The sequence below is a fragment of the Lemur catta genome, chromosome 18 (genome assembly GCF_020740605.2).
Source record: "Lemur catta isolate mLemCat1 chromosome 18, mLemCat1.pri, whole genome shotgun sequence".
Lineage (NCBI taxonomy): Eukaryota > Metazoa > Chordata > Mammalia > Primates > Lemuridae > Lemur > Lemur catta.
In genome coordinates, this window is record NC_059145.1 from 18,949,176 (window position 1) to 19,237,533 (window position 288,358).

The following is a 288,358-nucleotide window of genomic DNA, read 5'->3' on the forward strand; positions in this document are numbered from 1 at the left end:
TCCCCTACCTTCATTTACTGTGGTCTGGGTGAGAGTGTTCCCACTCCCTGGTTCAGGAATGAGAGGATGAACTAAGGTCAGGAATCATGTCTTATATTCACATTGGAACTATGAGGAAAATGGTGCTTTCTGTGCTGGGGTTAACAAGCGAGTGAGATGTAAACAGGGACTGCAGAAGCTGTCTGTGTAGCCATGTGGGGAGAGCCTGCCTGAGAAGGAAGCTAACCCAGAGGAAAGCAAAGCCAATTCTTAATGTGTTCAGGTGAGCACCTGGATTCAGCCATACCTGAAGCCACTTTACTTCCTGGACTTTTCAATGGTGTGGCCTATTTTTTGTTTGTTTGTTTGTTTGAAGTGCCTGATTCACTTTGAATTTGGTTTCAGAAACTTGCAGACTAAAAGAGTCCTAATGCAATATAATTCAGTAATCGTTAAAAATATAGCCTTTAGCATGAACCAAAAAAACCCTAGTTTAATATGTACAATTTTGAAAAAAAAAGGCTTATGCATGCATGTAGACATATGTGCACAGTGCTACCTATGTATCTAATATTCATTCTTCCTTTCTTCCTTGTTAACAGAATCCTATTAATATTTTTGTTTTTATAATAGCTTTATTGAGACAATTCACATGCCATAAAATTTATCCTTTTTATTGAGATATAATTCACATGCCACAAAATCCACCCTTTTATACAATACAATTTGGTGGTTTTTAGTATATTTGCAGAGTTAGGTAACCATTGGCACAGTTAATTTTAGAACATTTTCATCACCTCAGAAAACGAAAACCCTGTCATTAGCTGTCATTTCTCATTTCACCCTCCCCCCAGCTTCTGGCAAGCACTAATCTAATTTTTATCTCTATGTATTTCATATAAATGGAATCATACAATACGTGGCCTTTTGTCTGGCTCCTTTCACTTAGAATAATGCATTCAATGTAAATCCATATTGTATGAATTGGAACTTCATTGCTTTTTATGGTGAATGATATTCTATTGCATGGATACACAACATTTTGTTTATATACATTCATCAGTAGGTGGATATTTGGATGGGTTCAGCTTTTTGGCTATTATGAATAATGCTGCTATGAACATTTGTGTACAAGTTTTTTGCTAAACATATGTTTTCAATTCTCGTGGTTATATACTCATGAAAGGAATTGCTAGGTCATGTGGTCACTCAATATTTAACATTCTGAGGAACTGCCAAACTATTTTCCAAAGTGGCTGTCCCATTTGACAATCCCAACAGCAATAGATGAGGGTTCCAGTTTTTCCACATCCTTGTCAACACTTGTTATTGTCTATCTTTTTGACTTGAGTCAGCCTACTGGGTGTGAAGCAATATCTCATGGTAGAGCCCTATTAATATTCCAGGAAGCTATGTGCCCTCCTAAAAGAGTACATTTCATGAATTCCGTTGCTGTTGAGATGTAGGAGAAAGTAGTTGGGTTTCTCTTTAAGATTCCTTAAGGAAATCTCCTTAAAGAGGGCTAAGTCAGGGGCAGGCATTTTTCTGCCTGGAATGGTTGGCTCTGTGGCAACCATGCCACTCCACGGAATGAGCACAGAGGCCAGGCCCTACAGATGGTGGGGCAGGAAGATCAAAGAATCCTGAGTCCTTGTGACTCGGTAGCCACTATACCAGCCTTCTAACTATGCATCATATTTTTTTTACTTGAGAGAGAAATTAATTTCTAGCTAGTTTATTCCATGGTTATTTGGATATTCTGTTATATTTAGCTAAATGATCTTTTTTTCCCTCCTGCATGTATGTATGTGCATGTGTGTATATATACATATGTGTATGTTTATAAATATGTAGGTACATATGTGAACATTTATATGTGTGTATACACACACACACACACTTTCTGTACAAAGCCTGCCAATTGGCAATCAGGTAGTGATCCAGTTCTTCATATGGGAGTTGGTTGTTCATAATTCAGAATCGATTTTGTTATAGGAACAGTGTCCTAAATGATGACACTTAACCCCGACTAGGCCACCGAGGCCTATTTAACCCATACTGTGATACACATACCTCATTCTGGTAGCACCAACAGGTGATTAGAAAACTAGCAGCAGGAACTTACACAGAGCACGAAGAAGGAACAGTTATTTTTGGCAACATTTATTAAGTTTCTACTAAGTGTTAAACATGTGGGACAGAACGTGGCTATGATTGCTCTACTCTATGACAGAGTGTAAGACGCAGCGTGGGAACTGGACGTTGATCAGGCTGTGCCCCTTCCATGCCCAGAATCTTCCAGTGCCATCGAGCACTTACAACCAATTCAAACTCTCTCCTGCGTATGGCTTGGAGGCCCCCGTCTGTTTGGCTCCTGCCAACTTCTCTACCCTTATTTGATTCTACTCTCCCCTGCTCACCCTGCTTCAAGTTCTAGGAGTGCTCCAACTGAAGCAGACCAAGTGCTTGGCTCCCTTTGGACCCCGGAACTTTCTGTTGTTCTGCCTGGAATGTTCTCTCACTTATTGCTGGCTCATTCTCATCCTTTAAGAAACAACTCATGTTTTTCCTCCTCAGACTGCCCTACTTGAAATAGTCCTCTTTAATTTCTCTCTAGCACATCAGCTTGCCTTATGGTCTTTAGACCAGTACTTCTCAGACTTTAAGTGCACACAAACCACTTGGGGATCTTGTTCAAAGGCCGATTATCCAGAATCAAAAATTATCTTCTTTTCTCCCTACCCTCTAACTCAAGGCCAAATGAACGTCCCGGGCCTCCAGCATGGCTGACATTGGCCATGCCAAGAGGCAAGCAGTCTGACCACAATGTTTTCCACTTGCTTGTGGATGACTGCTATATCTCAGTACTCTCTGGTGGTACGTCCAGTTGGTAAAGCAGATTCTTGTCCACTTGGGTGGTGCTATTTCAGCTAGTGGAGTACAGATTTAAGCCTGGGGAAGCCACCAAAAAAAATCTCAAAAATATTTTGACTTTTTTGTTTTCTTTAGTACTTAAGCCACAAATTAAGGAGCCCCTGGGGGCAGCCGAGGATTGATACAGGGAAGGAAGAGATGAGCAAATGTGGAGGTGTGGAGGAGTTGTCTGCGTTGTTTGTAAGGCAGTGCCTCCTGAGTTAGGGGTTGTGCAGGCAGAAGCATCAAGCTCATGGTGGTTAAGAGTGGGGGTTCTGGAATTCTCCTGCCTGCATCCCTGACTGCCAGTTCAATAACTTAGGTAAGCTCTGTAAACTTCAGTTTCTTCATCTGTAAAATGGGGCAAACAGCACATCTACCTCTTGATGTGCTGTGAGATAATGAAGGTCAAGTGCTAAGCACGGGGTTTGGCACCTAGTGCAAGCTCAGAAAATCATAGATATTATTATCACCTTCTGATTAAACATGCTGCTGGAAAGGACAGTAAAGACAGTTTAAAATCAGAATTGGGATGGTGGTGAATATAGAAATAGTATTTCTCTCTGGCTTGGGAACACATTTTGGTTAGAAAGTGCAGAATCAGACGACAAGAGGAAAGGTGATGGCAAAGGCGGTGGAAGCCATAAAAAGTCATTTGCAAAGTGCCCAATCCAGCTGTCCACAAGGAATCCGTCCATATATAAACACTCAGATGCTTCTGAGATGGTTGAATAGGTATCTAATCCATGTCAGAAAAATAAGCTCCTGCTCTCGGGAGGCCTGCCATGCCAGTCGTTCGTCTTTCTACAGTGTTATTCACGTTTGTTAGTGTGGTGCCTCAACTTTTCAATTTAACAGCCCTCCCTCACAGTGCTGCGTTCACCAGGTGGTTCCACAGCCCGCAGAACACGTGGGCTGCTAGCAGTGCCTGACGTTAGTCACGAACCAGAGTTGCCCTAAATCTGTGGTTCTCAATCTGGCATTTGCAATGTCTGGTTGTCACAGCTGGGGGTTGGTGGGGGTGCTACCTCTAGTGGGTAGTGACCAGAGACGCTGCAAAATATCCTACAATGCAGATGACAACTCCCAATAACAGATAATTACTTGACTGAAAGTGTCAGTGGTGCCAAGGTTGAGAAACTCTGCCCTGAACGCTTCTTTTTCTTAATATTTTTGGCTCTCAGTTCCCGTCTGTTGAGTTCAGTGACTGGATAATATGCGCGGTCTTGCCAGCTCTGACATTCTAGGAGGTTTTTTTTTTTTGCTGACCTCCAAGAATTTTGATACTAAAATTAACCAATGAGGAGTGGCTCAGACAGACTTTCCTTTTGCCTGAAGAGGCCAATCCACAGTAAGCCATAGCTTCTCTGTGGCCTCAGCTGCAGCATTTCATCAACAACCTCTCAGTCTGCCATCTGGGGGACCACCCCAGGGGTGGAACAGCTCTCAGGAGAAGTGTACACCCCAAGTAAGCACTTATTTCCTGTTTATGGTGTATGACAGAGCTTCCCTGTTCCTCAAAACCAGTTTGGTTTGAAGATTATCACCCTGTTGACACTAGCCCATCCTGTGAAACTGACAAGCCCACACACCTTTGGTGAAAGAATTTGTTTCTTACCCATTATCTGAGAACCCCTGAGAAGTTTAATAAATACACTGGTGGAGGATTCCCTGGCACAGGATTATCTGAACAAAGGCCAATAATATTTCACCCCACGTAGAATCCTATCAAAGAAATGCATTAATTGAGTAAAGCAATTAAAAGAAAGTCTCTACCACAGATAGGCGACAAATGCCACCAACACTGATTAAAGAACACTGTCCAGTGACCTCAGCCATGCACTGAAAAATCTAGTGAGTGACAACTTTTTAAAGGTCAGTTCAAAACAAGTAATCCTTACGAACATCAAGGCGATTCTTTCACTCTGATGAAGCAGTTAAATAGTGAAGGTCACGGGGCTTTAGCAGCCACATAAAAGAAAGAAGTAAAGCAATTAGACAAAATGGATGCTGTAATCCCACTTTCCAGGCCCCGGAGTCTCACTGAACACAGAGCTCCAACTTTCCCTCTGCACTGTTCAGAAACTGGCAGCAGATTCCAAATGAGAATTCCATAGCTTGCTGACTGCGTGTTTCTTAGGAATGTCTCTAGCCTTGGGAGGCTGAAAAAAAAAAAAAAGAAAGAAAGAAAGAAAAAGAAAAAAAAATGCATGGATGATGCTATGAACTTTCCGCCCAGGTTGGAATTCCAAAAATATTCCTCCAGCACTCAAGAGTGTTGCTGAACACTACCCAGTCAGGCTTGCTGTACTGCTTGGAGAGCTACCCCAGAGTAGAAGAAAAAAGTCCTGATCCATGGATGGCTTGGATTTTCCAATCAAGTGGAAATCCAAGGACCAGCACAGACCAGCAGTATCACTTGGAATCGCCTTCCATGTGGAGATTCTAAGGCCCCGCCCTAGACCCACCGGGTCAGAATTCACGACCACATTAAAATTTCAGAAACACTGACTTTGCCTTCTCTCTGCCTGAGTTTCCCCAATGGGAAAATGGAAATGTAACAAAATGTACACAGAAACAAAACAAAACTGAAGGAATGCAGTTCTCAAGGGGCGATGAGGGACTTCTCCAAGTTCTAACTTCTGCAGTTCTCATTGTAGGGCAAGCGTCACTTCTTTTGTTACTGGGGCGGGGGGGAGGCGGATAATTTTCAAATGGAACTAATACTCTCTCACGACATTGTATGGATGATTTTTAAAGGGACCGATTTAGAAGCGCTCAGAACAACGCATGCCACTCTGTAGAGCAGACACTTCGGAGGTGTTAGGTGAAGTGGACGGATCCAGCTCGCCCGGCATCTCCCACCCGGACAGCTGGTTAGCAGCTCTTGTCCGCGAAGATTCGCCCCCATAGATTCGTCCTCCAGTCTTGGAAACCTCCGCCTGCCAAACCCTGGGGTTCGCAGAACCTCTGGTCGGAACTGAAGTTGCAGCACACTGTCCCGCAGGCTCTGTAACTTTCCCTGGAATCAAATAAATAAATAAAGACCGTAAGTGCTGAGATAGAGGGCTCCAAATATTTTTTGCCCTCTGCAATCCCCCATAAGAGGAAGCGGGAGAGAGAGGGTAGTCAAAAATCTTCATCCATCCCGGAAGGGGTTCCAGGAGAACTCGTCTGGGCGAAAGCAGCAGCCTCAGCTCCAAACTTAAAGAGCTTTTCTCGGCAGGCGTTTTTAATCTTATAGCGAAAACCGTAAGAGAGCAGAGAAGGGTCCCCCGAGAAGGTTCAGGCTGGCGTCCTGGGCTGGCCAGTCCTGTCTGGCGAGCCCCAGAGGCTTCCCATGCTCTTCTGACTCTCAGCCTCCTCCCTTTTGCAGGGGGGCTGGCGGGAGGCAAGATGTGCATGCGCTTGCGCTCCCGCAAATACGGCCGGAGGAGTCCTGTTCCTCGGGCATTTTCCGAGGAAGTCTGGAGCAATTAGGCTCAGTCCGGGGAGAGCGAGCGAGCGGGCGGGCGGCGCAGCCGGCGTGTCTGGGCCGCCTGGCAGGGAGGGAGGGAGGGGGCGGCCGGCCGCCCGGCGGCGACCCCGGGGCCCGGCCGCCACCATGGGCTTCGAGCTGGACCGCTTCGACGGCGACGTGGACCCGGACCTGAAGTGCGCGCTCTGCCACAAGGTCCTGGAGGACCCGCTGACCACGCCGTGCGGCCACGTCTTCTGCGCCGGCTGCGTGCTGCCCTGGGTGGTGCAGGAGGGCAGCTGCCCGGCGCGCTGCCGCGGTCGCCTGTCGGCCAAGGAGCTCAACCACGTCCTGCCGCTCAAGCGCCTCATCCTCAAGCTGGACATCAAGTGCGCGCACGCGGCGCGCGGCTGCGCCCGGGTGGTCAAGCTGCAGCAGCTGCCCGAGCACCTCGAGCGCTGCGACTTCGCGCCCGCGCGTTGCCGCCACGCGGGCTGCGGCCAGGTGCTGCTGCGGCGCGACGTGGAGGCGCACATGCGCGATGCGTGCGACGCGCGGCCCGTGGGCCGCTGCCAGGAGGGCTGCGGGCTGCCCCTGACGCACGGCGAGCAGCGCGCGGGGGGCCACTGCTGCGCACGGGCGCTGCGGGCGCACAACGGCGCGCTGCAGGCTCGCCTGGGCGCGCTGCACAAGGCGCTCAAGAAGGAGGCGCTGCGCGCGGGCAAGCGGGAGAAGTCGCTGGTGGCTCAGCTGGCCGCCGCGCAGCTCGAGCTGCAGATGACCGCGCTGCGCTACCAGAAGAAGTTCACCGAGTACAGCGCGCGCCTGGACTCGCTCAGCCGCTGCTTGGCCGCGCCGCCCGGCGGCAAGGTAGGCGCACCCCGACCCCCTGCCGGGCCCCCTGGGGACCCAGGCCCCGCCCCGTCCCTTTGGGTACAGGGACATCAAGAGCTTCCCGGGAGCATCCCTGCTTCCCTCTTCTTCCACTGCTTGCCAGCTGTATCGCTGCGTGCAGGTCGCTGAACCTAAGCTCGGAAACTGTGGTCCATATCGGCTAGATTTACGGCGTGAATTATAGCTGCAGCAGCTTCAGGGGTTCTAGAAAGACGAAAAGGAATCCACAACCAAATGTAGGGTAAGAATGAAGAATGCAGCTCCAGAGTCAGAACTGTGTTCAAAGGTTTTGCTGCTAAGACCAGCTGGGTGATCTTGGGGAAGTCGCTTACCCTCACTTAGGGTTGGAAACCTGTAGACGTGACACACAGGAGGAAATATGGACACGTTGGGCGAATTGTATCCATGCACCCTCAAGGATTCCAGAAAAAATAAAGGGAACCCACAGCCAGTGTAGAATAAATTAAGAAGGAGGCCAGAAGAGAGGCCTCTGGAGTAAAAGCTGGATTCAAACTTGCACTTTGCTGCCAACTAGCTGGCTGACCTTGAGCAAACTGCTTAACCTCTCTAAAGTTGGAAACTGTGGTCCCTAGAGACGTGACACACAGAGTGAAACACAGCCAGGCACCCTCTGAGCTATTCATTGGGGGATTTCAGAAAGAATTAAGGACCACCCTGCCCCCAGCAAGTATAAAGTAGTGTTAAAGTGAGAGTCCTCTGGAGTTACAGCTGTTTTCAAATCTGGACTTTTTGCTAACCAGCTAGGTGAACTTGTGGCTTAACCTCCACAAGTTCAGTTTCCCTCGATGTGAAAGGTGTCAGCCTTCAGGGAGAAAATGCATGAAAGGGACCTGGCACTGTGCCAGGCAGACAGTAAATGCTTGACAAGTATTACCCACAATTATTTTTAACGTCTCCCTCTGAGCCATCCCTTGGTCCTGGTAGCTGGTGTAGTTGTGGCAGCCACCACTAGTGAGGGCTTTCTTTGCTCCAGGCCCCATGCTAAGCTCTTGCCAGTCATTTCCTTTTTAATCAAGTAAGGTAAGTGTGAGGCTTCCCATTTTGTAGATGAAGAAACTGAGGCTCGTAGAGGAGCAAACTTGTGCATAGGCAACAGCTTTTAGGTGCAGAGCTGGGTTTTGAACGCTTGTCTGCCCGTCTCTTCAGCCCCAGCTCCTTGCCAGTATCATGTTGCCTCTCAGTGTAAACATGAGTACCATTTATTGAGTGTTTATTATGTGCCAGCAACTGTGGGAAGCACTTTACATGCATTATCTATTTTATCCTTCAAGACAAAGAAACAGATTCAGAGAGGTTATATAACTTGCCCAAAATCAAACAGTGACTCTCGGGACAGAGCTGGATTCAAGTTCTACCTCAAAGTTCTCAATCTTGGGCATGTTGGCATTTGGGGCCTGATAACTCTTTGCCATGGGGGCTGTCCTGTACATCGTAGGATGCTTAGCAGTATTCTTGGCCTCCGCCCGCTGGATGCCAATAGACCTGCCCCCCAAATCGTGACAATCAAAAATGTCTCCAGATATTGTCAAGTGTCTTCTGGCGGGGGCGAGGAGAAGTCACCCAGGTTGAGAACCACTAGATTCCCTGATTGAAAAAGCCACACTTTCAACAGCTGGGTGCTTCTGCCTTCCCGGGGAGGGGCATGGCCCTGCTGCTGCCACTCGGGTTGCCTGCTCCAGATGGTGTGGCAGAGAGGGGAAAATATTTGCCCGAGAGGCCACCAGGGGCCTGTGTCTGCTTTGTCTCCCCCTGCCCTCTCCCAGCCCCCTTCAATCCGTGCACACCAGGCCTGCAAGTTTTCCGACCCACCCCCCCTTCCTGGCCCCCGGCCTGTCTGTCGGCTGCAGCCTCAGCAGCTGGCTAGCTCTGGGCGAAGGGCAAATATTTACAGCTCCCCGGCTCACCCGGGACCGCACAGGCGCACAGAAGGCTGGTGTGAGCCTGCGAGTCACCTAAACAGAGGGCAGAGCTTGGTCTTCAGGCAGGCGCCAGGTCTGGGGTGAAGGAGTTCCCAAGTTCCTGCTGTTTCTGCTGTCATCTGGACTTCCTGCATCGTTTTAAGTGACGCTTGTTTATACATAAGCCATTCACTCCCCCAGAGTTTATACATCATTCATTGTTGGGCTAGTTTATTATTTCTTCTTGCCTTTCTGTTTTCTTTCTGGAGTGTTTGGGTAAACTCTTTCTCAGAATCAAAAATATGATACTCGAATCAAAACTGTGGATGTTTTTGAGACTCTGTTGGGTTGTCGGGTAAGATAAGCAAAGACATTAAGCTTGGGGACAAGATGATTTTGAACTTTTGGAGCAAGTTTTGTTCTGGAGTTGGAACCCTGCTTGGGACTTCTCGGGATGGGGAACCTGCAGCCTCAAGGCCACATGTGGCCCTCCGGATCCCCGAGTGCAGCCTCTCAACCGAATCCAAACTTCACAATTTGGATTCAGTCAATAGACCACACGTGGCCCCAGCGCTGCAGGTTCCCCACCCCTCTGGCCTCACACCCCGGAGGGCCTCAGCTGAGGCCTTAGGAAAGCTTGTTCTTCTTGCCCCGAAGTTAACCCTCAGTGGACCTTGCTGAAAGCTTTTTGCTGTTCCTTCATCAGCCATAAAAGCCCCTCCCACTGGAAGCCGTTTAAGAACTTGTTTATTTCATTGGGCCGACTCTCTGCTTCTGCTCGGTACTGTTTATTCTCTCCCCAAAGGCAGAAGGATTTATATTGCCTGGAAAACCTCATGTACAACTCTTTTATTTTTTTTTTATAAGTCCTAATGTTGGCTTCCCTGTTATAAGTTGAAGGAGATAAGAAACACTCAGAAGATTTTTAATACTAGCTCTTCCACAGCCTAGAACTTGGTCCGTAAGTGATGTGGCACTCCTTAAATGATCTTAGGTTTCAGGTTTTTGACACCTGCTGAGCACTTAGGGTTGGTAAGTGCTGTGCTTGCATAGACATTGTTTCTTCTGTTCTATAATGTGAACTGTATCCGGGATTCTCAGAGCTTAGCGTGAGTGCAGTCATGGGAGAGCTTGTTAAAACACAAGATTCCAGAGTCTCTCTGCTGGAGATTCTGACCTATTAGGGCTGGCCCAGGGCCCGAGAATCTGCATTTCTAATGAGCTTCCAGGTGATGCTGGTCGTTGAAGTAGCTACTGAGCTAGATGAAGAGTTTGGGCTCAAGTACGGACACAGACCAAAGATGTATTGATCTTCTCCACATAGTTATGATTTTACTGATCATTATCTAAACGCCTCTTCCTAAACATTTTAAGACCAAGATGCGGTTTAAAAACCAGACTGCCTAGTAAGTTAAACGACAGGTAACCGTAGCCTAGAAAGGCATGTCTGACCTCACTGAGGCCGGCCACATCTGGGCTGCAGCAGACGTGGTGATGCTACACGTTGAGTAGGTGAAAGAGTTTTGCTCCCAGCCTCGTTTTCCCACTCTGACTCGTCTACCTGATTCTAAGAACAAAAGCATTTCAGAGCAAATATCTGTTTTGCTTTCTGGGGAAGGAAAAATTCTAGCTATAACTTTCCTTGGAATTATGGAGAAAGTTGAGATCCATACTGGTCACTTTCAGCTCTTTGACCCCCACGTGCGCTCTGTCATTGAAGCCTGTGGATTTTACCTCCTTAGTACATCTGGGATCTATTCAGTGCTCTCCAGCTCATGATCACCTTCGTCTAAACCAGGGTTTCTCAACCTCAGCACTGTTAACATTTTGGACTGGATAGTTCTTGGTTGTATGTGTGTCAGTGGTGTGTGTGTGGGGGGAGGGGGCTGCCTGTGCACTGGAGAATGTTTAGCAACATCCCTGGCTTCTCCCTGCTAGATGCTGGTAGCACTCCCCAATCACAGATATCTCCAGGCATTGCCAAATGACCCCTGGGGGGCAAAATTGGCCTTTGTCTCAGACACCATCATTTCCTGCCTGGACTACAACTTCCTCTACACATCTTGCTCCTTTTCAGTTTGCTCTTTACCTAGCACTAGGAATGATCTCTTAGAAATGTAAATCTGTTATCTGTCTCCCTTCTTAACCCTTCTATTTCTTCTCTTTTCTCTTGGGTGGCTGTAAGGTCTGGCATCCTCTGGACTCTGCCAGCCTCCACCTTCTTATCCCTTTTGTTCTCTTCTCCCAGCTTCACTGGTCTCTGAGTGTTTCCTGTATATGCCCTGAGCTCCTTCCTGCCTCTGGGCCTTTGCACTCGCTCCTTTCTCCACCTGGAACAATCTTTCCAAGTACTCACTGAGTAACCTGCAAGTTTTCCACCTCTCCCCTCCTGTTCCTGACCTTTCTGTCAGCACGTAGGGTTTGCTCATCACCGGGTGACCTTTCTTTCTCTTCTTCCCATCTCAGTCCAAGCATCCCTACCTCCAGGAAGCCAGGTCTCCTTGACGTCGCAGACCACATCTGGTGCCTGAAACTCTCACTTTGGTGCCCCTCTTTCATGGCATTTATCACAGCTGTAACTGCATAATTGGAAGAGTCTGTCTTGTTCAGGGCTGTGTCGCCGGCACTAAATCCCCTGCCACATGCGCTGTAAGTTCTCAATATGTATTTGTTCGGTGAATGAATTCAAGATCGGAAGGGCTGTCTTGTCAGCCATCAAAACTTTCCAGGTTGTTAACCAAGAGCAGGCTTGTGTTAAAAAAAGAATCAGGTTTTCTGTGATGCCCCAGTTAACAAAATTGTTTCCAGATTTTGGGGAGGTGTTATTTTTGTCCTGCTAGATCCACCCAGATCAAGTTGTATAAAGCCCCAAATCCCAGAAACGATTTTGTCCATTTCAGAACTGGAGATAAGTGAATCTAATAGACACTTGTATCAAAAGGTGTTCCAGATGTCTAAACACTTTGGAATTTATCTATTAGCGTGTTCACCGTTTGGTATATTTTGTTTCTGAAAAGCTTCAGCAAAGAGCCATTCCACAGCATCTCTAACAAAACAGCCTACTTCAGCTAAAAGAACTGTGGGCTGTCACTTCTATTTCAGTTCGGTGATTTATAAAGAAAATTAGGATTCGGTTTACAAATACGTTACCCAGCTATACTAGATTAAATGAGCATAACTGGGCAATTTGAACTGGCTATTCTGTTGAGATTTAGCTGTAAGTGGTTCTTCCTGTGTTCAGAAATGGTGCTTGCCTCTCTGTAAAAATATTTGATGAGTAAGAAGCTATTTATAAGGCAATTATGCATTGGACTGTAGACCAGAGAGCTTAAAAGGAAAGGAAATGATACTCACTGAGTCCCACTGGGCGCCATCCACTTAGGGTGCTGTATGTCTGAATGCACATCAGCTGCTCCATCTTCTTCACTAGGTAGACCTCTTTTTTCTTTTGATAGGAGGAACAGATTGTAAAACCTTACAAAACAGCTAGATTAAGGCCAGAAGTTAGACTCTAAGTGTAGAGCTGAGATTTTAACGCAGAGCTACCTGACTCCAAGCTGTTACCAAAATAAGAAAGGCATTTTTTTTATTTCTTGAGGCAGTGCACCCCTCTGAAGTCTCATACAGGCTTCCCAGGGACTATTTTTATATATGCCAAGCACTGTGTGGACTGGAGGTGTAGATGCATTGTTTTATTTCATCCTCAGACCCTGTGAGGTAGGTACTCCTACCCGCAACCCTTTTCCTCGGTATTACAGATGAAAAACAGAAGCTCAGGAGGTTAAATAACTTGCCCAGTGTCCTCCGTCCTCCTTGGGCTCATTTTAGTTTGCCTGTTGGCTTCTGGCCCATGAAATGTGTTCCTCCTGTGCCATATTCCCATTTGCATAGGTCCAGTGTAGCACACATGGCATGTAAAACAAAACAGATCCTGTCTACGAAAGAGATTTAGGCAAAATAAATAAAAAGGAAATAAAGAAGGGGTGTCCTAGATCAAATAGTGACTCTCTCTTTAATTTTTACCCTAGTAATTTTAAGAGTGGTTAGCAGTAGGAACAAAGTGAAATCCTTCCAAATATATTCTTTTGGTTCCTCACATTCTTCTAGCCCGAGCACCTGGCCCCGTGGTAGGCACCATTGGATACAGAGGTAAAAGGGACCAGCTTTAACCCATGGGATCAATCAGACATCCTCTTGTACCTTTGAAGACACAACACAAGTCTTACTACTCTTTCCTCACCCAAGCTTTTTAGCCATGGCTTAGCCTCTGTTCCCCCTTGACTAATGGTGTCCTAATAAGCTGGTTCCAATAAAAAGGGGAAGCGGTGTAATATAATGATTACTCTTATGAAGAAAATAAGTAACAGATGGACCCGAGTGGCCATGTTTCTCACGCATCCGATCCATAGATTGACAGGGTACTTAGAGGGCAGAGACCTGCGTAACCTTTGTGTGAGCAGGCCCTGCAGCATCCCCAGCCCCAGGAAGGGGGAGAGTTTGAGCCCTGTCCCTGGCAGTCAGCATTGTGTGTGCAGAGATGAGTCTTGGGCAGAGAGGTCACCCCTCTTTTGCTAAAAGCTGTTTTCAGGTGCCCCATGTCTTTGCTGCATTTGGATCAGGTTGTGGTCTGTGTTGGATGCAGGCCTTGTGTCAATGGGCAGGCTCCTGGGTGTCCTGAATGGAACCAGTGTGTTCAATGAGTTAGTATCCACACCCTGGAATGGGCGATATTGGGGTTTATGTGCTCCCTTTGTCCTGTTGTTGAGGGACTCCGGGAGGCTCTTCCAACTTCCTCTGAGCCTTAACTGCCTCATCTGTAAAATGGGATAATAGTACATAAAGGGCATGTACGTTTTATCAGGCATTTATTGAGCATCTGTTAAGTGTCTGACACCTGTAGGGTTTTAACACTTTTCCCAATAAATTTCTGAATAACCATGAGAAATTTGAAGTGGTTGTTACAGAGAAGAAGGGAAGAGATACTTAGGCAAAGATTCAGTTTCATTGTGACCCAATGTTGCCCCTGAGTGACCCGTTCTCTGGATCTCTATCCTGTGTTTTCAGTGGTGGAATAGGGACAGTCACGTCAGTGTCACTGCCTCTGGGTAGCAACTCTGGGCTGAGATATCAGAGGAGGAGGTTAAGGCTTGTCAATGGCCTGGTGGTTACAGGGTTAGTTAGTATGTGCATTTGTATTTGTCCCACCCAGATTAACAAAGCTGAGGAGAGGTTGGCCAGGCACTTGCTACCTTCCTCTGAGCAAGAAGTTTTGGTTTCATAGCTGAGTAGCCTTTGCTTTCTTTCTAATTTGGGGAAGAAAATGTTTCAGGCTCAAACCAGCCTGTCTGAGTCCATTTGGGCTGCTATAACAAAAAGACCAGAAACTGAGTAGCTTATGAGCAACAGAAATTTGTTTCTCATGGTTTTGGAGGCTGGAAAGCCGAAGATCAAGGTGCTGGCAGATTCAGTGAGAGCCCACTTTCTGGTACATAGATGGCTGGCTATCTTCTGTGTCCTCACGTGGGGAAGGGGCCAGGGGGCTCTCTCAGGCCTCTTTTATAAGGGCCTTAATCCCTAATCGCATCCCAAAGGTCTCACCTGCTAATACTGTCACCCTGGGGGTTAAGATTTCAACATATGAATTTTGGGGGGGGGGAGGGAACACAAACTTTCAGACCATAGCATACCATTTAGTGTATCAAGTAGAAATGTTAAAATGCTGTAACACCTTCAATAAGGTTTGTTGCTGTCCTTTTTGGTTTTTGGTGAAGCATTGCCTGTGGTTGTTCACCAGAAAAGCAGATGAGTCAAGGACAAAAATTAGAGATACAAATTTAAGATTAAGCTCATAGAAATAGAAAATTGGCCATTTAGGGATTTCTTGGGTTATTTAAATATAGTAGCAAACTAATTTATTTTTGGACTAGGGAAGTGCTGAAAAATCTTTACTTCTCCTTACATAATTTTCAAAAATATCTTGCTTGGCTTATGGAGATAGATATACTTTTCTAAGATATTAGGACTCTGGAAATGCTCTTTTTGTTCCTTTCTACCTTCTAAGACAGGGTGATTTGAGTTTTGTAAGTTTACGCATTCATTACCAACCTGAAGCCTTTTCTTTCCCTAAGTGCTTTGTCTCTTTTCATCCTCTACACCTGTTTGGGGAGCAGATACACCCTACTGATACTTGATCCAATTTCACCTTAATTTCAAGCCTCATCCCCGTGTCTATCTTCACTCTTAGACTTTTGAACAGTTTCCTCTCTTCTGTTCTTCCTCCAAGAATCCCTTCTTAAGAACTGGGGTTTGAATTACAGGGAGGGGTTGGTCCAGACTGCTTCACCATTAAGAAAATCACAAAGTTTGAACTGCAGAGAGGACAAAAGCAGCTGAGTGTGGGGAGTGAAGACATCCCCAGTTCTTCAGTACAGAGTTTCTGGCAGCCAGCTCTGCTTCCTGGTCTCCCCAACCCCTACCCTTGTGCATTTTTTCCTGGAGACAGCCAAATATGCGGCACTTTCGTGTCGCTAGTCAACAGTCAGAGCTGTTTCCCAGCTGTGTGAGTCTCTGTGAGCTTCGCGGAGACTAAGAAGTCTTGCCACCCCAGACACACACACTAGCAGTCAGTCAGTTACATTTCTCAAAACCTGCTGGGCAGCTTTCTGGTCTAGCCAGTTCTGGGCTGTGCGTCCCACAGCAGCAATAATTGGGGAACACTGGTCCTTGGGCAGAAAGGAGTTTTTAAAAAGAATCCACATTGACAGTGGCATGGATGGACCCTGGAAACCAACCACCACGCTGACTAGGAGACGGATCACATCTAAGCTTCTGAGGCCGAAATGTTTGGAGGAGAATGATGACAGAGTAATACTCGAAAAGAAAAGGGACTTTGCCCATAGAAGATGGTTCACATTCTTGGATGCTTTAAAAAAAAAGGGGGGAGGGGGCCCAAAATAGGTCTTTTTGACATTCAAAGTACTTTCAATTTCTGATTTTTCACTGTGACTCCCCTCCCCCCCCAATTTGTACCCAGTTAGACTTAAAATTCTTACCTCGAGTTGAAACCTGAACAGATGATGATTATGGTAATTTTAAAATTGATCCAGTAATTATATGTTCAAATATGATAGCAAAAGCTTATTTTAAGCAAAATCAACTGTGTTCTTGAAAAGTGAGCTTCCATTTCTGCATGTGACTTATTGGCTTTGGTGCTTTGGATGGTTCATGTTGTTTAGATCTTGACACTCACTTAGGGATATATTAACTGTTTTCCAAGGTTAATATATCTGTGCCCATTCTCAATCCTAATGACCTAAGCTTCTCCCGAAGAGATCCTCCATTGCATTAGGGGCTCAGCTACCCGCTTGGATTGGGTTCTGGGTCGGGGCTGGGGGGCTGACAATCTGTAACAGTTTCCTGCCCAGCCCAAAGGCAGCAGTGATGTCACTGGACTCCAGAATGTGATGAGAGTTGTTCTTCTCTACTTCCCTCCCCAGGCCGTTGGTGAGAGCTTCCCAGTCTCCCGAGTCCTGTCTACTGAAGGGAAGAGACACTTGCCATCTGGGAAGAGTTTAGAAACAGGGGGCAGCTCTATGAAAAGATGACAAGGAGGTGCCACCTCACTTCCATTTGTTGTTGTTTTTCCTCTACTCTTTGCCTTTTCTTTCCAAATCACCAAGACCCACTGATGGGTTAGAACTCGGAGCAGTCTGTAGTGTCTAGCAGTCCCCAAGTGCTCTGTGTCCCCTAATTCCCCAGCTCTCCTCTGCCTCCACGGTTCCTATCAAGTCCACAGTTCCTTGGACTTGCTGTTTCTCCTGTCCTGTTGAGAGCCAGCGTGTCTCCTGTAGGCCTGGCCATGCCATGCGTCTGATTTCCCTTCCCACGGTCCACAGCCCGCTTGGTCTGTGCCATCTGCCTGTCTTACCCGAGCTCCACTGAAAGTCCTGGCTGAGCTGCTCCCTTGACTTGCTCCTCGTGTCTCCCTCCCGTGGCCTCCAGAATAAAAGCTGTCCACTTGGTCCATACTCCAGTGGTCTCTAGAATGTGCCACTCTTTTTCCAGTTGTGGAAAAAGAGAGATGTAAGGAATATATCATGATCTTTATTTACTTAACTTCAGGCCCCTACTCTCCCAAACTAGGTTTAGACTGACTAAGATAAACTAGGAGTGGGCATTCTCCATTGCTTGGATTTTGTAAAAGAATAATTTATGTGGTAAAAGAGTATCGTGGCCTCAAGATTGAGCTGTGCAGATGACCCTGTCAGCACTGAGACTTGTATTCTGAGCACTTACCATTGGTCAGGCACTGTACTGAGACACTTTGTGGGTATTATCTATCTCAGTCATGCATCCTAGTAACCCATAGAAGAAACTATTATTATCCCCATAATATGGATGAGGAAACCGATCTTAGATTCTGACTCTGAAGTCCAAGACCTTAAACATTACACTGTACCTGTCAGGGGCGTAACATTTTGATGATACTTTTGGGATATGAGAGACACTCTTAATCTTTGGAATTATTTTTGCATAGTCCAAAGAAGGCTTACTTAAAACTCTAATTATAAAATGAATTAGCTGTCTAATCCTTCATGCCAAGCTCAGTCATTGGAGGCAGAGGGATTTGGGATAGGGTGCACACATTTACCCCCATAGCACAAAGAGCATGGGCATCAGGGTCATGTGGACCTGGATTCCAGTCCTGACCCTCCGCCCACTTCATCACTGTGTGATCTTAAGCCAGTGAATGATTTTTTCTGTGCCTCAGTTTCTCCAGATTTAGAGCATGGATACAGTGCCTGCTTTGGAAGGCAGATGTTTTGGCCTATTAGTTTATATGAAGTAAAGACATTTCCCTTCTTTGTTTTTTACTACATCAAGCCATTGAGAAAACTGTAAAGCATTAGTTACAGGCCAATATTGGTTAATTTTCCTGTAAATGAAAGATGCTACTATTTAACCCAGTGTGAACAGTCAGGAAAGCTGATTGAAAAGCCTTTGCCCTTATCCCATTCATACCTCTCTCCAACTGGTGGGATGTAATTGAATGAGACTCATTTAAACACCCTCTATCCTGAAGCATTTTGAGCCCAGGAACAGGTTAAATGGTTAAGCAGAGATTAATGTTAATGTATAAAATGTGTTACATGAAGACTAATGTTGAAAATTTCTACTAATGTTTATCTTGAAAAATTAGAAATTAAAGTTGTTTGGGGGGAGGGGAATGGAAAGGAAAAACCAGAACCAAGCCTGGGGTATCAGAGACTAGAAAATGACCTTTGGTAATTAGTTGGAGAGATGAAAGTAATTCAGCCCCAGAGTGAACTTTTATTTTATCCCTCTCAGCAGCCTGCATTGAATCTTCCACATGTTGGTTTATGACTGTAAATCAGTCCTAAAATAGACACTGCAACCCAAAGCCAACGTCTAACCCTCCTAGACAGCAGACTGGGTCAGGAGACTTGCAGAAAATAAGAACACTCTTCTTTCTACCCAGTGATTGCATCTGGCAAGGAAGCATAGGTCAACTTGGTTGTTCGAAAACATTCTTTGAAAGCTATTTAGCTGAGGAATGTTGTATTTCAGGCATTGTCTTACTTGTCCCTTGAGAGAGATCTCTGAGGGCTGGACTTAGATGTCTTTGGGCATCTTGGATCGGTTCTTTTGGAGATAAATAGTTCAGGAAACAGTTGGGAATTTGGTTCTGACATTGGTTTCCTGGGTAAGCCCTCCTTTAATGAGTTCCTTTTTGGAACTTCAACAGTTGAACCATCTTGGACAAGACCTAAGATTTGCTAGTCTACATGGAATTATTTTCTGTATTCTACACTGAAAGGGAGGAGTATAGAAGGGTAAATAAGGTCGAGCATTGGAGAAGATAAGCTTGAATCCCAGCTCAACTTTTTACTGGCTCTTTGCCATGGGACAACCTTCTTAATCATTCTCCTTTGGTCTTCCCACCTGTACTGTGAGGATGGTATTTGTGCCTATTTATAAGACTGGTTGGATTAGTAAATGAAATAAAACACTTAAATGCTCAGTGTAGTTTCTGGCACCTAGTAAGCAGCCAAAAAAGTATTAGCTATTGTTATTGTTAATGCAGTGTAATAAGATTATTTTCTTTCTTTCTTTGAATAAATGGTTATCACACAGTAGATTTAAAACTAATCTTTTTATTCATGTGATTGTGCAGTTTTCTTTGTGCATCATTTGAGATTGTCAAACTAAAGCCATCTGTCTTGGATTACCGTGTAACTGTGCAGTTTCTATCATTTGATTGGTTATGAAAGCCAGGCATGTAAGATATGTAAGATAACTTGCCCTAATTCCCATGTATTTCTAACTCTTTCACCCCTCTAAGATACCAAAGCAAGAAACGGATTTACTAAGATTTTTGGTGTCCAAAGCAGAAAGATACAAACTGGTTCAGTTTGAGAATCATCGTGTTTACATCTTAAAACTATTAGGTTGGTTCTGAATTTTTATTGTTAGCACGGTGAAGGTTAATTGCTTGCTAACTTTTTGCAACTCAAATTAATCATATAAAAATTGATAGCATTGATAGATACTTTGGATGCTGGTGCTTTTTCGTGGAAAAATTTTTAAAAACCGATAATATAGTCTGTCATTAGAGAGGCTCTGCTGTTTTTTGGTCTCCTGGGTACAGTATCTTGAGAGAGACTACTTTCTCTTTTACATTAAAGTTATATATTTATTTATTGACTTAGTGACCCTTGGGAAATAAACGTTGTATTCTTCTTTTAGGAAACCCAGTTCTTTCATCAGAAAGACAGACAATTTATTTAATAATAAATTGTCATCTTTGTTTTTACAGGGTTTTTGTAATTGATGTTTAGGCTTACGTTACATTTTTGGAAATGTTTTTAATTCATCTTTATACAAACTAGTCATGAGAAAGAGCTGTGGTTACTAAGAACTTTGAACATGGAGACAATCCTACAGAGTAAAGCCCATTAGTCTTTAATTATTTCTTCTTGGCTCCGGTGGGCACAGTTCTCCTGATGAAATATGGAACCAGAGCCACACATTAACTATCGCAGTAAATGAAGCAATGCGCTAGAAAACCCAGGGGGCACTGCAGGTGGAAACAGTGGTTTGCTTTGCCACCGTGGGGGAGTCAGATATTTGCATTCATGCCCTTCAAATGTTTGCCATTTATCTCCCCAGAAAAGGTAGAAGACAAAAGTTTGATCAGGAAGCAGTAAATATCAGAATAAAATCTCTTTCGTGATAAGCTGCCAGTGTTCTTAACACAACTTATTATGAAATACTTCATATTTTAAAAAACACATTTAAATAATACCACATTTAAACAGAAAACACAAGTGAAGCAATGCAAGTTTATAGTGAGTATACCTGGTATGATGTTTTGCATATCATTCATGTACTTGGAAACATTTCAAACATGGGGAGTTCAATAGTTACGTCAAAGAATAGTAAGTGACAGTTTGCACATAAGGTTAAATCTATTTTTATCCATCTGTCTGTTACTTGAGAGTGTTAGTTGAGGTGCCCTGGCTTTGCCATCCCTTTTGACTGTTGAACATTGTGCTCTGTGACCTGCCTGGGTGACTTCTGCTTGTTTGATTTAAAGGGGTTCACATTGACCAGCCTTAAACAGAGTGTTTTCTGTTAAACAGCTCTGCATCTCGTATGGCTTGGACAGTAATTACTTTGTGAAAATGCCCCCTCCCCTTTTCAGTAAGATTTGGGATTTTTTTTGTTTTCCCTCTGCGTTTGCATCTCACTTTTAATGCACTATTTTCCCCCAAGTCTCCCAAACAGAGATGACCATTGATGGGCCATGCATACGCTCACACTTCCAAAAGGATTGCTATTTGAACCTTTCGTGACATGACATGAATGCCGCTGTTGAAAACGGTTGAGAAACAAACAGAAAGTAGCTGTCTAGACAGCTTGCATACGATGAACTGGTCAAAAGAAATGCATTTGCGGACCAAGGAGTCATTCATAGAAAATGTCCATTAGGCATGTCTGGGCATCTCCAGACCAGACGTTCTTATGTGGTCATTCCAGGGTTAGACGGTATCTAGAAATATTTGCAACCTCCTAAACACAGGATAAAATTTCAGATTGGGTTCCAAAAGTTGCCTTGGTTAAACTTCCCAAGAGATACAGGATTTGGAATGATTAGCTCAGTACTCCTTGAGTGCACTTAGATGGAAAAGGAAATTCCTACCATCTATTCATTTTCTATTTGTAAATAAAAATGTGATCTCATTTGTTTCTCTGCAGGGTGAAGAAACCAAAAGCCTGACTCTTGTCCTGCATCGGGACTCTGGCTCCCTGGGATTCAATATTATTGGTGGCCGGCCCAATGTGGTATGTTCATTGCTAAAATGTCCCTTTCCTTTTGCTGGTGTAGCTGGAAGGAAGGTCAAGGTTAAGGGGGTGAGAAGTAGGAAACCTTGCTCACTTCATTCTGCTTGCTGCAATTAGTTCATTGGTTATCTAACATCTTCACACTCAGGGATTTTTATTTCATTGTGGTTTCCTGAAATAACATTGCCCTAGTAATACAACAGCTAGTTCAAACTGTTGAGCATTTGGGGTGCATTTCTGGTTGTGAAGCAGTTGGGCCAATGAAGTTGCGTGAGATGTGTGCAGTTGGAAGTGGGTGACCAGCCACCCTCCTAGACTGAGCTGGAACGTGGGCTCCAGACCAGAAGCCTAATCCTGAGTTCTGTTCCGTCAGCTGTTGGTCAGGGGTGGGGCCCTCACGTGTGGATTTTTGCCTCCCTGTGCTTTCTCCTCCCCCTGCAGCTCCTTGGCCACCCCATGCTCGTCAGCCGCTCTTCTAGAAGGAAGAGGCCGAATTCAAATCTGCCAATTTAATTGCGAGGAAAAGATCTGAGAAAAAGGCTCTGGGGAGTAGCAAAGGATGTGTTTGAGGATCCCCCTTTCAAGGGGGATTATCTAAATGTGTGTCATCCCTTGCTCTTTTCTTTTGCTAACCATTTCCTCGTTTATTAGCTGGAAATGAAAATAGTCAAAGGAAAGGAAGAGAAAATCAAATTTGCTTGTGTAACAAATAAGTATTGAACATGGGCTATTTACTAGGGCCTGGGACATACGGTAGAGAGCAGGGAGACTGGGTCCCTGTCACCATTGAGTTTATGTTCTGGTGGGGACATCAGGCAAAAAACAAATAAATACAATAATCGTAGATTGGGAGAAGTACGATGAAATGGGAGATGTACATGGTAGATAGCAAGAAGCCTCAGGCATCATTAGCTAGGCTCTTAGGAAAGACTGGAGGAGATGGTAAGCTGGATCCTAAAGAAAGAGAAGGTGCCAGCCACCCAGATACGGATGGTGCTTGCCCTGCCTTCATGGAGCTCACGTCCAGATGGGGAGACTGGTGCATGGGGAGAGCTTGGCCTGCTCTCACCGGTGTACTCCGAGCCTGGCCCCAGGTAAAGATGCCTTGGACTCATTCACCTTGAGGAGGAGGCTTCCTGGGAAGGGGCTATTAGAACTGAGTTCTGAAGGATGAGTAGTAGTTTGCTAGATCGGAGGACCATATTTTATTCATATGTGTGCACACTATTGAGCTTAATACATTATGTACCTTATAAAAGTTACACGCAAAGGGGAGCACTTTAAACAATGAGAGTAAAATAGACTGTGAACAAAATTTCTTATGTTTTCTTCCATCATTCCAGTGCATTGTGTCCCATATATCCATCTTTGAAAACCACAGAGCTAGAAGGTGGTAGGACCTTGGGGCTGGGAAGGAGGGGGGGGTGGCAACTCCTACAAGCCCTGGAGCAGGGACAGAGTTGTGAATTAGGGGACTGCAAGTGAGTGGAGTGTGGCTAGAGTTGGGGGATGGTCAAGGAAGTGGTCCGGAAGAGGCCTGAGGAAGCAAACAGGGGCCCATCCCAAGGGACATAGTAAGTCCTGGGGGCTGGGATTTGAATTACCAAGGGCAGTGAATGGCCAACACATGGCTTCAATCGAAGTGAGTGACACAGAGAGATTTATGATTAAATTCTCTTTGCTTTTGGACAAAGCTATGGTTTCAAAAACAAACAAAGAAAATGGTTTATTATAAGAAATGACAACTTAGTTATAAGTGATATGTAATTGTTAAAATGATGAACATTATCTGTCTTACAAAACACACATATAAGAAAGAACATTTTAAATGATGAGATTAAATCATGTATATGAAGGTGGGTGAGGTCAGGAATCATTCCCACTTGGTGGACCCCAGGGATGGACTCACGTAGTTGTGTTTCTCCCATTATCTCAGCAGAATTCTTAAGAAACTGTAGACCTCCATGAGGTTGATATATTTTTATTTTTACCTTTTACCAGCTAACTGAGCACCCAGGCTGCATGTCACAATTCTGTGCTGTTAAATTTAGTGCTTGCTGCTGGGGATCACCTCTCCCCAGCTTTGGGAGAGGCGAGGAGACAGTTGACCCCAGGAAACAATGGGACCAGAACTTGAACCCATGTTCTCCAACTTACCCTCAAGAACATATTTTGCCATTTAGCACAGATAACAGAGTTGGCTGAACTAGGTTTATTCTCAGTAATTATTCTTCCTCCTGCACCAACCCATTGTTACCAGTTTTAAGAAACAATTTTAATAAACTGAGACTCCCTTCACAGAGGTTTCGGAAGATTTCGTAGCCAAAAGAGCCCAAACCAGGAAGACCTATTCTTTGCCTCGGATCTAACTGTACCAAAGCCCAGTGTTTGAAAAATGCTCAAAATGGAGAGGCCTGTCTGTGGTTCCCAGGTGATTGCTGGGGATTCTACTCTGTTAGAGCCAGTGAAGATGGTGTTTAGTTTCAGCACCTCACCAGGGGTGAAGTGACACTCCAGCCTCCCTGGAATACAGTTCTTCCTTGTGCTTCTCAAAGGGCATGCTTTAGCTTATTTCTTTTTTCTTTAAAAAGGTGATTTAAGTACAAGTCATACCTGATTTTGTAGCTCGCATTAGTGCTCCCAGTTTATGTGGTCCCTTTGCAAAAACTACATGCATGTCCCCCAGAGGAAAATTTAATTCCACATGCATGTGTTTGCCGTAGTGTTTTTAAAAACTTGTCCTGATTAGCAAAAATAGCATAGTGAAACCTAAATATATTCTGCACTGTTGCCTGGAAAATTTGGCAGGTCACTGAGTACACACTAAAAAGGCAAGCTGAGCAACAACGCACACACATTGTCAGTTACTGGAAGAACACAGTGCAAATGATGTCTGTGTTTCCCAAGGAATTCCTGTGTTAGATGGTTGGTTGGGTTGTGAAATAGCCCAGCCGGAGCCTCTGCATAAGAGTCTTCATTACGTGATGCAGCATGTAATGCTCTTAGAAAAATCACATCATTCATTCATTTGTTCTCGTATTCTTACAGAAACAGCAGCCAGTCTGGTGTATCAGACCTTTCACTTAAGCGTTTGGCAAGTGTACTTCATTGTCAGGGACTCCTGGGATGGAAGGAATCCTGTTCATTTCTGTTTTGCTCAAGCCAGCAAAGCAAAAATAAGTTCCAAGTCATATTAGTTCCTCGATAAATAGCTCTGACTTAAACTGTCTTAGAGGAGGAGCCAAAGAATAAAGAGGTGTCTTTAAGAGAAAAATGTAGCTATCTGGTTTTCTTTGATTTTGTGCTTTATGTGTTTTTCACATCCTGGTCCCCGCTCCACCCACCCACCCCCAACTATCTTAATGTAACCTAAATTCTGGTGTTTGGCCTTGCCTGTTCCTTTCTGATTTTTGCTTGAACTTTCTACCACTCCTTAAGAATAATTATTTATGTACAGTGTGGTATTTTGCAAAACAAACCAAAGCCAAAATCCCCTCTCCTATCTCCCTCTTCCTCTCCAGCCAAGAAATGCGAAGTGGTTAAATCAGAGTAAACACAGATCTCTTTTCATTTGATATATTGACATCACCTCTTAGGGAACTCAAGCTTGTTCATAAATCTTCCATGGTCCATGGAGACTCTTCAAGTTCATCTAGTGGAATATTTCATAGCCTGAAATGTTGGACTTTTGAATTCATGTGTATTTTGAGAGTTTTCTCAGTGGGAGACAGGGTTGCACACACAGCATGTGCAAAAGAGTCGGCCTTTTGAAACTGAGCTATACCACTCTGGCTATACTACTTTGTAGCTGTGTGACCTTGGGTAAGTTACTTAACTTCTCTCAGTCTCAGGTTTTTCATCTGTGGAATGGATGACAATAGTACTTACCATTTGCGGTTATTGTAAGGATTAAACAATGCACATGGAACACTCACTGTGCACCTGGTACCTAGTATGTGCTCAGTAGACAGAAGCTGGTATGCAGCTCTGTACTTGGTGTGTGTGTAGGGAGCTACAGAGGTGCCTTCAGACTAGTGCATCAGTGAGGCTGCTGTGGGAGAGGAAGGAGGCACGTGGTATTTGGATGGTAAAGGGTTAGCGTGCAGGAGGCCTGCGGAGAGCACTGTGATGCTAGGCAGGGATGCCTTCTGAGGATAGCTGATCTAACATAGCACCCACAGTCTCGCTGACCCGTCTCTTGGAGGAGTGTTGATGCAATCCAGATGGCAGTTAGAGACCCATCTTTGTCATGTGGGGATAAATGTTGGGAAAAACACTTAATGCTCATTTTAGACTGTGATTTTGGTTTCTTTTGAAGAATTATATAACATTTCACTCTGTGTGTATGTGTGTGTGTGTGTGTGTGTGTGTGTGTGTGTGTGTGTGTGTGTGTGTGGAGCGGGTGTGAAGAGGGAAGGAGAGAAGGGCTGAGGAATGTGCATTTTTTCAGCCTTACTTATTGCTATTGCATTTGAAGGGGTAGATTGAACCACATTTAAAGTCATCCCTTTTCCTTTTTTAAAATATAGGGTTTTTCTTCTCAGTTTTAAGAGGAAAATGTTTTATTGTCATAGTTATTTCTTAACAAATGGAATTTTTATGTATTTATATGCAGAGTGATTATTATTAAAATAGATGTTCTAATGGCATTATGGCAAGGAATTTACCATGACTGCAGATTTTGGAGTTTTTGTGGAACATCCTGAGTTTACTTTTCAAATGATTTTGTTTGGAAACAACACATGCTTGTGCCATTTAACCTATAAATCCATCTGTTAATCACTTGAAATTTAATCCACACACTTGGAGAGAATTCATCACAGCGCTGTTTGAAAAGGAGTTCATGAGCAAGCTGTGAGGGTTTTTTATGAGCTTATCGGTGCCTTTTGATTTTAAGGAAAGGAAGGAGTTTGAGCAGTGAGCTGTCGTCTTTCCCGGAAAGTTTTAGTTCTGACATTAATTCAAAGATCTAAATGGATTTAAGGTTGGAGATCAGAATTTATTAGTATTGGGGCAGTGGTGGTGGACTTTCCTGATGTAAGTCAGAACAAAAACAAAATACCTGTTTTTACGATCATATTATTATATACTTACAAGCTTAAGAATAACTCTGTGCAGGTGAAGATATGGGAAAATACTCTGTCTAATGAACCATCAGTATAAACTCTCTGTAGGACCATTTGGCATTATCTATCAAATGTACATATACTTTGACCCAACAGTTCCATTGCTAGGGATTTGCCCTAAATATATAAAACCCCCAAAGATATTTCAAAATACAAGAAGGAGGGTATTATCACAACATTGTCTCTGATAGCAGTGACTAGAAACAATATTAATTATTCACATGTTAGAATATTACTAAGTCATGTAAAGAAGTAAGCAGGGTGTGGTGGCTCATACCTGTAATCCCAGCTACTCAGGAGGTCAAGGTAGGAGGATCCCTTGAGGGCTGGCGTTTGAGACCAGCCTGGGCAGCATAGCAAGACCTCATCTCTAAAAAAAATAATAATAATAATAATAATAATAATTAAATAAATAAAATAAAATAAAAGGAGTAAGGTAGACATGTTGGATTGGTAAAAGAGGATCTCTGTGATGTTTAGAGTTAAATGAGAGAGGCAAGGACATAAGAGTCAGGATAGCATAATCCCATTTATGTGCATAAAAAAGGAACAGATAACATGTTTAGGAAGGCAATGCATTAAAACGTTTTGAAAAGGATGCATAAACTCAAATAGATGCTAGCTAGGGAAGAAGGACAGTGGGTTGGAGATGGCAGAAACTTATCATTTTATATCTCTTGGTATGGTTTCAAATATTTTACCCTGTGTCTGTGTTTATTTTAGTTGCAAGCAGAAATTAGGAGAAACAAATAGCTTTCACCCCATTGCCACTTCTGACATAGCAAGAGTCAATTACTGTTTTAAGAGTGTGAGCTTTATTTTCATGCCCAACTTAATGCCTAGCATTCATGCATGTGTTTTTTTAACCCAAAGGACAACCAAGATGGATCGTCCAGTGAAGGAATCTTTGTATCCAAAATAGTTGACAGTGGGCCCGCAGCCAAGGAAGGAGGCCTGCAAATTCATGACAGGATTATTGAGGTATGTGAACACTGGCTAGTGTCTTTTAATAGGCTGAATGCCATCCCATCTTCCTCCGGCTCAAGGCAAGATGTTTGGTCTGGGAGGGAGGCCTAACGTGTTTAGTTGGTTGGGCAGGGGTCACACTTCTCCGATTGTGTGGGACCAGATTGAGTGCTCATTGCTGTGGTGTGAAGTTTTCGTTAAATATAGAGAAGCCAGATTGTGAGTGGCGTGTTCACGATTTGGCTCTTTTCGCGCAGACCTGCATCTGTTTTGTGTGCATCAGTTACAGCTCTGTGTGAAAATCATTGGAGAGTTGTATGTTAGTTAGAACCAGATGAGTGAGTCCTGTTGTAAAAATTGTGACTATTCATGTTGGTTACCAGGGTACAATTGTGTCAGCTTTGGAGTCACTCTGATGTCCTCAGAGCTCACAGCACACAGTTACTTCTACAGACGCCTTGTTCTCTTATGTTTGTCCTCTTTGCCTATTGTCGGTTGTACAATTTGATTGTCCAGGGATGCGCAGGCAAAGGTTGATATTAAGATTCACTCCTATCATCACCCACTCCTTCATTTTCAATTCTTCACTCACCATTTCAAACTTTCATATAGCAGTTTGATAGATTTACGCTGGGGGAAGTGGATCTCTCAGCCCCACCATGCAACACGTTGGAATAGGGTTGCACGGTGTTGAGGATGCTCCGAGTTGCTGAAAGGGAGAGAATTATTTGTTGCTTCTTTGTATGGGCTCTTCTTGCAAAGTTTGATATAAGTGACTTTTTTTTTTCCTGCTGCTGTTTTTGACCATTTTGATTGCTCTTTTAATGGGTACATACTTGGGCTAAATTGATTGGATCTCCTATTAGCGAAAAAGTAAATATGAGAATCCAAGAAGGCATGCCAGATCCCACAAGAAACTCACCCCCGGGCCACAGCTGTACTATAGTGCATTAAATAAGACACCAGAAAATCAGCACCAATACCAGTGGGTGTTCGTTGTTCCAAACACCTTTGCGTAGTGTCTGTACTTCCTGAGTATTTTCACGGCCCATTTCAAAAGTTCGGACTGAGTGGGAGCTGTGACCGTGAGCTAAGCCGTAAGTGAAGTTCACGTCACCTGCTGGAATGTGGCGACAGGCTTCCCCTGGGGAAAGGAGCATCGGCAAGACTGAGAACAAAGTCTCTCTGGACGCGCTCTGCAATGTGCTGTGCAGTATGCTTCAGGATAATTTATAATCCTCAGGAAGATACACGGTTAAATCTCACAGGGAAAACAAACTGAACAACTTAGGGTGTAAATCTCACTCCTGTGAGGGAGTGGGAGCAGTGTGCTAACTTTCATATTAAAAGGAGGCTTGATTTTGTTTTAACCACATTGTTAATATTGTTATACCCCCTTTGACTTTTTGAAAGGTTCTTAAACTGGGAGGTCTTTTTGTGCATGCTTTAGGGTCAATCTTGTACTTCCCAGGCCAGGGTAGCGGATTTTCCCTAACAGGAATTTGCTTGAGCAAGAGTGCTTTCTTAAGAGCTCAAATGTGTTACTTACTGTCTTTTTTGATATTGAATATATTTTCTGAGACTATTGTTCAAAAAGATAAGTACAGCTCCTGTTGCCAAGGGTTTGGAGGAACAGCCAGTTTCTCCAAGTAATGGAATTTCATTGCTTTTATGTTTTGCAAATGAGAAATCTACAGCTGGGCAGGATTTTTCTCTTGGCAAAGGATGATCTGTATTTGAAATGTTCAGTACGGTTTCTGGTAAGTCACATTTCTCTTTTGGACAGTGTGTAAAATATTAATCATGTCCCAGTGTTGAGATGGAAATAAGGGTGATCACAATAGAGAAACGATGTATGTGTAATTGCAGTTGACACACCGTGCCCTTCTCAGTCAAATCCTAATCTCTTTTGACATGATACAGTGATTCCCATGACTGCAAGTATGTTCTCTGGTTCACCTCATCTATGGCTGAGTTTATTACCAGACCAGGAGGCATGAATGTGATTATTTTAAGAGTGTATGTGTGTGTATGTGTGTGTGTGTGTTTCATCATTCAGAAGAGTTAGCGGCTTTCTAGTTTCTTACCAGATGTCTTCCTTCTCAGGGGAGTGGGCAAACTACTACTAGATCTTCACCATAAGGACCTTAATTCTTGCAAAACGGTGCTTTTACTAAATCCAGAGTGTCTTGTCTTTGCTGCAAAGTTACTCTGCTCCGACTGGTGTCTGTTCTCTGAGACCAGAGCCGTGGTTCGCAGCCACATCACAGCCAGCCCTGCTCCTCCTACCCCTGTATTTTATAAAATACTTTGAAATGCCACCAATACTGTCGTAAAATGAAATTCACAAATTATATATAAATATATACACACATACACATATAATTGTAGAAATATATAGGCTGTAATGTAATAGAAAACAAAAGGAAGATACTTTATAATAAAGTATGTGTATCAGTGTGTGCATGCTCCAGCACAGTGACATTAGAAGACACTGTGGTGCCATCAGATGCTTGTGCCTCGTGTAGACTCACTGTGGTGCACCAGCTACGAATACTGCTGGATATGGGAGGCTGGTGCTGGTACCCTGGCACTATGAGTTGGTATTTTTGTCTGTGATGTGAATTTCCATGGTGGTGAACAGGTCATAGATGTGTTCTTGCACAATAAACTATAGTCCTTCTTTGATTGATACAGCAATTGCATTCCTGGAAACTTCTGTGTGTGTCTGTATATATATGATAAATGTACATGTAAAATATACATGACAATAAATTTACCATTTTAACCACAGCCCAGCGGCATCAGGATGTTCATAATGCATAACCAACACCCCCATCCATCTTCAGAACGTTTCATCTTCCCCAGAAGAAACTCTGTACCCAGTAAACACTAACTCCGTCTCCCACTCCCAGCACTAGGAAATCACCATTCTACTTTCTGTCTCTATGAAATATCCTATGTGGAATCATGTAGTGTTTGCCCTGTTGTGACTGGCTTATTTCACTTAGCCTAACGTCCTCAGGGTTCATTCATGTTGTAGCCTGTGTTATGATTTCTCTGCTTTTTAAGGCTGAATAATATTCCATTGTCCACATTTTATTTATCCCTTCATCTACTGATGGACACTTGAGTTGCTTCCACCTTTTGGCTGTTGGGAATAACGCTGCTGTGGACATGGGTGTATAATCCATGGATATTTAAACTACAAAACTCCCTTTGTGTTTATATGTAAAACCAAGCTAGGTTCTCTGCTCATATAATCATAAAAAGTTTGTTATTTTACCTCTGTGAATGTCTGGTGGGATACATGAAAGCGGTGGCAGAAGCAGAATCATTCTTCACTGCAGGGGATTCTGTGCGTTTTAGGACTTCTGCCGTCACTGGAACACACACCATCTATCATGACAGTGAAAAATGCTCCCACACATTGCTAAAACTCCTGCTGGAGAGTGACGGAGGCAGAGACTTGTCTTAGCCCAGAACCTTTAGACAGGAGTTGAGTTACTTGGGGAGGGAGTTGTCACATTTCTTTCCTCTAGCTAGACTGCCTAAGTGATGGCCACCAACTGGGGTGCCTGCCCGGTGCTCCCAAGGCCTGCTGAGAAAGCCTGTGCTGGCCCATCCCGGAGCTGTGGCTGGAAGTCCTGGACCCCCTTAGATTAAATGCCCTCCCAGCCCACGTGGCTGCAAGGCCCACGCTGCCCCCTGGAATCTTGTGTCCCCACCTGCCTTGGGTCTGGATGGACAAACTGTCGTCATACCCTTTTGACGTCTGGTACTGAGACACAACAAGTTCTGATTTATTAAGTGTTTGCTTCTGATTTTTTGGGTCTTCCCTGCACCCCTGTTACCTGTGAGCTTCCCCAGGCCCCTTTTGCAACTTTTGACCCTACCTTTGATGGCATATACTCAGTTCCTATATAGAAAACTAAATTCAGTTTCTCCCTAGTATCTTTCCATACTCATTTGAAACCATAAATAACCCAGTGGTTTTAGTTTTTCTGCCTCTGAGCCTGCTTTTTGAGCTATCATTTAAAGAAAATGCAAGATTCCCATACCTTAATACCATGAGATTTCTTAAAAAGGAATTATGCATTTGTTCTTTCAAATAGTTTGAGACTTTTGGGAGAATCTTCCCAGTGCCCAAAGCATGAGTTATCCAACTTAAGCAGATTTCATCATTCACAAAAATAGCCCCTTTCTCTGTGGACTCTAGAGTCCACTCTAGACCAATCATATTCTAGGAGAGAGCAAAAGGAAAAAAAATCACATAAGGCCAATATTATCCTCAAAAATCCCTTAGGGAGGTGCCACATGGAGAACATAGCATCTCTCTGTTAAGTCCAACCAGCTAGCTCCCCACAGCGTTGGATCACCTCACTGTCCTCCTCAGTGAGACAGGAGTGGAGTCACTCTGTCCCCAAGTAACTCAAACATGCCATATGGAATGTTGGCTTGTTCTGTGAATACTTCATTTGGCAAAATGTTCATGCTGAGAAAAGCACAGGGAGACTGAGACCTACTAAGAAAGCAGCAAATTCACTTTGAGGCATGTGTTATCCAATATATTATTTCTCTCTCGATCTACTTTTTTTGGTATGGCTTGCATGTGAGGTCAACGCCCCTGTGATGCCGCTCCACTGAAATTCTTTCTCAAAGACTCGTAGGGGCTATCGACATCTGTATTTCTTGCCAGTCTTCAAGCTAAATAGGTTGGAGAACTGAGCTCGTTTTTGTGTTGTATTGTCACCTTTAGTGGTCAGTGAATCTCCATAGCAATTGTGTGGGTTAAGCGCTATTCTGCTTGGAGATGGCAACCTTGATTCTCTGGGTGCAGTGAAAGTGGGAGACTTGAGCCCTCTGCTCCTAATAACCGTTATTTTGTACAGTCTTCTTAAATACAAGTTTATCTTGCAAGTGTTATGATTTGAATCCCTGAGGATATGGTCACAGAAGCTGTGGAAGCTAAGAGGCTTTTGTGTAAACCAGTCATTCCCTTTTTTTGTTTGTTTTTGGTTTAGTTGGTCTGTCCTTGCTAACAAGGTTGGTTACAGGGTCAACTAGAAAGGATTAGCAATGCTTTCCCTCCCAGAGCTGGGCTACTTGGTAAAGCACAGCGAGATTTCACCACTTGTTAGGTGGGAAGGTGATGTTCTGAAAGCAGCTAAAATTGTAGAATGGCATGTGAATTAACCTGACGGAGCGTTTTTTTAAAAAAGGAATAGAATACTCCCCTTTTTTTCTTTTAAATTTTTACTTTGACATAATTTCAGGCTTACAGACATGAATTTCTGTACACTGTTCACCCAGATTCCCCAAATGTTAATGTTTATGACACTTACTTTATCCTTTTTCTTCTCTACTCTTTATCTCTATATACATTAGTGTGTACTTTTTAGGAATAAGACACACTCTTACATAACTATGCTACAGTCATCTAAATCAGGAAATTAACATTGGTGTAGCACTATAATCTATAGAATTTATTCAGATTTTGCTAACTCTTCCCATAATGTCCTTTATAGCAAAAGAAACTCCCCTATCAATGTGTTTTATTCAGTTTTCATATTTCTTTAGTCTCCTTAACCTTGCAACAATCCCTCTGCTTCTGTCTTCCATGCCACTGATATTTTTAAAGAGTACAAAGCAGATATTTTGCATAATGTCCCTCAATTTGCATTTGTCTAATGTTTCCCCATAGATAGATCCAGGTCATACATTTTGGGCAAGAATACCACAGAAGTGATAGATAGTGTGTCCTCAGTGTGTGATGTCAGGACTCACATAAGGTCGATTCGCCCCTTTATTGGTGATGTTAACTTGAACCACTTGGTTAAAGTCATATCTGTTTCTCTACCATAAAGTTACTATTTTCTTCATTATAATTAATAATTATCTTGTGTGGAGATACTTTGAGACTGTGTGAATATCCTGCTGTTCCTCAAACTGTCATACACTGGTTTTAGCATCAATTGATGATTTTCAATTGAATCTTTTATTATTGCGATGATTGACAAATGGTGAGTTTTCTAATACCATTCCTTCTCCATTTATTAGTTGACTTCCCATTATAAGAAAGAATGTTTCTTTCCCCACTATTTAATCTGCCTATTTATCTGTCTGTCTTTTTATCTATTATATCAATATGGACTCATGGATTTTTATAATTTGGTGGTCACATTGGTCCAGTTTTGGCCATATGGAACTCTTTCAGGCTTTCAACCTCTGTCCTTTTGATATGTTCCCATTATTTTGAGCACTTTCCTATTTCCTGGTGTAATAAGATGTTCCAGGCTAATCTTCTATTTTCTTCTCCCCAGTTCTAAAATCAGCACTTTTCCAAGGAGCTCTAGCTCCATTTAGTGGAGAATGGTGTATAGAAACCAAAATATGGATGCCAGGGTGCTCATTCTGATGGAGGTTTCATTGCTTCTAGGCACCCTCAGTGGACAGAGCTAGAAAATGTAAATATGTACATATTAATATAAACACACATACACACACACAACAGCACATACCTCTCTATTTTTACATCCATTCATCTACACATTTTGAAAACTCTGCCTACCTACAACAATACCTCCAATTTCATTCCACATGGTTAATTTTATTCTTCCTCTTTACAGATTTGTAGTTCCTAGAAGAGTGCCTTTTGAAATAACCATCCACGTACTTTGTTCCTTTGAATTAAATTTCTGATCTTGGCTTTGATGTTATCAGTGAATTAAAACTTATTTGTGAACATTAGTTAAAATGTGTCCATTTCATTTTTAGCTTGGTTTTGGATTAAAAAATATGTTATAAAACAAATGATTTTGTAATTATATTTTCCCTTTTCATTACAGGAGTAAGAATGGCTTACTTTTGCAGCTAACAAGGAATCTTCTTAACACAGCTTGAATTATACCAAGTCTCTTTCATCAAAACAAAATATTTGGGTAACTAAGGCAATAAGATTTCAAATTAACGCTAATAGATTTTTCTTCTTAAGTGAATAATTGCCACTGACCAAAGTCTTCATATTCCTTTGACGAATGTGGTCGATGGGGATCAGTCACTGTGGATGAGACTAGTACAGCCTCACGTGTTTCTTTTTAACATTAATCAAAAATGGATGATGCATATCTGGGATAACTGTATACAGGAACCTTATTGCTAAACAGGCCCAGAGATGCATCATTCATTTCTAGAGGGAAAGACTAGAGTTTCATCCCATATACCAATTTCTGTTGGTTTGCAGTGACATCACCCTGGATTTGTTGTCCTCAAAGGATTCTGAGGCTATGACTGGATTGAGTGGAGGTGAGCTCAGTGGTCCTCTAGTGATGGTTTCGGTGGGCACAAACAAGGAGAGGGGTGACAGTATGGCTGTGCATTTGCTATCTCTAGATGAAGTTACTTAAATGATGTTTTTGGAATGTCATTTGGAAGTAATGACTCTCTTTTATCGCTGGCGTAAGGCAATATATCTTTTTGGTCTTCCCATGTAAAATGAAGTGAACACCTTTACATTACATAGCATCTTTTTTCCCTCCACCTATCAACCCTAACCACTTTTACCACTCTCACTTTACCCTAATAGCCTATTACAGCAGTAGAAGACCCTACCAGAATTGTGTTATGTTTCTCTGAAATGCAGCTGGTCTCCTTAGCATTAGAAGGGACATGTTAGGTTAGAAAGAGCTCTGAGACTTACATCAGGACACCCAGGTTTAAGTCTCTACCCAGCTACTCACTCTGTGGTCTTGGTATCCTAAATGTTGAGCCTCCATTTCTTCACTTCTAAAATGGGAAGAGTATTTGCTACCTGTCTTTCCTACCTGTCATGTTGTCTGGGTGGATCAAGGAGATAATGTAAGGGAAAGATTTTTGCTATTGAGCAGAATGTGAAGCGTTGTTATTTAAAATTAAAATTTTTGTGTGAAATATAAGAACTTCATACCAAAGCTAAATATAGAAATTAGCAAAATATTTCTGAGGTCTGTTTTCTTCTTGTTATATATTTTAGCAAGAATGTGGTGCTGCTGTAGGATTATTGAAAAAACCTTGAACTATTTCGGGGAGATATACTTTCCAGAATTAACAATGTGACCAATTAAAACAAAATATTCCCTCTTTACTCCATAGTTGCCTTAAAAAATATTATGTATTAATTTCTTTCTAGTGACTACACAGAGCTCATTGTACTTATCTATAGATTTGTATATTTATTAATACTATTATTATTTTATTATTATTTTGCTATCAAAACTAGCCTTTCAGTGAACATCTTTGTAACATATATTACTTCCTACCAGTCAGATAGACATAAAAATTAGGTGAAGAATAGAACATATGCAGTGTTACCACTCTTTTAGAATTTATCTAGCAGGTTTTTCAGTTTTACCAGAAAATCCCCCATGGAGAAAAAGAAGAATGGAACATATGGTATGATGCGATTTGTTTATTTTTAAGGCATTTATGTATATTAGTCTTTGCACAGGAAATTCTCTGAGCTAATAAACATTTTATAGTTATTACAGTTATTTTGTGTGATGGGATTATGGAGGACTTTAAATATGTAAAGTCATGTTTCTGTAATGTTATATTTCTCCAAGGTGAATATTTTATATATTTTTTTTCGTAATCCAGTAAAGAGTGAAGTTGAAAAACTTGGTGAGTTAGAAGTTTCTTTTGACTTTTAAATACCACAAAGCTGACTCCTGCTTGTGTATTTCCTTTTAAAAATTACTCATCCTTCTCATTGCTAAAAGCTCATAGCATATGGCACCAGGTGTGGAAATGCATAGGCATTTATCTCATGCTGAAAGTCTGCAGTCTGGGTGTTGGGTCCTTCTCTTTGGCAGAGCATCTCTCCCGTTCTCTGCCCATTTTAATCAGAGTTTACTTTATGTCGACACTGTGTACTTTTGCGGGAGCTCTGACTCCACAGAAGTTTTAAATCTATCCCCCAAAGTCATCCCTTAATAAAAAGATTTAATTAGATAATCCACAAAGCATTTTAAAATCAAGAATAAATCAGAAGTGACTGCTGTCCCCATTAAATTTTTTGAGTGAAGATTAGGTCAAAAGATTAAATCTTTGGTGATTTCCTAAGGACAACAAAACAAAAACAAGCCTTTGACAACAATACAGATAAAATATATTTCACATGAAGTCATCGTTACACATGATATCTAGACACTTTAAGTATGGGGGTTTTGAGAGCAATGACCCTTACCTATTTTGTAAAAATTTTTTTTGTCTTTTTGTCTGTTGCTAAGAGACAAAAAGTGCTAGATGCATTTTCGTTTAATTTGGAAGATGTGTTTGGGAGGCCTGACTTAGATTATAAACTATGGCTTGCATGTAACATGAGAGAGCTCTGGGGAAACCAAAGTTGTAGGCAGACATCATTTTGGAAGCAAAAACTAAGCACAGTGCCTGTAGATTAGGGTGCTGTGAACAGGAGGAGAGAATGTTGACAATCAGGAATTGTCAGTGGGAATTGCAAATAGGAAGTCTTAAGGGCAGAATAGCAGCTGCAAGCACTGATTTGCAATTATGCCACTTTGGCTGGGAACTTCGAGTACTCCAGGGTGGGTAGCTGCCACAGCATGATTTCTTCTAATGAGGATTAATGATTCCTTTGAGGCTAGCAGTGGAGGGCAGCTGGTATGGAGTTAGTCTTCCACACTGAGTGCCACACTGCTCAATGGAGACCTCTGACTTTTACCCCGGCTTTGTCTATTTTGATGGTCATTGGAACTGCATAGAGGCTGAGCCCCACCCCTTTTCTCCTGAGGGTGGCACTCTCTGCTGCCGTGGTAGCTATTTTGATTCTCTTCATTTCCATCTTTCCTCACTCCCTACTTTCCTAACCAGTCATTTGAGAGCTCTCAGGATCAGGAGAACTTAAAGCCTAACAATGTTTGGTTTAATAGCCACCCCCCAACCCCTAAAAGAAAAATGCAAGTCTGATTTTAAAATGAGCTAAATATGTTTATTTTCTATTTTTGAATAGTTGGAGAAACTGTAGGGTGGAACAAAATTGATGCTGGCAATCTAATAAAAAAGACAGTCTTTTGTTCTTTTGATAGAACACTTTTGCTAGCAAATGCATGTTTCCAGACATGTTGATTTGAGGATACATTAGCCAGATACATGTAGCCCATATCCAAAAAATGGTTAGGTATTGATTTAAAAAAAAAATTAGGTGGGGGATAAATTATATAGCGTGATCTCTGGTTGTGGCTTGTTGAAAAATCTTCATGTTGTATGAGCTCTTAGAGTAATGATGGAAGAAAAACCATTAGCAGGTGATGTTCACCTGTTGGATATGCACTTAGTTCTGCTTAATATGAGATAGATCAGAATACGTAAAGAGCTAATATGTAGAACCTGGCTCTAGGGAGTTTACCTGTGAGACCTAAGTTTAGAAGAAGATAATTGACACTATGTTAATTAGAAGGGCAGTCAGTTTATTATATGGTGGTTAAGAGCCATGGACAATGGTGGAATCAGCTTTTGAATTCTAGTTCTGCCATTTACTAGTTTCATAACCAGGGACAAGCTTCTTATCATCTCTGAGCATTTCTTTCTTTGGTAAAATATGGAAAATGTTATATATATCATAGAGTTGCCATAGCAAAGAAAATATTGCATGTGTCTGAATACTGTAAATTTGGCCCCAGAATAAATACGCACCAGGTGGTTAGCTATGCTGTGTTGTTTCCTGTAGGTCCTTAGAGGCTGGAGTGGAGGGGCCTTCCAGCAAAGCAGTGCTTTGATGATGGCTGTATGGCACAGTTTCATGAACCTGAAATTACAGTTGTGAATAGACCATTTTAATTTGTTTTAGATTTCTTTTTGAAATTAGTGACAGTTTGAATCTAGATTAAGAGCTGCCACTTCCTAGGGCCATATAAATCACAATAATTGGTCAATCAGGGGTAATTCTTAATATATGTCTTAGTGTGAACAACATGGTAATTCATTGCATATGTGCTGACTTAAGTGTTCTAAAAATAAAGTCAAACAATGATGTGTTCAATATCAGCTATTTTTAAATAAGTGCCAGAACAGTTTAAGGATTCTGTTTTTATATTGACTCGTGAGGAATACTGGGATTTTCTTAAAATCGTGATGAGTTCGTATTTCTTTAACAAAAACTTCCCTTAAGATTGCAAGTTATATTTAATTTCTTTTCAGTGTGACATTTTTAAGTCTTGATATTAATGAAATACACCAAAGTAGAAGAGTTGAAAAATACAATCAAGCATAAAGATGGTTACAGAAACGCTTACTGATACTAAGCATTAGCTTGACAAAAAACTGTTATCAGTTTTATCATTCAGGAATGGATATAGGGCTTATGTGCTGGAATCTAATGGGGCATGGAAATTGCATAAGGGACACGTAATATTTTCATTACTTGTTCTAAACTCTAGCTTCAATGAAATGGAGGCAGTTCAAACAGAATAGGATTAAGTATGATTTTTGTGGCAGCATTGTTATTGGATTTCTGATGCTTTGTGTCATTCTTTGAAATATCTGGGTCAGTGTGCTTATAAGAACCCTGGGTGAGATAATATGAACATCTGATAAGGACTTGGAATAGAACTGCTGGTGATAAAGGAATTAGAGAACAGAGAAAATCAAGCAAGAAAAAAATATTCCATCATTTTTATTGAAAGCTTGAGACTTCTTAATACTCTCAATGGAGCACATCTTAATTTTTTTCAATTATTAAAAGGTAAGTTTAAAAGCTAGAAAAAGGAATGACTTTCCCCTTTCCTTTTAAAGGATGATGGTAACAAAGTTGGTGAAGTTTATGATTTCTCCATTCAGATGCCCAAATTAGCATCTTATTACCTGGAGGACTAATTCCCTTTGGTATATGAAACAATAGAGAGACATAAACAAACTGAGGAAGGACACTAAACGCCCGGTTTGGCAGAATCATTTTCAGAGACTTGTTACCTTGGTATTTGTGTTTTAATGAAGTCCTAAACCATGCTTTAACTGTTGTTAGCCACAGCCTTTGAATTACTGTGTTTTGACAAATAAGATTTTTTTTAAATTGCTTAAAGAGTTTGTAAAATGTATATGTGTGGCTCTGTATGAATATGTATATGAATCTGTGAGTATTTCTGCCTGAATGCAAATACTTTGTTGGCTACACATTAGTTAACTACTGAGATTTTTGTCTTCACTCACTGAAGACAGAAGATAAATTGGATGAAGTTATAAGGTGTTTTGAATATAGTCCACGTTTAATAACCTTTATTTATATTTTGTATGAAACGAAAGGAGAATCCTTTGGGCAGGTGGTATTATGTAAAGTGGTAGCAAGGAAATCTTTGTTTTGACAAAGGGACTTAATTACCTGTGAAGCCTATTCATAGCTAAGTGTAGGTTAATTTGCTTGATACACTAAGTAAATCTATTAGGTGAAATTTGGAAAATCTCACCTACTAAATTTACTAGATTTAACAGTGTACTCAGGGATTTGCACTGATGAAGAGAGAAAAGGACAAGGAAGGAAGTTGCTATTTCTATTGAAATGATATCTTCCTTTTCTCCTTTAGTTTGTTTGAAAGTTAAGCCCGTATCAAGTGGTTGTTGTTTTTTTGCCACGGTTAGAATATTAAAAGCATTCAATAATGGGAGCTGTTTGTGGCCTTTTGTTCCAGTCCATCCCAGTTCTAAGTGATCTTTTAAAACTTAAAATAGTAGAGATATAAGGAGAAATTCGCTTTGCTAATTCTTTCTGAATTAGCATCTTCCAGTCTTGAAGCATGATACATGGGAGAAACACAAGACAAAAGGCTATAAAAATAACATCATGTCATCTCCTGGGAGGACCAACCATTAAACTGTTTTAAGATTAAGCCAAAGAGGAAATCAGTCCTTCTGATATATCACAGGGCAGGGAGACAATCCACCCTCATCTGAGGAAAATCAGAGTGAAGGATGGTCAGTGAAGCCTGTTTACCATTTTGCACTGATCGGCAAACCTAAATAAGTGTTTCTCAGACTTTAGTTGCTCTTATACCAGATGCTCAGTTTTTGCCACGTATGTGCCACCCATTTTGCTAAATACTTAACATTTTCTTTAAGCAACATTCTTTTAACTTAAATTTATTTTAAAAGGAAACTGTGTGTCATGACTGTAAAATGGAAAGTCATTTTCACTTGCTGTAAATAGAAGATAGGAGTAAAAATAAATACAATAAAAATGTAGTGTTAGTAAATTTAAGCTGGATCGTTTGCTTGCAGAAAACTCTGATCCTTGAGTCTTGTTTTCTTTTCTCTTGGTTTAAGGACAGAATTATTTGGTAGGGTTAGAAGTCAGGATGGTGGCTAGGAACAGGCCTGAGGGGAGTTTTTGGGGTGCAGGTTCCATGTTTTCCTCCTGTGGGTAAGTGTTCGGGAGTGTGCTCATGCTGTCAAAATGTGTCAACATATACACTTTGGATGTATTCACTTTCTGTTTTATTTAGCCCCAAATTGCATCTGTCCCCTAGATGTGATCAGAGAGAGATGTGATGTAGAGAGCTAATATGTAATTCCTGGCTCTAGGGAATTTACCTGTGAGACCTAAGTTTAGAAGAAGATAATTGACACTATGTTAATTAGAAGGGCAGTCAGTTAATATGGTGGTTAAGAGCCATGGACAATGGAGATTGACAATGGAATAATTTGATCATGTTGTCAAGGTCCCACACACTGAGGGTCACCTACAGTAATGTGACATGCTCCCCTGCTGCCGTGTACCAGTCTGAGCTAAAAACTCTGTGTAGCTACTTTAGTTTGGTTGGTTGAGGAAAGAAGGACCCGTTCGAGATTAGAAACCACTACAGAGAGGAAGAGTTCCATCATTGTTCAAAACTTTCAGAGACATATAGGTAAATATTAATGTCATGAGCCAGAAATCAGGAAATCCTTTTTTGGTAAACTTTTGTTGGTTTGTGTACTTAATACATTTTTTTGAAAAACAATACTATCTTTATGCATTCCAGTTGTGGCTATTTACCGTATGTACATAGCCCAAGCATGCATATAAGTACAGCTTAAACAGCAATTCATCCTACGCTGCTCTTTGAAAGAGCATTTTGCCAACTTTTTGTCATTGACCCACACTGAAACATATGTTTTACATGTGTGGGACCCAGTGCTGCACTTACAAACGTGAACGGGTCTGGTAGATGTGTATGAAAAAGGGAAAAATTTCATGAGAGATACTCATCTTTAACGCATGCAATGCAGTCTGGTATTTCTAGTTTATTCTTTTTCTTTTAATGCTGTTTGCCACCCACTAAGTTGATTTCATGGCTCACTGAAGGGCAGCAGCCCACAGTTTGAAAACTCTCTGCTTTGGAGGACAGAGCTGTACCTTCCAAGCTGACAGCAGATGTCTCTTGCCGGTATTATTCCCCAGAATCTGTTGGATCGGCCGATGGCAAGTCTAAGTCCAACCTGTTGTGATCCGAATGGAGTCAGATTTGGTGTTAGAATATATGACTGTATTTGTAAAAATAATCTCCTTTACCTGTCAACTTTCTACTTGTGAACTTCTTGGCTGAGGCAAAGATCATGAGCTCTGCATGCCACCAACAGATGGGCGGTGTTAGCTAGGGGTCACTTGCGTAATAATGAACTTACTACAAAGGGACGTGGGTCCAGTTTTTGGAAGCCTAGCTTGTTTCTAAGTGTGGCACTTTGGTGTGCAGGGTAATTTCTCCTCCTTCCGAGGAATTTGTATCAGCCTGATGTTTGATTTGGATGCTTTGTGTGGCATGTGTCGTGACTGCACATATTCTAGATCCTGTTGGGAAGGTAGTCAGTTACACCTAAAAAGGCTTCTGAATCCAGCATCTGTTGGGTCTTACGGTGCCGTGTCCCTGTGAGGTTTGCAGTTTGTTAGGGAAGCACCAAGGAGAGCCCTGCTTGAGTGTAAGCTTTCAAGAGCAGGGACACATTGAGCTCTGTACATCCCATAGTCCCAGTAGCTAGAGCCATGCCTGGTAACAGAGTATTTGATCAGGAAATATCTGTCACCTGACTTGGGAATAGATTTTCAAGTCACATGACCAACTGCTGAGGATAAAACTGCAGGCAGTCTAACATTAGAAGCATTCAAGGCAGGTGACAGTATGTCATGAGGCCTTGGAGACATTTGATACTTTGACAACACCTCCTGCAGACAGGTGGAATCTACCAGCTGTCCATACAGGAATAGCAGTAGGTTAAAATAGATATCTCTACTAGTGCCAGGAGGAATTCAGGAGTAGAGAGTTCCTTAATTTGGAAACAAGGGAGTAAATGGGCTTGCCAGAGAGTAATCATACATAAGCCCTAATTTTGCTTTTTTTTAAAAAAAAAAAAAGAAAAAAGATAAATATAATGACATCCTAAGAAAATCAGGAGTTTAATTTTTGGTATGCCACATTGGGTTTTATAAACCAAACTTTAAAAGTCTGCTGCGTTTATGAATTCCAGTCTTCATATTTTAATTAAACATTTTTCTTAGTCCTGTTCAATGATAAGATTTAGTAAATTGTGTTATCTCTGATTAACTCACTTTATGCGAAACAGAGTCTAAGTTTCCTTCAGCGGTTGTGTTTTTTGCTTAATGAAGCTTTCGGCCTCACCACCATATTGGAAAATACGTAACATTAGTCACCTTTGGCCTCTCCTTCCCCATTGACTTGGATCTTATCTTCCTGTAGAAGCCAGTTTTACCAACATAAAATCAATAGCAACTAAGTTCTGGAAGATGCCTTTGCTCACTTCTGAGAGTGCCATTTTCTTTGATGGAAGTTTAGTCACTATTGTTGCCACAGATTTTCATACATGTTCCAGGAAATAATTCCTTTGCCACAGTTGCTTAATTAAACCAGATTCTCAGTGCAGCAATAAACCACAGTGGAACTTTCTGAGGGCTTCTCTGGGGGGAATGCAAAGGAGAGGGTATTAAACAAGGGCCTTGGGACAGGTCTTCATACTTTCCTGCCACTACACCACACCCCAGGAGGGATTTGATACGCAAGATGATGTTTAAAGCCTGTTGTAGTAAATAAATTTATTTTACCTTTTTACTGCTATCTTTCTGCCAAAATGTTGGAGGTTTGTGTTCTCTGCTGGACTAATGAGAAAAGGTGACAAGCTGAAAATAGATGAATGTTCTCATGAAATGAATGTTAAACTGAACACAGTGTAGATCTTAATATAAATGAAGAGATCAAGTAGAAATTTCCTAATAGACATCACCAGTCTGTTTTCTAATAACATTTGCTGACAAAAAAATTTAAAACCTAAATTCCTAAACTTTAGAATGGTGAAACTAGTATATAGAACAACTGTCTTAGTTTTCCCTTTAAGCATGTAGGCCAAGAAGGAAAACTAAAGTTGTTTAGAATTAAGGGAGCATCTGCTGGAGTGTTTATATGCCAGCCAACCTAAAGCTGAAATGTTATCTCTGGAAGTTGGCGGCAGCCTGGACTCACATTTAAATAGTTTATTTTGGGAAAAAAAATGCCATTCGTTAACAATTTGAAAAGGAGAAGATAAAAACAGTGCAGTTTCTCTGTCCTTTTGGGGTGTGGGATGGTAGAGTTCATTCAAATGGACTTTTTTAGTGAGTGATATCTCAATTACACAAGTTAAAAGGATAGTGGTAAGCTTTCTGAATTGCTAACTGCTTTTGTTAACATATTTCGGTAATTTTTATTGTGTTTAATGTAGCCTTTTGCTTAGCTGATATCCGAACAAGAATGAACATATTAATGATAAAATGCAGTGTAGTGTTTGTATTTACTTTAGAGAGAATAATATGGAATGCTGTTGTTTAATGACATACCATTAGTAACACTAGAATCTAAACCAGAATAACACTAGACGAATCCAATATTTGTTACAAGTGACTTTAAAACAAACACACACATATAAAAATCTAGGTGGTTTTATTAGTAATAAATGTTTCTTTTTTCTTCCTAAATCAGCTTTCATTTGTTTTCTTATCCATGACTCATATATATATTTGTGCACACATACACCATTAAATGGAGCACCACCCAATTAAGAAATGAAAGTTGTCCCCTTTAACAGCACAAGATAAGGAAAAAAATGAAAAAATAAAAGTTGGTAACTTGTGCTGGAAATGTAGCCACTTTTAATTGGGCAAAACATATTTTTGATTCTCAAGTTCAACTCCAAAGTGACAAGGGTCTGCTTGTCATTATCCTGTTTTCCTGAGTGGAGATGGTTCTTTTTTTCTATTCCTCATCTTTCCCCTACCTTTCTATTAATAACTTAATCCCCATGGCACCTGAAGTTCAGTAGCAGTCAGAGAAGATGCTCCTGTAACAGGGATGCCAGATTCCGCTCATTAAGCGCATTGAAGTAAAACTCTCAGGTTGTAAATGGCCTGCTTGTTTTTCTTTCTTTTTTTTTCCTCTCCTCATGTACCACACCAGACAGAGGGAATGTCCTGGCCTTGTCAGAGAGAGAAAAGAACTGCCCTGGCATTGGAAGTGAAAGCATAAAGCTAATTGTTGGTGGTTTAATGTTACAGACCACCTACGAGACAAAGCTAGACCTTAAGGTCTTTTAGACCCTATTTAAGGAAACCGAAGTGTCGTTTTGATTTTATTTAGGAGAGCACTGAAAGTGATGGTAGACACATTGCTAAATGTCTCTGGTTTCTGGAGATTGGAAATAAGTCATTTTTTCATGACATTAGGGTCACCTGTGTGTTTAATTATTTGGTCACGGGATTCCCATGACCAGAGTCTAATGGGGACCATTCATTCCATCATAAGCTAATGAGATATTCACTGCCATGAGCTGGCCGTCTGGGGCACAGACTCCTGCAGTGACCGAGTGAAGGACTGTGGTCTCAGGTGTGTGCAGACTAGAGGCCGTCTTGTCCTGTCCTATTTTACTTGTAGAGCTTTCTCCCTTTATGATGGTAAATTTTGTTTTGTGTGCTGGAAGTGCTCATGGGGCAAAGAGAAGCTCCTGGCTGCTGTCTCCTTTGCAGAGTGTGACTGGATGGCCACACAGAGAAAGATGGGGGAGAGAGTGCTGAACATCACAGGTGGGCTAGTGTGGGGTGCCCAGGGGAGTTCACCCATATGTCCCCAACTGGAAAGGTCTCTGTCCCCAAACAGCCTGAGGCTGTTTCAGTTAGTATGGTTAATCTGTTATCACATGGTCCATAGAAATGCTTATGAACTTAACTTCTATAAAATTTCACCACAGTCATACTATTGAGCAGCAGTATGTGTAGCGGGGAAGGGTCAGCTAGCGGCATGGGTTCGAATCCCAGCTCTGATATTATTAGCTGTGTAGTGTTGGCAAGTTCCTTTTCTGGACTTTTGTTTTCTCATCTGAAAAATGAGGATGATAGCCCCTATCTCGTAAGTTAGGTGCGCTGATTAAATGAGTTAATATATCTTAAGATTTTAGAAGCTCTTAGAAAAGTTCTTAGCACATAGCAAATATTCAATGACATTATTATCACATTATGATTATTGATTGTTTCCATTTGTTGGGCGCCTCCTGTACGCAGTGAGCTGAGGCGGTGAGCTGGGTTATCCTAATGTGCTGCTCCCTGCAACCTTGCAATGGCAGTAGCCTCCTTCTCATTGTACAGGTGGCACCTCTGAGGCTCAGGTTAAGTGCCTTACTCGAGGTCACCCAGCTGGCAGTTGAGAAGAACAGAGTCCACGTCCACATCTGGCTCTGTGTGCTGTCCTTTCTGTTCCATTCTGCCCAGCCAGGTCCCAGGCCAGTGGGACGTTGTTGAAGCCCCACTAAGTGAATAAGCATATTACAAGACTCTGTGTGTTTATATATAAACAATAACATTATAAAAACATATAACCAATTCTATATGCATATAAAATATAAATCTTGTTTTAAAAAGTTATTTTTGTTTCCATGAAGGAGAGTGTCTGGAGCTTTGGGTCCCATGCCCCCGTTTAACTAAAATAGTTGATCTTCTGTGTGAGATTCTAATATTATAAATAACAATAATAATAGTAACAACCAACCAAAAAAGTTATTTTTGTTAGTGTAAGTATAAGAAATAATGAGAATTTGCACACAGCAACTTGCCAGCAGTAGCTTAGCTTGCAGGGTGGAAGGGGTGGAATCTGAGATCTTTTTATTATAACATACAGTTCTCTTTCTTTTAAAAAAAAAAAAGTCTTTCATTGAATGGACCACCAGAAATTAAAATGTTCTGTGGAGTTTCTGTAGCCATTGAAACAATAGAAATTTTAAAACAAAAAAGACAAATCTCCACCTGCCTTCCTCTCCTTTCCTTCTTCCCAAGCCCCAAGGTGAGCTGTTTGCAGCCCAGCAGCTAGCCTTCCATAGCCTTCTCCACAATTGTACAAAATAGAAACACATGTCTGCTTTTTTCTTTTTTTGATCACTGTCTTTACACAGACACAATCCTACTGTACTCATTTTCTGACATGTTTTCTTTAACAGTGAATGATGCTCATTCCTCCAATGGATACATATGTAACTCATCGGTTTTAATAAATACATGCTATTTCATCATCTAGTTATGAATCCAGTTTATTCAGTGACACTTCTATTGATAAATCCTTAAATTATTTTGTACTTTGAGGTCCACAGACAGTACTGTAACGATGTCCCTCTGCATCTTTCCTGTAGTCCTGGAATTTGGAGTCCAAAAAGTTGAATTATAGTATACATTCATATAATTTTTTAAATTTTATTTTCTACAATAACCAAATATTTCTTTATAATCAGAAAATAATTTTTATATAAAATATACATAAGTAGGTGATAACACATTTCACACAGACATACCCTCACAAATTCCAAGGCTGGTTATTGGTAGATGTGTCTTCTGAAAGTAGAGTCACGGTTATTCAAAGACTAACATAAGATAGTTGGACATACATGGTCATAGCATGGGGAGCGTTTAGTGTGTTTGTTTAAAAATGTGGGGAAAATTAGAAAACATACTGAGCAGACTATTAGTTCTTTTTACCTACTCAGCTGACTGAGAGAAAGCCTCTGCCCCACCCCCCAGATACACACACGATTCTATGAAGAATCCCAAAAGAGTGTTGCTTATGTGTTTTAGGTCTGTTGTTCTATATTTGAGAGTATGTTTGAACCTTGGAATTTATGCTTGAGTAAACCTTAAACCCCCAAATTTATCCTCCCTCCCCCAAAAGGGCATTTTACTGAAATAAAACCTCTTCTGGTTGCTGCTGGTATGTTATGTCAAAATTATTGACTGAATGCTGTAAAGGCAGTTGTATGGTACTTCAGAATTAGAGAATTTTATTATTATAAAGCAAGATACAAAGCAATAACAAAATAATCATTAGGGAGAATTACCCAGCCAAAGATGTCCAAAGAGGTACAGGAGGTCCATGTGCACTCTTTGTAGGCAGACTGAAGTCAAGATTAAATAAGGTCCTATTCTGAGTCTTAGGCCGGACGTCAAGAGATTGCCTCCCAGGTGAAGCAGCCACAGCCACGGAAGAGGCCCTGTTGCGACTTGAGTAACTAAACCATTTGGATGGAGTCCAGTCCAGCCTTCTCCTCTTGTGTCAGGTTGCACTCTGGAGGGAATAGCGCCTGCTGACATCACAGGGTCACGCTGAGTCAGTGGTGAGTAAGGCATGGTATGGAGAGTGACGGGAACATTCTAGCCCATGTGGTTGCGTGAGCTGGCTGCACCGCAGGGAAGAGGACGGCGTTATCTCTCATCTGAGATTCTTTGTGGTTTGGGGGAGACAGAACCCTGGAAGGATCTGATGAGAGCTCTGGATCCTCTTGCCAAAAACTGCTCATTCTCACAGTCTCTCATTCCCTCTGCCTCACCCATGTGTGTGCACAGTTTCAAGGGCCTCACGGACTCCTTGGAACCACCCACAGACCTCTGCTAAACATTCCTAAGCTCTTTGCAAGGTCCTAGACAAAGCCCTGAAAACCGACACTCTCCCTCCGTCAAGATCAACGCAATCCTAAGATGGCCCTTCAGTTTTCAACTGGATAAACAAACACACACAGGAACACTTCACACAATATGAAGGCTCGAGGGTACGAGGTACCAAATAACATAGAAATGATGGGTGGAGGCTCAGGGATGTGAAGGGTCTGCCTTTCGTGGGTTAAGGTCATCTGGAATCACTGCTTCTTCAGTGGTGTTTGAAATTTATAATGTTTTCTATAGAAGCCTGAAGGAGCTTACTCTAAATATTATGATGTAAATGTGTCCCCACATGTACACACACACACACACACACACACACACCATACCTACTAGAATAGGTCCCATGGAGCAAACAGTCTGCCTGTCCATTCAGTGTTGGGACCACATCAATAGCTTTAAACCACCAGGAGTTTCACGAACAATGGTGCAGTGATGATGAAATAACCCCTGCGTTGCACCCTTATAGTCAGGTCCTCAGTGGCAGGCTGCTTTCTTCTGTAGCAGTGAGGCCCACGCGTGGGCAGGAGTAGCTTGCAGTGTACCACGTTCAGAAAAGCTCCGTCATTTACAAATTTGGGCTAATGCTCAACACCTATTCACCTCCATGTTCTCAACTGAAATATGGAAATCGTAGAACGTTAAAAATAAGCTTGTTGGAATCTGTAAATGAAAAAAATGAACATAAAGCATGTATAGGCCTTGGTACATCTAATGTGCTAAATAACTGGTAGTGTACATTGATTATTATTATTATCTGACAGTAGCTTGTTTATTGCTCTTAGGCCCCATGGAGTAGGACTGTCTTACCCTTTTTTTTGCTGCTATAACAAAATACCTTAGACTGGGTAATGTATAAACAACAGAACTTTACTGTTCACAGTTCTGGAGGCTGGAAAGTCCAAGATCAAGGTGCTGGCATATTCAGTGTCTGCTGAAGGCTCTCTGCATCAGAGGTGGTGCCTCATTGCTGTATCCTCACTTGAGACAAACGAGATCCCTGAGTCTCTTTTATAAGAGCGCTAATCCCATTCATGAGGGCGGCTGCCTCATGTCTTAATCATTTCCCGAAGGACTCATGTCTTCATACTCTGTCACATTGGGCATTAGATCACACCATATACATCTGGTGGGGACACCACCACTCGGACCATACCAGGGGCCTTTCAGAATTAGTATATGTTGGAAAAGTTTTATCTTCAGATATTTACTGAGCTTTTTCAAAATGTAGGGAGTAGGGGCTGGCTAAGAGGAACCGCGTTTAACCATGTAATTTTCCTTTGGCAAACCAAGTTCCTGTGTAATTTTTTCACACAGCTCATGGATGGAGCAAGAATCCTGTCCTAACATCTTTCCAGTTCATTAACTGAAATATTAATGTTTCTCATATCCAAGCTGAAAGAGCAGGAAATAGCAAGGGAGATAGGTTCCTCATTGGTCTCTAAAAGCAAACTTGGATTCTTGGCTACTGTTAATTTATCTTTTAAATAAGAAGAAAAATATTCACTGGATCCTTACTGTATTGACAGATTTTTAGCATTTCACCTGTAAAATCAATCAGTTCTCCCCCCTCCAGCCCCATCTCTCTCTCTCTCTGTAAACCCCTTTTGGGCAGACTTTTTTTTTTTTTTAAACATATAACTCATTCTCAGTCTCATTCCTTTTCACCTAAACATTTCTTCCTAAAGGAATCCTAGGCCGGGTGCAGTGGCTCACTCCTGTAATCCTAATAGCACTCTGGGAGGCCAAAGCAAGAGGATCACTTGAGCTCAGGAGTTCAAGACCAGCCTGAGCAAGAGCGAGACCCTGTCTCTACTAAAAATAGAAAAATTAGCTGGTAATCTAGGTGCACACCTGTAGTCCCAGCTACTCAGGAGGCTGAGGCAAGAGGATTGCTTGAGCCCAGGAGTTTGAAGTTGCAGTGAGCTGTGATGATGCCACTGCACTCTACTCAGGGCAACAGAGTGAGACTCTGTCTCAAAAAAAAAAAAATCTTAAATTTCCTAGTCCGTTATGTAATGTGAATAATTATAGTAACTCAAGCAAGGTACCTTGTAGAAGTAGTTGAGGACTGTATCATTCAGGATCCCAGGAGTAGACAGATGGCACACTTAAGATAAGTTAGGAGAGGTTAGTAAGTATTAATAAGAGGACTGTTTTCACGGATATGGGAAGAGTATAGGGCAGGGATTGGCAAACTTCTGTAAAGGGCCAGACAGTAAATATTTTCAGCCTCGCAGGCCTTTTGGACTCTGTTTCAGCTACTCAACTCTGCTCTTCTAGGGTAAAAGCAGACATAGATAGTACCTAAATGAATGGGTGTGTCTTCTGGGAAAACGAAAACAGGCTTTGGGTGGGATCTGGCCCCCGGGCCATAGTTTGCTGACTGCTGGTATAGGGGGAGAAAGAGGATGGGGCAGTAACCTGGGCTAGAAGCCATGCTGTGACCAGCCTTTGGCTTGAAGGGCAGAAGAGCAAGGATTACTGGAACCTAGAAGAAGGGCATCCTGTGAAGAGGGCTGTCCAGAGGGGAGCTGTGATCTCTGGGGGGACACTGCTGTCAAGAGGCATCCCATGGGAGGGAGCTGGGGGACACATATCTGGGCCTCATTTCTCCTCCCTCCCTTGCCTCTCCTCGCCTCTCCTCAGGTGTGCCCCACTGACTTTGGTCCCAGCTAGAAGCCAGTGGAGCAAGGGAACCCGTGCACCTGCTCTGTTCAGGATGTCTCCCCTGGGGACAGAGAGCAAGGGGAGTAACTGAGATTTGGCACACGATGCACTTAGCATAGATTCCTCCAGTACCAAGGGTTCCTGTTGTTCTTTACTAATCCTGGTTGTAATAAACATCTGCATCTCTGATTACATGTGGGATTTATGTGCATTCTTTGAGTTTACAAACTAAAACATAAATGAGTAAAAGCATGTGCAGAACTTTCCACAGAGACCCACTCACAGCAGAAGTCAGTCATGTTAATAGTTTCTAATCTCTTGGATTGATCAAGCTGTCCTCCACATTCTTCTTTCTGCAGAGATCCTCTTGGAAAGACATTATACTAAACTCTCAATTGGGGGTTGAAAGCAGGGAAACTCTCTTTGCTAGAATTAATGCATAAAAATTGACCTTTTATAGAATGATTCATCAGCCATGCATGAGCAAGCGACTCCATTCAGAAAAGTATTAATTTAGTCATGTCCCAAAACATCACATCACACTGCAGATTAAGGTCAGCAAAAATGAACGTTTTGACAGCCTTGCAATCCACGCTACTAGAGGCATTGAAAATGGGTGTTCTTGGTTTAGTCTGAATTTTTTTTTTTTTTTTCACTTTTTCTGATTTGTTCTCATGATTCTTTCTCCAGAAATTTCCCTTATCTATAACACTTTGACTGCTTTATCTATCACTCTAAATGTGCAGTAACCACACCAACAAGATGACAACTCTGTAAAGTCCTGCCTTTGCAGGACATGGGATACATAGGTACTGGTTTCTATCAATAAGTGCATTCAGTCAGTAAGTTCAATTGTACAAAATTTAAAAATGTGAAAGGTTGATGATTCCAACAGGTGCTTTAAGAAATTTGTGGTTGTTGTTGATGGTTATCTTGAAAAAGATGAATTTTTTCTCAGTATTTTGGGGAACTTAGAATTCTGCTTCTATCACTCTGAAAACTTGTTTCTCTACCTTTTTGTAGCTTGGATCACTGATCATTCACAGAGAGGTACATTAAAAGTGCCTGCTGAAGTCAGGGCTGTGGCATTCTTGTTTGGCACACTGGAGCCTGGAAAGACACGTAGTTGCCTTGACTTGTAGGTTTGTGATGGGGTAAAATGCGACTTAGGTCTTGAGCGTGCAGTTTCATTCAGCCTCTATTACTAGGTAGTAGGTGACTATCCATTTATATCAGCTTTATTTTTGAGTGGCTTTGGGTAACACCTGTAGTCAGGTGTGAAAACTGCATTATTTTAATCAGTCTCAATTTAGACTCTGTTCCCCTACCCTGAGCATTGGATAGGGTTCAATTCCTCATTTTGGGGTGGGGGGTGGTAAAGGAAAGATTTTGGCAGAAAATAGGCAGCTCCCTACCCCGTTGTATATATATGCATGTGTGTACACACCTGTAGTTTCTTCTAAAGGATGTATAGTTACTCCTTGCAGAATGATAGCAACATAACTAAAGATGATTTAGTCCATTTTTCCCCTTTTCTCCTTATTTCCTCATCCCCCTATCCCTTTCTCTCTTTCATGATATTTTGCCTGAACTTTCATACATTCGGTAAGAAGAGGCTTACTGCTACTTAATATACAAAAATTGGTTTGATCAACCTAAATAGGGAATCACAGGAAAAATGTAAAGATCCTTGGAGAGCAATTCATTTGGTATTCACTTGTATGATGAGAAAACAGAGGCGTGTGGAGCTGCAGGACCTGTTGCCATTCCCCTCAGCTGAGGGGTGGCAGAGCTGGGATTCGAACTGGGCTTTTTCTAGGTTGCAGACACCTTTGTGGTCTGCAGACAGCACACATATTGTATTTGCTCTATATTTGTTTGCAAGCGCTCTTGAGAATTAGCTGTGTAATTATAAACCTTTGTTCTTCCTTTTACGTACAGGGTAATGCCGTTTATGTTCATTACTTTTGTAGGCGATCACATTGAATTATACAAGTACCAATTTTTATGAGAAAGATGAAATCCTTCAGAGTTTGGAGATTTTCTACTATAGTAACTTACTAAGTTTTTTATTTTCAAAAAACAAAACATCACTTTGCTCTTTTGTACCGCACTTCAAAGCAATGACATCATATTGCAGCCCTTGGTGAGCTGAGAGGTACAAGAATCAGTCCTATTTGACAGCATGCCACAGGAGGACAGCACTGCATGTCCTCGAAGGGATTGTTTAGCATAGGGCTGAACTGCCAGGGATGGAAAGGAGCTAGATGGGGGGAAAGATTGAATTCGTTTAAAAAATCACCTTTGTATTTTTTAGGTTGAGTCAATACTGGTTTCTGCCTTTAGACTATTTTGCTTTAAATAACAGTGCTTTTTCAACGTTGAACTGAACCCATTGACTTCATTTCTGTTTTTAAAGAGGTGTCGGGGGTGTGGCCAAGAAGGATTTCTCAGCTATACAAGCTCATTCTGCCTAATTAGCATGGTCAAGTACTCAGTTTGGTTTTAGAAGCTTTATGTAGCTTTAGCCCAGAAAGCAAGTCTATCCCGGGGCAGGTTTTCTTGATGGCAAGGAGATTAGCAGTCAAGAGGCTCCAAGAGAGGGGTTAGAGTGTACTTAGAGGACAGCCTTTAGCTTTAGAAGATAATTAATGTTTGACATTTTTTTCCCTTTTCAGGCTGAGTGTCAAATATCGGACAGGGCTAGAGCCAGCTCATTAACCCTGACAACTGTTACTTCTCTGTGATGTTAGAATAAAGGGTATTTGCCCTTTTAATTTTAGGTCGCCTTGGCTCCTCCTGTAAACCACTCATGTCCAGAGGATGTACTAAGAGTCTAGCTACACGTTGCTCTTCCCAGCAGCCGAAAGTTTGCATCTGTGGCAAGGTAGAGTTGGAGAGCTTATCTTGAGCGAGATGGAAACACCCTTCTGTATTTGCTGTGATTTTTTTTTTAAAAAGTGTTACAACATGGGTTAATGTTTAGAGCTGCTTATGATAAGGACCTTTGTGAGGGGTCAAATATATATATATATATATATGGGCCATTTTTAAAGATTTATAAAGTATTTTTGAAGGGCTTTTGTAGATTTGGAAGAATGAAAATCATCTGTGCCACTTCCCTTTCACCGTTGATTTATTTCCATAGTACAGGGGTTGGAAAGCTTTTCCCGTAAAGGGCCAGATGGTGAACGTTTTCAGCTTTGGGGGCCAGACAGCCTCTGTAGCAGCTACTCAACTCTGCCATTGTAGGGTGAAAGCAGCCATAGACAGTAATGCAAATGGACAAGCATAGCCGTGTTCCAATAAAACTTTATTAAAACAAACAGGCGGCGGGCCAAATGTCGACTGCAGTCTGTGCTTTTCTAACCTCAGTTACAAAATTCTGCTTCTGAAATACAGCTCTGGCTTTGTAGCTAGATTTCAGCTTCAAGGATGGTTTGCCTCTCGTTTTCCATCCTCCTCTTTCCAGATACCTGTATTCTAGATTGTCACATGCTGTACCCTGTAATAAAAGCATATGATCTTGGAGTACTTTGTATATACTCTGTCTTTCCCTGGCGAGTGAAGGCCCTGGAGATCTTGCCTAGCTGTTGATCTGCTCTGGGGTCCTGTCCTGCCAGAGAGGATCAGCTTAGGACCTCAGAGAGGCCTTCGGGGCAGGTAAAACTAATCAGCATTTCTACAAGCCAACTATCAACACCCAACCTCTGTATCCGGCTATAGGCTCTAAGGTAAACCATAATCCCAGCACACTGTGGGACACAAAAGAGCTGAAAACCTCCCTTTTTGCTAATGAGTTGAGTGGCACTTTCACTTTATCTCAGGTCTCCAGTCTAAAATCTCCAGAAACTATCTTTTCAAAACTCCAGAAGTTTTTCCAAGTTTCTCATTAAACCATTCAAATCCAAGTGATATATATGCATAGTTTTCCCAAATGCAGAATGGAATCTGCATTTTTAATTTTAAAAAAAGGAGGGGTGCTCTTGCAAAATGAAGCTTCTCCCTCTTTTCTGGATCCCTCTTGGGTTGGTGTGATTATTTCTATTAGTACCTAATTAGTTGCTGGTTTGGGACAGGTCGGCTTCTTTTCCATACTGCTGTCCCAGCTCCTTGCAGTGATTCAGGTGTGCTTAGAAGCAGGATGCAACCAACTGTGTTGAGTTCTATGCACCTTGACAGCCGGAATGTACAGTGTGATTTATGGGAGCTGTTCTCACAGAGATCACCAGATAGCTTGGTTTTCTGACATCCATGCAAGATTTTGAGGCCCGTGGAAGAGGAATACATTCCAAGGAACCTGTGGAAGCTAATGACATTTCTAAGTGCTGTGATGAATGAATCCAGGACTTTTTCTTCTTTGTAACTGTACTGGAGTCTGCTGGAATACAGCTCAGCACTGGCTTTGTACACTGAGTTAACAACTAGCAGTTTAACCACATGAACTTTGTTACTTTGGAAGAGCTTATTAAAATCTTTGAAAGAAGGATTAGAGAGATAGAGGAAGAAAATCAAGCCATGTGACCACACATTAAATGGGTCAAAACTTAGAAAGTATATAGCCATGAGCAAACAGATGTGATGTTTTATTTTTATTAATTTTTGAAATAACGTTTGAAAAGAGAATGACTTTGGATACCTAAAATCTAGCTCTTCACTCCAGCTTGCTTATCTGTAAAAGAAAGATGCTAAATGAAATGATTTTTTTTTTTTTTTTTTTTTTTTGAGACAGAGTCTTGCTTTGTTGCCTGGGCTAGAGAGAGTGCTGTGGCGTCAGCCTAGCTCACAGCAACCTCACACTCCTGGGCTCCAGCAATCCAACTGCCTCAGCCTCCCGAGTAGCTGGGACTACAGGCATGTGCCACCATGCCCAGCTAATTTTTTTTCTATATATCTATTTTTAGTTGGCCAGATAATTTCTGGCTATTTTTAGTAGAGATGGGGTCTCGCTCTTGCTCAGGCTGGTCTCGAACTCCTGACCTCGAGCGATCCACCCGCCTCGGCCTCCCAGAGTGCTAGGATTACAGGCGTGAGCCACCACGCCCGGCCAAAATGAAATGATTTTTAAGATTTTTTTTTTTTTTTTGTACAAATCAGAACTCTGTTGATGCAAACCTAATTAAATTTCTAAAAAGTATCATCTTGTCTTTTGCTCAAGTTAAGTACCAAGGCGCCTAGGAAGTCTTCCCCAAACCTAATCCACATCTTCTTTTCTTTACTCTGCCCTGCCCCAACCTGAGGATTGGAGTGAGGGGAAGGTGTATTCCTGTCTTCTCAAAATAGTGCACCTTGGTGACCACGCCAACTTCCATAGCTCCGCTTCTGCTGTTTGGGGACTGAGCAGCCGACTCAGAGAGTAACGCTTGGAGCAGGTCTGCGGATGAGGCAAGGGTGGCCTGCTCAGGGGAGATGAAGGCAGAGGTCTCAGAGGGCTCTTCTCCTGAGGCAGGACTCTCTCACCCCCGCAGCTGTGGCTTTGATTGAAAAGGTATGTGGCCCTCCGGAGCTGACTTCAACCAAATGGCATTGGTCTTTGAAAAATGTCCTTCAGCCACAGCCCCTGTGAAATGTGTTTACTTAGGGATTTTACCCCTGCTTAGAAGTGAGAATGCAGCTACAGCTGCGTTGCCCCTCGCTGAAGGCATTTGCCATGGATGTGTCTTCTACTGATATGTGCAAAGATTTATAATGAAAACAGAGTCATTCTTAAATAAAAGGATATTGACATAAAAAGCAGTAATGGTTGATGCTATCTGTTTTTTAAGATAAAGGTTTTGTCACAAAGGCACGATTTATGGTGGGAATACTGAGTAGCAGTAGTGTGGCAGGTGATAAATCACTTTTCTCACCACTGGATATTGAGAAAAAAGGGATACAAAGACCTTTTAAAAATAGGAAAAATAAAAGCACTCCAGGGCATTTAGTGTAGGGAAGATATAGTACAGGAAGCTTGCCACAGGACTGAGATTGTGTGTGGTGTTGACTGAAATGTTTTAGTCTCATTATGAGGAAAACTATGGTGAAGATTTACTTTCATAAAACTAAATCCTGAAAAACTTCATCCATGCGTTGGACAGCATATAATGATGCTTTTTAATTTAGAGAGTTCATGCAAGTGGAACAGGTAACTGTGATGATGGTAAAAATTAGGATTTTTATCTTCTCTTTCTGTTGTGCAAAAGTTTTTTTATTTCTGCCCACAGCCAGGTAGATGGGAGCTAACAAAAGAAAATTCATTTACAGAATGTTAAGGATGAGATCAAAGCTATTAATAGTACCTTAAAAGACTTTTTAGGAACCTCTAGGAAGGTGTGAGGCCAGGAAGAAGTTATGGAGCCTTAGGTCTTGTTTCCTGTGGGCACCTTCGTCCTCCTCCTCCTCCATCCTCTGTGCTGGTGGAAACTTGGTACCATTGCCACACGGATGGAGGCTCCTACAGGCCACCACAGATGCGTCCTTGCAGATGGGAAAATGCTGCCCCCGGATCAGTCAAAGGCTAGCCTTGGAGGAAACCTGCATCTAGACAGCTGATCAATTAGAGCAGTAGATTTTCTGAGAAAATTCCTCCTTTTCTAGAGGACTCTGGGGATGTATAATTCTGTCAGTAAGTGAGCATGTGGGTTAATGCTATGTTAATTACATAATGGAGAGTCTGGGGACATGTCAAGTGCAGGGGTATACGCTACCTAGTGTGAAATCAAAAATCAGTTCAAGAATGTTATTCACGTGCAGCCTTTATCATTGTGACCAATACAAAAGATGAAATATGCCTAAAATTATTGCCATAAAAGAGCAATTCGTATGTAGTCTTTTGTCAGCATTCATCAAGTCTTTTCTAGATGTGTGCTCCATGAATCGGTCAAGCAGTGTTTATTTAGTCATTCGTTTGTTTGTTCATTCATCCGTTGGAGAAATGCTTGAGTCCTCCTGCGTGCCCATCATTGTCCTCGGTGCCAGTGTACAGCAGAGAAGAAAACGAGTCCTGTCTTCATACATCCCTAGTAGGGCGAAGCCAGGCAATAAGCGAAACCAAACATATAACGTGTCAGTGAGGTAGTAAGTGCTCGGCAGAAAAATGAAGCCGGGTTGGGGAACAGAAAGGGAAGGCAGACATGGAGTCATGTTCTCAGCCCCTCCCAGGTGGCAATGGCTCCTGAGCCTCCGCTGCCTCCTGCCTTTTATCCTGAAAACAGCTCTGTGAGGGGGCGAGCAGGACTGTCACTCCCGTTTACAGATGAGGAAACCAAGTCACAGTGTTTAAGAGATGGCCAAGGTGGCACAGAGGGTAAATGTCAGGTCACTCAGAGGCCCTACCCTCAACCCCTTGAGAGTCCTTGTCTTCACCACTGTCACCCCTCATCTGGCCCAGTGCAGCACATGGCCCCTTTGGCCGGGGACAGTCTCAGTGCGTGTGTGTTAGAACTCACGACTCTAAGGCACCGTGCTAACAAGCACCAGGGAGGAAGAGAAACTGAACCTCAGGTCCTGCCTGGAAAAGATCCCAGAGGAATGAGGAGGTGCCTGGGAACACTGCTTTAAGTCTGAGGTGTGGCGCAGGGGTGTCTGTCCCAGTGTGTGTGTGTGCGCGTATGCAGCTTGGGGGGGGGGGCTTCTGAGAAGGCTCCACTGAAGAGCAGCTCATCTCAGTGGAGAGCAGAGAAGAAGAGAAAGGCATTTTGTGCGGTGGAAATTGTCAGCACAGACGCCTGGGGGCTCCCAAGAACGTGACACGTGAGAGACTGGAACCGTGTGCTGTTGCACAGGTATGCGGTGCACGGTCAGCCCCCGCCCGCCCAGCCTCCTTATTAAAGATCACTAAGCTGCTTATCCTCCCTACTCACCTGAGGCTGTTTTGAGAGAAACCTGGTCTTCATTTCATGCAACATTCTTCGGGCTCCTCGTGTTCATCTTTAGGGACTGAAATTTTTTGGAAGGACCTTCAAAAAGGTGATTCCTCCCAGTGAATCAAAGAATAGAGAAGAATCAAACATGATTAACCAGGGGAAGCTCCGTGATGAAGAAAAGAGGCACGTGATCTAGAATCAGATGAACTTGGCTCACAGTCTGGCTGTAGCACATACCTCGGGCAAGTTATTTTACTTTATAACACCTCAGTTTTTTCATCTGATCGAGGGCTGTATTGGAATTTCAGCAAGGCTCCATAATGTGCTACCCTTTCCCTGTTAACAGTGCAAATCTCTTTTAAAAAAAACAAAAAACCTGTAGATCTGGCTTACCCTAATCAAATAGGTGTTGCCCCAAAATATGCTTGTCACTTATTTTAATCACAGGATTTTATTTTTCTCTTAGGGCTGTGGCTGATTATTTATGTAATTGTGTAGCAAATATCATGTATTAGGAGCTAAGGCTATAAAAAGAGTATGCCACAAACAGGGTTTGGTTGTTGGCCAGCAGATTCCGAGCTGCCACGTGCTGCCATATCAAATGAATTGCCCCGGAATCCTGCACCTGCCGTGGTGTAGGTCTCCCTTGCTGACTGTTTGGAAGGCAGTCTGGGAGTGTACTCGTGGGGATCGTTGTAGTAGTGACATCCATCTGCCGCAATTGTGTAGGAAGGTGATTCTCAGCCCTGGTGGGGAGACGTAGCCCTTTGGACCTCCAGGCATCTTACAGGCTGTAAAACTTCTCAAGTCAAAACTAGTTTTAATTTTACCACTTCAGAGATGCAGTATGGAACATATGACAGCAATGAGTGTCTATTTTTGGAGCAACTAAAGCCTCCTGCTTTTTTCAGGGAAGACATAATAAAGGCGTTTAATCGTTTGTAGGGCTTTTTAACTTGAATTTAAAAAGAAGAGGACTTTCCTGTCCATTGTCATAACTAGCTCTGGGCACATGGGCAGGTTAGTGATGCTCTGTACCATTTTATAGAAGAGGTCACTGAGGTGATTTGGGGCTTCCTTTCAAATAGAAAGCAGACATTTCTTCTTGATTCTTGGCTTCATATGGCTCTTCACTTGGCTGGCTCCTCCTTATCTATCCCTAAATCTTATCCCTAATCCCTTATCCTTATAGTCTGTCTCTTACCTGTCAAAAGAGTCCTTGTACCCTTATTAACATTAGCCAGTAATTTCATTTCTTATTCTTTATTAGGTCTTTCAGCTGGTGGTTATTATTTCATTGTATTGATTGGCCAATCTGCACCATTAGAACATAAACACATAAACTGCATAAAGGCAAGGACCCCATCTTTGTCTCTCTGCTGCCCTAGTACAGTGCCTGACACACCAGAGGCCCCTTGTGAATGCTTTTGGAAGGAAGGTAGTAGCTGCAGTTCTGAAGACTAAGCTCTTCATATTTTTGCCTTTATGTTCAAAAGGCAAAAAGTAGACTGGAGGAAGGCCACTTGAGAGGTGACAATTGTTATAAAACACATTTTCACAAATGAACCAGGTTTATACTTTAATATATGTAGAGTTCCCTGGATCATGTCTGGCAGATACATAAGACTTGCTTTGGGGGATTTTTTTTTTTGATTCAATGGACTTGGACTTAGAAGCAGTTTCAGTGCTTGTTATGCTTGAATAGAATTGATAAAATCTGTTAATTATCAGTTTTGCTTTAAACCTCTGAGGAATTTTTAAACTTTGGGAACTCAGGTCATGATTTTGAACTTTTATTTGTAGTAACAATTGTACCTGGCATTTGTTTACAGATTTTGTAGTTACTAATTTTTTTATCTTTATTGTATTGACATATAGATTGAGAGTCATTTTCCTAAGTCCCCATTTTACAGATTGCAGATAATTACACGTGGAGATAATTAAGGCATTGTCTATGCAGATGTTGGAAGTATCAGAGAGAACTGTGAAAATCTCCTTCCTCAGTGACAGATGTTCACATTGATCGAACTACCAGATTCTTAAAACTTGTTCTTTTAACATCTTGCCATAGGGGTGAACCAGAGCAGTTTCATTCTGGGTGACTTTCCTAGCACATGTCTAATAACAATGAGATTTTTCTCTTATGTTTTTCCATTGGTCCAACTCTATTATGGTAGGTAGTTTGGGCTGCAAGTAATAGAAATTTCAAATCCAGACAGCTTAAGCATGTTATGTTAGGTACAAGAACTGGGTGATTCCCAGTTCAGTGAGTCGAGTAGCTCGGTGGCCTCAAGGATCTAAGTATGTTCTTTGTGGTCATCCTTAGCATGTTGGAGTAGTCTCCTCGTGGTCAAATATGGCTGCCACAGGTCCAGGGGCATTGCCTATAGATATGACAGTCTCCCGAGACACCAGAAAGACATTGGTCCCTTCTGTCTAAAAGTGTGAAGGAACCTTTCCCAGAAGCCCTAGAATATACTGCCCCTCTCGAGTTTTGCTGGACAGAATGAGTTATACCTCCTAACCCAGTTGGACCATAAATTACCATGAATGGCTTGGACCAATTGGGATTTACTTACTTTCTCTGAGGGTGAATAAAATACGAGTTGTGCTGTCAAATAAGGCAGGAAAGAGATGAGTGGGCAGTAAGTGGTCATTGCCATACCAGGTTTATCCCCCTTCATGATGCATTTTTTTGCTCTCAGATCATAAGTGTTTTACAAAATTGGGACAAAGTAATGGCTCTTCTGATGCAGACTTCCTGCCATAAATTCAGATTTCCCACCTAAGAATTTCATGGATAAAGCTTCTCCTTCAGTGTTTTCTCTTTGTGAGTTGAATGTTGTACTCACAGGTCATGTGAACATTTGATAAGATTTTAAAATAACACTTTAAGATTTGTATGCATGCCTGTTTATAAGTTGAGATTTTCTGTATTCTTTGTACTAGAGGAGGTATTGTTTTGTGTAAACCAGGAAAAGAAATTGGTTTAAGTAAGTCTAATTGCAAAATTGCAAAAATCAAACTATCCTTCTTCTTTCCTCTTACAACAGAAATTTGAAATGTGACTTAAAAGTGTCAAACAATGATCATGTCATATCTGGAAATTTCCACCTTGTACTCCCTTGCTTTTTTCCTAATTACCTTAATACTCTGGTTATTCAGGCTTTCAAATGTTTGACTTTGCTGAAGTTGAGAAAAGGTATCCAGTTTATTTTACTTTTCTCAGATGTCACTCATGTTTTTGACATGAAAATCCTTAACTTACAGGATAAGCCTCAGGAAACGGTTTGAAGAATGAAGACAAACCTGGCTTTTATGAGAACAAGGATTTTTTTTATTATTATTATTATTGGAAACATAATTTTCAATAAAGAGTCAGTTCGGAAACCTGTAGGATTTGCCCTGTCTTCCCAGGGCACAGTGGACGTTGCAGTCAGCCTCCAGATTTATCAGCCTGATTTTTAGTGACAACATTCAGAAACATTAACTATCATCCGTTCATCCAACTTTCTCTCTTTTTCAGATGAGGAGATTTAGGCCTAGAGGGGTTAAGTGACTTACTCACTTCTGTTAATTTGTAGTGGTGATAGCACTTCCCTATATCCCTGGAGAACAGGTAGTATATTACAATACTGTATAGAGCTGTACTGTCTGATACTGTGCATACACTTACTTTAACAAGTCTATGCTTGGGTAACTTTGATATTGTAAAAGTAGAAATTAGTAGTAGTGGTAATAATGAAAATCATAAGAGAACAACTACCTGACATTTATTGAGCACTTACCATATGCTGGGCAGCATGCTTAGGGCTTTACTGGCAACACAGTAATTATATTATTGCCCCATTTTGTAGATGGCAAAAGTGAAGTTTAGAGATTAGACTTGCCCAGTGTGCACAGCTGGTTAATTAGCAGAGCTGGGATTCTGGCCCATGTTTTCTGGATTTCAGAGCCTGGGTTCTAAATTATGAGCCTTACTACTAATTATGGGGGAGGGGGAGGGAGAGGGTGGTGGTGATGAAGCTGAGAAGGAAACTTCCTGAGTATCATCAGGAATGACGTGGAAGAGTGAAAAGCCCTAAGAGAGCCTGGATCGTCCAGTGGGCATAGGGTATCATGTAGATCAGGTGAAAACTAGAACTGCCTCTTCAACCCGCAGAGAAGAAACCTCAGTGAGGCGTTCAGGCTTTAAAAGGTGAAGTTGGCTACAGGTGCTAAAGGAGCTGATGGAGTGCAGATGGGGCAGGGAGAGAGATCCTGGCCCCCCGTGTCACAGACCCCAAATTGAGGCCACATGGCTGCCAATGAGAACAGACCCAGGTGCTGGTTTCAATAAAAAGTGGGACTAGGACACGTGGTAGGGTAGAGAGGGGAGGCAGCAGCTGAAGTCTGAACAGCCCTGCATGGTTGGCCGATGGCTCCCAAGATTGCCAGAAACTTTTTCACATGGGAAAACAGAATTTTCGAGATGTTAAACGGCTGCTCTAAATCATCAATACTGCTGGTATTGTCAGGCCCCAGATTGGGGATATTTGCATGTATAATTATACATATTTGGCTTTAGAAGGCATGGCTCAGGCAGAGAGAGCTAGAGGAGCGGAAAGAGGGCAGGATACCAAAGACTGGAGAGAGAGAGAGAGAGAGAGAGAGAGAGAGATACAGCCTCTAAACCAGCAACTACGCTGACTGCAGCCCAGAAGCCCAGGGAAGAAGGTATGTGTTTGAGATAGTGCATGTTCGTGATCATAATTACAATACCAATAACAGGGAGATTGCATTATTGTTGTGAGCCTGGGTTCTGGAGTTAGACTGCCTCAAGTTCTAGCTCTGCACTGCATCTTCTTGCTGTGTTACTTCTGTCAGATTGCTTTCCCTCTCTGGGCCTCAGTTGCCTCTTCTGTAAAATTGGAATAATAATTGTATCTCCTAGGATGTTGTAAGAGTTCAGTAAGCATTGAGAGAAAGGGTTGGAAACCTTTTCTATTCAAGGCCCGATAGGAAATATTTTTGGCATTTACGCCCATATGGTCTCTGTCACGACTACTTAACTCTGCTGTAAGCTGGTGGAAAATTCAGGCATTTGAAAAATCTATTATTTATCATAGGAAATTTGCAGAAGCCCATAGTAGGCAAATGTCTTGATTTATAAACGAATTTGTATAAAAAGAGTAGGTGTAGAAGTTAGACTTTAGACTCATAATTGTCAGCACATTCAGATGTCAAAGCAGGTAGCTTTTCTTAAAATACAAGGTTTTTAGTCTGTGTAAATGTGATCCTGAGAGGCATGTCCTTTCTGCAAGTCTGCTTAGCTTTCTCCTGAACACTGCTTTTGATTTATTTAGCTCATCCACCCTCCACCCTTTTTTTTTTTAACAGAAAATATAATTTGGCAAGTTGCAGCCCATGGTTAGTAAAATAAGTACCACCAGAAAGTCTGAAAATGTGTTTTCCATTTATAGAAAAAAAGGGTTAAGCTGAGTTAGAAATGTTGCATGTTGACGGAACCACTTAAAGAAGATATACACTTCTCAGTTACTTCTCACCTTAAGAATGAGGTTTATCTTGGAACCTTTTGTGATAAAGAATTTTCTTCCCTTCTCCCCAAAGTAAAAGGAAAAAAAGTAGGTAAAGGGCAAAAGCCATGTTGCTGTGCTATCTATTTAGGCCTTGATTTTGTGGGGTAGGGGAGTTACGCATCCATTTTGCCCCCCATTATGGAAGCTTCAGAAGCAGTTGCACTGAATGAAGGCCATAAAAACTGGATGGCGTGTGTTAAATGGGGTGATCTTTGTCTAGGTTTGTGGGGTGGAAGCATGGTTTTGTAGCACAGGTTCTCCAAAAGCAAAGTGAGGTCTTGAGTTATGACCTACTTTGCCTGTCATTTACATGGAATGAGGACTTTTTTATTTTTCCAAAAGGACTCTGGAAGCCATGTTTAATTTCAATCTAATGAAACACCCCCTAATGCCAGGGGCCTCTCAGCTTGGTTTTCTAGGAGAGGTATCTCATGCCCATGTAGTGCAGGGTACCCTGTGTGCACACTCACTCTTCGTGACGTTCACCTGCCGGATTTCTTTTGTTAGTTCTGACCTTGGTGACTGTAATGAAGTTCTCATGGACTCTTTTTATCTGTTTGCATTTATGCATTAAATGACCTTTATGCATTAAATGTCAGTTATCTCCTGCTATGTGCCATGTAGAGAGGTAGGAAGGGAATACTGAGATGTCATTTTGTACATCTCCACGAACGTTGTGAGAATTTAAGCTTTTCTGTGTTGCTTTAGAGGTTAGAAATCGACTCACATCATAAGATGGTTTTGACCAAAATTTATAAATTTCCCAGTGAGTGTTGGCAGTGGAGTTTGGGAAGCAGATAGATCTCTTTAAAATTCAGCAAGCTCACATGGATTCCTAGTGGAAAACAAACAAACAGCTTTGCCAGCCATAAAAGATGATTTGGGTTTCTCCGTGATGTTCATCGTACCAAGTTGTGATTATTTGTTTAAAATGACAGTAGGAAATGAGGAAAGATTATTTTTTTTTTAAGTTTCATTGTCCAGAAATTGAGACACTGTATTCCATTTAGCTCTGGCTAAAATTTCCCAAACACATGCCTCGGAAAATAGGTAGAGAAGTGCTTAAGCATCTGCAGGTGAACCCTGACCACAGCGTCTTTTGCTGTGTTGGTCACGTGAGTGCATTATTTTTTCAACAAAAGTTCAGTGTTTCTCAGATAATATCGGTATCCTTGGGAGTGAATGGACTAGCTTTGTCAAATGCTGACAAATAAAGCTTCCACACGCTGGCGCCCAAATGTGTAGGACACACTGGAGACGTCTCTATTAGCGAACAGAAACTTTGTCCCTTACCCTGGAAGCTCTAGACCTCTGCACCCTGGCATTCCCTGGCGAGTGCAGCAACCTTGTCCCTTCTTGAATTGCTGCGGAATCAGCTGGAATGCTTTGTCCGTCTTAGCCACTGGACAAAAATGCAACTTGCTGTGGTCACAGCAATAATGACAAAGGGAAAAGGTATGGGAGTTTGTCTTTCAGAATGTTTACCGCTTCTCTTTAAGAGCAGCTCCACCAACGCACAGCTGGGCAAACTTAAAAAGAAACGATCATCCTGCTTGCAGATCTAGGGTTTTAAAACACAAATCTCAGACAAATTAAGTATTTTATTCAACCACCCAGTAGATCAGTGAGAAGAGTTCCTAAATGAAAGTGAGAAAGTCTTTGTGTAAAGTTAATTGTCCAGATCCCTTTACGAGGTTAGGTTACATGCTAATAGGCAAATCCACTTAATTGTTAAATGGTTTCCCCAGATGAGATGTTTACATAGTTGTTTGTTCCTCTCTTTGGTTCCCAACCCCCCCGTCTTTCCCTGTTTCTCTGACCAACACATCCAGACCTAGCAAATAGAGTTGAGTGTACAAATGTGCCAAACTCACTTCATGCACATGATCCACGACAGTTGTTGATGGTCACCAGGACCTAGGGGGCTTTCTGTATTAAGGACTCTGATTCTTAATAATGCTTTTTTTCCAGACCATGAGTGAGGCTCAGCCCTGGCTGTGCTAACACATCTCCATCTCTGTAAAATTAATCTGATGCTGATGGAAAGGGCTCCATCTGCCAAAGAACATTTCCACCCCGAGATTATGAGAAAAGGGGCAGATACAAATGAGCTTACAAAGGTGCATTTAAACGGCTTTGAATGGAGAGTAGGTTGAGTATTTCCAGTTGTGGAGCAAAACGTGTCTGACATGTCATTGAGCAGATATTAAATGATTTCTCAGCTCTTCTACCACGGATGTGACGATGCAATGATTTTTCTCACGGAAGGTCTTGCTTCTCCATCTGTGTCTAAAAACAGGGCTCCAGAGGATTTAGTTCCCAAACACACCTTTGTATAGTCGGGGGCGGGAGGGGGGCGGTACCCGGGGGTTGAATTCTGCCTCTTATCCAATTGCATCTTTCTTAGCCTCTGTTTCTTCATCAGTAAAATGGGGACAATAATAATTCTAAGTGATAGGATTCTTGTGACGATCAAATTTGGAGGATATGTGCAAATTGTCTAGCACAGCATTTGGCACATAAAAGGGCTCTCCAAAATGGTTTTCTTCTCTTGAGATTTGAGGAAAAAAGGTTTCAAGCCTTATTGGATTAAAGTCATGTTAATACCTGCAGATTGTCGGTTAACTTGAGAGCAGGCCCTGTTGGGCACAGATGGTGGGGAGGTGACCCCTGCAGAAACATAAGTTTTACCATGATGCATGCTAATTCTGTCCTGTTAGGGACAGTGCGTGTGACAGGGCTGCTTCACCCTTGACAGAAAATATTATCTGTGATTTGTAAATGAACTGTCTGCTCACATGTCCTCCATGAATGTAAATATTGATTCTAGGGAAGAACTAAGATAATATTGTGGTGAGATAGTTTCTAGTTGTTTAGGCTTTTGTTTTGTTTTAATTGCATGCACATGGAAATTATAATATATTCCACCCTTGGCCAAACTTCAGTCCTTCAGATACCACCACCATTTCTCTCTGTATCATTTAATCTTTTATTGAAATCCACTCTTCTAAAATACAAACTTATTTTAAAAGCAAACAGTCTCTTCCTTACCTAAGTGGGAAATGAGGATCACGTGCCGCAACTATTGGACAAGGTAGCTTTCATGCTCAGTGAAAACTGCATCTTCATATCAGTTGAAGGCTCCACAACCTTGTGCAAAAGGGAGATTAGCAGGTATGTGAGAGGTGTTTAAGATGCTTTCATACCAAACAGAGAGCTTCTCTTTAATGTAAACTCCTTTCTGAAGGTTTTTTATTTGGATTCCTATGTCAACATATCTTGTAGATTAGACCTCATTTACTGTCATAACCTAATCTTTTATTAACACCATTATCATTGGGGGTTCTTGTTACCCGCCCCTTCCATAAAAAATCACTGGAAACAAAAGAAAGTAAAGTTCAACATATTGCTGGGCTGAATCTGTGAAACTGTATTTTTTTTTAAAAACACAGTTTTGAGTAACTTTGCCCCAGTTAAGCCTTTGGGTTGGGAAGGACATTGCGAAGTAGGCAATAATGTTAATTCCAAACCCACCGAATGCCCTCCCCTGGCTAATTGGTTAACAGTGGCTGCCTGAGTGCTCTCATTGCTCAGAGTGCCCGGAGTCGTCTTTCAGAGCTGGGTCTCAGCACTACTGTAGCATTTTTCTCAAATTCTTTGCCTAGTGAGATGCATATTGTCAACTTTATTAACAGTTCATGAGTAAACTTGGAGCCTCCTACAGCTTGCGAAGCAGAACAGACCCATGGAAGCGTTTGTGATCTCTTGCATGGCTGTCACACAGTGCAGATCTCAGGTGTTCAGGCTTATGAGAGTCAATGACATCACTCACAGGCTTATGAAAGGACATGATCTAAGAGGTTATTGTAAAGCTTACCCTGCATATTCAGGCAATTAAAGTTCAGGGTTTACCACCATCCTGCCATATGCATTTGCGAGGGGCCTAGGGAACCTGTTCTGTTTGCCTTGAAGTGGATTCGATAAAGGTTTGAAGCCACCTACTTCTCACCCCACCTTATCAGGTCCTCTGCTCCCAGCTCCTGACCAAGGGAGGGAGACAGGACAGGAAAAAGAGGAGGAAGAAGAGTTTGCACGTTCACATTTCTGTGTCTGGGTGGCTGGATGTGCCTCTGACTGCAAAAGGCCAGGGAGGGATGAATCATCTAGTTTATCTATTTGTGCCTGTATCTCTGTTTTGATGGAGTGAATATTCTAGAGTTCACCGTAATTTGTTTTATGGGGGAGTATTGTTATATGCTAAATTAAGAAAATTTAGTTTTCCAAACAATATCTTTGAACTATGCAATGATACTTAAGCCTTAGAAGAAACTATCACAGTATACAAACATTGGACATTTCAAGTAATATTAAGTACTTTCTTGTTCTCTCTCTCTCTTTAAATTATCTGCCTGCTGGCTTTCCAGATATGCTCTTGGAGATTTTTTTTCCCCATACCCAAGCCGCTTTCCTTCCATAGTATAGAGCTAGCCAAAGATTTTATTTTCATTATATACACATAACTGGTTTTACTACAGAGGACTATTTTTGGCAATAGGATTTCTATATTTGATTTCTTCAATCCTAAAGAAAAAACGTATTAAAGATATAATCTTTTTCAAATTGTAAAGTTACACATTTTCATTTTCTCAAACATACAGAAAAATATGTGACACAGTGAAATCGCACCATCTAGAGATAATCACTTAATATTGTGGTGTTTTTTCCTCTTTTATTTTTATTAGAAAAAAATTGAGATCATACCATTTAACTTGGAGTTTTCTTATTTTTGCTTCTCCTCTGTAAGGCACAAATAAAACTAAATAGTGTTTAATGTTCTGAAACTCACTAATTACAGAGTTAATCAAATGATTTAAAACGATGTTTTAAAACCTTATTAAATTGCATGTCTTTTTGAATCATTATAATAACATAGTCTTCCATATCTTTAAATATATTTTTGGAAATTTAATGTTAATCGTTAGACATAAGATATAACATTTAAATACTAAATGGAAGAAAATCACCAATGAGATTAACTGGTTAAAAATGCTGAGATAAATTCCAGATTTGTAATTACTTTTATGTTATTTACAACCATTAGTTTGATATCGTTTGTGACATGAAGCCTTGGATTTAAAATGTATCATTCCCTAAATTGGGACTAAAAAATAACCATACACTCAATTTTATTACCACCACAAGAATGAAGAATTCATAACATAAGAAGAGAAATAGAGAAATCCAGCTTGCTAAACTTAAAACTAGTGATCAGGTTCCAAGTAAAGATAATTCAGATTTTCTTAACTTGAAGCAGCTGTTGTCTCTAAAACGGTACGTTTCCCCCCCCACGGAAATGGAAAAGGTCTTATAAAATAAAGAATACTTGAGGTATTTCTTTGTTAAAGCAGCGGACTTCCCTTGTTGAGCTGTTTTTTGAGTTCAGGAACTCAAACTCTCGATGCTTTCCTCGTGAAAGGAAGGGCTAAGGTTTTGAAGTTTTCCTCCAGCAGGAGCTGGAAGGAAGGGACTAGGCTTTGACCAACTTCTGTCGAGGGTCTGCTGGCCATGGTGGTGGGGGGTGGGGACGGGAAAGAAGGGTGGGTAAATCCTGGCTTCATCTGCAAACACCAGCCCGGCTACCGGGTGTCTCGCCATCCCAAACCCTCAGTGATGGGAGAGGCCAGACCTGGGACAGTCCCAGAGCCCCTTTGAGGAGATGGGAAGAGGAGGCTAGGCAGGTTCTGAGGGGCATCTGCGGGGAGGGAAGGCTGTTTCTCAGTCAGGTGCTCATGACTCAGGGTTCCACCGCGGAATTCCAGATAAAGCACTTGAATCACTGCCCCTGGCATTCTTGGACAAGTGGGGAAGACCCTTGGCCTGGAAGGTACTTGCATTCCTGGCCTGCTACCCCTAACTCACGGTGTGACCTCTGGTGTCCTGTGGAGAACTGCTCAGATTTCATTTCTTCAGGGTGGCCTTTGATTCCTGGCATGAAATTATCCCCAAGCACAGGGTAGTTGTCCTTACCACGGTTTCTGGTTGTGCATTAGTAGGATTATTTGACTTACGTCTTCCTCCCCCTATTTTGTACACCATTTTATCCTTGGCACCAGGCACTGCACCTGGCACCCTGAAGCCTTCAGTAAATATTCATCAAAGGAAAAGAAATTACCCTTTGACAGATCATTTTTACCTCTCTTTGCTTCATTCAGGTTTTTGAAATCTTTTGATAAAAATAAGTATGGGCTGGGCATGGTAGTTGATGCCTATAATCCTAGCACTCTGGGAGGCCAAGGTGGGAGGATTGCTTGAGCTCAGGGGTTCAAGACCAGCCTGAGCAAGAGGGAGACCCAGTCTTTACAAAAAATAGAAAAATTAGCTGGGCCTAGTGGCGTGGGCCTGTAGTCCCAGCTACTCTGGAGGGTGAGGTGGGAGGATTTCTTGAGCCCAGGAATTTAAGGTTGCAGTGAGCTATGATCATACTACTGCACTCTAGCTTCAGCAAAAGAGCGAAAGTCTGTTTTAAAAAAAAGAAAGAAAGAAAAATTATGTAAATTTTGATAGCTCTTTTTGGGGGGAGATAGCATTACATTTGCCAATAGGAAAAGGGTAAAATTGCATTATTCTTTGTATTATTATATGTTTATTATATTTTAGCATAATCTTGATAAAACAATGTACTGTTTTGTATAATTTTTATATCATTAGTGTCCGAAATTATTTTTGGCAAAGTCAACTTCTTATTCAAATTTTTTTCTTAAATGAAAAACTTTCATAGATTATAATTATTGCTTATTATATTTAAGATTTTTTTGGTGTTTAAGCCACTAGAAAAATTTCAAGGAAGAAAGAGGGAGTTTTTGATTATCATATTCATTTTAAAATGAGGATATTGAACGTTAAGAGGATTTCTCAGTGATGCATTTAGGAGAGAAAATTGGGGACTAGGGAGCATTCCCAGGAATTTTCTCTTATGAATCCTTAAGCATCTTTTGTAATTATTGCCTTTTCTGAATCACCCTCTTCAGTGATTAGTGTGGTACTTTGTGCCGGACATATGTTTGAATTTATGTGTATATTGTGGATAAGGACAAGGAAGGAAGACATACATCCAGCTATAGACAGTCTTGTGTTTAAGCCTATTCTTTTTTATTTTTATACATTTTTAAAAATTTTATTGTTTATAGACATGGGGGTCTCACTAGGCTGGTCTCAAACTCCTGACCTCAAGTGATCCTCCCACCTCAGCCTCCCAAAGTGCTAGGATTACAGGCATAGGCCACCACGCCTGGCCTATTTTTATACATTTTAAACAAAAGTTGCTTTAAATTCAGAAATAGAAAAGCAAGGTTACCATGGACTCCTCCCTTTCGTCTCTCCAAAGTTCAGATCCTGAACTTTGATCTTTTCATAGAGTTTTCTCTTCTCCTACTGTGTAAATTCACCGTGTATATTTTCTGTCAGTTTTATCTTCCCAAAGCGTAGGACTTTGTACATGTGCCATTGATTCAGACTCAAGCAATGTGTAATTGGAGGCCATCCTGCAGCAAGGCTAAAGGCAGCCCTTATTTTCCTTAAGGAAAGGATATGCCAAGAAGAACAATACTTTTAAGAAAATGTCAGCGGGAAAGTTTTAATTACCTTGGAGAGTTGAACTCTTTCTAAACATCCTGGACTGTAGGAATCTCTCCAAATTAGGGTTCTCCCTATGGGTTTGTAGATTCAGAGTTTGGCTCTGCATTTCGATAACCATTGCAGCCGTTTTTGTTTTGTTATTCTCCTTCGAGAACAAAGGTGTTCCCTCTGGGGGCTTCCCCAGGGCCTCACACTCAAATTTTTTTCAGTGTCCCAGTAGACATGGCAAGTAACTAGTGCTTGTTCTAGGGAAGTAAAAGGGTGGCTCCAAAATGTTCCTTAGAAATGTCAGTGATTATGGTATAATCATCTTCTCTGAAAGAAAAAAAAAAAAAGATAATTACTGGCTCTGATTCAAAAAATAACACCACTTTGGCTATAAATCCCTAATTGCCTCTAAAAAGCAAAAACAGACGTGTTTAATTTTTCTATCCCCTCTGCAACTTATCTGCTTTGTCTAGTGATTAACATAGGCGACAGCCAGTCAGGCCTGTTGGAATCTGGTCCTTTCCCTGCCACCAAGGGCTTTGGCTCAGGACTCACCATGTGCTTAGCACTGCTAAAGGCATCAATCTAGTGAACTGCTCTTCCTACCCCATAGAGGCCTGCAAAGACTCATTTTGAGAAAGTACTAAGGCACTGAGGATGTTTGCATGGAAGACAGCATAGTCACTGCCCTGTCACAGTTAATGTGGATGGAAATTCTGAAATTTGGCATATTTATTTCTTTTAACTTTATGTCTGAGAGGCCTTTCTAGGATAAGATATATAAAACTCTACTGCAGTTTTTTAAACTGCTGCATGATACTCTAGTATAGATCTTTATTTCCTTAGGCATTTCCCTATGAATGCGCATTATGCTTTGTTTCTAATTTTACACTATTACAAACCATGCTACAGACCATGCTTATATGAATGGTGATGACAATTGTGACAACAGCAAGCAGACACTTACAAAGCACTTATATGTGCCTGACATCGTTGTCACTGGAGAGCATGTGTGTGTGTCTTAATCCTCACAACAATCCTATGAAATAGATATTTTTATATACCTTCTTATTTCCATTCGATATTCGAGTAAAATGAGGTTCAGAGAAGTTTTGTGACTGGACCAACGTAGCAGAGCCAGGAAGCTTCATAGCTGGGATTTGAATCCAGATAGAACCTTATAGGAGTGTATAAAACTGTCAAAATACGTGTTCCTCTTCACCGGTCCTTTCTCCTGCCCTAAGTGGTGGTCATTCTCCAGACTCAGTTGTTGGCGCTCTGGTCTTCATCTAAAGCCATCTGTAATCTTCAGTCAGCAGCTCTGTGCTAGTGACACCCCAATCTCCAGGCTTCATTGGCCTCTACTTTGCATCTGCAGCTGCCAGCAAGACATTTGCACATTGTTGGGTTCTTGCTCTACATCCCCCTTCTTTCTCATTCTCACTTCCCTGAGTCCTAGTATCCTCTGTGGCTCTGGCCAGGATGAGCTCCCTGGTCAGATATGTGCCACACATATTCCAGCATCTCCTGGCACCCAGTGCACGCCCTCCTCACCTATCCACATCCTACCTGTCCTTTGCTGGAGCTCAAGATAATCTCCTCCCCAGCACCTTGGCCAACCACTCCCGTTTGTATTGACAGTTGTCCCTATGTGTTCTAAAATCATGCACTGGAATGCTTAAGAATGTAAACTGAGGCATCGGAGGGCGTGAGTTCAAATACCGGGTCCGAGTGACTTTGCTGATCTATGAAATGGGGATCATAGTTCTTACCTCATAGAGTCGGGGGAATAAATAAGATAGCTGTGTAAACAATGTTAATTATCTTTTTTACATTTTCAGAACACTTTCCCCTCCTTGAAGTCTCTACCTTAGCCCTTAATTATTCTATTTTACATGTTAGTCTTGCCTCTTTAAATTATTTGGGCTAGGGTCACCTGATACTTCTCTCCCCACCAGAGAAACAAGCCATAGTGAAGCACGTAGTAGGTTTTGTTTATCACTGTGTGACTCACAGTAAGTCTCAGGAAGCTGGGGCTACATGAATCATCACCCTGAGCAACTGTGCTCTGTGGGATTGTGCTGTTTATTCTCCAATAGAAATATTTACCTTCATGCTGAAGATCTGTTTTCCAAATACCTTATTTGAGTATGTTCAAATTCTAAACAGTTTATTAATCATACTTCTTCCAAGCAATAGCACCTATTTTCCTTGGGCAAATGGTCCATAAGCAGACAGGTCTAGATAGACCCACTCAGAATTTCCTAACACAAATAGTAATGTCTAATTGGTAATGTTTTATATCGTCTTTTTCTTATTTTCTTCAGAATTTAGTTAATCCAAATGAACTGTTCTTTTGGAAGCTACTATGGATGCACACACATGCAAAAAACATCATATACACCATAAATATATGTTCTTTGTATTCCATTTCTCCCAGGGAAGAAAATATAATTTTACAGAGTCATAAGGAATAAATGAGATAATTGTGTAAACTCCTCAGTGAATCTGCTGCCTAGATCCAATTATTATCCAATATAAATTGGCCATTAAGACATTTCAGAAGGGGGAAAGTTTTGAGTGGTGAGAAGTTACTAGGGAAGAAAAAGTATAATGATTATTTATATAACATTATGTTCCAGGGATTTTTCTAAGGTTTGTAGGTATGGACACACACACACACACACACACACACACACACACACACACACACACTCACTCTCTCTCTCTCTCTCTCTCTCTCTCTCTCTCACACACACTCACTCACCCCTTTAATTCTTATGGGAAATCTAAGAGGCAATGTTTAGGTTGGGAAACTGAGGTTCTGAGATGCGTAACTGGGGCTGGAAGAAGAGAACCTGAGAGGGAAGTGAGAAAATGAATGGGCTGCAGGTGTCTGGCGTGTTTCCCTTTGTAGGACTGACCCTAAACTCAGAGTGGAGAGGACCTTCCACAAGGACAGAGGTGGTGAGAGTGAATGGTGGAAGGTCATAGGCATCAGAGTCTCTTAGACATGCATGGGTATTTCAGCTCAGCTACTTCCTAGCAGTGTGGCACTGAGAATTACCAACCTTCTCTGGGCCTCAGGTTCTTCATGGGTACAACAGGGGAAAGGTAAATGGCCCTTGCGTGGCTACGAAATATAAACAAAATCACATGCAGGTGTAACTAAAGGCTTTGTCTACTGCTTCAAGATGGTAGCATCTCAAAAATATGTCCCTTTACCACTTGCAAGATTTTCTCTGTGGGCTTCTAATATTAGAAGTGGGAAAATAATCATGTAAGTTTCAAATGTAGCAGAAGGAACACTGAACAATTGTAGCCCTTGGTGACATTCAACAAAGATCAAAAATAATTATATAAGTTTTCAAAATAATTATGTAAGTTTCAAATGTAGCAGAAGGGACATTGAGCAATTGCAGCCGTTGCTTACATTCAACAAAGGTCATGGTTTTTGCTTTCCTTGGCTCTCTCCCTCCCTCCTTTCTATACCTAAATATTTCAAAACACATCTGAGACGGTGTGTCATTTTACCCCTACCTGCTTCAGGATTCATCTCTAAAAAGATACAAGCGTTTCTGTAATTAGCTACAACAGAAGTGACAAAATTAAACGTAAACTGAAAATTGACAATATTGTACCTTTGGAAAATAATTAAAAACGTGACTTCTGTGTAGTTTATAATTTTGTATACATTGTTTGGCAAGGATAACATCTAAAGGTTTTGTGTATGCTTTTTTGTTCTTCTCTTGGATTTACTTTATTTTTCATTAGATATTTTTAATATATTCAAGTTCAGTGAAAAGTGACTAAAACAAAGTTGTGAGCATATTCTAATAAATGTTGACATTTCACTATAATGGCTTAGCAATGTTGTAGTAGCTATGTAGAGGACAAATTAATTTCTAGCTCTGGGTGATCCCATTCCCTCTCTCCCCAGATGTATAAACACTGTTCTGAAGTTGGCGCATGACCTTCCCATCTTTGTTCATTTTTATAGACTATTTCTGGAATTAAGACAGATATTTTTTTACATTGTGTCAAATATGAAAAACAACATATACTGTAGTAACCGCCCCCCCACCCCCACCCCAAGTAGGTAATATCACTGTCCCTACTTCACAGATGCAGAAACTGAGGCTTGAAAAAGTCACAGTGATTTTACTAAGGTTACAAAGCTTGTAAGTGGAGCAGCCAGATGTCCGACCCTGTTGGTCTGACTTCAGAGTCTGTGCTTCATGTCCAATGCTATACTGTTTCTCTTCCTTGTGAACTGTAAAGTTACGATGAAAACAAACTATTCATTGCACTAAAAGGAGTTGATGTGGTCAGAGTGAGATGCACAGTGGAGAACTTTGGTAGCAACAGCATGGATTGGAGATCATGCTAAAGAGATGAAGAAATTATCAATTGGTGAGTGCCTTGAGGCCTCACAGAGCAGATATTATTTGGATTTTCTTTTTTTCCTTAGAAACAGGGTCTTGCTCTGTTGCCCAGGCTGGAGTGTTGTGGTGAGATCATAGCTCACTGCAGCCTTAAACTTTTGGGCTCAAGCGATCTTCCTGACTCAGCCTCCAGAATAGCAGGAACTACGAGTGTGCACCATCATGCTTGGCTATTTTTTTTAAATTTTATATTTTGTTGAGATGGGCGTGGGTTTCACTATGTTGATCAGGCTGATCTCGAACTCCTGGCCTCAAGTGATCCTCCTGCCTCAGCTTACCAAAGTGCTGGGATTACAGGTGTGAGCCACCACCCCTGGCCTGGACTTTTTATTTCCAAACAAGCACAGCCCTTGCCCTGAAGGCCTTTAAAATGCAATACAGTTAGGCCAGTGGTGAGCAAGGTAGAACCTTGACTGAAGACCATATAAAATGAGTTTATAATCTGTAGTCTAGGGACAAAGAATATTTTAATGAAGTAGAAATTTCGAGACAGAATTGAGGGCATTGGTAAAGAGTGATATTAAGAAGGAAAGGAGCTATTATGCCAAAATGCACACTTGAACCTACTTTTAAAGAACTGAAGATAAAAACTTGACTGTTTAAAATAGCGGTTCCCAGGCATGATTGAATTTGAAGTGAGGTAGACATCCCAGTTTACAGATGAGAAAGAAAAGCCTAAACAGCACTACATTCCTCTTTTCTTTTTTTTTTTTTTATTTGAGACAGTCTCACTCTCACTCTGTTGTTGCCGGGGCGAGTACAGTGGTGTCAGCCTATCTCTTAGCAACCTCAAACTCCTGGTCTCAAGCGATCCTCCTGCCTCAGCCTCCCGAGTAGCTGGGACTACAGGCATGCACCAAGTGTGGCTAATTTTTTTAGGTATATATTTTTTTAGTTGTCCAGCTAATTTCTTTCAATTTTTAGTAGAGATGGGGTCTCACTCTTGCTTAAGCTGATCTTGAACTCCTGAGCTCAAGCGATCTTCCCGCCTCGGCCTCCCAGAGTGCTAGGATTACAGGCATGAGCCACTGCGCCCGGCCCTACATTCCTTGTTTATGACTGGTGTTCCTTGTGGGTTGTGTTTCAGACTTCTGGAAAAGGGTGCATTGCACCATGGATGGACTATGGGGAGGTGGCCTTTGTAGCCTGTCTGCTCTCAGTTGCCCAAGGTTCTGCTGGCTGGAACCAAGCTCTCACGAAGCAGTAGCCAGGTGGAACTTGCACGTAGGGGGATGTTTACTTCTTTCAAGTGATCTTATTTCACTCCAATTTAAGCAAATGACATTATAATTCTTATCACTTTAAAAATGAGTTGTTCCTTGAAAGCCTCCAGAGCTCTTTCCTGTACTGTTCAGTTTGAACTAGTTTTCTTTCTGATACTCTCATTATAAACATTAAAAAGAACATTCTACAACATTCTGTTTCTGCAGGGCAGAAACACTTCAGAGTGTTGCTATCCGTGACCATCATCCCAGTGAACCTGCTGATTCCTGAGGCAGGCCTGGAAGCTGACTTTTTTTTTTTTTTTTTTTTTTCCATCCTCTCCTTGCCCTGAGCATTGACACTTTTTTTTTTTTTTTTTTTTTAATGTCATTCCTGTCTTGGCATTCATGGCACTTCTATTTCTTTATAATTCACAAACCTGATAGTAGACCAGGTCATCTTTGGGCAGATGTCACAGTCACAGGGAAGTCTTCATTTTTAGGAAGCAGCACCTAAATCTACAATAACAAAGTTGCTTTGGAGTTGTTGTTTGCAGTCACTGGGAATGTCTGCTGCTCTGAAATTTGGCTTGAAGCTGTGTAGGGCAGGCCTGCTTGCTGACAGCAGTGGTTTTCAATTTTGACTTTGCAATAAAATCAAAGACTCACACCTGGCCCCCACCTACAAATATTTCTGGTTTAATTGGTCTAGGGTGGGACCAGGTATTGATTGTTTTAAAAACACTACAGTTGTTTATAACGTGCAGCCAAGATTGAGAACCAGGGCTCTAGAACAGTGATTCTCAGATTTGAGCGTGCAGCAGAATGGCCTAAAGCAGCAGTCTCCAACCTTTTTGGCACCAGGGACCAGTTTCATGGAAGACAATTTTTCCACGGACCAGGGTGGGGCTGAGCTCAGGCAGGGATGTGAATGATGGGGAGCGGCTGTATGGATAAAGCTTCACTTGGTTGCCTGCTGCTCACCTCCTGCTGTGTGTCCCCCCTCTTCTGAGTTTCATGGAAGACAGTTTTTCCACGGGGGTGGGAGAGGAGCAGAGCTCTGTGACCTGGTCCCTAATGGGCCACGAATTGGTACCAGTCCACAGCCTGGGGGTTGGGGACCACAGGCCTAAAAGACCTGTTAAAACACAGACCACCAGAATTTCTGGTTCGTTAGGTCTGGGGTGGTGAGGCCCAAGATTCTACATCTGTAACAAGTTCCTAGGTGCTGCTGCTGCTGCTGGTCTTGCTGCTAGGAAGCACTTTGAGAACCATTGGCTTAAATGGCTCTTTCCAGTAGTTTTATATGATTTTATAACAGAAAAAATAACGATGCTAACACAGTTAAGTACCCACTGTTGCCTTTAGTAAAATAACTGCTTTGGGCACAGATATTAAAATATTATGCTCCCCTGTTCGTGGGCAAGTTGGACCATTCCCTCCCCCGCCCCCCCAATAAACCAGCATCCTCACTGACGAGCAGGTAGCCAGGGCCCAGGATCTGGAAGGAACTGGATTAGAGGCAGGGTAGACTTTGTTGCTGTGTTTTTAAATAGAACATAATGCAAAGGCCCATAGAACTGTTACAAAGGCTAGCAAATTACCCATTAATTGTGCAGTTTTACTGAGACATGTAGCTTGGGATGAGATGAGTGCAAACACAGTGCTTTGGGCAGCATGAAATGTGGCACTGAAGTGCAAAGATGACTCCAACGTGGTACTTGGCCCCCAAAGAGGACAGGTTAGCTGCAGAATGTACAGTCAGTGGTGAGACATATCTATGTCTTATTTAAATGCACACCCTAAACTTCTCTTTATCCAATGCTTGGGACTTCTAGTATCATTTCCTTTTCCAAACACTTTCTTTAGTTTTTAAGTGGAAAACACATTATGAAATGTTTGGCCATTCTAGGATGCTATCCTTGCTGGGTACCAGGAGTGTACTTGCTGTATCGCTGTCCATTTGTCCTCACCTGATTTTTAGGGAAACATGAGCTTGTGTAAGTGGCTGTTCTGTGTCCAAAAACTTGAGCTTTGGGCTTGTGGGATTGGACTTTGAACCCCAGCCTCCAGCAGACGGTGCAGCTTGACTCACCCTTCCTTCCTGCCATGCAACTTCTCTCGGGTAAAGTGCCCTTTGCTGGCTGATAGAGAAGAAAAGAGCCCATTCTATCCATTTGACAGAACCCTAATTAATAGTAATCATGAAAATTGAAGTCGTGCACTGCCATTGCATTCACCATTGTGATATTAGCAATTCCTGGACTTCAGAACAGAGCACCCCTTATTCTGCAATTAAATGAAAAATAATGGCATCGCTTTAGCTATAAGGAAGGAAATGTTGAAGTACAACCTCTGTATAATTAAGCTTAACATTATTATCAACAGAAAGTGATTGTAGTTGTGTTCAGAGGCGAGAAGAGATACGCCACCAGCCATTTGACCTATCAAAAGAAAATGGCTCTTGTGATGTTTGATGTTCCCCTTGACAACCAGCTTTGTGCTTTGCATGGGGCAGGTGCCATTTTCTGGACCGTTTTCTTTCTTTTCCGGCTGTTTTAAAGTTCTCTGTCATCAGTTCTCATGACTGTCTGCCTCTGTAACACTTGCCTGTTTTCCATTTTTCCTTATGTCTTCTTTCCCAGCATCTGCTGTGCTGCTTTTTGGGGTTCCTCCCCCAGCCCCCCGCTTCTTCTTTGGGGAAAATCTCTTTTCTTGCCTGGGACACACTGGCTTTCTGACATGTAACATTAAAATAGTCCATTTAATTTTTAGCCAACACAGGTGTTGAATGACTGCCCCTCTCAGCGGCTCACTCCGGAAACCTCACTCACTCCTAGCTGCTTTATTGCCCCCTCATAATTCATTAGCTTAATAAAACACTCCCGTGAAAAGGCAGAGAGGGAGATTACCGGCACACAGTGCGGATGCCTGCCCACAGCCCAGGGATGCCGGCGAAGTTGAGCTCCTGATGGGAGAGTCAGGGCTCCAGGATATGGTCCTACCAAGAGCTTCAAATGAGTGATCTCTCCAAAGTAGGATTCCTTCTTTGTTTTGGCATGTTGAGTATTCATTCACCTCTTGGGGAAACGCTGCCTGCATTTCCTTTTGTGGACTCTTGGGGACATAAGAGTTTTATATATTCTGCTTCAGAATTCCCAGCAGCCAGCGAAGTATCCAATATTTGGGGGCTGGTTACAGAACACGTCCTGGCCCTCAGTTATCATCAGAGAAAGCCGCAGACCCCAGCACTTGCCAGATTTAGGCATGTAATTCTCGCTATCTCTAGGATCTAAGGTTGGCTGGCGGATACCGGAGGCCCATAGAGGAAGGGGAGTGGGGGTGTGGGAGTTGTCTTAGTCTTAATTTAGGTTGAGCAAATGTCTGAAGCCTCCCCCTATTTTAACATTTTCTCCAGAGCCCAGACTCATCTCGGCAAGCACTCCCCCACCTCTTGGTTCTGAAACCCCTGTGTATTAGGAAGGAAATGAAATCCATATGTTTTTGATTCATTTACATGTAGCTCATCAAAATGTAGTTTTGTAAGAGCACTTTGGTGTCCAAGAAGCCTTTGGAGCCTTTTTATGAGACTTTTAACCCTCCTCCCCCGCCCCCTTTCCTCTCAGAACCAGGAAGTTTGGACTTGCCAAGAATAAATAAAATCAAGCTTGGAGGTTGACTCTGGCTCTAGTCTGACCCACCTCTGGTCGGAGCCTGCAGCAGACTCTCAGCTCCAGCAGCAACAGAAAAGGCTGTCTTCGCCCGTTCTCTGGTGCCAGGGAAAGAGGCCCTAATCTCACTTAAACCACCCCCACCACGACGGTGAATTGGGTCTCACTCTTAGCTTCTCTCGGAGGCATCCATCCAGTTGACACCATGCAGTTGTTTCCCAGCTGAGCCTCTTCCCTCCGGCCTGTGGGCAAAGAGCAGATGGAGCCAGATAGCTGTGCCTGGACCAGAAGCGCAGAGGAGCTCCTGAAAGCCATCCCCCACTTCCCCCTATCACAGGTCACTGTGTTGTCTCTGCGACTTTCCAGGCTACAGATTCTTACCAAGGGGTTTCCTTTGCACCAGTGACTTGTGTCTTTTCACTGGGACAGTGACAGAGGTACTCACAACTCAAACCCAGGCTTCAGGGTGGTACTGTTGGCACTGCTGTCATTGAATGACATTTTTGAGTGTTTAATTTTTTTTTCATCAAGAAAGGCTTATAAGCTTTAAGGAAAAAACTGCCTACTGCCATTAAGACTCCAGAGCTTTTACTCTGCAAAACCACAGAAATGAAATGAGTCAACCTGTTTTCAGAGTTTGGTTAGGGAGAGGTTGTGGGGTATTTTTCTCCTCTTATCCTAGGATGATAAATTATGGAAAGCCATTCAAGAGTTCAAGATTCCTCGCTTGAGCGATTGTCTTGAGTGGGGTGGAAGGAGTTCTGCCCTCATCTGTGCACATCCTGGCTTGTTTCCTTGATTCAGGATGATGCTGTGCCTTTCACAGGCCAAAACCTGCGTGCATGGAAATGCATAGGCATGTAGTGGGGAGCAGAGCTGGACCTGGAAGTCCTCACCCCATCTTCCAGCTGCTGAACTCAAGCTTTGCCCCGAGTATGTTTGTCTTCGTGTGAATGCATATAATAAAAAATCATCCACTCGTTTGTACATCATGTCATCTGCAAGCATGCATGTGCAAAAACATGCTTCATCTCAGTATGTAGAATTTGATAAAGTCATTCCTTAGATTCAACATGAAAATGTTACATTTACATATTACCCATATGCATTTTATGTGCATGTAAATGGTAGAACCAGTCTCAGAAGAATTTCTGAAATACTTCACAGCAACTGTGAAATGTTTTGGACAAGTTGGGAAGCAGTCTGAATTACATATTGGAAACCTCAAAATCTAAGCTTCACCTGAAATCCCATGCCAGGGAAAAACCATGGCTACTCGTATTGAAGTTGTTTCCTCACTGGTGAATCAGCGTGGCACAAGTGTGCTGGGTTTATTTGGTTAGAGTTATTTCTCAAAATGAATAATCAAAATAATGATCTGAGGACAGACAGCTGCCAGTTCATCAAAAATGTCCCTTCAGATGGCTTGAAATTTGCCTTAGTCAGCACTGATCATTTGATGCCACGGTGGTGGTGAGACTTTCTTCATTTCATGCTGCCTCCAGCAGGCCCTTGCTGTCCAGTGATACTGGCTCACAGATAAGGAAGCACCTCATGCATCATGTGTTTAATTCCCTCGCTTGGTCTCCCAGTGGTATCATGCCAGGTGGAGAAACAGAAGTTAAGTTGCCTCCAGTGAATTTAGCCTAGTGGTGCTCATTCATTGATTTGCTCATTTGTTCAACAGATATCGAGTGCTTTCCCTGTGCTGGTTCCTACTCTGTGTACTGGGGAAATAGTGTCAGAGATACAGGAGGTCTCTGCACTCACACGGCTTCTGTGCTTGTGAATGGAGCTTATATTCTAGTGGTTCCGAGAGTAGCAGAGGCAGGTGGTTAAACTTGAGCCTTTGGCTTTATTTGAGGAAAAAAAAAAAAAAAAAAGGTGATTTTTTTCCTCCCCTCCCACCACCCACCATAGCTGTCTTCCCTCAGAAAAGCTCTTCCACTATGGTATGGAAAAAACTCAGCCATGGTTCTCAGCAGAATTTATACACTAAAAGCCTTTGAGGGAAAAGCATTTTTATCAGAATATTGCTGTGGCCAAGAAGTTTAAAGATCCAGGGATTTTTGGTGACATGTTTTGAGTGATTTCTAGTTGATAGTGACTTAAAGACTGGAACTGCTGAGATGTGCCATGTGACATTTCCCTCTCGTAGGTCAGAAGAACCAAATATTGGCAGTTCCTTGCCGTGCAAACTAATACATTTTCTTCCTGTTTGTACCTGGTATGTAGTAAGTGCTTAATAAATGTACACAGAATTGCTGTGTATGTCCCAGGCACTCAGACATTTTTGAGCTGTCTAAACCGTTTGCCTTTTGTCCATGTTGCTTTTTTTCCCCTTATGTAGTTAAAGTTGTAGAACATTTTATTAAAACTTGGTTTTCATAACCTTTCCGGCAGTAGCTAATAGGATTTTTTTCCCAGTGTGATTCTTCCCTCCCCGAAGGGTTTCTTAAACCCCTGATCCTCAGATTATGACCTTTCCAGGAAAGAAGTTGGCATTATTATCACCTCTGGAGGCTTTAATGAAAGGGGCCTTGAAGGCACAGGAGATAAAGCCAGCTCATATTCAGCACGATCACTCCTGTTGGGGGCTTTACTCACCCCCCTCCAGGCCCTATCGGGAGACAGCAGGTGCTTGGCACCTAGTACGTGCTCAGTGAAGGTTGGCCGTTGTTTTATTATTGCTGTGAAATGCCAGTGTAGGTGAGCAACACTGTAAAATGAACAGGATCGTCTAAGTAGACTTTTTCTTCCCTTGCAAAGTGTTTCTGTTGTTGTGTTGCTGTTATTTGTGTGTATGTGTGCACGTATTGGGGAACACAGCTGTGGAGAGTTTGATGAAGAAGCCCAGTGTTGGGTTCAGTTTTCATATCAAATCTCACCCACACTCTGAAATCTGTGAAGAAACATGCCATGGGATGATGCCTGGAATCTAATCAACTCCTCGGAAAGTGCTATTATTAACAATAACTCCAAAAGACATTTCCTTCTTAAAAAAAAAAAATACTGATTTTATAGCATTTTTTAACACTCTTCCTAAAAGTCAAGGCATCTCATCAAATCAATCTTTTCAAAAAAGCAAAAACAAAACTCCAAAAACCCAGATAGTGAAGATTCTAGGTAGTCATTAGAAACGTAGTAAAACTGAGTATCTTGGCTCATGCAGTGATGATGTCCTTTGAGTGTTTATGATTTACACAGTAGCCATGTGAGGTGACGGACATGTTAATTAGCTGGATTGTGGTGATTTCACAATGGCTACACATGCCATAACATCAGTTTGTATATACCTTAAATATATACAATTCCTGTTTGTCAATTTTACCTCCATAAAACTGGGGAAAAAAATCCACTCTTTTTAAAGGCTTAATATGGAAAAACAAAACCCCAAAGTACGTAACAAGTTCAAAATACATTGTAAGTAAAAGAGAAAGTTCAAAAATACTGTGTTTAATATGGTCCCCTCTGTGTAAAATAATAATAATACACATGGGAGTGGATAGTGCATAGGAGACCAATGGGAAGAAACACACCAATGGTTAACTGCTGGTGGGGGGTTGGGAAAGCAGAGGAAATTTCAACTCCTTATACGTGCTTTATTCTTTGCATTTTTAAATAATGAACATGTATTCATTTTGATAATAACAGCTAATACTACTGAATCTGAGTTACCAGGTGAATGCTCTTTCTACTCAGTGTGCTTGTTGGTCTCTGGTCAGTTTTAATAGTCTGTTGTAGACATAAAAAGTATCAGATATTCTGTGTGATAGCTCCCAAAATTGACTTTGCTGAGCCCACTCCCTATAGTGCACTTCATTTCTAAGTTAATCCAGTTTTATAAAACATGCCTGTGGCATCTGTCAGTGCCAGCGATGTTTACAGCTTTCCCTGGAAATGGACTATGGAAAAGGCAAAAGGCCTAAAGGAAATACTGAATTCTTTATCTGTTAGAAATGCCAGTTAAGACTGGAAAAATATATAATATTATATATATACTTAGTGCCAAATATTGCAAGCACGCAAGAATAAATTCGTCCATTGTAAGCATGCAAGGATGAATTTAAAGTCTGAATGAGATACCCTTTTAGTTGTCAGTGTAAGGCTTAATTGTGCCTCATTTGTACAAGAGAGAAGTCCCTCATCTTTCAGGTGGTGGCTTTTTGCTTCTGGGGAGGTGACAGACTAGCTAAATGTCCTTAAAGCAGTTCTGCTGTGGGTCCTGGGAAAATCTGTAGGCTGCTGCTCCCTCCCCAGTGCTGGCCTCCGAGGTGCAGGGCTTTGGACTTGCTTTGCCTGCTGAAATCAGGTGTTTACTCCCCTCTCTGCTCTGGATGCTGTTGGTCCTGGCACGCTGCTCCTAATGATGCTCAGAAAGAGAAAGCATGAGCCCTTGGAGTTTCTCCCTGGATGTCATCTTTACTTTCTTAAAGCTGTCCACAAATAGGAGCTGTGTATATTTGCATTTATCCAGGTAAAATATGAATCCCGAAATAAACCTGGGAATATCCAAAGGTGCTAGACACTTGTAGTACACACAGCAAAGTATCATTTACAATGGAAAACTTCAGTGTTGAAAGTGACGTGAATGTTTGAGCTTCATGGAATACCAATTTTGATGACATTGCACATAATTGTATGAAGTTTGTATGTATGTGTATCACATAATCTCCACATGAAAGATTTATTTACATTTAACTTATAAATCTCCTAGAAAAATCAGTTGCTGAAGATGCACTTAGATAATGTGATTGGTCTGGAATCTGAGATTGAAACCCAGGCAGTGTGATTGCGGGACCATTGCTCTTAGCAACGATGTAAACCAGACACATTGGCATGTTCCTGCCTATGCGCTGGTTACCTGCTGCTTTCTGATCATCCAGAGAGACTCATAAAATATTTCTGCTGATCTCTTTTTTGCTTTGCATTTCTCTGCCCATAATTATTTAATAATGCTGTTGAAGTGGGAATTTTACTGTGTAAATTTTTCCTCAGGTCATTTATGGAACTATGAAGACCTGTCCCAACACTGATCCCATTAAAAGTTCCCTCTGCAGAAAAACCAGATTATTCTTATCTTTGACTTGTTTTTGCCCGTAACTTTAGTGTCTGATGACATCTTATCAGTAGCTTAAGATCTAAAAATATTTCCAAAGGTTGTTTGAAAATCAGTTACTCAGATACTACCTTTTAGTTTACTGTGGTGCTGAAAGTATGTCAAGCACACAAATGCTTCTAGCATTTACAAAGTTTTAGATGGTGTGAGAAAGTTGGGAGATGAAAATAAAATAAGATATGTTCCCTGCACTCGGTGACCTATGAAACACATGCAGCTAAACAGTACAATGTGAAATACTGGATGTTTGAAATTGCTAAATTGGCCAATTAGGAAAAATTACTGTGGGTTGGGAGATACCTAGAAAGACTTTGTGGCAAAGGTGAGACTTTACTAATGGTTACCAGGTCCCTCAAAAAAATCAGTGCATAAGTCAAACATGTCTATATCTCATATATGATGTAGAAAAAAGACTGGAAGGAAGAAACAGAATGCCCATGAAGTGCCAGCAGCTTATGTAGTGGTACAGAGTTTGCGATTTTAAACCAGAATGCCTCGCTCTTCCTCTCACTGGCTGCTGGACCACATAACTAAAAGTTACTTAACCTCTCTTGCCCATCAGAAAAGGGGATATTTATGGTACATAACTCATAGGCTTAGGTGGATGAAATGAGTTAATATATGTGAAGAATTTAGACCACTGTCTGACTTACTGTGAGTTCTCCATAAATGTTAGTTATATGGGACATATTTGAATGGTGAGATTGGGGGAGATTATGTTTTCTTCACGGTCTTAAATTTTGTGTATTTTCTGCAATGAACACGTGTGACTTTGATAGAAGAAAAATATTTCTAAAGTCAGGTCTTTTAGGAAGGTTTTAAAATATATACCACAGGTGAGTCATATTACAGGACTGAAAAGCCAGTTAGAGCATATTTTCATGAGGTTAGGCAACATATTTTGCTGACATTCAACTCAAATGTTTTTATTATCCTCCATAAATGGAATTAAAAGGTTTCTATAAATTCCCAGAACCTCTTTGCTTCTCAAGAAGTTTTAGCGTACTTTAGAATAGATGATTTCCTTCCCTTTATCACTTGTAATGATAGAGAGTATATTTTAAGAATTGGATAAGCAGGCATCTCAGTACATAATTTAATTAGTTGCAATTATTTCCAGAAAATAAATGTAAGTTTTTATACCTCCTGAGAGTGCCTTTCTGCAAATTGTAGTCTACAATCATTTATTATACTTTTTGTGCTTTATCATTTTATAAAGTGCCACACATGTCCAAATATAGAGGGCGATTCCCTTATTTTCCAAAGGAGAAGATTCAAAAATAAGTCTTTAGAATTTTTTCCTTTTTTTTTTTTTTTTTGGACCTCAACCTGCACGTGTAAACTTTTTACAGATAAAACAACTAAAAATTTTTCAGCTATATATTTAGGATTGTAGATAGATCACGTATAAAATAATATGCTAAATGAGAAATATAGTGTTTATTGTCACATTTCATGAAACAATTTTATTAAAATTTCCCTTACATATTTCACAGCAGTGCCTTTGTCACTTCTTAAGAGCTGTTTTTTTTTTTTTTTTTTTTTTTTTTATCCAGCAATTTCAGAACATCCCTCCTCACTTTTGTCCAAGTTGTTGGAGGCACAGCCCTTTTTGAATCATACACGTGACAGGGAGAGTCACCCTGAGCCATAGGTCCTCATCCATGTAGCACTTCAACGTATTTTCCCTTTCATTCTATAAAAGTATATTTTTGCTCACCACAATTAACCACTTATTGATTGCTTTTAAAATTAATCTTTAAAGATTTCCAGTGACTTCTGATGCTTGGAATTGTATAGCTATACCCACCAGGAGCACTATGTCTGTGCCATTTTTCCCCCCATCAGTTTCAGTTATCTATTGCTGTGTAATACACCATCCTCAACTTTGTTGCTTAAAACATCCATGATTTATTGTTTCTCATGGTTCAACCCAGTAGGTTCTCTGGGCTGTTTTTCTGCTGGTCTCCCATGGACTCACTCGTGAGGCAGCTTGAACAGCTGGATTGCTCCCCTGGCAGTCAGTGCTGACTGTTAGTGGGGCCCTCCCTCTATGGGTCTCGTGGAGGCTCAGACAGGCTTCTTGCTGCAGCCTCTCAGAGCATTAGGATGGCAAGAACAGAAGCTGTCAAGTCTCTGAGGCCTCGTTCAGCAGTCACCTATTACCACTTCCTGCCTTCCCTTGGCCAAAGTTAGTTATATGCAGACCCAGATTTGCATCGAGGAAATAGATCCCACCTCTTGATGAGAGGAGCAGCAAAGAATTTGTGGCCATTTTTAACCCACCACAACCTCATTTTTAACTGATTGTCTCCAGTGACTTCTATAATCATCCCAAACTTCCCTTGATTGGAAATGTTTCAAGCTAACATGTCTTCCTTCAGTAATATTTTGTGGTTCAAAACTAAATTATTAAGAAAGTGACTTGTGATATGAAAACCTATTTAAGGACTCAGATATGAAGTGAGGCAACTGCCTAGTCTGAGGAATAATTACCTGACATCCTATTTTAGTAAACGTGGTCAAGCCAGTGAAGTGGGCCCATGGAGAAACACAAGTCTGTCATCAGCCTTCAGTGATGGGTGCAGATTTGATGGTGCCTTAGTTGAGGGGCAAACAGCACTGTGTATTGTCAAAGCCCAGGGGGCTAATTTATAAAATTAACATTTCTTTGAGGATAGGCTTTGTTACAAGAAAGCAGTTTGGTCTGTGTACTCTTTTGTAAGCAACTAGATTAAGGAACAAAAGAGACACCTTAAAAACCACAGTGAGCCTTCTGTAATTAGCAAACATCTCTTGTGCATCAGTTGGGCTGCCATGAGGATGTAATTACCAGGTCTTAGAGTTTGCCTCTACCTACATCGTTGTATGAAATTAAAACCAGATGAAAAATCAAGTGTTCTACACAGGAGAAAAATGGATGCAAAATAAGGCTTGGAAAATTCTTAAGTGCTCTATATTGCTGAAGGTTAACTGCATTGCCTGACATAAGGAAAGACCAGGAAACGACTCTGAATGAGGAGTAGCGTCAAGAAACCACAAAAGAAAGAGTTGGACATAATAAATACATTATTCCAGTGCATAGTATACAGCATAAAAGGCAGTCTGCAATTTTTGAATTATGTGTCCTATAAAAGTACATCAGGTAAATATGTGTAATTGGAGTCCCTGGTGCTCTGGCAAAGCTCATTTTGCTGACCTTCAGAAAACTACATTGACTTTTTTTTAGGAGGACTATTTTGATTTGAAAAAGCTCTTCTTTTGCCAGTGAGAAAAAGTACGGTATTTACAGAAAACAAAACAGCCACATTGTACTCGAAGTGTGTGTCGTGCGTGCCTATTCTGTGCAAGAAAATTAAAAGTCTCGGCTTTGCGTTCAGAAGCAATTAGAGAATGTCTTTTGTGGCTGCTAGAAAACAGCTTCAAGACTCCTAGAAGTCTGAAGTGTAGAATGCCTCGCAGGGTGTCCTGGATCTGCAGGTAACAGCCCAGGGCAAGTAAACGCAATTTGTGTTCCCAGTTGGGAATGTGCTGCGTGGATTCCGCAATGCTCACTGGAGATGTGGTAGAGTATTAAAGAGTCATCGTGGTCCAGAAATCCCTGTTAGAACATTGAATAGGGTGCCGGTATTGTGATACCTGGAAGAAAGGCCTCCTGTCATGTCTTAAAGAAGATAATAGTTGGTTCTTGCTGGCCACTCATTAACTAGTCCTGTCCACGATCCCAGAGCATTCCAAAGAAGATGGAAAGTTGAGGCCATCGCCTGGGGTTTGTTGATGCCAAGTATCAACACATTTCCAAATATTAGACAGTCCAGCCTCACATGTTGAAGCCACCTGGTCGAGTAAAGCAAATTTATCACGGTATTAGAGCAGGTTAACTGTTGTAACAAACAACCCTAAAACTTCAGAGGCTTAACACAATAAATATTTATTAGTTGTTCAAGAGCCAAATATAGTTCAGCTGGGGTGTGGACGCTGTCCTTTGCAACGAACAATTCAGGAACACAGGCTTCTCCATCTTGGGGCCCCACCTTTTCTAGGACCTCCATATCTTTCCTCTTGGAAAGACAGTCTCCAGCAGGGGAGATGTTTGTGGGCCAGGGTCAGAAGTGGGGCACAGCACTCCTGCTCGTGTTCTGTTGTCCAGAACTTGATTACTTGACCCCAGGCAGCTGCAAGAGAAGCTGCAAGGCAGGGCTGTGCTCAGAGCCCAGAGCAGCACCAGTGAGCACTGGCTGACTCTGCCCTAACTTTCCAGTTGAGGATGGGGAGGGAAAGGAGTACTAGCACCTGGAAGTCTCAGACATAGTTACCAGTCTGGGCACCAAAAATAGGAGGCCTCTCCAGTGGGCCTGGAAGATATGCAGTGAAAACTACTCTTGCAATACGGAGAAGTTCTCTGCAAATAGAGCAGTCAAGACCCCACCTCTGCTACCCCCGCTGTCCAGCAGAAGTAGAGCCACTTGGTCAGATTTCCCTCAGGGTTCATTTCCTTTCTTGTCCCTGACACAGTGGTTCTTGAGTGTGGAAAGCCTGTTCCCCTTGTGTAGAGACCTGCCACCGTGGGGGATTTAAGGACAGGGACAGCTGAAGAACACGTGTGGCATTCTAGACACGGGGCCTTCCTTCCAGTCTCTAAATTATGGATACTAGTTTAAAGAAGCCTTTGTCTCTTAAAATAAGTTCTCAATGCTCAGGATTAGAAGCAGCTGGAAATCTTTGCGAAGGGGCAGAGGTTTCAGATGTGCCTCTGTGTATTTTTTCAGTGGGCACAACAGATGCTCCAAAATGACATGCATACCTATCATGCCAGCAAAGCCACATCCTCAGGGTGTCTGCCCTGGCAGCAGCGATGCCTGGGTTGTCAGGGAGGGCTCTGGACCACCACAAGGTACTGCCAAGGAGCCCATTGTGGGAACCTTTCCTCCACTTCCATCCTGTCAACTCCTCAAGCAGTCAAGCTGCAAGGCCTCCAGGAGAATTTGGAATGGAGCACTGGAATCTGAATGCTTGTTCTTGATGTTTCATTAATCAGTTCAATTTTATGAAACTTCCAACATCTCTGGGATGCACAGTTGGTGCCTGGGAACTATCAAATGTAGCAGATGCCAAGACCTATTAGAAATGGCTTACTGTGGAGTACAGTGGCATAGACCTTTGTATTCATTACCATGAGCAAAAGTTACAGCCCAAAGAAAGAAATCACAGTTCCATTCGTTGGGATTTTTGTTGCTATTGTTGTTTTATCTTAATCACATTTATTAAGTGTGCGTGTGAGGGTGTGTTAAGGAGACCTATCAAGATCATATCATATTTTCCTTTTACATTGATCTTACATAATGTTTAATTACAGAGAAACCTCAAATTCATATTCTTGTAAATTTTCCCTTTACTTGCAGTTAAATCCTCAGCTGAGCTACTTCAGGGCATAGCTGAAGTATGCTTCGCTTGTTTGTTCAATATCCCACACATGTGGGTGCATAATAAATACTATTCTGCAGTCACCTACAAGGTGTACATTAAAGGCAGGGTCTACACCTTATGTAACAACAGAGGATGGGAGAATGACAGTGTAGGAGATGCAGGTTATAAGCGTGCAATTACTGTAATTACGGACCGAAACGGAACTGACTTGTTTGCACCCTATGGTCTGCCCATGTGAATTGTCAGGTGAAACTTTCACAAGACACTCTCTCCCCAAAAAGGCAGCTCTGTGGATGTGTGTCTGTTTTTATTTTCCATCGGGCCTTGGCTTTCACTTTGATTTTAAAGCTTTGGGAGTGGGGAGAGGGGCTCAGGTAGTTCATGACTTGGCTGAAATACCTTTGCCTCTGCTGTTAGTGAGCATTTGTATTACTGACACTCCAGTTAGTCTCCATCCAGTTGTAGAGAGAGGAAAGCTTACAAGGCATTTCCAAATCCTTATTTATTTACATATCTTGATAATGTATTAGTGCGAGAAAATGAATGATCGCCACAAAACAAATGTCAGTGTATTGTTCTGCCTAGCCTAAGTTCTCCTGCAGTAACAAAACTCTGAAAATTTCAGAGGCCTGCAACAATAGTTTATTTCTTGCTCTTGTTCAATTTCCATTTTGGGTCAGCAACAGCTCTGTTTCATATCATCAGCCTTCCAGAACCCAGGCTGAAGGAACAGCCCACTACATGGGTCATAGCTGGTCTTAAGGCAGACAGAAAAGGCAACATGGTAGAACCAGGTGATGGTCCTTAACCTTCTACTTAAAAGGGGTACATCTCTCCCCCCCACACACGTTTCATTAGCAAGTGACAGGATTGAGTCTGACGTCACCAGGGCAGGGAAGTATCAGCTTCACACAGGGAAGGGCAGCAAGTATTCTGAGCAATGATTCAATATACTGCACTCAGCAAGGCAACAGTGATTTCCTCAGTCCTTTGTAAACCAGGAGTGTTTTGTACTGGCCAGTGAAGACTGGATAGCATACTGTTTAAAAGACAGAAATGGCATCTTCATTCTTTTCTGATCCTTGCTGCCATAAAGGTGGCTAAGAATCATTGATGTCAAAAGGTGTGACCTACAAGATGTTAAGAGAAAAACAGGAAATCTGTGAAAAGTGTAGCAGAACATGAGCTTAAGAGAGAGGAAGTGCTGCCCAGGCACGACCTAGGGGCTTCTGCTTCTAAGTTCATAGACTCCTTGTAAAACTTGACCCATGGTTTTCTGAATGTCCTGAGATCTGGTCATTGTTTTTTCTCGGTTCCCATAGACATACTGCTTTCTACAAACATTCCATTTCAAGAGACTACTGGAATGAGTCTGTTCTTTTTCACCAGAACTCTTTCTGAGAGTTAAAATAATAAAGTACACACAGAAAAGGAGATGAAGTAGCTGTAGGATTCACTTCCAAAAATGTGGGGATGTCGCAAATCCAGAAGAGAAACAGAATTTAACCTCCACTGGAATCTTGACTGAATGTGGAAGATTGCTGTAGCCTCGCCAATGGAATTAGCATAGCTTCAGAATAAGCTAGAAAGTGTCATTCATTCATTCACTGGTTCAGTCATTCATTACTATATGGCAGGCATTGTTGTAGGGACCGGGGGACTGGAGCGAGACTGAGACAGGCAGGAGCCCTGCTTTCGAGGTGTTTATGTTCCAGTGGGTGTGACGGATAGTTCATGATCTATTGTTTGTTCACTTGTATATTAATTAGTTTATTCAAATATCTGTTGATTAATTATCACATGCTACAGTTTCAGCAGTGAGCAAAAGAGACAACGGTCCAGCTGTCACGGCCCTGCCATTTTAATGGGATGATAAATAGAAAATAAACTGATGAATTGATATATAAGATGTCAGGTGGTGCTGGGTGCTACGATAAAAAATAAAGATGAGTAGAGGCAAGGAGTTTGGTGGGTAGAGATTGGGGGGTTGGGATGGAGGGTGCCATTGGGTATAGGGTGGTCCAGGTCAGCCTCACTGGAGAGGTAACTGCATGCAGAGGAAAGGAAATAAGATAATTCTGGTGAAGGGTGTTCAAGGGTTAAGGAACAGAAAGTCCAGAGTGGAATACCCAGTGACACTCGCCATGGCTGATTCTGTGGCTTTCTCCACGCTGGGTTTCTTACTTTGTATATTACACCTTGTAAGACCTTCCCTCTTCTAATGCAGAGGCAACTGATGGCTTCACAGAAATAGTGGTGGTGACTGTGGACATTTGGTGAATATTCTGTATGCTCTGAGGAATATCAACCAGGACAATTCCCTAGGTCACTCCTGTGACATAAGGTACACGGGATGCAGCCACCACATAATTCCAGGCTTTTAAAAACAGTTTTTTAAATTGCCCTTTGAGTTCACAATATGCCGCAGATAGATGTGTTCTCAGTTATAACATTTGGAATTGAAAATAGGAAATGAGTTGATACGTGATTAAAAACTCCTGTGGTTCTACAACTCTATAAATAATTGAAGTTTGTTTTTGAAAAGGTTACAGTAAGAGGCCAGAGATGGAAGTTTTGGGAGGAACCTGTATCCTTCTCAGTGGCTCTGTTGCCAAGTGAAATGAAGGCTAGTAAAAATTGCAGCTAGGCTACGTACTAATTTTATTTTTTGCTTTTTGTGTTTTTATTTCAGAATATTACAGGGGTACAAATGTTTTGGTTACATGAATTGCTTTTGTACTGCTTGAGTCAAAGCTATAAGTGTGCCCATCTCCCAGGTAGCGTACATGGTAGGTACCCTTTAGGTATGATTTCACCCATCCTCTCCTGCCCCTCCCACCTGCATGATTTCCGTTGAGTTTTACTTCCATCTGTATGCACTCATTTTGGATTCGGTTGCTTTTGCTTTAATTTTGGCCAAAAATAAGCTTTGAGGAATATGGAAACTTGATTAAGTTAACTTAATTAAGAGAGATTGCTCCACAAGGTTATTAGACCTCTTTTGTAAAATGCTTCGTTTCTGATCCATTTGATGTTGAGTCTTTTTTCTCTCTTTGATGTTGAAATAATCAGATTAAAATCAACTTGTTAAATGTGAAACCTATGGACATAAAGAAGATCCATTGAGTTAAAGCCTTCTAACAGAGTTACTGATTTTGCTTTTTTTGAAATTATGATTTTTTTTTTTTTTAAAGAGCAGTTTTGCTTGCAAATGCAGTTAGTGGCCAGATTTCTAGATTCTTCTGGCCAAGTGGCACACCAGCCAGCAATCACCAGGCTGAAGGGCTGACTCATAAATTCGAAATGTAATCAAATGTAGTCATTATTTCTCACTTCTTAAATTATCATTGCCGACCACTGACCCCCAAGACAACAGGCCATGGCAGTGTGTACCCCTAACAAACAACATGGAAATCCATAATGCCACCTCAGTTATTTCCCCAGGGCTAAACAGGCCTTTTCTGTAAGGTCATCTTGGTTCTTTGTTTCCTAGACGCAAGTCCAGTCGTTTACTGGAAAGCAGGTAGAATTTAAAGTCATGCAGACCCAAGTTGAAGTCCCGCTCCTGCCTGGCTGTGAAAACTTAGACAAGGTCTTTTCTAAGCACCTTTCTTCTGCTGTTTGACAGAATTAACAATCACAGCCCGTGTGTAATGAGGATCAAAGCGAGATGATACGTGGAAAGCCGTTAGCACGGTGCCTGGTACATGGTAGGCACTCATTATTGTTGTGTTTTTTGTTTTGTCTTATTTTTAAAATCTGGAAAGATGAGAATTATTATTCAGGTTTCCTGACTTCTGAGAGTTATCTCCACAACCGGTAGCCTTGGGCTGAATGGGACCAAAGAGGTGTTTTGTTGGACTAACACTGTGTTTAAAAATGTTTATAATTTGTTGCCAATGTTTTGAAATCAGGAAATTTTTACAGAAAAGTCTGGTTTTCTGGCTTTATTTGAAGTTTGAGACTATCTGGCAACACTGTACCTCTCCCTCCTTTCCCACAGGGCCAGCAACTGGCAGGGGCTGAGAAGCGACAGCTTCCCTTAGGTGCAGGTGTGTGCACTGGGCTCACGTCCCCCCTTCATGTTCCCACCCGAACCCTAAGTGCACCTAAGGTGCTGACAACACCCACTCTACACCCATTTGCTCAATTAGCAAATGTATGTGTTTTCTGCGTATGACATTGGGAATATGGGGGCTACATATAGATAGGCCTTGAGATGTGTGTGGCTCTGGCCCAGACAGGCAGTCCCTTGCACACCCCTGACTGAAGGAGACACGCCTCCTTCCAGTGAGGCACCCTCTTTGAGGATGCGGCTTTGGCAGCAATTACTCAGAAATAGCAGTTGGGGCCAAGCATGGTGGCTCACACCTGTAATCCTAGCACTTGGGGAGGCTGAGGCAGAAGGATCACTTGAGCCCAGGAGTTAGAGACCAACCTGGGCAATAGTGAGAACCCGTCTCTACAAAAAATAGGAAAAAAAGTTAGCTAGGTGTGGTGGTGCACACCTCTAGTCCCAGCTACTCGGGAGGCTGAGGCAGGAGGACCGTTTGAGACCAGGAGTTTGGGGCTACAGTGAGCTATGATGACATCATTGCACCCTACCCAGGGCAACAGAGCGAGACCCTGTCTCAAAGACAAACAAACAGAAATTAAGTAGCATTTGGGAAGGGGGTTGGGACGCTGGGTCAGGCAGGAAGATCTGCCCCTACAACCAGCCATTGAATATGGTGGTGGATACACACCCAAGTCACCCTCAAGTGTGACACAGGCAAACAGGGTAATGGTAGAGATTGTGAATGGGGGAAAATTAAAATAATAGCATCGACAGAATAGGGCAGATGACTGACCGTGGAGCAGCCAGGGGGAAAGGCAGGATTCAGTTGAACCAAAACAAACAGGATAGTTCATTCGCAAACATCTTTTGGGACAGTAGTAGCACTCTTGATAAGACAATTAAAATTTACAGTTCAGTAATCATCTTTTCCATTTTTCTCACTTTCTCTTCCTCAAAGCTTTATCGCTTATCTGGTCTTCATCATAACCTGTTGAACTTGTCACAACAAAGTGACAGAAGAGTTGTCAATTCATACACTGGACCATTCAATGAATTAGTGACATTTCTTCCTTAAAATTCAAAGTTTTGATTGATTACCTTTTGAGGTACATAAGAAATGAATACAAACCAAAGATTTTCCTGACTTTTCTCCCTAAGAAATAAATTCAAGACTTCTGGCTTAAATTCACTTAAAAAAAAAAAAAAGGAACATTTGATCCATATTGTTCTCACCATAATTTAAGAGAATATGTTCACAGCTATGAATGACATTTACAAATTTGTAGACCACTTGGTTCTTGTATTTGACCCAGATTTAGCAAAACCAGGTACATCAGGACTTTTTACAAGATCACTTTAATGGTTACTTTGATTTTTAAAAAGAAAATTCTCAAAGCACCAAGAATTGCCTTGGTTTTCATAAAAACTTGAGTATGTTGTCATTGATACTGAAGTATTCATGTTAAATACTTGTTCTCAACTAACATCCATTTCTGTGGAGGATTTTGTAGTAAACCTATACATAATCGTGGTTTTGTCATTTGGTAGTGGTCTTATGTAACCACTTAATTTTTATTGCATGAGTGTTAAGTCATAAAAAGTGTCTACACTGTGCTCAGTAAAAGAACCAGGCCTCACTAGACATCTTTGTGGTCATTGTTCCAGCATTCCAGAGTTAACTTCAAGCTGATAGGGAATTCAGTTCAAGAGAACCACTGCGGTGAGGCGAAACTTTGACCCCCAGAGTGAATAGGGAATCTGTATTCTGTGGCTTTGCATTAGGCTTTTGTAGTAGTTATCAGAAGTTTAGGGAATTATGATTAAGTTAATGGATAAGAAGTAAAATCATGCTAATAACGATGATGACCGTGACAGGTAACATTTATGGAACGTGCCAGGCATTGTTCTAAGGGCTTGCTGTGCATTAATGCATGTAGTTTTCACAGCAATCCTATGAGGGAAGGTACTATTACTCTCCCCTATTTATACAGGAGGAACCTGAGGCACAAAGAGATTGGATGATTTGCCCAAGTTAGTGTATTGAGCGAAGTGGCAGAACTTAGACGCAACCCAGCCTGGCCGATGGTCATTTCTTGTTTGAGAGAATTAATAAGTCAGTCAACATGATGTAGTTGGACACAGGCATTTTGAAAAAGATTTCTTCTTTTCCTGTCCAGGTGCAGCTTCCTGCCATTGCCTTAAGCACAAGCTCTATCTTATTGTTTCTGTATCTTCCTTTCCCTACACAACCCCCACAGCCCTTTTTTGCAGATGACAGAAAGTCAGGATTTGCTGGCTCGAATTGAACGTGAATGATCGGGGCAGGCCCTATTGGGGTGCAGTGAGTCAGAAGGGGTCCCAGAGGTGGCAGTGCAGATGTTCTTACTGTGATGAGGGTGGGAGTGGGGTTGGGTAAAGCAATAGGGAAGGGTGGGGACTGCGGACAGGGAAGAACATGCAGCAGGGAAACCTCAGGCCACCTTTTTGCAGCCCTGAGTTAGGGGTAGGTCTTTGCTCTTGCCTGGGTTCAGTTTTGTCCTAATGCCTTCGATGAGCACCTGGACATGCCAGTGGCAGGGGTGATGGCACTGATCATTTGCACAGTCTCTGCCTGGCAGGTACTAGACAAGAAGGTAGACTCCCGAGCTCTTGGGGTTTCTTTGTCCATGTTTGGAAGATAATGAACAAAACCTAACTTATGTAGAAAGGCAGTGTGTTGAATTCTTTCAGGCAGAGGTGCTTAATTTTTATATGCACACGTGGACTCCAGTTCCAAATCCTTGCTCCACAGTCCTAGCCATGGAGACATGAAACAAAACAGAAACCTCTTAAATATTTGTAAGTATATATTAATCTCATCAGACTTCTTTGGTAAACATAGGCTGATCAGCAAGTTTTATCTCTGTTGGCCTTTGATTAGATATTTCTTACTTACAAGGTTTACTGTGGGTTTTTTTTTTTTCTCCAGAAAGATTGTTAGGACTAAAAGTGTCCACTTTTTCTTGTGACCGTCCTCTTTCCTCCTCCACTCCCACAAGCACCAGTACACAGACCTCAGTGTCAGATCATGTATGACAAGTTAGGAAATCCTTTACCAGTTGGTACCTGTCATTCGTTCTAGTTTGTGCTATTTCACCAGCCTGTAAAAATGGTTCATTTGTTATTTTTCTTTTTATGATCCTCACAACATGGCCCTGTTATGCTTTGACTGTAATTAAAATGTAGCCAGAAATAGAGCAACAAATGGCATTTAATATTTAGCAGAATTTGAAATCATCCACATTGCTTCATAATCACATGTAAAGAATGATTCTCTTTCTGAGTCAGTTGTTTATTCTTGACAGTTTCCCCCTATGAATTTCTGTTCTCCCTTGGGCCAACACTGGGCCATCTTCTCTTTTTGTAATGGCAGCCCAACTCTAACAGAGCTTTACTGCATGTTGCCCGATTGATTGTGTTTTTGTTGATCTTGCCACTTGCCCCATTGGCCATCATTCCTATTGGAATGTTATTCTCGACTGTGGTCATCTGCAGACTCCTTAGCAAGCTTTCCCTGGCTGTCAGAAGGGACACCAGGTGGTTTAGCCTTCCTGGCACACAGGATAAAATCAGGACTGGGTGTTTGAAGGATCAGCCAGCAGGTTTTTTAAGCCAGCTCCTGAGAACACCCGTTTCTCAGGCAAGTCTTAAACCAGGAGGGATCCAAGGCAACCATGTCAGTAATCCAGAGTGATCTGTCCCCTGGCCTCCTTGGTCTGTGGTGGGCAGCCCTTGACCTTTAAGCCCACTGCCCTTTGACCTTGACCTCCATAGTTCCGAATGTCATCAACACGGATTTGTCCAGGTTCATTGTGTGTGGACACAAGCCTTTGGGCTTGGGGCTGTGCCGGCACGGAGACCTCATGAATGGACCCTCACACGTCTGCTCTTCATGGGAGAAGAGTTGTCTGTTGTTCATATTTTGCCCAATCTGATTAATAAGGGTTTATTTCCGTCATTTGGTTTTTAGGTCAAGTGGTCTTTCTGGGTGGTCTGGGACATGACATGAAAAGCAATTATTTAGGATTCCTCTTTGTCCTTCTTTCAACAATGCTGAGCCCCCATTACCCAGAGTTCTGGCAAATGAATCTTTCTACTATTAGGAGGAGGCAAATTCCTCTCATAATTAGTTAGGCCACTTTAAATAGCTCAAAGAAAGACAGCCACTTTCCCTGAAACAACGTCATTCATGGACTTGAGAATGCTAAGAACAGCTCAGAATGTATGAGTTGTTTTCATGCCCTAGATTTAGGAATTAGAAATGGCCAGGCCAGCAGTCAGATTCTAGTACAGTTGGAATTTTTGATTCATCATATTGTATCATAAGAGAATCTGGAAACTTTTAGGAAGAATTGTCTAACATGGTAGCTACTGCAGATTCAAGGACCTCAGCATTGTAGCTGCCCTATTCTCTGAAAGCAAAATAGCTATTTCTAATGGAGTCTCAAAATTGAATTGATGAGATCCAGGATAAAGTATGACTTGTGGCCTTAAAAACCATGTGCTGGTTCATATCCTCTGGAAAGGATAAAAAGTAAGTAAGGGAAGCTGCCCTTTTTTGAGCACCCACTTAATGCCAAGCCCTGTGTGAGCCCTTCTCCATATACCATCTCCTTTCCTCACCGAGGTGCAGCACAGCAGGTTATGTTATCCTCATTTCAAAGAAGGTAAAAACTGAGGCTTAGAAAGTTTGTGGGACAGGACTGAAGAATGTGCACATCACACCACACCATCTGCACGTCCCCAATTCATAATCAAATAAACTTTGTTTCATGACTACAGATTTGTTGTTTGTAGATGTATTGTATATTTTGTTTCTGACTTCTCCGGTCCCCAACAAGGTTGATGTGAAAACCTGTCAGGAGAGATGTAGAAATAATGTCCTGAGTTTATGATGATGAGGCTGGGGCTTAGGAAACAGAAGTTTCTGGCTTGCTGTAAGACTTAGAGGAAGGCATTGGTAGTCTCTCTGGCTCCTTATGTGTGAAATGGGTGTAGGGATACTGCATGGGTCATTGTGAGCATTATCTGATATAATTACATAGTACATTAATTTAAGAAATATTTATTCAGCATCTTTTAGAATCAGGGCTGTGCTTGGCATTAGATACACAGTGGTGAACGGTAACAGTGCTCATTTGTGAAGTGCTCGTTTGTGTGCCAGCGGTCATAATAGTTGCTTTACTTGCGTCACCACATGTGATTTTAAGCATAGAAAAACATGAAGTAGGTGCTATTAACCCTACGTCCACAGAACATGAGGAACCACTGTCCAGAGAGGTTCAGCAACTTGCGTCACGTAGCCAGAGCACAGCACTGCCGGGATTGGGACAGGCTGAGATGAGAGGGACAAGCAGGGACAGCAACGTGAGACTGGAATCCAGGGAGGCCTGTGTGAGCAGGTGAGACCTAAGAAATGTGGTTGGGTAACACATCGGGAGTGGCCTGCTCGGGCAGGGGACACCGTGTGTGAGCCTGGAGGTGGGCAAAATCTGGGTACCAGGGGCTCAGGTGGAGCGGTTCTCACCACGAGCAAACGTGGTTGTGCGTAAAAAGTACTTTGAGATACTTCACTTAGTAGGGGGTGGACACGTTTGAAGCTCTGACTCGGGGGTTGGGGGTCAAGGGCAATATGCATAACCTAAACTTTTATACCCCCGCAATATGCTGAAATAATAATAAAAAAAATGTACTTTGAGCTTAGGACATATTCACAACCAGCTGAAGGAGGACTCTACAGCTGCCTCTGCAGATTGAGTGTTTTTTTTTTCTCTTTTATTACATACGTTCAAATTTATGAACATGAAAGAGATTCAGCCTTTTCACGAATGCCTATAACTAGCCGCATTTCTCAAATCCTCTCCCTTCTCCCAAATGTGGGAAATCAGAAGGAAGAAGTTTTGAAGTTCGGCCTCTAAATATTTCCTTAGTGGTCTTTTATGGGGCTTGGTTGCTTAGAACCTGCCGTGTTCATAAAACATGATGTTCCTCTGCCTTTATGTGTGTGTGTATATTTTTTAAGATTTAACATAGTCATAACTGAGCAAGGAAGCCCTCAAAAGAGCATAGTCATAAAATGCTGAAACATGCTATGCATAAAATTAACAAATGCTAATTTACTTGCTCTGCTTGTAACAGAACAAGCTCATGCAGACCACCAGAAAGATTTCATGAAAAATCTTGCAGCTAGTACCTACCCATACCTTTTGATTCTGCCATCGGAGGCATTATTTTAAAAAAATTATTGAAAGTCACATATCTCCTGCCCCTCTGTGGTATGTTTCACCTCCTGAGACATATTGGCTGTTTTCCCAAAATGTAAACTTAGGATTATGTTCACTTTTAATATGCATGCCTGGTTAACAATGTCACTAACCTTTGCTGTTCTTTTATGAATTGAAATTAATTAAACTGGAGCCTGCCAGTGAAAACATACCCTTCTAAATATAGATTTCTGTTCTGTAGTCCTATCTAGGAAAAGAAATTCCCTTTTATTAGAAATTGCTGATCTCACATCAAAGCAGCAAGAGAAGACCAAGTTTCTTTCATTTTTAATGAAGAGGTTTTCTGATCTCCAAGGGCACACCTGACCACGTAGCCTGCCGCACGGGCAGCCTGTGACCAGTGGCCCAGGGCAGTCACAGCCCATGTGTTCAGAGGTCACTGTTTTTCCAAACTGGATCTGTTCAGAGGGACTAATTTGTTACTCAGAGGGAACAAATTTCCCCGTGATTTCCTTCAGACCGCTGGTGGTAATATGCCTCACTACAGTTTTTAAGCTTTTTAAAAGACTGATTTTGAATATCTTTAGAAGAAACAAGTTTTGTGTTTTTCCACTTAAATTAAACCTCCTTTTTTTTTTTTTTTAGGTCTGCCAGCTAGAATATCTTCTAGTCTCCAAAACTCTGATACATTTACAGCCTTGACTATTAAAAAGGATGATGGTATCTTGCCATGTCTTCCTTTTTGCAAGATTATATATTAAATAGTAAAAGACAGCTCATCTAGTCCAAATGTGTCCCAAATACCCAGAATATAGTGCCTTGTGAAAGGACCTCTCCCTTCCCCCAGGGAAAGGAAAGCCTGCCCCCTGGTATCTGCATATAAGAAATATTTCATTTCACTGAAACTGTCCATTACTGATTTGTAAATCCAGTAAATTGACTCCTAGGCTCTAAACTCCTTTTACAGAATACTTTGAATCCTTTGCCAGGGTTTCGGTGAATGCATTCCCTACACGTTCATTTCCTGCTGCTTTTTGAAAAGCCTTCTGCTTCCTTTCTGCCAGTTGCATCTGTTCATTCCTAAATGAAAGCAGCTTCCAGAAAGCACCGGCCAACAACATCTGAGCAATGGGAGGGCTGTGTGCCATCCTGCTGGGTAACACTGAGGCTGAGGTTCGTTTGAAGCCCTTCCATCCAGCAGTTATGCCACCATATTTTTCTTTGGACCGTTAACCAACTGTTCTGTTTTTGTGGTCACGTTTTTCGCTTATCTTAAGTGTTATAATCCATGTTCTTTCATAACATTCCTTGTGTCCCTCAGTAAAACATTGGCTTTTACCTGCAGAGAATCACTGTACATTTCTTTTTCTGTTTGATATTCTATACACATGTGTGTATATGTGTATATATATTGTACATACATACGTAGCTATTGTATTTGGTAACTATTTAAACAGTATTGTAGTTTATTCCAGTGGTCCCCAATCTTTTTGGCACCAGGGACCAGTTTCATGGAAGACAATTTTTCCATGGGAGGGGATGGTTTCAGGATGATTCAAGCGCATTACATTTATTGTGCACTTTATTTCTATTATTATGTTGTAACATAATGAAATAATTATACAACTTACTAAAATGCAGAATCTAATGCCACCGCTGATCTGAGAGGAGGTAGAGCTCAGGCGGTGTTGCAAGCCCTGGGGGGTGGCTATAAATACAGATAAAGCTTTGCTTGCTCACCTGCTCCTCACCTCTGCTGTGTGACCTGGTTACTAAGGGCCACGGACTGGTACTGGTCTGAGGCCCACAGGTTGGGGATTGTAGGTTTATTCTAAGGTTTTTTTTGAGGTAGTTTATGATGTCCTCTCTAAATAGTGAAAATTGTTTCTCTCTCAGATATCTCTTCCTTTTTTGTGTTTTTTCATGTCATATTTCGTTGGCTGAAACATCTTACTTTATCATAAGAATCTAACTTTCCATTTAGATACACACCATTGAAGTTTGAATAAATTCATAGTTAACAATTATGTCCTAGAGTAATAATTCAAATTTTATCATCATAAAAACTACAGTCTGATATGAGTAATTCATTTTAGGTACAAATATCAAAGAGCACGTGTTTTCATAAAGGGAAACATTCCTCTGAAGACAAACAGGGAAATTATTATAATTCCATTTATTAAATGCTTACTAGATGTCAAATACCAGGTTAAGAGGTAAAAATTCACCAAGTTATTTGATTCTCACAACTTTCTGAGAATAGGTCTTATCATTGTGCCCATTTTACTGCCAGGGAGACTGAGGCTTAGAAAGTGGGTAACCTGTTAGACATTCCCATAGCATGGTGATAAATGCAAGTTCTTCTGAGTCCAGAGCCTACTTCCTTTACAGCACCCTGATATTTTAATATTTATGTCCCAACATAAGTTAAAATGTCTCTCACATTTATGTCAGTGACTGGAGAGTCTAAAAGTTAAATTAAAAAGAGCGCCACTTGCGAGGAAGATCATATTCTGATGCATGTCTCACGTGTTTCTCCTCATTTAGTATTACTCTGTATCAGGGGCCAGCAAACTTTTTCTGTAAAGGGCCGGAGAGTCAATATTTTAAGTTTTGTGGGTTATGCCCCGTCGTGACCACTCAGTGCTTCTGATGGGGCTCAAAAGCAACCACTGACAATGTGAAAATGAATAGGTGTGGCTATGTTCCAGTAAAACTTGATTTATGGACACTGAAATTTGAATTTCATATAATTTTCACATGTCACAAAATATTATTATTTCAACCTTTTTAAAAGCTCACAAGCTTTAAAAAAATGGCCCATGGGCCAAATTTGACTCATGGGCTGTAGTTCCTCAACCCTGTTCTATACATTGAAGTGTTAGAACTTCAGTGAAACGGAGAAGGGTGCATTTGAACAGTGCTTCTGCAAATCATCCTTCCCATGACGACATTTATTTAACGAACCTTTTGGAAGGCCTACTACTGTGTGGCAGCCCCAGCGTGGGCAGGAAGGATACAGAGAAGAATAAGACAATCTTTGTTTTCAAAGATTTTGCAGTCTAGTTGGAAAGGAATAGCAGGGTGGAAGTGGTAGAAAAATAAACAATTACAACCCAGTATGAGAAGTGCTTCAGACTCAGAGGGTACGTACAGCCATCGACTCCAGCAAGCTTGGGGTAGGTGGTAGGTTTTCTAGAATCTCAGACCCTCTGGAACTGCCTCTCTCTTCCCCCTCAGTGTCTTGGGGTTGGGGGAGCTAAGTCTTTTTGGAGAGACTCACCAGTTTTTAGGTCATATGATGGAGTTCCTGATTCCACACTGCTGTGCTGGAGGCAATTCAGAGACCACAGAGCAGGGAGCGAACCCAGCATCTTTTTAATCCGGCGCCATCTGCCCGCCCACCCCTACCAAATGCACATTTTGATCCTCTGAAGCTTGGCGAAGCTTTCCTCAGCTGATCTCGGCTCCTCAACGTGGGAATTAACGGGGGATTGAGGGGCCGTGCACTGGCCCCAGAAGAGCCGTCCTGGAGCATGAAGTCCTTCTTGAGGCTGAGCTGGGGCGAGGGGGAGGGGTGCAATTTAAATTGTCCACCAGAATGTCCTGAGGGAGAACGTACATTGGCAACGCTTCCCTGTGCTCTCTCCTCTCTCTCTCTCTTCTTTTTTTTCCCCCTTGGTGACAACGTCTCACTTGAATTGCGTCCTTGACTCTGCCATGCCAAGAGTTCTTTGGTTGTATTCCTGCTCGCTTTTTCCAGCCTCCTAGTTTCCAAGCCAGGTGCAACATGCTCCTTCACCAGCCCCTGTTCTTAAATGTAGAGGTTCTCCAGGGCTCGGTCCCCAGCCCACTGATTTACACACACCCTCTGAGTGATCTGACCTTTGCTTGAAGTTGCAGTGGGTGCTGTGATGGCTTTCAGATCAGTACCCCCAGCCAAACCCTCAGGCTGCTGCTTCACACTGCCGCCCCGAGGAGCGCCTCACCTCCTCACCAAGACTCGTGTGCCCCCACCCACTCCCCCTGCCTCCGTTTCTCCCAGCGTGTGTGCACGCATGTACACGCGCACACTAAGTTAGAACCTGAGAGTCTCTTACAGTCTTCTTTTGTCCTTCCCCTGCCCTTCTGCTAATTTAGACCCATATATCTGGAGTTGACTGTAAAGACAACTTGGATTCTATTCAAGGTGTCTTTTACTTTAGTTCATTCCTGATGCAATTAATTAGCAGCCCCAAAGACACACAGGAGACAGAGTGGTTGGAAGTAGCTCCCTGTGGCCTCCCTCCTAATTAGGGCCCCAGCGGTATCTTTCCAAATACAAATCTGATCGTGCCCTCCCTCTGCTTAAATCTGTCTGTGTGTTTCCCACTGCTTTAAGGACGGCCAGGTACGGTATACAGGTTTTGCACTGCACAACCCTAGGGGGCGCCATTGGCATCATCGTCTGTGTGAATAGTGCCTCCTACAGTTGTGTGTTGCACAAACTGTACTGCTGTATGTGGCAGTTCTGCTCCACAGGGTCCAGCAACATCTGGCTTTGAACTCCTGGCCCACCACCTCACACACAGCTCTGCCCCTGGACCCCAAGTCCAGGGTTTCTCATTCAGTGGTTCTGGGGTCAAATGTAATTTGTAACAGGTTCTCAGGTGATGTGCTGCTGCTGATCCAGGGAACACCCTTTGCTGAACCTCTGGTATAGATACAGCTTGACATAACTTGACCCTTTTCCTATGGCAACTCTTTACTCACTTAGGGCTTCTAGGATATGCCTGGGAAGGGGCTACCTAACCCAATTTTGCAAAAGCTAGAGGTATCTCCATTCTATATAAACAAATAAATGATTGCATTTACTATTTTTTTAAACTAATATTGAACTATACATGTAGCACGAGCACACGCCTCTTAGGAAAATTTGAAACATTACAGATCAGTCTAAAGTCCCTTTTAATTTTCTTCATATCTGCCCCAGAAATCAATAATCTTATTAGTTTAGTATATAGCCCTCTTAGGCTCAGTCTGCATTTGCTGGTAGAAATGCCCTTTCTGCTGGTGTTTTTCCCTCCTCCTGCCTTGGACAACCTGCTCCACAGCTTGCTGGTTTTCATTCAGCTCTGTGCTTTTGCCTCCTTTCCATCACGGTGCACATAGATCACATAGATTTTGCTGAATCTCTTTGCTCCTCACATCCACTTTTTTTTCCTTCCCGCCCTACTCTCTGCCCAGGGGTTCCCATCAACCAGTTCCAGTGCTCCTTGGGTATGGCCAGTGGGAGCCCTGCAGGAGTTCAGAGGGAGGGAGGAAAGTGAGGTTGGCCCTCTCCTTCCCTGCCCTCCCTGTGAGCGTGTCTCAGGCTGGCTGCAGCTGTGGAGGGGGAGTTCGCCGAGTTCACTGCACCTCTCAAGGTGGATCCATCCTACAGGACGGGCCTGCTCTCCTTTGGACCTAGACTTGGCCACGGTCCCACTCCTGTTGGTCCAGTTGTTGTCTATGCCCTGTGCTCCCCGACTTCACCCACTTTTCAAGTCAACCCAATTTATCTTAAGTATACGTTTCCTGCTGGGAACCTCAGTACATAGGTGCTAAGGTCTGGATGTTTGTGTTCCCACAAAATTTATAGGTTGAAAAATAATTAACCACAGTGATGGTGTTAGGAGGTGGGGCCTTTGGGAGGTGATTAGGTCCTGAGGGCTGAGCCCTGACGAGTGGGATTAGCGCCCTTGGAGAGAGGCCCCAGAGAGCTGCTTTGTCCTTTCTGCCACGTGAGGACATGGAAGGGACCATCCATGAACTGGGAAGGTGGCCCTCACCAGACACTGAATCTGCCAGTGCCTTCATCTTGGACCTCCCAGCTTTCAGAACTGTGAGAATAAATTTCTGTTGTTTGTAAGCTACCCAGTCAGCGGTATCTTGTTATAGCAGCCTGAAAAAACTAAGGAAATAGGTATACCTCACCCTTTTTAAATTTAAAAAAAAAATGTGAAATATAACTAATATAAACTGTACCATCTTAATCATTTTTAAGTGTACAATTTAGTGGCATCAAGTACATTCATCCTGTTGTGCAACCATCACCATTACCCATCTCCTGAACTTTTTCTTTTTCATCATCTCAAACTGAAACTCTATGCCCATTAAACAATAATTACCGATTTCCACTCCCCTGGCAACCACCCTTCTCCTTCCTGCCTCTATGAGTCTGACTGCTCCAGCTACCTCATAAATGGAATCGTGCAGTATTTGTCCTTTTATGACTGGCTTATTTCACTAAGCATAGTGTCCTCAGGGTTCATCCATGTTGTACCATGTGTCAGAATTTCTTTTTTTTTTTAAGGCTGAATAAGATGTCATTGTATAATATACCACAATTTGTTTATTCACTCATCCACTAAGGGACAGTGGGGTTGCTTCCACCTTTTGGTTATTGTGAATAATGCTGCTATGAATGTGTGCGTACAAATATCTCAAGACCCTGCTTTCAATTTTGGGGGGTATCTACCCAGAAGTGGAATTCCTGGATCATATGTTCATTCTGTTTTTAATTTTTTGAGAATGGGTCATTCTGTTTTCATCTTTTATTATTGGTATCGTTTGCTTTGACCTGAAAGACTAATGGTTATAGTTGCTTTATCTATATGGTATTCCACATCAAAGAAACCAATTTTAGTCATGCACGTGAGGTCAGCTGTTTTTGTCTTAACCCATTTATAATTTTGATGCTGGCAAGTATTTTGGTCCACAGAAAATACTAACAAAGTACATTCCAGAAACTCAATATCATCTTTCATGTGAAATATGAATCCATTTTCAAAGCAGGTATGTAAATTACAGATATGGGTTCAATTATATGGCATACTGAATATTTTCATTGCCATAGCTGCAGATTCTACAAATATTCTCTAAGTTCCTAACTGTCATTTTGAGGGTATCCTCTGGTGTACATGTCAGTCATCCAGCCTTTTAAAGAATCTCTCAGCATCTTTTGGGGCCTAAACCTAGCTTTGACATTACTTTTGAGGGCCTTTAGTTATTTTATCTGATATCTATTCTTCTCTAAGTAAATTTTAGGAGCCAAGAGTATTAATAAGTTAGCATGTTGCAAGTTGTTTTCATGTAGGAGGAAAACCTGTTTGGAAAATTCTTGTGTAAACCAGGATTATAAATTTAAAAAAAAAAGTTGCAATTTGTTTTGAATTGTGTTCTAACTTTCCAGAAGTTAGTCACATTTATGAATTACTTTACATAGTAATCACAATTACCGTTTATTAAGTACTTTAGCCTAACCACCAACTCTTGGATCTACATGTCTCATCTTATTACTTTCATAACCTTTAAAGATAATAGAATTATCATTTTCATTTACCAGGTAAGGCAATTGAGATTCAGACAGGTTAACTAGATTAGCCAAAGTCTCAAAGCTAGAAAATGGATGACCCTGAATGTACGCCCTGCATCTTCCTGTTATATAACACTTTCCATTCTTCCACGTGTGGCCACCTTTGGTAGGGTAAACACACACACACCTCCCTTCCGAGGTTTGACTGCTTCAGCACACTTTGGTGTGGTGGCCAATGAACACTCCCCTCAAATGTGAAATGAAATAATTTCATGTTTTCCCCACAGTGATGGAATTTGAGTACCAGAATTGAGGAAGAGCCCCCAAAACTCCAGTACAGCTGTGGTAACGTCCAGCACAGCAGCTTAAACTCAGATTTCCATTGTTTGCAGTGTTTGCTTTGACCTGAAAGAATCCTCTCAGAGCCCAAGTCTATAGGCAAATGAGCACAGCCAGCACCAGATCAGGACCATAAATGGATTTGTAGAGTTCAGCTCTGGAAGGTTTGGGCAGGTGTCCAGAACGCTGTGTCCTGTAACAAGTGTAAACCTTTTCTGGAGTGTTTGTTTTAAATGTCAGAACTTGAGGATAATTTTGGCCAGGGTGGTTTTTACATTTTTCATGGGTAGCTATTTATAGATCTGAATTTAAATCTGTTTTTTTATCCAGCCTACCCAGAAGCCATTAAAAAAATAAAAGATTGATCTTTTGGCTATATAAAATGTAAAACTTACATATGGCAAAAAATATAATAAAAAGTGAAAAGCTTGCAAGAGCTGATGAAGATCTGATGATTTTCTGCTTTCCTAACGTGCTCCTACATGTCAAGGAACAAGACAAACTACCCAGTAGAAAAGTAAGCCAAGAATATGATCAATAAACGTATGAAAAGGTGCTCACCTTCATTCGTAATTAAGAAAATGTACAGCAAAATGATGTTGGCAAAGATGCAACAGTCTGATAATATGCAACATTGATGAGTGTGTTGACATAAGCACTCATAAACCGTTGGTGGGAGTTTAAATTGGTGCAGCTTTTGGCAATATCTATTAAAATGTGCATTCTGTCTAGCTCATAAATTCCATAATCTACACTGTGAATATAATCACAGAGTATGCCAAGATATGTATATATGCGCATACACATACATGCAGGCAAGGATGCTGCTTATAACATTGTGCAATGGCAACCCAACACCACAACAAATTATCCCTTCTTGTCCCATAATAAAAACAAGCTAAATGTTAAATAAATGACAATATGTCTATACTGTAGGAAGCCCTATTAAAAAGAATGAAGTAGATCTGCAAATGCTCAATTGGAGAGATCTTCAAACTTTGTTGCAAGTATTTGAATAAGTTATTTCTTAAAATGATATCTATATGCTAGTATATGCTTTTTTTTAATTGGAAGAATATATTGAAAATTAACAGTGGTCCAAGTTTGGGGACTATTGTTTTAGGGGTGTGCATAGGCATGTTTTCCTCATTTTATGCTTTTCCAAAAGGCTTCTTCCCCTATGCATTATTTAGAAAAATTAAAACTCGAGTGAAATTCATATGAAAATGGTTCTAATAGTTAACCAAATTTAGCTTTAGGTCTTGATTTAATCTACGCAGTACAATTGTCCACAGCTATGCAAGGGCTTACCTATTTGGGGGGCTGAAAGCTAATTTCTAAAGTCGAGTTTGATCTTGATATATCCTGGCCTCTGTTTTTCTGCAGAAATCCATCTTTTAGAAGTCTTGGGTGGAGTTACGTTTGAAATAGTAATGTGTAGGTGAGGTCATTTCTTTATAGGAACTTTTTGGGGATGGGAGGGAAGTATATTTATTTCTAGGCATTGAAGGAGGGCTGATTTTTGGTGGGAAAGGAGGCTCACTCAGTTACCTGGTCAGAAAAGGACTTCTGGGCTTTTGTATCCCTGGAGCCCTTCAGTGCTAGACCATCAGTGAACTTGTAGGAGAAAACTCTTTTTTGAAAGTTTGGCTATGCATACTGGGAAACAGATATATTCCATCTAGATATGGCTTCCATGACTTTCTCACTTTGTAATCTAGCTGAGCTTGTTTCCTCATCTGTAGAATGAGTTTACACGTGATATCTCCCTTATAGAGTTTGTTAAGGGCTAAATGAGATCATGCAGGTGAAATACTTATCTTTGTACCTGGAACATGGTAAGCCTTTGTTGGTTCCCGTCATTACTGTGGGACCACAATTGCACAATTTTAACTCAAGAGAATGTTCATTTCTGCCAGGATGAAGCCCAGCAAACTTAGGCCATTGCTTGGGGTTCTGACAGTTAAATGGGGTTACAGAACCAGCACCAGTCAACCAGGAAAGCAAGTCAAAAGATTAGAACTCAGCATTTGGGTTGGTACCTGATGGGAAGTGTAAAATATAGAAGATTGGTTGAAATTTCTTAGGTCGGATATTTACTAGACATGTAGGAATTTAAGTATATTTGTATATTCATGGCCCTCATAGCCCAAATCAAGACCAGAAAATTTGCCCAGATAAGACCTAAGTAAACTCTAATTACCACCCCTGTCCCCCCACCCAGTCTTCCAAACCAGCCCTTTTATCATTATCTTTTTTCAACTAAAATCCTGATAGAACAATATTTTGTTACACACATGCATAGATTTACACATTGTATTCATTTGCCCAAATCAACCATTTCCCCCAGGGCCTGCCCCAGCCATAAAGAGTAGTGTAAAATCATCTCTAACTTTTAAATGCATCAATTCCAACTTGAACTAAGTAGAATAAACAGACCCTAGACCTCCTAGCATAGAGACCCAGCTTTCCAGTCTTTTTTTAATCTCCCTTTCAACAACATCAAAGCAGCATTCCCTAATCCCGAAGACAACACAAGTACTTCTAAGTATCCTTTGTTTGTCTTGCTTATCCCAACCAAAGGTAATTTTACATTTGCATTACTAATCACCCTTTTCAAATGCATTGTTCCTAAAATTAGGTTAAATGTCTCCTAATGGTTCTCTGTTGTTTGAGCAGGGGCAGCCTGACCCTTAAATATGGGTTGCTGTGTCTGTTCATGCCCCAACTAGAAGGTCATGGAAAGTTTGCATATAGAAACAGGATTCTTCTATTCAGTCATAAATATAAATTCATCAGCACACCCAAATTGTGTGTGTGTCTATCTTTAAGAGTAATAGAAATCCATTCAAGAACAATAAACTAAGCCAATTACCACTAACCAGTCAACTTTGGGTCAGAATATTTTTAGTTCAGGAGCAATATTTCTTTGGTTGATTGTTCCAAGAAAGGCTCAGGAGTCCTGGAAAGTTGCCGTAGCTGTACTCTTAGGTCTTAGTTCAGGATCTGCAGGTTAAACATCCTGATTTGAGGCAAGGAAGGATGAAAACTGACTTGCAGTTCAGTTCATGTGGATGGAGAGAAAACAGTGGCTGCAGTTATGGACATGTGAATGCTAACAGGTTTGCTTCTCAGGGGCACTGGTTAAACAACTTCTTAACTGGCCAGAGTCCAGCACGTTAATCGTTAACCTGAGGCTGAGCATCTGCTGCCCGATGTATTCAGAATTAGTTTATCATTACCTCTAACGACTGCCTTTTATGGTTCCGAAGAGCTTCTATGAAATCTCTTATCACCACCAAGCCTAATCTTCATTAACCGGGAGCAGTGTGCTGATATTTCTTAGTTGGACTAGAGTAAATAGTTTATAGTCAATTGAAGAATTTTAAATTACAACTGTTCCAAAAAAGAGGAAAAACAGCAGCTCGCTCCTGGCAGTCTTTGGACTATGTGTGAAAGTTGACATTCCCGTGATCCACTTTCCCATTTAACTCTTGGGGACGCTGGGTTACTCTGTTCTCTCTTTGACTTTGGAGGTCGGTGGGCTGGAGTCAGCCAGCCTGGCTGGAGCCTCCTCAGTGTCCTAGCTCAGCCCCGGTGTAATTTCCAGATATACTAACACCCTGCTTTCTCTGGCACCTCTGTAAGTGCTCTGGGAAGAAAAAGTTCCATCCTTTCCCTGTTCTCCTCCCTCCTTTCCTCTGTGTGTGTGTATAAAACATTTTCATTTCTCTGATTATCAAAGTATACATTAAAATAAAGCAATACCCATCCATGTACATGGTAGAAAATCTGGACAATACTAAAAACACGAAGAAAATGTCTTTTAAAAATCTAATTTTCAACATATAAGCTGAGCTAATTTTCATTTTAGTGTCTAAAAACAGCTTTTCAAAACATTTTAAAGGGCTCAGCATGTTCAAGTATTAGGGAATGTTTGGCTACAAGGCCTGCAGTGTGACTCCGTCCTATAGCTGGAGGTTTAATAATCAATGACATTAAAGCTTTTCTAAGCCTCCAGAAAGAAGGGTTTGTCTGGGTCTCATTTGCTGTAATAGGCAAGTTAAAGACACTTGAGTTTAATTTCTATTTCAATTCTTTCTTTTTATTTATTTATTTATTTTTTTTGTAGAAAACAAGTATAATTTGGGCTTTATTTATGGAAGGAGAGAGTTGTCCTTCCCTGCAAAAAACTGAAATTCCCTCATGACACTATTAAATGCCTGCCTTTGGGTTTTATGTTTCCAGGATATTGTCCACATAAATATATGCAATGTTAAAAGAATGTGGACGACTAGTAGCGTGTACGTTTTAGCCTTCTGAACCGAGGGTTTATGAAACTGGTTGAAGAGTGTTTTATTGAAACAAGACAAATATTTATGAACAATTTAGCATCATCTGTTTTGAAATGTAAAGTGTGTTCGGAGTGGCGCACAGAGTTTCCAGGTGTTTCCTGTCTGCACTGGGAACGGCCCGCTGCTGCTGGCGGCTTACTGAGTTCTGCCTGCCTAGATTTCACTAAGAAGCTAAGAATCCCGCAGCTTCCCTGCTAATGCCTGCGTGGCCGAAAGCGCTCCCAGGGACATACTTGATGTAATACGTGGAGAGCCTTCCCGAGACACGTATGTGTGTGTATGCTGATCTATTGCATTTGTCACTAAATTAAAAGCAACAAAAAACAACTTGTTTACAGAAAGAGTGTGTTAACTCCTGTGAGTATGTAAGCTCTGGTTCTTAAACACATTCGTAGTAATCAGAAGTTTACTTTCTGGTCTCTCTGGCTTCTGTGCCGTTGCCATCCCTGGTTTCTGTGAAATAGAAATATTATGTATTCGCCCAGACGGTTGGAAGCCGTTCATGTAAATACGGGCCTTTGTGACTTAACTGTCAGCCTGAAAGGCCCTGCTTCCGAAGGGCTCCTTTTAAGCCAAGCACAATGAGGTGTCTGTTTTACATGCAGCCGCCAGTCCTTGGTCCAAATACTTGGATTTGTTAGCCGTTTGCCAGCAGAACTGCTTTTTACAACACTCCCTGCTTTGTCTGCTGGTGTGGCGGATGGTACGTCAGGGCGGTGACGAATGCTGCCATTATCTGCCTCCATCCCCAGATCTGTCCCTGTCATCCGCCCCGGGACCAGCTTGCAGGGGGAGACGCGCAGCAAAGTCATTTCCTCAAGGAGAAATTTGAAAATAAGAAAAAAAAAGTTAGTCCCACAAAGAATGTCCAAATGTACAAGTAAGACCATGTATGGAATCCAACCAGGTTCACCCCCTGAAACCCAGCCCTGGAGGCTGTGGAAGGGGGGTCCAGGTGATACCCAGGGCTGGGGGTGTTTTATAAGATGACATTTTTCTAGCATGGACAAGACACAGCTGAGAGAGTAGTGCCCGTTCCCTGCGTGGGCCCTTCTGCTTTTGCAGTGGCTAGAAGCTTCTTCAGTAGACTTTATCCCCCCTAATGGTGTAGGAGTCCAGGAGACCACATAAGGATAAAGGCTTGCTTATTTGTTTTTTTACTGGGGGTAAGGGATGGGCGAAAAATAGAGAAAAGCCCAAAGGAGAAGTTAAATCACTCAATTTCTGCCACATAAAAGTAGCCACTCATAATATTTTGCCACGCCTGCCTTCAGTGTTTTGGTTTTTCCTCTGTATGTGTTGAAAAAGCAGTATCGGAATATATATTCTTTCATATTTTCATGTTAGAATTGTAGAGTGTTACAGTAGCACCCCCTTTTCCATGGTTTCTCCTTCCGAGGTTTCAGGTACCTGTGGTCAACCACGATCCAAAAATAGGTGAGTACGGTGCAATAAGATATTTCGAGAGAGAGACACCACATTCGTATAAACTTCATTACAGTATATTGTTATAGTTCTATTCTATTAGTTATTGTTCTTAATCTCTTATGGTGCCTAATATATAAATTAAACCTTATCATAGGTGTGTATATCTAGGAAAAAACATGGTAGATATGAAGTTCAGTACATCCGAGGTTTCAGGCATCCACTGGGGGTCTTGGAACGAATCCCCTTGTGGCTAAGGGAGGACTACTGCACATACATAACTGAAAAGCTCTCCTTGGATCCAACCCTTCCCCCCCCCACCCTGTTCCAAACTAGCCCACTGCAGACATAAATCTCTACTATGAATTTTATGTGTTCTTTCCTTCTATATTTTATACTTACATGATGTGTTCTTTCCTTCTATATTTTATACTTACATGATCTTTTAAATTTCCTTCTGGTTCAGGCCTCTTCACTGGCATAGAGCACACGCTCTATCCATTCCCCTATTATTGGATATTTAGATTGCAGTTTTTCCACTTTTCCAAGCAGTGGTGCTGTGAGCTTTCTTGTACGTTTTTCCTTAGGCATATGTGCTAGTGTTTCTTCCCGGGTAGAGACCTAGGACTGGAGCCGCTGGTTCCTGGGCAAGACCAGACTTAATATGTCACATACAAGGAGCACTAACTTTCCACACCCACCAACTGCATTTATTACAGTTGTGCTTGGTTTCTAGCTGAGGAATTGATTGACAGGAAAATGGACAGAGGAGTTAGCTGCGGGAGACAGAAAGAGTGCAGTCGGGATCCTGTTGAATCCCCAAGCTAAGTAGTTTGCCATGCTAGTTGCAAATCTATTTTGAATTTTCCTGATTATCAAAATACTTGCCTCTGATAGGAAACATTTGTTTGAGGGCCTCTCCTCCCCCACCCCTAGCCCCCAGTGTACAACAAATGAATCAGTCATGGTAGAAGAAACAAATGGCTTTTTGTTGTTGCTTCTTCTTTAAAGATAATCTGTTGTTTTCAAAACATTCGCAACCATTGCTTTCAAGGAAAGGGTGGTGGGAGGCCCTGGCCCCTGGTTTCCCCAGGTGGAAACATTTGCATCAGTTTTCAGAGAAATCACAGAGAAGAGCGGCCTTGTGCCAGGATTCAAGGCAGGAAGTTGTCTGTTTGGTATTTACTCAGGCATCTTTTGGCAAGAATTGATGACTGAATCAGAGCCGAAAGTTACTGTTTGGAATCGCTTAGGCAGTAAGAGAAAAAGCTGTCTTCCTTCTGAAGGCCTGAGAGCCTGAATCTCCAATTTAAGATTGAATTTTGTTGTGACTCAAAATTTGGTGTGAGATCCTGGAAGATCTCAAATGAGAGATACTTCTTGCCCCCCAGGACTCAAAGCCTAGTTTATCAGTAAGTTAGTAAGTTTGAGGGCCTGCCCCCTTGAGCCATGGGTAGCACTGTGAGATCAGAGGGGATATTACCAGCATCTAGGTCAGTAACTTGGTCTTTATAGTATAGGAGACCTAGGCAAGGGAGAACAAATGATCAGATGATGGAGAAATTAGGGGACAAACAGAATGCAGAGGGCCAGTTCCTCCAGCGCAGGGGGACAGAGACTGAATGGCTCCGTGTCCTGTTGGATCCACCACCCCCACCCAGCACATAACCAGCACCTGCCATAGGGTAGGTGCTCAGTGGGTGTATTATCCTGAGATCATCCCATCCCCAGGGTGGCCGGGATGAATATGAAGGCAAAGTCACTTCCTCACAATGGGCTTGGAAAATAAGAAAGGAAAATTCAAACACACGAGAAATGTGAATAGCAGAGTAAGCCTGTGTGTTTGTAAAATTATTATTTATATCTTGCCTCCTTCCACAAAGGATTTGAGGCAGCTTATGAGAGTTAAACAGCAATACCAGAGCCCTCCCTAGGCAGTAAGCAACTAATTGCCACGTGAGGCTTATAGATAAATGCCGAGAGGACCGAGTGGGGGGAATTGTCTTTGCTGTTGCAGAAAGTTTTTAGGTCTGTCTGCATAAACCGTAGTCATAATATATAAGTAGAAGCTCAGAGGGACAGTAGAGGCTCTATTGCCGGAGGTTTATTATTTATTTATTTTTCTGCTGTTGGAGGAGGTGGCCTTCGTGTGATGACTGGGGAAGTGGACAGGGGAGAGAAAAATATATTTATTTTCCAACTTCATAGTTTTGTGCCATAGCCTGCCTTCTCACAAATCTCTAGTACTTACATTTCTGGAGAAGTTAAAAAGAAAGACCGTGTTTGCATTTATAATTAAAATTAAAAACAGGCCTTACCTGGAAGCTAATACCCTCCAGTGACGAGAGTTTGGAAATCATGGGCTTGTCTTCCTTAAGGATAGAAAACTGTTCACTCCTAGATCGCCCCCTGGTGGTCCCTGGAGTCACTGACTGCCTCGTGCAGAAGGAGCTGCCCAGCTGGTCCCAGTTGGAGGCACCACCACCAGCAGCCTATGGCACTGCTCCCAGGTGAAACTGGCCTTCGTGATGACAGAATTCTGCAGGGAGAAACTTTGGTTGGCTCTTCTTTCATTCCCACGGTTTTCCCTTTACTTCTCCACTGCTGTTTCCAGATTTCTGGAGAGCGATGCAAGAACTGAGTTTATGCACGAAGTTCTGATATCAAAGGAAGGGAAGCCTTCCTCGGAAATTACTCTGTCCGGGGCCTTGCGACTTGTTCAAGGCAGCATGATGGGAGGGGTTGTTCGGAGGCAGCTGCGGCTCGGCGGGGGTGTCCAGCATGTGCGGGAAAAGAGGTGTTCTGAAGCAAGTTGCTAGTGGATAGCCAAGCCCCCTGTGGAAAATGGGGAACGGGGCTGGCAGCAGCTGCATCTGAGTTACAGAATTTTTGTTAGAATGTCTCACGATGTCTGGTACCTGAGAGCTCCTTTCCCTATGCAGTTTTAGAGATTAAAACTTCATTGAAATCCATCTTTCCTTTGCCAGGTGTTCAGCTGCCGATTCTAATTAGACTTGGCATTATCAAACTCCATAACTTCTCCAGGTTACTGAAGTAATACAATCTTCATTTCTCAAAACATTGAAGAGCCCAGAGTGACAAGAAGTAAGCTGGCATCTCACAATACAGAAAAAAAAAAAACCTGATATTCTTTTGGTTGTATGCCTTATGTTTACATCATGGTGTGTGGGTGTTAGAAAATGAGAATGAAATGTATGCGTATACACACATACACATATTTTTTAAAAGAGATCATCTTTTCCCTGGTGTATTATAGCCTGATTTTACTTAGCAACATACCATAAATAATTTTAGGTAGTTTTCAGCACCAGGGATTTTAATATTTATGTAGTATTCCACCTCTTCCCTATTACTATTATCATTTTGACCATTATAAACAATGCTGGGTTGAAGATTCTTGTATGTAAGCCCGTCCATCCATTTATGCATTTTTCTTAAGAAAACTTTCTAGAATTGCAGTGCTTTGCCGTTACTATGAATATCTCCCCAGAAAAGTGGTGACTTGTTATTTTCCCACAGGTAATAAATAATCTGAGTAAGTCTTTTCTCTGCCCGCTTTGCTAGTTCTGGGTTACTGTTAACCTTTGTTGCGTGCATTTATTCCCAGTATATGGCTCGTCCTTTCCTGAGATTTGAGAGACACAAACCATGTATTATATGATCAGTAAACAGTAATGCCGCCCATGGGTCTTTCCTGCCCCCTTGCCTGCACTTCAGAAATGGACATTGCAGCCTCGGCCTGATCAGCCCTCGAGCCTGCACTTCCTGGGCCTTTAGGGACCACCTACACCCTGTTATTCTGCCTGTGTTGATATTTGGCTTTATAATTGTTCTGAAGTCATCTTGTGTGTTTCATCTCAGTGGAGAGATGGTGAATTTCACATGGGTGGGAAACCATGTGCAAATCTTTCCACAGTGGACACCATTTCTTTGATTTTCCCTGCCTTTTCTCTACCTGCCCACACCTGAGTTCCATGGTTTATGGCTGTGTCGGTTTGTGGTGGTCTTAGGGGGAATCCTTGTCGCATATAAATGAGTTTGTTGACGAGCGAGAAGATGGTTGAATGCCTCCTACGTGTCAGAGCTAGAGCAGATAGACTGAGTGCTCATTACAGAGGGAATGGGTTGGAAAGTCTGTTGGGGATTGATAGGTTTCAATGCAGTACAACTTTATTTTTTGTCTCAAACTTTTAAATGGAATTAATTTTTCCTTACACTGACTTTACCTCCTGTTTTAAAAGAAAGAACATATAAAAGCCACCTATAAACTTACACAGTTTGAAAATTTATGATGCCCAGTCAAGTTCTGATGACGAAAATAAATAACCTTTATTTAATAAATTGTTTAGGAATATTGATAGTAAATAAAAATTAGTATAATATTTCAAGCTTCCAAGATTTGATAAATTCTACAGAATATCTTTCACAATAGGGACAGTTTGAAAATCCTGATTTGGGGGCTGATAAGTCTACTGGTTTGTCAAATACGATGTTTTCTTTCTTATTTGATTTACTCACTGAAGTTCTGCAATATTTTGCTTGCAAGGGGTATTTTTGTGTTATTACTTCTACCCAGTGTATTGTAGTCTGGTTCTATTAAAACAACAGCAACAAACTTGACACAGTAAAGAAAGCTGCATGAATTAAATTCTTTGACTCTTGATTCTGAGCCAAATTCTATACCTTCAATCCAGAATCAAAGTCTATCTTTAAGGGAATGGGGTTTGGTTGAAGGGCTCTGTCAGAGGGACACATCATATCAAAAGGGCCCCAAATGATTGTTCATGGGAAACCAGTTACATAAAAATGACACCCAGGTATAGAAGTATAACTTAATTCTTAATTAAACGGGCAAAATTTTTGCCCTCAGCTCTGTAATTTCATACTCTTAAATTCCAAACCATCTCCCTTGGGTGTCAAGCTATCCTAGAATAGGAATGGGATTTGGCTATAAATCAAAAACTTGATAGAATAGCATTTCCAAAGAGCCAGGAGCACTTTCAGGAGTTGCTGCGAAAACTATCCTTCTCATATCACAAGCACATTCATATAAGAACATCATTGTTTTGTTTTTTCCATATTTATTTTGAGAGAATTTCTCAGGAAGCCCTTTTGTGTGTTTTTCCCCATATCAACCAATCATGTTATTAATATCATGAAGAATTAAATTATATGCATGCACTTAAGTGATATGAAAACAGTTATCTTTATATATAAAATCTTAGTGACTTTTATGGGCATAAGTCCTCGAAAAAAAGTGGTGTACTTTGGAGATGGGAAAGTGGTTTGTGGTTCCAGGGAGTCGTTTGAGTCAGAACATTACTTCATTTCTTGAAAATGAACCACTCAGAAGATGGCGTCATTACAAAATATGGAGGATCTGTAATCACCAACCATTAATGACTTGGCAGAAGCAGCCCCAGTTAATAATGGCTGTCCAAGAGAGATGTTCAGATGCATGTCAGACCCAAATTGAGTCTGCTGGTGTGGCGAGGATGTGGACTCCAGAAAAATAACATTCTCTGTTTGGAACCAGGAAGGTTGTCATGGAGATGAAAATCTTCCTGGTACCATAAAAACCCTGCTTGTCATCTGACTTGAGCCCCTTATTTGCACAGGTGGTTCTCCTAGCTGGGAAGGACGGAGAAAAAACAAATCTATTCTTCCTGAATGGCGCCTTTATGTGTCCAAAAGAATATGTTTCCTTTCCTTAGCCCCTCAATTAATGACGCGTTATCAGCTAATTAAATCACATGTAAATTTTATGTGCGTTCATTTGTTACACCACACTCGCTAACTAACCCAGTATTCCTATGTGTTTAACCATGTAACTGTTTTAATTAACAGTGAGGACAAGGTACAACAGGTGGTCATCTGGAGAGAGTAATCACACACCCACGAGAGAGTCACACATACACAGCCTGTAGTGTGATATTAATTTCCATTTAATAAAAAATGCAGAACTATGAATGAGTAGATGTTTAGCACATGCCCTGTGACTTTGGGATACTGTGTTCACATCGCTGTTCTCTACAGAAAAGAAATTGCACGGCTGGGATTTGTGTTTCACTGAGTTATGTTTCAGATCCAGAGGTCGTCGACATAATACAAAAACACATCTGTCCAGGTTCTCTCCCTACCCCCTCTGGCTTTCTTGCCTGTGTATCAGAGAGCGTAATTTGATCTATGTATAAATTTGATATAAAAGCTTTAATTGTAGGTTTTTAATTTCAGTTGGTGATGCCTTTCTGCCCCAAAGAAGTTCAAAGCATTTACCACGTTTCTCAAGACACATTTCATGGTTGCACTGAGAGAGTTGAGTTCAGACTCAATAAATACTGTGTTATGTTTTTTGGAAATATACTTGTATTCTTTCATTTAAGACTTTGCAAAGTACATGGGGAAAAGCATTAGGTGATGTGCACTATAATCAAAAACTACCGAACTAAGCAAAAGAAGGATTTTTCATTGTTCATTGGATAAGGTAGAGTAGACGGCAGTGGGAATAATATTTTGTATAAAGCTTTATTAATAAAGGATCGATTTAAATGTAAAGATTGCTATTTTTGAAGGCTGGTATTTAAAGACTGAAATCACACTTCTTTGAGGTTTCATAATAAAGAATTATTTGTGTGTAAAGTTATACTTTGGTTATGCATTCCCAGTTGTTTAACCCACCCATGATTTGTAAATGGAACCCAGATAAGATTTATGATCTCAGTAGATTCTTCAGGTAAATAAAGGACCACTTATACATTTGCTTGTAAAGGTAGCACCTAATAGAAAAAACTTGACGGAACCATTAAAACAAGTCTAGGTTTAGCTATTATAAAGGAAACATTAGTATTTAAAACTAGTTTAATTTCTTTTAAAAAGAGTGGGTTACCAAAGTTTCTTTTAAAAAGACTGGGTTACCAGAGTTCTTTGTGATGATATTTTATATTTATAATATTAAAGTTTTAAAGTTGAGATCAAATAAGCATTGAGATAAAATTGCTTTATTTAAAACAACAAAACCACTAGCCATGTTATTGATAGTATAAAATTCTCTGACCAATAGTATCCATATACCCAGCCCCACTAATGCAAAACCACAACTATGTTTTCATACCTCATTTGCAGCTATAAAGAATCTCATTTTTCTTATTTATTTAAACAAGATCAAAGTTACCATACTGTACCAAGTATTGTGTGTAAAACATTGACACATCTGTGCCAGCAGATGGCGCTCTGATACCACATGTCCTCATTGTTTCTTTGCTTGAAGAGACTTGGGCTGTAGCCTCACTCTGCCAAGCTCTAGGATTTTCTGTAGGATGCCACACAGCTGATCTTTAGAAAAATCTGGCCCTCTGGGGGATTTCCTTTCCATCTAACCATCTAACATCCTTGACCGAGCTGCCTGCTCTAGAGCCGTACAGTTGAAACCTGTCATTTCTTACAGTTGCCCAATTTCATGATGCCAGTTCCATAACATAACATACTGCAAGATGGGAACTCTGATTATGCAGCCTTGCATATGGGGACGGTGAGGGGGATGCAGAAGGAACTACCATAATCAAAGAAAATTCAGAAAGGTGAATATTAAATAGAATTATTGCATATTGAAGAAAATAATTTTAGTAATCAGTGGCTTTAACTCAGGGAGAACTAAGTGTCTTCTCAGATTCATCTGACAAGTCCCCTCTTATAGGAAGCCATTTATTTAGACACTAAAGAACACCATCGTGGAAATGGAATCTTTTTAAAATAAAAACCTATCATTGTGGCTGCAACCAAGTTGTAATTTTGACTGAAAACATAATTATCAGCTGAGACAAAAGGTTTTATGTTTCATTCTGTGCCGTGATCCTTCATCACAATCCTTCCCTTGGTTCTTTATCCTGAGCTGATTCAGTCAAGATGCAGGTGTCGTGGCATCTTATATTCTCCCTTATTGCCTGTCATTTTGTTTTTCTCTTTGCTTAGTAGCACAGCTCTAAGGAAAAGGTTTCATTTGGTCCACAAGCTGGAGATAATTCAAGGAGCTTCATTTTCTGATGGCTTGGGGTGGAATTTAGATGTCAGCATCACCCACCTTGTTCTCACCAAATACGGAGTTCAGTAAGGCTTTCCTTTGACACCCAGAGAGTCTAGTGTTGTATCCGCATCTTTCCAACATTATTGTTTATGCTTTTTGCATAGTAGGCACACAGTTGGTATTTGTCGAATGAGTCATTGCTAGGTTGTATGTGAGAGAGACTGAAGATAGAACAGCTAGGAGTCATCTTCTGTCATCAAGGTGAGTGATGACAGTGGCCCGCATAGGGAAGTGGGGACGTGGGAGACAGGATGGATGTGCCCTGTTTGGGAGACAGATTCCACAGAACCTACAAACTATGGGAAAATGTTTATTAAAGTGAAATAAGACCCGAGAGAATGGCATCGCCTCTAATGCCATGTCCCAGTTGACAGTGGAAAAAAGCCCATAGTTCAGATGGGTGGCTGGCATGATTTTAATCCAAGGTTGAAAACAAGTGGGGAATTGGTTTGGTTGTTGAGAGCTGCATGGCAAACCAAGGCAGCTGTTGTTATGCATTTGGATGTTGTAACATTTAATCAGGTTCATTAAGTCATGGCCAGATTTTAGCAAGAGTTTGTAATTATAAACTATCCAAATACCTCCAAAGATGACAAATATTTCTGAATTGCCTATCTGGACTTTGGTAGAGGAAGGGAAGAGAAGGTAGAATACAAAAGGAATGTATGATGCTGTACTTGCTCTTGAGAAATTTAGAGTCTGTTTTGGGAGATCAGACTTGCCTATAGGAGGCAAAACCCAACCAAACTAAATAAGGAAAACAAGAAATGATATTGCTCCAAAAGAGCAGAAGAGTTGGTGGATAGATTCACTGACATAGGTAATAGTGGATAGGTTAGGCTCATGAATGAATCAAAGTCTTAACATTGAAGGATTTAGAGAAGAAGAGAGAGATTTTCTTCAAAAGGCACTGCTATGGTGGACAGAGGGAGAAATGGCCTGGAATATATTTGTAGGTGGTCTAAACGGGGCGACACAGCTTGAGTGGAGGTGGGGACTGGCAGGTGGGCCAGGCTGGGTTAGTAGATGCCAGCGTAAAAGGATGAGAAGCTTGCCCTTAATCCAGAGTAGAACAAGGCAGCATTGTTGGGTGGGAGAAGTGCATGTTAGGAGGATTACTCTGGCAAGGATGCTGATACAGACTGGAGCCATGGCGATTAACATTCGGCAGTCCTAGTAACTCAGCTCAGAAATATTCAGGGCCCAGAGTGAAATGTGGCACACCTCACCTGGAAATGGGGTGGCAGAGGGGAGTATCAGAAGTTTAAAAGGAGTGTTCCTGTCTCTCCGCGTTCATGCCAACATTTATTGTTTTGAGACTTTTTGATAAAGGCCATTCTCACTGGAGATAAGTCATATCTCATTGTGGTTTTCATTTGCATTTCCCTGATGATTAGAGATGTTCAGCATTTTTTCATATGTTTTTTGGCCATTAGTCTATCTTCTTTTGAAAAGTTTCTGTTCATGTCCTTTGCCCATTTTTTGGTAGCGTTGTTTGATTTTTTTTTCTTGCTGATTTTCCTGAGTTCTATATAGATTCTAGCTATCTAGCCCTTTATCGGATATGTAACATGCAAATATTTTCTCCCATTCTATAGGTTGTCTGTTTGCTCTTGTGATAGTTTCCTTGGCTGTGCAGAAGCTTTTTAATTTGATCAGGTCCCATTTAGTTATTTTTGTTGTTGCTGTGATTGCCTTTGGGGTCTTCATACACTGCTGGTGGGACTACAAACTAGTACAACCTCTGTGGAAAGCAATATGGAGATACTTCAAAGAGCTACAGGTAGAACTACCATTTGATCCAGAAATCCCATCACTGGGCATCTACCCAAAGGAACAAAAGACATTCTATAAAAGAGACATCTGCACATGAATGTTTATAGCAGCACAATTCACAGTTGCAAAGATGTAGGAACAACCTAAGTGCCCATCAATACATGAGTGGATTAATAAATTGTGGTATATGTATATCATGGAGTTCTACTCAGCCACAAAAAATAGTGGTGATATAGCACCTCTTGTATTATCCTGGATAGTGCTAGAGCCCATTCTACTAAGTGAAGTATCACAAGAATAGAAAAACAAGCAGCGCATGTACTCACCATCAAATTGGTTTTAACTGATCAACACTTAAGTGCACATATAGTAATAACATTCATCAGGTGTCGGGCAGGTGGGAGGGAGGGGGAGGGGATGGATATATACACACCTAATGGGTGCGCTGAGCACCATCTGGGAGATGGACACACTTGAAGCTCTGACTCAGGTGGGGTAAAGGCAATATACATAACCTAAATGTTTGTACCCCCATAATATGCAGAAATTAAAAAAAAATTTTTTTTAAGTTTTAAAAGGCCAAGTTCAATCTTTTTTTATTATTTCAAAATATCAAGGGGCTACAAATGTTTTTGTTACATGGATAGCTTTTGTAATGCTTGAATCAGGGCTATTAGTGTGCCCATCACCCAAGTTCAATCTTAGTAACAAATTTTTTAAAAAAAGAAAGAAAGAGTTTCCCTTGATAGTCTTCGTAACCCCCATTCCTGTAGGGATGGGGTTTTCCAAACAATAAAATAAATCCCTGACACTAAATAGTGGGACCAATCCCAACAATAATATTAGGTAATATTCACTAGATCTTCTACGTGGCTGACTCTGGTCTAGGCACCAAGCACGTATTAACTCATTTAATCACCCCAACAATGTAGACGTAGATACTGTCATTATCATCACTTTACAGGCAAGGAAATTACATCGTGGAGAGATTATATAACTCACCCAAGAAGACACAGCTAGGACGTAGCAAACTCAGATATGAGCCAAGGAGCTGTCCCCCGATCCCCTACTGCCTTTTATAATCTAACAGAAAACCCCCTTCCTCCACCCCGGGCATTGGACATTTTGGAGGGTATCATTTGGGTAACACAATATTGAAATTTCAGCAATTTCTTACCACCTAGGGAATGACTAGAATAGTTTCAGATTTCAGATAGTTGGAGGAAATTCAGAACTTGTGGCCATTCACATCTAGAGCACCCACCTCAGAGCCTTACACTCATGAGTTGGTGTAAGGACTCACGAGGGAGCTGAGTGACTGTAGGTCAGGTCTGAGAGCCTGGGAGGGTAGTGGCTGGTGGCTCATCCTCCAAGTGTGAAAACGGTAGCTCATGGCCATGTGCAGGACCAGCATCATCTGGGGGCAGCCTGGGCTTTGTAGATTCATGACTTGGTCGTGGGTGATCCCTAATCGTGCTATGTAGATTTCAAATAAAAACTCCATGAGCTCAGGACTCATTGGCCATATTCACAGATATATCTGTGCCAGGGCCCAGAACAGTGCCTGGCACCTGGTGTGTGTTGAAGGGAGCAAGCGAGAGAAGGCATGTTGGTGGCAGGTTGCCAAATGGATCAGGACACTCAGTAAAGTTATTCTTGAGCATCAGAACAAGCCATGGGGTCATTCATCCCCTTCATGTGGTGTCACTGGCCACTGGGAGTACCCTGCTTGCAGCTCACCTGCTCATTAGGAGCAGAGCATGGTTTCTGCTCACACTGGGATGGTGGTTTCTCTTCATGCTGGGTTGCTGCCACCTCAGCTCACGCCTCAGGAAACAGCAGCAAGTCTGACCAGGGATTCACACGGCAGCCGTCTGGCCCTACCCTGTGTGCGGTGTCAAAAGTTAACACACGGATCGCTGTGGATTTGCAGCACTTCACCCACTCCCTTTCTACTACTGCATATAAAAAGGTAGAATTAGGTTGTAGTTAATAGCAATTAATTCATTGTTTTGGATGGAGCAATTAGAAAAAAGTGTTCAAGCTCACTCTGCCATTTTTCAAATACCTAGCTGTCAGGGTTTTTTTTTGTTTGTTTGTTTGTTTAATTTTTGAATGGAAGCAATGTTTAAAGTCTTGTGTTCTCTTTTGATGCTAGCTGCCAGTGGCAGTTTGGGTACACTGTACCACCAGCTGCCCTCCCAAGACTAACCGTTGAACAGTCTACTTACCAGCTGGGAAGGCGGGGAGCTTTCCAGATGTTCGGATACAGATGAGGTCACCGGGGCTGGACCCTAGAGAGAGAGGGAGTAACATCAGGAGGACAGAGAAAAGGGGGTGGGTCTAGGAGGTGTTTTCAAGTGGAGTGAACAAGGCTCAGCGATTTGCTGCATTTGGAAAATGAGTCGGGCAGGAGATGATTTTGGGGTCTGTGTATGACAGAGGCAAATAACCTGGCTCTGTGGCCTTACCTCCTCTGAGCTAACTGCACAACCAACAGATCTCTGCCCAGCGGAGAGGGAGCACTTGGAACCCTGCGGGCTCTGATGTTGTTACCTCAGCATCTTCTCAGGCCCTGCTGCCCTTGCAGGTCCCCCCTCAAAGATCAGCGTATCACACCTGAAGCCCTTCTCCCGTGGACAGGGGTTGGGGTGCCTGTGGGCGTGGGTTGATGGTGCGTGCTGTTATGGCCCCAGTGCTGTGCTGAGCTAAGGAGGTCTGCGCCAGGTCTGCGTGAGTTTTCTTATATTCTTGAGATATTCGTGGAGGCAAATTAATTCCCAGGTAATGTCACCATTGTAAAACTTTTTGATGTATAGTTGAAACAAGATTTATGATAAGTTGATAACTGTTTAAGCTGGGTGATAGGTACATAGGATTCCATTACACTGTCATCTCTACTTTTATATATGTTTGAAATTTTCCATAATTAAAATATATATATGTACATATATTTCTTTGTGTGTGTGTGTGTGTGTGTGTGTGTGTGTGTGTGTGTGAGATAGGGTCTCGCTCTGTCACCCCAGGTAGAGTGCAGTGGCATCATCATAGCTCACTGCAACCTCCAACACATGGGAGTAGCTGGGACTACAGGCGTGCGCCACCACACCAGGCTAATTTTTTTATTTTTTGTAGAGATGAGGTCTTGCTATTGCTCAGGCTGGTCTCAAATTCCTGGGCTCAAGAGATCCTCCAGCCTCAGCCTCCCAAACTGCTAGGTTTACAGGTATGAGCCACCGCACCCAGCCAAAAAAAAATTTGTTTATAATGTCAGTCTTTAACTTTTGAATCTTTTATATTCTGAGTTCCCGTAAATAGGGATGCACTTGTAATATCAGCAATGATCACAAGACATTTGCTTTATAAAAGTAGCTTAATTCACAAAATCTGACCATTCAGATTAAAGATGAATTTTCATGTGTTCCCTCGCTATTGATAAACACATCAAGAAAAGCAAGACCAAAACCCCACAGAAGCAGTTTCCACATTTACCTAACGATCTCCCTGTCAAGCGTATGTGTGTTGCTGCTTTCCAAACATACACTTTTTTTTCTTGTGAGTACAAAAAAGCAAACAGAACAAGGAAGCAAATGTTCTTGAATGGCCAAATTTGAATTAATCATGTGCTTCCTTAAAGAAAGCAAAATAAACAAGCTCTAAACCCAGATACTCTGTAGTGTATACCCAATTATTTTTAAGCTTGGAAAATAAGGCCCAAAGTGTACATTAGTCACATTTTAACACCATAGTCACTATATAATTTAGTTCATTTGTTATCCACATCAATACACTTGTGAATCTTAAAACCGTACCAGTTGCTGCACCTATACATTAATGATTCTATCGTACACTACGGCAGATATGGGTGGAGGCAGGAAGAGGAAACTTTGTCCTCGCTCAGCTTTCTTGAATATAGTTGGTAATGTTCAGTGAGCTATCGATGATATAGTGAAACCTCACTATTATATGCTAATTTGAAGGAAAGATTGGCCACTTGGTAACGGTTTAAGTAAAATAGTTTTAAAATAATATGAGTTTTTTTTGTTTGTATCCTAATTGGGCTTTTTTACATAATTTTTTTTTTTTTACTAACTATAAAAGGACATTTATGTGTGTTGAGGAAATTTGAATATGGATGGATGTTAGGTGAAATTAAGGAATTATGAATTGTGTTATGTGTGGTAATGACATCGTAGTTATGATTTGGGTTTTTGTTTTTGTTTTTTTTTTTTAAAGAATCCTCTTTACTTAGAGATACCTTGTGAAGTACTTCTGTATGAAACGAAATTGCTTTAAAACACCCCAGGAAATAAGAATGGGGGGGGGGTGGGGAGTAGATGAAACAAGAATGGCAAGATGTTGATTAATCGTTCAAACTGTGTGTTGGGTACGTGGGAATTCATTAAGTTATTCTCTCTACTTCTGTGTGTGTTTGAAATAAAGTGTTAATAACAAATCAAAGGAAAAATAAACATAAAAATCAGAATGATGTTTATCTCTGCGAAGAAGGAGACTGAGGTAATTGGGTTGGAAACTTCAACAGGCATCCCCTATTTGGAGAATGTTCTTAAGCTGAACGGGAGCATAACGGTATTTTTTTATTCTTTGTAGTGGATATACCCTGTGTACATTATTTAGTATGTATCATATATTTCCTTTTAAAAATGAATGGATTTCATCTATAGGGAGCAGTTTTGTTTTTTAAAATACATATCTTGACATGTGACTTAGTAAGTCTTTAAGGCTGTACTTTGTTGAATGGATAATCCTTATAATTAACACATCATTTAAGGGCAGATATATGGGCCTGAAATTCTTGTCAGGGAGGTATGGGGGAGGGGAGGGAATTAGATCAGGAAAATATGGATGTTGAGTACCAGCTATGGCTTCTGTCTTAACTAGGCAACGTTCCTTAAAGATATAGCAATTCTTGGAAAGTAAGCAAAGTGATCTGATCTTTAAAAAATGAAGGAAAAAACAACTTCAGTTCATATAATCTTTCTTTGGAGGTGTATTTTTGCTGGTTGCCAGTATCATAAAAGTCTACCTTGTTTTACAAAACAGCTGTCTGCCTGGAAAAGTAAGCCCAGGAGAAGTCCTTGCCTTACGTATGTAAGGAGGCTGATAGCTTGATGTTCATTGCAGCGTTGTTTGTAATAGGAAAAGTTAGAAATATCCCAAAATGTCCATCAACAGTAGATGGTCGAATAAAGTGTAGAATTAAAAACAATGAGACAAATATATGTGTATGAACAAGGAAAGATCTCTAAGACATACTGTTGAGAGAAAAAAGGAAGTTACAAAACAATGCATAATGTTTGATGACTTTTATGGAAAAACACAAACATACCAAACAATATAGATGTAAAAAGGTCTGGGATGGCACACTCCAGGTAGGTGACAGTGATTTCTTATTGGAAGGGAAGGTGATCAAAAGGGATTAGAGCTAATTAGGCATGTTTTAATTTTTTTCTTACAAGCAAAAGATGTTTGTATGTTACTTCTGTAATTAAAAATTGTTTTAAAAGGCAAGCCACTTGCTATATGAATCTTGCTATTTGAAAGAAGTTTTTTAACAAATCATTTGGTAAAGTAGTTTTTCTTTAACTTGTTTTGTAATGCTGCATTTTTGTCTATTTGGTTTTTGAAAAGTAAGCTATATCTTCTATATTGTGGTGAGTTAAGGACCAGAAATTCTTCATTTTTAAAAAATTGTGTGTGCTCGTGAGATGTCTTTCAGCATTGAATGGTGAGTGGAACTGAATAAATAAATGAAGCTACATAAGTGTCCCTCAAATAATGCAGAAGAAAAAAGATCATAGGCAAAAATATTGACTGTCCTGCTTTGAGCATCATAGTTAACGAAGAAAAGTGAGTCATTTTAGGGCATGGGTAGATTTGGATATCCGCCTGAAATTAGTTTTTTTAATGAGTGGTGTTAAAGATTTGTAACTATTATAGAGATAATGAAAATTTCCTTTTATTTTTTAATTCTCTGATTTTGATAGTAAGAAAGGCTTGGTATGAATTTGAGGTATTTAACTAAGTTGAAATATAGTGTGGTTGGTGAAGAAAGATTATATCAGTCAGGATTCTCTGGAATGCATGTGTCAAAACCCCAGCCCAAAATTGGCCTCAGCAGAAAATAAAACAAAACAAAAAGCAAATAACAATTCATTGGCTCAAGCAATGGAAAAATACAAGGATGTCTAGCTTTAGGCTCAGCTAGATGGAGGTATTCAAATCTTGTCATTCAACATTGGTCCCTTCCCATTACTTAGCTGTGCTTAACTCTGTTGGCTTGGTTGGGGGCATGTTCTTCACACAAGGTGGTAAAAGTGGCCCCAAGATTGAGCCTATCAGCCCAGCAACCCTTGGTAAAAGCAAGGTTTTTTGTTTTGTTTTGTTTTGTTTTTTAATAATTCCAGCAAGAATCTTAGGGAGATCACCCATTGGCTCAGTAGTTTAGGTCATGCGCCATCCCTTAGCCAATCACTGACACCGAAAGTTTGCAGTGATCTGATTGGCCAGAACAGAGGCACACGCCCACCAATAAAACTAGATGTGTTGGGGGTCAAGTTCAGCTGTACTGTGTTTAGAAAAGCAGAGGGGATGGTTGCCCAAGGGAAAATGAGGAGCTGTTACTAAGAGTGGGTATGGGGCAGAGAGAAACAAGAGGTGTACAGTACAGAGATACCATGTACTTGAGTCTTGAGTCTGTCCGGTTTTCCCTGAGTGTTCATCTTGGTGTGCAGGTGTATGAGAGAGAACGAACATCCACGCACATCCTCTTGCTCCTCCTCATCTACTAGGTGCTACGTCACCTGTGTTTGGAATGCTCCTGAGATGATACTTAACCTTCCCTGTTACACTTTCAGGGTTGCATACTCCTTGTGTATGAGGTTGTGAATATTGCCACTGTCTCTCTTCCCAGTTATTTCCTTCGGTCAGGTACTAGGGAATACTATGTCACATCTGCTCCCCACAGCCCACACAGGGCTTTCAGAAAGACAGGTAGAACATAAGTTAAGAGTCTGGAGGGACCTCAGGCATCACCCAGACCACCAAAGCTCGATCTGGGCTATAGAGAGCCTTGGCCTGCAGTCGAGGTCCTTCTGGAGCCAAGGAGAAGGTACAGAGTGAGAAGGGGAAGCCAAGGAGATGGGGGCCAGGATATACCCTCCCATACCCCCTTCAAATTTCATTCTGTATAAAATTTCATGAAAGAAGAGTCTCCAAGATTTGAAGAAAAAAAGAGTGAGTTGAAAGCCTTCCATCTAGTCTAACCCTACAAGTGTTCATTTTTTCCTTTTTAAAAAGTTTTTTAATTTTTTTCTTTGTTAATTGATACATAATTGTACATATTTATAAGGTACATGTGATATTTCGATACATACATGTACAATGTGCAACGATCAAATCAGGGTAATTGGCATATCCATCACTCAACCATTTATCATTTCTTTGTGTTGAGAACATTCAAAATCCTCTCTCCTAGCTATTTGGAAATATATACAGTGCATGATGGTGAACTGTACTCACCCTTCTGTGCTAACAGAACGCTGGAACTCCTTCCCCCTATCTAGTTGTGCAAGTGCTCATTTTTAAAGGGCCATTGACTCGCCAGTACTTAGCATCAAAGCCCCAGTACCACACTGCCTCCCCCAGTGCCTCTCTGCTTAGGTGTGTCTCATACCACCTTGCTCTAAACTCCCGTGCAGAGGGGCATTCTTAAACACTTACGCATTCCCAGATCACTGAGAACACCACGCACATAGGTGTTCAGTGAATATCCTTCACTTGTGCTTTGGACATTTGGTAAGTCCAACATTTTCCAGAGCATATTGAGAGCAAGAGTCATAAACGCAGATGCCTCCTAGGGCCAGGGAGGCAAAGGACAAGGGTGAGTGAGGCAGGGGACCATGTGGCTGGAGCTCCCGGCTCGCAGCCCAGCCTGTGACGTAAGCTACTACTCAGAGCCAGCTGCCTAACACCAGGAGGAGAGACGAGCTGCAGCTGCCTGTGTGTCCACATTTTTGCAAGAGAAGACAGAAATCTGGGTTTCCCTGTGAACTATTTTGGTTATTGAGTGTTGGAAACCAATTTAGAAATTTGAGAGGCCCCTTGAAATTGGTATGGGGGCCTAATATGGCCTGGGAAGGGGACTCTAGGATTAGAGAATATGAGAAACACTGGTTGAAACTTTGTTCACTGCCAGTGCTCAGAATCTTTTTAAGATTGCACTTTTCAGTGGTGTGTGTGTGTGTGTTGGAGGGAGGGGGATCTGAAGAAGCACATATCAAATGCAGAGGTTCCTAAATTCATTTCCTGCTGGAGCCAGGGAGCATCCTGAGACGGTGCTTGGAACGCCGGATCTCTATCTAATCAGGAACCTTCTACACAAGCTTCTCCGTTTTTCCACCCCACCCCCACCCGTGGGGACTGGAAGTCTCCTTACCTGATACAACAAGCTCCCGTCTCCCCTATAGTTTAAAATCTGCATTTGAGCAATGAGTGCAAAACCCAGCTGGCAGTAATATCGCATCCTCTCTAGTAAGCACCAGGAGGCAAGGTTGTGGCTGGTAGAGCGGGCTCAGAACCCCATAAGTTGGACAAAAAGCATTCGGATGTCACGATTTTCCATCCCCTCCCCCACCCGCCCTGCCTGTTCCATAGGGGAGGCTGTAAAAGGGGCCCCTGGTGAACCATTGAGTCATTTATAGGCTAATCTTAGTGCAGTCCCTGAAGTAGGGAATGACATGGGCTGCAGGAATTCCTTCTAAGCACCCCAGAGAGAATTTCACCGATTTAAAATATGAGTTTCTGTAACCCGAGCAGAAGCCTGCGTGTTTCGGGGGCTGATACAGCCTGCCTGCCAGGAGGCCAGAGAGTCGCACTTATGAGCTTGAGCAAACGGGACCTTTGGGAATCAGCCACCTCCCCGAGCTTTCCTGGAGCGAGCTGAACTGACCCTGAACTTGGAGGGTTTGCCCGGCAGGTTTTTGCTGGCTCCTGATACTGTAGTTTCAGCCTGAGAGGGGCAGGAATGAGAGGCCCCGTGCATTTGAGGACTGCTGTGCCCACACTTACCTCTGGCCAGGGAGTCCCTGGACACTGTTTTCTTTGGCAGCCAACTGGTCCGGGTCGCTTGAATTCCTTTGACCTTCAGGGGTCCAGGGAGCAGCAGCCACTGCTTGCATTCCTTACTCCAGAGGGCAGGCGTGGGGTCTGCGGTTGCTTAGCTGCCAAAGAACCAGGCCTTCATTAGGTCGTTTTCACCTGACTGTACCTTAGCAGTCCAGCCTTCTCTCCTTACATGGGATCTCGTGCTGATTCAGCAGTGAAGAGGAGTAAGCTCGTATCCCCTGTCTTTGTTGACTTGGCTCACATTTGAATTTATAGCTGGAGAAGGGTGAAGAGGAAACCTTTGTGTGGCCATTGGTATACGCACAGCTATGAGGGCCTTGCCCACATTTGCCATTGATGCAGATGCCCATCCTGAGGGAAGCAAGAACTGCTCTTGCTGTGAATGTTGAGAGGGGCCGAGAGCCTTTCTCAAACAATTAGAGTGTGGAGCTGAAAACTATCAGGATGTGCTGGTTGTATGTAAACAAGAATCCTAGCGGGAGCACGGTGGTTTCTCTCCCCACGGTGGGTTTTCAGGCTCTTAGGTTTCCATGTGCAGCCGTGAGCGTTGGTTCCTAGGATAGAATGGTCAGCATTGTTTTAGCCATGCAGAGCGTTCTGTCTGGGGCTGTCCCTTTAAACTCCAGGAGAGCGGGCGCTACTGCTTATACATCCTCTCAGGGGGAGAGGCATACCCCACCAGGGCTGCAGGTGTGCTAGGGCACGAAGAGGAAATTAGTTGTTTGGGAAAAAATAATGTCTTTAAGGTTCTGCAGGGCAGATAGTGCCAATTAAAATCAGTTCATCAAAGGATTTTTGAGTCAATCCATATGTTCACATATAAAGAGATATGATTATAAGTAACATGGTTGATTCCATAAGCTACTCACAAAATCAGATCATTATTTTATAATCACATTTGTGGGTTTGGATGCGTGAGAAGCATTCTGAACCATCACAGTTTTGAATGCCTGCAGGAATACTGGCAACTGCCCGTAAGCCCAGCTAGGACAACCTCAGTATTGTGCTTTGTGTTAAGCAGTGTAACTCCATGTAAGTCCTCCTCTCACTGCCTTAAACTGTTCCTGACAGGCAGTGGGGAAAGAGGGTTTCATTTAACACAGTCAGAAAATTTACTCCGTGCTGGATGCCAGGGATATAATGGTAAACAGGATCAGTCACATAATTTTCAGGGACGGGTGCAAAATGAAAATATGGGGCCCCATTGTTCAGAAAAGCAGTAAAAAGTGCCATCAAAGGTATTAAAACATAAAGCTTTTTCTTTTCTTATGTGGTCTATCTACCTGTCATGGTGTTTTTCTTTTCTATTTCATGTCATGCTTCCTTGGGCAGGGAAATATAGGACAAATGTGAGGGCCCCCACCCTGCAACTTGGTGTGCCCACAGCCCACCAGCTCCTGTGTGCCCCCTCCTGCCAGTCAGCGGCCTGCCCAGCGCACTGTGCCTTGGCCATTGGGGTTGGGAGGATGTGGAGTCAAGGCTGGTATCTCCCCCTCCCATGGCCCCACGGCCCTAATCCACAGCCAATGCATGATCCCAAAGGTAGTGCAACCAGTGTGCCAGGATGTGCTAGGGGACATCAAACACACTGCAGCACTGTCATGGCCACAGATGCCACAGGCACACACACCTAACTCTAGCCTTCCTCATGCCCAGCCTCACCAAGGGTGGGGATCAGCAACACAGGCAGGGCCCCAGGGGACTGCGTGGGGCCAAGGCTCCAAGTCCCGGTGCACGCTCGATGGTCCCATCAGATTTCACTTAAAAAACACAGATTCAAAGATAAAACGTTTAAGAATTTCAAGACTGTAATCACAGATCATGAAGCCCTAAGCTACAGGGCCCTTCCGAGTGCATGAAGCCAGCCCTGCTGGTAATATAAGAGGATAGTTGGGAAGATGCCTACCCCACCCCGTGAATATAATTTCTACTAAGGGCTAGGTAAGAAATAAACAAGGATGTCAGGACAAAGAAAGACCAAGAAGGCAAGAGACTTGGAGGCTTCTTGGATGACAGACAAGTCATAGTTAAACAAAGACCCAAGCTATGAGAAGGTGGCGGCACAGGGAAGAGTTGGGAAGAAAGTTGTTCCAGGCAGTGGGAATGGCATGTGCAAAGGCCCCGAGGTAGGAAAGAGTTTGGCTCATTGGAGGTATTGTAGCTGGTGCCCCCTTGAAATATAAAAGCCTAGTGTCCGCTTAGAGACCTTACTGAAAAGAGCTTATCTAAAACTGGGGAAGATCAGCCAGCAGTAGGTATATAATGTGTTGTTTTCCTACATGCTGCTATGAAATAAAATGATTTCTAGGGTTCTCATTAGGTGATGTTTCTGGGAGGTCTCACCCTGTTGTGAAATGGCCTTACAGGTGAATGCGTTAAGTAATGAGCAGGCAAAGGCCCCACTTCTGGCAGGGAGCAAGAAATTCACTGGAAAGGTTAGATGGATTCCAAAAATGTTCTGCACTTGCCTCAAATAGTGACACAGATTCTATTCAGAACTGTTTTAGACACTTGGAGAAAATCAAGATTGTGATTGTTTTGACTATTTAATAGGACGTATTTGTCCTGAACACACACACACACACACACACACACACACACACACACACACACACACACACACACACACACACACACACACACACACACACGTTTTCAGCCAGAGAAGAAAGCTTAAGGGTCACAAGGGAATAGACCTCTTAAATGGCCTGGACAGTCTCAGCAGTAATTAACTGAGATCAAGCAATTGTGACATCTTCATCATGTTTATTGTAATGAACTGATTAGTCCACCTCTCAGAAACCGTAGAAAGGGAAGACAGCCTTCTCCTGGGAAGGGTGAAGGATAAACATATAAAATGACTATTTAGGTTCCTCAGCTCCGTTTTATTAAAGTATTTATTGTACTGGTGATTTTTTCCCCCTGTGGTAAAAAATAAAAAAATCATTTGTTTTCTTTTTAAAGAAGAACATGGTTCTCTAATAATAAGGCACAGAATTAAGAGACTCACATTTAAATTCAGTTAAAAAAATTTTTTTTTGAGAAAGTGCCCTGAATTTGAGAACCTGAAACTGTCCATTAGGTAATAAAAGAAATAACTCTATAAATTTAGAGATATTGAAGTTACTGAAAAAAAAAAAAACAGCAAACCGACATTTAGATGCCCTTATTAAAAATCAATTAATACTGTAGAATTTTATAAGATTTTCTAGGAAAATCCATTTGATTCTTATGTAGATGGGAAATTTTGAATATCTTATATGTTTTAACTAATTTATTGGAGGGAAGGGGAGACATAGTATAAAATAAAATACAATGGGCACCAACCTTGGAGCAAAAGACCATAAGTTTAAGGCTGTTTCTCGGGTTGATTTATTCATATCTTTTGAACCCCTTCAAAATACTTAGTGTTCCTGATGTGAAATGAAACATGGACCTTTGACAGGTCTAATGCTTGTGTTTAGATGTTATCTGTGCCAGTCCGCTGCTGCCACCTTCACAGAAATCACAAAACAAAGTATCTCCCAGCTCTGCCTCCCAGGGTGACCAGCGCTACACTGAGGAAACTTCCATTCACCTGACAAATTAAATGTATTGCCTTTTCTTCCTTTTTTTTAAATTGTGGTAAAATATTACCTACTATTTACCATCTAACCATTTTTAAATGTACAATTTAGTGGCATTCATTACAGTCACACTGTTAGTACAACTATCACTTCCATTTCTAAAACTTTTTCATTACTCCAAACAGAACCTCTGAAACCATTAAGCAAATGTACAGCTTTCTGTTTATTTGTTGGTTGGTTTTAATAGGGTTGTTGTCAGTTTTTCAGAACTTACATTGCTCAGTGGGCTGATTTTTTGTTTTCCTCCTACCTCGTGTTCTTCTCCTGTCTATGAGTACCCTGCCAGATTGTGCCTGGATTGGAATCCCACCCCTCCTACCCATGGGCTCGTACACAGGCTATAGAACTTGGATTTCTTGTTCACTGGAGTCAGGTTCAAGCTGTTAACTTAAAAGCAAACCATTTCCAGCCACCTGCATCTCCCAGCCCCCCCTGTCTGGTAATGTGCTTGTTACTTGTCAGTTTCCTTCGCCTCACAGTCTGTCCATGCAGTGTGCTCTGCCCCGGCTTCCTGTCGGTTTTATCCACTTACCTTCCTCTGATGAAGATAAAGGTCTCTTGCACAGAAGCTGCTCGGCCACATCCCACGCTGTGTGCTGGCAAGGGCATTGGTAATAGCTTTAAAATTCACTTAAAGAAATTGGAAACAGCGAGTCACACGCAATCATTGCCAGACATGTTGTTAATTACTTGATAGAGATGCTATATGAGCTGCCTTTTGGTTGTAATTAGAGGGTTTTATCATCTTTGCCTTGCCGGTAAGTTTTTCCAAATTTCTTTCTGAATGTTAACAAGTGGAGACAGATAGGCTAACACACACCAGATGACCTGCCAATGTCCTTGAAATTGACTTAACTTACTTACTTGTCATCCTTTGCACAACACCTACATTTCTTTGGGCACCTGCATTAAAAAAAAAAAAAATTCCCGGTCTTATAGTTTAAAATTAGCATTTCCTGCTACCAGTAAGTTCGGATTCGACAAAGATTTTATTCAGGAAGTTGTTGGAAGATTAAAATACTACCACCTATCCTAAAATCAGAGCTTAATTCTTTGCGATGCTTTCTAATGTATTTGACTTTGAAGCTGCCAGATGTTTTAGTTAGCCAAATAGCGGTGGGAAAACTACTTCAGCCATGAAGAATCTGAATTAGGAACAATGTATGAACCACTGAAAAATTCTTCAAAATTGATCTGAATTCTGTAAGGGTCTCATTCTGCAAAGAAGTAAAAAGAGTTTGAGGAAAAGTATTTCTTATTCCACAATGATGATGATGCTATTAAAAAATCAAATGGTAATTTTGTTGAGTGCCGACTCTCTGTGTGTCAGATCTTTCCTGGAGCTAAGTGTGTCTCTCATGGAATATTTTGTGCTGACAACAACCTTGAGACAGGTGTCTTACAAGTCAGAGAACTGAGATGGGTGGTAAGAAGCTTGTTTTCATCACTCATTTTGGGAAAACGAAGAAAGATAAGAATATACGTACGCCCCTTCTGGCTTCATTTTAAAGTTAAATTCACTCTTTCTATTTTAATCTCATCTCACTTCCTCTAGGAGAACATTGGCTGTCCCTGGTTTCAGGTGCCTCCTATTCTGCTCACAAAGAAATCCCAATCTTCCTTTATACCAGCTTCTGGGATTTTAATATGCAAACGCATGAGCTGGAGCTCCTGCCAAGAGGCAGGTTCTGATTCATTTTCTCCAGAGACGAGCCTGAAATTCTGAATTTCTCACAAGCTCATGGGCGCTGCTGGTCTGTAGAGCACACTTTGAGTAGCGAGTGTATTTTTGTATTTCACTCCCTCCGAAGGCCACACCTTCCTCCCCTTCACGGTACTGCCACGTCTCTCTCTTACCCTTTAATACTCGTCAGCTTGAAGGATCCCTGCTTTCTCTTCTTACTTTCTGCACCGCAGTCTGGCTTCTTCCCCCAGCTCTCACGAAGGTCTCTAGCAGAGGACACTCGGGGCCTCTCTGCCATCACGTCCAGCAAGGACTGTCAGTTCTTGCCCTACCCTCTGTCCTCTGGGACGTTGGCCCAGACACCCACTCCCATTGGAAAATGACCACTCGTTCATGCACTAGGTAATCTCATGGCTTTGGCAATGCCCAAATTATAATACCATGCCTCTCCTCCAGAACCCAGGTCTGTGTTTCCACCTGCCTCCGGGACATCTCTGCTCAGATGTTAATGACCTCAAACCTAAGGGTATATAAATCCAGACTCTGCTGTCTCTCTCTCCTTCTCCTCCTCTTTACCTTGCCTGTCTTCCTTTATGTGGGACACCTTGGAAATGCTCTAGATTCTCCTTCTTACCAACCTGTCAATTTCTGTAACTTCTAACTTCAAATTGTTAATATCTCTCATATCATCCCCTCCTCTGCATATCTAGCCCAAACCTCCCCCATCTCCTTTGCCAGAGCTGTTATACCTCTTTATTTCCTACTTCCCTCCATTTCCTCTTTCCACCAATCCTGTCTTCAAGCATTGAAATTTTTCTAAAACCCTGATTTGATACATCTTTTCCTTTGTGAGAAAAGTTTTGATGGCTCCTAGTGGAGAATGTGGTTCCAATTACTTTGCCTCGGCTCCAGGGCTGTTCCCAGTGTCTCTTAGCCCCATTTACTGCTCTAGCCTGCTCTGCTCAGCCCAAACCTCACCCACCAGCCAGACTGTCTCCCAAATACATCCAGGAAGGTCCTGCTGCCACGCCTTTAGTTCCCCTGTCCCCTCCGTCGGGGCTACCCTTTCTAGTCTTGTCAGTTAAACCCAACTCATCTGTTCACTGATTGGGTTGCATTTGTCATTTGTAAATTTCACATCATCTACCTCACTTTATAGCATATGTAATTAATTTACGTTACCTCCTTATTTGCCTTTTTTTTTTTTTTGAGACAGAGTCTCACTCTGTTGCCCAGGCTAGAGTGCCATGGCGTCAGCTTAGCTCACAGCAACCTCAAACTCCTGGGCTCAAGGGATCCTCCTGCCTCAGCCTCCTGAGTAGCTGGGACTACAGGCATGTGCTACCATGCCCGGCTAATTTTTTCTATATACATATTTTTAGTTGTCTAGCTAATTTCTTTCTATTTTTAGTAGAGATAGAAGCTCTTGCTCAGGCTGGTCTCAAACTCCTGAGCTCAAACGATCCACCCGCCTCGGCCTCCCAGAGTGCTAGGATTACAGGCGTGAGCCACCGTGCCCAGCCCTCCTTGTTTGCCTTTTAAAGAATAGGTATATATTTGCTTAATGATGTGGCAGCTTCTTCCCCCAGACAAGAGAGACAGTGGCAGGAAATTTGAAATAGCATTGTGATGGCATCTGGGGAACGCAAAAATAAATTTCTCCTCCTCTGTAAACATGTCAGCATTTGTGAACCCAGGCACATTCAAGAAGGAACATATCTCTGTGCTTTCTTAGATTGCTTCAAATGAAGCTCTTCCCTTAATCCTTGTAGATTTTTCTTGGTGACATTCTCTTCTTCTGAGGGCTTTGATCAGCCCCTCACATGCCTGGAATCTCTGTGACAAGCACAGTAATCTTTTCTTCTTTAGCTGACTTCCTCGGAAATAGAAAGTTTCATCTTCTACTCTGGATTGTAAAGCAAAGGCAAGATGTGCATGTTTGTTCTCTTCTGTTCTCTAGTGCACTAGAGTTTAATTTAGTATAAAGTACCATCAAAAGCAATTCCCTAAGCGCTGTGGTGTCCGAAGAAAAATCAGGCACGTGTATTGATGAAAGCTGGAGAGCAGTGCTTCCTTTGGATTGACCCAGAGCATAGAGGATAGCTTTTGAATCTGCCCTGCAGGTTGTGGTCTGTCCTCAGAGACAATGCAAGTTCAAGATCCCGTAAATGCTATGTCACTCTAGAATGGGGTCTTGTGGCAACACAGGAGACTTTACTTTTGTTGTTGAGGGAGCGTCCAGACCAGCCCAATGGGTATCCTAGGGCACTACCCCACTCCTAGGAGTGCGTTTGGGTATTTAATGGAATTTGTTCAGGGAAATCTCGAGATAGAGGAGAGCTTTCTCTTAGTACATCGCATGGGCACTGAATTGCCACTTTTGAGGGTACACGATGTTTTAAAAAAATGGAGTTGAAGACTGTCAGAGATTTTAAAAAACCCAGAAGCTTTAAGGAGACAGGTAGTAAATGTGTGTTTTGGCCACTCTATGACAGCCTCTATGACTGATGGTCACTATGGGCAAATCAGAGCAGATATATCCATCTAAAGTTGTTCACTAATTTTTTTTAAGAGGATAAAGAGTTGAGACTCTCCAGTGGTTTTAGCTCCATTGAGTTCCAGCTATATGTCCTTGTGACTTTAATGGTGGGTCCAGGGTTCTGGGGCCCTGTGTTACATATCAAAATGTGTTTTCTCTTAGAAGCAGAGTTGTAACAATCTAATGAACTAGATTTGTGATGGTATTATAATTGCTCTAGAAATAAATTATGAATGCAACACAATTAAGTAGACACAGTTCTGCGAAAAATGAACTTGAGAAGTGAGTAGCTAGCCCTTCCATGCTTCCATCCCATACCTGCATCAGACATGACTAATCAATGCACCCATGGCTTCAAAGTCTTCTCAGTGTTTCACTCCAGGCAGCATGGTCAGTCAATCAAACATGTCCTTACTATTGAAAAACTGCTTGCCATCCTTGCATAATAGAAAGGATACTAGGCTGGGATTTAAGACATCCATGTTTACTCCTGGTGCTACCACTAGCTAGCTTTGTGTATGTATGGTGGGTAGTGATTTTTGTTTTGGTTGAGTTTTTTTTTTGTTGTTTGGTATTTTTTACTCTTCTGGGCCTTTCAGTTCTCATTTATAAAATGATTGGATAATCTCTGATGTCACTTTATACTTTTAAAATTACACTCTAAGTTTACTGAATAACTGTTCCTAAATTTGAATATTTTATCCCATTTTTTCAAGGGCAGGAAATAAGAGTAAGAGATTTGCTACTCGTGAACTCAATGAGTGTCCACGTGTCCAGCTCTTTATCTTGTCGAGATAGAATCCTATCCTTAAACTCTTTATTAAGTTTAATAAATTATATTCTCTCCATTTGTTGTTATTTTAAAGTAAGGAGAGAAGATTATTTTCTGAAGTGACAAACTCCTAGATGGGCATTCTGATTTGTTTGCCCTCTGGGACCCCCAGTCACCATACATAGTCTTCGTGTCAGAGGGCCCAGAGCCCCTCGGGAATCCTTAAAGAATAAGAAATCTGTGTGCGTAGTGGGGAGACATCAAGTATGGGCATCTGGACGGGCTGGTGCCAAATCCCAGTTCTGCCATTTACTAGACTGTCATGGCCTTGGGCGAGTCATTTACTCAAGCCCTAATTCCCTGGCTATAAATTAAGAATAACATGAGGCTGGACGTGGTGGCTCACGCCTGTAATCCTAGCACTTTGGGGAGGCCGAGGTGGGAGGATTGCCTGAGCTCAGGAATTTGAGACAAGCCTGAGCAAGAGCGAGACTGCATCTGTACTAAAAATAGAAAAAGTTAGCCGCTACTAAAAATAGAAAAAAATTAGCCGGGCATGGCAGTGCGAACCTATAGTTCCAGCTACTCAGGAGGCTCAGGCAGGAGGATCACTTGAGCCCAGAAGTTTGAGGTTGCTGTGAGCTAGGCTGATGCCATGGCACTGTAGCCCAGCAACAGGGCAAGACTATCTCAAAAAAATAAACTTAAAAAAAAATAGTAAGAGTATATAATTCTTAGGATAATTGGCATTAAATGAGATAGTGTATGTAAATAAGCCCTCAGTGACCCTAAGAAAGTAAAATATAGAAGCTTCTTGTCCTCTTATTTTGATGGGAGAGAAGATGTGGTGGAACATGGTAAGAAAGCAACATGAGTACAAGGGACACTGGCCACCAGGTGCATGGTAGCCAGGCTTGGGGGAGGGCACTGTTTCCGTATACTGATGCATCATCTGATTAGGCTGTTGTTAGGCTGCTGTGCCGGATGCTGGGGATATAGAATCCATTAAGGAAAAGTCCCCACTTCTAAGGAGCACACGGTGTAGTGGGGAGAGAGGTAGGAATATCAACTCTCCTTCTCAGAGTCAGTGCTGCTACAGAAGCCAGCACACGTATGGGTGAGGGGTAGGAAGGAGGGCCAGGGAAGAATGCTCTAAATCAGGCTTGAAAAGCTGGCTAGACAGTGTGTCCAGGAAAGAGCGGGCTGGAGTATGTAGTCGGCATGGTTTAGAAGAGAGCTGGATGAAGAAGTCAGATGACAAATGGGAAGCCTTTCCAAGCAGAAAGACTCTTTGTGCAGAGAACCAGAGGTTTGAGCCAGCTTGCTGGGATCTTGCACAAGATCCAAGAAATTCTGCTTGAACTTCAGCATAAGCAGAATACGGAGGGTCAAGGGAGGTATTAAAACCGAATCATTAAGGGCCTGCCCCAGGTGCTAAGCTCTGAGAGGCTTGAATTCTTCCAGATGTTTTAGCCTGTTGGCCACAGTTTTGACAATGGTGGCTTCAGCTAGGCTGGCCTTCATGCCCCAGTGGTTTTAGAATCCGGGCACTCTCTGACAGGCAGTCACAATGGCCAAGGGCAGATGAGCTTCGGTGAGGAGGAGTATTAATAGAGTTATTAATAGTTAGACCCTGGCCTCAGGTCTTGCCCCAAGGATGGTGGCTTGAACATCTCCGTAATTGGATTGCCCCCAATAAAATCACATTACAAACAAAAGGGTTTATTGCAACACCTGGTGCCTGCATCTGTATTGGGAATTGTATTCCAGTGCACTACACTGTCCCCTGCACCTAACCTAATTTTCTTTCCTTCCCCTCCTTATCCATCCTCACCTCAACTCAGCTACACCTCTAGTTCTGCCAAATAATACCACCTATAGCCATGTATGAATTGTGTTAATCTTTCTCATTGAATACATGAGCCCCCACCGCATTTGTAAAGACTGAGTTGAGCTTCTCCCATAAAGAATGGAGAACATAGGCCTGGGTGGGGTAGGGCAGGGGAGACGAGATTTCTGTGGGTTGCTCCATCCATCTGATTATGCTGTTTGAGGAGCCTAAACCAAGGGAAAGGGGAAAGGCTTGGGCCTGCTGGTTGGAGCTTTTGTTTCAAAGACCATTTTGAAGCATTCCCTGGTGGATGACTCTCCCTTGGTGTTGTTGAAGAGTTATGGAACATGGCCATGCAGTGGAATAACAGTGAGCTTTGGGAAAGTGTACGCTGGCAAGAAGGAGCCCATCCACACAGGAGAAACCCCCGTGGTCAGGTTCTGCTAATTGCTCGCTTTACAACTTGAAAACACTGATGAACAGAAGGAATTGAACTTTTCTTCCTTCGGGACGGAAAGAGCATGAATGCTTGGAATAGTGGTTTTATTTGAAGTTGCTGCATTGTTCTGATATATGATGGTAGTATCATTAAAAAATGAGATCTTAAAAAGTCAGGACCTTTTTCAAGCTGCCAGAGCTCAAAGGAGCAGAGAATTCTTGAGAGTAGAATAGGATTCAGACCACATTTCTTTTCCTAACCCACAAATACTCATAAGTCTTGATAGTGAACAGATGTTCGTTCAATGGCAAATTATTTAATATATAGAATCTAAGGTTCTGCTCTAAGAATAAAGGCTATATGTTGATTTCATCAATTCTATAACACTTAAACATTATCAGCATGCAGTTTCTGTTAATCCCTATTAATCTTGTAAGGGTTATAACCCCACCCAAATATACTGAAGAAAAAAAGCAACATGGGTCATGGGGCTGGAGCTTTTCTTTGACTATTTAAAATACTGCAACTACTACTGAGCCCAGTAAAGAAATTCTTAAGTCACAGTTTCTGTGCAGGTTCAGGATTTGGCCAGAGTAATGCACATTCACCCTTTTATGCTTTGATTTCGTCTCAAAGATAGCTGTGTTTTAGGGACTCAGAAGTTCCATATTCTAAATATCATTAATATTCAATAAATAATAAATTCTTACACCAAATAAAAACCTGACTTTGTTATGGGCTTTTTTTTGGCTAATGAGTCTTTGATTTCATTATTTTTGAATGTTGGAAAACATTTTTGTACATTAGGAAATACTATCAGCTCAGTCAGCAGCCCATACCAAGTGAATTTTAATATGAATAATCCTAGACTGTGGTAATTCCAAGTCTGTGAACAGTCCAGGAATTACCTTACTTTTAGCATGCATTTTTGTTTATTGTAGATTGCTTTGTCAGAGAAGGCATCTTGGGTTAAGAATATGCACCTTGGAACCAGAAAGACCTGGAACCTACCTATTTGTTACTTCCTAGATGCAGAACAAGGTACTTTCTCTTGCTGAGCCTTGATTTCCTCCTCTGTCAATGGGAATAATAACATTCTTGATAGCTAACATTTAGTAAATGCTTACTACATGCTAGGCACTGTTCTAAATGCTTTGCATGTTTTTAATCCTCGTCACAAGCCCATGAAGTGTGTCTAGGAATAATAATGATGGTGCCTACCAGATAGGGTGTGACATTATTTTGTGAGATAGTTCATGAAAAACATTTCATATGTTGTCTGGTACATTATAAGCGCTCAATAAATATGTGATGTCAATGGTAGTTGTGATAGTTATTGATAGCTGTGTAACAAATTGCCCCAAAAAAGTGCTTTTAAAAAAAACCAAAAACTAATGATCTCACACAGTTTCTAAGGGTCAGAAATCTGGGGGAAGCTTAGCTGGGTGGTTCTGGTTCATGGTCTCTCATGAGGTTGCAGCCAAGCTGTTGACCAGGACTGCAGTTAGCTGCAGGTCAGCTTCCATGATGATTCACTCAAGGGCTGTTGTCAGACCTCAGGTCTTTGCTGGCTGTTGGCAGGAGGCCTCAGTTCCTCACCACAGGGATGTCTCCGGGGCGCTACTCAAGGCATGCCAACTGGCTTCCCCCAGAGCAAATCATCACAGAGAGAGAAAAAAAACAAGAACAAGCAAAAGATGGAAGATGCAATATCTCCTATAACCTAACCTTGGAAGTGACATACTATCACTCTTGCCATCTTCTTCTTTTTTTTTTTTTTTTTTGAGGCAGAGTCTCACTCTGTTGCCCGGGCTAGAGTGAGTGCCGTGGCGTCAGCCTAGCTCACAGCAACCTCAAACTCCTGGGCTCAAGCCATCCTTCTGCCTCAGCCTCCCTAGTAGCTGGGACTACAGGCGTGTGCCACCATGCCCAGCTAATTTTTTCTATATATATTTTTAGTTGGCCGGATAATTTCTTTCTATTTTTAGTAGAGACGGGGGTCTCGCTCTTGCTCAGGCTGGTCTCGAACTCCTGACCTCTAGCGATCCACCCGCCTCGGCCTCCCAGAGTGCTAGGATTACAGGCGTGAGCCACCTCGCCCGGCCACTCCTGCCATTTTCTGTTGGTCACACAGAACAACCTTGGGACAGCGTGGGAGCACACTATCCAAGGGTGTGTGTACTAGGAGGCAGGGATCATTGAAGACCATCTTGGGGGCTGATTGCCACAGTGGTATTTGTGAACTCTGGTTCTAAGGTTGTTAAATCACTTTCCGAACCACGAAGGTGAGAATCTGACCAGGAAACTTTCCTTGAAATTAAGGATTTTGCACCAGAAGCCTGTCCGCCTGAGCAATCAGTATATGGTGTATTTTGTAGGTTAAATAGGTTAAGTACAACCAGCATGGGTGTTTGAAGGGTATTTTCTGTGACTTTTTATTTGCATACTCAGAGATGGTGCCAAGCACTTGTATTTGCCCCTCTGCCGTGTGTTCAGCCCAGCTTTTATTTTAATATTCTGGTACATATTTTTTGATCTTCCTCCACTGTGGGCACGGCTCATCTTACAGTCAGTTCTAAAAGTATCTAGCAACCCCTAGCTAAAAGTTCATTTCATTACAAACTGGCTGAAGGCAGTGAATTTATATTCAATCACCAGTCTGAGTGTTTTCCCCCAATTTTCTGGGGATGGATTCACTGCAATATTCCCTTAAATGGATTTTTTGGCCTTTCTCTGAGGCCTGCGCTTGACATTTTCTCAAGAATGTTTATTTTTTAATTTATATCTTTGAGAGGTTTATTTTATGAGATGGGTTTTATGCAACAAAACATAATGGGTTCAGAGGAAGGGGGGAACCCTGTGAATTTGAAATTGACTGCCATGAGGAGGAATTATTCATTTCATTTGTGGGAGAAAAATGACAGCCAACATGAAAGTAGAAAGGTTTCAGGTCTCAATTCACAGATGAGCAAATCGCCTTTCATAAGTCAGCACGCTTGGTGTTTTGTATTTGCCGTAAATATCTATCTGTGAGGCTTTTGGAGGGACATGATTAGGGTGTGATCCCTCAGTGGAGGGTTTTGTCGCAGGCTCCGTTCGGTGAAAGGGGCCTTTTGAATTAAAACAGACGAAAATGAAGGCTCTTGCCTCGTCTGAACATCAGAGCTCGGAATTAGACGGGCCTGTCTTTATTCCTTTCTTCATTCTAGGGCCGGTGGTCCCTTCTGTTTTTCAAAAAGAAGATGCTTGGATACTTGATGCCTGGCCTTGCTCATTCTAATAATATCATGGTGAAATATTAACTTATCTAAGTGCTGGAAGCTTTAATAACCATTCTGCCTGACTCTGAGCAGAAAGGACTGTAGAAAAACTACTGTGCCACCACTTTCCCCCTAACGCCCCACACCACTCCATTAATTTCCAGGCATCGCCCTTCATTAGCGACCCCGGGGCTGACGGACTGCCTTATGAGGCTGCAGGGTCACGAACCGCACCATCTACCCCTTGGTTCATTTCACAGCTTGCTCCTTTCTTAATACCTTACGGCTCATTTTCCCCCTTCACTTGGCAAGGGGGACCTTTCCCAGGGCCTGAAATGGATGGGGTCCCTGCTGGTCCTCTTTTGTTAAATGCCTCCCTATTCTCCGGGCTTAAGTGTACACTGTCGCCGTAACAGGAGCATTTGCTCTGCACATTCAGAGCAAATGAAGTTTAGATTGCAAGGAAATTACAGACTTGCAGTGTTAACACAGGCCTCCTCCTTACCACGTCAGTTTTTAAGTGAAAATGGAACACAAGAGGATGATCTTATTATTCAGTAAATTTTCTCTAATACGTAAACCCCATGGTGGAAGATGGTATTTGGTGAGTTTAATCTGCTCTGCCTTTTAAAATAAATAACGTAATTATGAGATGTGATTATATTTGTTCATTGAACACCATGGGTAGCAGTTTGCTTTAGAAATACTGCGTGTGTAAAATAAACTTCCTAAGCTGAGAGAGGTAAGGAGAAGGGCACACCTGCTAAGCGCTGGGATTTTTCCCATCTGTCTGGGCCATTAGCCATGTTACCTTTGACCTTTGTCTTTGGTGATTGACAGGTGAAGACCACTGCTACCTCTGAAAGTGCCTACCAAGGTGGCAGTGGGAACAGAATTAAAGTATGTTTTCCCTTAAAGGGAATAATAGGTGCATATAGGAGTGATTTAGAAACATTGAGACAGGGTGGCATCATGGTTATTAACATGGACTCTAGAGCCAGGGAGGTTTGGGTTTGAATCCTGGCTCTACCACTTAGATGTGTGGCAAGTATATTAGTTATTTGTTGCTGTATAATCAATTACCCCAAGGCCTACTAGGTTAAAACAACAACCGTTTATTATGTCACACGGTTGCTGAATGTCAGGAATCCAGGAGTGGCTCAGTCCCATGTGGTTCTGTTTCAGGGTCTCCTGTGAAACTGCATTCGGGATGTTGACTGGGGCAGTCGTCCTCTGAGGCTTGGCTGGGGCCAGAGGAGCCACCTTTCAGGTTCACGCCTGTGGCTCTGGGCAGGAAGCCTCTGAGCCTCCATTTCCTCATCTGTAAAATAAGAGAAATAATACTTCAAAGGGTTAGAGTGAAGACTGAATTTTAATCAAAGTGCTTAGCACATCATCTGACTCATGATAAACTCTCCCTTACTATTACTTACCATTTTTATCATCATCCTTGTTGTCATCATCTACCCAGTAATTCCTGTAGTGTTTAAATGGGCCTATATACCTTTGATCCCTGTTTTTTCCTCTCTGACACCAACAGTCCTCCCATTCCCTTGAATTCCACACTCTCTCTTGGCTGCCCACAGTTAGAACCCATGAGAATGTCAATGCCCCAGGACAGATGGAGCCCTACTGAGTCTCCGTTGGCTGCTAGAATGTGTAAGGATATGGCTAACGGTGGACTTTACAGAGAATCTGCACCAAACATTGGCAGTGTCATTAAAGCAAGGAGGGAAAAAAAAAATTTCTGCCAGAGTTTTTGGTTGGAGAACTAATACTAGAGTTTGAGAAAAAGAAGCAAAGGGCAAAGGGAAAAAAGTGACAGTGGAAGGTTGTAGAACATGGTCTCTCTTATTAAGTGGAGAACATCTGCATCCATTACACCCCTTTCAGGGGCTGATGATATCTTTGGACCGTCTTCCTGGAACAAGGCTCAAGTGTACACATCCAAGTTTGCCTAGAATTTTGAGAGGTCACCAGGTTTCATCCATCTGCTCCAGGTAAATCAACCCAATCTGTATAAAAAGAGCAAGAATACAGTAAAGGCCAACATACTATGTCAAGTGTTAATGCATATTTTTATCGGAAAGTGAATAGCACTTTGGTGTTCCTCTGTACATGCCAAACAATCATTTATACACCCACGCATATTAGACTTTTGGTGTTTTTGACAATTCACTGGCTATTCCAGCTTTCTGAATGATACCAGCTACCCATAATTTGTTTTTCTCAGCCATGATGTAATCATTAAGTTGCCGTAATGAAGATTGAAGGTTTAATAATGGAAAGTGTTACAAATTTCAATTTAATCATTCCTAAATTGATTAGCTACTTTCCCCAAATGCCTGGCCACGGAAAAACAGAGGGCTAAGAGAGACAAAGTGCTGCGGTCCGAGTTTGATAAATGGTGCTTTGGTGCAGCTGTAATTGAGTTATTGAATTTACTCATCTTCCAAATGATGTTTGCATTGTCTCAGCCATATGTGTTGAGGGCCAGAGAAAGGTCATTAGGAGCTTCAGACCGAGGGCATGTATAGGTTACAGCGGTTTCGAGCAGCGACACCGCGGTTAGTCAATTAACAGAAACACCCAGCAAGGTGTGCAGTAGCCTCCTGCCACAGAATGGTCAGTGGCGAAATCCCAAAGGCCTGTTTAAAAGAGTCTGAAGATTCTGTAAGTAAATGTCTACTCTTGGCCTTGGGCTATTTAGCCCCTGACAAATGATGTGGTGGAGCCCCTGCGGGCAGATTGGAAGGAAAGGACACCTATAAACAAATCCAGCCTGGCAGCTCTAACAAAGCTGGGGCTGAAATAATTAAATAACAGCACCCGTCTAGCTCACCAAGGCGCAGAGTGGTGCGTTGTTTTCTGCATTGCTTCACTAATGCTGGATGTGAACTTTTTAACTTTCACATAGATTTTTCTCCCCAACTGCATCTGAAAGATGTAAATGTTACACTTCGGTGTGAGAAATTGTTTTGAAAAGTCTTTGTTGTTGGTTTTATTTCCCCCCATAGCCCACAAACTTATCCCTGTCTTTACCTGCGTGCCAGGTGAGTGTGACATTAATGCCACTTGTGTTTTAGTGTTTAGTAAATAGTCCTCCTTTTTTTCCTATTCACATAGCTGTCCCATGGTACAATTTTAATCTAAGATGGGAGTTTTACAAATCCATTAGAATTCGTGTGAGTAAACATTGTAAACCCAAGTGGCTAAAGCCAGGAGGCCGTTTTGCCTGTGACCTAGGGAAGACAAGACTTGAGGATGTGGACTGAGAGGTCAGGAGCGGGGAGAGGCCAGTGACAGAGAGCGAAGGCATCCTAGCCCTCCTTGCTGACTGGGCCCAGTGGCACGGGTGAGGGCCCGGGAAGGACGGGCACTGGGCCAAAACATGCATGTGGCGGACACCACTCAGTTGACAAACCACCTCAGAAAACACAAATACTCTAGAAACCCCGGGATGAATTTGTTACATAGACACTATGTGGATTTTTTTTTTTAGGGCTGCAGTAACAAAGTACCACCAGCTGGGTAGCCGAAAAGAGAGGAGTGAATTGTATCAAGGTTCTGAAGGCTACAAGTCCAACATCGGGGTGTTGTCAGGGCCGTGGTCCCTCTCACAACTCTAGGGGACTCTTTCCTTGCCTCTTCCCAGCTGGCAACCTTTGGCATTCCTTGGCCTGAAGATGTATCTCTCTAATCCCCTGACTTCACATGGCATTCTCTGTGTCTCTTCACACAGTCTTCCCTCTGTGTGCCTGTCTCTGGTCTAAACATCCTGTTTTCGTAAGGACACAGGCCATATTGGAGTAGGGTCCACCCTAATGACCTCATTTGTATTTGATTGCCTCTGTAAATGCCCTATTTCCAAATAAGATCACATTCTGAGGTGTCTGCAATAAGGACTTCAGCATATCTTTTGGTTGGTGGGGGATGAGAGAGGCACATTTCAACACATTACAGACACTAAGTTTAAAAATTGCAAAACAGAGTCTAAATTCTTTCTTTTTATTGCCCAAGTCAATTTGAAGTGTGTTTCTCCTAGATATTTCACTGAAGCTTAATTTTCCAGATGTTTAAAGGGAAAAGAAAGAATAGCAGGTACTAACAGTGGATCCCCCAAAACAATGTCAGTTTGGGGCTTGTTGGTTTGGAGGATTGACTCAGTGGGTCATTGGGTCCTGAGTTTAGGCTTGAGCCAACCATTTCAGATGGCTTCAGCTCTAGGCTATGGATGTCACTCTAACCCTGGCTGGCTTCTCGGGATGTGTGTGCATTGTTTCTAGAAGGACTTGTCAAAGAGCATATGCGTGTCTGGCTCCCATTCAGGAACGGCATCCGAGCATGTGGTGGGCAGTGGGTGGGATGGTAGACGATAGGCTTTGGGAGAGGTACAGCCCTAGATTCAAATCCTGCTACCCCCTCTTACTAGCTAAGTGACCTTGATCATGTTACTTAGCTTCCGTGAGCCTTTGTTTCTCTTCCATAAAAACTAGAGGATAAAGCTCAAATGAGATGGTAAGAACAAAGTACTTAGCACATAGCACAGGCTTCATAAAAAGTTAGTTCCTCAAGCCAACCCATCCTTTATATAGTCCCAGAGCATGCTGGTATAATTTTAATAATGATTAACACTATATGCTTCATACTTTAAAAAGCAATTCCACTTATTACATTTAATTTATATTTATTGATTGAGGGACACTTTTAAAAATATAAAAAGCCTTTTTTTAAATTATTCACAACTGGTGGCCATAACAATGAATCTTTCTATGCTCAATATTTTAATTAATTTTTTTTAGCCAACAACCACAGTTAGTAATCTCAAAGCTGATATCATACCCCAATGCAGTGGTTCTCACCTGAGGTCAACTTTGTCCCCAAGGGACTTTGACAATGTCTGGAGACATATTTGGTTGACACAACTGGGGAGAGGGGACAATTGGTACCTGTCTAGTTGGGTATAGGCCAGGGCTACTGCTAAACATCCTATAATGCACAGCACATTGAACTACCCTCCTTTCAATACAGAATTGTTTGGACCAAGATGTCAGTAGTTCTGAAGTTGAGAAACACTGCTTTAAGCTACCAAGATATTTTCATGAGTAAATTCACCTTCAGTCAGTGCATCTGGTCAGAAAATGGGTGCCACGGAAACAGCACTTTTTTTTTTTTTTTTTACTTCCATCCTGCAAAGAAAACTATTTAAATCAGAAATAATATTTTCTAGTGTTATGAAAGAAAAAAAAAACTCTGCAGCATAAGTCAATAAGCATTTGATGAATACATACCCTTGGGGTATTGTGCTGTTGATAAATGACAGCTGGGGACAAACCTGGCACTCAGGTCAGGCTTCAAACGTGAAATGGCCAAAGCTCTCGGGCTTGCGCCTGCATGCACAGGGACTGTACTCACAGTGAGCGAGCACGAGGCATTGGTGAATCTCACTCTGAGCTGGCCAAGGAGTAGAGCTGTCCCCAAGAGCACATCTACCCTGGCGTGATGGCAGACTCCAAGGTCATCGTGACTTCAGATAATGCGACCTTCAAACTAACAAAAGGATGGTGGCTGGAGTTGGTCAGATCTCAATCATGTTAAAGTGGTGAATCCATTTTTTTAAGATAAAGAAAATGGATATTTGGTAGAAAGAGAATATCTAGTAATAATCACCATAATCATTATGATAGGAAGCAGTATTACTTGAGCACCTATTAGGTGTCAGGCCCGAGCCAAAAGTTGACCTGCTGCTTTTTCTCACAGAAGCTCTTTTGAGGTAGGTGCTAATGATCCCACTTCACAAGTGCAGAAACTGAGGCTCTGAGGTTAGGCGACAAGCCCAAGTTTATTCATCTGGTTAAGTGGCAGAGCCCGGGTTAAACCCAGGATTGGTGGCTTCAGATCTCCAGCATAACTTCTGGGGCACTTTTGCATCCATCAGCACAAGGAGAGGGTTTGTGGGGAGGGGTGCTCTTAAAAATTAAAGAACACTGCCTGTAGTTGAGTTTATATAAAGCATATTAAGCACTGCTTTTCCATCTGTCCCCACGGTCCTTATGCCTCTTATGTATAATCAATCCTGGAAAACTTGATTTCCCTTTTATAGCCCAGAAGATAAGGGTAGGTGTTTGCCAAACATCAGGCATTCACATGCCATCTTCACAGTTTTTCCATAGACATGTACCTCATCACCATCATTTCCAAATGTGTTTTAATTGACTTTAAAAAATCAAGTGACTGTGGAGGAACAGAGGGTGGAGGTACTTAAAACAACACAAATTTATTTTGTAGCTCTGGAAGCCAGAGTCAAAATGCATCACTGGACTATGATCAAAGTGTCAGCAGGGCTGCATTCTTTCCTGGAGGCTCTAGGAAAAATCCGTTTCTTTGCCTTCTCTAGCTTCTAGAGGCTGCCCTCATTCCTTGGCTTATGGCCCCTTCCTCCATCTCCAAAGCCAGCAGAGTTACATCTCTCTGACCCTGCTTCCCTCATCACAGCTTCCTCTGACCCTCCACTCTGCCTTCCTCTTCAACTTGCTTTTTATTGTGGTAAAATACACATAACATAAAATTGCCATCTTAACCATTTTTAAGTGTACAGTTTATATATTCACATTGTTGTGCCACCAGTCTCCAGAACTTTTTCATCATGCAAAAAATGAAATTCTATACCCAATAAACAACTCCTGATTCTTTCCTCCTCCCCCTAGCCCCTGGCAACCTGCTACTCTCTGTCTCTATGAATGTGACTATACTAGGTACCTCATGTAAATGCAATCATACAGTACTTGCCTTTTTTTGTGACTGGCTTGTTTCATTTGGTATGAGTAACTGTATCTTCAATGAAAATGTCCTCTAACTTCTGAGAATGGAAAATCAGTAATGTTTTTAAATAGAAGGAATAACCATAAAAATGAATACAGTGAACAGAGCCTGTTATTAGATGCTAGCTGGGTTCTACCATGTGACACTTTGAAGTTCTTATCTCCCTTTGAGGTTAGCACCACACTGAGACTCTCATAATCTGGAGGACCGCGAGACATTTGAGAAAGCTAGACTCTCTTGCTACGTGATTCAGTGTTGATTCAAGGCCTCTCTGTCCCTGTACTGCTTAAAAACAGCTCAGGTGCTACTGAGAGTCAGGACGTAGAACATCCAGGAAGGAAAGGAGAAATGGGCAGGAATGGTGAGCAAGCAAATAATCTAAGTGGAGAAACAAATATTGGTCCTTTAGCATTTGAGCATATGTGTGACTGAGTACACTGAAACAAAAAATTGGCTCTGCCATCCAGCTACTTCCTTCCTGGGTAGGTTCCAGTTGATTGTCAATGATACATCACCAGGTGGTATTAAAAGGCAGTTTAATTCCCCATGAAAATTAGGACTTAACCTGACTCTGTGCCTTTACTGAAAGTACATGGGGCTTGGAAGCTGCTCATTAATCCCTTCGTGTAATGCCCTTGAGATCACCAACCTGAAAGTGAATCTCCATTTCCTGTACCATCTCTGCAGCTGGGGTCAGACGGAACATCAAATGGGGTCTGACGACAGTTCCTAGATTACGGTTGGAGACAATAAACTGTGGGTATCCTAGCAGCAGATCCAGGATAAATTCCTGGGGACCCATTTTTGCCCCTCTTTAGAATCCACCCAAACGTCCTACTGAGGGAGAATGAAATGATGCATCACAAGTGGAAAGGGGACAAAAATACCTTCCCTTCTTTTCCTGGAAAATTTACATACCATCCTGCTTAGTGTTTTATGCACCAGAATAGTCTTTCTTTCATTCCTTTGTTAAAAGAGAATTCAGGGACCTCATTGGGTGCATATGATGAAGAAGCCCGTCTCAGATGCACATCAAAGCAATTTTACCCTCCTACAAATTCATTCCAGACTTTCTGTGTGTTTAGGGAGGGGGTGAAAATAAACTCAGAATCATCCAGTGTGTCTTTTAGGATTTCTTCTCACACTCATTGTAGACCAGCCCCACCCTAAACTTAACGGACTAAGAATTCTCTCCTGGGCCTGAATCCTTGTGCTCTGAATGCCCTAGGCATGATAAGCTATCAGTGAAGCACAATGTTCAGGTGAGGTTTCTGTTGCCATCTCATCACCAACTCTTGGACTCACATCCACCCTGAGTGTCTAACCTTTTTTTGTTATTAATTGGCTTTTTGTTAAGACCACAGATTTATGGGCCCCCTAAAATAACTCCAGGGGCTTTTTCCTCCTCTTGTTTTCTCTTTCGTAGTCATAGCCGGCAATAACGGCATTTGCTTGGGGAGAGAAAGAACTTTTGTTGGTCATTTCAGATAGGACACCATATGTCAAATTTGTAAAATCTTGTTAACATTGTGTTTTCTTCACTAGAGAATTACCCTCTAGTAGGGAAAATGGAACTGCCAATTACAGCAGGCTCCTGCTGTGAATAAACTGGTGTGATATTCCCAGACATCAGGCTGTGCAAGAAGAGAGCCCCCAATTGCCTTTTCCTTTCTTGCCTGATAGACAAAGCTTTAGAATAAAGCATAATTAGCCTGACTGACAATCAGGAAAATATAATCTTCAGTATCTGTTTTTATTTTAAGGTCGTCTTGTTTTGGATGCGTATTCCAAAGCCATTCTGCAGTTCATTCCTCGATGCAAAATTCAATCAATGGCAGGGCTGGAATTTGCTTAAAACATTCAGTGAGTGCTTCAAAAGAAAGATAAATGAATCTACCTTGTGACCAAAGAAACTTATGGTATATCAGACTGTAACTATTAAAAGAGAAACCATAAATCCCTGTGGCAGTAGAGCTAATAAATTTTTTTAAGCTAACTCCTTTGGGGGGAATTTGGATCCTACTCTAAGTTCTTAATTTTATTGGGGCAGAGATATTGCAAAAAGAAAATCGTTTCTCCAGCACTAAACACAAATAATGTACAACAATAATCGTGGCTTCCCCATAGCTGTTTTCCAATCTGCAGACCAGGTTAGCTTCATCATTGTATGATGGTGGGGTCTCGTTCCTCAACGCCTGTCCCTGTAGAGGTTTTCCTTATGAAATTAGAAAGGAATGTTTTGTGCTTTGTTTTGCTTTTTCGTTTTAGGTTTTGGTTTCCAAATCCTCTTCTCAAATTCTGCTGGCTAGAAACAGGTAACTCGGTGGATGTTCAGCCTCCATCCTCTGCCACCGTTTATGGAAGGGAATTTGTTGTAGAAAGAAGGTGATTGATCTAAGATAAAGGAAGAGGGATGTACAGAAAAAGAGAGGAGACTCAGATTCGAAATACAAAAGCTAAAATACAGTAGAAGGTTTCCTTCATCATTCATTGAAATATTTAGTACCTACTATGTACCAGGCACCAGGTTGGGCTTTAGGAGTAAAGTGGTAGATTTTATCCTAACTCTGCCTGTGAATGTTTGCATTCTAGCATGGGAAAGATGCTATGCCAATATAATTAAGACTCATTACATTACACGTAATTAACCTAGAGAGAACTTACCAACTGAAACTTACGATCGAAGGGAAAGTATTCAGAAATTTAGCAGAATACATGATTGGGGAGATGTTGGTCAAAAGTTATCAAATTTCAGTTAGATAAGAGGAATAAGTTTGAGAGATGTACAGTAGTCACCGTGATGACCATGTAATACTGTGTTTCTGAAAATTGCTGAGTAGATTTTAAGTGTTGTCACCACAAAACCTCTAATGCTCTCACTACAAAAATGACAACTATGTGAGATAATGCATATGTTAATTAGCTTGATTTAGCCATTCCACAATGTATATATATTTCAAAACTTTATGTTGTATATAATACATATATATAATTTTGTTTTCAATTAAGAAACTATTAGAGCAGAATCTAGGTTCCAGGTTAAAAAAAGAGATACCCTTTTCTAAGTTATAAATATATATATTTATATATATATATTTACCCAGAATTTATATATATAAATATATTTACCCTTATAGTAAATATGTTTATATGAAGTTTCCAAATAACGAGGTATATCTGTAATAAGTAGTAACCCGTGACTGATAAAATGGTTCCTGGGGCCACTACTGTCTCGGGTCATCTAAGGGACAAAGGCTCTTAGTACTGAACAATCAGGCAGCTCCCAAATAGTATGTCATAGAAATAGCATCTTCCATCTGGGAGACAGAGCTCTCTGCTTCATGCATTTGGTGGCCCTTTCCTGCTTGAGTCTGGCAGAGTAAGGATGGGCCCTGCAGAGATCGCAGTGCGGTGAACCCTGGGGGAGCAGGAATTCCACCATCGCTCCCCCAGTTAAGACGCCCACCTCTTTTTAAAGCTTGTCTTCTCACGTGTATGCCAACCTTACTTGCAATGCTAAAGCTTTGTGACAGTATCTCTCTTTCCTCTTCCTTTCTGTTCATGGTGCTTCCAACAATAAATAGTCAGAAAACAAACAGAATGACTGAAGGTGATGGTATTTTTAGGGGATCAAGAGCATGAGCTTGGAACCAAGACAGACAGACGTGGGTGTGAAACCTGACTTGGTCAATACTTAGTCCCTTTAAGCCTCCCTTTCCCATTTGTCCAAGTGTGGCCAGTAATACTTATGGCAAATGGTGATTGAAAAAGTTAAATGTGTGCAGAGAGCTTAGGGTGGTCCCTGGTATCTGGTGGTGGCCACTGACACAATGGTTGTTGTTAACTGAGGGAATAGGGACAAGCCCCTTCCAGCACATGCAGAGAGGGATGCAGAGTCCAAGTGGAAGGCTCAGGTTTATCTCGACGTGACATTTGCACCCAAACTGTTTCAGACTAACTTCTTGCTACCTTAAACAATATGAAGAAAACTTCTAGACCTTAAACAGAATCAAGTTCCTTTTTAAAGGTTCACAAACCTTTAAAACCATATAACCTCTTAGTGACAAAATAACGATTTTATATTGCTAAAGCAAAATTGCCATTCAGATTGTTCTGGGCTGATTACCTTTCCCTTCCTACTGCAAACCTTCCGAAGCAATCAAAAACTCGAGCATAAAGAACAGCATCATGGCGAACATGTAATCTATTTGACATCTTGCTTTTTATATAATTGAAAGAACATGTATGCCAATTTATGCTCAAGCAAAAATGATAGACGGTATCGATGCGAACCATGAAAGATGATCTAATTTTTTCTCTCACTAATGAATATTGAGCAAATGAATAGAGCATTTCAGGATCAAAGAATATATGAGATTCTGTGTATTTATTTTCTTCATTACTCTAGCCACAATGTCACCCAAGAGTATCTGGGGTATGACAAGCAGACAATTAAAGACAACTCTGTCCGGGCGCTGGCCTTGCCAGAGTGAATCATGGCCCTTTCTCTGGCCGCCCCATGGCTGAACTCCTGCCCTTGGGGAACCTCAGGCTGTGGATGACTTGGCAGTTGCTGTGACGTGTACTTTTTTATGTACAGGTGACATCTGTGATATGATACATCTGCTCACCACAGAACCACCCAAATGGCGTGGCAAATATTGTCTCCAGGTCTCGTTTTAAAGGGAAAAATCAATAATCTACATGAAGTTTGTGTTTCATGTCGAGATTATTGTAAGAACTTTATTGTTGGAGGGTGGAGACAAGGGGAGATGGTGTCTCCAAGCAGATGAATGAAGCAGACTACCCATTTTTAGCATAAACACATCTGTGGTGACCAGTATCGCATACGTTCATGACACGGGTTCCACTAACACAGATCTCTCTGGTGTTTGTTTAATTAAATGGGAGAAGTGTCCAGATGATTCTTTTTAAGGTTTCTGTGGTCTCCAAACTCATGCTACCCCTCCCAAGTTTATACAGCTTCCTGAATTATCTGCAAAATTGACTGAGAGTGCTATGAAATGCTAAAAAAGTAAAAAATAAAAACATACACATGTAGCATAGGCCTGACTAATGGTTGGCTCTTTTCACTGAAATAAATGATAGGGTTTAGATTTTCAACCATTTCCTAACTTGACAGGATGAGACGCAGTGTTGGTCTCCGCCGATTCATTCATTCTGAGACCAACTGACACACGCTATAACGAGTAATAGAGAACATAAAATAAATCCCTGTGCTCCTGCCTAATCCAGAGACAGGACTGAGTTCAGTTCATTTACTGGATGAAAATAAGTACTATTAATTTTAGTTTGTTTCTTTATTCTTGGTCAATTTCTTATTTAAGAAATCTTACTAAGGGTACATTCGTATCAAATTCAGTGCTATTCCTTTGCATTTAGAAATTGTAAAATAAAGAAAATGGTTGGGCTGCACTGGCCACATATCTACTATGTTCCCTGTAGAGAATTTTAAAATTTCTTAATTCATAAGAAACTTGTAGTTTCCATTGGATTGTCAAGATGAATCGAGATTCGAGGCCTCAGATTGTTGGTCGTGTCTATTTTGATCTTAATGACCCTGACAGATGAGGGGCCAGTTGGCTGACTGATTGTGTCTGTAGTGACCTTCAGCCATCAGGACGGGAAGGAGGCTCCTGTCCGTGGAGGACACACTCATAACACAGGCACAAGGAGCATGGGGGTGGGGGGGGGGGCCGGGGGGATGTTTGCATAGGTCATTATTTGTGTAGTCATTGTTGTCTCACCTATTGATATTTTTTTTAATGACAGGGTTCTTTGCTCAGTTTTCCTTTCACTGTTAATTCTCAAAATCAACAAACTTTTAGTTGCATAAAGCAACAACAACAAAAAAGCCCCCACAACGTGCGTATGAGAATTCTAACAATAACGAAATCTACTGTTTTCCATAAACATTGTCATCTACTTATTGCACTCAAAAGGGGATATGCACTCAGCTTTGGTGAGAAGGCGTCATGCACTTGCCCGGACAGAGGTCTGGGTGTGACCCCTGCCTGACACGGACTGGCTACGGGAGCTGGGGTACATTGCTTAACTGCTCTGAGTCCCAGGTTCCCCAGCTGTAAAGTGGGAATAGACAAGAGTGCTTAACTCACACGGTTGCTTTGAGATCTATGTGATCATCTAAGTCAGGTTTCTAGCACTGTGTCTGGTATCTAATAGATGTTCCATAAGTGCTAGTTTGTCATTAAAACTTCAAATAAGCATAAAAGTTAGAGAAAAAATTACTTTAAATGGAAAACATGACTTAAAACATCTCCCCTGAGGCATAGGACCCATTCAGAGGGAGTTAACCTGCCCCTTGTGAGATCAGCTCACTTGGATTTCTTCAAAGCAGTAGAAGAAACCAATACTCAGAGGTGGCCAGTCTCTGAAAGACAGGCGTTGGCACCAGTTTGGGAGTGGTCGGTTAACAGCTGCTGTGGGCACCTACTGGGCACCAGAGCAGAATCCACCCATGAAGACCACTGTGGTTCCTCCCGTTTTCTGACCATGTGGATGAAGAAAGCAAAGCCATCATCCCAGGGTAAACTGTAACCAATTGATGAGGGCCACATTTGGAGGGTCCACTGTGTTCAGCGTCCTTCATGGGAGAAAAAGCATTAAAAGCAAGGGCAGACCACGTTTTCCCCCATTGGTAACCTAACCTCAGGTCTCTGAACTGAACGTGCCTCTCCAGTTTCCCTGGTAGAACTGCTCGTTTTATGTCTGTTTTCATCCGTTCAGGCTGCTGTAACAAAATGCTGTAAACTGGGTGGCTTTGTAAACAACAGAAATTTATTTCTTACAGGTCTGGAGGCTGGGAAGTCCACAATCAGGGTGTCGGCAGATTCAGTGTCTGTTGAGGACTCATTTTCTGGCTTATAGATGGCGCTTCCTCACTGTGTCCTCACGTGGTGGAAGGGCCGAGGGTGCTCTTTGGGGCCTCTTGTGTAAGAGCGCTCATCACATTCTTGAGGACAGAACTCTCGTGGCCTAATCACCTCCCAAAGGCCCTGTCTCCCAACACCATCACATTGATGATCAGGTTTTAAAATATGGATTTTAGGGGGACACAGACATTCAGACTATAGCGATGTCCCTGCAGCAGCAGACAGTGGGCTAGCAGGATGATGAGAATCACTGCCCACAGGGCAGGGGCCAGGCTGGAAGAAGAGGAGGGGAAGCCCAGGGGCCCCGTGGAACAGCAGATACTCTAGCAGCGTGGCTGTCCCAGCATCCCAAGTCAGTGCTCTCTAGAACCAAATAGACCTGACTGGGGCTATTCTTTACTCAGCACGTACCAATCTCCCTACTCCTGAGCCCTGATAATTCTCTTAATAAGAGTTAAAGTGGAAATTTCCTTTTTGCCCCCTATGAGCCCATTCCCATTATCTTTTCAAAGTGAACATTTTGTCTAGTGTACCATCAGGATGCATATATTTTCCGTGGTAATATATATTAAGTACCACAATTTCCTTTGGTTTTCCTCACTTCAGCTATGGGAAGACCATCCTCTCAGAAATCAACAGAAGAAAGGCATAGTACAGAAATCAAGTCCTTTATAATATTATTTATCTCTTTGGCTAAATGTTATATCATGTTGGGCATTATTGACACCTTTAGTATGATTATAGCTGCCTTTTAAGCAGTTGGTCTAGAATGTTGGTCTATGAAATGAAACTTTACAGCCCTTAAGGATTCTACTTAACCCAGTCATGGATGGATAAATGGATGCCCTTTATCTTAACTTCCATTTATACATGACAGTGTTATTTTGATGGGAGACATATTTCTAGTCACTGTCTTATGAGTCATTTATTCTTCAGGGGAAAAACGGTGAACATGATCTGGCCTCAAATTCAAAAATGGTGACCATGTATTTAAAATGCTAGCAGTACTTAAGGTAGATAGATTTTTTTTTTTAAAGAATGATTTTATTTTTTTCTTTCTTTGTACCAGTAGACATTACTTTGTTTTACTTCTGTCAAATCTTTATTCAACCATAAATGTAAATCTTGGTTGCATCTTAGAAGAATAAGATTGGCTCCCCTGGGACTCTGTTTAGGACGAGCAAAGCTAAAATGAAAGCTACTCTGCTGTCAGGGTGAACAAGTAAATGTCTGCCAACTCTAGGCAAGTCTCCCCATCTGACCTTAATTACTCCGCAGTGGGGTGGGTGTCACCGTGATAACAAAGGGAAACACGCATGCCCTCTCTCCACAGCTTTCTTCCTCTTAGGTACCCAAGAAGCCAACATTTATATTTAGACAGCATGGATAATGTATTAGATTTCTACCCCAACTCTGTTTTAAGAAACCAAAGACCATCTTCTGATGCTGATAATTCAGTTTTTAAATGCATTTCTTCCTACCGCCGTTACCACTGTTTTTTAAGACGCTCAGAAGAAATGGTTATTATTTATGCAGGGTTTGTGCTCCCTCTGCTGGTACTGTAATTAACTAATAAGTCTAATTTCCATAACTATGCTGATGTCATCAATTATTTTTGTGCATGGACGTGGAATTACCCAAATCAGTATGTTCTGTTCCAACATCATCAGGGAAATTAGCAGGGTATCAGAGGAGTACAGTTGGCTGAGTGAAGAAAGTTAAGGAAATGTACATTTTGACCTGTCTGGGTCTGTATTTGAAAAAACTAAATGCAGCTTATGCTTTTATTTGCTCAATGCTACAGAAAAACAATCCCTCATTGTTTAAACTGGCATATTACATCCCACTCTCTCAGAGGACTTTGGAGGCAAGTAAAGGTTTTTATCCTTAGAACAAGATTTATTATAATATCTGTTTTGCAGGTGAGAAAAATAGAAGTTCAGAAATCATATATACCTTGCTCTTGAGACCTTCTACAGACTAACAAAGTAGATTTCTAAAGGTGGCACATAGGTGCCAGTACCTTGGCTTCTTGGATCTGATATGTCTTCTTCACAAGTGGGGGGTTGCAATATAGCCATTTCTTAGTGTCAACACAGCCTCATGTAAACATGAAGAGCGCAAGTTCTATAGTTGGGTCAACTGAGGTTTAACTCTGGTTTCTGGCACTTACTGTGTGAAACTGGGAGATCACCTAACCTTCTAGACCCCCCCCCCTTTCTTGTCTACAAACTGGAAATAATAATATAGGCAAGAGTTCTTTCCTCACATTGTAAGGATTAAATGAAATACAGTGCATGGTGCAGAGTAATGCTTAAAACAAATGCATGATGATGATGGTCCAAAAATAGTCTTTGGCCATTACTTATGGTGATTCTTTTTCCAACATGAAAACAGCTTCTTTTCCTGATAATGAAAACTTATTGTGAAAACTTGGGAAGGCAACTTTCAAATGATAATGGTTCAATTCAGCAGGAAAATATGTATCCTCCTAAGCAAATAGTTTGAAATAGGATGTGCAAATTGGATGGAACTCCAGGAGAAATTGGCCAAGAGAGTATACACATTCAGGATACATTTCCTAGAATTGATAAGTCAATCAGACCAAAATAGCAATGTAAAAAAATAACATTTTAATAATGAAGAGATTTAAAATTGGCTAATATTCTAGTACCTAGCGTTGAGATTTGAGTAAACATCCTCTGGATGTTGTGCAATCATTTATTCATTTTTTAAAAATTCACCTGTTCAGTTATTTCTAAGATAATGCCACAATTTTTATGCTTTTTCTAGAACCTCCTTTTTCTCAGTCAGCACCATATTCTGGCCATCTTTCCACAGCAGCAAATGTAGATGTTCATCATGATTATGGTCAATATTATTCTTGGCCTGCTTGGTCCTGACACCCTTAGCATTTATAGATACTGCTCCACCTAGCTTCATGACTGTGTTCTTAGATGATGCAGATTAATTTCAATAACAACCTAATCAAAGCAAACAGAAGAGGTAAATCTGGAGTCGGGATAGACTACATGCTGTCTTTTCCAATAGCAGATATCAGTAACTTTTGGACTGTTCATGTCAGCCCCTTCCCATCACCTCTTCCAAAAGAGAGCGGTTGGAGGCACATTGAAGTTGCGTTGTCTCACCCTGCTCAGGTGAGGGCTGGGAAGTCATTGCTGATGGGCTTTGGGGAGGGAAAAGAAAGAGGTGGCTACAGGGGCTGTCACTTCCTCTCCCTCCTCCGGTTTCTCTAGACTCTAGTTTTCTGGCTCTCGTAGGCTTGGCCGAGACTCCTTGGGTTTGTATATGTGTTGCTAATTTCTGCCATGTGTATGAAACTCTAGTGAAACATACGTGGCTAGGGTATGAAGCCCAGGCTTACCGTCCTACCCAAAGGCACTTTCTTCTGTGTTTATTTTTAATCTGGTGTTAAAATGGGGAAACTTGTGTTGGAATAGCTTGCTGTGATCCGATTATTTGAGTATAATTTTTACCTGTACTTTTCACAGGGCTTGCCTACCCTCTTGCCATGAAAATATTTGGAATTTATACTTTAAACAGTGTAGGCCACTTTGGTTGTTGATTTAAAACATGCTAGAAGTTTTATAATGGTTATTTATATTGGCCAACACTGACCTCTCTGCAATGACCTGTTGATGTTGGACAAGGATAAGAGGCACTGAATACAATGCAGGAAATGGAAAGAGATCAAAAAGAACGAACATGTTAGCTTAGTAACAATGCTTCGCGGCTTAACATGGAGATCAAGTGTGTGTGTGTGTGTGTGTGTGTGTGTGTGTGTGAGAGAGAGAGAGAGAGAGAGAGAGAGAGGTTTTCAGAATTGCGGTATTTGGCCCATTTATAGGAATTAGGCATTCTCTTCAGGGGAATTTAAAAGAGTTTTGCAAACTGTTTCGCATTACAATATCAACATTGCTGACTTTATAAAATCATTGTAGATGATATAAAATTGCATGTACATTTATAGTACTTAAAGCATGAAGAAAAGACTTTATATATGTTGAAATTACCGTGCTTTTTTTTAAAAAAGAAAGCGTAAGAGCCATTGAGTGAAGCAAGGGTCTCTGTGAAGTTAAGGCCATTTCTATGGACTGTTCCAAGAATTAACAGCCAGTTCATTCGTAGGCCTGCCTGCTAGAGAAGGAAAGTCCCATACTTTCTCCCAACTGTTCCCGTAATCACTGGACTCCTTTTCTTCCATTTATTCAATGGCAGAGCGTCAGTTTGTTCGCAGCCTGTTTCCTATGTCATTTATCACTGTACAAATGTCAGCTATGAGACAGGAGAACACGCGTGTTTGACAGCTGCCCAATAAATTATGCAGAAGAACAAGTTAAGGACAACTGCATGGACTTTTAAAAAAGCAGATATGTGGCCCATTAAAGAATTTCCTTTGGAAAGCTTGCTTTGTCGGCACCAGTCATTGCCTCATGAATATCTTATAAAATAAAACTATCCAGCCATAACCGTTGCGGGGAAACGTTAGAGTAGTTTGGGAGTTAGCGTAAGAGTAACTCACAACGTGAAAGCAAGTAAAATCTAGTGCTCCACAAAGAGAGCTGGAAGGAAACAGGAAACGCGTGTGCTGTGGAATTCCGAGTATTAAATCAATGCACGAATAACACCACCAGTTGGGGTGGGGGTGAGACGATCCCAGAAGCCTGGCCCAGCCAGAACTGACTTGGCCATACATTGTGTTCCCTGGGAGCAGAGTGTTCCCAGCACGTGTCTCTGCCTTCAGTGAAATTATAGAGAGAAGCCATTTGAAACAGAACTACCTTTGCAAAGTTCAAGCCTGTATTCCCATATCAGTTTTGGAGAACTCTGGGTGGCAGCTGTTTTGTGGTTTCTTGGAGAAAATAACAAATGATTGTCACCATGTTAGTGGTGGAGAAAAGCAATGTGTTTTATTGTTCCAGTCTAAATCCACACCTGCACCCCCACCTCTACTTGAGACCCCACTGCTAACCTATTACATCAACTGTGTCCTTGTTTTGAGTCATGTGGCCCCCCCATCCCATCCCACCCCAAGAGTACATAGTTTTGGAATGGTGTCTGGAGATCAAGGATTCAGTCTGTAGCCAGGAAGCTATTTGTCCTCTTCACAAGAGAGCCAGACTCATCACTGTGGCCTGAGGTGCATCTGCGATCTGACCAGCCGAACTAACTAGCCTATAAAGACATGGCAGATTATTTCTTACATACCCTAGTGAACATCCAATTCTGTTTGGCTCTCACAATTTTCTGTGTTCGCTGTTCATACCAGCAATGGATTCCTGCCACTTAAGAGAACTAACTTCCCAGTAAACAACGTGAGCACATTCATCTTTAAATCTGTGTTTATAAGGCTGTGCATGTGTGTGATGAGAAGCTGTAGGATCTGTGGGATCCAATAGAAAGAAAGCTGGTGACCTGATATATAATACTATATGATCATGATGTGTGTGAGAGCTACCTGGCGTCAGCAAGCTGGTAGTTATTTTAAGAAAGGGGAAGCGATTTTTAACACAAGCGGGCAGACGTGCTGGGGAAGGAAAGACATTTTACCTAATCAAGTAGCATTTAGACAAGGAGTTGGCAGTTCAGCTCCTCTTTGGAACCAACTTTGCTTTGGTATTTTTCTCCATTTATTTACTGTCTTTAGTGACCCTGTTTGGCGCATCTTTGCACCATGACCAAAGTGACAGACTTTAGTCTCTGTTGGATTAATCAGTGTGTCCTCTGATCCATGGCACATGTTCCCCATAGACATTTAAAGTCAACGTATTCAGCGTTTGTGGTCTGGCGGTTCGGAGTTATTAACCAGGCTGATAGACTGGTTTGGGTATTTGCATCCAAAAGACTTTCCTCCCCATCCTTCTCCCATGTACGGCCGCACATCCACTCCCAACAACACAAATATTGACTGTACCAGTCACTCATTAGCAGTAAAAATTTGAGAGCAATTATTTTTTTTACTGCGCTTGCCCTGAAAGACACTATTAATTACTTTATTGCCTGTGGATTTGAGCCAGTTTCGGTGTCCCCAGAGCCTGCTCCCCACCCGAAGAGGTATTTGCAGCTCCGAGGAACACGGCGCAGGATGTCGTCTGGCACCCAGCGCACTGACACTGTCTTCTGAAGTGAGATGTCAAGACTCCCTGCCTTGGTGTTTACGGGCCAGGATTGGCAGTGATGGGAGGTTTCCCCGGCGACCTGAGCTCCAAGTAGAGGTGGGCATGTTTGAAATTTAGAATGTGTCAGCTTTTTTTTTTTTTTTTTTTTTTTTTAAGAGCGTAAGGAATGTTCTGAATCATCCTAGAAATAATTATGGGGCAAAGAATATTTTTGGTCATTGATTTTGAAGTTCTCATTCAGAGGGCTAGAAAGAATTAAGGTTCCTGATGGGGCAGTACTGCCAGTCTCTCCTCCCGAGCTTTTCAATTCTGATCTTTCACAGGTAGGCATGACCAGGGAGAGTAATGGTGCTGTTGAATGGTTTCTCTCCTCCTACTACTCTAGTTAGCAGAAATGTAAAAATTCCTTCTGGAATTTAAACTCTGAACCCATTTGACCATGAGTTTCTGCTCAATCTGGAAAACGCAGCAAGCCATTTGCAATGTATGTATGTATGTATTTAGTAGAAGTGGGCTATTCTTTTATTAAAAATGTATTGATTATGTGTGGCATGTTCTCCTTACCAAAAAGAAAATGAATTGTGACTTATTCATGAGCCTGATTACATGCTAGGCCTCAAGATCTGCTGGTTGCACTGACCAGCCGCAGTCTAGCTGTTTCACGCCGTTTGTGTTTAGCGTGCACATGCATCGTGATCCCAGTCTGCACATCCGTTAGCAGGGTCACCCAGTTTTAAATAGGAGCTGAAATAGCTTAACAGTACATTTAACAAGGGCTTAAGAATGTCTAATAAGCTCTGTAGGGTAAAGAAGAATTGCTGTTGAGAAGGCTTATGGGATCCATGGCATGTCAATCTAGGACAGAGTGATGTATAGTGGACTTACAGCGTGAGCACTAAAACTTTCCCGTATTAAATATAGAAACAGTTCAGGAAATATTTTCTAAAATCCAATGCTGTTAGAACTTATAGCGGAACTGGGTTGATTTATTTTCTTCCTTTGAACATCTTTAATTAATAAAAAAGTGAAATTAGAGTGAAGGAAAAGGCATGGTCCACCCAGGGCCTCGAAAGGACCCTTCCTCTTGTCACCGTCCTCCTGGGGAGCTACCCAGGGTGTGTCCCGCCCAGCGGTGGGTGGCTGGGCGGTGAATCAGACTCAGACACTAGGGTGCTGGTTTAGGATTTTTAAGCCAACCGCCTCATCCACAAAAAGCACGTAGTTAGAACAGGCTCTTCGTACACCCTGGACCAAAGCATTTTTTTTTTTTTTTTTAGTTAAGGGAAGTCAGTATAAGGGAAGAATATATTCTTTAGCAGCCTGTGCCATACAAATAAACGCCCAGGTTGTCACTTATTACAGTTCAACTAAATGATGGATTCTAGCTTGTTTTGATTAAATTACATATTCAATTATTTTTGTTTGAAATTAAAAGCTTGATTATATTACCAAATGCTATGTAATTTTACACGCGTTCGCTTATTTAACAATGAGGCTCAGGGTGTGATTAACAATGTGGCTGCCGGTAGGAAGAAGCAAAATAATTATTTTTTCAATATACAAGTCCTCATCATGATTCAGAAATCAATATGCATCCACAGAGGATTGGCTCTCGCCGTGGATTGTGGACCTCAGGGTGGCCTCCCCTCATTTCCCTATGAATATAAAACCCGGAGACTTTGGTTCACCAGGCAGGTTTTTATTTCTCTCCTTTTTAAAGACTGATGTTTAACTACAGCCGCTGGGACCTAAATCAGAGCATCCAGTGCCCAAATATGAATATTAATCAGATGCCAGGCCATGGAGTTCCTCGCCGAGTTTGACAGTTTAAAGGATCAGTTAGTTAATTAGAAGATGACATGGCACACCAGGTCCCAAGGCTCTGTCCTGCCTTCTGTCTCCTCTTTTCATTTTCCTTTTTGACAAGTTGGATTACATCATTACTTGTAGTTTCACTTGTTAGCCCCACCATGAAATGAGAATATTTTATGCTTTAATTATCTGTGATTTCTTCCCCCTGTCTGTGCAAAGACCAGACTTAAAATGAAACTTAAAGAAACATACAAGAATTGGAGGTTCAAAGGCCCATGGAAATCAGCCTGTGACTCCATCTACCCTACTTTGCGGTGAGAAATAGGATTGTGATAGCACTGGAAACTGTGTTGTGGTAGTCATGGTGATTAGTTTTAAATATACAGGTAGCTGTTCTGACATTTGTGCCACAGGTATGGATGTATCATGCCTGGTGTTTCCATGGCTTCTCTGGCTTGAGGTGTTAGATTTTACGAGTGTCCTCCGGGGGTGGCAACGAGTTATTTTGGTCTGTGTTTCTTGCCCACCATCGGTGGCTAGAGACACCCAAAAGTCTGAGCAATTCTGTTCTAAATGTTTTTTTCTTGCCACAATATTGCTCATTTGGGAAGCTTCTTTTAATTAAAGTTTATGTAGGGTCCATATAGGAGCTTCGTCCCTAGGAGTAAAAACATGAGGGCTGGAGCAAGCTGGGAAGAAGGGAAGTGGGAGAAGGCAGGAACTAGGAGTCAGCTCTCCAGCGTTGCTGAGATGGGAAACAGAATGCACAAGTTACCAGGGCAAGACAGAAGAAAGGCGCTTGCTTGATGCAGTACAAACCGGTATTTTAAAGAGAGACCTGAGCAGAAAGGGTGCTCTATTCTCCATTCCTCTGTGCACCCCGGGTAACCCTTCTTCCTGAGGTGGGTGGGTGGGGCTCCTGCCGCCAGGGGCAGCCTGTTTTCCATGTTCTTCAGCTTCACTGGGACATGTTGCTGTCTGTACCTGCCGTGACCAAATACCTGTACAGCAAATAAGATAGTGTAGTGAGTACTTTGTAAATATACATCTTTTCTCTTTTGACAATCCTCACATTATGTCCAGTAATTCTTTCAAGTTTTTTTTTAATTAAGGCACTAACAAATTAATTTTTTAAGGTTATTAAAAGACAAAAATATGTATTTGTCCACTCTGTTAGTCCTCAGCATTTTCCCCTCTCATTCTACCAGTCCATGAAATCCTAATGACGGAGCACTGTTGGTCTGTAATTAGTAATTAGCTGGTGTGATGGGATCATGGTACGCCTTGGTCAAGCGAACAAAGCTTTGAAGGAACACCCACTGGCCACGCAACTGTGTATTTGTTCCTTTTTCCTGAAATAAAACGCTTTGCCCCAGGGCAGGTCATGGCAGATGGACTCAAAGAGTCCAGCAGAGCTGGAGTCAGCAGAGCTCAGAGTGCTGACGGGGCCCCCTCTGCAGTGAAAGGTGTAAAATGAAATAAGCTGTTAATGTTCCCCATTTCATTCCAAAAAAATAAATTGTGGTTTCAGAGCACCCACTTATCAGCTCTCTAGTTGATGCCACCCGGCGCTCCTGTGCCTACCGCCATGGGCGAATCACCTGAAAGATGTTGAGGTCAAGGCATCAAAACATTTGGACGCACATTAATGGGTTTTACACCTTTGTATCTCTGTGATATTACTGTTTCGCTTCAGCAGGCCCACTAATATCAGATATATCCTATCAGGGACTATTTTAAATCACTTCAATTTTCCCTGCCCCTGGGCTCTGGCCGTAAGACCAGAATCCTGAGCGAGTGTGTTGCCTGTGATCTAGTGTTTTCCTTCCCCCCCATTTATAGCAGAGGGAACTTTATTAGCTTTTGGACACACGTATATCAGTTTTAAAGATTAAGTACGACATCAATAGTTCTTACTCGGCTCTCAAGTATATCGAGTTGTTATGTTTTCCCAGAGAATGTTAAAAAATTAGTATTGCCATTTTGTGGAAGCATTTTTCTCTTAAAACAAACCATTGGTCATAATGGTGTTTACTTATTCTCTGAAGTGCTGTTTTATATAGAAAGTAAATCCCGGATAGAAGCTTGATAAGTAATTTCAGACTTGATAGCACTTCAACCTTATAGGTACAAGTGAATTATGAAGCCTCACTTTGCAATGTGTGGTTTTTTTTCTCAAGTAAGTCTCTTCATCGCAACTACTTATATATCTTCTGAGTGATTTTAAAATATTGAACAAACTTCCCTTTAGTGCCCAAGTCATCCATCCAACTCATGCTTCTCCTATCCTCCAAATGCCTTCAGACGTGAACAGCCAAGTAGGCTATGACTCAATTCCAGGTTGTTGGAAAGGACCATCTACTATGGAGGCAGGCCCTGAATCCTAGAATCTGGCCAAGAAAGAAAAAGAGAAGCTGCGTTTCCCAGATCCTCTTTTGGCTGTGGTTGAATCCACCAAAGAAAACACACAGTAATTCGCCAATTGAGACACCCCGTTCTGAATTCAGATTTGGGCTCTTCCTGTCTCTACCCGAGAGATGCCTTCTCGCCATCTTATCCCTCCTCCCTCCCTCCAGTGTGGGTGCCAGTCCTGGGCCTCTTCCTCAGGCTTCACTCTGTCCCTCCATTCATACGCACTCAGCTTTCCTAGGCCCCACGGCCCATGCACCCAGCCTCGTCACTAGTCAAAAAGTTCTCGTTTCTGCTTTTCCTTCCATGGGGCTCCAGCCTGGATTACCTTTCTCGGGGTCCAAATTCCCTCCGTCTTGCGATAACCAGCTCAAATTGTGCCTGCTCCACAGGGGCTGTGGTAACCATGGCAAACCAAAAAACATGGCCCTGAGAGCTTTGTTGTGGTTTCCTCATCCGGGTTATTGGGAGAAGTCTTCCACGCTCTCCGCGGGCCAACATCTCCTCTTCCCCATCACAGTTTAGTCCTGTTCCCCAGAAGGAGTAAGCTCCTTGAATGTCGAGACAAGGCCTTGCACTTTTCCTGTATTCCCTTGGCTGGGATGATGTGTGGCTCAGATGCTCAGTAAGCACTAGCTTGTTGATTAATCACTGTAATGAGGCTATTTATTGGTCGTAAACCATCGTGGGGTTTCTGTCTTTGGAATCTTGTAGATTTCCCATTAGAAGGTAGAGGCTGGCCACAGTCACCATTCTATTCCAAATACTTAGCATAATAGTCACCTGCTTGAAGTAAATGGGTGGGAGGACAGACGGACATGCCCCCAAGAAGCTGGCACAGTGCAGTTTGCTGCAAATCCTCTGGCAGAACACCTGGGACCCAGGGACTGATTTTGATGGACAAAATTGGGGTTGGCTTTAATATGCATGCAATTTGAAGGATGGAGTTCAAACTTCGACAAGCTAAGTTACTGTGGAGGGTGTTCCAGTGAGGGCTAACACAGTCAGTAAAAGCATAATGGAGTGAAAGGACAGGCACGTCCCTCAGAAAGCAGATTCAAGCCCGGGTGGCCGGGGAAAGACAGCAGGCTGGCAAGACAGGCGTGGGAACGGTCCCAGTGAGGCTGCAATTCACTGCCAAGTGGACGTTCGTTCCAAACATGTTACACAGGGTAGAATATCAGAATTACGTGGTATGGAGATGAGCCCGTTTTTATTTTGAAGTTCATGTGATTATTTTTATAGTGACTTTTAATACATGGCAAGTGATACTGATTTTCCATTTACAGTAGGGTTTCGATTTTATTTCAAAAATACATTTAAATAAAACCACATGAATAGCTTTAAAGAAGAATACCAAGTTAGTAGTCCTAGAGGCTGTCTGTCCAAGAATCGTGGCGGTGGGGGCTCCCTGAGGCTGGGAGTTTGGAATGCACAGATGCAGACGTGGGAAGACCCCACATGGAACGTGGCTGCAGGAGTGTCACCCAGGCAGAGGACCCAGAGGACTAAGGGATGGCTGGAGTTTGACAACTGGGAAGCCATCAGCGAACTTGGAGCAGCTGTCATCCCAGGGTGACAGATGTGGATGGCTGCCCCAGGAGGGCAGGGATTTTTGTTTTGTTTATCACTAAACAGCAGTGTCTGGCTCATAGTAGGCGATCAGTAGGGAGGTGTGAATGGATAGGTGGAAGGTATGAGGCAAGGCTTTTATTTCCACCCATGGCACGGACGCCCACTGGGCCGGTGCTGGGGTGTGGCTGGGAGCTGCTGGATTCCCACGCCCCCTCTTGAAGTGAGCTCACAGGAGAGGCAGCCTCTCTTCAGGTGGAGGAGGGGATGAAGGAGGTTGGAGGGAAGGAGGGACGAGAGCTGGCCCCCTGCAGCTTGGATTGCAATTCCCACCTGCAGTCGTACACTGAGGCTCTTCCCTTTTATATTGGCGTGTCTAACCAACACCACAGGGACCTGGGCACTTGGGTGTACTCCAGCTTAAAGGGGCCAGTGAGGAGGCCTGGGAGGGGAATGGGGGTGCAGGGACCACACATCCCATCTCAAGCGACAGCTTTATCCTGCTCCTGTTCATTTTTGTCACTGGAGAATGCAAAATCATGTGTGCCAGATCTCAGGAATTTCTTAGAAGATGTCCAAAAAGCCCACCACATATTTTGGGTGACAGCTGCTTAGTTTTCAGTGCTCCTGATTTTTTTGAATTAGCACCTATTTCAAAATGTTAAAGATGTTGCACCAGCCTACCATACAGTTGGCAAGCTCTAACCTAATTATTTTGTTTTAACTTAACGAGATGAGATCACATCTCCCCTCCTCTCCCTCAAGCTTTTGTAATATTCAGTTGTCCCCTTAACATGTTTTTCTGGCCTGTTATTCTAGTCATTTCTCTGAATAACACAGTGCCATTTTCACGTGCCTTCTCTCTCCCCAAGGCTCCCTCCCCTCACAGCTAAGCCTGGCTTAAGTCACCCGGAACTTTGAATGATATGCATGCCCCCTCTGAATTCCCGCAAATCCTGTCCTGATGCCCTCCCCACTTCTTCCTGTTCTGTCTCCAGTATTTATACATCTATTTTTGTTTCTCCCATCTCTCCTGCTTGGACTCCAGGCCTTGATTCTCCTTTCCTGCTGTCAGGTAGAACCCCGTGTCCAGTACTTGGAGCAGGTCCACGAAGCTCCCAGGAGGGAACCTCCAGGTAGCTGGGACGCTAGCTGGAGTCACACACCTGTCACTCTCACATGAGCAAAGAGACCACAGGGGGATGTGACACACTTCGTATGCCCCAGACTCAGCAGGGACTCCTGTGGGCCATGCTGTTTGGTGGCTATGTGTATTAAAGGGGAAAATCATATCCAGAATGAGATACGGACACATCACCGTGTCAGCAAGTTGTGCCCTGTCTTGTTCAGCAGGCCGGTCACTCACAGAGTTTGTGTGTTGATCAGCGTCATGAATACATTGTGTTCTTTAAATTGCTTTCCAGCCCCTTCCATTTCCCAACAAGAAGCCAATTTGTAAAGCCTGTTTGCACACCTCGGCATCCCTAATGAAGACGTAAGGTCTTACCTGCTTTGGGGGCGAGGAATTCCGATCTCATCTCTGCCAGGTGGGAGCTGTGTGCTCCTGGGTGAATTACTTTGCCTCGCTGAGCCTCAGTGTCCTCCCGGGTAGGATGAGTTCACTTCCTCACCCCATCATCAGCGAGCATCAGAGAACTCTCTGCTCGGTCTTTGATCATATTGTTGGCAAATTAGGGTCCACAGGCCAAATCAAAACACAGCCTGTTTTGGTGCAGCCTCCAAACTAAGAATGTATTTTACATTTTTAAATGGTTGTCATATAAGTACCTATATTTTTTTTTATTTTTGCCTCTTGGCCCACACAATATAAAAAATGTACTCTCTGGTCCATTACAGTAAAAGCTTGCTGACCCCTGCACCAGAACATGCTGGAGGGGCTTTCGCTGCTGCCCCCTCCCCCAGTCCCCAGTTTGTCACTTTGGCTTTGGTTTATTGCACACCTACAGATTATGTGTTCCAAGAACTTTCCCAGGCTATATCTCTTTTAAGGAGCTCTCTCCCCTGTCACCGCACTCTAAGGGTAGGGGGTCACCCCACTCTACGGTGGGGAAACCAGGTTCCCAAGAGGCTGTGAATTTCCCACCCTCTCTGCAGGCTGTGCTGGCAGACTGGGCTGAGCTGGCCCGCCACACTTCCCTGCCCCAGTCCCGTGTGCCGTAGTCTCCGCGCGGAACTGCACTTGCTAATCCCAAACAAGGTGGTTGGGGGCCTTTGGGGGACTGGGTGGTGTTCTAGGCATTTCAGGGGCTACAGAAATGACTTACTTGGGAACCTGCCCTCTGGAATTTCAAGTCTACTTGGGGCGGTGGAGGCACCCATTTGTCACCCGTGATGGGAAGAGGCACTGGCACCATCTTTGTGGGACCCCCGAGGAGTAAAGGTGGTCTGCAGGGGCATCCCTGAGGCCCCAAGCCCGTTGGAAAGCTCGGATGGTCTGCTGACCTCAAGGCTTGCTGCCTGCCTTGGACACAGACGCCTGAGTTCTGGCCTCATTACTGGCCCCTGTGGCTCTTGCTGTGTTTGTGTCCGGCATCCCATTTTGTGGTCCACTGAGCCACTCTTGGGGGCCTGCGTGGGGTTTTAAGCCCTGCTCCCCTGCACCCCGCAGTCTCCATATGGCCGCAGGTGAGAACAGCGGGCTCTCCATCTCAGCCAGCCAGGGCGTTCCTCAGGTACCCGTAGCCCAGAGAAAATGCCCTCGAGACAGCAGCACCTCAATCCATTTGGCAAAGAAAAAAATATCCTTTCATTTTTAAAAATAAGATGTGAGGGCCTGAGCAGGTGTTCTGCACTTATATAGCTTTTCAGAAATAAAAACTGCACTCATAGCTGCTATAACATATATTTTCAACTCATCTGACATTTTGTTTCTGCGTTCTGGCATCTTTGAAATTTGCTTTTTTTTCTTCGCTACAATGATGATTTTTGTCCACACTTGGGTTTCTAGCAACCTCTCGCTCCTTACTTAAACACCAGCGGCCACTCACGAAATGTGGTTCAGACAAGCTGCTGAAAAGTCACTTTGACGAAGGTGAGGGTTAACTAGGAGTTACTAAACCATTTCCTCAACTGATTGTGATTTTGAATCTCTGGCCACGGCTAGCATGTAGGGTGTGTAGGAGCAGTTGTCCTTCTGAAGGCAGAAAAAGCAATTCTTCCAGGTTTCTGGCCCTGCCCCTCTTGCGAGAGCAGACCTCACTGTCCATGTTAGACACCAGTGTCCATTTGGTCACTATTGTAGTCTCAAAGCCCAGGAAAGTGCCCGATGCAGAGCAGGCCCTCGGATAATACCTGATGCTGAATTTACTCATCAGATACTTCGTGAGCACCCTCAGAGGAGGGAGGCGGTGGGCTTACGTAGCTGAATGGGGCCTGGTTCTCGCCCTGGAAGAGCACTCTGCGGGGAGAAAGGGAGTGCCCAGAGTGCCCACCTGCCGTGAATCGTAAGGAGGCACAGGAAGTGCGGCGGTGCACTGAGCAGGGCCCCGTCCCTGGGACGGAGGAAGTGAGACTTAAGGGGCTGATTGGAGGCAACGGAGTTGGGCACTGCAGGAAGAGGGCACAGCCTGCGTACAGACATGGGGGCCTGAAGGAACCCAACGCAGTTCATTAAGTGCTGCCGGACAACAGTGTGTGTGTCCAGAGAGGACACAGATAAGGTGAGGCTGACGCGGAGGGGTTGGAGCCACACGGGGAGCTGCCCTGTGTCGTGAGGGCTGTGGACTTATTGGGCGTGTGTACGTGTGTGTTAAGGATTATTCTGGCCACGGTGTACAGTAGGAACTGAAGGGACAGTGAGGTTCAAACCAGGATGAAGATAAGTTAGTGAATCAGCATGATCCAGGGGGAAGCTGAAAAGAGCACTGGGCAGGGCAGAGCCAGTGGCAGGTCCAGGAGATTTGGGGGAGGAGGAATCCACCAAAGGGACTGTGTTTCCAGATGCACCTGTTTCCTCCTTGGCCCTGCCGTTCCTACTTCTTTTTGAGACGACTCTTCCCACGAGTCCATATGGCTCGACTGGAAGTTTGTGGTTTGCTGAGAACTGCACTCGTCACACACTGGGGAAAACAAGGTCATCTTTCAGGTATCAGACAAACAGGCAACTCGGTCAGCGTGCTGAAAATAATATGCTTGAATTAGAGAGCTCATTCTGCAATTAAGCGAACGTAAGTTCATGTCTCCATCTGCTGACTCTCTGCAGCATCCCTGATGACTTGTGGGAGCTCAAAGGATAACAGTTAAAGCTACTCCCTGGGCACCTGAAGCCCCTTCCCTATATGCCTCTTCTGTTTGTCCCGTTGTGTGTCCTTTGGTGACCCTTCTTTGCACTTTAGTTTTAATTTCCATGAAGGCAGGAAGAGGCAGGCATCTGATGGTGCAGAACACCCGAGAAGAGTGCCCTGTGCTCTGGTGAGCTTATTAGGCACTTTCAGAAGATGTGATTACTAACTTGAAAAAGACGTTAAGCATCTCGGTCAAACAATGTGTGCCTTTGTGCACCCAGTAGTTTTTCATTTTTACTGGGACAGCTGTTCTCTCAAAAACAGTTCCATTGTAACTTCCAGTGACTAACAGACTGTCTTGGCCCTTACGCTGTCTCTTGGATCAGCGTTAATAAATGCCACAGTGTGTCTCATCATACAGGTGAGCCTCCTTTTACACAATCGTGTGTTTCTTATGCACTGTGCAAAAACATTTTGAAAATGAAGCTGCATTCTAAGTGTGCGAGATGATTTTCTCAAGTAACGGGTACTTTTAGCGCAAAAAATTACTGTGGTGAGTCTTGTTTTAGGCATAGTGAAGTGTTTTGCATTTTTTATTCCAGATAACACATATTAATCACAAGAGTGGAAAACCAGCCACGAGTTTAATTTCTATTAATATTCTCTCCACTCCTCTTCGTGTTCGCAAGGGTGAGGCTCGTAGCCACCTGGCTCATTGAAGTGTCTTTCTAAGGTAGCAGTTCTCAAAGTGTGGCCCAGCCACCCGTGGAGGGTCCTGGATCCTTGTTTCCAGGCATCTGCGAGGTCAAAGCCATTTTCATAAAAATACCAAGATGTCATTTTCCTCTTTCATTCTCATTCTTTTATGGGTATCTAGTAGTAGTAGAATTTTCTAGAGGCTCCATGACAGGATATCACAAATGTTTGAAGCATATGTGAAAATCCAGCCATCTTCAATTACACGAGACCTTAAGGAGCTTTGGGAAAATGCAAAACAGTGTTTTTCTTATCTAAAAATTCTGTTTTGTAAACTATGGTAATTTCATAAAAATGTTAAATGTATATTAATATGCAATGGGTTTGTTATTGCTATGTTTAAATGAATAAATATTTTTAAATTTCTGATTATTTCTAATGTGATAAATATCGATTGATATAACCCACATAAACAACAGCCCTTTGGGGTAGTCTCGATAATTTTTGAGAGTGTGAAGTGTTCCTAAGACCAAAAAGCTAGAACCACTGGTCTGACGTGCAGTGCAGTATGCAATACAGCCCTCCCCGCTTGTGATCGGGCTCTGAAAGTTTTCCAACAAAGAGTAAGAGGGGTTACTTAAGTTCCCTAATCACTTAGCTTTTTGGCCCATTTCTACATTTATTTGTGGACGTGGAGGAAAAAGATGAAGAACTGTGAAACCACAAAACCTTGTGAAAATGTAATTTAAAGGCCTGAGACTTTGGGGGGAGGAGTGCCAACCACGACTGAAAGTCTTTTCTTCGTGGGCACAACCAGGCACACTCCATTTTCCAATCCGTGATGGTACTTGCCAGTTTTTATGCCAGGTACCATCACGTACTGTCATTTACGGGTTTGTGAGACTGCCTGGGTCACAGGGCCTGGGCTGGTGGACATTCAGACAGAGTCCCTGCCCTGGGGAAGCTGAACTGCTTGTACAGCAGTCAGTAAACAGAGAAGCACAAGTGAATCGGATCGTCACTGATTTTGAAAAGTGACACAAAGGAAATGAACAGCATGAGAGGACATGTTAATCTGGAGTATCAGCAAGTAAACTCACACAAGACACCCAGCAAAGCTTCTCTAAGGAGGCTTCGACTGAGCAGAGATGGGGTGGGGGGGTTGGAAGGAGGGAGGGGGAAGAGTGGTTCTGGCAGAGGGACTTGCCCGCGGAGGCCCTGAGGAAGGACGTGGCTTGGTGGCAGCGTGGTGAGCAGCAGGGCAGGTGAGAGATGATGGGTACAGGGAAATTGATGGGCAGGGACCAGATACTACAGGGCATTGTAGGCCCCAGTGAGGAATCTGGGTTTTAATCCAAGTGTGATGGGAGGTCACTGGAGGGCTTTTCAGCAAGCAGTGAAGAGGTCCTATCTCTGCTTTGTAAAGAACAGCCTGGCCGCGATGTGGAAAAAGTCCGAGGAAGGAGGTGACCAGCGGGTAGGCAGGAAGGAAGGCAGAGAGCCCAGCAGGAGGCTCCTGGCATCAGGCGAGAGCTGATGGCGTGGCAGGGGTGAGATCTAATTTGGGGTAGAACAGACCAGACTTCCTGAGGGACTTGGGGTGGGATCAGGCAGGGGGAGTGAACAAGCATGACCTCTGGCTTGGGTTTGAGCAGCTTTTGTTTTCTCAAATCAAGGTGGTTAGTTTGCACACCTATTATTTAGAGAGCAGGGGACCGAGGGGCCAGTCACTGGCTCGTGGATCAGTAGGACCCTTCACAGCATCAGAGCAAGTCAGCACTCACTGCTGCCGCCCAGCCCCGTCTGCGGCTTTCTTTCCCTGGTGGCACACTTCAGCTTTCTGCTCTGGCCTAAGCGGTGACACCAGGTGTGAGGGTCTGGAACCTCCCCCTCCAGCAAGTCAGGGCTGTTAGCTGATTCTGAGTCAAGTCGCCATGCCTCATCTTCTTGCCTGAGAAATGGGACCAGCTGCCTCTGCTGGCCGCCAGCCCAAGTGGGATTTTATGAGGACTGGTTTGCTCACGTCTCAGGTGTGTCTCAGCTCCCGGAGAAAGGCAGCATTATTCTCCAGGCCCCTTGACACTTCTTAACAGGGGACGTGGGAGTCCTCCTCAGAGACAGTTAAACCTTTGTAAAATGAAGCGGCTGGTGGAGGCTCTTGCAAGCAACTGTGAGAATTTTAAATATCAGCCATTTTAGTTGAGAAAAAGGTCCTGTGCATTTTGTTCAGACAGTGGGGGGGAAAAAAGCATTTTTAAAAACTATCAAGTTTACTCAGCGGGACAGAGGCTAAGGGGGAAGGCAAGAAGCAAAAGCAGCAAGGACCAAAATTCTTAAATGCTGTCTGTGCCAACCTTGCAGGTATCATTTTGCAGCTTCCTGTTTTCTCGACACACCATGCAGGGCATAGCCACGGAGGTCTAGGCAGATATGGAATGTCAGATGCAGCTCTGGAGTAACCAGTGACAGTCAGCCCAGCAATATGATCTCTGAAATATCTGCAGCGTCTATATAGCCGAGGCGATGGCATGAAGCTGGCTGCTTCTCTTCCTTCCAGTGAGCTGGGCAGCCCTTCGCCAAATAACTTTCTGCTTTTGGAATTGAAAATGCATTTTGGGAATGATTATCTGCTTACTCACCTGTAGGGCAGCCTCTCTCCTTACAACCTCTGGCTACTTTGCATACTCACGAATATATCTTGCAATTTAAATTCTTATATTTTATTCATATGTGGAGTATTATTCCTGTAACTTTGTAAAGCGCTAAATATTATATGGACATTATTCAAACCATGTCCTTTCCATAAAATCTGTTTATATGCCGTCATTAGCTGCAGCATTAAATACATTTTATCTCATCAGAAATTTTATGATATATTTAAAAATGAATTTCTACTTAGCCGAAACACATTAGGGATTATCCTAAGAGACCTTGCTAAAAATGCAGTCATGTTTATTTGTAACTGCCGGAAAATGGCTTGCAAAATTGTTAGTGTCTTTTATTATTCCCTACCACTGGAGCACTTGCTTGTTAATTAGAGAAATTTCAACTGTCATAGTTGGCAATTATAGCTTCTGTATCATTGTCTGTTATGAATAGTCAATGAGAGCTGATTAATATGCATGAGCAGCAGTATATATAGCGTGTGCATTGGACCACAATCCAGCTGCCAGAGTCACTCGGAGGAGGGAGTGGTGTGCGTGTGTATGTGTGTGTGTGTGTGTGTGTGCATGCATGCTGCGAGGGGAGGAAGGGAAGCGTGGAAGCGGGGAGAGAGTTGTTTTCCAGCCTTAGAGAGCAGCGCCAATGTGAAGCGTTGCAGCCGCCTGACTCACCTGAGGCTCTCCAAGGATACGTTCAATGCCTGCGCTCTAAGGGAGCTGCTTTCCTCGGGTGCTGGCGAGTACTGAAGCCTTCCTTTGACGTTTCTCTAAACATGGGATGCAGTTTGTGCAGCCTGCAGAAGCAAGAGGAGCAGTACAAATTACTCTATGAAGTTTGTCAGGTAACGCATTGCATTTTCATTTGTAGAAGTGCACAGGCACTCACCTGGCAGAGTGTAACTTCTAGGAAAGGAATTGGGGGGTTTTGTGCATGTTTTGTGTTCCAAATGAGGCAGACCTTCTGACTTTTCTGTACATTTTCTGTTAAATCTCTTAGCAAAACTTCCCTTACAGTGGCACTTGGGTGCCTATATTTGAAAATATAAATAGATGTTGACGGTCATAAAATGTGTTTCCAGCAGTCACGTCACAAGGCTCCTTTACAACTGACCTCTCTCCGGAGTGTCGAACTGGAAGGGTCAAAGTGTGGTCACGCACTCTTTGAACAAGTTGGAGAAGACGTGGATGATGATTAATGTTTGCAGGGTTTTGTCTGTTTACAAATAGTTATAAGGCACTCTATTCAGTGGAGCACAAGCTCTCTGCTGACTTGGTTCTTTCAGCAACTTCTTGTAATGGGACAGATGATTCCAATTTTTGCTTCGCACTTGCCATTTCTATACCTCTGTCTGTTTAAATTTTAAGAACGTGAAAAGCAAGTGACTGGATCTTGGGTGCTGTCATCCACGGCACATAACTTCTTGTGTCTTCTACGACATTGCTAACAACATGAAATTTCAGTTGAGATGAAATGGGATATTTACGATACAACCCAGGTAACTTATCTTACATCTTTGTGGAGCGTTTTCTTTTTCAATATTCAAGTCCTATCCTCAAGTAGGAGGTTTTGATACTGCTAATGGTAACCTACCTTGGCAGTTAAGAATGTTCCCCTTAAATCTTAATTCTCCTTCAAACTTGTCTTCGATAATCAAAAAATCATAATTCTGCTAATGTTATTTTTAGATAAGCACATTAGAAGAAGGTTTTCATAGCATGTGAGAAACAAAAGGTGCGTGTTTCTTGATTATAACAATAAATGGCATATTAATATATTTTTTTAAAGAGCCAGACTTGACTTTAAAAAGAATTTGATTAGCCGTCAGTTGGAGGCCATTTTTGCATGGGCCACCAGAGGGCGCTTACCATTAAAGAGACACGGTGAGACACAGCTAGGAGTGAGTGAGTTGGCTGCCTCCTCCGTGGACAAAACCTAATGATACAATGACCCTGGGTGAATAAAAGGTGTGTCTGTCTGTCTGCTTGCCTTCCTCAGTGAGGCATACAGAGGGTCAAAACAAGCCTTCTGAGGCTTGGGGTCCCCAGTATATGCAAAGGGCACATATCTTAACAAAAAACAAGCATCTTAAATAAGTCTTGGAAATAAATACACTTCTGACCTTGCAACTTCACATTCAGGGGTCTGATCCGTGTCCCTTTCTAAGCAGTCCAGGGGGGTGTTGGGGCCGTTAGGCAAAAGTGCTGCCACCACTGGTGATCTGGCCCCATCCCTTGTGTGATCATGTGGTGTGCTGTAATCTGCATTTTGCCAGGTTATCCGTGCAGTGAGCTGGGGGGTTCTCAGCTGAGTGAGCAGAAGTGAAACAAACAGACAACAGACACCATTACCCGGACAAGGTGGTTGTGTTACAGACTTTCACCGCTGCATATGAAATAGCCATGCATAGTAAGTTAAAAGGTAGTTTTAAAAAACTCGCTTTTTAAAAATATTGCTTTTTACCATCAATGCACAAAAACTATTATTATCACTCATCATTGTAGATGTATCACTTACCACTGGCACCCGCCAAAAGGCAACTCGGCCACATCTCTGGCAAATCTGTGTTAACTTGTCTTTTATTCATCTGTATTGTTTGTGACTCCCACCACACACACACACACACACACACACACACACACACAAAACTATCCCCCAAAGAGGGAACCTGGGTTCTGTTTGTTTGTTTTTTACTAGGTGAATTTATGTGGAAATATTTCTGGGCAAAGCATCGTGCAGTAAATTGCTGATAAATGACTTCCATCTGGAATACACTTTGTCAGCAATTTAGAAAGCCATGCAGATTTATTTTCAAGAAACTCAAACTACTTTTCAGACCCATTACCCTTGTGCCAACTAAGTAAAATCCCCCTTTCTCCTATTCTTTGGGAGTCCTGAACCGTGGCATAAAGGAATTCACAAAACACTTGCAGGAATTAATAATGGCATTCTCACTCTTATTATGCAAAGCCTTATTAGAGCAGAGAAATTAAGGTTTCCATAAATTACAGTTCCAGAAGGTCCGGTGCGTCTGGCTTCAGTAAGCCCTCGTAACAGCAGCACAAAGAGGATCAAATATTCCAGGGCTCAGACTTTATCCTTTCCTCATCCAGAGATAATTCAAAGAGATGCTCTTCATTAGGGCTGTTGGCAAGCTGCCTACAGTTTCTTTTGGGGGCTGCTGCGAGCTTAATGATGCAGAACAATGGCTTTGCCTCTTGTTGCACACATACCTATTGTACCTTTAATCACATCAGAAAAACAACAACAACAATACATGAAGTTGTCTGGTCATTAAAGGCCATTGCAAAGTGCAGACATATCAGTGATTGGTGCCATGCATTAATGGATGCACCAAGATATTTAGGGACACTCAAGCACGACTAAGGAGAGGAATCAGTTGAGTACAGCAGTTCTTTGTGCTTTTATGATAACTGTGGTGTTGGCAGGGAGAGGCCTCAAGACAGGGCCTATGCCTATCAAAAATTTGAAATTAAAGTTAGCAGTTGCTTCATGCTCCGGAAAACTTTAGCCCATCCTGAGTAACTTTGAATGCTCAGAAGCACTATTAAGGTGAAAGGGCAGGGAAGTAAAAAAGGAAGATGCTTTAAGATTATCAAGCAGTGCAGTCCTCTACTTGGCTAAATTAATCAGCACAGGAGACCTCGTGTTCTGGGAGAGATGGGATAGGGAGTCTCACAACTCTTGGCCTGTGGCAGAATCTACCTAACTGTGGTGACTGGGCTATGGGAGTGGGAGGATTGTAGGGATGGGAAGGTCTGGGGCTCTGTCGGTTTGGTGCTGGTGACGCCATCACAGGCCAGGCACCAGCTGTCCTGTCAGGACAAGGGGAAGGCCAGTGCGTGGATGCTTTGAGGTGGGTCTTTAGAGGGAGCCCTGTGGGAGATGAAAGGAGTGGTAGGTACACTAGGAAGTGTCATTAATTCCCTCCACCCCTTCTAACGTCAACCAGAGACTCTTTGTGGAATAATGACCTTTGCTAATTTGATTAGGTAACAACGAAATAAGTCTGGTTGGAACTTAAGCTTCAAACTAGAAATTATAACTAACACGTTTCCCTAAAATCTGCATGCAAATTTTCAAGATGACAAGGCAAACTTATGTATAAAATTGCAGTAATATTCATTGCAACAACCACATTATTAATTGTGCACTTACTATGTGCCGGCACTATGCTAAGTGCCTACCGTGCGCTTTCCCATCGAATCTGCACAGTGGCATGAAAAGATAGGTGGTATTGTTATGCCCATTTTAAAGTTGGGAATCTGACACATAAAGGAATGAAAAGTGTGACTGGGAGTCACATCTGCACTGTGATCCCAAAGTCTGTGAATTCTCTTCTTGTATAAATAATTTTCAGCAATGTCAATGAATAGATAACCAACTTTGTAGGGAACACCTGAGTTTTTTGAAATCACTCTTACATTTCTGAGGCTAACTTAGTCAAGACTCTGCATCCTCAAACAGGCCCACATGATGCTTGACACCTCAGGAGAAGGGTTTTTATGAAGCCTCTGGTGTCTCATGTCAGGGGACAGGTGGGCACAGAGAAATGAGCTCAGGAGAAGCACCAACTTTCCATTAGCTTCCACAGCCTGAAGAAAGGATGCTGTGGGAAAGCTCATGTCCTTTTGCCTCTCAATTATAGCAAGAAATATAAGAATAATTAGTGCATTTTATGCCACTTGGAATTGTTAGTTTTGAAAAGTATTATAAAAATGTGACCCAATACCTTAACCCAATAATTACCAGAAAACCATATATACAGATTTGTGACCCTTTATACATCAATCTATTAGCCAGTGTGCTAGAAAACCACAGATTTCCAGCATAAATACTAATCAGAATCAACAAGTTTATGGAGAAGTCTGGAAATTTGACTCTACACAATCCTATTTTCATATCTAATTAGCTACATGCAATACTCAATTAGATGAATTTACTCCTGTAGTGCAAAGCAACTGTGAGTCTGTTGAGAATCAGCCGGGTCATGGTTTGATTAAGTGTGGACAGAGTTAATGGCGTTAATTGGATGAACATAAACTTGACCTCTACACAGCAGTGTTGAACCTGGCAAAGTTTTACTGCAAATAGGAGTGTGTTTGTTTAAACAACCTATCAATTCTAAAAGCTTTGTTTTAGAAGCAGCTTCTCATTCTGAATTCATTTAGACAAAGCAGATGTGGAAAAAGAAAGCCGTCTCCTCCTGCCTTGACAACCTGCGGCCCTTTGTTGAGCATGGGGCCTGCCTGTGGTTGAGAAAGTCACTTCTTAATATGTTGGCATTTATCTCTCGCTAGCTGTTGTTTTCTCATCAGCTAACAATGGATCATAAACCACTTTTATGTTGATTAAGAAATGAAATGGAATAGCCTAGGGTAGGACCAGGACTCACCTCTCCTCTTTTTATTGTTTCCAGCTTTGGGAAACCATAAAGGAATTCTCTTGCTTTTCCCTTAGAAGTGAAGCCTGTTAACCACCATCCTAGCTTGGGTGCCCTTCTGAGTGGTCTCAGGATGCCCTGCCCACCACCTGCACTGAGCACTCCCATGATGCCCTGCAGCACCTCTATATCCCTGCACTGGGCACTCCCATGATGCCCTGCAGCACCTCTATATCCCTGCACTGGGCACTCCCATGATGCCTGCAGCACCGCTATATCCCTTTACTGAGCACTCCCATGATGCCTGCAGCACCGTTATATCCCTTTACTGAGCACTCCCATGATGCCCTGCAGCACCGCTCTATCCCTTTACTGACTGCTCCCATGATGCCCTGCAGCACCGCTATATCCCTTTACTGAGCACTCCCATGATGCCCTGCAGCATTGCTATATCCCTGCACTGGGTGCTCCCATGATGCCCTGCAGCACTTCTATATCCCTGCACTAAGCACTCCCATGACGCCCTGCACTTCCCTTCACCTTATTTCCATGTTATATGTTATTTAATAATTCAGCCTCCCCTGTTATGCTGTGAACTCCATAGAGATCTAGGCACCACTTTTATCCTCAGCACATGGTTGGTTGAATGTGTTGGATTTTGTAGCATCTGTGGTGGGTGGGAAGCAAGGATACTAGTTAGGAATCTGGAAAGAGAACTAGGTGTTGAACAAAACGACCATGGTTTGAACCAAGGAGGTGAGGATGGAGAACAAAGGAGGTACAAGACAGTCATTTTTCAGTCATTCAGCCAGCCAGCCTCAGTGTACCTAGAACTGAGGTGCTCACCCCCTTTCTCACTGGCTCCGCCATCCCCTTAGAATAAAACCAGTTGCTTAACTGCGGCCTACAGAGCCCCTGTGTCATCTGGCCTCTTCCTACCTCTCCCATAAACCTCATGCCCCTCATCTGCCCTGGTCCTACAGGGCTCCTTTCAATACCCAGAACCCACCTTGTTTTCACTCTCAAGACTTTGGAACTGGCTGTTCCCTTCCACCTGCAATGTAGTATCCCTGAGGCCTCAGTTTAAGTGTCCCTCTCCCTGGAGACTGTACCTGACCTAAGAAAATCTCCCCACCCCCACCTGTGTTAAGATCTCTTGGCACTATTTCCTTCCTAGCACTTACCACAACTCGTGCACTTGTTAACTTGGCTCATCATCTATTCCAAACCCTTACGCCAAAGGAAAATGTCAGCCCCATGAAGGTAGGGACTTTGCATTGTTCTCTGTGACACCCCAGGTCTGGCACATAAGCAGTAACCATTCAGGACATGTTTACCAAATTAACTTCTGAATGAGACACGTATCAAGTGGGTCTCATTTTGGTCGAGAAAGGTTTTAGCAATGACAAATGAGTCCGTGTCCCAGGCTTCCATGGATACAGCTGCATATCGCCATGGGGCAGGTGGTATGGGGTCACAGGGGAGAGGACAGCCCCTCTCTCTGTGTTCCTGTCACCCACCTGCCATGGCACGCAGAAGGAAGCATATGGAATGGTGAAAAAATGCAGCTTTAATAAATGAGTTCTCTTGTGTTCATTAATAATGCAGGGAGAGGTCATGGTTAAATCGGGTGGTGAGGAGAGTGCACAAAAGAATACCGTCAGCAGCTCTGGGTAAAGGCACACCAGAGCCGAGCTAACCCTCCGCATTCTCTCTCCAGCGTGGGATTAAGCAGAGAACATAGCCTTCGCTCTCTAAAGCCCACAGCGCCAGTTTCTAGCGGCATCGCCTTCATTTACGTGGCAGGTGTCATGGTGTTGATGAAATGTAGCTGAGCTATGCTGCTGAGCAGCAAGTGCTGCCCTGAGAAATGCCAGGAATGAATTTGTCCCACTTGGAATGACCTGCTTGCCTACTTGTTCACCAAGGACAAGTGTGTTGTGTGTTCACTGGTGAACTTTGGAAGGGTCCCTTTTTCGTCTACCGATCGTCTGCTTAGCAGGATAATTTTTTTCAAGCACGTTTAGTTATATTCACCAGCTTGTAGTAGAGAATAACCTGAAATAGTGCATGAGTGAAAGAAAATTTTTGGCACCAGTGTTCCATTGTGGTGCACACTGGTTTTGATTTGAGTTGCAGAAAAGCAGGACAGCTTTTCTGACTGTTGAAAAGTCTCTGGAAGTTGCTTCTAAATCATTAGTTCTCAGGGTATGGTCCTAGTACAGCAGCATCACCATCACCCAGAATGTGTTAGAAATGCAGATTCCCAGGCCCTGCCCAAGAGCTACTGACCCAGAATCTCGGGAGGTAGGGCCCAGCGATCTGTGTCACAAGCCCTCCCGGTGGGCTTGGCTGACGTTCACATTTGCGAGCTTCTGTTCTAAGTTAAACCAAAAATACTAGAAGAGGGAGAAGTCTTAGGTGACCTAAACTCTTCTGACAGATTTTCTTAAGTCTTTGTTGAATGAGTAGGCGGCAAAGAAGTCAAATCCCAGACACTTAGACACAGATTGAAAAATCTAACCATCTGTTGATTAATACCAAGAAAAAAGTTATTTCATTTTGCTTGAGAACTTTTTCCAAATAAATTGTTCTATGATATTTAGTTTATAAGTGGAAAATTGAAGGCTATTAAAGTTTCGTCTGTAAAATAGATACACACATACATATTTCTCATCATATTCCTTCCGCAAATCACCCCAGGCTCCAGAAGTATCCTGCATCCTCCTAAACCACACACCCTCCTACTCCTACAAATACTCCCTCCCCAATGGTAAATAGGGAATCTAATTAATTTCCAATAATGTGAACGATGATAAGTAGAATTCTTCTGCCAGAAGGGAATGTATTTTTAGGAAGGACTTTATTACCCAAAGGAATCCTAATTTGCAGGGGAAATAAGTTTGAGCAGGGACCTCTTTCTCCTGAGAGCTGTATAGCTGTCACCATAATGACAGGTCATGATTTACAGACTCCACTTCTGGGGGCTTTCAGGTTACAGCCTAATTATATCTGTCAGTTAAGCAACATCACTGGCCAATCTTTAATGACTCTCTCAATATACATTTATAGGAGATTTGTGCTCAAGGATCAACATTTTTAGAAGTCTTAGTAGGGATTCCAAATTTCTCCCTAAGTGAGTCTCTCTGTGTAACACCTACCAGTGGATGAATATCTACCTTACCTCATTGTCCACCCTAACACTCACTGGGAATGAAGGGCATTTTTTTTTTTTTTTTTTTTTTTTGCCTATTTGATATTCAGCTTGTCAAAGTGGCAAATTAGTAAAGAATGGAATCTCATTTTTAACTTGCATTCTTACATCCATCTCAAGGTACAAAGATTCCTGTAGGGTAGTGGTTCTCAAACTTGAACTTGCATCAGAATCACCTGGAGGGCTTGTGAAAACACTGAATGCTGTGCTTTGCCCCTTAGACTTTAGATGCTGCTGGCCTGGGGACCACCCTTTGAGGACCACTGCTCTAGGAGATACATAGGTAATTAGACATAGACCGATGGATGGAGAAGTGAAAGGATGGGAGGGAGGGAGGGCATTTAGGGCATACCCCTCTTTAGCTTTGCTAATGTCAAATTGTTTTCCATTGTCGTAGTAGAGAAGTTCTTGTTGCTTCATATTCCTGCCAACACTTGGCACTGTCTGACTTCTTAATTTTTCAATATAGTGAATATGAAGATTTATTCATGTGAGCTCCGTGGTTTAAATTTGCTTTACCCTGATTAATGAAGTTGAGTATTTTGTTTTCATATGTACAAAAGTTTTTTTGTATGTGAAGTTCCTGCTCAAGCTTTTGCCCATTTCTCTGTCTTGTAGGATTTTTTAAAATGTAGCCTAGATACCAATCCATCAGAAATAAGTGTTACAAACATCTTCTCCCAGTTTGTGGCTTGTCTTTGTGTTCTCTTTATGATGTTTTCCAATGAACCAAATCCCTTAACTTAATATAATCAAATATATTTCTCTTTTTCTATGGTTTTTGCTTTTGTATCTTTGTTAGGAAAGATATTTTTTCCTCATTCATAAAAGTATTTACCTGTATTTTCTTCTAAAAGTTTTATATAAATTTTGTCTTTCACAGTTACTTTTTTGTATATGGGTAATGTTGGAGTCCAACTTCATTTTTTATCAATATTGATTGTTCCAGTACCGCTTACAGAAAAGCCCATCTCCTCCCTGTCAAGAGGAAACGCCAGTTTCCCTATGTGATTGGGGTTGTCTCTGGCCTTTCTGTCCTGTTTCACTGGTTAGTGTATTCTCCCTGCACCAGTTATCACACTTTGAATGGCTATTATATCACACTATAGTTATGTAGTATATATTTATGCAAGTTCCTCTCCAGTGCCACCTTGTTTTCCAGGCTGTTTTTGGTGTTATCCGCATCCATGGACATGTGATGATGATCAGTTTGCCAAGGTGACATATTGGTAGTGGTTTTTTTCCAAAGTGGGTGGTGGGTTTACAGGTATTCATGGTAGCATGCTTTGTAATTATATAGGTATATCATAGAAATTTTTAAACATATTCACTATTTAATAAACTAAAAATATTAAAAGGAGACCCAAGAAGAAAGAAATGTATTAAAAGCCTCCCCTACCCCAAATTCTGAAGGAAAATAAATCAGAAATAGTAATGGTGGAAGAAAGGGCTTGGCTACCTATGAAGATCTTCACAAAGTAAAAAATTTTCTTAAGATAAAGCATTTTTCATCTGTCAAAAGATTTTCCTGAACTAGAATATCTGTTATAAAAGAAGACACATCTGTAAGACTACAGTTAGAACTAGTGTTTTTAGAAACACATTTCCTAAGGTTGCGTGTTTCTCTCTAAAGTAATCTTAAATCTGAAGCAAAAAGTTTGTCCCTTTTTGTGAACAAACAACACGTGAACCAAATAATGCAGACACTTACTATTCACAGCACTAAACCAATGAAAACAGAGTTAATTTGTCAGACATCTGGGAGAATAACAGTTTTCTCCCAGCACGTTAAGCAGTTTACCTTAACACAGACACATTCCTGTTTTGCCATACGTGACAATTAATTATTCCCCTCCCCCGCCCAAAAGTGTCAGTGGTTGTGGCACATAACATTAGAAGTGACATGCATTTTAATAAAAGAAAACTCTAAAGAGTATGAACCAATTTTCCTTTATCAAGCAGCTGTTTTCTATTTTGGGAGTCTCTAAACATAGAAATTACTATCCTTCATAACAATATTTCAGTTGGCACCAGGAGATAAAAAGCAGCAGATATTTCCGCTCGGAATCACAATGGTATTTTACATCTGAGATTACCTTCCTTTTTATCTAGTTACAAAATGACTGGCATGAATAATAACTTGTAACACTTACACTGTACCTTTTATATACTAGCTACTATATGTGGCACTGAACTGCAAACATAGACGTGTGCCTATTTGCAATAATTCCTTAATAAAAGATATCACTATTTCCCTTGGCTTGGTATTTTCTCCTTTTTATTTCTCTCTCTGGCAACTTTCTAAATCTAAGATTTATAGCACTGAGTATGTGGCAACTTTCCAGTGTTTAAAGTTGGAGTTGTTTAGCATGTCTGTCTAATCTCCCCGTCCCCAGTTAAATTAACTTGAACTTGTTGTTGAAGTTCCGCCATGGATTGGAAAAGTGGGTGTTCCCCAGAGAGTAAAGGGAGGGAAGCAACCACCAAGGAGAGATTAATGAAAAGAGTCAGTCGATTCATTTTCTCAATTGGCCATGAAGTTTCAGAACCAACTCTGCTCCGTGGTTAAGACATAGCCAGGGGAAGGAGGAAACAGTTCCAGCATGGTATTGTTTATCCCTGAATTTATAGTGACAGCCCAAGATTAATATTTCCAAAGATTTGGTTATCCTCATACTAACAATGATAAACAGCTTTTGAGTGTTATTTGCCCTGCACATGTAATATACAGAATCTCATGTAATTCCCATACAACCCCTTAAAGTATAGGCATTGTTCTTCCATTTTACAGATGAGACAACTGAGGGTTATAGAAGTTGACTAACTTGCCTAGGGTCACACAGCTGGTAAATGGGAGAGACAAGATCATAACACAGGACTGTCCGGCTCAATGACTGACTGGACCATGGGCAGGTTCCCTCACTCATTCCTTCAACACCCTTTAGTGGGAGCCGCCCTCCAGCATTCCTGGCATCATGCCATAGGACGGAAGGAAAAGACCTTGCCCTTAAGGTACTTACATTCTAGAGAGATGGGGACAGAAATTAAATATGCCATTTATATAATTATATCATTGAGCACATAATTATAATGAATGTTCCAAAGGAATGTGGTGCTACTACAAAGACACTGTAGAAAGACCTGAACAAGAAACTGCTCAGTTTTCTCCTCTGCAACATGGAGGTTATTTTGTAGCTTTAGAGGTTAAATGAGGTATCAGCGTGATGCCTTGCTCAAGAGGAAGTTCATCTTATTGTCTTAAATTATCCCGATCTATAATCACCTGGTTTTCCTAAGAGCATCCTTTACTGAGTGCCTACTGTGTTCCCTGGGCCGTATGCTGAGGGAGAGGCTGAATATAGCCATTCGCTCACAGTGCTCATGGCCTGGTTCTTTTCACAGCTCTGCCATTGAGTGGCTGTGAGAAAAGTTTCTCTGAACCTTAGATTCTTCCTCTAAAGCACAGGAATACAAGCTCTTTCTCCTAGGGTGCTGGGAGTATCCAGGTGAGCTCTCATGTGTGTGTCGGTATCTGGGACCTGTATGGCATGGTGTTAGTTCTGATTACTCGTATCTGTGGGTTCTGCATCCATAGATTCAATCCACCAAAGATAAAAACATTTGGGGAAAAAAATTCCACAAATTTTCAAAAAGCAAAACTTGAATTTGCCATGTGCCAAGTACTACACTGAATTCATGTGAATGAAATGCTGTGTAGGCATTGTGTTAGGTATTATAAGTAATCTAGAGATGGTTTAAGGAGTATGGGAGGATGTGCATAGGTTGTATGCAAATACTACACCATATTACATCAGGGACATGAGCATTTGTGAACTCTGCTATCCAAGAAGGGTATTGGAACCAATGCCCCATGGAGACCAGCGGGGGACCCTGTTACCAAACAAACCAGTCAAGGCTCTGGGAGTCTAGAAGAGGTGAGAGCAGCCAGGCTTCCAAAATTGGGTCAAAGACGGTTATCATTTAAGGGTTGAAGGTCTCATGAGAGGACAGTAAAATGATGGGAATAGATCCAAGAAGGCCAGCTTATGTGGACATCCTGGGGTATCATTCATGCTAAATCATTTTCTTTAAAGGAACAGTGGAAGACAGGGCTTTCAGGAGATGCATGTGAAGCCAAAGCTGCTTAAAAATAATAAGCAGAGGTGGAAATAGGCAGTGTGTTTGGAGAAAATGCTCACATTCAGTCATTTGTCCAACAGGTTATGTACTGAACACCTCCAGTGGGCCAGGTAGGGATAGCCACTGGTAATAGGGCAGCGGCCAGGAGATAGCAGTCCTCACTGTGCTTGTCACCCAGAGGTGGAGACAGACATCCACCCAGTTTTATCACACAAAATGCATTGGTGGCCAGCACGGAGGGTGGCCAGTGCCAAGCACTAGGGTTACGCAACAGAGGCTGAGACCCAGTGTGTGGGCCAGGCTGGGCTTCCCAAGCAGTCGGTGTCAGCCAGGCAGAAGCTCCAGGGCTGGAGGAGTCACGGATTTCTAGGGAAAGTGCTTCATTTATGGTACTTGAATGTGCGTGTGTCTCACATGCCGTCTCCTGTCCAGACAGGGCTCGGCTGCCAGGAGGCTATCCCAAGCTTGACACACACTCCTCAAGCTAAAACATATGAAAACACTTATGACAGTATAAAAGCGCTGTGTGGATGGGGTTGTATGACTCTACAACGTCTATTTAGAGGGAGAAATATTTTGGAAAGGCATTAAACAATGTTAGTCACATCCCCCTCCAAACTAAAAAGCTAATGAAGGGAACATACATTTTCCCATTATAAATTTTTAAAAAACAGAGTCATATGTTCACATAAACAAAAGGTGTAGCCTCTGTTAGAACCGGAGAGAGTTGGTATGCAGAGCGTAGGATAGCAATTAGGACAAGTCTGTGGCCAGAAATTTCCTCTGGACACACTTAGCGGATGGTACCGCTGCAAAAAAACACGGTTTTCAGTGAGCTCATCCGTGAGGCACGATGAAATGAGGTCAAAGGAAAGCTTAGAGAGCTTCGTGCTCTTGGTTTTAAACCCAACTAAGAAAAGATTTAAAGGAAAAATCCCTGACCCAAACAAAAGCAGGGGGAAAACTTACTGTTGCCTAAAGCAATTGAAGAAAACCACGGCATCCTCCCGTGGCTGCCCTCCGCCGTTCTGTGCGAGGCAGATCCATATTTTTGCCGCCAGCAAGCTGGTTTCTGTTTCTAAGACCCACACCCCATTTTGCTGAAACAAAGCTGTGAGTGTGTTTCCACCCAGCCGGGCACGCTTGCTAACTACGCCGAAGCATCTGAACTATAAATGTCACCCGTCATCTCCTCCCCTCTGATAATTTTACTCTTTAAAAAATTTATTACATTCTTTTTCCAGCCTTACATTTGACATAATCAAAATCACGTATACGTACTCCCCCCGCCTCTCTGAAAAACCCCTGCATTGCCTCATGTTCTAATTGCATTATCAAGTGTTTTGTTTGGTTCATTAATTCCTTCCCAGAGGATTTGCTCCTGGTAGGTTTCTAAGCAAATTCTACCCATGTCTAATAAATCATCTTAGAAAGTGCTGCAGGTTTTTCTCTGTTGTAGGGATTGAGTCCACATGCCAAAATACCGTGCCCCTGCAAACAGTTCTATTCTCCTTCCTAAAAGCAATCCTTTTTGCTTCATCATTCAAACTCTTTAACAACTCAACAACAGAGGAGGGATTTCAGAACCGTGCTTTGGCCAGGCCGACCCTCCAGAGTAATCCCAGTGCTTGCTGTGCTGTAATATACCCAGGGTTATTTTGTCATCTACATAAACTTTGTCTAGGTGACCACAGGCAAGGTGTCCATCCTTTCTGTGTCCCCTACTAGACCTGGGAGATGGTCTGAAAGACCCACTGCCCTGATGCCACCATGTAACCAAAACTGCGAATAAGAAAATGAAGTATCCGTAGGCTGGGAAAGGATTTGGGGGCCTAGTTCCTGCTTCCAGGATGTGACAGGATGGTTGGGGCAGGAGATTGTCTAAAAAGGCTGTAACACATTCATAGGCGGCAGGTGCGGGGTGATCTGAAGTAACCAAGGAGGGTCTTGGGTTCCAGTCTAGTGAGGTTCCTCCTACATTAAAAATCATCATCACATAGAGTAATCTCCCAATTTGCAGATAAGGAAACTGAGGTCCAGAAAGGCCCAGTGGTTTCTTTCAATGGGAGTGTAATATTTGCTTAATTTTATCATTTGATTCCCAGCATCTACCAGTTGACTCACAGACATACTAATCGTGTGGTGTTTTTAACCCAGTTCATACTTACCACACATATCTTTCATTTTATTACTGTTCAGTTCTACAGATGTATCACAGGCCTCCTGTATGCCAGGTGTACTGTGCTAAAATATGGAATTATTTCACTGTTTACTTTGTAAAATTTAATCACAAAAAAGCAAGGATCAATTATGATAATGTGGTCATATTTTAAGGCCCTTCAGTCCCTGTGAAGTCCAGAGGGTGAGTCATTTTATTTCCCATTTTACAGGTGATAAATATCCTGGGATGTCATCATTGTTCTTTTTGTGCCATTTGTAGATCACACTGATCAATCTTTGAGAAAGAAGTACAAATTTATTTTTTGATTCATAAAGGTTTTTAACCTTCCCAGTTTCTATGTCTTCCACTGTAGGTGTCTCCAATGTCAGTTATTCCCACTCATTTACATGGGTTCTTCTTGCAAAGCCAGTATTTCCAGAATTCTGCACCAATTTCTCCCAGTGACCATTAGATATATTGCACACTGCAGTGGAGAGAACTTAGAATATGTTCATTCTAGTAATAAAAGTTGTCTCTGGTTGCATGGGAGGGTCTCCATAAACTACATTTTGGCAATTCAGTAAAGATGCATCTGGATTCATTATTGCATATGAGTACTGCTAAATAGAATATTTATACATATTAAAAATTAAACTTGAATTGGTAAGATGGAGCGTTTTTCCCTTTGATAGAAATTTTATTCCAATCTAGAACTGTATCTTACCACAGCAGAAAAGAGGCAAATATTTTCTCTTCTAACCTAAATTTTCCCAATAAGTCAAGCAATAATTTGCAATTAAAAATATAGAATTTTATCAAGATTTAGGGCAAACACAAAGTTTTTGTGCTTTAATGTTGTATGTCAACTAAGCAAAGAAATGATATTCAAACCCCATATACACACAGTATCATCTCCAAAATGGTTCTATTGCCATAACCCAGTAGAATAAGATACAGACCCCTGCCCCCCACTCTGAGAAAGCCTACACGACAAGGGCTGCCCTGCTAACTGCAGACTTCACCTTTGCAGTTTTCCTCATGGGGAGAAGAGGGAAAAGATGATTATGAAATATTTCACAATGAAAATGAAGAAAATTACCCATTATAATGCCATTTTGAACTATCGATGTCCAATAAATGTCAAAACTAAAAACCTGGGGAGTTTGAAAATGGATATGGTTTGGATTTTATAATCAATTTTAAAACAATAACATGGGATGGTTAATGTGAACAACAAAAAGTTAAGGAGTGGTGGGTGGAGCTTTCCCAGCTGAGGCTGGAGATTATGTGTCCCATTTGGCACACAGTTGCTGAGATAAAAGATTTAGTGGCTTTCCTAACCAAAGAGCAGAATAAACCATTCTTCCTTCTGTATCTAACCTCATTCTGGGTGGAAATGCATGATTCCTGGGTCTTAGGAAGGAAAGTTTCCAGCAATAGACAGTACTTTAGGTTGGGGCAGGAACAGCAGGTGGTGACCTTAATGTCCCCGAGTATTTATGAGGGAAGCCCCAGGGAGGAACAGTGACCTAGGATCCAGAGACCATTAAAGAGAGCCTATAACCGCGGAGTAATCTAACAGGAGAAGAGTGAAAATTCTTAACAAGCCTAGGACCTAACTAGCTCCTGATTTCTTTCAAGATTCTGAAATGTGGCATTTGCAAGAGTTTTGTCTTGATAGTCACATCTCAACAAGTATTTTAGCTTAACGAAAAAGAATGCTGTATTTAGAAGTAAGAGGCCAAGTTCAAGCTCCCAAAGCTACTGTTTAATAGCTAATAACCCTTAGGCAAGTCACTTACCTTCTGGAGTCTCAGCTTCCTGTGAAGTTGGGATGGCCCCACTATCTTTTTGTTCTTCCTGGGCCATGCCCTGTCATCTCAGCCTCTTCCAATCCATACTTTATACAACAGCAACTACCACGATCACGTATTCTAACATACAGACCTGAACACATATCCTCTTAGTCCTCTTGACTCTCTTCCCTCCTCTTACATTGTTTTTTGGTGGTAAGAATATCTAAAATCTACTCTCTTGGCAAATTTCCAGCATATAATACAATATTATTAACTATAGTTAATAATTTTTAAGAGGGAAACAGAAAGGTAACTATGAGATGATGGGTATGTTATTAATAATTTGCTTAACTGTATTAATCACTTTCTTATACATGTGTACAGATGCTCCTCACCTTACCATGGGGCTACCTCCCGATAAACCTAGGGTGTTGGGAGTGTCCAAGTGAGTTCCCAAAATGCATTTCAAAAATGCATTTAATACACCTGACCTATCGCGAACACTATAGTTTAACCTAGCCTACTTTAAACATGCTCAGAACACTTACATTAGCCTACAGTTACACAAAATCATCCAACCCAAAGCCTATTTTATAATAAAGTGTTGAATACTTCATGTAATTTGTTGAATACTGTACTGAACGTGAGAAACAGAATAGTTGCCTGGGTACTCAAAGTACAATTTCCACTGAATGTATATAGCTTTCGTGCCATCATAAAGTTGAGAAATCATAAGTCAAACTATTGGCAGGACTGTCTATATATCAGAACATGTTCCACAGCTTAAATATATACAGTAAAAAATAAATTAAAAAAAAAAATCAAAGTCCTGCCAGGGTGCAGTGGTTCACGCCTATAATCCTAGCACTTTGGGAGGCCGAGGCAGGAGGATCACTTGATGCTAGGAGTTAGAGACCAGCCTGAGCAACATAGCAAGACCTGTCTCTACAAAAAATAGAAAAATTAGCCAGGCATGGTGGCGTGTGCCTGTAGTCCCTGCTACTTGGGAAGCTGAAGTAGGAGGATAACTTGAGCCCAGGAGTTGGAGGTTGATGCCACTGTACTCTAGCCTGCTAGCCTGGATGAAAGAGCAAGACCCTGTTTCCAAAAAAAAATCAAAGTCCTATATGTAGCCTCTGAGAGTCAGCAGGGTCTGCCCTACCCACCCTTCCTGTCCCAACCCATAACAGTGTGCACTCACTCATGGGCACCAGCAGTCCCTCAATTGCACCAGGTTTTCTCCTGCCACGGGACCTTTGCATGTGCTGTTTTGTCTGTCAGGAATACTCTTTTCCCTCTTCCTCCCCACTTAAATCCTGCCTGTTCTTTGGATTGTGCTCAACATCTCTTTCTCAGGGGAGCTCCCTGTGACCAACACCTGCCCCTCTACCCCTGCCAGGTTCTCTTTCCTTCCCTTAACAGTGGGATTATTAGAATCTTCTCCTTTACCAGACTGCCAGCTCCCTGGGGGCAGCTCCCATTTCTGGTTTTGCTCACCACTATAGTGTATTGGCAACCCCAGGCAGGGTGCTGAACACGTACTCATTCTCAGTAGTTATTAAACCAATAAGCCCCTGAAAGAACAATTGAAAGCAAAGTGTTTCAGTATAGTACATGGTACGTAGAAAATACCCAGGAAAGTTAGACATTCATTATTCTTTCAAAGAAGTAAAAGATGTGATTCCTGCCATCAAGTAGCTTTAATCTCTGAGGAGTATTTCAAATTGCAGCCACACTTTTAAGTGTATCCCTGGTGTGGAATTTTTTTCTAATGCTGTTTAAAAAAAATGGGAGGTATTTGAGAAGATCTGTCATAATTTATTTCAAATGTTGATTATGGATAAGCCAACTAATGATTACTATTATAGGAATACAAAAAAAAAATTACCTATTTTTCAACATTCAGTAGTAGTTTTATTTTTATGCTGGTACCAGGCTCTTTTCAACTGAGTTTTGTTTTTTGTTTTTTTTTTAACTGCAAAGACCATGGTTTAGTATTTACAGCATTTTCTTCAAGAATCCTATCATAGTCAATGTAATGGAAGTTTTACCACACGGTCTGTAAATCATCAGATGAACTAGCTGGCTATTCAGGAGCTAAAATTAGTTTTGATCTAAGTGATACATATCAGAATTTTGTTTCTTTGGATAGAAAACAAAAAGAAAACATCAAACCGCTTTTGTTTAGGTTCCACTAAAATTTTCAAGCACAAATCCACAAGAGCCAGGAAATTCTATTTACAGTGAATCAACTGTAGCTTTGATGGTTTTTTTCTTGGCATTCATTGGTTTGTTACCTGATCTTTGTGTTGTTTAAAGATAGCTAAGAAATTTCATAATCTTGTGTTAAGAGGAAAACAAAGTATAAGACATTAAGTCCAATAAGCATTTTTCAAAATTTGCTTTCTTGGCCCTTGCTTCTCTTTAAGATTCAAGGTTTTCAAAAAAAAAAAAAAAAGTGTGATGTTCCTTATTTTCTTACTGCTCAGAGCTTTCTCCGACTCTGAGAAATGACTGACGTTACTTTTGTCCTAACTGTACTGTTTTCCATGGTGTTCTACCCCCAAGGACTATACAAAGTGCCTGTAGGACAAACACATTGAAATTTGATGAGACGACTTAGTAAGAAATGAATTGACCGAAGAAAATAGATTTCCGGTAGGTTAGTGAATATCCGAAGAAGCTCGTGTTCTCTCTATCCTGCTTAGTAAACACGATACCATCCCCAAGGTGAGTTCCTGGGAAAGGTCAGCAGACTTGGCCACTTTGGTTCACGTGCCAGAGCCCAGGCATCCCCACCATGGCATGTACAGTGAACATCCTTCCTTAGCAGGGATCTGGAGCATCACGTTCCACCTGTGGGGCCCACCTGTCCCTCTGGGTGATGACTGCCCCTTTCCACTATACTCTCACATCTTGGGATCAATATAATCACCTGTGATCACCTAAACTTCCCTTTGCTTCATGCCTCAGGCCAGGTAACAGCACTGCCAGCTGTGCTGCCCAGTGGTTAGAACACACACTTGGAAGTCAGGGAGACCCAGTTCAAATCCCCATCTCTACTTTCATAAGCTGCACAACTTTTAGGAAGCTGCGTAGCTTCTCAGGTGCTAGAGGTAACACCACCCACCTCGCCAGTGACCTCCCTGCTGTGCAAATGGATGAAATCATGCGTGCAAAGTGCTTATGCAGTGCCTGACACAGAACAAACACCTAGCACTGGAGTCCAGAATGTCACATCCTGGAGATGGCTCCCAGGATCCAGGAGAGACTCCCTGCCATAGGCCTGAGTGTAAGAGAAAATGATTTTCACGGGTTTTCTTACATGATTTATTTAAAGTATAATTTTTACTGAACTTTGGCAGCTGGAATTTTTAGAAGCCCAAATCTAGGCTCATATTTCCTATAAAAGGTGGTGTTTACTGTATGTGCTCACCATGAGCCAGACTCTAGTGTGAGCCTTTTACAGTGAACTTCACCACTTCATTTATGGAAGAAGCACAGGAAGAGGTTAAGAGACGTGCGCAAGTTTGTACAGTTATGATGACAGCTGGCATTGGGCACTGTGCCGAGAGCTTTAATTACATCATTTAGTTGTTACTTATGAGTTAAGGTACTTAAATGTTCCCCGTTTTCAATTGAGGCCATTGAGGCACACAGAGGTGGAGTAATTCACCCACAGTCACACATCTGGTACATGGCAGAGCATGGATCCAAGCCCCTTTGTGTCTCACCCAGGGTTACTGAGCCCTGGTCACCACTTTATCGATACATAGCACATTGATTCTGCAAATCAACATGGACAATAGCTAGCATTCATTGAACACTCAGTGTGCACTGAACGTGAACCTTAACTACTTTCTGTGCAGAGCCTAATTAACAACGTAGTGGGTTAGGTCGTATATTAACCCATTGTACAGGTAAGAAAACTAAGGCACTAAGCTACTCCAGATAGCACATAAGTGATGCAACCTACACTTAAGCCCAGGAGATCAGCCCCCAGAGCTGAAGCTGTCAACCTTAAGGATGGCCCCTCATCAGATGTAGAACTCCTACCTGCGTTTGTGCACCTACCTGCAGTATCCGTTGGGATCCTCTCCTAATCTTGAAACTTAAATGAGGATGGTGACACAAAATATTAAACACTCTTTTTAACATGCTGCTAAAATTCTATGTGAGAACAATTCTGTTGACGGAGGAATCTTTCTACCTGTCATTTTCTCTGATGATTAGAGGCTTGAGGGTAGAAATACTATTTTAGCCAACCTTCTAGTCTTCTAGGAAAACAGCTAACAAATTCAAGTTTATTCAAGATATTTACAGGACCAATATGAAGTTTACACCAGGGAGATGGAAATGACATAATAAAATGGTTTTCATAAGGATTTGGGTGTGATGCTTGCAAAAACCTAACCACGCCTTCCTCCTTCGGTTTGTGGCTGTATTTGCATTTACAGTAGGAGAGAATGCCAGTGGATTGTTAAGTGCAATAAAGTTGACATGTAAAAAGAAGCATGTCATCTTCCCTATTCTAAACCTGGCATGCATCTCCCAATTCAAGGTGAAAGCCACGGCACCTTGAACGGAATGTTTGCTGATGCACAAACGCTCTCTTTGCCTCTTGGGTTTATCTGTAAAACGGTGATAGTGGTTATACCTTCCTTGTGTGAGGATTACATGAGTGAATTATGGGTAAAGTGCATAGAACAGCATCTATTCTATGCAGCGTCTATTCTATGCAGTAGAGGAAGTGCTGTACTACTGTTGGCTTTATTGTGGTGGAAGTGTCAGAAGCTCTAGCATTTTACTTGAAGGATTCTGGACACTCACGGATGACAAGGTGAGCAGTGAGGCACAGGGCAGCTGATACCGACTGTCATGGCCTGTTCAACCTGGATATACTCAGGGAAACACCTTTTTCAAACCCTTCTGGTGTAGGGATCAGGTAGCTGAGCCACCCAGCGGCCCCTTCCATGGATCCAGGGCTCCCGTGCAGGTGTCTGGAAGCCAGATCATCACATATGCTGCTGCTACGCTGGACTCCACACCTGGTGACAGGCAGAAGCAGGATCACCGCCGGCCCTTCCAGTGCTCAGCGTGAGTTAGAGGAAGGCACCTCTTCCTCTAGGTGGACACAGCCTCGAGCCTACTGCCCTCCTCTCTTCCTTGGGAGCACTTTGCCCACAGCTCAGCCTACGCAGCCACAAGCAGGGGGCCTGCAGAGAAGTTCTCTAAAGGGGGCGACAGACAGAGACAGTTGTCCAAGAAAAAGAAAGACGCCACTTCGCATTTTCTGATTTTCTATGAGGTCTATAAATTTGGTATTTCTTGTGTCTTTTCTCTGTATCGGGGGAGGTGGGGTGTTCAGCAGTCAGTTGTCTTTTTTTCACTTTAAGTGGCCCCACCTTGTCACCTGCAGTACAGAAACCAGAGACAGGGGGAGAGCTTGGCCAGAGCCACCTTGTGCTTTTGCGTGTACTTCGAGACCTTTCCGGACCTCGTTTTCTCCATTTTCCACACTTTCCTTGATACTGTTTGGATCATATTGAGAAATGGTTCAATATAAGCTTAAGGTAAAAAATGCATCTCACTAAATGTGTACATATTTTTTACCCTTGAAGTTCCAAAGAAGGGCTTAGGAGATGTAGCTGTTGGGGGCATTTGGCTATAGAAATACCTTGTTTCCAAGTACTTACCACTGGGCTTTCCTATGATATCCTGAGCTCCTACTTTAAATTATCACCTTTAAGATGATGCAAAAATGTGCGTGTTAATTTTAAGATTCATGCTGATTTAAGTATACTGTACTTTAATGGAGATCTGGATGCCATTGCTTGAAATGATATTTCATGGTGATGACATCAAGGTTTCCAAAAGGAGATAAGATGTTGATTAAAGTGGGATTGATATCTGAAAAGAAAGTTTTGTTTTTTTAAATTTTAGGACTAGCAGTTTTTTAAAAAGCAAGTACATGTCCATTTTTAGCTTAGTCTCTATTTTTTTTTTTTTTTTGAGACAGAGTCTCACTCTGTTGCCCAGGTTAGAGTGCCGTGGCGTCAGCCTAGCTCACAGCAACCTCAAACTCCTGGGCTCAAGCAATCCTACTGCCTCAGCTTCCCGAGTCTCTATTTCTTTAAGACACATCATCTATTTCACTATTCAGATCTTGGTAGCTGGATATAGTCTAGATTTGGGAAAACAGTAAAGGATTTCAACATGTAAGACACTTAGACACAAGGAAGAGTTCTCTAACAAAATTACCCAGGCTATCAATTCATCTGTGCAGGACACTCGGAATGAGTAAGGAAGGGATCTTATGGTTGTAGAAATACTAAACCTAGGGAAATTAGCATCCGGATGCATTTAGAAAATACCGTGAGAAACCCCACTGAGGTCCCAATTAGAACCCCAGAGTACCCATGCAGATTTAAGTTTTTACTACATAGGAACTCAGATCTCCGTAAATGTAGTCTCTATGTACATATATAAATGCATCTCTGAAGTATTTGCCACAGAAACACGTTAATTTGAACACCATTTGTTCACTAAAGCTCATATTCCTCCTTAACTGCCATAATGCCTACATTTTAGATAAGTCGCCTTCCCTGCATCGAGCCCTAGAGCAGACTATAAATTTGAAATAAATTAAGATGAACAGGAGTTTCCTAAATGAAAAGAAGATTTTTTTATCCAACCTGTATCAGGGCTCAAAACCTTTTACTTTTCAGTGCATAGTTTATTATCATCTATTGCTTCCAGTGGAATCTAAGTTTTAATTAGTTTGAAAACATAGGTGTGATATTTTACAGAATGAAATCACTGCCCCTGTATTTAATTAAATGAACCCTATAAAAGTTGGATTTTAGCCAGGGGCATAATTTATAGTAGGCTGAATTTGAAATTGCATTAGTACTTTGTATGGGGGTCACTTGCCCACGTAATAGAAATAGAGGTGATTGTGATAGCTGATTCTCAGAAACCAGTGTCTCCGCATAATAGTCTCTAATACAGAGGGAGTATGGTGTGTTCTTTCTGAACATCACATTTTAAAATATCCTGAACTGATTACAGCTAAGCTGCAGAAAACTTTGAAAGCTGTCTGTGTTTTGAAAAGTGATACTATATGACGATAGTTTAACCAATGGTATTTCTAGGTAGACTGAAAACCAAGCCCGTTTCGGGGTTATGGGCCCAGTTAGTGTTCCAGTGTGTTGTAGTCTCTGGGAGCAGTCTGGCCACCTGAGCCAAATGACTAGATGTCTTGGTAAAACACCACCCCTGATGCATATACGTCTGACCATTTCTTAAGTGACTCTCGTGTGCTGCGGCCTCATTTTGCCCCCAAGAAGTTCTTTCAGTGACATCCCATCAGCCAAGAGAGAAACTGTCTCACTAAATAACTTCAGCAAACACTTGCTGAATGAGCGAATGACTGAAAGACAGATGGGTTGCCAGTGATGTTTACCTCCCAAATGGAAAACCCACCACGTTTGTATTAGTTTTGAGGACCAACAGTGGAAAAGACGGCCACAAGCACCTCCTGCAAAGAGCAGCATCAATGTTATCTGAGCTTAAATGGAACCGAGAAGGATTGGTTCCACACCCTCAGCGTAATTGTATGTCTTGTCCCAGGAGACCTTACACTAACAGACCTCCTTAAGGTCCCTTAGTGTCATGTCGTATTTGCAGCAGTGATGTTTGCTTTGAGACTGATTGGATTTTCGCCATAATTGCACCTAAGTCCCAGGGGTCCAACCAGAGCTTTAGGTGAATAATTTAAGCATTTAATTTATAATAAAGATAAAGTTTGCAATCAGCATTTCTTGTTCCAAAACCTTCCATTTACTTGGTCTTAAAGCTGCATAAACTGTTTTAAAGGCAATCTGCTCAATTGGGCGAGTTAATGATATTGAATTTGACCGGGCCAAACGTCACTGCGTGAGCATCCCGCCTATAATCACAGCCATCATCGCCGCCGTTTTGTGTAATGTAAATGCAATGCTAATTCCGAGAATAAAAGTTGTCATTCTCGGTTGGCTGACAGCGTGCACCGGAGTCATCACCTCGCTAAGTCTCTCAGTGATGTGATTCCAAGATGACAGTGGTGTAATAAGCGTTATGTGCACAAGGTAATTCAAAACAAATTTGGCTGCAAAAATGGATCACCTAGGATAGTAAACTCCCGCCTCGTCTCATCGTCTTGTAAGAGAATGTAATGATCCCTAAAGTACCTTGTCAAGGAGCTTGTGTGGCAGGGGTCAAGTCCCGTAATATTTATCTGCTGTCCCCACTCCCACCCTAGAGAATCCCACCTCAAGAACTGCAAATATTCATGTGTATATTAGTAACCCAGTAACATAACAAGATGGGCAGGGAGGTTCCTGGGAAGTAAAGAAGCCTTTCAATATACAAATATCTCTGAAGACCAACTAACTAGTTTGTGTTTTGCTTCTTTGTTGTATAGATTGTTTCCTCCTAGGAAAATGTGACTCATCTGATCCCTATCAGGATCCCTATTAGCACTGGTATCTTGGTAAATTTTTATTATTGGCATGTTAGGCATTATAAGTAGATTATCTCATCTAAACTTTACAATAACCCTAAGAAGCATGACACTATTTTGCAGATGAGGAAACTGAGTCTCAGAACAGTTAAATTGCCTAATGCCCACAGCCAGGATTCCAACTCTGGTCTTGATCCCAAAGTAGCCATCCCAAAGTAGCCATCCCAATGCACTCCATCCCTGAGCTGTAAGGAGGAGGAGGTCCCTTGGCTTGTGGAGGGGCTTATTGGAATTGTAATTGAAAACTACATGGTACTGGGTGACTATTTTCTTTGGCACAATTGTCAGAAATGCCTTTCTGTGGAACCCAGCTGTAAGCAGCAGTGACATTCTTTTGCGGGATAAAAGGGCATTTCTCAGTCACCCCAAAGTTCCAGCCAGGCCTCCCTTGGGGGTTGTCGCTGCTCTTTCCTCTGTAGCCTGGGCAGTAGAGACGCTACAGGTGTTGTTGGATCAGTGCCTTTTATACTACCCAAAGTTGAAGAGTTTCAGAAAAGCTTTCTGTAATTGAGTGCCTCATGACACAGAAGAACTCTTTGCCCTCAGGAATCCTCTTAGCTTGGACCAATCCAAACAGGTCCTTCATGCATCAATTTCTAGATACCATTTAAATTAATATCCACTCAGTGGTTCTAGCATTGATTTATAAAGTCTGTCCAAGTAAAGCAATAGTTGCCACCACTTTTCTATAAAAATGAGAGGATTGAGATGTATTCCTAATCAGAGAAGCATTTTCACTAACTCCGTTAGATAGATAGAAGATTGTCTATAGGAATAAGTGAGAATACATTCATGCCTAATTTTACAGTATATCTGTGTGATATTTACATTGGTTAAGATGTTTTGGGCTTGTAGGTATTTAAGATTCAAGTCAAATGGCCTAAAATATAAGGACTGTATTATTAAATATGACCAGAAATTTGGGGATAAGAGTTCTAAGCTTAGTTCACTTCTTCAATAATATTATCAGAGACCTCAATTCTCCCATTTTTCAACTCTGCCATCCTCAGTGTGTTAACTTGTTCTACAAAGCCAGTTCCCAACATGGTCCCAAGATGCTGGCACAAGTCCAAGAAATACATGCAAATGACTTGCCCAGAGGTGGAAAAGAGCCACCCCTACTCATGTCCTATTTTAAGGATGAACAAAACCTCAAATCACCCTAACAGATCCCCCCTTCTATCCTATAACCAGAATTACACTGCATGCCATGCCCACGCCTAAATCCATCACTGAGCAAAGGAACAAGACCACTATGATAGGCTAAAGCCAACCAAAATGAGCACTTCAGGTCTCCCCAGGGGGAAGGATCTCTGATCTGTTTGAAAGGAAACAGAGTTTGTTTGTAGTGAGGAAGGGTGCATACTGCCCAGGCAGCCGATGTGGCCTGCTGTGGAGTTCATAATACCTAATTGTGTGTGTAAAAAATGAAGGCCCATAGATTCCCTTTTGGACACAACTAGAAGACTCCCAGGGTCTAACTGATTCCCCGTCCTCGATTCACATAGCTTAGTGTTCCTCTTGAAGAGAACAGCAAGTTGAAGAGCAAGAAGATACTATAGTAAGAAAATCCCATTTTCATTCCCTTTGGCCAAAAGGCTTGGTATTTATAGAAAGAGAAAGCACAAATTTGCCATATCTTGCAGGACCCACTCAAAATTCCTAATGTCTGAGTTCACTGTGGGTAAAACCAACTCTGGCGCAAGCCATTCCCAGTGCAGAAAACCAGTGTGGCTAGTTGGCCCTGGCCCACCCACACCTCCTAAGTGTGCTATACACTGCATCGATTTATTCCCAGGAACAGAGTCACTATTGCATTGTAAATCGTGTTGTATTTTTGACTCTTGGTGGCACACATTAATGGAAAATACGGCTCCGGTAGTTCTGCCCCAGCAGGAATGTCACAGCACTCCGAGTTGTTGTTCATCCCTACACTCCCGCCTCAAGCCCTCAGCCTTCTGGGCTCTAAGCAGGGAAGAACTCACCAAGGTCAACTGATTTGGAAAAATAGAATTCCTTTGTGTCCTTTTATTCTTTTCTCAAAAGCAGCAGCATGAAGACCATCGTAGTGTTAGACCCTGCCATTCCCAGTCCTCCAGGACGGACGATTTAAAAGTTTGGTGGTTCAGACAGTCCCTTATTTACTGGTACACTTGAGTCATTTTGTGACCCAGACTTCTTGTTCTGTCCAACTCCCTCGTGATATAAGTAAATTACTTAAGTCGATTCAATCCAAATCATTAATAACCTCCACTGGCATGATTTCATTTGGGCTTTATTACAAGGGAAGAATTTGACATCTATTCCTCACCCCAACAGTTGTTTACAATGGACTTCAGCCTAAGAGTTGTCCCTATAGGGCTAGAGTGAAAGGGTTTAGGAAAAAGAGAGAAAAATAGCTGCACAATCAATACTTGTGTTCTGCTTGGACAGAAAGAAACTGAAGTGCTCTACCTCAGAGGATGGACCTAATTGTCAGTGTGCTTTGAAGTCCAAGATACTAAGGGGAGTGGGAGAATATATATGCCAGACAGGAAGAGGCTATGGGTCAGTGTTCATTTTGACATTTATAAATAAATGCTAAAAACATGCATATTGCAAGAATGGAATATTAATCTAAGAGATTTAAACTCAGAAACTCCTATATGATGTGACTTGAATGGGTCAGTGTTCTCCAAAAAAAATTTAAGAAGCTGACGAACATCTGCAGCCGTGTGTTCAATGGAATATGATTCTTTATACCATAATTTTATATTTGATTTTAAAAAGCTAACCAACCAGTTGGGGAAACACTATCAATATTAAAATATTTCAGAGCCTGATAAGTTTCTATACAGTCCAATCATAAAATGCTACCAAACTATCTGCACATAACATAACTACCTGAACAAAATGCTTTTGTTTTATGGGGAAGGGAGAAGATAAATAGTTAGATATCCATGTTGTTTGGAATGACTTCAATTTTTAGAAATAAGATTCTGTTTTCTATTTCATCTTACATAAGCTATTCAAAAGATAGTTGTGTTTAGTTTTGATTATACGATTGGAGAGAATGCTGGATACAGCAGCCAGTGTTCTGACCCACCACAGACTAGCAGGGTCATCTCATGAGGTTTATTTGAGTCCCTAGAGGAGGGAGATAATCGTACTTTTGGTCCTGTCAACTTCACAGGAGAATGATGGAAGAACTAGTAAGAGGTATCTTAAGTCATGCAGTAAACAGTAGACACTCAATAAGTACAGGATTTGGGGATGCAGCAGTAGCAAAGCACTGTACACAGTAGGAACCAAAACAGCCATGAAGCTGTGGTTACCCCAAACATTGGCCATTTGCATTCCTTCCTCATAGTATCTGCTGTATCTCTATGGCCTATACTGCCATTTACTTAATATTTTCAATTGACTTTAAAAAAAAAAAAGAAAAGCAAATGGATTAATTTTAAAAGGAAACTTCCTACCACTTCCATAAAAGAAAAGCTAGCATCATCTGCCACAAACTGGAAAAAAATACACACCATTAAAACATAACAATGTAATTAATTTCTAGTTAGCTGTTATCGCCTGATAAAGGCTCTGAGCCCAAGGCTGGTCTTTTCTTTCACAGGCAAGATTAGCAAGTGATGAAATTGTGTTAAAGACATTTCGGTAGGAAGCCGAGACTTCCCCGCTGTGAGATTTATTATTTAACGCCAGATCTGTAATACCTCCACGCTCACTCTCTTCCCACCAGCCGTTCTGCAGGCAACCTGGAGAACTGAAGTTCTCTGTCATCGCCACACGCTTCTTTCTTTTGCCTGCTGACACACGAAAGCATTCAGTCCAGGTATCAGCCCTTCCGGTTTCTGCTTAATTATTAATCTAATCGTGTCCCACCCTCGATGTTTTTCGCCAGGTCAACGGCAAAGACTTATCCAGAGCGACTCATGACCAGGCTGTGGAAGCTTTCAAGACAGCCAAGGAGCCCATCGTGGTGCAGGTGTTGAGGAGAACACCCAGGACAAAAATGTTCACGCCTCCCTCAGAGTCACAGCTGGTGGACACAGGAACCCAAACCGACATCACCTTTGAACACATCATGGCTCTCACCAAGATGTCCCCTCCCAGTCCACCTGTGCTGAACCCCTATCTCTTGCCGGAAGAGTAAGTCACATGATCTCGGATCACTAACATGTTTAAGCAGCATGGTGAAGTTGGATTTTTTTTTTTTTCCCTTCCGTGGGGTGAAAAAAATTAATGTGCCTCATAATTTTCCTCCAAGTTGCCCATGTTTAACTTTATTGTTTATAGAGGCCATAAATCGAATCCTGCTCAAAACCGCTCCGACGTATTAATGACTTTATTATGACCCTGGAGCGGAGTTATTCAAATTATATTCTAAGAACAAAATTACTTATAAATGTTGTAAAAGTTGTTCCAGAATAAAATTTAATCACCCCAAATGGTAATTTCAAGATTCTGCAGTCATTACTAGAGGGAATGCTGATTGTTCTTTTAAACAGACAACAAAGTAAGTCGTGTGGGTAAAGAGAGCCCTGCAGGTTGTGCATTCGGCTTTCTTGGGTCTCATTTCAAGCCCGGATCCATGTAATAAGCCCACACGTGCCCCATATAAGTGCCGTGTATACCAATTAAATAGCAGCTGTGCTTCAGCAGACAACATTGATTTCTTTACACGCGGCTCTTCTCTTACTTTTCTGCCAGAGACAGTCATTCGGAGCCTTCAAATCAGAAAAACCTGATGCTTAAACTAATTTCTAGCTGTGGAACTTAGGTAATTTACTTCAGTTTCTTGGGCTGTATTTTCCCTATATTAAAATGGGGATAGTAATAATATCAATCTCATAGGATTGTTGAAGGATTAAAGGAAATAATATGTGGACAGTATTTTTGACTCATGGTGAGCACTCAGTAAATGGTAGTGGCGATCGTCAATAATTGTGTGACTGATGTAAAATATTCAGGAAAAAATGAAGAGCAAGAAACTTTCTGAAATAGACTGCTGGCTTAAAAGATGTCGAGTTTAACATAACATGTCGAGTGTAACTGCACATCTGAGGGCAAAGACTCTGTAGCTGACATTAGGGTCACCCCTATCTCTTCCCATTTAGGTTCATCTTGGGTCAGATAATTGACTTGATACATTATTTCTAAGGGCATCTTACCTCTTACAGGGAAAACATCTGTATCTGAGTGATACCTGTTGGATTTCTATTGGTAACTCAATAGCGGGAGTGAACATATGTCTCCTGTGGTTTTGTCATATTCTGGATAAAGGCTTGCCTTTCATCCCATGGTTTTTGTGGTTAACTGTCATCAAAATCCAGGGCTAATTCCCCAGGCTTGATAAAGTACATTCGGCCACAGCTGACAGTGTGTAAAGACAGAGGACAGGGCATCGTCTGACATTGACTCAGTGCGCAAGTGTGCAAAGAACTATGTCCTTTATTTCTCACCACTGTCCCTTCATACAGATGAGGAACGGCAGGCTCACCAGTTCTGCCCAGTTTAAGTTGGCAGCACCTGGACAGAAACGCAGGTCTGTTGGACCTCAACTCCCAGCTCTTAACCCTGAGACTCCGTAGTGTCCCACCCCAGCTGATCCTCGGAAACAACTGACTGAATCACTGAGTATGATTATTCCTACCATTTATCTGACATTACAGAACAAAACTGCCTCGTGTTATCGATGAGCCCTTTAAGACTACTCCTGACTCAAATGTTGAACTGTCAGTGACAGGCCTTTTAGAAGGCAAACCCCTAATTTCCTCTTAAGTCTAGTTAACATGACATGACTTATCCCTCGGGGGCGATTTGAGAAATGTCAGAAGAGTGCAGAGGTCAGGCCTCTCCCGGTCCTGGCTGCGAGGTCAGACAGCAGCAAGAGCGTGCCTTGGGCCTGAATGGGGCATGTTAAGATGATGCTTGAAAGCCCAGACCTTCCAGCGGTATCCTCAGCATTAAAAGCCCCTTAAGTGCAGGCAGTATATTTGCCTGATGGGTCCTGAAAATTGAAAGCCAGCCCTTGTTTGAATGACCACTCGTGGCTGATCTGTTGTTTCAAAACTAAGTGCCTGGGAGGGAAGACCAGAGCCCATCGATTGCCGCGCTGACCTTTGAGAACGTGAAGGTTTGAGTCCCTGGCCAACAACCCGAGACTGAAACTTTCCTGCATCTGGCACCGTGGACTCTAAGCTCCTTTCAAAGCCGCTGACCGAGCATGTTAGAATTCCCACTGCCTTTGCCCCTAGAGGTTCCATTAGTAACATTTCCAAGGAGGTAGCGAGTCCTGTGAATTGCGTTTACATATGTTGTCCTAGAGAAACACAAGCCTCTGCTGTCCTAGCAGAATGAGCGTGTACGTGGAAACATACCTACACATATGCCTCCATGTGTGTACATACATTACAACCATGTATGTGCATACTGGTCATCTCAAACATACTATTGTGTGTACAGTCAAAAAAAGTTCAAAAAGATGCTGTATTAAATGACAGCATAACAGTTTCAGTCATTGCCTTTTGAACTGATCTCAGAGGCCAGCACATATCTTTAAGTGTCACCTAAAGTCAAGCCTATTTCTCTCCAGAGATAAAAATCTAACAGTGAAGCGATAAGCGGTAAATATGGGCCTGTCTCCTGCCTGGAGAGCTAGTTAGGAATTAGTCACATTGAATCACAGACTGGCAGGCTCAGAGATGGGCTCTGGAAATAACGAAGCCCGTCTGGCTCTCACCTTGCGTCTTAACTCCTTCCGGAGGAAACGGGCCTTACAGCGAACGGTGGAAGTAAGACGGTGGAGGCCCTGCCCGTGCTGAGAGCCCCATGCAGAGGCAGGTGAGCTATGAGACGGCCCACACGCTGGGCGATGCTGAGGTGCTACTGCTGGGCCTGACCATGGGGATAAGAAAAACGGACAATGCTTTTACCAGTAGGGCCTTAAAGATCTTGCATCTCTTTTCAGGCATCCCTCAGCCCATGAATACTACGATCCAAATGACTACATCGGGGACATCCATCAGGAGATGGACAGGGAGGAGCTGGAGCTGGAGGTAGGAGTCATTATTAAGAACATGGAATGCCTAATAAGTTCTCTATAAGTTTAGTTTATGGATGCTGATGGAACATGGCAAAAGCAGAACCACTTTTAATCATGCCGGTGGAAAGGCACAACTGACCTTTTTCTTTCCCTGCTCAAAACAGAGCTTAACAATCAGGTCCCAAAAGCAGAAAATTCGTATTTTTTTTATTTGAATCACTTAAGAGATAGGACAGTAAACCCTGTTGTCAACCTCTGAATCCACCTAATCCATATTCTTATAACTAAGCTGAGCCTCCTCACCTTCCTACCTTTTATGTCACACTTTTTACTCAAAGGCAGGTGCTCAAGAAGACGTGGATAAATTACCAGAGTGAATGCTAGCCTAGCCTCAACAAAAAGAGTTTGCCCACTGATTCACTTGCTTCAAGTTTTCTGACACTGATCTTGAAAAAAGTAATCAAATCCATAACTCTCCTTAAGTGTTATTTGAGGCCAAATATATCTTAAGATTCTAAGATGTCATATAATTTCAAAGTGGCCTCTCTTAAGTTTTAAAATATTTAGAGGATACCAGGTCACCAACAGAGTTTTATTCCTCATTTTCCTTTTAATAAGAATGATAGAATATAGAGAAAACACCAACCTCCATAAAGTATTTATATTTTTGGGAAAACAGTTTCATATTTCAATGTGTTTTAAAAAAACACAAGAGTATTTTTGAAAATTGATTTTATGGAATAAGGCAATAGGGCACCTTTTAAAAAGACACCTGATGTTGACAGGTAAGCCCTTTGGCACCATCAGAAGGTCGGCCAACATCTTATGCAATTTCACAGCCAACTGTTGTGTAGTCCGGGCTGCCCTAAGGATACCTTTGAAGCTGATGAGTTGTTTAGTGGCAGTAGATTCTGTGCAGTGGCAGAAGCAGCTGAATAGTAGAAAACAGCTAGGATCCTCAACTTAAAGTTTAAATTTAAACTTCAAAGTTACCAAAAGTTCTCCTTTCAAAACAGAAGATGAAGACCAATAAAAGTGTGCAAATGACAACTTCGCTGACTGCCCACTTACAGCTAGCTGAGGTCAAATCAAAGTATTTGTCCCTAGAGGCATGATTGACTCAATGACAATTTTTTGAAAATTTGGGTTTTTCCCTAAATGCATCTGAACAGGAATAGCAGTTATTCTAACTATAAAAACCGTTGACTGTTTCTGCTTGCTGTCAACCACGGACCAAAGCACTTGCCATCCAATAATTGCTCCAGGAAACATAGCTTTGTCCTTTCCAAAAAAATAAGGATTCTGCCTCTTATGTACATTGTCCTGTCTCTCCATGTTCAGGGCAGGTTTATGAAGCAGCTGTGACTCCTTCAGGACACTTGTTCAAGTTAATACACGTTCTTTTCCATGGGGGCTCATGATCAAATGCATTTGGGAAATGCCAGGTTGAACAAAACTAAGCAGATTTCTTAGAGGACTTCTCAGACACTGTTGACTATTTAATTGGCACGGTAAATCCCCTGGGGGCGGGGGGTACAGTAGGCAGAATTTCCCACACCTCTTTGGCCAAGTACTTGTTTCTATTTCCTAGTTCCCTCTGGAACACTGTTGGAAAAACACCACTCTGCAAAAATAAGGGCTATTCAATAATCTTTACAGCAGTGGTCCCCAACCATTTGGCACCAAAGACTGGTTTCATGGAAGACAATTTTTCCATGGATGGGGTGGGGGGAGGGAGGTGGAACTCACAGTGGTACCAGCGGTGGAGAGAGGCTGTAAATGCTGATGAAGCTTCCCTCACTTGCCTACCCACGGCTCACCTCCTGCTGTACCCACTCCCCCTCCCAAGTGTCATGGAAGACAATTTTTCCACGGATGGGCGGGTGGCCGAGCTCTGTGGCCCGGGGTTTAGGGACTGCAGCTCTATGGGACAACACTGCTTTTTGATGATACAATTGTGACAAAGTAGAGTTCTTTTAAAAAACTGTCAAATATCTCAAGCTAGATTTAAGTAGTAGAATAGACTTTCCAGTCTTTGATATTTAGTTAAACTTGACTTTATAGCAGTGGGTTTTTCAGTTCTTTCTTTAGTTTCTGATACCTTTGAGAATCTGATGGAAGCTATAGTCTCCCTGGAAAAAATGCCCCTGTCTATAAGAGCTTGAATATGGTTTCAGGAGACTCACTGAGTCCCCACAGTACCTGCCCAATTTGGGCCATTCTACTTAGAATTTTCTGTTATATCTGAATATCACCAGAAGTGTTATTTGCTTTCTATTTCCCTTGGACTCAACTTATTTAAACTAAGGTAATTTTATTTTAAAGGAAACACTATACCATTGCCTGAAGCACAAAGTCAGCATCAGTTGCCATAAATAGAAAGTCCCATATAATTAAATACAGTGGACACAAGACAGTGTTATTAAATCCTGGTGCCTACTGAGGGCTGGGAGCCCGAGGCCTCTACCTCCTGCTCTCTTTCTCTTTTTCTAAGAAGATTAGCTTGTATTAAACAACTGTTGAGAGTAGCCAAACTGAGTCTCTCTCCCTAAAGGAAGTTAACTTTCTCAGCATAAACTACCTGAGTGCATCCAGCTTTTGTTAGGAGCAGAGTGTGGGGGCAAGGACAGCAGCCTGGCCTCACCTGGGAGAGGTGGGAACTGCGGGACCCTGGCCCATGACCCACGGAATGAGAGTCTGCACTTTTGCAAGGTGTCCAGGTGCCTCAGTACATATTAAAGTCGGAGGATCCCTGCCCTAGATAGAGAACACAGATCCAAGTAAAGGAGCCCAAGCTGCCATTTCCTCGTGTTCTCATGAGTCACACCAGTGAGGCTTTGCTTGTGCGTTTCATTCACTAGAGTGTACAGCTGTGCCCCCAAGTCATTAATATCGTCCACACTTCCCACACAGAATAAAGTTTGCCCATGGGCTAGGAATGACTGGGCCCCTTGTAGACATGTGACACCGTGCTCATAAGACTGCTTCTTTCTATGATAGAGGCAGAGACAAAGAATACAGATGTTTAGAAAACTAAAATATTTTAAGTGAGACCTTTGATGCCTCGAGACTGCATCTACACTTATTTTCAACGTTACTCATCTTACTGAGTCTCTGTTCTGTGACATATACTGTCTGGTGCTAGAAATGCAAAATCAGGAAGCCACCACCCCGCCTGCCTCTGCGGGGCTCCTAGCCATTAGGATCATGATCCATTAGCATTTCATTTCTAAGACATTCTCCATCCCTAGCTCCTTTGAGTGGTTATCACAGAGTACTCTGAGTCCACACCAGACAGGGAATCTGCTTTAACATTTGGTCTTTTGTCCACAGCAGCTTAGATGTCACCAAGTTATTCTGTTAACAAGCACCATCTCATAAAGTGACCTGGTGGTTTGGGTGAACGGCCATCCTAAATTCTGAGGTGGTGATGGCTGAGGAGGCCTAGGCTAGGGACCCCTCAAGCTGGGTCTTTCTGAGTCACAGCAGGAACTCTCCATTAGAGAACAGTAGCTCTGTTTCAGAGGTGTGTCTTTGGAGGATCATCTGGTCAGTTCAAGAAGGTTAATAAACAAACCCCACTGCTGAGAAGTTTCCTAAAGCAGACCCAGTTTTCAGGGACAATAGTACATAGCTGTCATCCCTGCTTCTTCATCCAATTTCTTAGAACAGTCAACAGTCTGTTTTCTAGGCTCCAAGGATCAGGCTATTTTGACTGAGGGAGCCAATCTCAGCACACCACTCATCATCTCAATTGAATTAAATCAGCACCTTTTGAAGAACAACTGGCTCCATGGATATTATCTATGTGGAAAATATACATGAGTGTGTTGGGACATTATTGAAGCAAATGCACAGAGAAAAACAGATGTTCTCTCTTTTAAAGTACACAAAATGATCATATTTAGGTAAGTGTCAAATCCCTGTTATTGTAAAACTGCTTAGAGTTAAAGGAATTATACTCAAATACACCCCAGGGTTGAACAGCCAAATAATTACCCATAAATTTTCAGGTACCGAACACCTGCTCTAGATCTTCCTGGAGGCAATTAAGAAAGAAAATGGATGTCCAAAGAAGGCTCTTTCCTTCATCTATTGTCTTAATTTCCCAGGTGACTCACCAGTAGCATCCTAGCCAGGCTGTGAAGCTGCTGTCACCTGTTTAGTGTCCTGATGATATAACCGAAAGGGAAAGCTGCAGTTTCAACAAGAGACTAAGTGATCTCCAAACCCAGTTTCATAGAGTAATGTAGATCAGAAGGGAATTGGGATTGACTGGGAGATGATGCAGGATGCTCCAGCCAGTCTAGGAACTGTCCTTTAGCCTTTGAGACATGGGGTACAGGGAACTTGAGGTCGCCTCCTCATGACTTTTCTGGTACCATCAAGGTATTTCCCACTCTTTGTACCACCACTTGCAAACCAGGATCTCCGCCCCTGCGCGTATCTCAGCCTGCACGGCACTACCCTAGACCTTTACATACCTCAGTTGTCTGCCCAAATGTCACCTCTTTCCCTGATCACTCTCTAAAGCACCCCTACGCCAAGGGTGTCATTATCTACTTACTGTCTGTCTTCCCTGCTATAATACAAGCTCCGTGAGACCTGGGTCCTTACCTAACTCATGCACCGTTTTATTCCTCATGCCTAGATAGTGTGTGTCATATAGTAGGTACCCAGTAAATATTTATTGAACCTTACCCCACTTAAAACTTCAGGTCCTTGAGGGAAAACAGTCTTTAGAGATCTCTCTACGTCCCACATAGTGCCATGACTAGATTAGAAGCTGTCAGGATAATTTAAAGGAACGTTCACAGCAACCTGGACCTATCAGGTGAAGAGTTCTGCCTCCATGACCAGTTTTCCTGGAGTTGGATAAACCACTGAGTTGGGCTCCCCCTTTGATTAAAGTGGCTGATGCTGAAACCGAGAGCTTGAGTCACCGAGGTGGAATGGCCCCCTTCATACTTTTAATTGGAATATTGTTTCAGTTCCATTTGAAATGTCAGGCTTAGCCATTCGTTTTTATCAAACAGTCCATCTAGAGCAGAAAGCAACAGGACACCCCTGGTGGGGTAGCTGTAATCCAGATAATGCTGATATATTATTCATACCAGTTTGATTAATGGTCGTCTGTGAAAGTTTATCTCCATCATCACAGACAGATATGCATTGATAACCTCCGTGCTTTCAGCAATATGCTCAATTGTGTAAGGCCAGCTCGAGTCAGAAAGAAATGAGAATTTACAAACCAGCCAATAAATGTAAAGAATTTTAATTTCCACTGAGCCCCAAAGGATTGTGCCTTGTGTTAAAACTGTAGAATGGCTGAGAAGTTGGTTGCAGAGACTTGCCCAAGGCAACCTCACTCGTTAATAACAGAGCCATGCTGATTTTGCATTTGGATCTTTATTCTGCCTGGAACTTTCAGGTTCGTTCATTCAGTCTCATTGAGCACCTACTGTGCACAGCATACAAGGCTAGACATTGCTTTTATTATATCGATGCAATTCATTATCCAACTATTATTGCCTTACTGTAATCATCTTTATGAGCAAACAAGGTAAACTGCAAATCTGTACAGATCCAAAAATAACAGCAGCTCTTACCTTGTTTTTCAAGAGTTTCTGAAAACCTATCATAGGTTCACTCCATTAGCAATCATATTCTTCTCTGTGATGCTGGACCATCCCTTGGGAATTGAATGACTGAGGCCAAGTCGTATCCTGTGCCGTCTAAAAAGGTCCAGATAAGGCAAGGAAATATTATAGCCACACCATCCTAACTAACATAAATGTCACGTAAATACCTCGAGTAAGTTCCAGAAGACCCTTTGCTTTATTATTGAAAATGTGCTTCACTAGTATTTATCCAATGCCACGCATCCTTTGATAACACAGACTACTTCCAAGATAGAAAACTGCTCCCAGAGTACTGCCCTTAAAGTAGAATTACGCTGCCATTCTAATCTCTGTTTTATGGAGCAGATCGTAAAGTTTGACTGCACAACCAACTGGAATGGGGTGGGGACAGGAGAGAAATTTTGACATACTCGCGGCAACCGTTTCTGATTACAGTGGGCTCTTCCTCTGTATGCCCCAGCCTCACATGTGCTATGGGCCTCTCATCCACATCAAGGATAGAATGTGGCTTTTGCAACATTTAAGTCAAATCTAGCCCAAATGAGACTGTGAGTGTCCCTACTACACTCTATCCTGGGAACATCTGTGGTGGAGTCACAGGCTGCCTGCGGTGTTGGTCTCTATACTGTTGTGAGGGAGCGTGCACTCAAAAACTATCACCAACTGGGAACAGACCTAGTAACGGGACCCTCTTTTTGTGCATGCAGAAATGTCAAACAGTGAGCATTTTATTACTAATGTGCTAACCACATGTGGGGGTAATGGCAGCGTATAAAAAGTGTTCCAGTAAGGAAGCATAAGCGGTTCTTGATTCAATTATCAGTGATTCAGATGAAAATATTTTAAAGCAACAAACATTTTGGATATCTTTTGTTCAAGCCTGAAAGAAACTTTTCTCCCTGGCTATAAAAGAAGTGCAGATTGGTTAAAAGAATTGACAGATTCAGAAGGAAAAAGTATAGAAAAAAAAATCATCCCACGTCATCTCACCAGCAGGAACGTGAACTAATATCAACTTTTATAGCTTAATAGTTCTCCAGATCTCTGTCAATCAAAATATTGGCAAAGAAAAGAGTAGAGAAGCTTTTCAAGTTAGGTTTTATCAAAATCATATATTGAAGTCTTTTGATATTAGACTACCTACATATATGGTACAAAGCCAACTCTTGTCCTTTTCTATATAGCAGAGCATGAGCTATCACATTCCCTATAGGTAAAGACCCCTAGTACATTATGCTAGTCTTTGCCAGACATGATTTCCAGATGTTTCACTTTCCTAGGCTCTCAAATGGAGCCCTGCACTCGCATCTCTGTGTGTATTCCAGAGTTGTGCTTGTCAGACTATTCTGTGGTACCAGGTTGGCTGGTTTGTTTACTTTCCAGTCTGTCTCTGACGAGTACGTGGTTCTACCATGTACATGTAACTCACCCCATTTATGACTCATTCAACCATACCTGAACCAGTCTACTCCTTGATCAGCGAGACAAGCCTGCTAGTCCTGCCCTTGGCTCTCGTGGCAATGTCCGGCTGCTGTAGAAGTTTCTCAACACTTCCCTCCATTTCCGTACTTCCCTCGTCATGACCATGAAGGCACACTTTGAGCAGTACTGGAAAAAAGCCCAGTGGAACTACGATATCTTTCGTACTGTCTTAGGAGATAATCACCTTGGCAGCCAGTCATTTGGAGAAAGCTACCAACTTGTATTGTCGTTTTTAATTCTGTTAAAAGTAATAATCACAACGTTCATTGTCTTTCCCCTTTTTCCCCCTACAATCTTCCCACCGATCTCTCGCTCTGCTTTGGTTGCACATGGACCTGTTCCAGGGCCACATGGCTCCTGCAGGGATAGCACAGGTCCCAGTGGCAGCATTTGAGCCACGTTTGTGTAGCTGGACCTAAACCAATAGTCATGAATTTCTTTGATTCGGACTAAGAACAAGAAAGTGCCAAAACCAAGACAGTCTTCCCTATGCTCATGAAGGGTACCCTTAAGAGACATGCTTGAGGATGTGTTTGAAAGAAGATGATGTGTGACTAGTGTTATCTGTGGTATGTAAACTGGTTATTCCAAAGTATTTGGAAACCCAAGTATTTGGGTTTGTCCCAGTGGTTCAATATGACCCTTAAACTCATGCTTAGTCTATTTCTCAAACATGAGGAAAGAAATTTCCATCTGATTTATCAAAAATTAATGTGGTTTCCTTTAATGAGAATGTACCATATTTCCAGAGCTATAATTAGGAAACTTGAATTAATTAACATAGTAATGTTCAGAAAATAAAGTTATCTTATGGAGGGGGGCATTGAAATATACCCACTCTTATGACTTCAGGCAAGTAACCATGCCTGCACCCACTTACAGCACGCTGTTGCTGGGCACTTCCTGTGGGCCAGGCACGTGCTAAGAGCTCTGTGTGCCTCACCTCAGGACCCCTTGCCCTGCTCGAGGAGGCAGGATGACATGTACTAGTGAGGAAGCAAAGACTTAGCTATAATAAGTCCACGATCCAGATGCTAGGAGGAGAAGGTAGAGTTGGGATCTGAACACAGGTCTGCCAGTCTTCATAATCCCAATTCTACACCACCATGTTATACCCTTCATATCAGCCAGAGAGACCACCGAAAGTCAATCAGATCATGGCAGCTCTCAAAACCTTTTGACAGGTTCCTACGATGTCCCTGTCTGGTCTGGCCCCACCACTTGGCCACACTCAGCCCACATGTCTCTCCCTCGAGTACAGGGTTTTGGCCACGGCAGCCCAGGGCCTTTGTGCCCACTGGTCTTCTGCCTGGAAGTATCCCTGGTGTTGGGCACCCGGCCTGTCACAGGGGAGAGCTCAAGAAGTCTCTGCCACAATTGAGCTTCTCCACAGACAGAGCTGCAAGAAGAGCTTCTAGAGGCACCACTTGGAAGTGGTCCCCAGAGACAGTGGCACAAAGACCCTGTCTCAGAGCCCCTCCACCCTCCTGGTTGGTGACCAGATAACACTGTAAAAATCAGACCAAAGGATCTGCCAGAGAACTGCATATCACGTGGCCCTTCAAATAGGCCTGCAGGTTACCACTACAAAATCTTGCATGAGTCATGGGCAGAGTGGGTGGAGAGACGCCTTGGGCCTGTTAACTTTCTGAGGGCCCCAGGATGTCCCCCCTTAAGGCTCCAACGACTCAAAGTTCTGACTTCATTCTGAAGCGCAGACTAATTGGCAAATACAATAGCATTCCCTGTGCTCATGTTTCCCGCGTTTGGGTTTGCTTTGCTTTTATCTTATTTAATTTGCAGTAATAGCAGCTGAAACTAATTTCTCGACTGTAAATATCACAGCTGTTGTGGAAGGCATTAATTGCACACTATCACGTTACCCTCCTCTCTTGGATCAATTTATGTGTAATCTGTTTGCAAGTTCTACAACTGCGAATATTAAGGGAGCGCATCGTGAAATAATCTAACCAAACCCACTGGAAACATTTGTACTGAAATGGCTGGGTAGGTTGGGGTATGGAAATATTCTTGTTTGTGGCAGACAGTGAAAGAATGCTTTTTCAAAGCCCTACCCCAGAAGTCTTGACGCTGAGTGAAATATGGGTAATTTTTCTTTGGGGGAATCAATGAAATAACTATTTTCAAAATGACTTTATATTGACTGAAAGGTCAGAAATGACCCAGGCATTGATCCTGTGTCCATAATCACTTTTTGTTTAGTAAGTTCACGAGCCCTACACAGTTGAATGCAAAGAAATCCAGTTTATCATTTAAACAAAATATTTTTTAAAGCATTTGACGTCCTCTTTCACTCTCATTGCCTGCTGGCGTCTTCCTGGGACTGCCTTTCTTTGTCTAGGAAGTGGACCTCTACAGGATGAACAGCCAGGACAAGCTGGGCCTCACGGTGTGCTACCGGACAGACGACGAAGACGACATTGGCATTTATATCAGTGAGGTACCAAGGCTGATTTCTTGTAACTATCATAGCAAGACCAAAAGCGGTTTTTTCTTTCCTTTTGCACACTCACCAACCTTAACTCTAGATCATCAGGAGTCTTTGGGAAGACACAAATTACCCTGTCCCCTTCATCACACTCCATGGAGTTACGATCTTCACATGGGGGTTAAGTTCTAATGTCAGTACTTAAGGCAAAATTACCCTTGAGAAGCCTGCAAACCAGCCATAAAATGGAGCCGTTTACATGGTTTTCTGTGTTCAGCCCCGAGGAAACAGCAGATTACATTTTCCAATTCATGTTCATTGAGTGGAATGGTGGATGGAGTCACTTACACTTTTTAAAGTCTCTCTTGATTGGTCTTCTTTTTTTTTCCTTTTGATGGAGGATATATAGTTGAGTTCATATAAGTTAAATGTAACTTACACGTACTTAGGAAAGTAACATTGGAAGCTGTTTGGTCTTCCTAGAGAAAAGAATGCAAAGCAATTGATTTTCAATATGGAAACTTTGCCATGCACGCCCATCCTTGCACGTGCAGAAACCCAGTTTTGTCAGGAAATAAAATCTGTCTCTACAGGACAAACTACCAGGCTTAATAATTATCCTTTTGGATGTATGCCATCCACCAGACTTGAGTTGACCCAAAATTACTGCATCTTGGAGCACCCCTCCCTACTTCTCTCAATTATATTTCATTTTAAAGTTATTTTCCAAAATTTAATACAAGCATTTGGTATAAAATAATCAAGGTATGGTTGCTAGTCAACATAATGAAGGGTACTTGTTAATTAACCTGTTCTACATCATTAATTTAATTACTGTGTGTGCAAGAAAAGTCAGCCGTGCCTCTTCAGCCCCCTCAAGTCGGCGGCAGAGCCTGTGCACACGGCTGTGTGACGGGTTTGCCATGCGGGATCCAAGAACAGGCCCTGCAAAGGCTTGGAAGCAGACCAGCCCATGTTTGTCTGTCCTTGCATGACACTAAGTCTTGTTTATTTCTGTGCAAAACAAACACAGGGAACAAACATGACCATGTGTCAGAGTATGGCTTTGGAAAGCACTGTTGTTTATTTTCATGCCTGTCTGGGTTCATGCTGAGATGTTCGACATGTGTTTCAGATTGACCCTAACAGCATTGCAGCCAAGGACGGGCGCATCCGAGAAGGAGACCGCATTATCCAGGTAGGTCCGCTTCCAACCACGAGCCTATCACTGAAGAACAAACTGGTTCTGACAATAACCCTAGGGTCAAAAATGCAGGAGAGGTTGAAGAAGAGGATCACAAACTCAGAGGTATAGTGAGGCCAGACAAGTTAAATTAGAATGGGATGCAACAGGGAATGGTAGGGACTGAGAAAAACTGGAGAGAAGATGCCCCCACTGAAAAGGGCCTTGCAGAATGTAAGTAAGTTCACCTCATTTTCTTTAATTCTGTTTGGGCCAAAGACATTCTATCAGTGGGACAAATCAGGCCAACAATTGGTAAGTTATGAACCAGAATAACTCTCATTTTAAATTTCTCTGAAAGATGGTGTATCTTGTCCTTAAAATGGGAACATATTTGGCAAATTTAACAACATTGATTGAGTTTTTTAAATTTCATGATTCAATATTTACCATTCTGGAACCACTTTTAAGGGTACCTGGGCCTTAAGCCATGTTGTTCCTCCTAGTCCAGATAAGGCTGTTTCTTTCTCTTTTCGCTATAACCTTTTTTAATCTCACAGAAACAGATTCTTGGCTTCATTGTATCCACAAGGTTTAGCTCTCTACCCCTTCTCATTCCTAATCCACCATGTTTGTTTTTCTCATTACGTACCTCACCATGACTCATTTTGATTTCCTTCTGCTGCTGCTTATTCTGTGCTTCTCCAGCCTTGAGCCAGAACCCTCAGCTGCTTGGGGTTCAAGCAGCTGAGGTTCTGAGGAAGTAACCCAAACCTTCACCCCTGAAGGGTCAGGATCCTCAGGGTTGCTGGAGTTTTCCATTAACCTTCACTATTGAGAAGGGAGGTACTCAGGTGCCCCAGGGAATCCCTGAGTTCCAGACATAGTCCTCTTTGCCTCCACTGTGTCACAGCCACCCCATGTCCCCTGGATCAATCACTCCAGCCAGTAGAGTCACCTCTTTTGCTACCTGTTGGTTCAGTGGCATGAGGAGTCACGTGGAAGGCTCAGCTTCCACCTCAGTGGGACCATCGCTGTGTCCCCTTCGGGAAGGCATCCCCCCAGGACTAAGACCTCCAGACTAGCAGCGCTCAAAGTCACCAGGACATATCCAGCAAGAGGGTTATGAGGTGTTAGAGTGAGCATCTGTCTGGCCTAAAGAAGTTAAAAGTATCAAACTGGGCACACAAAATACCAGGTATAATTCTATCCCTTTTTCTACCCTCAACTTCCATCATGTTCATCTCAGACATGTTGCTGCCTTTTATACTATCCAAAAATGTCATAATAATGCTTTAGCACATCCCATTTATACTGTCATGTCTGATTAAATTGCTTAGATGTTCTCTCTGCACAACACTGATTTTTCTCAGTGCCGTCTTCTGGGGTTCCAGCCCTTTCTGTTCACACAGCCTCCACCTCATAGTTGCCTCTTGTACTGCCCCCATAGAGGCTTTGCCATAGACCAGAGGAGCTACATTGGTTCCAGGAAGGCCTTTCCTTCCTCGAATCAGCATTCTTTTCAAGCTCCATGGAAGTTCTATGTTCCAGCTATGAGTAGATGACAGACGCAGGCCTGAATAATATAGAATGATTTCGCACAACCCGATCATGCTATTTTCTACCCACTCCCACTTTTTTTTTTTTTTTTTTTTTTTAAGATCAATGGGATAGAGGTACAGAATCGTGAAGAGGCTGTGGCTCTTCTAACCAGTGAAGAAAATAAGAACTTTTCACTGCTGATTGCAAGGCCTGAACTCCAGGTGAGTGGACTTCCTGCAGATGAACCTGGGTCTGTATTTCTCAAATCAGAACCCCAAGTCCCCAGCCCTGTAAAACAGCACCTGTGAATATTGACTCTGAGCCTGAAGGTGCTTTGTACCCTGGGACGGTGATCAAACTTGCTGTCACTTACAATCTACTTCATGATTTAGCCATTTAAGGGTGATGCTGATACCCTTGCATCTACACTGCAGGCCCACCAGGTTCACCAATGCAGGGATCATAATGAAGGAAAAGGAAAGAAAACAGAATGAAATAGGAAACACAGCCAGGGCCATGACCATCTTGTTTGACCAACATGTTTGACTTCCCAGGGCCTGACAGATATTCCAGCCTTGATCAGCGCAGGTCCTGTTTATAGTAGGACAGGGTGGGAAATGAGAAATTGTTCTTTCAAAAATTAAAGAAAAATTGATGATAAATAACAACAGTTTGTGACCACCTAATAAGGGCCAGGCCCTGTACAGAGTACTTTATCCATAGAGTAAGCCTTCCTAGGAGACTGAAGTTCCCAGAGGTGTGAAACTTACCCAGAAAGACCTAGAAGGAGTATGACGAAGAGAGACTCAGGCCCAGATAATCTGATTCAGAAACCACTATGTTACAATAACTCCTTCAATGGAAGGGATCAGGAACTCATACGAGGTGGCACTCTTTACTTAGAATGGCTCTAGCAAAATGTCTGGGGCAGTAGATCTCTTTAGGTATGAAACCCAAGTGAAAAATAATCTAGAGACGGCGACTTAAAGGGTGTCTGACTCACCACAGGTGGTAGCTTCATGAGCTTGAAGGGAACTTAAGAAAAAGTCTGTGGCCCTGGATGAGATCACTGCTTAAGGGGCCAGATCATAAATGTTTGACTTGGGTGGCCATGCAGCCTCTGTCACCACTGCTAGACTCTGCCACTGTAGTGCGAAAGCAGCCATTGACAATATGTAAAAGAACGGGCATGGTTGTGTTCCAATTAAGCTGTCATGGTTTTTGTTGTTGTTGTTGTTTAACAAAAACAGACAACAGGCTAGATTTGGCCAATCCCTGAATAGTCTGCTCTTTTTGGGGCAAGACAGATAAAGGCCTGATGAAAGTGCTTTCCTTGCCCAGGCCAAATACCTAGTTAGTAAACCTACTTAAACCTACTTGCTTTGTCAAAAAGAACTCTTTCCACTAAAAATTGTTTCTCTTTGGGGCCTGCTAAACATGTGGGAGCCAGCAAGCGGGAGGCACAGCTAGACCTACCTGACCCTCCTACACAAGCAGCCTGCTATACTGAAAGCAGCTGATGTGGAAGAAGGAGTTTTACCCCACAAAAAAAAAAAAAAAAAAAAATCATGGATACTAGAAACTTCCCCCAAACATGGCATAAGGTCGGAGGTCTCTAATGTGAGGATGTGACCTGCAGCAAAAACATTGGGCACGTTGCATTTTGATGATTCCTGGAGGGAGCCCTAGAAAGAGTTTTCCCCAAGGTAATGTCCTTTCTTCAAAAAAATAAAAAGGAAAACAAAAGAGTCTGTTCTGAGGCATGTGTCTCCCTCCCCCCAACACCCCCAGCTGGACGAGGGCTGGATGGACGATGACAGGAACGACTTCCTGGACGACCTGCACATGGACATGCTTGAGGAGCAGCACCACCAGGCCATGCAGTTCACGGCGAACGTGCTCCAGCAGGTAGCACCCGGGGCCACCCCGACCCTTTGCAACCTGCTGAGCTGGAGGAAAATCCGCTCCCTCCAGCTCCCTTCAGGATGCTAAAGACTGTGAGAAGCCCACCCACCTAGAAGACAGCAAAAATTCAGCCTAAGTGCTTTTCTATTTGAGCACGAGTGAAATGCAAGCTGACACTCTGCCTAACCAAGCTTTTAAAGCTGAGCAAAAATGCCAAGGCATAGCTGACCTTTTGATATTTGTTGGGAAAACACATGTGCCAGCATTACATAGAGCTGGAGAAAATAAAATCATGCTTTGGAAAGCAAAGCAATCCCCTTTGTTTAATGGAGTTGCTTAGAGTTCTATAGCACCCTCCTGCCATTGTCAGAGTCATTAACAACCCACTTATTGAGTCCTACAAGAGTTAAACAAGGCCCTTTATGCATCCTCCTACCCATGCACTGGTTCATTTAATAGTTAGAATCATTCACTGAGGTAAAGTGACTATTATCATCCCCATTTTACAGATGAGAACACTGAGGCTAAGTGACTCCCCCAGGTTAGGTTGCCCAGATAGACGGAGGTAGGTGTAGCTAATTCCCAGCCCCTTGACCTAGTCCTACTAATTAGATGCTGCATCTGAGCCTTAGAAAGGTAAAGCCTACCCTATCAGGAAACACTGCGAAGAAAGGTCAAACACGGGTGCCCGTGAGGCCTTCCTCCCCGTGACCATTTGTTCTCACGCTTTTCTGTTGTGTAGAAGAAGCACGAGGAAGACGGTGGGACCACTGACACAGCCACCATCCTGTCCAACCAGCACGAGAAGGACAGCGGTGTGGGGCGGACCGACGAGAGCACACGCAACGACGAGAGCTCGGAGCAGGAGAACAACGGCGATGACGCCACGGCGTCCTCCGACCCGCTGGCGGGGCAGAGGAAGCTCACGTGCAGCCAGGACACCCTGGGCAGCGGAGACCTGCCCTTCAGCAGCGAGTCCTTCATCTCGGCCGACTGCACCGACGCCGACTGCCTGGGGATCCCGGTGGACGAGTGCGAGCGCTTCCGCGAGCTCCTGGAGCTCAAGTGCCAGGTGAAGCGCGCCGCCCCCTACGGCCTGTCCTACCCCGGCGGCGGCCTGGACGCCGGCAGGAGCGAGCCCGAGAGCGTGGACAAGGAGCTGGAGCTGCTGAACGAGGAGCTGCGCAGCATCGAGCTGGAGTGCCTGAGCATCGTGCGCGCCCACAAGATGCAGCAGCTGCGCGAGCAGTGCCGCGAGCCCTGGATGCTGCACCACGGCGGCTTCCGCAACTACAACACCAGCATCGACGTGCGCAGGCACGAGCTCCCGGACATCACCGAGCTCCCGGAGAGGTCCGACAAGGACAGCTCCAGCGCCTACAACACGGGCGAGAGCTGCCGGAGCACCCCGCTCGCCTTGGAGATCTCGCCCGACAACTCCTTGAGGCGAGTGGCCGAGGGCATCAGCTGCCCGGGGGGCGAAGGGGCCGTGGGGATCCCGGAAGCTTACGGGCCGTCCCCGAAGAACCTGCTGGCCATCACGGAAGACCCCGAGGTGGGCACCCCTACCTACAGCCCGTCGCCGCAGGAGCTGGACCCCGGCCAGTCCCTGGAGAACAAGGAGAGGAGAGGCAGCGACGGGAGCAGGAGCCCCACGCCCAGCCCGAAGCCGGGCGGCGCCTACCCGGCCACCTCGCACCACTCGCCGTACAGGCACGCGCACATCCCGGCGCACGCCCAGCACTACCAGAGCTACATGCAGCTGATCCAGCAGAAGTCGGCCGTGGAGTACGCGCAGAGCCAGATGAGCCTGGTGAGCATGTGCAAGGACCTGGCCTCCGCCGGCCCCGCGGAGCCGCCGCGCACCGAGTGGAAGGTGAAGATCCGCAGCGACGGCTCGCGCTACATCACCAAGCGGCCGGTGCGCGACCGCCTGCTGCGGGAGCGCGCCCTCAAGATCCGCGAGGAGCGCAGCGGGGTGACCACGGACGACGACGCGGTGAGCGAGCTGAAGATGGGGCGCTACTGGAGCAAGGAGGAGCGGAAGCAGCACCTGGTGAAGGCCAAGGAGCAGAGGCGGCGGCGCGAGTTCATGCTGCAGAGCAGGCTGGATTGTCTGAGGGAGCAGCAGGCGGCCGACGACAGGAAGGAGATGAACATCCTCGAACTGAGCCACAAAAAGATGATGAAGAGGAGGAACAAAAAGATCCTCGATAACTGGATGACGATCCAAGAACTCTTAACCCACGGCACGAAGTCACCAGACGGCACTAGAGTATACAATTCGTTCTTGTCGGTGACTACTGTATAATTTCCACTTGGGCGTTATGTACATAACAGAGACCACTACTACCGTTGGGGTAGAAATTCCTGCCTCGTTCAATGCGGCAAGTTTTTGTATATAAGATAAATACGGTCATCATGTTTATAGTCCAAATTTACACACCCTGCAACTCTGGGTGTCATAGGTCTATTTTAAGGGGAGGAGGGAAGAAACACCCTTACTTATCTCGGAAGGCAATATTAACAAACAGAGCTTTTTTTCAAATAGCAATTGTACTTTTTTACCTGTACCCTTTTACACAAAGTGTTTAAATTTCAAAAAGATCTTTTATTAAGCATACTTTCACAGAATAATTTGTTTAAACTATATTCATATTAAAAAAAAAAGTTAAACATGCTTTTTTTTCCTGCCTAAACCACAAATGCAACTGCCAGTATGTATTTTTAATGGAACCCTATTTTATAATATTACTTCGCTGAGTGTGTTTCATATGAGCGACCATTAATATTAATATATTGTTTAGGTCAAGGTTTCCACTCAAAAACTACCAAACTCTATGATTAATGACTTAATACACATAACCAAACCAGCAGTGTTTAGAGTTGGGATATACATGTAAACATTTTTCTGGTTAAAGTTCCCAAGAAAGTGTAAAGGTTTGAACAGAAAGCAAAATATCATGGAGGAGTGTTATGGAAGTTTAAAGCATGTTTGCAAATATTGCAGCCAGTTGAAAGAATTTGCATGTACAGAAAGTTGTGGATGGAGACGGTTTGTGGAATTTTAAGTGCTCATTGTGATAAACCTTTGCTTTTGTAGATTTGAAGGTACAGACTTACACAAGCAGCTTCATGAAATCATGATTAGTTAAAAACATTAAATGGAAGTTAAAATAAATTATTTTCTATTTGATAAGTTTTGACGTGATTCCTCATTTTGCAGTGGTACCTATAAAATAAAAGCTTTTTGCAGTGTTCATTTTTTTCCCTTGTTTCTATTACCTGCTACCTTGGAAGGATTTAAGTCTTTCAGACCATCTCATGCCTTCATTCAGCCTTGAACCCAATGACAGATATAAAACCAAGGCCTAACAGCAAAGAATAAGGAATCAAATGTACCATACGATCCTGTATTCTGACTGCCTGTCTTACAGAAAGCTTCAACCCGGCCCGATATCCTATAAACAAGAATAGCTATGAGCAAGTTTATCAATCAGGGTCACATTTACAATGAAATCTCTTTGGTTTATGGCAACCATTCCTTCCTGTCAGTAATAACTATAACAACTCTGGGTGGCTAGGTCCAGCTTTCCATTTCTGAGGTATATCTGCAAATCAAGCAATATTTTTGTAGAATAACAGCAGCCACCAAAGTGGGTGGGCTTCAAAACTGCTATCTTTCAGACTACAACCACCACCAGGATCCTAAATAATGAATTTGCTACAGATTGCTTCCTGACTGTAATGTTTACACCAATTTCAGCTGTAATACCTACTGAAAAAAATAAAGATAGGATTAGGAAGGGTGTCATTTTCATTTGCCGTGATGCTATATATCTGGTTTACTCACTGATATGACTGAAATTTTGATTGAAATGACCAGGCGTTTTAGGCATTTCAGACACAGAGTCCTCCCACAGACCCTGCTCAAACCAAAATCCCTCCTTCGGGGCCAGAATCTTGAGACTAATTAGTGGGTACACTTGTAATAAAACAACTTAATGAAAATAAAACACTGAAATACTTATTCCTCATTATTAAGATGTCTGTTCATTGCCTTTCCTAGAACCAGGCATTGTTAAGATAATTACATCTGCACATTATTCTAATCAGCCCTCCAAGGTGAAATCTTTGCAAAGAGTATACTATTAGGGCCTCAGCTTTCCAATACTCTCCAAGTTCAACTTTCAACAGAATTGGATCCTCACCTCCCAGGAGAAGCTCCCCATCCCTAGCGCTCTTACCTCATACCCTGTCTCCCTAGTTAATGTTTCACAGTGAAAAAAACACCAGTCAGATGAATTATTAATTGCTGCAAATCATATAAAAGCAATGAGTTTATTTGGAGATATAGCTTTTCTCCCTTTGTGTGTTCTCATTAAAGGCCAGAGGAGTGTAGTATATGGTTGCAAGAACAAAGGGCTTTAACCTAAACAGTCATGGGATATTGGGGTCAAGGAGAGGAGTTTATAATCAGGGTTCCCTGTGTGCCTCTGTATTTGGGGGTCAGCCTATGCACTTAGGAAAAAGTGGAGGTAAATAGTAAAATACATTCAAATCCAATTCTAGATCCTTTGAGTCCAACTTATTTTTAAAATCACTATCATCCAGATATACTTGGTCATAACATGCCATGCATTAATAAATGAAGTTTCCCAAATCTAACTTAGCCAAATAACTCCTACAAGGAATTGGAAGAGATCTTAGGAATTATCACTTTATCAATGAGCAGGGGAGTCAAGGAGGCAAAGAAATGCAACGCAGCTCATTCATAACCAAACTGGGACTTGCATTCAGAACCCAACACCTGGTCCCACAGTTCTTACTACCCTGTACTCAGGGGAGAAAAGCCCTCATGTGCACAGTTAACTTAGATGCATTAAATCATGCGTCCTCAACCAAAAAAATTTCAATAAATGTGTTTCACCAGTGGATGCCCCAGAGTGAGCATAAGCCAAAAAACATGAATCCACCACTTCTTCCATGAGTCTGAGCTCCCAAGTGCCTCCCGGTGTATTTCTGAGCTGGTGTTGAGTTGAGGATTTCCCTGGGTAGTAGTGACGAGGTGATTCACAGCTTCTGGTCCCGCTGACATGAAGCCCTAGTCCACCATCACCAGCAGGCCTTTCTACCTCTCCTGCTGTGTATACTTTATTTCCTGGGCCCATTTTAGAATTTGATGGAAGCCATGGATTCTATCTATAGATAAAAGTAGTCATAATAAATAACACATAAATAAACTGCATATAATTGTGGAGGTTTTACATGCCCCCAAAGTCCATTCATGGACCCCCTGTAATGGTATAAGAACCTCCCAGTTTAGACCAACTGAAATTGATCACTCTATGGGTTTATTTTTCAAACTTTTTTTTTCAGTTGCATTTTATAGCACTATTTGATTCAAATGCCCACTTTTAATATCAAGAGATACATTTTTTCATATTAAAATCATATTGTTTAAAGGCAATTAAAATTTAGCAAACCACAAGCACCTATACTCTTCCAGTCACTGTGCAATGGTTTTTCTCACAGCTAAATAGATTTAGGAACTACAAGTGCACATTCCTGATTCTCCACAGCAGCTGCCCCACTGACTGCATGGCTCAGGTTTAAACTAATTCTAAAATACAAAAGAAAGGAAATGAGAATTTATTGACCATCCAGAGCTACACTGTCCGATACAATAGCCACTAGCCACATCTGGCTATGAAGCTCTTAAAATATAGTTAATCCAAATTGAAATGTTCTGAGAAAATGGATTTGAAAGGCTTAGTATTTTTAGAAATGTTAAATATTTCAATAATCTTTATGCATGTTGAAATAAAAATATTTTACATATTTTGGGTTAAATAAAATATATTAATTTCACCATTTTTTACTATTTAAGGTGTATGCTATATGATTTTTAATTACATACATGGCTCGCATTATACTCCCTTTGGACAGTGCTGATACAGTAAGTATTAGGGCAAGTATGTGCTAAACACCCTCACCATCTCACTAAATCCTTAGGGCAGTTCTGTGCCTTATCAAGAGTTTAGACTCAGATTAAAAACTTTGCTCAGATGAGTGTAGAGATGTGATTTGAATTCGCATCTGCCTGATTCCAAACCCTTTACTTCTCACCACTGGGCCTCTCCATGTGCTCCTCAAGAAGCAATTCAAAGGGTGTTCAGGTTATGTTAGTATTTGTAATATATTCATGATCACAATGAAAAGAAATTGCATCAAAGTGACAGGCATTTCACTCAGTTCCCTTTGAGTCTTAAATTATAGAATGTTCTAACTGTCCTGGCAAGAACATATGACAATGCATAAAAATATAGGAATGTGAGGCACAAATTAAGTTTTCCATCTTTTAAGTGAAAACTGGAGATCCCAAATAGCAAGAAGCACAAATACGATGAGGTAGGATTATACATTGCCTAGGGAATACTAGTTGGAGAACTAATTAGAATTATGAACTGAAGTATGAAAATTAACCAAGTAATTACATACTCGTAGCCTTCAGAAGTAGGTTACAGGTTACTTGTTAGCAAAACTGCCCAAAACCAAGGAAGCAAACAGAATTCTGCCATAAGCAATTGCAACTCCCGCTTTTATTTCTGTTTCCCAGTTGTTTTAAGTATTTTAGGATTTCTGTGGAGTATCAACTAATTAAAAAGAAATCACTAAAACTGAGATAAAGATGCAAGAATTCTGCTGGAAAATGCTGTCGTCTTCAATTTTGATTAAATGTGAATTCCCTAAAGCAGTTATAAAACAAAGTGTGGTTCTTGGGTTTCATTCAGATGGGTTTTTCTGCTTAAATGGTTCATTTTTCTTTCGCTTCCAGTTGCGACTAATCCTGAAAGGGCATGGTCCACAGGGGCATGTGATTTGCCTGTAACATGGTTTTGCCTTTCAATGGTAGAACGCTGACCTCTGTGCACTCAGCATCTTTTAAAAATGAAAAATGGGGAACTAATGACCCTTCCTGCGATGGAACTATGGCAAATTTAAACTTGCTCACCAATTTAGTGAGTCCTGCCAGAATCCTAAAAGCCAAATGAAACTCCCTAGACCTCATCAGAGTCTCTCAAAAAGACACTAGGATTAAAATTGAATTGTGTGTTTAGTTCTCCTCTTTAGCTGCCATCCCAGACACGGTGGCTTGGACTGAGCAGTTCCAGCTCTGAGGAATCATGTCAGGAGCCATGTCAGAAGCCACCAGGGATTCCTTTAGCTCCCAGTTTCTGTGTGCATGCTTGGTCTAGGGCCAGGATGAATTCTCTGGAGCTTGCAGTCTAGTGGGAAACAAAACAGTAATCCGATCACCACACAAATAACTTATGAATGTCACTAGGATTGGAGTGGGGGTCAGACAGGAGGAGAGCCAGTGCCATGGATTTCAGAGAATCTCACTTAAAAACTCATGGTTGAGCTGACTGCATGTTAAGTAGACAAAGAAGGTGGTTAAACAGGCAGAGAATACAGCACACGCGAAGACCCTGCCTGTGGTGAGAGAGACTTGGCTAATTTGAAACAAAAGAAAAAAGACAGTGTGGGCCAGGTACGGTGGCTCACACCTGTGATCCTAACATTTTGGAAGGCTGAGGCAGGAGGAGTGCTTGAGCTCAGGAGTTCAAGACCAGCCTCAGCAAGAGCAAGACCCCCTCCTCTCTACTAAAAATAGAAAAAATTAACCAGGCATGGTAATGTGCACCTATAGTCCCAGCTACTTGAGAGGCTGAGTCAAGAGGATTGCTTGAGTCCAGTTTGAGGTTGCTGTGAGCTAGGCTGACACCATGGCATGCTAGCCCAGGCGACAGAGTGAGACTCTGGCTCAAAAAAAAAGAAGAGAGTGTGTCTTGAGTTGAAAAAACAATGGAAAAGAGAATAGAGAGCATGGTATGTGAAAAGATGGGGGAGACGGGAAAGAGCCAAACTGTCCACTTGACCGTATTCAATATGGCCGACATTACTGAGCACCAAATACGTGCTGGAAAGTATGCTAAATGGTTTACATTTGCTAACTCCTGCAGCCATAAAAGCCTATGTGATGGGCAAGATTGGTATCCTTCTTTTGCAGATACAGAAACAAAGCAGGCTTAGAGAAGTTACCAGCTGGTACATGGCTGGGGGAAAGCGGTTCTTTCTGACCCCACTTACTCACTGTGTGGGGAAGCAGAGCCTCCATGACAGGAGCTCACGGATTTCCACCCTGGGAGAAGCTCATATATTGCAACAGACACTGAATCTGGATACCTATGGTGACCACTTTGTGCCTTCCCTTTTTCTACTCAAGGCTGAATCTGCTTATAACTCTGTTGCTTCTCATTTTGCTGCCAGAGCAGATGAGAAACTTAACAGGCCTAGTCAACCCACTTGTGCAAATTCAACCACACTGACCACTGGAGAGAACATATTCCCTGATCCAGGGCTCCATTTCCCCATCATCCACCATGAAACATGCAGACTAGGAGCTTGGAAAGAGAGTTTCCTTTTCGCTTCCTTACCAGCTGAATTTCTTACCGCCAGTGTTACTACTTCTCACCCCTGAGAAGTATCTGATCTCATGAGACGGTCCCATGAATGCATAATGAAGAAGGCAATGTAAGTGGTTTTAGGGCCACACGGCGTCTCTGATTACCCACGGCCCTGAAATACCTCTCCCTAAATTGGGCCTTGCTGTGTAAATTAGCGTGAGTGACTCACATGGAAGAGGGAGGTTTTGCAACCCCTGCTGCCACCCAATCAGATCTTCCTTCCATAAACGATCTCCAAAGCATCGTAAGCACAGGCCACAAGGTTTCAAAGGCACTAAACAGCCACCTCCATAAAGAAGTTTCTCAGCTCTGATAGGAACTGGAGGCACAGATAGCACAGAGAGGCTGAATAAGTTCCCAGCTGATGATAAATTTAAGCTTTCCCATTTTCCAAGAAGGAGGTTTAAGACATTGAATATGGGTTTTGTAAACACCTAACCAGTTACCCCGAACAAAGAAAACCTGCCCTTTGGGTTTTAGGGTAGAGTCTTAATGAATAAAGGGGATTAAGTTCTGACTGAAAAATGAAAATGAATGATTTCAACTCATTTAAACAAATTTTTTTAAAAAATGAGATTCTGAGAACCACCTTCTATATGACCTGTGCTTTCAGAAGTTGCCAGTTTAAACTGGGCCTTGTCACCAACATTTATGGACTTTGTTCCCTTAAGGGCATGGACATGCCCACTCTGGATTCCAAGCCACCAACATTTTAAGTGGCACTGTTTTGGGAAGGCTAACATTTGACCAATTTTAAAAATTGACTGCTAAAACTTCTGGCTCTTTTTGATCCAGCCTTTACAGGATTGAAACCTGTTTCTGTTTTCTAGTCCATCAACTCTCCTGCTATTTCCTCCCCCTTAAGAGGGTCACTTTTTTAATACCTAAGGTATCATGATGCCTCCCTTATGAACGATAGGTACAATTTATAAACCAGGCTTGGAGTTTATTCCTTCATTCAGCATCAAGCTTAATTCCAAAAGAAGTACATACATTGGTATATAGTTTTCCACTTAGAAACAAGGCCAGATATTGAATATGTTTCTTCAAATGCACAAAAGCTCTGTGAATACTCAGGCTATATGAAAAGACCTGTAAGTATAATGGATCCACCACCAAATTCAACCAACATGTTCAAGGTCTTACCATGCATTGAGCTAGTTCACATGCCTTTCCACTAATGCTTTAGGAAAAGTCAGTTTTTTATTTTTGACACAGAGATACCTTTAAAACTCCAGAGAAAGCTACAAAGAATGCACACAATTTTGCATATAATTGGAAGGGATTTATAGAACCAATGTGCTATCTGAAGCAAAAACATGGTAAATGTTGACTTCATTCTCCTATTCTAAAGAATCTCATCCACCTTCATGATCTTGGATTTGGCAATGGATTCTTAGATATGACACCAAAAGCATGAGCAACAGAAGAAAAAAAGGGATAAATTGTATTTTATCAAAATTAAAAACTTTAGTGCCCCAAAGTACATTAAGAAAGTGAAAAGACATCCTACAGAATGGAAGAAAATATGTGCAAACCATGTATCTGGTACATGATATGAGTCTAGTATGCAGAGTGTACAAAGAATTCCAGTCATATTGGATTAGGGACCCAATTCGACAACAAAAATATAACCTAATTTAAAAGTGGGCAAAGAACTTCAGTAGACATGTCTCCAAAGATGATATCCAGATGGCCAATACGAACATGAAAAGATGCTCAACATCACTAATCATCAGGGAAATACAAAACCACAATGAGATATCACCTCACATCCACTAGGATATTTATTATTAAAAAAAAAAAAAGAAAATAATAACTGTGGTCAAGGATATGGAGAAATTGGAACCCTTGTACATTACTGGTAGAATGTAAAAATGGTGCACATGCTCTGGAAAACAGTTTGGAAGTTCCTCAAAAAGTTAAACATAGAATTATCGTATGATCCAGCAATTTCCCTCCTAGGTATATACCAAAAAGCACTGAATGCAGGGACTCAAACAGACATTTGTACACCAATGTTTATCACAACATTATTCACAACAGCTAAAAAAGGTGGAAATAATCCAAGTGTCCATCAAAAGTTAAATGGGTAAACAAAATGTGGCATATGCACATAATGGAATATTATTCAATCATGAAAAAAGAATGTCACAACATGGGTGAACCTTAAAATATTATGCTAAGTGGAATAAGCCAGACATAAAAAAATTTATGTGATTCCAGTTATATGAAATATCTAGAATAGACAAATTCATAGAGACAGAAAGTTTAAAAATTATTACCAGGGGCTGGAGGAGAGGATGCAGAGTTATTGTTTAATAGGTACAGAGTTTCTATATGGAATAATGAAACATTTTTGAAACAGATAGTGGTGATAGTTGCACAATATTGTGAACCTATTCAATACCACCAAATGGTGTACCTAAAAATGATTAAATGGCAAATTTTACTCATATATATATATATATATATATATATCATAATTTAAAAAGAAATCATGCTTTTTAACTCAAACCACATTCTGTCTGCTTTCTTGGGAACATTGATTATCTCAAGCATTGTGGAGAACTATGAGACTCACCCCCAAAATGAACATACGTATCACATTTTATTTGCAATCCCAAGGGGTTCATAGTTTTTCCAAAAGCCCTCCCAGATATCAGGTTAGATCTGATCTGAGGTAGAATAGATCCAAGACAAAATGAGTCTGGTGTCCCTTCATCTGCACTGAGAGTTCTTTTACTAACTTCGGTGCCCAGGAAGTGAATTATACCCATGTGTCCCAGGCCCAGAGACTGTTTGAGGCACAGATGAAGGCTGTTTGGGGACCTCTTGGAGGAATCATCAATTACAAATGGCACCAAAAAATACCAAAAGGCTTTTTAGAAAATTCCTTCAGATGCCCAGATGTGAGTTCCAAAGATACTTTGGGCTCTGCTGTAACTGGCAGGGGACAGGGGTGTCTCCAGAAATGAAGTCCAGCTGACAGGTTTGTCTCTTGTTGCCCTCATAGGGAGATTGCATGGCACAGAGTTCTCTAGGTCAACTCTAACCTAAAAAACCTAGGCATGAAAGGAGCTCTCAGTGAGAGTTATTTAACCGCCCAAATCATGGGAACCCTTTTAAAAATTGCCTGTTTGTTTAAATACCACAAGGTCTCTGACTGCAAAGCCTTCCTTCCGCCTCTGATCCCATACCTGTGGGCATCCATGCTTACAGAGTCTCATTGACTCTCTCACTCACCTGCTCCAAAATCTCACCCCCTTGTGGCATTAAGCCTTGTTTGCTCTGCAGTAATCTGACCGAATGCACGAGATTTTCACTGGGGATGAGAAGCTAACCCAAGTTCTGCCTGCCCCTCCTGCCAAGATTTCTCATGGGAAATGGAACTGGCTGAATTAAGAAGGCCACACACAAGGAGGAATAGGGAGAAGAGTCTGCTGCCAGACTGCCTGCTTTTGCCCCTTCAAGCATTTATGGAGCACCTACGATGGGCTGGGCACTGATATGCCACGGGAAAAAGGCAGAGGTGGTCTCCCCTTCAAAGAGTGCCCATTCTGGTGGGGGAAGCAGAAAAAGAAACACAAGTAAACAAGAAAGAAAACAAAGAATTGCAAAGCACAATAAGGAGACACGCACAGGAGTGAGAGGAGCATTACCCACTAGGCCAGTGGTTCTCAAAGTGGGGTTCCTGGGCCTGCTGCACCAGCATCACTTGGGATATTGATGGAAATGCACATCCTCAGGTGCCATCCCAGACCCACTGATTCAGATACTCAGAGGAGGGGGACACACGATCTGTTTTACCTAAGCCCTCCAGAGGGTTTGGATAGGTGCATGCTAAAGTTTGAGAAATGCTGTAAATATGCAGGGATTGTGACCAATCCCCTCTCCCATCACTATACCCCCAGTCCTTAGAACAGTTCCTAGACATAGTAGGCACTTTGTAAAATATGTTAAATAAATGAATGAGCAATTAAGTGAGTGGGAGAACATGCTTTCAGTCGGGTTATCAGAGAAGACCTCTCTACATAGTTGAGCTGCGACCTAAACTTGGACAAAGAGCCATACAGAGTCTGGACAAGAACGCTCCAGGCCAACTAAAGCAGCAAGTGCTGCAAAGGCCTTGGGGTAGGAAAGCACTTTCTTTGAGACCAGACTGCCTGACAAGCCACGCTTTGCAGTTCAAAAGTCCCATTTCTGACTCCGGGATCCAGAGTCTTAACTTAAGCACCAGGGTGGATGTCCTCTTAGCTTAACTATCTGGTTAAAAACCTGCCTTTTCTCTGAGCACAAATGCCTTTCTTGTTTGGCTGTACATGTAAAACCACCAAGCAGGGCCGTGCTGCAGACAAGGGCATCGTTTACAGAGCTTGGCTTGTTCTCCCGTCAAGATGAACTCTCGGTGACCTTGGACAAAGGGGCTCCCAGGTGTCTCCCAGTGAGCAAGGAGGGTGAACCGGAGTAGCATGCAGAGGCTCTGACTTTCAGCAATTTATTCTGAAGCTAGCCCGTCCTCATCATTTCAAGACAATAAACAAAGACTGCTCCAAGACAAATTCAAGATGGCATCATAAAAAGTGGATGAAAGGCAGCACATGAGAGAAAGCAGTGACAAACACCACTGGTAGTGATTCAAGCTGCCTGGAGCCAGAGCCACGAAGCCGGAGCCAAGTCACAGCCGGTGCTTACTACATCATTAAGACCCAGTCCAGGCCGGGCAACGCACAAAGCCAGCCGGCCAGAGAAATGCGGGGGAGGCCGCTAGCTCTTTGCCTGCATTTACCTTCGTCCATAAGAAGTAGGCTTTGTTCTAAATGACACCCACTGGGAAGATTTTCCTGATTTCATTTTTTTTTAACATTAAAAAAATATCTGCAGAATATTGACAGAGATATTTTTTTTAAGTTGTAAGGGGAAAAACATTGTGCAGTTGATACCCTTAAGATTAGAACTTAGACAAGGAGTCAGCAAACTTTTTCTGTAAAAGGCCAAATTATACCACATGTAGGTTACGTGGGCAAGAGACGAAATCAAGGCTACTATGTAGGTACTTATGTGAGAAGAAAGAGAACAAATTTCCACAATTTTTATTGATGAATTGCAAAGTATATGAGTATAATTTTTAGTGATAGAGGTCTACTAATGAGAAGAATAGAATTGGGGAAGGATAACATTTTGTTTACTTGGGGCTCAAAGTTAGTGTTCTCTATCATCAACTTGATTACAAATAATCATTGGTAAAAAGCCATTTTTAGCTCTTGGGTTATACAAAAACAGGCAGCAGGCTGGATTTGGCTTGTGGACCATAGTTTGCTAACTCCTGGCTTAGACCAGGTATTAGTGTGCAAGAATGCACGCACACCCAAAGATATACACATACATACATACACACAAACACACACACACACACACACACACACACACACACACACAGGAGAGAGAGAATGAGAGAGAGAGACAGAGAAAGAGACTTAGTATAAGCAATTTGCTCTTCTGGTGTGCAGGCAGGCAAGTCCCAAATCTTCATGGTGGGTCGGCAAGCTGGGGAGTCAGGAAAAGTGATGGTGTAACTAACTCTCTTACTTTGGGGAGGGTCAGCCATTCTGTTCCATTCAGTCCTTCCACTGACTGGACTTGCTCCATTAAAATAACAGTGTCATTGCAGGGTATAGGGGTACACAAAACAGTTCTCAGATGTCATCCAAAATATGCATTGCTTCTGGTGCCATGTAGACAGGGGCCTCCTGCAAGCCACATCAAGGCAGCATCCACAGCCCCCTTCCTCTGGCTTTCCACCAGGCGTGGAAGATGCCATGGTATTGTCACCATTCTGGTGCTCCCTAAAACTCGTTGTAGGTTAAGTTGTGTTTCCCCAAAATTCATGTGGTGGAGTCCTAACCCCCCAGTGTTTCAGAATGTGCCCTTATTTGGAAATAGAGTCTTTACAGTGGTAATCAAGTTAAAATGAGGTCATCATAATTTATTATGACTGATACCCTTATAAGAAGGCGGGATTTAGAGACAGACAGACACGCACATACATGTACACACACACACACACACACACACAAGCAGAATGCCACGTGAAGATGAAGGCAGAGATTGAGTGGACGCTTCTCCAGGCAAAGAGTGCCAAAGACTGCCAGCAAACCACCAGCTTCTCCTAGGCCTCAGGAGGAACCAACCCTGCTGACACCTTGATCTTGGACTTCTGGCCTTCAGAACTGCGAGAGAATATATTCCTGCTGGCTAAGCCGCCCAGTCTGTGCTACTCTGTTACGCAGCCCTGGACAACTAAGACTCAAGCACAGAATGGAGCGAGACGTCTGCCTTGGCCTCTCTTTACTCTGAAGTTTCCTATCCCCCTTCATGGTTTCTCTCAAATAGGATTATTGCCTGCTGTTATGAGCATCTATTTAAAGAATAAAATAAAATCAGAGCCAGTTTCAAAGAGCCAGGTACAGGTACCACCCCAGGCCAATACGTCGGGGGAGATGCTGAGGTCTGATGAAGAGGAGGCTGGGAATGTCACATCTCCAGGCAGGAAGCAGAGGACTCGGATGTCCCATGGCAGAAGATTTCAAGGGCCAGAACCTCTGCTGACCACTGGCCTGCTGCACATCTGCTGGACAGGAAGGGAGGTTCTCCTTCCCTCACGTCGGATCCTAGAGGCCTGGCCCAGCCACACAAAGGCCTAAGAAGCAGGGGAGAGAGACATCTCCCAGGGCCCCAAAAGGTGCTCACCACCTGGTAGGGAAGGTGGGAGAGTGAACATCGGCAAATGGAACTCATGCAGCGGCCCCTCAGCTAGGTGCTTGGTGGTCAAATTTATAACCCTTCACAAGTGTTCTCCTAAACAGAAGCCACAGTTAGCATTCAGGTCTACTCAAGGGGTCAACAGCACAGTCTATAATATTTTCAAGATATTAGTTCACCAAGATGCTAAGAAGTGTTAAACACAAAAGAAATGTTATTCACAATGTATCCATATTCTGAAAAAAATATGAATACATTGGATTAAACTAAGTAGAAAATGTTAAGAGTTTTAATATGACAAGGTACTTTATGAATCTCCAAGAAAACCCCATGGATGTTATTTTATTGTCAGCTTTGTTTCATATTTCTTTTCACAACACCAAATCACATCTCTTAAAACAGCTTATTAAGAAACCTAGTTGGGAAATGCCAGTCATGAACTTTAAATGACAGATAACTGTTTAGAGAGACCTGGCAAAAATCAGCCAACATCTAGCCAGCCCAGGCCAGAGCCAAGGCCCACAGCCCTGCAGAAAAAAAAGGAAAAGTTTGTCACTGACATTTTTTCCTAATAGGTCTCTTCCTGGGACAGAAATAGCTGGAGTTTTCCAGAACCATCTTCCAGTTCTCCCACAGCAAAGAATCAAACTATCACTTAAAGTTTTGTTAGGCAGTAAATGCAAGCAATTATTTGAAGCAGAAAAACTCAAAGAGCTTAAAATGCGATTAGCTCTGCCGATAAGAGCAGTGCATTGAGGTGACCATAAATTGTTGATAACAGCCTTAAACAGACCTATCAGCTGGAACTGCAGGATCAGGAAGCAAATAAGAATTTGGTGGTAATAGTGCCCCAAAGATCCCTTCTGGCCTAGGGCACACAGATAAACAGCCTATACCTGGAAGCTGGAACTAGATATTTGAACAGGCTTTATCTGGTCCTTAGACCATGCAGTCGTAGAATTAGAGACGGAAGCTTTCTCAGTCTAACTTTCTCTCCTTAAAAAAAATTTAGCCCCGTGGGGCTGAGTGGTGACAAAGGTCACACAGAGGGTTCACCGACAACAAAGAGTAGAAAAACCCAGTCCTCCTGCTTACAACCCATCCCCCTCTACACCACCCCCCTTTGAATGCAGCCCCCAAAGGCTGTACATAAAAGCCAAGTATGATCGAGGGGAACCTGTCAGATGCCTGGGAGCGGGCAGGTGCTGAGAGGCAGCAGTAATGGAGCACCTACATTTATCGAGCATCTAATATATGCCAGGTACTTGAATTTACCGAATACCTAGTATGTGCTAAGCTCTTGAATTTCAGCTGGCCCTGAGCAAATCCTGAGGTTGTGTGCCTTTGCAAAGGTGAGGATGTCACGCTTCTGCAAAGCCAAGTGACTTACTTGAAGTTACACACACAGCAAGAAAGAGAGTTGGGTGCATGCTCAGGGCACACTCCAAGGCCAACGCTCCTAACCACTATGTGGCCTCCATTAATACACCTTAATAGAAAGCACCACTTTAAATAAACAGACTTTGGGAGTTTCCTTCAGGGTGCAAAGACAGTCCTAAAACCAACAGCATGAAGGCAGATGACCTCACTAGGTTACTTTGTCTCAGTCCTTATGTCATGACAAGTGACCACCTAAGCCTTCGCAAAAGCCGTCTTTTTGTTTGTTTCTTTCTCATGCCTGAGAGCAAGCTATGGAGTTTCTTGCACAAGGAAATACTTGAAGAAGAATTTCTATGCTTGCCTGGAAGCTGTAGCACACTTTTCTGTTTATCTACAAAAATAGGATGATAATTTCTATAACCTTCCTTTTTGCTTAAAAGAAAGGTACTGTGGACATCTTTCCATGTCAATGGATAAATATCTGCATCATCATTTTTCACAAACGCATCACATAGATATGCCACGTATCCAGTGATGCCATGAGAAGGGCATTCAAATTGCTGCCGATGTCTACCATAACCAGCACTGCAGTGCACTTCCCAGCTGAACAACCTTTATACCCTCGGTCGATCGTTATAGCATTTTACAAGCCCGCAAGCAGAAGTGCAGTATCACCTTGCGTTTTGAGAGATGCCATCTCCAGGAAGGCTGTGCCAACTGATACCCTGCCCAGCCGCGTAAGCGTGTGTTAGGAGATAACCCTTCACTTGACAACTACAGAAACACCATTCACACAAACGTCTGTCATTTCTCCCAGAGTGTTTTTTCCCCACTCGGGGTTTTGCACACTCTGTTCCATTTTCTAGCCTGCCCTGCCCCACCTCCTTCCCTGGTAATGTCTCCTCTTTTAGGTTCCAGGGAGGATGTTACCTCCTCAGAGAGGCGTTGATATCCACCACCCCCTCCAGACTCTGGAAGGTCTCCCACTGTAAACATGCATAGCACCTTGGAATTTTCCTTCCTAATATTTATTAAAATGATGACAATTTGGTTAATATCTATCGCCCCTCATAGACTCGAAGCTCCACAAGGACAGGGCACGTGGTTCTCTTGCTGAGAACTATGCAGCTAATACCAGCCCAGCACCTGTGAATGACGTGGTGAAGGGTGGAAATGAGGGAGGGAGGGAGGGAGGGAGAAAATGATGTGGGAGTGGAGGAGGAGACAGATTTTCCACTGAGATCTTCCAAGGAAATGGGGGAAAAGGAGGAAGACAGGAAAAGAGAAGGGAAAGAAAGGAGGGAGGAAAAGAGGGAGGAAGAGGAGTAGGGAAAAAATTTTCCACCGAGCTCTTCCAGAGAAGTTGGGGGGCGGGGGGGAAAGGAGGAGGGAGACAAGAAAGAAATTTTTCCAGAGATCTTCCAGGGCAATGGGAGAGGAGGAGCAAGAACTCATTGAGTGAAGAACTAGAAATGGAGAGCTATTTTATGATCTAGAACTTGCTCTAGAGTCAGCCATTGAATAAATATTTCTCAGGAGCCTATAATGTCCCAGGCACTGTTCTAGATACCAGGGGTACAGCAGGGAACAATTCAGAAAAGGTCCTTAGCCTCCTGGAGCTTGTCTGCACAAGACAGGGTGCAGGTGCTAGGAAGTCTGTAGAGCAGGTGAGGTCAGAAGAATGACAGTGGACGCCGCTACTTCAGGTGGGGTGGTCGACGAGTGACATGAGAGAAGACGGCAACAAGAACCGTGGGCAGGGTGCTCCAGGGCTGACGGACAGACAGCAAGTGCAAATGCTTTGATTTAAGAACTGGATGAACTAACGAACTAGAAGGAGATTTTAAAAACCAAGATGGAATCAACATCCTCTAAAGCTGAGGGAAAATCCTGCCAATTGGCAGAAACAAGCTGTCATAGACACGACCTCCTTAGTACTCGGATTCATTTCCCAGAGCTGCCGTAACAGTGTTCCACAAACTGAGTGGCTTAACACAATTGTTTGAAAGTTATCGTTTCATTGTTCTGGAGGCCAGAAGTTCAAACTCAAGGTGCTGGCGGGGCCGCACTCCCAGTGAAGGCGCTAGGGAAGCGTCAGCCCAGGCTCGGGCCTCTCTCCTACCTTCTTATAGCTCAGGCATGCCTTGGCATCTTGACTCCTAGATGGAGGGGTCCAATCCTGACTCCAGTGTCACCTAGCCACTTTCACATCGTCTTCCTTCTGTGCGTGTCCCTGTGTCCAAACTTCCCCCTTTTCATAAGGACAGCAGGCACATAGGATTAGGGCCCACCCTAATGACCTCATCCAAACTTAATTACCTCTTTAAAGACCCCCATCTCCAAATAAGATCAAATTCTGAGGTACTGGGTGTTGGGCCTTCAACATATCTTTTTTTGGGGAGCTACAATTCAACATATAGCAGCACTCATGAGTCCAATAAAGCCTTGTGATGTACAGAAGCCAATCAGATATAATTTTAGTACCAGTAAGACTGCCTGGGTGCATCTGTACGACCAGTGGACTGAGTTACGGAGACCCTGGTATGGACTAACAATTATGCAGAATGGAGTCTATCAGGGCCACGATATGAATCAAATCTGCATTCCATCTGGTGTCTCTGGTCATTGCAAAACTTCAGCAATCTGAGAAGAAGAGCTCAAACTTTTTTGGGGGGGGCTAACCTTTTCTAGAATTGAAAAGGTAGCCCCCCCAAATTTTGAAATGACACCTGTTTCCCAGGAATATTTTAAATAAAGATTGAGAATTAAGGAATATTTATGAGCAACAAACCAGTATAATGTTTCTGAATTAGAGAACCTGTGCTCGTTTCTTTTCTTATAGAGTTATATTTTTAAGGAGAATTTAGCCTGATGGAGTTAATCAATCACCCTCATAAATTCCAGTTTGAATTGTACACTTGAGTAACTGATGTAGGCTTGCAATACTTAAGTTGCACTCACTATTTTAAAAATAATATTGCAACATTTAAGAGAACTTAATACTCACCATATTGACATGGTTTAATTTATTAGAGTTATAAAAATCACTAAACTACGTGAAAAGTTCTGAAAACTCATATAAATAAAGTAAATCAAAATTTTTAAAAAGGAAATTGAATATAGTAAGTTAATAAATGCAGTTTAAAATGTTTAAAAAGGCTTAATTAACTAAGTTTAATAAATAAGCTCCAATAGTAAACAAAGTCTCCTTTAATGAGACTGTTAAAATATGAGATTTATAAACAGCATCATGAGATTTATAAATTGAAATTAAAAGTTTAAAGAAAAATTAAAGTGTAATTTTAAAAAATGGATTAACTACTGAATAGTTTTCATACCCTCCAGGATGTCACAAAACTCACATTAACAGGAAGAAACAAATCCCGACTTGCCAAAGACTGGCATAGAAAGGATTGAAAATTAACCCTTGTTTTGCTGGGTCAGAATTTCCTCATTATGATAGTATGGTTGTGGGGTGGGGGTATGTGCGTGTTTTGTTTATCCTTTTGCTTTTGAGTCATTGACATACTTCATTTCACATCAGTCTAAATAGCTGAAGGATTCTTTAAGTTCCTAGACACACTGAAAACCACACAATCTATAAGCATGACCTCCGGGCTACTAACGTGGGACCCGGTGGTCACACACTGCCGCCTTCAGCACTGCCCTTGCTCCCAGCCCTCCCAGGTTGGAAGCGCCTTTGACATTGCAACCCCTGATTTTCGGTCACAGGGACAAAGGCTCAGGCTGGTTAGAGGGCCTGGCTCAGATCACACAGGCTGCTGGCAGATAAATCAGAGAACAAGCACATTTCCTCCTGCCTCTCTGGAGTGAGTGGTGCTGTTGGCGGCTTCCCGGCCCCAAACAAAGCAGAAGTGCCAGTGCTCGGGCCGGAGGGCCAGGGGAGCAAAGAGTCCAAGGTGAGCCGCAACATGTTTGCCCTTGAGAAAGGTCAGTTCATAGCCTGCATTTTGTACACGTCCTCTGCAACCTATAAGCAACTGTCAGGGGAGAGGTAAAAACTGGTTGACTTTAAGCCCTGAAAAGAGAGGATTAATCCTAACAAATGAGGTGGGGGCCTTTGATAATGACCAGGACGCGTTAATGGTGGGTCTCCGCACACGGAGGCGCAGTCCTTTATGGCCCTGGCAGGGCGAGGATAAACCACAGGCCCCGTAATAGCTCCCTCCGAAGGGTTATGATAATCCTCGCTGTTGTCTGAGCGGAGCGGGAAACAGTGAAAATGGATGAAAAGTGTATGTTTATGTCTTTGCTATTAAATCCAAAGCCATAAACACGGAGGGCACTAAAGTTGATAGTGTCACTGACAAATGCCTCCTTTTGAGGAGCACTGAGAAGTTCAAAATAACAAAGGAAAAGGCAGCAACTCTCGGACCTGAAATTTTCCCTCTAATCTTCTCCCGCCCTTTGCCCTTCCCTTCTCCCTGCATTGAGTTTAATTCTGCAAATACACTTTGCGGGTGAAGGAGCGTATGTGAAACCAAATATTTTCTTTCCTGGCCTGGGAGTTTAGCCTTCAGGTGACCCTGAAGCAGTTCCTGAAGCCTGGCACTACCCCGAAGTGTCACATACGTCACAGATTAATATTCTGCATCCTCCAGCTAATTGAGAAACCCTTAACCCCAAGAGCTCTGAGGTCAGTGTATGAGCTAGAGTTTTCTGAGATTCTTAAAGAAAGAAAACATCCAGGTGTGGGAATAGGGTGAGACCCAGTCAGGCATTCACCTGGGCTGTAAAATTTAAGGAGGAGGGGCCAAAAAAATCAATAATAACAATACATATTATTTTAATGCAATAATTTTAAAATATATTTTTATCATATATATTTAAGGTATGCAACATGATGTTTGGATATACAGATGGCCTTCAAGTAACAATGGTTCGCCTGGCAATTTCTCAGCTTTACGATGGTACAAAAGTGATACACATCCAACAGAAACTGTACTTTGATAACTGTTCAGTGAAGCGTTCGGTCAATTACATGAAGTATTCAACACTTTATTACAAAACAGGCTTTGTGTTAGATGACTTTGCCCAACTTGTAGGCTAACATAAGTGTTCTGAGCATGTTTAAGGTAGGCTAGGATAAGCGATGACATTCGTAGGTCAGATTAATGCAATCGTTTTCAAAACTCAAGTCATCCAACTCTGGGTGTTGTGTCAGCTACCTACTTTTGTAAATAAAGTTTAGTCGGAAGCTCAGGGCCAGGATTAGGGAAGGACAAGTGAGGCAGGATGGTCCAATTACAGGGTCAGAGCATGTCATGATGTTTTAAAATATTATTAAAGCACTGCTTATCTTGACTACTGAGCATTGCGACACTCCCTTAAATCTTGCACCCCACGTGACGACCTCACACTCCTCACCCGAGTCTGGCCCTGTGGAGCCCACATGCCAGTTTTCCCAATAGGTTTCCTATATCTTGATATTACTGAGCTCTTATTATTTTCAGGCACTGTTCTAAGGACTTTATTAATATTTATATTCACTCTTTGAATTCCCTACTTTGTGTGTAAATTGAGGCACAGAGAAGTCCAGTAACCTGCCCCAGGTCACACAGCTCCTGTAGCAAATGAGCTGGGATTCCAACCCGGGCAGGCTGGCTCCGCAGCTCGGCTCCGACATGACTACATTCTTCCTCCCTAATTTTTTTTCTTTTTGTCTCTTCTCTTCCCTTGCTAAATTTATTCTGCCCACTTTCTCAGCACATAGTGATTTCTTAATCTAATTTCCCCAGCCTTTATGCTGGTAAGTTATTTCTACCGTCAGACACAGATGGCTTTATAGGAGACCAGCCAGCTAAGTGCAGCGCCTAAGAATGCAATAAAACTTGTATTTCTAACCAGCTAGATTGGTTTACGTGGCGAGATAAATATTGCACTGAGAGCAACTCCCAAGCACACCTCAGGGAGAGAGTTGTCGCCCCCCCTCCGGCTGGTTGGTAAGAGACACAGCACTCCCTTCCCTGGATGCTCCAAAGCCAAGGGCATGAGGTGGTGGCTTCTCTGCCTTGTCTGAATCCTGATAACCTTGTTTTGGCCTGCAGGCACTGGCGGCTGGGAACTGGCTGCCCACGGTCCCCCAGGTATCTGCTGTCTCCTTGAGTGGCTGCCACAGACACTATCTATGCCTCCAATTCCCGTTCCTTTTCTGGAGAAGGAAGGTTAGAGGCGATAGGCTCAGCGCAGGAATTGCACGTGGCGCCTTAGGAACAATTATTATGAACTATCATTATCATCCTCACCACCATTTGAGGGCTCAGGATGTGATGAAGCAGGTTCTCCCCTTCCCCACGCACAGTGCTCTCTATGTGCTGTGCCATTTAATCATCTCCCAGGACAGCGTTTCTCAAAGGGCAGCAAGCAGACGACCTGCACCAGAACCTCCAGCGAAGCAGGGGAACAAGACAGCGCCAGTCACGCAGGCTCTGTGAGCGCGGAGCCCTGGGCATCTGCATCTCCAACAAGTACCCCAGGTTTCTTCTGTGCATCTAAGTTTAACACTCACGTACCATGCCTATTTTGTTAATGTGGAAATAGGAATCTCACAGAGGTTAAGTAATTTTGCCCAATGTCATGTTTAGATGTGGGCCGGGTCTACTGACTGACCCCAGGTCTGTCTGACCCCTCAGCTCAAGCTCTTTGACCTCGTGCTCTACTGCATCTTGGGGTTTTATTTCTGCTCTGTCTGTCCCTTGTCAAATTCAGTTTCTCCTTCTAGAAATGTTGTCAGTTTTGGAGGAACATCCCCAAATGAATCTTTGTTCAAGTGAGTGACTGTCTTTAGTTTTCCCGAAAAGAAGAGCGTAGGACAAGGACTTGGGGACAGGTGGTTTATTTCGGGAGGCAGTCCCAGAAAACAGGAGTGAGAGGGCAGAGAAAGTGAGACAGGGGTTAAGAAAAAGCCAGTGTAAAGGTCTGCTGTCACGGCTGCTCCTGTGAGCGTCAGGCACCATTCCCCTGGGACCTCCTGAGCAGACGGAACGCCTCCCAGAGTTGCCCAGAGAAACGGGAGGGCTGTGACATTCTGCTTGAAGGCCGGCTCCAGGGGCTTTAACACACACTTAGCCTACTTCTGGGTGGTGCGTGTGCCAGCTGAGGGAGCTCCCATGGCAATGCCCGGGGGCAGAATTCAGAAAGACGGGTACACTTCAGGTGGGACATAGGTGGCTCAAGGTATTTTTCAATTTGTACAGAACAGCCTGTTTGGCTTTGGCTGAAGCCAGAGACAGGCTAAGTGGATGCAATTCAGATACCAGCGTTGCCTGCTACCCTGATAGATCCAATCCCCTACTGCTCCCATCCATCAAGAGTGAAGGCAGATAGATGACACAGCATGCTGAATAATCTCTGAATCGCGTGCTAGCATGTGCTTGGCAAACTGATCCTTTACAAATAGCAGCCAAATAAAGGTGCACTCCTCTGATGTCCAGCCTTGGAAGGAGACAAGTCAGCTCTGCTTCCTGATGGAAACCAAGAGGGGCGCTTCTCAGATTAAAAACCAAAAAGCACCCATGTAAGGAAGTCACCTGTTCTCCCTCTGCGCACGCGTTCTGTCTCTGTGCCGTGACAGTGGCTCCGCAGAGCAGGGTGTGCGCTGCTTGTTTGTCAGGTGGGCCTGGCTCTCGCTCCACCGCCGGCGAGCTCTGTATCTCTGCGCAGCCGACTCACCCCTCCCAGGGTTGCTGCTGGGACTAAGCGATGGCAAGTATGGTGCGCCGGCCACCTGCGCCTTGCTGGCCCCAAGCGGCTGACGTGGCGGGCGGAAACAAAGTTACAACCCTGCTCGTTGGCCTCATTTGAAATTCCCACGTGCAAACCTTAAGCAGACTCCACGCACTTCCAGGCAGACTGTACCTCACTGGTATGTTTACTTCCCCAACGTCTAGATTTAATACCTTCCTCTCCTTCCTCAAACCCTCACACCTCTCCCCCTCTCCATCCTCCTCCCAGCCCAGGCCCTTGCCTGATACTTCGGGGAGAAAATGAAAGCAGTAGGGTGCTCCACCGCCGTGGCCGCCAGCTCACCTGCGTGAAGACCCTCCCCTCTCTGCTCACAGTTTGCTATAATTTCCTTATTCCTCAAATTTGTTCTCTGGACCCTTCCCTAGGACTTAGACCCGCTCTCTCCTGTGTCATCCCTTCCACTGGGTCATGCCCCAGAGCACTCAAACTTGTACGTGTATCTCCCATCTTAAAAAAAAGTGACCCTTCTGGTTAGTCCCCGGACCCCTCCACACACCACAGCATGTCTCTGTCACCCTGCACATCAGTTCCAATTCTGTGTCATCTTGCTGTTTCCACTTCCTCACATCCTACTTTCTTCTTCACTGATGCCAGCGGGCATCTGTCCCCCCACAGGTGAAACCGCTCCTCAGTGTCACAAGGGACCCTGAGGCTGCTAGTCAGGCCAGAGGATACGTCTCTGGCCTCATTTTAGTCAATCTCTCAGCAGCTTTCAGTGTATCTGATCATTCTCTCCTCAAAACACACTCTTGCCTTCCAGCTCACCATGGAGCCACTGTCCCTCTCCTATCTAATGGCTCTTATTCAGTCTTCTAACGCGATTTTCACCCCCCAACTCCAAATCCGGCCGTCCATACCATCCACGGTGCAGCGGTAAAGAAAACCAGCCATAGTGTCTTCCTCGTTAATTTCATCTAGGTCCCTTGCTTTAAATACCACTTACATGCCACATGGCTCCCAAAGTTTTTCCTGTACTTTGTCCTCCAGACACTTACTTAACATCCCTACTTGGGTATCTAAGAGACTTCTCAAGCTAACACACCCTGGGGTCTGCACAGTGCTTATGTGAACGTGTTCACTCAGTAAAAATTCAACACTGGTGATGGTTATGCTTTTCTGCATGCCGTTTATTCTTTGAATGAAAAGGCTGACTTTTGAAAATTAATATTCCAGAACATGCTGCCAATTGCTTTTCCTGTAAACTCGCTCCTCCAGACTCCTACAAAGAAACCCCAAATCTCAACATTACCCTTGATCCTTCTCTTTCCATATCCAATCCAACTGTAAGTCCTGCCTACTCTACTGCCAGTCAAATCCCACCTCAGCCCCCTCCTTGCCATGTGGCGGAGCCACCAGCATCTCTCCCTGAGTTACTGGAACAGTTTCCTACTAGCTTTGTGGGTTCCACTCTAGCCTCCTGTTATGGACTGAATTGTGTCTCCCCAAAATTCATAGGCTGAAGCCTTAACCCCAATGTGACTATATTTGAACATGGAGCTTTTAAAGAGGTAAGCAAGGTGAAATGAGGTCATAAGGCTATGGCTCTAATCCAATAGGACTGGTGTCCTTATATGAAGATGACACCAGGAACGCACACACAGAGGAAGGCCATGTGAGCACGCAGAGAGAAGGTGGCCATCTGCAAGCCCAGGAGAGCCTCCCCAGAAACCAGCCCTGCCAACACACCTTGATCTCCCACTTCCAGCCTCCAGAACTGTGAGAAAAGAAATGTCTGCTGCTTAAGCATGTAGTCTGTGGTGTTCTGTTATGGCATCTTGATATACCTTCTATCATCCATTCTACTCACAGCATCCAGAGTAGACTTAAAAAGTTGCAATTAAGTCATGCTACTTCCCCTACTTTCCCTTCAGCAAAATTGAAACTTATCAAAGACTTCCCACAGCACTCAGGGTCAGATTCAAATGCCTCACCCGGCCTAGAAGCCTCCACCGTCTCATCCTGGCAAAGCTTCAACCTCTCCTAAAACCACTCCTTTTTGTTTCCTGGATGTCATAGGTTTCCAGCCTGGAGCTCTTGCTCTAGCTGTTCCCAAGTTTGTATTGCCCTTTCCCTGGGCTTTGGCATAGCTGGTTCTTTCTGGCTACTCAGAGCTTAACTTAAATGTCCCCTTTCCAGGGAGACCTGCCCTAAAAACCCAATCAAAACTAGACTTCTCGAAACTTTCCAGAATTCACCTGTTTCAGTTTCCACACAGCACCTAACACCACCTGACCATGTTGACTTTACTTACCTGTTTACAGCCTGCCTCCCCTCTCCCCACCACCCGGTATACCAAAGCAGATGTGTTTCCTGCTAACCTCTGCATCCACCTCCCACCCCCATTTAAAACAATACCTAGCGTATGGTAGGTGCTCAGTAAATATGTGTTGAAAGAACTGAACTTGTATAGCCCTATCATCGTGCATAGAGCCTAGCAAAAACAGAGCACATTAGTCACTGACTTTCTATCCCACTCCTCAGAGATGTGGAAACTGTAGGCTAAGTTAACAAAGAGTAACAGAGACTTCTAGAAAGCATTGATTGAATGCATGCAGTTTTTTCTGTCTCATTCCAAAATCTCATTAAAATATCACTAAAGGTACAAAAAGGTATAAATTTACAAAGACAAAGAGAACAGGAGATAAAATGCCAAGAGCTGGAAAACATCAGCAAATGTTTTCTGAATACAGAATGCAGAGACCCAAACATGCATGGGTGGTGGGGAAGCCAATTTGTGCTGCCGAATCCCAGAGAGATTCAGGAATTGGAGCACCAGACATCGCTAAAGGGAGGGGCAAGGGATTAGGCTAAAAGGGAGAGAATTCACTGAAAGCTCATGAAAGGAATTGTCAAACTTCCAGAGGACCTCTCTCAATACCTCGCAGCTAGGTTAGGACCCATCCTGTCCCCAGGAGTTACTGGGGTTTTTATATCTAGGGATATCAAACCAGACATGTTTTCTAAACAGGAAAACTCAAGGCACAGCGAAGATCTGGGTGAGGCATTGGGTAGAAAAGGGGGACACAGTACAAATCTGCAAACCAAGTAATGAGACCACCTGTCCCTTCTGCCCATCACAGCTCCTAGAATCATCCCAGGAGCTGAGCTTATACTTCCTGAGGCAGGAGACAGAAAGACTCCTAGGTTGAGAAACTGATCCAAGAGAGAAAAATCTCCAGACACTGACATTTGAGGCATATCGTGACAAAATGGCTGGAATGTGCCAGCTTTCCTTACAGTGACACCACCAACCTCTCCCTGGCAAACACTCTAAACACACACGTACTACCTTTGGGTACATACACACCCTGAATCCACATATACGCCAAACACACGCACCCCCCAAAGACACATACAGTCATGTACCACGTGATGATGTTTCGGTCAACAATGGACCACATGTACGACAGTGGTCCCATAAGATCATGCTGTATTTTTACTGTACCTTTTCTATATTTAGATACACAAATATTTCCCACTGTGTGAGAATTGCCTACAGTATTCAGTATAGGAACATGTTGTACAGGTTTGTAGCCTGGCTACCCCATAAAGGCTAGGTGCGTAGTAGGCTACACCATCTCAGTTTGTGTAAGTACACTCCATGATGTTCACACAATGACAAAATCTCCTGACAACACATTTCTCAGAATGTATCCCTGTCATTAAGCAATGCACGACTGTATATGTACTTGTCCCAAACACACCCACTCCTCAAATACATGTCTCAAACACACACACACACATATCCCAGACATGCACACATATTTCAAACACCCCACAACACACACACGCTCAACTTTCAAACAGCTTTTTTCCTGCTTCTTAATATATGAACAGACAATAAAAAATAATCAGATATGTGAATAAATCTTCTAAAACAAAAGATCAAAACCAAACACATAGACGGTGGTGAGTTGGGGTTGGGAGGGGAGGAGGAACACAAAAGAAAAAAATAAAAAGCACAGGGAACAAAATAAAATTTCCAAATACCGTAATCACAATACTTAGATAAAAAGATATTGCATCCCTGAAATAAAAACAGGATTCTATATAAGGAGACACTTTGAGAATAAAAAAGAACATCTAGAAATTTAAAATACAATCATGGGGAAAAAATCAGTACAAGAAATGCTAGAAACAGTTGGAAAAAATCTCTCCAAGTATGACAAAAAGACAAAATATATGGGAAGTGTAAGAGAATAAATACAATTAGAGGCTCAGTCCAGAGAGTCTAAAGTGGGGGCTTAGATGCAGTAAACAAAGAAAATTATGAAAAGGAAACCATCAATGATATAAAACAATAAAATATGCCAGGGCTGCACAATATGAATCTCCAAAATAAAATGGCCCTCTGCATAAACAGCAAAATGGATTTGAAAGTCTAGTGTAAGGTGTATCACAGGTCGTTTCAGAACACTAGGAATAAGGGTTTCCTAAGAGACAAATATACACCACATGTTACTCACAAAATATCAGGAATTAGCATTAGGCTTCTCAACAGCGAACCTGAAAACCAGAAGGCAATAGAACAAGGCCTTGAAGATTTTGGGAAAAATAATTACTTCCAACCCAGAATTGCACACCCCGCATAGATTATTAAACAAATGTAACACTAAAATGTCTTCGCGTTTTCAGACATATAAAGTCTTCACATTTTATGTTTTCCATGTTTCCTTTCTCAGCAAGGTACTGGACAATGGGTGCCACTAACATAAGGAAACCAAGAATAATTCCTGAGCGATCCAGGAGGAAAAATGTCAATCATAAGAGGGAAAGGAAACCCCCTGTTTGATGGGGAAAGGAAATCTCTGAAAGATAATTGTGCAGCTGACCTTTAGGACAACCAGCCCAGGTGGGTACAGAAGGAAGGCTTCTCTAGAAATAAACTGATGTTTTACCTGGTGTGCTGGCCTACACTGACAAGAGTCTTATAATTTTATCAGAGTGTTTAAGAAAAAATTAATGACATGAACATAGAAAAGTAAGCAAATTAAGCTGGGGGCAGTTGCTCACAACTGTAAGGAAGATCTCTTGAGGCCAGGAGTTTGAGACCAGCCTGGGCAGCACAGCAAGATCCCATCTTTACAAAAAATTTGGTGGCACAGCTATTTGGGAGGCTGAGGCAGGAGGATCACTTGAGCCCAGGAGTTTGGGGTTGCAGTGAGCTATGATGACACCATGGCACTCTAACCTGGGTGACAGCATGAGACCCTGTCTCAAAAAAAAAAGAGAGAGACAGAAAGAAAAATATTAAGCAAATTAAAATAAATAATCAAAGCAATTATTAACTCCAGGAAAAACAAAAGGTGATGCAGGAAAAGAAAAGTTACTTATAGGACATTCCACAGCTCAGCATAAACAAAATTTATGTAACAAAAAGATCACAGAATAGTAATTTGACCCAAAATTATAATATAACAATAATGGAAGAATGTGGAAAGGGGAAGCTTACATGTAGGCTTATGTCTGTATGGGAGGGTATACAAGAAAGCAAATCTACTATCTTCCATTTTAGTCTAAAATAAATAAGAAATAGCAATGCACATATGTTTTTTAAAAATATAGAAGTAAATGTCACATCCAAAACAGCCAAGAGCAATGAAAGTGGCTTGCCTCTGGACAGGTAGACCTGGGAATGGGAAAGTGACTTTTGGTATACATTTATTACCTTAATAAGATTAAAAATTAAATTAAAAATAAAACAAAACATAAGAGAGTCACTTAACAAGTACGCGTGTATCACAGAACGGTGGAAAGCTGGGCGCACCATGCATAAGCTTCACTCTAAAGAGGCCAATCATGAATAACTATAAGTAGATCATACGGGGTTCAAGAGCACGAAGCTGAAAGCATCCTGTTCATACTTGCTTCTCGCCATATCATAACAGTAAAAACCACAGCTAACATTTTCTGAGGGCTTACTGTGGACAGAGACTAGATTAATATTAGCTAATCCCACCCACAACCCCTGAGTTAGAACAAGATTCTGACATTTTCCCATTTTCAGATGAATAAACTAAGGCTCGGAAAGAATAAATAACTGATCCAAGGTCAGCGCAATTCTCTCTTCTCCCTGCACAAGAAAGGAAATGGGAGAAAGAAACTGTTTGTACCTGGTGTTCTGCCTTTCCCAAAAATACACGGCCAAAGACACACAGGTTGGAAAAGTTGGTGAAAGGCTAAGCTGACTTAGCCTGGAGAAAGTGGCACTGTGGACCGAGGCTGGGACGACACGCTACAGAAACAAAAAGCCGAATGCCAGACACAAATCTGTCCAATCATTAAGGGGGAAATTGCCAGGCTTGAAGCACTTATAAATCACCCCCAAACTAATCAGCCATTTAAGGACAATCCCATAAAAAAATAAAAGGGACCACAGCAGGCTGCTCTTGAGAGATAAATGGCTTTGCAGCCTCATCTGGGGTATGCAAATTTGAGGCTATCAGCAAGCATTTTCTGAGTGATAACTTGGTTTATTTTCAAGGGCAGCTCATTGGGAAACGGAGCTGAAAACCTGGGAAGAATTCTCAGGTTTCGAGGTGAGCTACGTGTCAGAGCAGTGCCAAGGTCGCTTCTCTAAGAAACACTTGTGCCGTGGGCGCGGAAGGCAGAAGGGAATCGGGCAGCTCAGCTTCGGGTCAGACCCTATAATTGCAGTTGGTGAGACCAGGGGACTACAAAAGTCATGACTAGGACAAGTTCTTCCTTCCATCTCGGTGTCACTCAGATTTTTCCTTCTCTGGCCTCTTCCAACGCCACCATCCTAATGCAAGGCAGTTTTGACACTTTAGAACTGGCTAGAAATATCAACGTTACTGACTTTCTTCCTTTTCCAAATGGGAAACGGAGACCCAGTGTAGTGGGTTGAATGGTGGGACCCCAAAAGATCCCCATATGCTAACCCCCAGGACCCATGAATGTGACCTTGTTGGAAAAAGAGTGTTCACAGATATAATGAAGGACCTAGAGATGAGATCATCATGGGTTGCCCAGGTGGGCCCTGAATATAATAAGCGTCCTTGTAAGAGACAGAAGAAGAGACACATAGGAGGAGCCACGTGAAGGCAGAGGCAGAGATTGGAGTGATGTGACCACAAGTCAAGGATCAGCTGGAGCCACGAAAAACTGGAAGGGGCCAGGAAAGATTCTCCCCGAGAGCCTCTGCAGAGAGCGTGGCCCTGCCGATGCCTTGAGTTTGGACTCCTGGCCTTCAGAGCCGTGAGAGGATACGCTGCCGTTGTTTTAAGCCACCAAGTTTGTGGTAGAGTTTTAGAGTCAGAACAACTTGTCTAGTTCCCTGATTGTAGAAATGCATATAATGGAGAACGGAGAGTAGCGTGGCTTTCCAAAAGTCGCACAGCTTCTGGAAATGGACCTGTTCGACTTTGAGTGAGCTACTTAACCTATCCACCCCAGTGTTCTCACCCAGAACATCAGGATAACAACACCGGCCGGATACGGTTGTCATAACAAGCAGATGGAGGAAGGAGAGTGTATCACCTATCACACTGCCTGGCGCAGAGCAGCCCAGGGTGACAGCACTGCCTGAGTCCCCATCATCTCACTCTCAGTTTACTGAACAAGTCGCTTCTTGTTCCGCCAATCCAGCCCACAATCCACTCCGGAACACCTTCTTTAAACACCATTCCTGACCCTAGAGAACGTACTGAACGTGGCTCCTACTGCCTGTCAGACCCATTGATAGCACACACACGGCACTGACATCGCCCGTGGCCTGAGCCGTGCGCTGGCACCGAGGTTTCAGGGGTAAGAAGGCCGCACCATGTCACCTCACCAGCTGTTACTCACCAGCTGTGCCCATCCAGTGACTAGCTGGTGTCACAGGCGGGGCAGGTGGTGTCCAAACAGGGAGGAGACTGAGGAGGTGCTGAGCCCTGGGTGCTTGGCTCTGTTTAACTCCCAAAGTACACGGAGAAATTTCATGGCTTTTAGGCCAGTGATGTTCAACAGCAGTGGGCAGGGTCTTCCCACCCTGGCAATGTCTGGAGACATTTTGGTGTCACATGGGCAGGGGTTGGGACATAAACAGGAGGTGCTACTGGCATCTAACAGGTAGAAGCCAAAGATGTTACAACATCCCATGTCGCACAGGACAGCCCCCCAGCAAAAAAATAATCCTGCCCTAAATGTCAATCATCCTAAGCCTGAGAAACCCCGCTGTAGGCCCAATAGAATCCCCTGCTTAAACACAAGGCGGCAGTGGGAAAGTAGACCGGCAGATTGTGGTGACAGAGCCATGGAACGTGTCCCATAAATGACCAAAACTCTATGTCATGCTGTTTTCTCAGCAAATGACTTGCTCCTGGGGGAACTGGCAGCTGACAGATTATACCTGTGGGGCTGATTGTGAGACGGAGCTTGGCCTGATCCCATGGGCACATGTGGGGACCAGATGAGGGCAAAGGACTGTCTTGGCAATGAGGGCCCCCGCCCCACCCCCATCTCACCAGCTGCCTCGTCCAGACCCACTCAAATCAGGCTTGAGAAATAATAATTGGATTGAGGTGATCAAATCTGGAAAGTGCTAATCAACATTTAGTTGGGGATATGTTGTCTGGCATAAACCACTTCCCCACATTTTGTGAAATGAGATTAGTCTTTAATCTCGTGGAAACAGATAGCTCCTCCATCTGATTTCCCTTGTAGGACAAGGTAGGCTGCATTCAGGCACCATTCCCCACTGTGTGGAACCGGTCCCTCTGCACGGTCCATCAAATAAAACTGAATTCAAAAGTAGAGAGAAAGCTGCTTCCTTTTTGACTCTCTTTCAATCCTTCTGGAGAAAAAGCCTCAGACTGGTGCAAATAAGGTCCTTAAAACTTTGGTAAAATTTGTTATTATTTTTTTTCTAACTAACAGAGGCTGAACCTGGGGCTTGGAGCCCTCAGACAACAGTATTTAGCTAGACCACAATGTCAATATTTTTTATAGCTTTTTTAAATTGTTATTGATATTATTTTCATAAATAGCCATGTAGAAATTATTATAAGAATATGAAGGTGGTTCAATATCAAGAAATCATTAAGTTGAAAGAGAATATCAGATGATCATCTCAATAATATATTTAATGGACATTGATAAATATAGCAAGTATTCCTAATAAAAACACTAGCTAAAACAACCTGCAAGAAACTGCACATATAATTTAAAATTTTTTAGCTCTGTGGTTTGAAATAATTTTGAAATTATAAGAATTGAAAAACAGTACAAAAAATCCCCATATGCTTCATATCTAGATTCTCCAAATGTTAACCTCTTACATAGCCATGGTACCATCAACATCCATACAATACTATTATCTAGTCTCTACACCCGATTCTAACCTTATTGTTTGTCCCACACTTGTGCCCTTTTTGTGGCTCAGGATCCAACCCAGGATTGAATGCTGCATTTACTTGTCCTGTTTCCATATTCTCATTTAATTCTCATTTAAACACACTATCAGTTTTTCTTTTAAAATTTTTTTTCCACTTACATAGACTTAATTTTTTAGAGCAATTTTAGGTTCACAGCAAACTTGGGCAGAGGATTCTCATGTCCTCACCCCCTGCGCCATGCATAGCCTTCCCCGTTATCAACACCCCACGAGACTGGTGCATTTGTTACAATGCATGACCCACATTGATACATCATTAGCACCCAAAGTCCATGGTTTACATTAGGGTTCACTCTTGGTGTGCACATCCCATAGGTTTGGACAAATGCATGACATGTGTTCATCATCATAGCATTAGGGTAGTTCCACTGCCCTAAAAATCCTGCGCTCCACCTTCTCCTCCCCAACCCCCGGCAACCCCTGATCTTTTTGCTGTCTCCATAGTTTTGCCTTTTAAGAATGTGGTAGAGTTGGAATTATACAGTGTGTAGCCTTTTCGGATTGGCTTCTTTCACTTAGTCATAGACATTTAAAGTTCCTCCATGTCTTTTCATGACTTGACAATTTTTTGTTTAACATGCTGAATAATATTGCCTTCGGTGTCATGGACAAACCACAGTTTATCCATTCACCTACTGAAGGCCATCTTGGTTGCTTTCAAGTTTGGGCAATTATGAATAAAGTTGTGCAGGTTTTTGTGTAGATGTAAGTTTCCAACTTATTTGGATAAATACCCAGGATCCAGTATGATTGCTGGACTATATGGTAAGAGTGTGTTTGGTTTTGTAAGACACTGCCCAACTGTTCCAAACTGCTGTACTGTTTACACTCCCACAAGCAATGAATGAGAGGTCCTCTTGTTCCACATCCTCACCAGCATTTGGTGTTGCCAGTGTTCCAAATATTTACAAAAGACATCTTCGCTTTTTAATTGGGATACTTATTTTCTTTTCGTTGAGTTTTAAGAGTTCTTTATATATTTTGGATGAAAGTCCTTTATCAGATGTATCCTTTGCAAATATTTTCTCCCAGTCTGTGGTTTGTCTTATCATTCTTTTGATAGTGTCTTTTGCAGAGTAGAAATCTTTAATTTTAATGAAGAACATCTTATCAATTATTTTTTTCATGGATTGTCCCTTTGGTGTTGTGTCTAAAAAGTCATCACCATGTCCAAGGTTCTCTAGATTTTCTCCTCTGTTATCTTCCAGGAGTTTTATAGTTTTGCATTTAGAGCATAATATTTGCTTCCACAATTACCTCCAACATATGGTAATTAATATCTATTTTCCATTGACAGCTGCAATTTAGAGTTTTCTTCTCATGTATGCTAATTTAAACTTTAACAGTTTTATTTTTTAAATAATAATTAATAACAAAGGTGGCAAGTGGATATGGAAAAATAACATGACATGGAATAGAAATGACTCAAGTTTGAAGGAACATAATTATAGGATGTGGGATCTTCTGTTAATAGAACAAAGCAGAGCTTTATAATGAAGGTTTACATGGCTTCCTCCTATAGCCTAGCCCTAGGAGCTTCTGAGTTCTCTAGTGACAAAGTAGGGGGTCTTTACTTGGCCCAGGCTTAGGAGGAGGATGGAGTTAGCAAAAGAATATATGCTTTTTTGGGAATTAAAGAAGAACCTGGGCCAAGACCTATGGTTCTTTCTTCATAGTGTTTGGGGGCAAATTTAGAGTGAAAAGACTCTCACATGTAAACTCAGCTTTGAACCAGGCATATAGGTTAGATTTCAGCCCCACTTAGCCTCAAACCTAGCACACTTGGTCAGTGCACAACCCAAGCAATCATACTCAGCATGCCTGTCAAAAGAGATCTGCATTCATTTGATGGTACAAAAGTATCATGAATGGAGGAAACACAGTAAGACTAAGCAAACTTGACTGCTCATGAGCTCAGCACAGCTGGAGCTAGGTATTCAGTTTATAACTTTATACATTGTCATCCTCCTAAACAACAGTGTTTGGGGCACTGTTGCATTTAGGGCTAAAACGGTAGATATATTTGATCTCAGATATCCATGAATTGGCAATGGCCATTTGAAACTCTTTTTAAGAAGGTCTGTGGGATCACATCTATGTTTAGAATTCTGATTAATAGTTAAGTCTGCTCTGGGCATGGGGTTAGGGAAGGGCAGTACCTGGGCTGTGTGTACCTGCCCGTCCTGCCTAGGAGTGTCACTGTGCCAGTTCAACAGAGTGGCAGGTAGCTATAAGACTGAGAAAAAAAATATTTGTTGGAAAGATCACAGGCCTACCACGCCTCTCGCTGACATCCTCCCCGCAACTTCCATTCCTGAGGAGCTCTACCTCACCCTTCAGCCCAAATGCCATCTCCTCCACAAAGAGCTTCCTGGCTCCCTTAGATGGGTACTCTCCCCTCATCCATGCCACAATCACTTGAGACAGCAGTAGATGGAGTTCTTTCCCCCTTGATCTCAGCTCCATCTGGGTTCTAAGGAGAGAATCCAAGGATTCCTGAACTTCAATGTAAAACAAACCTACACCTCCATTTCCACTGACGTCTAACTGAAATTGAGCATATCCATCAATTACAAATCAAGACAAGTTCCTGTGGCTTGGCCATTAATAGAAATTGCAAATATTTTCACACCACATCATGGTTACTGCAGATATATAAAAACATTATTTATACAAATTCCTAATTTGAAATTAGTTATTAGATCCATCACTAGCTGTGGTTATTGAATACATTACTAAAGAACCAAATTTACTATTATATCAGCTTTGTTTTAATATTTTGATAACTGTCAACATAATTGATTTCCTTTGTAATCTTATATTATTTAATGCATTTTCCAGCTTTACTGAGGTATACTAGACAAATAAAAATTGTACATACTTAAGGTGTACATGCGATTTTCCATATATGTAATGTGTACATTGTAAAATGGTTACCACAATCAAGCTAATTAACATCTTCATCACCTCATATAGTTACCTCTTTTTTACGGTAAGATCTCCTCTCTCAGCAAATTTCAAGTATATTTTATTTTTTAAAGTATATTTTATTAAATATTATTAACTGTAGCTCCCACTTGTATGTGGACTCTAAAAAAGTCAGACTTAATAGAAACAGTAGAAGGATGGTTACCAGGGATTGCGGGTGGGAGAAAAGAGAAGATGTTGGTCTTTTTTTGACTTTTCACTTAGAAAGATAAGTAAGTCCTGGAGACCTAATGTACAGCATGGTAACTATGGTTAATTTAATGAATTTTAAAACAGTGTTCTGAGAAGGGAGACTAAGGCTTTATCACATGGCTAAAGGAGTCCATGGCACACAATAGGTTAATAACCACAACCCCTCAATACTCCAGAAGATGAGCTCCTTGACCAGAAGGTAAAGTCCAGGCTCATCACCTTTGGGTCCCTGGCACCCAGCAAGGTGCCTGGCACATAATAGATGCTCAATAAATAGTCCCTAACAGAATGATCATCACATTTCTGCTAGCGGGGTACGATGAGTTTTGTGCCACTGAGCAAAAGACTGCATTTGAGAGACAAGGTGGATCTAACTGGGTTTTCTTAGCTATTTCTGTGCTTGAGAGAACCAACCCCTTCTACTGCCTCTCTCACCTCTCCTTGCTGATCTGCGCCTGTTTTGGCATGTCAGGCAGGGTCTGCTCTCCTGCCAGTTTGACATTGGGTGTCTGTGCTAGAGATGGACAGTTGGAAGTCTTTCCACAACTTACACGAAGACTCTACTCAGGAGCTGAAGGTGGGTTCTGAGTACGTTGGCATGACAAGGGCACGGGTTCAGTGCCCTTGGGAAAGCATGTGAATTACTGCTGCCTCCACGGCTTTCAAGGTCACAAATGCCCCCCCCCCCATACTCTGGGTGATCTCGTCTCTACTTGATTTTTGGCCCTCCCATTATTTAGCTCCAGGTCTTCTCTTAGAGGACAAAAACGACCAACAGATACCTCATGACTCAGAAAACACAGTGAGGGCCGACCAAATAACTGAATTTGACTGTGCAAGGGGACAGTTTGCACTGAATCCTTTCCTCCTGCAACAGGAGCAAGCAGAACTCAGGAGAATCTTCTCTGCTGTTTGCAGCAGGCAGCAAGGCACAGCCTCACTCTGAATGTGCTCTGCTTCTTTCTACAAATTTCCTTATTTTAGGGTTACTTTCATTGGCTAATGAGAAGTCCAAAGCATAAGCATAATCAGTGCAAATGATAACCTCAGCTGTGCTTGCCTCGCAATGGCCTTCACCACCAAAAATATAGGCTTTCCCTACAATAAACACTTTTTTATAATACCAATAAGACCACTCCAGGGAGTGCTGTTATCATGAAATAATCATGGTCCTATGGGACCCAGCCTGGCCGTGTTTCATGCCTCGTGATGCTGGAAGTAGGGGAGGGGAGAAAGGCAGGGCAGAGGTAAGGGGTGATTATAGCAACATAACGGCATCCCCTATTGTGCCTCTTTGCTTAAAGCCTTCGACTCCTCAGCTGAGAACATGTGCCTGCAGATCATACCGGGTTGGTTGAACAGCTGTGACTTCCTTGCGTGCAGCCATCTGCATTCATGTATTTTTAATGGGCCATTTTGGGGCTGTCAACCTGCAAACAAAACTTAGGTTAGGTTTTGAATCCTGGTCAACAACACTGAGTTTTAGCCTTTGGTCAGTTCTCCTTACCACCTCACCTCTGCAGCAAGAATTATTAACAAAACTGAAGTTGTAAGAAAAACAAGAAAAAAAACATGGAATCTTAACATCTCAGATTCACAAAGGGGGCTCTGACAATGCATGTGAAGAGTCTCCAGCGCTTGTGGCTCAGCCCATTTCACTTGATTTGGACCCATTTTGATTACATGTGAATTTCCTTCCCTGATTGCCAAGGTACATTTTTGGATAACACAGCAAATTAATCAGGTTTACGTGGTAGACAGCTACACAAGTGCTTCATAGCTGTTTATAATAATGCAAAATGACAGCCAAAAGCAAAGATAGATCTTTGTGAAAACTACTGTCAGGATGTGTGGTTTTAAAAGGAATATGGCACATGTGTGTATAATACATATTCTGCTCGTAATAACAGTGGATGAAAACAATTATTTACAAAAATATGACTTCTGAACTTAGATTTTCTCTACAAATTCTTTTATTAGTGAAGCAGAGAATGCTATATTTCCTTGCAGAAGCATTATAACTTTGAACACATTTAGAATAAAAGGTAAATTTTTAAAATTACGGTAATTTTATAATCTAAATAGACCAAGGATTTGCTTTCTAATGACAGCTGAACTATCCCGTTCAGAGGGATCAGGCTGATGGTTTGTTTTTATGGGGGTTGTTGTTTAACATCAGTCTGTATTGCAAGGAAGTCTAAACATGACTTAGATACAAGGGGATTATGTCCATTTCTCTTCCTACTAAAAAGGAACCACACACAAACACACACACAAAAAAAAAAAACCAAAGAAATAAATGGAAACCAACATTGAGTTGAGACAATTTTCCCCTTTCTCAATCCTTTAACATTAATTCAAAATGGCATCAAACTCAAAAGAGTCAAATTGGACTCTGAAACACCCAGAAAATTATTTTGCAAGAGTATGGACACACCGGGTTGGCAGGGAAGTAATGTCATCAAATGCTCCCATGCCCAGCTCCAAAATCCCCTCCTAAAAAATAAAGCAATTTTTTGTCTTCCCATAATTGTTCTCACTAAGCAAATATCTCTTTTTAAAGCTCCTTGAAATCATTCCATGTCTGAAGCATAGAGGAGCAAAATGGTTTTGATCTTTTAGTGACAGTAATTCAACCAATTCAGCATTTGTTGGAGACTGGATGTTCCTCTTTTTTTTTTTAATTTCATCAGGCTAAAATTGTTATAAAATGTCCTCTGTGAAAGAATATTCCGTTTTAATCATGATTTCTCTTAAGAAAAAGAAACGTAAACATGTCAACATGACACTAGAGAACCACAATGTGTCTTCCTAATACAATAATGGCCATAGGTTTATGAACCATTCGATGAAACAGCCAAAGGAGAAATGAGATCCTCTGGCTCTGGCTGCCGAATGTAATAGATCTGCCCTCAGTTAGATAGCTGGGAACAGGCCGAGATGAGTAACGGGAAAGCTTCATGGTGTAAAAACTGCTTAATGGAAGAGCACAATATGGCATGCAAACCAAACTAAAACAACCATAAATATTTTAGGCACCTTATAAAGATTTAAGAATATTTATTCCACATATAAATCCGTCGTGTGGTATCAGCGAAAGCCCCGAATCCAGAGATCTGGCAGCCTGAAATACAACACAGTAGATGAGGCCTGTGTGCCTTGTTTGTTTGCATTTTCCTTCCATGATTAAACCAAATTAGTTGGCTAACTGCTTCCAAAATGAGGTGACATTCCCGAGTGCCAATCCTTTGACGTCTTTGTCAGCACTTACTGCTCGGAGAGATCTGATCTTCAAAGCTTTGTAACAAGGAATGAGGTTGAGGCCAAGAGCGTCTCCGTGGGAGTTTTATTCCACTTCTCAAGTCTCCTGCATCTGTGCTAACCAAAGCGTGGTCTTGCTCAGCCACACGGCCCGGATGCCCGCACGCCTGCCCTAGAAATGCAGAGTCCCAGGCCCCAGCCCAGACATAATCAGCAGCTACCTTTTACCAAAATCCCGAGGGGATTTGCATGCACATTCAAGTTTGGGAACCCCAGGTCACACCATCATCACTCTCACCCCTCCCATTCCTACCTCTATCCCCAAACTCTAGATAGCTCTGGCGTACAGTTCGAAGTGCAGTTAGTGAGATGGTAGTTTTGCCCATGATGAGCTAAGTGAACTTACTTAGATTCTTGTAACCTCACTTAGCTCCTCTGAGCCTCAGTTTTCTCATTTAAAAGTAAAGGTAAATAAAAGTAACAATTTCAAGGGGGTGATGAAAGGACTAAATAAGATATTGTATTCAGAAGCTGACAGTGAGATGCCTGGCACATAGCTAGCACTCAGTGAGAGGTAAAAATTCAGGGTAATAAAAAGGCCCAGATGGGACCAAGTTTCAGCTTCACAAAACTGTTAAGAAATATTTTCTCAACTTCTTTATCTATACAGTGGGGTCAATAAGGATCCATAAAACAAAGATGTTTTGAAGATAAGAGCAGAGAAAAGTATTGGTTACCAAAGGAGAGAAAAAAAACAGTCACAGGAGTGCAGCTGTGGATTAGCTATCTTTTCATGTGTCTCAATTTACCCTAAAACCTGGTGACTTAAACATCATCCTGTGGTTTCTGTGGAATTCAAGACCATCTCAGCTGGGTGGTTCTGGCTCAGGGTCTCTCATAAAGGTTCATTCAAGAATGAACGCTGGCCTGGCCTGCATCCGAACGCTCGACTGGGGTGGGAGGATACTCTCCCAGACGGTTTGTGCACATGGTGCAGAACGTTAGCAGGAGGCCTCAGTTCCTTCCCTTGTGGACTCTCCGTGGGATGCTTGAGTGTCCTCACAATGTGGTGGCTGGCTCCCCACACAGCAAGTGACAGAGAGGACAAGGAGGAAGCCACAATGCCTTATCTGCCTTGGCCTCAGAAGTTACACACCAGACAGCCTCTCTGAGGAGCATCCCTGGCTGTAGCCTAACAGATGGCTGGGGGTACCTGTGGCCCTTCATCTCTTCAGACCCCAAGCCCCCTACCACAAGATAAAAATAAGATCCAAGTACAAATTGTTCTTCTTGTGCAAATACTGCTTCAAAAGCAATTCTCCCTTTCAACCAAATTGCTACTCCTGAACCGCTATTACATAGAAATGCTGGAGTCCCCATGGTGCGTCTACTACAATTTGTAAAATAGCTCCTAGGGTGTCATGAATCCAGGTAGTCAGGAAAGTCTTCAGTGATTAAGTCTCCAGTTCAGCCTGAAACACTCTTCCCCACTCTCAATACACCCCTTTATCCAGCTCAAATCCTACTAATTGTTCGAGGTTTAGGTTAAATAGCCCTTCCTCTAGAAGGTCCTAGATTAGACAGGGTCCTCTGCAGTATCTCCCAGAACCCTCTCTAGTTCCTTTATCATAATGCTTTTCACACATTTGGGAAGTCATGTCCTTGTCTCTGTGTCTCTCTTAATCGACCACAAAATCCAAGATAGCAGGGAGCATGTCCAGTTTTGTTAAATTTGTATATGTTGGTCTCTGACACAGTGGCTGGCACATAGTAGGTCCTCAGTTAAAATCTTCTGTATGAATTTTATTTACCCATTCACTCAATAAGTATTATTTGAGGGCTACTGTGTGCTGGGCAGAGTTCCAGACACAGAAGACACATCCATGAACAAAGCCAACCAAGTCTCTCCTCTAATGAAGCTTTCATTCTAGATGGTCAAAGACAGACAAGAAAAAAACCTAATAACCAAACAAAAATCCAGCACATTGGGATATGACAAAATGCTTAGAAGAAAAATAGCAAGGAGCAAGAGGACAGCGTGAGGGGGCCGGGGAGGGGGGGTTCTATGTGGTTAGGGGAGGTCTCTCTTAGATGATTACATGTGAGCAAAACGCTGAATGAAGACACGGCCATGACCATATCTACGGGAAGAGTGTTCCACCAGGTGGGAACTGCCAGTGCAAAGGTTGAGGTGGGAGCATGTTTGCCCTGTCCAAGGAACCGCAGGAGGCCCACATGCAGAAGTGAAACAGGGCATGGTAGGTGACAAGGTCAGAAGGGTACAGGTAGGGATGGCAAATCATGCCAGGCTCCGTAGGCCAGTCCACTGGAGGCTTGACTAGGGGACAACATGATCTGAAGTAGGTGTCATAAAGACCCACCTGGCTGCTTTGGGTGGAGAAGATCGTGGGAGCAAGGGTGGGTACACAGAGTGAGGTTGGAATTCCACCCATTACTCTCTTAGATACTGAGACAGACAGAAGATGAAGCTGGCATTAGATCCTCCTCTAATGAAGACAAGAAACATGTAAGCAAATAACTCAAACCTGCTAAGCAATGGTACAAATGAGAGCCACAATTCTGACTAAGCCATAGCAGCTGCCACTCCACGGTCCCTGACTACCTGCCTCACAGTTCATCACACTATCTGATTCGTCCCTCCAAAAGACACTAAAGGGAGGAGGCGCTATCCACAGGCTATCAAATGGCAAATGCTCCCCAGTTCCCCAGCACCCACTCTTGTCCACAGCATGCTTAGACACATGGGGACCCCAAGAGGATAAGCAATTTGCTTAGAAATCGAGCTTGTCGTAAGTGGCAGAGCTGGGATTTGAACCCAGGAAGCCTGACTCCAAAGCAGAGCTCTGAACCAGGTCACGATATTGCCACCAAATGTGTTCCCTGTAGGTATCTGGGCTTCTGACCTCTGGTCTGAGGAAACAGAAAAACTACCAAGGAAAACACAAAGAGCTCTCAAAATGATAAAGTACAGCTTTATGATGCTGAGTATGGTTGTAAAAGCAGCGATAGGCTTTAATGAGCTAAGAATTCCTTTAGCCCAAGAAAGTGATTTGTATCCTTCCCAGTTCTATACTCCCAAATGATGAAAATCATTTTTTTCCCAACCTCCTACAAGTTGCTATATCTTATTTATGTTGTTCTCCACACAAATGGAGAAGACTCTCTTCTTAAAATTCAAATCCATTCCTGCTCAGTTTCATTCCCCTTTCATTATTTTGGTTTTTATCCTTTCAGAGATATCCCTCTGCTACTTGGAAGGGCACTTTGACGGGTATCCACTAACCCCAGAGATAGTAAATGCCTGGCCATTGTGCCATCTCTCACTCTAATGTCCACAGCAGACATCTCTAATGGATACCAGTGTCCTCTGTCTGCTGTTGGTGAGATTTCACAGAGCTTTTCACAGCACTCCAGCCTCTCAGACATTACCGATAGATCAACGTTAAACCCATATGCCATCTTTGAAATTAGTCTTTCTCAAGGCCTTGGGATCATGTCACTCAGGGACACTCTATGAAATACCCCATCAGGGTTCTTAACATAGTAGTCACGCTGACTGCGGATATCTGACAAGAGGCAGCACGTGCACAGTAAGGAGGGGTTGGTGGGTTCTCTTAAAAGTAACCAGGAAGACGGTGAGCTCAGAAGCACGGACGGCAGCTGAGGGGCTACTACCTCATAATAATCCAGCCCAGAGCGGAAGATGGCCAGGTAGAGGTAATAGCAGTGGAAATGGGAGACGGTTTTGCGGTGTTTTTTTCAAGCTGTGGGTCATGAAATCAATTTGCTGGGTCATAACCACCATTTCTTAAAAATGAAGTAATAAAATAGGATAGAATAAGTACTGCTTGGTGAAACTCATTTCAGCTGGCCATACTGCATGTGTGTACAGGGTTGCAGTGTGAAAGCCATGTCTCACTATGGGTCCCAGCCCGTGGTAAGCCAAATAATGGTCCCCTCCCCAAAGACTTCCGTGCCCTAATCCCCTGAACCTGTGAATATGGTACATTACATAGCAAAAGGGACTTTGCAGATGGATTAAGGTTACTAATTAGCTAATCTTAAAATAGATTTTTCCTGGATTACAGACCCAGTGATTTCAGACTTGTGGGACCTACATCTGAGAAACCTGCCAGGCCCGCAGGACTTTTGACCTACAGAACTGTGAGATAATAAATGGCTATTGTTTCAAGCCTCTAAATACGTGGCAATTTGTTATACCAGCAGTAGAAAACTAAAAAAGGTCAAAGAAGTTCAAAAGTTTCTGCTACAGTAGTTTAGAACTAGAGTCAGACAACTGGGTTCTATTACTAGTTCCTCCTTTTATTTAGTAGCCTGTGACCTTGGACAAGTTGTCCAACATTTTCTTAGGTGTAAAATTGGGGCATAACAGAGCAAACTCGCTGAGTTTCGAAGGGACCAAAATTAATGGGGGTAATACAAATGTTAATTGATAATTGTTATTGATTATCAATCAATTGTTGATTATCAATCATTACTATCAGTTGTTAATTGATAAATGTTAACTGATAATTGTCATTATTATGACCTGGATTTAGTGGAAAGGCAAACTTTCTGAACTTCAGTTTCCTATCTGGTAAATGGAGATAATATACCTCCTTCATTTGGTTGGAGGCAAGAACTGATCAGGTATAAAATAAGGCCCACAAAACTCTCTATTTAAGGATTCTAAGATAAAAGGAAGAAACTACTAGTTCGCTACCTCGATATCTGATCTCCCCTTCATCATTAACAGAACCTCCAGTTTTTAGCGGGACATGACTGCTCAGAAAAAAGAAAATGCCCCCTAGTCTCCCTGGCAGCTTGATGCAGACATGTGACTAAGTGCTACCAATCACATAAGCCGAACTGTTACATGCAACTTCTACAGAGTCTGCTTAAAAGACAGACCCTTCTTCTGCCTTCTTTCCTGCTGACAGGCACATGGACGTGATGGCAGGAGGTCAAGCAGCCACTTTAAGACCAAGAGGTAGAGAATTGCAGAGCAGCAGTATAGAAAGAAACTAAGTTCCTGGGGTTTGGGGAGGCCACACAAGCAGCCTGGATCACCTATGTCAGGGTTTTGCTTACATAGGAGAGACATAAACTTCAACCTTAATAAAATCACTGTTATTTTAATATTTATTATTATTAACATTTAGAAAATGTTATTTAGGGTAATCCTTCATTTGAAGCTGAAGCTGAAGTTAAATAAGAAATGTCATTGAGGAGCCACAAGAATCCCAGGTGGCATTCTGGAGACAAGGGTGTCGCAAGCAATGAGATGAGTTAACAGGTATTGTGGGAAATTAGAAGCTCAGGGAAGTGTTCAATGCAGCGCCTTGTGTACATCAGAGCTCAGTAACTAACTACAGGCTGCTAGCGGTGCTATTGAAAATGACAATCACAGTGACTCAACCCTGGATCTTTTATATGCTTCCCATAAGGGCTGGATCCAATCTCCACCATTTTATCTTACGGCTTGCTGATGGAAATAAGGAGAAACTCTTTTTGGAAGATAGTATGAGAACCACAAAGAAGGCAGTCATCAGACACTTGGGTTGTAGAACCTATAGAGCTTACATTTCACAATTGGCTACTCACAGCGTCAAGTAACCCACAAGTTGAGGCTCATTAATCAACAGGGTTATTATATTAAAGATGCTTTAAAACTTTGCAGACTGGCTGGGTGCGGTGGCTCATGCCTGTAATCCTACACTCTGGGAGGCTGAGGAGAGAGGATCCCTTGAGCCCAGGAGTTCCAGGCTGCAGTGAGCTATGATCCTGGCACTGTACTCCAACTTGGGTGACAGCGTGAGATCCTGTCTCTTTAACAAACAAAAAACCTCTCCAAACTGCTATACACATATGCAAAGAACTCTCAAAAGGATCCCAAATATTTGTGAAACAAATATACAGATTAATTTGAATACCTAACTAAAGTAGGGCAAAGTCTTTACATGGAAATGTCTTAATCCAGTAAGACAGACATTTTTCAAATGGCTCAATCTGTCTCATGGATCAGCCATCAGGAAAAATAAACTAACCTGGCATCTTTGTGTAGATTCATAAAGGAAATTAGTTTGTAGTCCACAGGGAAGTTGCTTTTCATGCACCCCAAATGTGTTGTGTCAAAGGAATCAATAAAGATGAATGATTTCAAGATGAACATCCCAACATAATCTATTAGAGTGTACGGGCATTTGCATTTTCTAAAGACATGAATAATGAATGCAGGGTGAACAGTAATCCAAAACAATTCTCCATCCTCTGGAGAAGCCAGTGTATACGAGTGGAACGAGAATCTCCCTCTCGTGTCATGCAGAGCAGAACTCTGCCCCAACCAGTTCACCTCACTCTGACTCCAAGATGCCAAATCCAGAGGCATTTGGAAGTTCTGAAATGAACTGGCCCTTCCTAACAGAAATGTCAAGCCAAATTTAATCTAAAAAATACATCATCATATGATGTGAGAGAAGAAAAAGGGCATTTACTATGGGTAGTAGAATTTATGTTCATCATCTTAGTCCTTATAATGTCCCTGAGAGGCAGATATTGTTCTGTCTTGTGGATGAGAAGCGAGTATGAGATATAAAGCAACTTTCTACAAGGTCAGAGAGAGACACTGGCAGAACTAAAGCAGAAACCAGAGTCTGTTTGATGCAATAGCCTAGCACAGAGCTGTCCAATAAAATTCTAGCATGATCCACACATGTAATTAAAAGTTTTTAGTAGTCACATTAAAAAAAAAAGAAAGAAAGAAACAGGCCAGGAGTGGTGGCTCATGCCCGTAATCCTAGCATTCTGGGAGGCTGAGGAGGAAAGATTGCTTAAGGCCAGGAGTTCAAGACCATCCTGAGCAAGAGTGAGACCCCATCTCTACAAAAAAATAGAAAAATTAGCTGGGCACGATGGCACATACTTGTAGTCCCAGCTACTTGGGAGGCTGAGGCAGGAGGATTGCTTGAGCCCAGGGGTGTGGGGTTGCAGTGAGCTACGATGACACCTCTGCGCTCCAACCCAGGCCAGAGAGCAAGACCCCTTCTCAAAAAAAAAAAAAAAAAGAAAAGAAAAGAAAAAGAATAGAAACAAGTGAAACTAAAGTTACTACTCTACTTGATTTTGACTCAACAGATTCACAGAGTCAAAACATTGTCATTTCTATATGTAATCAATACAAAAATTGAGACATTTCCCATTCTTTTGTGTTCTGTCTTCAAAAGCTAGTGTGTGTTTCACACTTACACCACATCTTCATCCTGACCAACCATACATGGCTGCTGGCTTCTGTACTGGGCAGTGTAGGCCTAGCCCAGAGTAACAATCAAAATTGCTACCTATCGTTTTACTTTTTACAGTCAGCAATGAGCCTGAAATGCTTGAGTTCCATAGACTTATAAAATTTTAAATACTCGATGAGGCCATAGAGGGTTGCCCATATTTAATTTTCCCAAGTACATCAGTTTGCTCAGGCTAAGTCACACTGCCGTAACAAGCAGCCCCAGATCTCAGTGGCTTGCAACAACATTTTATAACATTTCCCTCCTATGCAACATGGTGGCTGCCACTCTGTTCTTGGTCATCCTCACTCTGAGACCCAGGCAGATGGAATAGGTAATACCTTGTGGAAGAAGAGCAATGAGAAAGACACATATACTGTGCTTTAAGGATTCTGCTAAGATATGACACATTTGGCAAATAAAGCAGTCCAAGAAAGTCACATGGGCCAGACCACTATCTTGGGGGGCAGAGTGGGAAAGGAGATATAGTTCTCAGCAGATGGGCAACAAATACTCTGAATAACAACCTAATCTACAACTCCAAGAAAGGACCTAAGAAAATAACATTAACATCTATCATCATTTCAAGAATGATATGTTGACACCACAAAAGTGGAGGAGAGAACCTACGTTGTTATTTTCTAATCTCACCAGAAATTGGTGAGATCTCCAGCTTGGACGGACGGCAGGGGTGTGGGGACCACGGATCCGCCTAGCCACCGCACCGCCTCTGCTCTGTCCCCGTTCCTAAACCTTAGCTTTTCTGGACATTCTGAGCTTTCCAAGTCTTTCAAAAATCCACGTAATTTGACATGTAACAAGTAATAGCTGTTATTTCTAAAGGTGATTTATGCAGAGATTTGCACTGTCTACTTTTTATTTCTGTACTTTAGAAAATACAGAATTCTGTACTATATGATTTTTTTAAAAAAATAAATATTTAGCTCAGCTTGCAGAGGACCAGTGCTGGGGTTGAGGGCAGCTTTTGTGTCCAGGTGTGGGTGAAGCAGACAGCCTCCAAGGCACCGCAGGGGTGCCGCACACTGGGGCTCAGACGCCTTTGGGTTCTGCTTTACAATGCAGGCTAGGACTTGGGAGATTGGACAGGTTTAAATTCCTCAAAGGAGCGAAGCTGACCTGGAGGAATCATTCCAATAGCTCCCTGAAGGAAATGAAAACCTGCCTTCTCCCTGCAAAGCAAACGTTTGCCACAAATAAAACACCCAGCGAATACTACACCCCTAATGCAAAGATGGCCATTTTTCTTAGGTGGATGAATTACAAAGCCTCAAACTTCCAGTTACAGTTCAATAAAGCCCTCATGAAATCATAAGGCATTTTCCTCTCTGGGAAAGAAAAAAAAAATGAGAAAAGTACAACCAAAAGTCATAGTACCTTGTATAGCCCCAGGAAACCGGCAGAACTTTATTAATCTTTAGATTAATATTTGGCCACCTTATTAAAAAAAAAGTGGCTACCCTGGGTGTCTCAAGCAAACTTATTAGATCTTTAAAATATATATATTTGAAATAATAAATAAATACCTAAACAAATAAATGCCACAGGCCCAAAGCCCCACAATTCACAGGAACAATTTTATTGCCCTTTTTACGGCTCTCGATATCACAAAACTTTACAATGAATAGCCACCAACAGGAAAGCAGGAAAAGATAAAGAAAATGTTTATTGCTTTAGAAAAACTGGTGCTTCCTTCTCCTCTCTGTAACGATTCTCCTCTTTGACTGTCACTGAGGAAAGGAGGCAGAATAAAACACGTCCGATCGTGAGCGGCAGGCACCTCACAGACAGAAGCAGACAGGCCACCGAAGGCCCAAGCTCTGAGCAAGCAGCTGGGGGAGGGGGGTGGGGGGGTGTTGGTGATGCCCCTAAAGCAATTACTGCCAATGACAGTCAGCATAAATTTCATATCGCCTCTGAGCAGGATAAAAAAATGTGCCCGAGGGACATCTGAGTTTGAATTAAGACAATCAAAATGCCAAAAGGGGAAAAAATATCTGAAGTTAACAAAAAAAAAAAAAGACCGATCTTGAGAGTTGTGAATTTTTTTTTTTCCTCTTCTGCATTCTTGATTCCAGCTGTATCTGTAGTTTATCCATTCTTTACTTTGATAAATACATACACCAAGTATTGTATTCACTAACAGTAGTCAAATACTTTTAAAAAATCCAAATAACTTAGTATTCCTTAAAATAGCTCACATTTTTAATCTTGCCACATGTTAACAGTATTGTAAAAAAACTTTTTAACCAGGATTCCTGTTAATTTGATGCTCATGATGACTGGATCAGGGTAGAACGAAAGCCAATTTTTATGACGTCCCCAATAAAACACGCACATGCACATGCATGCACGCATGTGATACTGCGGTGTTGTCTCTGACAGGGAATGGGCTGCTTTTGCATGTGTCAGAAGGATGTTTTACTAAGTATTTGTCCTTGTGATAATTTTTTTCTTTTTATTTGCCCTTCAGCCTTTTGACCTAAGCCATGAAGCTCTCGGGGAAAGGAAAAGGCAGTTTCCTCCATGGCAATGAAGTCCACAGAGTGAAGGCATCAGGACATGCGAAGCAGCAGCTACAAGAGAGAAAAGCAGGACAAAGACTTAAGACCCCAGAGTCCTCAATTTGTTCCTTCCTCCACCCGCAGGGTTGGACTTTGGGAGAAGGAAATGGTAGAAATGTCTGGACTGTCACCCTGCGTCCCCCTAGAAGAACTGAAGGGAGATTTCTCCCCTCTGAGAGAAGTGCTTAGGGTGGAAGGGGACACATTAGGGTAAAGGTCTGGGCCGGAGGTCCCGCCGCCAGTTCCACTCCACCTGTGTCTGCTCAGGTGAGAAGTTCCTGGGTGCTGTAGGAGGCAGCTGTGGCAGTTCTGAGAAGACTGGAGTGACCTCACGAACAGAAGGTATGACCAAGTCTTAGCTAAGGAGACCAGTGCAGACCTCAGAGACCTAACCGTACCAGCCTCAGGGCAGCATTCACCAGAATGAGGCCCCGGCCACCTGAGCCACACCACTGCAGGAACCAGTCCAGCACAGAGGGTGGACACAAACTGCAGAGGTGCCTCTGCCACCCAGGGGGAAGAGAAGGGGAAACAGGAGAGAATCAACATGTATTCAAAGGGGACAGAGTTAGCTTGAGAGTAGCTGTTTTAAATAGGAAGAATCTCAATGACCTTTACTTTGTCAAGTCTGTTTCTTCCCTCGTGGTGGAATGTGGGCCTAGCAGAGATGACTGAATAGAAGGCTCTGAAAAAGGGCAAAATGTTTTACAAGTTGTCTCTTTAAAACCCCTCACCCTATTTGAGGAATTCAAACCTACATTCCTGCACGAGGCCAGTCATCAGAGGGACAGAGGAGTGTTCTTTGTTTCCTAGTATTTTAAACCACAGAAGATGGGTCAACAAAATTATCCAGGCAGAGATCGTGAGACAGTCTTCGTCAGAGATGCTACAGTTAAATAGCAATAGCCCCAAGCTGAAAACTCCCTTTAAAAACCCTGTATTTCTGCTTGAAAGAGGATGATGTTTCTTTAAGACGAGAGTCTGCCATCCTCCTCATTCGCTGGCAAATTAATAAACTTTTCTTTCCTTTTCCTCAAACCACTTGTCCTCGTTCTTCTAACAGAATCCAGGTTTTTGTGATTTTCAGCTGGGCATGTTGTCTACCAACTAAAAGATTAGATTTCCCAAGCTCCCTTGTCATTAGATGTCATCATGTAATTAAGTTCTGGCCAATAATATGTAAATGGAAATGTGTCAGACTCCCACAAAGTCTTCTTAAAAGAACGTGGGCAGAGACTTCTCTTCCCCTATCCTGCTGCCTGGAACCTGGCTGTGATGCCTGGCACTCCAGCAACCATTTTGGACAATGAGCCAATGATCACACTCTAAGGATGGAGAACAAATGGCTAGAAGTATCCAAGGTCCCTGATGACTTTAGGGTACTTCATATCAGCCTTGAATCTCCCATGTCTAGGCTTATTTTTTTAACATGAAAGAGAAATTAATTTTAAGTCTCTGTCATTTTCCTGTTGCTATAATAAACAGCTGAAACAGTCCTGATAAAGTGTCTTTGAACAATATGAGCTCAGTAACAGCAAATAAGGAAACATATCTTTAGACACCTAAGATATTAAGTATGAAATGTCTGATTACCTTAAGTGCTAATTGACAGTTGATATCTCTGACACTTCACTTTGGCACTTCTTGTTTTATTTTTATTGTGAAGCTACATCCTCATTCTTTAAACGCACATTGGGAGTAGTTAGGTAGATGTAACTACAGTAGGGACCAAAATCTATGTTTAAAATAACTATTAAAAACTGAGAAAACAGGTTAATTTAGGCATTTGGGAAACAACCAGCTTTGATCTTATTATCTTAAGAGGATGACAAACTGTGAGTTTGAGTTACATTTTCAACAATTCTATAAATTTGTCAGCTGTGATAGTCTCGAATGGAACCTGAAAACTCTATGGCCACTGTGAAAACATTTATCTGTCCCTCCCTAGCCACCCCACTCCCAAAATTGTCTTCCAGCATCAAAGATAAAAGTATGAAAAGGGTTTCAGAAAACTTCAGTCATGTGGACGGGTGTGGTGGCTCACGCCTGTAATCCTAGCACTCTGGAAGGCCAAGGCGGGAGGATCGCTCGAGGTCAGGAGTTTGAGACCAGCCTGAGCAAGAGCGAGACCCCGTCTCTACTAAAAATAGAAATTATCTGGACAGCTAAAAATATATATAGAAAAAATTTAGCTGGGCATGGTGGCGCATGCCTATAACGACTTGGGAGGCTGAGGCAGAAGAATTGTTGAGCCCAGGAGTTTGAGGTTGCTGTGAGCTAGGCTGACTCCACAGCACTCTAGCCTGGGCAACAGAGTGAGACTCTGTCTCAAAAACAAACAAACAAAAAAAAAAACTTCAGTCATGTAATGATTGTTTCAAAACTGCATTTTGACATTTTTGTATACATCAGTCAGACTTATGTCGTACATTTCAGAATTTGCTCATGCCTTTCAAAACTCAAGGAAACATGTATGGTAGCAGGCAGTTTAATGGTTAGCAAAATAGAAACTATTTCCCCCAGAGCTACCAAATCAAATAGTGGCCTAGATATTGCTGGTTATTTGGAATTATTTATGTTCCTGTAGGAAACAAAGAATCTAAGGTGAGGGTATCTTTTTTTATCCTAATGATAAATACGGATAGATTGTAAAACTGCCTGTTTGGTGGCATAGACAATTGTATTAAAGAGAAACCTTATAAATTTCAAAAGCCTGTGAACAAGATGTAGAAAATTGCCTACATTTATGGTGCCATTTATCAAAAGACTTCCATAAGTGTTAGAAACTTATGTGTGAGCTCTTATGGGAAGAATTCACACTGAACCTAAAATGAAACAAAATTCTTTTTGGAAAAAAAAGCACAACATCAACTCTAGCCCATTAGGAGGGAGTTTCAATGGGCTAGATCCAAGCCTTTATTATTAAATGACTTACAAGAACATCAAAACACCATCATTTACCCAGGAAAGGAGAAAAAGCGAAAAAAAATTTAACTGATTGGACTTGAAAAAATGCTGAGCAGCTATTTTGCAATATTGCGTTAAAAATACATATGCTTTCTGATTCTGAGCCTTATTTCGATTTCTGCCAAAGCAGTATAGAGTTTTTTAGTAGCTGAATTGCAATGCCCTGGAATTCAAAGTTTGGCTGCAGTAAAGCTCTTAAGGTGAGATCAATACTGGTAGAATAACAATAACAACATCAATAATAATAATAGAAATAAAAACAAGAAGTCGACATAACCTATCACCCTTGTGATGATGTGACTACACCACCCTGTCACATTTCCTGAGGGCTCAGAGGATGACATTCTACCTATTTGTACATTCTAAATCCCACAAGGCAGGAATTTGTATGGTTTTATTCACTGCAATATCCCATCCAGCATCTAGAACAGTGCCTGACACATCGTAAGTGTTCCAAAAATATTTGCTGCACAAAGGAACAGATCAAAAACCTTCTCTTCAGTAGAGATTACCTAGCCCAGGTAAGCAACATTGGTTTCTCATCAGACCTCACTGTATTTCTCAGGGTGGCAGAAGACATTGCAATTTAAAACCTCAGCTCTGGGGACACATGGCAGCCTTGCTGCTGTTTAGAGGAAAGACATCAGGTGCAACTTTAAACTTCCATACAGCTCAGGCTCCAACTTTGCAAAATGGGGAATAGCTGGTAGGTTGGTCAGTAGTAAATGCTCTAATGCATGTAACTCACTCTGCACAGTGGTTCTCAACTGGGACCATTTTGCTTCCCAGGAGATAGTTAGTAATGTCTTGAAGGATTTTCAGTTCTCACAATTGGGAGTGGGGGTATTACCAGCATCCAGCGGGTAGAGGCCAATGATGCTGCTACACACCCTACAGTGCTTAGGATAGTCCCCTACTACACAGAATTGTGTGGCCCATGGTATCATTAGTGCCCATCTTGAGAAACCCTGACTTAGCACCGTGTCTGACTCAGAGAAAGGACTGAGTGCTTAACATACTTAAGTAAGGAGTAACTAAAATGGGCAAGAAGAAAAGAACCAGGTACTTGTTTGCACATTGATGTTTTTTTTCCTGAAGTGTTTTCTTGGTCCATCCTGGCCTGATCTCAACAACTGCAGTACCCGAGCAAGGCAACCACTCACCCTTCAGCAGTGCAAATGGACCAACATCTGAGTCCAGGTTGCAGCAGCCCTGCGGCTTTTGTTAGAGATGGCTTCCTCCAAGTTTCCCCTGCTGATTTTGGACAAAGATGTGCCTAGGGACAGTGTTCTTGCCTGTAGAGTCACAGGCCAGGATTTTAAATGGGTTCACAGGAAGACCAATTTCAGAGCAAGAAGTGTCAAGGAAACTGGGACCCTTCATGCAAAAATGTTCATGCAGATTTCTTCTAGGAACCTCGATGTTTACCAATTTGGATACAAAGAAATCATAAAGTGTAGCTTGTTCCAATGCATGAGCTGGAACAATGACACCCCAATCGTCATGGGCTGCATTGTGTTCTCCCCCAAATTCATATGCAGAAGTCCTGACCCCAGTAGCTCAGAATGTGACTCCTTTTGGAGATAGGGTCTTTGCAGAGGTGATTAAGGCTGTGAGGCTATGTGGGTAGACGTAATCCAACCTGACCGGTGTTGTTATGGAAAGAAAGATTAGAATATATAGAGGAATACACGTGCACAAACAAAAGACCATGTGAGGACACAGCAAGAAGGTGACCATCTACAGGCCAAGGAAAGGAGCCTCAGAAGAAACCAATCCTACCAACACCTAGATCTTGGATTTCCAGCCTCCAAAACTGTGAGAAAATAAGTTTCCTTTGGTTAAGCCACCTAGTCTATGGTATTTTGTTATGGAAACCCCAGCAGACTAATAAACCAACCCTCGATGGTCCGTGGACATCCGTGAGGCAAAGCTGACCAGAGCTGTGCAGCCCTGCTCTCTGGAAGGGCAGCTGGCTACAGGAATTTCACAGCCAGGACAAATTGCCTACCCAAGGTGGAGGGGCCAAAGTTCTACTTCCTACCAAAACATTTTCTAAAGGTTTGATTTCCCCTCATTATAACTATCTATGTTAGTCCTCTTGGAGTCCAAGTAAAGTTCTTAACTCCTACTTGGCATAGACAAATGATCCAAGAGCTCCTGGGTCTCCTGCTTATGAGCCCTGCCACCTTGGGCAAGTTATCTAATCTCTCCAGGCTTCACTAATGGCCTCTCTAAAATGCTGATTCATTTATGGGTGCAATAGCTATTTTTTGAACCCATATTTGCTAGACGCTGGCATAGATACTAGCAACATACTGGTAAACCAGCAGAAATGACCCTCATCGTCAGGAACGTTAGATTTTAACAGGGGTAGGGAATCAAAATAAAAGCAGACAAAATTGTTATAAACCGTAGGGATTATAATATTACCTCTTTCATAGGGCTATTGTGGGGATTAAACGAGATAACACGTTAGGGCCTTAGTGCAAAAGCTGTCCCCTGCCCCCACTGTCTGCACTCAATTGACTCAAACTATTACTAATCATTACTGTTACAATCTCACCTGAGGAAGAAAAGAACCATCTTTCCAGCATTAAAAGAAGCATATTGCTAATGAAATAATGTCCACCCAGTGCTTATTACTTATTATTGTCTTGGAGTAAGCATTCTCTCTAAAACCAGAAGTCACGTGTGAACCAGGGGAGGGGGGGAATATAGGACTATAGCTAAGAACACGGGTGGGCTCTGAAGTCCAAGAGAATTGGGTTTCAATCCTAGCTCACTGTGCATTAGCTGTGTGATCCTGGGCAAATTATGGAGCTTCTCCTGGCCTCACTTTTCTCATCTGTAAAATGGACTAATAATTATGCCACAGAGGGGTTTTATGAGCAGAGAATGAGATGATACATGTAATGCATTTAGCACAGTTCCGGATATGTGATAAACTCTGGCTACACATGTTACTTTCTAAATTATAAAATTAGCAAAGTCTAATCCATTTCTAAACACACTTTGGATGTGCATTTTTAAAAATCTTTCTGGATTCTCTTGTTTGTCTTACTTCATATCTTATACTTTAAAAAACAAAACAAACTGGCTAGCACCCCCTCTTCCCTCTCAGGCCACCATATCTGGTGCTGGGGGGGCCCCACTCTCCTGTGGCCTTTCCTCATCACTCCACTGCTGTAGTCACTGCGGCCCACAAGTGGATGGATGGTTGTCTGTAATTGCAAACAAAGTCTGTCTGTAATTGCAATACACTCAGGATGAATTTCGAGGAATAGGAGTGAGTATGGGGATACTTTTAAAAAAATATTTGTGTGAGGCTTGTACGAAGCTATGCAACTGGACCCAGGGGAAGCTTTGATGACGTGTGTGTGTGTGAGTGTGCGTGTGGGTGCACAGACAGTCACAGCTTCTCCTTCCCCTCCCTGCACGGTAGCTCTGCAGGCTCCAGAAACCGAAAGACAAGCAAACAAGCCAAGAATTAGAGATCTACAAACATCCCAGGAGACAAAGATCTACTGGGGGACTGCCTTTCGACTCAGATGTCACAACTGCCTGCTTTTTATAATCTGTCATGTGCAGGTGATTTGAAAGCAGGCTTTGGTGACAAAATGAGTAATACCAGCTTAAATAAAATGCCATACATCAATCCCTCTGTTTTAATGCAGGAAGACCTTTAAAACAGGAACGATGGGACATTTTCCTGGAGAGTAAAGGGCCACTTGATTTATCTCTTGTTGCTGTTTTGTTCGGTCCATGGGTGGCTTTAAAGAGGGAAACCCCTGCCCACTCCATTCAACATAAACTCCACCCTCCCCCCAACCTCCTGGGCCATGGCGGGCCCACCACCTGCTCGGTTTAGCACCCAGTTTGAGCCCAGGGGGAATTAGGCCATCTCACAGGCAAGATTTCAACCCAGAGGTGGGACGCAAAGAAATCCACAACTAAATTATAAACTGGGCAGGAAAACTCATCAACACTTCCTCTGGTGGGTAGGGGCCTCATCGCTGGGTCTGTGCCTGCCACTGCAGGGGAACAGGGCTCTAGGCCATAAATGGATATATGAGAGCAAAGGAAATCATGCCCAATCATGTGAGCAGCCTAACGCAAACTCCTGCTGAGAGAAAGCACCTATCAGGCAGCCCTCGAAACTGGCATCCCTCATCTGCTGGCTGTTGCTCACAAGCAGATTTTCTCTAATTGCCTGTGGGTTTGGGGAGAGGTGGGGGGAGAGTGTGTAATTACCAGGCCACTACTCTCCTGTTCACCTGCTTTCCCATCTAAGGCAGAGCACACCCTTTGACCTGGCAGTTCTACTTCTAAAAATTCATAAAGATACATGAATAAGGACAGTCGTTAATGAAATCGCTCATAACTTTGAAAATAACCTCAAATATTAATAGAAGGAGTAAATATGGTATGAAATACCATGTAGCTGTTTTAAAAGGTAGATGGAGATGTATACATAGTAACATGGAATGATATCAATAACATTCTAGTTAAAAAGGCAAAATTCTAAAAAAAAAAGGCAAAATATCACCTATAACACTGTCTCATTTACGTTAAGATGTGTGCGTGCATTTGCATGTATATATATTTGTTTTTTAAAAAAGTCTGAAAGAAAGTATATCACAGCGTTAACAGTATTGACTTCAGGCAGATGGGATTGGGGGAGCTTTATATTTTCTTCTTCGTGCTTTGTGTTATCCAGTTTTCTTTTTTTAAAATAAGGAATATTTATGACCTGAAACAAAGTTCATTTCTTCCTTAGGGAAAATAAGAAATGAATACAAATACTTGCGTAAATATAGCACATTTTCCAGGCATGACAAAGTCCAGAGGTGTGACCAGGTTCCTGGTTACATCAGGACAAGTCTGAGTTGTGGGCACCAGACCAGATTGAAAGGGATGACATCTTAACAGCTCTGCTAAGTCATCACCAAGGTGTCTGCCAAAAACGAATGACCACTTAGGGGCATTTGCAGCCTTGGAACAGGTGGGAGAAATCAACATGCAAAACTAATGGCGCAGACTGTTTCTGTGGTTCCTGGAAAGCTCCCCAATCCGTAGGGAGAGGTGCCTCTTCTCCCCGCCCCTAAACCACCCTGTGGATTCGGCGGGAGGCAGATGCCTGCCCCTTGACTCAAATAGGGCTGGTCAGCTTCTGTGTTCCAGAGGGGTGAAATTTGGACAAAGAGTCAATTGGTGGTATGGGTTAAACTGTGTCACCGGCCTGCCCCACTGCCAAAAAAAAAAATTCATCTGTTGAAGTCCAGAATGTGACCTCACTTGGAAAAAGAGTCGTTGCGGATGAACTAGTTCAGAAGAGGTTATTAGGACAGGTCCTAATTCAACATGACTGGTGTCCTTATCAGGAGGAGAAATGCGAACACAAACACACGAACACAGGAGGAATGCCACGTGAACCTGAAGCCAGAGGTGGAGGTGACACTTCCACAGCCCTGCGAACGTTAACATTGCTGGAAAACCACCAGCGGGACACAGAACAGAATCTCCCTCACAGCTCTCAAAACCAAGCCTATGGACACCTTGTCCTCAGAGCCTCCAGAACTGTGTGACAACAAATGTTCAAGCCACCTAGTCTGTGGTACCTTACTATGGCTGCCCCGGCAAACTAATGACATGTCCAGAACTACAGTATATAAGCTCTAGAGAGTCAGTCACTGAGCCCAACAAGGAAGAAGACCCTGGTCAGAAGCAGACCTGGGAGGGTGCAGGAGAAATCCTGATGGCTTCCCAGGCCTGTTTCTGGTCCCTTTATGAAGTCTTGTTCCCAACGTACTGTAATTGAATCCCACATTCTACTTGAGCTAGCTCTGGACGATCTCTGGTTTTCCTGATCACTCCAGGGACTGAGCATTTATCAGCCTTGAAACTCCAATCCCATAATTATGGTAACAGAACAGACCACTAACACAGCATTCAATAAAAGTTTGTTGGATGAGAGAATCCGTAAATATGCAAATGCGTTTATCTGAGACAAACTGATCGGTAGCCGCAAATCCAATAAGAAGATGGTTGATTTAAAATTCATAGGAATGTCTAGGCAGTATGAGACCTTTTCCAGAAATAGGAAGGGAACAAGGTAGTATTTGGTGCCAAAAATAGATTATACCAGGCAAAGTACTTTGCTTTGGCTCTGAACCAAAGGGCAGAATGAAACGGAGCTAATCTGTACTTTTGCTCTGGCCAGTATCTTTTGCCTTCTCCTTTGGTAAAAGTCGCCCCCGTCCTGCACTTCTCCATTCCAACCACATGATTTTGGTGCAACTTCCAATAAAATTCCTAC

General features: G+C 42.5%; 1 protein-coding gene, 1 long non-coding RNA gene and 1 other non-coding gene across 3 annotated transcripts; 2 read left to right on the plus strand and 1 right to left on the minus strand.

Moving 5' to 3' along the window:
• The first annotated feature begins 6,376 nt into the window (after nt 1-6,376).
• PDZRN3 (PDZ domain containing ring finger 3) lies at nt 6,377-232,107 on the plus strand. Its single transcript, XM_045529893.1, has 10 exons — nt 6,377-7,219; nt 21,442-21,528; nt 27,528-27,635; nt 211,565-211,812; nt 214,634-214,721; nt 224,195-224,293; nt 225,417-225,479; nt 227,126-227,227; nt 228,798-228,914; nt 229,654-232,107. The coding sequence occupies exons 1-10, from the start codon at nt 6,497-6,499 to the stop codon at nt 231,220-231,222; spliced, it is 3,204 nt and encodes a 1,067-aa protein (XP_045385849.1). The 5' UTR covers nt 6,377-6,496; the 3' UTR covers nt 231,223-232,107.
• Nucleotides 35,961-36,022, plus strand: LOC123623682. Its single transcript, XR_006729972.1, has one exon. It is a non-coding gene; the product is annotated as a U7 small nuclear RNA (small nuclear RNA).
• Nucleotides 170,684-176,523, minus strand: LOC123623124. Its single transcript, XR_006729800.1, has 2 exons — nt 176,301-176,523; nt 170,684-171,813 (listed from the first exon to the last, which is right to left on the minus strand). It is a non-coding gene; the product is annotated as an uncharacterized LOC123623124 (long non-coding RNA).
• Nucleotides 232,108-288,358: the final 56,251 nt, after the last annotated feature.

What these genes read in the sequence shown, in the direction of transcription:
- PDZRN3 (XM_045529893.1), top strand. Translation starts at nt 6,497, where the DNA reads ATGGGCTTCGAGCTGGACCGCTTCGACGGCGACGTGGACCCGGACCTG. An exon ending in TTGGCATTTATATCAGTGAG is followed by an intron (nt 224,294 to 225,416) that starts GTACCAAGGCTG and finishes CATGTGTTTCAG; the next exon opens with ATTGACCCTAACAGCATTGC. An exon ending in AAGGAGACCGCATTATCCAG is followed by an intron (nt 225,480 to 227,125) that starts GTAGGTCCGCTT and finishes TTTTTTTTTAAG; the next exon opens with ATCAATGGGATAGAGGTACA.